The sequence below is a fragment of the Salvelinus namaycush genome, chromosome 27, assembly GCF_016432855.1.
Source record: "Salvelinus namaycush isolate Seneca chromosome 27, SaNama_1.0, whole genome shotgun sequence".
In the NCBI taxonomy this organism is placed as follows: Eukaryota; Metazoa; Chordata; class Actinopteri; order Salmoniformes; family Salmonidae; genus Salvelinus; species Salvelinus namaycush.
The window spans coordinates 11,345,049-11,629,359 of NC_052333.1; the positions used below are offsets into that span (position 1 = coordinate 11,345,049).

General features: G+C 43.2%; 20 protein-coding genes across 37 annotated transcripts in view; 13 read left to right on the top strand and 7 right to left on the bottom strand.

Moving 5' to 3' along the window:
• The first annotated feature begins 18,847 nt into the window (after positions 1-18,847).
• dlx6a (distal-less homeobox 6a) lies at positions 18,848-20,975 on the top strand. The gene is made up of 3 exons (XM_038966909.1): positions 18,848-19,160; positions 19,823-20,016; positions 20,733-20,975. The coding sequence occupies exons 1-3, from the start codon at positions 18,848-18,850 to the stop codon at positions 20,973-20,975; spliced, it is 750 nt and encodes a 249-aa protein (XP_038822837.1).
• A 4,841-nt stretch (positions 20,976-25,816) lies between these two features.
• dlx5a (distal-less homeobox 5a) lies at positions 25,817-27,783 on the bottom strand. The gene is made up of 3 exons (XM_038966802.1): positions 27,190-27,783; positions 26,584-26,768; positions 25,817-26,288 (listed from the first exon to the last, which is right to left on the bottom strand). Exons 1-3 carry the CDS (start codon positions 27,551-27,553, stop codon positions 25,977-25,979), a joined length of 861 nt encoding a protein of 286 aa, XP_038822730.1. The 5' UTR covers positions 27,554-27,783; the 3' UTR covers positions 25,817-25,976.
• Positions 27,784-35,243: 7,460 nt separating this feature from the next.
• LOC120022150 (protein argonaute-2-like) lies at positions 35,244-52,120 on the top strand. 6 transcript variants are annotated; one of them, XM_038966009.1, is made up of 20 exons: positions 35,244-35,717; positions 37,179-37,226; positions 38,235-38,430; positions 38,556-38,676; positions 40,257-40,438; positions 40,808-40,944; positions 41,274-41,426; positions 41,657-41,744; positions 41,994-42,141; positions 42,817-42,936; positions 43,562-43,684; positions 44,775-44,911; positions 45,144-45,328; positions 46,414-46,573; positions 46,904-46,994; positions 47,395-47,601; positions 47,980-48,114; positions 48,222-48,323; positions 50,002-50,201; positions 50,396-52,120. In XM_038966009.1, exons 1-20 carry the CDS (start codon positions 35,693-35,695, stop codon positions 50,502-50,504), a joined length of 2,667 nt encoding a protein of 888 aa, XP_038821937.1. In that variant the 5' UTR covers positions 35,244-35,692; the 3' UTR covers positions 50,505-52,120. The 6 variants fall into 6 exon arrangements, with proteins under 6 accessions (XP_038821937.1, XP_038821939.1, XP_038821938.1 ...); XM_038966011.1 differs by having other exon boundaries at positions 47,395-47,589; XM_038966010.1 differs by having other exon boundaries at positions 44,778-44,911.
• Positions 52,121-61,310: 9,190 nt separating this feature from the next.
• Positions 61,311-64,902, top strand: si:ch211-57n23.1. Of its 2 annotated transcripts, XM_038966018.1 has the most exons (4): positions 61,322-61,418; positions 61,850-61,954; positions 62,203-62,820; positions 63,894-64,902. In XM_038966018.1, the coding sequence occupies exons 3-4, from the start codon at positions 62,273-62,275 to the stop codon at positions 64,033-64,035; spliced, it is 690 nt and encodes a 229-aa protein (XP_038821946.1). In that variant the 5' UTR covers positions 61,322-61,418; positions 61,850-61,954; positions 62,203-62,272; the 3' UTR covers positions 64,036-64,902. The 2 variants fall into 2 exon arrangements, with proteins under 2 accessions (XP_038821945.1, XP_038821946.1); XM_038966017.1 differs by lacking the exon at positions 61,850-61,954 and having other exon boundaries at positions 61,311-61,418.
• LOC120022154 (chromatin accessibility complex protein 1-like) lies at positions 64,436-66,729 on the bottom strand. The gene is made up of 3 exons (XM_038966019.1): positions 66,293-66,729; positions 65,786-65,912; positions 64,436-65,688 (listed from the first exon to the last, which is right to left on the bottom strand). Exons 1-3 carry the CDS (start codon positions 66,443-66,445, stop codon positions 65,609-65,611), a joined length of 360 nt encoding a protein of 119 aa, XP_038821947.1. The 5' UTR covers positions 66,446-66,729; the 3' UTR covers positions 64,436-65,608.
• On the top strand, positions 66,627-69,306 carry LOC120022152 (GATA zinc finger domain-containing protein 1-like). The gene is made up of 5 exons (XM_038966016.1): positions 66,627-67,202; positions 67,818-67,940; positions 68,054-68,113; positions 68,246-68,429; positions 68,610-69,306. Exons 1-5 carry the CDS (start codon positions 67,023-67,025, stop codon positions 68,798-68,800), a joined length of 738 nt encoding a protein of 245 aa, XP_038821944.1. The 5' UTR covers positions 66,627-67,022; the 3' UTR covers positions 68,801-69,306.
• A 282-nt stretch (positions 69,307-69,588) lies between these two features.
• Positions 69,589-76,490, bottom strand: LOC120022031 (cation channel sperm-associated protein 4-like). The gene is made up of 11 exons (XM_038965828.1): positions 76,458-76,490; positions 76,169-76,261; positions 75,750-75,893; positions 75,301-75,402; positions 75,077-75,174; positions 74,465-74,594; positions 73,943-74,079; positions 72,242-72,404; positions 70,448-70,662; positions 69,908-70,070; positions 69,589-69,759 (listed from the first exon to the last, which is right to left on the bottom strand). The coding sequence occupies exons 1-11, from the start codon at positions 76,488-76,490 to the stop codon at positions 69,589-69,591; spliced, it is 1,449 nt and encodes a 482-aa protein (XP_038821756.1).
• Positions 76,491-77,261: 771 nt separating this feature from the next.
• Positions 77,262-95,253, top strand: LOC120022032 (protein naked cuticle homolog 2-like). The gene is made up of 7 exons (XM_038965829.1): positions 77,262-77,286; positions 77,518-77,603; positions 92,845-92,905; positions 93,301-93,380; positions 93,530-93,625; positions 93,957-94,233; positions 94,380-95,253. Exons 1-7 carry the CDS (start codon positions 77,262-77,264, stop codon positions 94,892-94,894), a joined length of 1,140 nt encoding a protein of 379 aa, XP_038821757.1. The 3' UTR covers positions 94,895-95,253.
• Positions 95,254-96,499: 1,246 nt separating this feature from the next.
• Positions 96,500-98,939, top strand: LOC120022233 (leucine-rich repeat-containing protein 14B-like). The gene is made up of 3 exons (XM_038966116.1): positions 96,500-96,775; positions 97,060-97,688; positions 98,264-98,939. The coding sequence occupies exons 1-3, from the start codon at positions 96,500-96,502 to the stop codon at positions 98,937-98,939; spliced, it is 1,581 nt and encodes a 526-aa protein (XP_038822044.1).
• A 618-nt stretch (positions 98,940-99,557) lies between these two features.
• On the bottom strand, positions 99,558-107,533 carry LOC120022614 (cytochrome b-c1 complex subunit 7-like). 5 transcript variants are annotated; one of them, XM_038966588.1, is made up of 4 exons: positions 107,425-107,503; positions 100,785-100,853; positions 100,483-100,649; positions 99,558-99,746 (listed from the first exon to the last, which is right to left on the bottom strand). In XM_038966588.1, exons 1-4 carry the CDS (start codon positions 107,501-107,503, stop codon positions 99,669-99,671), a joined length of 393 nt encoding a protein of 130 aa, XP_038822516.1. In that variant the 3' UTR covers positions 99,558-99,668. The 5 variants fall into 5 exon arrangements, with proteins under 5 accessions (XP_038822516.1, XP_038822514.1, XP_038822515.1 ...); XM_038966586.1 differs by lacking the exon at positions 107,425-107,503 and adding an exon at positions 102,130-102,202; XM_038966587.1 differs by lacking the exon at positions 107,425-107,503 and adding an exon at positions 102,130-102,185 and having other exon boundaries at positions 100,785-100,850.
• On the bottom strand, positions 102,932-104,529 carry LOC120022612 (transcription termination factor 3, mitochondrial-like). The gene is made up of 3 exons (XM_038966583.1): positions 104,427-104,529; positions 104,172-104,333; positions 102,932-103,733 (listed from the first exon to the last, which is right to left on the bottom strand). Exons 1-3 carry the CDS (start codon positions 104,508-104,510, stop codon positions 103,539-103,541), a joined length of 441 nt encoding a protein of 146 aa, XP_038822511.1. The 5' UTR covers positions 104,511-104,529; the 3' UTR covers positions 102,932-103,538.
• A 1,003-nt stretch (positions 107,534-108,536) lies between the features above and the next one.
• LOC120022600 (phosphatidylserine synthase 1-like) lies at positions 108,537-119,578 on the top strand. Its single transcript, XM_038966572.1, has 13 exons — positions 108,537-108,764; positions 109,830-109,921; positions 110,207-110,251; positions 110,361-110,485; positions 113,778-113,936; positions 114,244-114,395; positions 114,895-115,036; positions 115,378-115,490; positions 115,716-115,781; positions 116,337-116,436; positions 116,689-116,757; positions 116,884-116,950; positions 118,662-119,578. The coding sequence occupies exons 1-13, from the start codon at positions 108,586-108,588 to the stop codon at positions 118,751-118,753; spliced, it is 1,401 nt and encodes a 466-aa protein (XP_038822500.1). The 5' UTR covers positions 108,537-108,585; the 3' UTR covers positions 118,754-119,578.
• A 1,777-nt stretch (positions 119,579-121,355) lies between these two features.
• On the top strand, positions 121,356-151,532 carry LOC120022148 (nuclear pore complex protein Nup153-like). 2 transcript variants are annotated; one of them, XM_038966005.1, is made up of 21 exons: positions 121,356-121,460; positions 129,238-129,451; positions 134,451-134,738; positions 134,980-135,119; positions 135,318-135,446; positions 136,445-136,561; positions 137,056-137,100; positions 137,183-137,236; positions 140,047-140,175; positions 141,648-141,830; positions 142,044-142,163; positions 142,383-142,487; positions 142,602-142,686; positions 142,795-142,896; positions 143,131-143,706; positions 143,933-144,124; positions 144,325-145,164; positions 145,337-145,669; positions 145,901-146,155; positions 149,569-149,731; positions 150,022-151,532. In XM_038966005.1, the coding sequence occupies exons 1-21, from the start codon at positions 121,383-121,385 to the stop codon at positions 150,113-150,115; spliced, it is 4,242 nt and encodes a 1,413-aa protein (XP_038821933.1). In that variant the 5' UTR covers positions 121,356-121,382; the 3' UTR covers positions 150,116-151,532. The 2 variants fall into 2 exon arrangements, with proteins under 2 accessions (XP_038821933.1, XP_038821934.1); XM_038966006.1 differs by having other exon boundaries at positions 129,241-129,451.
• Positions 151,533-151,974: 442 nt separating this feature from the next.
• Positions 151,975-152,469, bottom strand: nanos2 (nanos homolog 2). The gene has a single exon (XM_038966126.1). It carries the CDS (start codon positions 152,464-152,466, stop codon positions 151,975-151,977), a length of 492 nt encoding a protein of 163 aa, XP_038822054.1. The 5' UTR covers positions 152,467-152,469.
• Positions 152,470-167,850: 15,381 nt separating this feature from the next.
• LOC120022854 (RNA-binding protein 24) lies at positions 167,851-179,184 on the top strand. The gene is made up of 4 exons (XM_038966892.1): positions 167,851-168,184; positions 169,150-169,273; positions 169,847-169,901; positions 178,830-179,184. Exons 1-4 carry the CDS (start codon positions 168,017-168,019, stop codon positions 179,182-179,184), a joined length of 702 nt encoding a protein of 233 aa, XP_038822820.1. The 5' UTR covers positions 167,851-168,016.
• A 19,706-nt stretch (positions 179,185-198,890) lies between these two features.
• On the top strand, positions 198,891-239,716 carry LOC120022850 (adenylyl cyclase-associated protein 2-like). Its single transcript, XM_038966889.1, has 12 exons — positions 198,891-199,005; positions 199,217-199,317; positions 203,972-204,049; positions 220,085-220,228; positions 220,369-220,454; positions 220,648-220,753; positions 235,398-235,578; positions 236,031-236,206; positions 236,464-236,587; positions 236,789-236,871; positions 237,146-237,286; positions 237,462-239,716. Exons 1-12 carry the CDS (start codon positions 198,891-198,893, stop codon positions 237,543-237,545), a joined length of 1,419 nt encoding a protein of 472 aa, XP_038822817.1. The 3' UTR covers positions 237,546-239,716.
• A 56-nt stretch (positions 239,717-239,772) lies between these two features.
• LOC120022851 (aurora kinase A and ninein-interacting protein) lies at positions 239,773-241,948 on the bottom strand. Its single transcript, XM_038966890.1, has 4 exons — positions 241,858-241,948; positions 241,514-241,653; positions 241,162-241,318; positions 239,773-241,011 (listed from the first exon to the last, which is right to left on the bottom strand). The coding sequence occupies exons 2-4, from the start codon at positions 241,604-241,606 to the stop codon at positions 240,023-240,025; spliced, it is 1,239 nt and encodes a 412-aa protein (XP_038822818.1). The 5' UTR covers positions 241,607-241,653; positions 241,858-241,948; the 3' UTR covers positions 239,773-240,022.
• A 178-nt stretch (positions 241,949-242,126) lies between these two features.
• LOC120022507 (vacuolar protein sorting-associated protein 28 homolog) lies at positions 242,127-252,483 on the top strand. 3 transcript variants are annotated; one of them, XM_038966453.1, is made up of 10 exons: positions 242,127-242,171; positions 242,682-242,749; positions 243,055-243,083; positions 243,223-243,260; positions 243,356-243,445; positions 250,483-250,588; positions 250,791-250,892; positions 251,532-251,585; positions 251,883-251,974; positions 252,214-252,334. In XM_038966453.1, the coding sequence occupies exons 2-10, from the start codon at positions 242,710-242,712 to the stop codon at positions 252,332-252,334; spliced, it is 672 nt and encodes a 223-aa protein (XP_038822381.1). In that variant the 5' UTR covers positions 242,127-242,171; positions 242,682-242,709. The 3 variants fall into 3 exon arrangements, with proteins under 3 accessions (XP_038822381.1, XP_038822380.1, XP_038822382.1); XM_038966454.1 differs by lacking the exon at positions 242,127-242,171 and adding an exon at positions 242,193-242,311; XM_038966452.1 differs by lacking the exons at positions 242,127-242,171; positions 243,055-243,083 and adding an exon at positions 242,192-242,311 and having other exon boundaries at positions 252,214-252,483.
• Positions 252,484-255,698: 3,215 nt separating this feature from the next.
• On the top strand, positions 255,699-271,295 carry LOC120022825 (mitogen-activated protein kinase 15-like). Of its 4 annotated transcripts, XM_038966835.1 has the most exons (15): positions 255,704-256,229; positions 256,388-256,504; positions 258,158-258,256; positions 258,551-258,580; positions 259,601-259,691; positions 262,174-262,304; positions 262,487-262,650; positions 265,639-265,778; positions 265,927-265,984; positions 266,110-266,247; positions 266,810-266,915; positions 268,849-269,188; positions 269,384-269,517; positions 270,070-270,222; positions 270,518-271,295. In XM_038966835.1, the coding sequence occupies exons 2-15, from the start codon at positions 256,436-256,438 to the stop codon at positions 270,710-270,712; spliced, it is 1,848 nt and encodes a 615-aa protein (XP_038822763.1). In that variant the 5' UTR covers positions 255,704-256,229; positions 256,388-256,435; the 3' UTR covers positions 270,713-271,295. The 4 variants fall into 4 exon arrangements, with proteins under 4 accessions (XP_038822764.1, XP_038822763.1, XP_038822766.1 ...); XM_038966836.1 differs by having other exon boundaries at positions 255,699-256,504; positions 270,479-270,586; XM_038966838.1 differs by lacking the exon at positions 256,388-256,504 and having other exon boundaries at positions 255,706-256,229.
• A 284-nt stretch (positions 271,296-271,579) lies between these two features.
• The window catches only part of LOC120022827 (protein lifeguard 1-like), a 29,504-nt gene continuing 16,772 nt past the window's right edge, over positions 271,580-284,311 (top strand). For both annotated transcript variants that reach the window (XM_038966840.1, XM_038966839.1), the window contains exon 1: positions 271,580-271,741. The gene's annotated coding sequence lies outside the window, so the exon portion shown is untranslated. The remainder of the gene's footprint in view (positions 271,742-284,311) is intronic.

Sequence of the window (284,311 nt, forward strand, 5' to 3'; positions counted from 1 at the left end):
ATGGGGCATTGTCATGCTGGAACAGGAAAACAAAGTTGGAAGCACAGAATCGTCTAGAATGTCATTGTATGGTGTAGCGTTAACATTTCCCTTCACTGGAATTAAGGGGCCCAGCCTGAACCATGAATAACAGACTATTATTCCTCCTCCACCAAACTGTACAGTTGGCACTATGCATTCGGGCAGGTAGAGTTCTCCTGGCATCCGCCAAACCCAGATTCGTCTGTCGGATTGCCAGATGATGAAGCGTGATTCATCACTCCAGAGAACATGTTTCCACTGCTCCAGAGTCCAATGGCTGCAAGCTTTACACCACTCCAGCCAACACTTGGCATTGTGCATGGTGATCTTAGTCTTGTGTGCGGCTGCGCGTCCATGGAAACTCATTTCATGAAGCTCCCAACGAACAGTTATTGTGCTGATGTTGCTTCTAGAGGCAGTTTGAAACTCGGTGGTGAATGTTACTACCAAGGACAGACGATTTCTATGCGCTTCAGCACCCGGCAGTCCCATTCTGTGACCTTGTGTGGCCTACCACTTCGCGGCTGAGCCTTTGTTGCTCCTAGACGTTTCCACTTCACAATAACAGCACTTATAGTTGACCGGGGCAGCTCTAGCAGGGCAGAAATGTTACGAACTAACTTGTTGGAAAGGTGGCATCCTATGACGGTACCACGTTGAAAGTCACTGAGCTCTTCAGTAAGGCCATTCTACTGCCAATGTTTGTCTATGGAGACTGCATGGCGATGTGCTCAATTTTATACAAGTGTCAGCAGCTGGTGTGGCTGAAATAGCCGAATCCACTAATTTGAAGGGTTTTGCGTATATAGTGTATTTATATTCCAGACTCTATATTTACATATGTCTATCTTTCTTAATTCCTTTATTTTTATTTGGGGGATTTGCATGTTTTGTATTGTTAAGTATTACTGCACTGTTGGAGCTGGGAGCATAAGCATTTTGCTACACCCGTGATAGCGTCTGCAAAATATGTGTACGCGACCAATAAAATGTTATTTGATACACATACATGCGCTCATGCATGCACATATGCACACACAGGCATGCTCACACACATCAGACAGACAGACACACACACACACACACACACACTTACAGCATAACCTGTAAACCTGATTGGATTTAGACTTTACCTCATCCTACTCAGAACCATGTTGACTTTAGTTTTCTGAACACATCTCAAAAACATCCTTCACAACTGAATATTCCTCCACCTAAATCTGACATCTCCCAGACATGAAGAAGACCAACACATGAAGGGAGACATTTGGCTACACAGTGTAACTGTCTGATGATTTATTGATGGGTTACTAATGGTTACCTAGTTCTCACGCCCCTTTTTAAGGCTTTATGTATTGGTAACTCTTTAAACTAACAACAACTTAAAGTCTTTATGAAGCCTTCATAAACCCTTCATAAGGACGTCATAGATGCACAAATAATTTATAGGCAAATGTGATGCTATATAGAGCATGGTTTCCCAAACTCATGAATCCATGAGCGTATATAATTTGGGTCCCATATGAGTGGCCTTTGAGTAAGTGCCACAATGCCCAGATATTATCCAGATACTCTAAAGCCTCCATAAATCTAGACTTAGAAAAGCTGCTACTTGTATTTATATAAGACCACTTAAATAAACAACGTATTACACATGATGTACAATTTGTCATGAATCAGTTTCGGATTCAGATTAACTTTATTATCCCGCCAGGAGGAAATTAATTTGGTCATGTGCTTAAAAAGACGGTACATAAAACATGAAAACACAGAAACTACATAATATAATTCATTCAAAGTGCTATAGCTACACATTTAAAGTGAAAGTGCAATATGCTGTACACTGGAGGGACCAACAGACTATCTATTATACAGCCCAATGGATGTTGGAGTAAAAGAGTCCCCATATCTATCTGTTTTAATTTTCTATTGAAGAAGTATTTTTCCCCTTGTCCGGCTGCTGCTGCTGTGACTGAATTTTGAGTGAAGGTGATGAATACTGTCCTGTAAAATACTTTCAAGTTTTAGGAGGATGAGTTTTGTGTACAGGTTGGTGTCTGATTCTTGATCTATACCAATTATCCTTCCCGCCGTCTTGATCAAGCACTGAAGCTTGACTTCAGTACTTCAGCTGTAAGTGTGTTTTAGTGCTTTAGAAGCCTCCATATTATCACTATATTGGATGTCAATGTACCAAGATGGGTCACATAGTCTTCAGACAAGCCATGCCACTTGAGTCCAAGTTACTGTGCATCAATACCATATAAATAGCCCCTTCTACTTTAATTTCAACTTTATTTTAAGCTTCTATGACATCATGTTTTATTATTAGTAACATTGTTGTCATCAGCACATTGCCGTGGCCTTCAAATAACTATAAACAGGTATTTTCCACCCGGTGTAAATTAGCGTAAATGCAGAAATGTCATCATGGTAAAAGCAGCAGGATCACCTATATACAAATTAGAAGTAGCTCTATTATGTTATTCAATGTATGGGTTTTCTCAGCTTTTTATGAGTGTAATGCAGCCACAGCTCAATTTAAATCTCCACCCGGCTTTACGTCCTAAACCTCTCTTCATTTACAATGAATCAGTTGCTGCTTACTGTTCCATACTTCACTGGAGACGTTTGAGCAATGGAAAAATTAATTATTCTTAAAGGGCTCAGTCTGTGTTGGTCAATAATCCTAACAGAGATCCATAAAAACAGAATTCCTCACACATAGGATTTATGACACTTCGCCCCTAAAGCCTCAGAGCCTTTCCCCTTAAATTGAATTAACAAGAGCTGGTAGCTTAAACTCTCTGCTCAGCATAAATGGCAGCCTTGTGGCCTTACACTCCATCTATTGGTTTTGAGCGACAAAAAGAGTGTTGCTGTTGGTGCCATACCCAGAGACATGGAGAAGAAAGGCTTGACCAAACCATAACATGGGCCTGCCCACTAATGACGGGCTGCTAAACCAGTTCTTGATAGCTGCTGTATTCATGAAGCCGAATCAGCAGGGGACTTAGAAAATAGTCTGCTACCAACTAAGGGCCTTGTGCCTCTTGTGCTTCCCTTGGTTAACACAACGATTATGGGGTTTTTCTGTTTCTTGTTTTTGGAAGTTGCATTAAGATATGTCACTCTCAGAGTCTGATGTTTTTCCTGACCATGTGATCAGACCAGGAAAGAATCTTGGCTCCTGTTATAGCCTTTAACTGGAGTTTTTGATGGTCAGATCAAGTGGCCAGGAAATACTCAGACCCCTATTCGTTCTCATTGGTCAGATTACAGGTGAAACCCTTTATTTCTCCACTCTATTGTCTACCATGGGTTAATTGGTGTGTAGTAAATAAACTTTAGATATTTAAAATGTCTCTTGCATTAAATCCAGATGAAACAGATACTGGTGCATTAACACAGTACTTTCTCTCACAGCACTTGGCACTCTATTAGTTCACTTAGCCGCTCCAGGCCTGGAAACAACTGTTCAACATTCTTTTGGCTGGCTACTGTCTCTTTCTTTACACACATTTTCAGACCAGACTAGACCGCTACCCAAACGACTCCTCCCCAAGCAGCACTCACCGCTTTGGGGTGAAATTCCCCCTTAGGTACAGAATTAAGATCCGCTTCCCCTCCCCAATCCTAACCTTAACCATTAGTGGGGGAAATGCAAAACTGACCCAACATCAGTGTTTAAGGGCAACTTCAGCCTTCTCCACACCACAGGAGGCTGTTGAGGGGAGGATGGTTCATAATAATGGCCGGAACGGAGCAAATGGAATGGCATTAAACACCTTGAAACTATGTGTTTGACGTATTTGATACCATTCCACTTATTCCACCCAAGTTATTACCACAAACCTGTTCTCCCCAATTAAGGTGCCACCAACCTCCTGTGCTCTACACTTACCTGGTTGGAGCTCAGACATAACAAGGTCATCCAGAGAGAAAATGAGATAAGGAGATGGACTGAGGAGAAGGACAGGAACCTCAAAGGAGCAGCCGGAACCTCAGATATCATCATCAGTAGTCTGACCAAAAGCACTGACTGGAGGACTCTAGTGCAGTGACCTTCAACCCCTGGTACTTGGACTCCCACTGGTTGCTGATTGGTCCCTCAGGAGGCTAGCTGACACCAGTTGACCCAGTTCTGAAGTGCTTGTTTTCAAAGCAGGAAATACCCAAAAATAAGTACAGTGGAATATGTAGCTACTGTAGCTCTGTTCTATAACTATTAACGCTGTTCTTGCCTGGTAGCAGCTCCCAAGGAATGATTATGGTCCGCCTCCAAAACTAAGCACGACCGAACTCCAGTACTTCATCAATGGATTTGATTGATGGTCAACTCTCAGACAACGGTTCAGTTTGAAGGTTTATGAAACATCTGAATCTGATAGGATCCGGCTGAACCCTTGCCCTCCTACGGGTCTTTTGTTGATTAATTAATACCACAAGTGTGGTAGGCCACGCTTTAGTAGATTTATTCAGCTCAGAAGCCTAATAAACATATTACTGAGAAGCCAGGGTTGAAAAATGGCAAAGAGACATATCAGGTTTGTTTTGGCCTAGATGGCGCTTGTACCATTCTCCAGAGAGTTGTAGACTACTGGTCTACCGGCTGCCTTTTATTGACTCTGTGTCTCACTGTGCGAGGGGGGGAAAATGGCTTTGTATAAAAACCAACAAACCCTATGGCGGAAAAAAAACAGTTGGCAGCCATTTTGTGCAGAACATAAAAAAAGAGAGTAGAGAGAAAGAGAGAGGGAGACATTTCTGACCGCAACTCATAAACCACACTTTATTTAGATTGGCTCGTACCCATTATTTGTTCACAGGGAAAGCTTTCTGTCTCAGGGAAATATGTTCCAGCGTTTTCAGCTAGCTCTGTGGGGGAGGGGTATTATGGGGGTGGAGGAGTGGAAGAGAAGGGGTTGGTTGGATGAACTCTTGCCAGGTGTTGTTGCCATGGCATTCCATTAGGCGACTCCATAGCGCCTCATCAGTAGCTGAATGCCAGAGGGAGGGTTCTGAGGAGGGACTAGAACGTTCATCCTCGTCTTCTAGAAGCAATGCTGCATGAACTGTGATGGCTGATTGGCGGCGAGGAGACAGCAGCCACTGGAGGGTTGGCTTCTCACTGATGTTAGGTGTGTCACTGTCGATTCTCCACATGCTGAAGATGATGTGCTGCTGAATGATGCTTGTGTTTGATTGGGTTTGAGCATCTGAATTAGATTAATGATGTGATGGATTGTGGGTAAGATTTTCTAGATGTATGGAGCCAAGGTCATCAATGTGCCAGACTTTATGGATTTCATGTTTTATGGTGAATGTCAGATCATTTGTTTTGTGTCACATCGGTGATGCTTTATACATGTTTGGCAGAATTTGGTGTATGTTTGACATAGGCCTATGCCTCAAATTCAAAATGTCAGTTTAATTTTGTTTTAATCATTACATTATCATTCATGATATGATAATACATTATCCAGATTAAGATTCAGATTATCTAACCCTTAGTCAACAATAGGGTCTCCGTAGTCTTGAAGTATTTGAGTATATTATGATAATTTCATATTATGTGATATTGTAAAAAAAAAAAAAAAGATTATCGTTGATATGTAAAGCGTTTCTATCCACCTATTCATACTAGCTACCTCAGGTAGATATAGCAGTAACTGTACATATTACAAAAACGGAATACGCCTCTTATGGCTAGTCTTAGCAACTGTTGCTATGTGTAACATTGTTGACCTCCACCTCTCCCTTGCTCTTTAAATAGGGATGACAAGCCCATCACATAACGCCGCTGAAAGCTCTCCATCGCCAGGCCTCTGGAGCCAAGCGATGGCCCCTCTGACCCTCTTCTCCATGTTTCCTCATTACTGTTTAATGTATCCATGCTTACATTAGCTGCCTTCCACACTATTCGCACTGCCTAGCTGTCTAGCTCGTAATGGGAGGAAGCACCTCACGGTTCTTCCATTTCGTAGGGCCTAAAAGCAGCACACAATTTGCGTCTCATTTTTATTAACCAAAACTACTCGCTTTTGGTCGTTGTTGCCAAGCTCTCTCCAGGCAGACGGCCATCCGCTGAATTTCATGTTTGGTGATGACAGAATGAGCCCCTGCATCAGTAGGAGAGCGGGATGCCTCAGAGGCCCTGGGAGATGCTGCTGTCATTAGGACCTATGGGATGTTTGCAATCATGGGATGGAGCTGAATACCTTGGCTGGATGTGAGACGTGTGTGTGTGTGTGTGTGTGTGTGTGTGTGTGTGTGTGTGTGTGTGTGTTTGTGTGTGTGTGTGTGTGTGTGTGTGTGTGTGTGTGTGTGTGTGTGTGTGTGTGTGTGTGTGTGTGTGTGTGTGTGTGTGTGTGTGTGTGTGTGTGTGTGTGTGTGTGTGAGAGAGAGAGTGTTGTCTCTTCAGCGGTGGTGTTTTCAGCTCTCTGAATTACATTCTCTGTCATAGCGACGTTGTGTTTACCACAGTGGGATGCAAACACGGCGTCACAGAGGAGAGCCGTAGAAATGTGAGACACAGAAAAATGAACAAAATACATTAAGACTCTCTGTATTCACCCCAGCACACAACCGAGATAAAGAAAATACTAATTTCAATATAAATGGGATGGGAGCAGTGTCTGTCTTTGAACATCACTTTTGCTCGCCGCGGAAATCTCAACCAGCTTAGTTTCGCTTGGAACTCAGGATGTCAATGTTAATTTTCTCCTCGTTGCTAAGGAGACACTCTCTGAGAGGGCCCTGATTTCCTCCCCCCGGTCACCGAAGCTTTCAGTCAAAGGACTCTTTCTGTGGACAGTATTCTCAGTGCTGCTGACATCTCTCTCTCTCTCTCTCTCCGTGTTGCGCAATCAGATACAGAGGAACATCTCCAAATCAGGGGTTCTCTCTGCAGGCATTGAGACCTGACAAAGAATGCCGCTATTGATTCTTAATGGTGGAAAACGTCCCCCCTGCAATCCTATTCAGAGTAGTTACTTTACAGAGTGCCTTCTCGCCGTGATTGCCAGTGTGACGATGGTAGCCGATAGTTATCATTGGGCTCCCCTTACGTAGCCTATACTCACACATAAGCAATAGCTCTGTCTCTTTAAGTTATCAGTATCAAAATGCTGGCAGCGAGAGACACATCAGCGGGGAAATGGCAAATTTCGAGACAAGTTGCCAGGGGAGCTATTGTAAACACTAAACATTTCAGGCTGTCAAATCTTCAAAGGTGGAAATCAGTGACACAAATAGCTGTTATGTACTGCCTTCAAATGAGCCCTCTCAGCCTCTGTACTTCACCTCTCTGACTGACACGCGCTGTCACTGAACATGCTGTAAAGGTCGGGGCATGGGGGACTGGAAATGATACATGGCATAGCACGCATATATTCACTGTCATGAATCTCCAGAGAGTAGGCTAGTTCTCCCTCTGTAGTGGTAGGGGAAACGATGTATACAGTCTACACTGCATGTAGAAAACATTAGGATCCCCTTCCTAATACTGAGTTGCACCCCCTTTTGCCCTCAGAACAGCCTCAATTCGTTGGGGCAGGGACAGGGTGTCAAAAGCAGAGATGCTGGCCCATGTTGACTCCAATGCTTCCCACAGTTGTGTCAAGTTGGCTGGATTTCCATTGGGTGGTGGACCATTCTTGATACACATGGGGAAACTGTTGAGCATGAAAAACCCAGCAGCATTGCAGTTCTTGACACACTCAAACCAGTGCTTCTGGCACCTACTACCATGCTCCGTTCAAAGGCACTTAAATATTTTGTATTTTCCATTAACTTTCGAATGGCACACATACGCAATCCATGTCTCAGTTGTCTCAAGGCTTAAAAATACTTATTTAACCAGTCTCATCTTCTTCATCTACACTGATTTGAAGTGGATTTAACAAGAGACATCAATAAGGGATCATAGCTTTCACCTGGATTCACCTGGTCAGTCTATCTTTGTGTGTTTGTGTGTCCCTGATATTGGTATATCTTCATTGTTGTGGATCTACCATTGGTATGTATAATGTATAGTGCCTTTGGAGCTGTCCTCTGTTCCATTGGGGTGTCATCAGAGTCTTCAGTTCCATTGGAGTGCCAATGGTTCCAATGCACCACTATTGTCTTTGTTTACATATAGAACCACAGAACACTACACCACAACATTCCCAGTCTTAGTAAAGACAACTCAATATCACATTATTTTCACAACTCTTTATTTAGATTTGATACAATCAGATTGAAATACTGACTTTATATTCAATGTATTTCAGGAGCTGTGATATTATTCCTAGAAAGCACCTTGTTTTAGTCCTCATACACAAATACATTGGAAGTATAGGTGGTAGAATAGATGCAATGTTGCATTCAAATGTGTACTGAAATAAAGATTTTTTTAAATGTAAAATTTACATTTTTACAAAGAACAAAATTGCACATAACCCAGCCCAATCTTTGGAACCAGAACAACCTAAGACAAGACCTCACGTCATCCTATCTGAGTCCATATGCAAGTGGCAGAGAATCGAGCAGAGTGCGGCTAAGCGCCCAAATCCTTTTAGTAGCCCAGTGACACATGAATGAGGGGAGAGAGAAAGAGAGAGAGAAAGGATGGAGAGGCAAATACTGAAAGAGTGAGGGAGAGGGAGAAAAAAGTAGACAACCAATTTGGGAGTAATGCAACTAAAAACAGACAAGTGTAATTTCATCCATCTGGGCTGATGTGTAAAAGCGCTGCGCCGAACATTCCCCATGATTCCCACTGATTGATCTCCTCCCTGGACTGAAACACCTATTATTAGCCACGAGCCTAATAGCACCAGGATGTCCCGCTGCTCTCCCAGGGGCCAATTCTCCGGTCGGTCATCTCTTCCTTCACTCTCTGCAGCTGTGGAAACCAACAAGGGAGAGTGGGTGGGTGGGTGAGTGGGGGGGGGGGGGGCACGGGTATAGGGTGAGGATAGAGGGTTGGGTGAGGAGAGGGAAAGGGAAAGGGAAAGGGGGAGGAGGGGGTGGTTTGAAGAGAAAGAAGATGGAGATTCGGAGGAGAGAAGAAGGGGATATGGTGATGAAGAGATAAAGGGTTGGGAGTGGAGGGTGACAGACAGTGAAGAGAATAAAGGGTTGGGAGTGGAGGGTGACAGACAGTGAAGAGAATAAAAGGTTGGGTGTGGAGGATGACAGACAGGGAAGAGAATAAAAGGTTGGGTGTGGAGGGTGACAGACAGGGAAGAGAATAAAAGGTTGGGTGTGGAGGGTGACAGACAGTGAAGAGAATAAAGGGTTGGGAGTGGAGGGTGACAGACAGTGAAGAGAATAAAAGGTTGGGAGTGGAGGATGACAGACAGGGAAGAGAATAAAAGGTTGGGTGTGGAGGGTGACAGACAGGGAAGAGAATAAAAGGTTGGGTGTGGAGGGTGACAGACAGGGAAGAGAATAAAGGGTTGGGAGTGGAGGATGACAGACAGTGAAGAGAATAAAAGGTTGGGAGTGGAGGATGACAGACAGGGAAGAGAATAAAAGGTTGGGTGTGGAGGATGACAGACAGGGAAGAGAATAAAAGGTTGGGTGTGGAGGGTGACAGACAGGGAAGAGAATAAAAGGTTGGGTGTGGAGGGTGACAGACAGTGAAGAGAATAAAGGGTTGGGAGTGGAGGGTGACAGACAGTGAAGAGAATAAAAGGTTGGGAGTGGAGGATGACAGACAGGGAAGAGAATAAAAGGTTGGGTGTGGAGGGTGACAGACAGGGAAGAGAATAAAAGGTTGGGTGTGGAGGGTGACAGACAGGGAAGAGAATAAAGGGTTGGGAGTGGAGGATGACAGACAGTGAAGAGAATAAAAGGTTGGGAGTGGAGGATGACAGACAGGGAAGAGAATAAAAGGTTGGGTGTGGAGGGTGACAGACAGTGAAGAGAATAAAAGGTTGGGTGTGGAGGGTGACAGACGGAAGAGAATAAAGGTTGGGTGTGGAGGGTGACAGACAGTGAAGAGAATAAAGGGTTGGGAGTGGAGGATGACAGACAGTGAAGAGATTAAAGGGTTGGGAGTGGAGGGTGACAGACAGTGGTGGGTAGAAATAGCTAATAACACTCAGGAGTTAAAACGGAGTGGGGAGATGGTGAAATCAAAACGAGGACAGGGAAATTGAATCAAAATTGTTAATCAACATTTTTTTGAAGAATTTTCCATTTATCTTCTTATGTCATGATATTGAGACAATCATTGCATTTCCCTTAACGATTTCACCCCTTGTTGTTCTTGTTCAAATTCAAGTGGAGTTTATTTTGTAAAATGGTCAATTAATTTAAGAAAATGTGGAAAAAACTCTGGCTTCTAAAGATTTCGTGATTGAATCTGCAATTGGATGTGATTGCCATGGTGATGACAATACTCACGTGACAGGAAAAACAACCAGCCTTCATACATCAAGATAGAGTCCAATGCAACTGCACATCTATCAAGAAACAAAACTAGAAGAACTTAACATGAGGAAGGTGAATGAGACATTTTTGGTTGTATTAGATAGCATCGTTGACCTTTGGGTAATTGTATCGTCATAATTTAAGATAAGGTAAGTCATTAGTTAAGCCCTCATTCAGTCTCTTTGAGTTTCATTGAATAAGGCCTTTGGTGAGGTTAGTTGCATTTCCAAGGGCCACTGATGTCTACAGGCTGTAGTCTGGGTCAAAACCCTCAACTTGAAAATGGCAGTTGGAACTAATGAAAATAAAATCTTAGGGACTTTCTAGGAAATGCACTAATGACTATGAAATGATATGGCTTGCAATACCAATGCTCTAGTCTAGAGTGACCATTAAACGAATGCTATTATTGTTCTGTGATCCAGAGCTCAGAAAGTCAACATCTATTATCCTCAGATTAGTGTTTAATGCAGTTAACACACCTCTACTAAGAGGAATATTAATAATATGAATGTGTTATCCTCTCCATGCACTTAGTTGGGCCTTTATCATCTCTTTATGGAAAATGTATAGCCTGTTTTGCATTTTACTGAAACATTGGGATAAGGATGTTATGGACAAAGGAGACAACTCCTAGAATGTGCATGAAAACAACAAATGCCTTTTTCAGAGTGAGAAGGATCCAGTTTACTTATAACTATTGATTTAGGTTTCAAAACATTGGCCATGAGAAAAACCCTTGTTCAGAATTCAGTTTCAGGTAGGTGTTTATGGGGGCATAGTAGACAATAGTTAGGATATATCATCTGACAACTCCTGCAGTGTCGTTTTCATGAGAACCTTGGCAGCCCAGTGAATGAGTTGGGTTGTCAGTCACAGGGCATTTGACCAGGTGTGATTTTTTTTCTTCTTCTGCCTCAGCTCACTCTGTGCTCTTAAATTACATGCTCCTTTTGTTATAGCCATTAATGCATTGTGTGTGCCACTTCCTCCATCGTTCCCACTTTAGTCAAATGTAGGTCAATTTGCTCCTACGTTTATTATTAATTTATTTTTGCAGATTATGTGCAATGTGCAGTTGGTTCTGATCTGTCTAACTGCAATGTCCAGTTGGTTCTGCTGTATCAAGGATGTTAATTTCTCTCAATTTTGTATAACTATTTGGATTTTGGAGGTAATAATGTAGGCCTTCCCCAACACTAGGAAATTAAAACTGTAAATTGTTTTATTTTCATGCCTTATATTTGTCATTTTGCTTTTTAGAAATGCATTGCATATTTTTTTCTGAAAAAAAGAAATAAATGCGATTCTCGTATTATTTACATAAGGGTCTGTGTGTAGTGTTTATGTTCCAGACTGTATGTCACATATATGATTAGGTCTGAAGTTTTTTACACCACATCTGTTCACTTATCCCTTCCAGAGGGTAGGCTCTACAGGCTAACTAACATGCATTCCGTTAGTGTGTAGATGTCTTTAGGTCTTTCAGCAGGACACATGCACGCATGCATGCACAAGCAACTTGGTCATAACAGAATTTCGCCAAATGTTGGTTATAATGGAACATTTAAAAACATTTAGGATATTTTTTAGAACTTATTGGTGAGAATTTTCTTTTTTTTTGTCTTGTTTTACCTGCTCAGGAACTGTCAAAAAAATGGTATCTGATGGAAAACAGCAATGTGCACTGTCCCACTCCCTATCAACTAAAGAAAAATTATATCGACGTTAAACAAAAAATGTGTTCGTTTTCCATATCCCTCATCCCAACTTTTGTCACTCATTCGTTTGTTATGTATTTACATTTTTTTAAATTAAATCTATTTTCTGAGATAAAGACAGCAGACTTTGCTCTGCACGAGCGTGTGCACTGATCTATCTATCTCGTGAATTACCAGCTCATGACCCCAATTTAGCCTCCCATGATTTGTCAAAGAAGTATTGTCTCTTGCATCGTAACTACTGATACATTCCAGTGATTGTAATTTACATCGCCGTATGGGGTAGAATAGGCAGAGCATTATGGACAACTTTATAGGAATACCCTGTTGGGAGTTATAGCCACCTGCGTATTCAGACTCAATGCACAATAGCCTAATTGCTCTTCAGTGGAAGGCCCCGCCACGGGATCTCCAAAATGAATATGTAGATGTTTTTGTTTTATAGTAGAAGATCAAAGGCGCATTATCATAGTCTTCGCGGATTAAAGGGTTCTTCTAATCAGTTGCAGCACCATATTAGCCAACACTCAACTCAGGAAAACGTTTACGCGGGGAGCCTACATGGGAAATAGGCCTGTTATTGCCACATGGTTTCTGTTTTATATCACCCACCTGTGTGTGTCAAATAACGGCTAATGTAATCATTTGTAATAATACAATGTAATAATGATGATGATACTATTTATGTAGGTCTATAAAATAATCATATTAACCACAATAATAATAGACTACAAATAATTTATTCAATAGGAATCCTATGTGAATATATATGTGAAATTGTAAACATATTGTTTTGTGATGTAGACTGCAACAGTGGAGAAAATATACATTTAGCAGTTACTTTTTGGGCACTATTAACAGTTCTAAGATTTACGCACACATGGGAATTTGTTTATCCTAAATATGCCATGTGTTCGCCCTCTGCACGCCTAACAACAGTGGCCTGTGTACAAGATGTAGAAGATGACATGCAAACCCGTCATTCGACTCCATTACATTTCTCATCTGACAAATTGTGCCAATGCAGACCAAAGCTTGAAGCTGCAGTTCTGAGGTGTTGCTTCTCATTCATTCAGCTGAATTCTTCATTCTTATATGATTTATCTATTGTAAAAAGTTGTTGTTCAGGCCTATACGTGTTTGTGTCCATTTTTTTTGTTTTAGTTTTTCAGTTGCACATAATAGGCTGTGAATGCATACTATCTTCAAGAATGGCAAAAAATGACTATTTACAGTATGGATATCGAGGATGAAAGACGACATCGTAAATACAACAAATTCGACGGCTATGATTAACACACGGAGCCTACCTCTCCAATTATATTTCAGGAGGTTTGGAAATTAATTATTGCCTTTGAAGTACATTAGAAGGCTGTGTGATTTGCAAGTGTTGAACCGAAGGCCTCACTCGATGTGGCTGCAAACGAAAAAAAATACAAAATGAAAAAAGGGCTCACGGGAAGAAAAAGGGTATCTTTGTTTGCCCCCCTTTGTTTACCAGGACGATTTTTTTTCTCCATTTTACTAATTCATTTCAATGCCTTTCAAACTGGAAAATGGAAATTGCTCTTGCCCTCTATTTCGGCAGCAGCGTCCTGGCGACAGAGCAATTTTCTATCATCAGGGATAAACGGCATCGAACAGTATATTCTGATAAAAAAAGCCCATGATTGCTGGCCTTCCTGTCTGTCATCTCTCTGCGAAATCCTCTCCTTCAAACCCGAGCTGTGTGCTGTCAGATCTAATAATGTTGCGTATTAAGTCGAGAGAGAGAGAACAAGCACTAAAGGGTAAGGAAGCCACGGTGTTCTTATTTGTCCCAGTCGAAGATGAAAGGTGTTCGGCACAGCCGGCAGCTTAATTTCGATTAATTGCGGCGTAGACATCTTGGTGGAAATAAATCGTCCAATTTGTAAATTAGTGATAGGCCTGACTCATTAGACTAGCCTTTCTGTAAAAACACTGTGCACTTGTATATACGTCTCTGAGATAACATTAGGCCATATTGTTTGAGATGGATTTTGTATTCGCATAACCAATAAGACCATGACATAAAAGTACATGTTATCATCAGTATGTTTTCAATATTAGCAATACATTCACTTGAAATCCACCTATAAACCATTAGAGAAAGTCAACCTCATCATAAATTAATTTGATAAAAAATGCGAGTTTTTTAGGTTTTGACTTGGCACCTGATAAATGGTGTTTGCAGGTACAATAGCTCTAGTGTCTTTATCAGTGAACATGAATCCCCACACTAAAACAATGCATTCTGAGTGTTTCGCTTATTCACAATTAGGAGAAATGTATCAGAAAATCGATTTATTGGTGCTTTCAGTTGTTCGTTCGTTAATTTCCAATGCTCAGTCTATATTTCAGCTTCAGGCTGTCTCAGTCAACGTAGTAATCATTTAAAAAAGTAAACAGAGTGTTTCCACAAAATGCGAGAAAAAGAAAACAGTCGAGATTAATTAAAATGGTGTGTATGGGTCACCTTTTTAGTGCAGTAGTTTCGACCGTTTTGAATGAAATCCATTTGACAATGGAGGCTAATGGTGCAGTTCCTTGTTTATTTGTCATAATTGAGGCCAAAACGAGTAACTTTTTTTCGACATCACTCATCGCCAGTCGGTCTAGTTGTAGCCTATAGGCCTTCACCTATCTTGCTGTGCTATGCTCTTAGAAATGGTCATGTATGGGTTGAGTTGCACTTGCTGCATTATGCCTATATGATTCTGACATTGCTCGTCCATATATTTATATATTCTAAATTCCATTCCTTTACTTAGATGTGTGTGTATTGGGTATATGTTGTGACATTGTTGATATTACTTGTTAGATATTACTGCACTGTCTGAGCTAGAAACACAAGCATTTCGCTACACTCGCATTAACATCTGCTAAACACGTGTATGTGACCAACACAATTTGATTGATTTTGATTTGATTCTGATGACTGAGAAATAACCATTGACTTCCGTTGAAATGAGTCAGATCAGTGTAGTCTATTCTTTTCAACATGCAAATAACCAGCAATCACTGTTGTTTTGTTAATGTGACCGTGATATTACGTGTGGACCACAGGTGGCTGGAGACACCTTAATTGAGGAGTACGGGCTAAACGTAATGGCTGGAACGGAATGAATTGAATGGTATCAAACACTAGTTTTCCATGTGTTTGATACTATTCAATTCCATTCCATTCCATACATTATTATGAGCAGTCCTCCCCTCACCAGCCTCCTGTGGTGTGGATGCCTAGATGATTTACATTCCACATTTTTACGCACATTCGTTTTGCGTCAAAGTGCGTCAAATGTTGTGCGCTATGGTGTTAGAAGGGTTAGCTCTGCTATGAGCAAACAAGGAACGCGGTCTGGTGATGTATGGGGAACTGCAAACTCAGATGCTACCCTTCTGATTTGTATTACAGTATTACAGTTAGACAGCTGCGTGTGGCATCCATCTACGTTCGCTTTCCCCACGCCACTTCCCTCACACTGCAGCGATGGAAAAGCATCGACAACTTTAAGTCTGTGAAGACCCAGTGGGTTTGAGTTCTGGAGAAGAGAGACACTTTTAACTGCTTCTGCTAGACTGGCAAGTCCCCACGCCCCAAATGCTCCTGAAAGCAGAGCTCTACAAGGAGAGCTCAATGAGATGGCTTTCCATGCAAGCCAGTCAATAGCTGTTAGAGCGAGCTACCGCAAAGTCCCAGCACTTGGCAGAAATATGAATGTTTTTAGTGCGGGCTACATGTTAACGTTCAAATATGATTAACATGTGTATCCATTTTAAACACCGAGACGCAAAACGCCACAAATACACGTGACACAAAGACCGACAGTCACACAGATATACACACACACGCGCGCGCGCGCAGGCACATATACATACACATAGTTCCTTTTAGAAGAGACTTATAAGACAATACGCCTTTACTAATAATTATTGACAATAACCACCGTTGTTGTTGTTGTTATTATTATTATTATTATTATTATTGTGTTATATCCATATTGTGTGTTATGTTGCTCCAACATGCAGTCTATTTTTGCGTAGACTAAGTAACTCATAGCCCATGCAGTTCCAGTTTAGGAATCCCATGCCTATTCCCAGTGGTTTGATGTTTGAGTTATTTTAGAGTCATCTTTCACAGCTTGAATTAAAGACCACTTCTGTAAATCATCACAACCATTGATTTGACGGTGAAGGTCAATCGCCTACTCAGGAAAGCTAAAATAGTTTTTCATAGCTGCCATTTGTTAATTTTAACATTTCCCATTAACTTTTGGTAAATTTGCGGCATAATCTCCTCATGCCAAAAAAATGGAGAACTATAGCCTTTTAGGCCTTGAACAGAGAGCAATATATGTAACCAGGCCTATGTATGTATGTATGTATGTATGTATGTATGTATGTATGTATGTATGTATGTATGTATGTATGTATGTATGTATGTATGTATGTATGTATGTATGTATGTATGTATGCTTTATAAAATTGCACAGCATCAATATAAGCAAATATATTTCCTCTCAAAATAATACATGATGGTAATAACAATTGTATACATTGATTGCATGTACAGCTTACTACTCAGAAATATAAATCGCCTCAAGACTATTTCCAAATGCGAAATGTTATGTTTATGGGGAGGGGGGGATAGCCCACGTCCATCACAACACTGTGTCTTCAGACCATTTAAAACAAACAAAAAAACAGTGATCTTTCATTATTTTCACCACTTCAATTAATCTCCATTGGTGTACAGTTTCCTTTCGCGCCTGCGGGACACGCTAGGCTACACTTCCACATTACACAGAAACCATGTTCGGAGGTCATAAAACTGTCACGGTAGGTGATTATGCTGCGGTCTCCAAAAGGTAATAAACTATGATGTCTCAACTAATCAAGTACCGAGATAGTAAAGCATGCAAGTAATAGCACAGAAAAGCCCACCAACGTTTGCCTTGTGCCATTCGAAGCCGATTAGAAAAGGTATGGGTCTGGTTTCTCTCCTGCGTGTTGAGGTGGAACTCGGGATGAGACATTCTATGTTAGATCAATCAGGGATGACGACGTCTACTAATATATTGTTCTAAGTCCCATAAGGTTACTAAGAATTGCATTGATTCCTACCTCATTTAATGTATCTGAACAAATACATAAATCCCTATGTAGCCTTTACAAACAAAAATGTGTCAAATCCATCATGCAGAAGACATGGCTCATAGATATCTTACCTACATTCCTGATGTCCATATAGAAGTAACCTTAAAATATTTCGTTTTTATATGAAAGCCTTGGTTTAAAATCCAATATTAAAAGGCATTTCATATATTTCATATCTACCAACTGTCTCTGTGCTTCTCTCTTGGTCCACTGCTGGAAAATGATTATCCGGCTGGGTTGTGCACTTTTTAAATCCCCCAAAGTAAATAACAAGCCTGGCAATAATAGCAAGGTACCAAGTTCTTGTTATAGAAAGGGAGAACATTGAAACTAAACGCTGCATTTAGACAACCATTTTTGATAAGAGGATAATTGAGGCGACACTGGCGTATAATTAGGGGATAATTTATGCTATATTCAGTTTTATTCCACCTTCCCAAAACAAACCCAATCCATAATCATTACAGGCGAAATGTTCTTAATTTTATAGCTCCAATTTAAGTAAAGTGTGGTGGTTAATCAAAGAGGTTTTAGTTATAACTGATTGCGACCATAATTGCTTTTTCATCACCATTTTGAAATAAATGAATCACACACTATGAAGAAAAAAATGCGTTGACAACGCGATTTTTTTAACGACAGGTTTTATGAAAGTAGAATTGGAAGATGTATTATTGCATTTGCATTGATAGTTTATATTGCAACAGAATTTGCCAAACCGCACTGTATAATTTGCATATATTTCCGACTGTAGGCTATCAAGCATCTTATTTCAAAAGGGATAAATGATACTGTCAGTTTACCACGACATCCATCCTTCCTATCTGCAATACAGTGTTTTTGTCATCTTGTTGATTCGTCGCATGCAATTGTTCTTCGAATAACCTAATCATTACGACAGTATAGAAATGGTGTCAGTATATTTCCAGGGTGACGATATGGTGTGTTCAAGATGATATTCGTTCGTTAGGCTAAATCAAACTGGTGTGGGATACGTTTTGCGTAATTTGGGGTTGAGGATTAATCCTAAAACAAATGGACTATTCCAAAGGGCTGGCATAATTATTATACCTTGCGTTTGACTATATTCTCCGTAGGAATTATGAGGTTCTCCCACCATAGTTGTGGCTGCAGTGGGAGCTGGTAAGGTGGGTTAACTCACACTGAAGACTAGTGAAGCACACAACTGATGACGTTGGGTTGAATGACCAATCGGAAGGCGTTGCCCTTTGGAGACAAACCATTTTTCTTGTAGTGTCTGCATCAAGTCTGGAAGCAAGGACTCAATTTTAACAGAATCCACCTTAAATCTCTGCATTAACTTATGCCCAACTTGTGCCATACCAAGTAAGAATACCAGAGGAGAAAAAAAATCGAAGCAACTGAGTAATTCGGGTCTTAATAGGACAATATCTGTTCGCTGAGGAGAGAGACAACAACACAGCGAGAGAACCCATTTGGACTTGAGAGAGGGGGCGAGTGCTCTCAAGGCAGAACATTTGATGATGACCATGACTACGATGGCTAACGGTCTGGAGGCTCAGGACTCGTCCAAGTCGGCTTTCATGGAGTTTGGTCAGCAGTCCCACTCACAACAGAGCTCTCCGTCGATGGCTGCCAGCCACTACCCGCTGCACTGTCTCCATTCCGGGTCGCACCCAGCTCACCATCAGCACGATAACTCTCCGTACTCCGGCAACAATTCTTACAACAGGTCGCTACCGTACTCCTACGTGAGCCACCCCCACCACAGCCCGTACCTGCCGTCCTACCACAATAACACCACTGGCGGTCAGACAAGGTTAGACAGCACAGGTAAGATGCTTTCCCATTCATGACAAGAAATATGCTCAATATCGTTTTCATCGTGCAGCGATAACAAAGCGAGTGACATATCTTTGTCTAAAATCGGCCAAGTAAAAGATAAAGCACAATAAACGTCCAGCAGACGGTTGAATGGCAAATTAATTTCAAATTGTATCTGAATGACAATTTATATGTTGCCTATTTTTTCTATATTATATTTAGTTCATGTTGTCTCTTTTTGTTATAGATCCTATTCTATGGCTATTCTTTGCACAGGGTATAATGATAATGACAAGCGAGGAATCCTCACGAATTATTCTTGGAATTAAGCGGTCTACTTGCTTTGAAAGTTATAATTAGCATTTAATTGGCATGTCATTACGAGCAATATCCTAAATATGACAGAAGATTCGATGATGATTACAATAATGGTGGACTGGATTGAGCGAATGTGACACGTGAATATGTATTAGTGGTCTGAATTTAATAATAGAGAAGGCCTATCATTGGTTTTCTCATATATTTTCCTTATTAGATATTTAGACATTTAAATAGATTTGGAACTATTATATTCTATTAAATTAATTATACTAGGGGAATTATAAACTAGGCCTATTTGTTGTGGAATATGTTTGTCCTTAATGGTCTAACATTGCCCTTTTTTGTTGCAGAGCAGCAGAAAACAACAGTGATTGAAAACGGAGAAATTCGTTTCAACGGGAAAGGCAAGAAGATTCGCAAACCTCGGACGATTTATTCTAGTTTGCAGCTTCAAGCTTTAAATCACCGTTTTCAGCAAACACAATACCTCGCCCTGCCAGAACGCGCTGAGCTAGCTGCTTCTCTCGGACTAACACAGACACAGGTAGGCCTATTCTCAAAACATGAATTATTATACAAAAGGGTATACATTATTATATTGTTATTGGCGCTTTATTATCATTTATTATTATTATTTATTAGTGTTATTAGTAGGCCTATTACTATTGTGATTATTATTGTTATTACTACCCTATACGCTAAAATTGGTCTGGGTATTGTGTTTTTGTTGTTGACCAATTTAGGATTCCTTCATAATATTTACTTTTTTTTAACCTATCAAATCAAATTGTATTGGTCACATACAAATATTTAGCAAATGTTATTGCAGGTGTAGCGAAATGCTTGTGTTCCTAGCTCCAACAGTGCAGTAATATCTAACAATTCACAACAATACACACAAATCTAAAAAATAAAATAATGGAATGAACAAATATATACATTTTAGGCATTGACTAAAATACAGTAGAATGCACTACAGTATATACATATGAAATGAGTAAAGCAATATGTGAACATTATTAAAGTGACCAGTGATTCCATGCCTATGTATATAGGGCAGCAGCATCTAAGGTGCAGGTTTGAATGTAGGCCTGCGCGAATGTATTGTAATAATGTTATGTAGGGCTCCTAAATCATATTCAACATATCAGTTGGTCTATAAGCCTATTTATAAAAATGTTAATAGATGAATAAATACATTAATGATATAATCGTTATCTGTCATCTGGTCTTCCCTTGCCTTCCTGCCATCTTGTGCAGGTAAAGATATGGTTCCAGAATAAAAGGTCAAAGTTCAAGAAGCTGCTGAAGGCAGGTGGCAACCCACACGAGAGCGACCCTACTATGCCTGGTTCCATCGGCCTGTCTCCCCGCTCTCCAGCAATTCCTCCAATATGGGACGTGTCAGCGTCCAGCAAAGGAGTTAACATGGCGGCCAACGGCTACATGCCCGGGTATTCTCACTGGTACTCCTCCCCACATCAAGAGACAATGCAGAGATAGACTGCGTAAAGGGCGGGAAGGCCCGAGGTCTGACTCAAGACGTTCGAACCTTCATAGTTTTACCTGCACAATTGATTTCCGTCAGCCTCGAGACAAAAGGGGTGCCCCGTTCGAACAGAGAGATTCATTGGAGACAGGGTCGGCTGCTTTTGAAGGATACTTGAGGACAAAGACTGTGATATGACACACCCTAAAGGAACGAAACGTATTAATTTACCAATGACTGTTCAGTGGGATTGCCTTTGTTGCTTTCATTCATGTCAACATCTGACTGTCAATATACCAAAAATATCACTGACATTCAGCCCGTCACTTGGGCACAGAATGGACTACACTCACGCGTTTTTTTGCGGGTTGAACATGATGCCATGATATATTGTTGAAATCTTAACTGCTCTTTGACTGTGTGTTTTTCTCATGCAAAACAAAGCAATCTGTCTGTCTGTAAATATATTCTTCGATTTTAGTTGTACATTCACTTTTATGTTTTGTCTTTCATAAATGGATTAATTCATGACTTAAAACAAAGTATCGTGTTTTGTACTGCAAGATGAAGATGGTTGATATATGTAAAAATGACTGATGAATCGCTCCTTGTCAAGATGTCATATGGACGTTCTAAAATGTAGGTCCCATATGGTTTTTCATGAAAAACTTACAGGCTATTCGTCATAACATTATGTTTCCTCTTTATAAAATAGACATTGTCAATGCACTGCAAACGAACAAAATTGTCAATATATATTAAACAACACCCGAGGAAATTAACTTACCCTGCTCCCCTCTCTCAATTTATCACGAAAAAGATGGTAGCTCCTTGTCCTGTTAATCTTGTCATTTTCTGCCTCAATTATTAGAAGTATTGACACAATGTTTTTCTCCTCTCTGCCCGTCCTAATGCAAGACGCTAAATGCCAAGCTCCACGGGATCGATCTTGAACAAAGCATCCAGCTGCAGTCCCGTTCAATATGAAGGAGATATTTGGGGGAATTTATGGGTTTTATCCAAGTGAGGCTTTTTTCCATTCTCATAAATGCAGACATAATTAGGGTAATTTTTGATGTAGGCCGCTGATTACAGCGTTTTTACCGTCAAAGATAATTACCTGTAATTTTCTACCACTTTTAATACTAAAAGGCATCTTTATTTGGATTTGAGGTAGCACAGACGCGGAACAAAAGCGGGAAATTATTCGGTTATTCATATACAAATTGCTGAGAGCAGTGAACAGTTGGGATATTATCAGAAATTACAATGTAAAAAAACAAGAGAAAGTGTCTGCAGCTGTCAAGTCGTGAATGCCCCACTGGCACAGTATACCTGCATGGGCCCCATTTGACCAAACAGGCCCTATCACGACCATATCTATAGGCCTATATTTGTATATATAGTTTGAGTTATTCCCCAAACCCCCGTAAATAACCTTTCGCTAAATAACTTTCCTATATTAGCCGAGAGTAACTAGTAAAGCAGAAAGTGCGCGGTGTGGTCTTTTCACACTCGAAGGACTTGGGCAAATCATATTTTTTACAATAAGCCTATATCGTCATAAAAACTGAATTTGATAGGATATGCAAATAGTTGCAATAGCAAGAATGCTATTTCTCATTGGTGGAGGCATCCAAGTTGTGAAAAGACCCAAACAATGCAAATGTTTCATATTATTTCATTAAATTGATTCAAATGAACAAAAATAGATATAGCTTCAGATAGAAAGCGACTTGATGAGACAGGGAGAGGGAACAGAAGAGAACAAATGAAAACACGAGGACAAGAGCTCTTGGGAGGCCACGATGAATTGAATATTTACATCGAGAGAGATGGAGAGAGAGAGAGATATGGTAAGGGAGGGAGATGTCAACACTCCCAGATATTTGTGGTTTTCCGGCTAAGATAGATTGATGCAGTATGTTAGTCTGCTGTAGGTTAGGAGACAGACCATATATCCAGGGTATATTATAACTGCCGGATATCACTATAGGTTTCAGGCTATGCCTAGTATCAGTTTGGCGTCATGATTGCATTTGATTCTAAAATCCGAATTGGCAAAGGTTGTCTTTAGATATAAATAAAATTGTCCCGTCTGACAAATAAAAACACCTGACAAATAGATAGGCTAGAATAAAAAGCCAATGTAGGCTGCTAGTATAGGCTAGTGTTGAATGCATGCTGCTATTTATCACATAACTTCCAAAAGCCTAGTAAAACACAATCAATAGTGTCACCTAAAATAAGGTAGGTTATAACATTCTTAAACAAAAGTGTGTAACAATCCTCCATAGGGATTCATAGAGCGCAACGACCTAGCTAGGCTACTGAGATAGCTTCATCATGATAAATAAAAAAATATAGCCTTACCTTCATACGATTCTTTAGCCTACAATAGTGTTAGCAGTGGTCAAAAAGCTTGGGCTTCGAATGGGAACACTGTCTCCGACAGAACACGGTTCTACTGCTCGTGGTTGAGTAAGCACATCCAGGTGTGAAAGTGTATTTACACCGCGGTACCTCTTATATATTGCCTGCAAAATTAGCTGTTATTACTGTCACTGTTTAGTGATGGTGAGCTAGAAAAAAGCCTTCTGCAATCAAGAAGCAAGCGCATCTTTGCAAATTATAGGTAATTGTCAATGTCCAGATTATGATAATGGAGGCCTAATCCTGGAGTATAATTATTGTTGAGTGTTATAGTTGAAGCTAGTAAAGCTAACTGTCATTATTTAGACTCGATTTGCAAGGGAACTCGCTGAGTGGAAAATGTTCAGTTGGAATTTAACGGGGCTCTCGATATAATGGCGTGTGTGTGTGTGTGTGTGTGTGTTTTTGTGTGTGTGTGTGTGTGTGTGTGTGTGTGTGTGTGTGTGTGTGTGTGTGTGTGTGTGTGTGTGTGTGTGTGTGTGTGTGTGTGTGTGTGTGTGTGTGTGCCTGTGCGTGTGCGTGTGTGTTGGGGGACGGGTGTGGAGGGAGGATAAACAGTAATATGAAAATCAAACGTAGATTTCTCGAGTAGCCTACTGGCAATGTAATTACGGAAGCACGTGACATGTAGAAATTAGGTTGATATAAACCACGTTCATGTTTTGGATTAGCGTTCAGCAAACCGTTTTATTTTTTGCTCAATTATTTCAGCTGAACATTTCCAAGTGCATCGCTTGCTTGCTAAGGCTATATTCAGCCAGGAGAGTCAGGCCCTTGGGAAAACCAGAGAGATGAGACGAGCATTCAGTTACATGCACAACCATGTCAACATTGGTGTATTATGTATTGTGAATCCTTAGGTCAGACGCTTAACAACATTATCAAGTGTCCAGGCTATCTTAAACTGGTGTTAAATGTGTCCTCGCCCTGTGTGTGTGTGTGTGTGTGTGTGTGTGTGTGTGTGTGTGTGTGTGTGTGTGTGTGTGTGTGTGTGTGTGTGTGTGTGTGTGTGTGTGTGTCTGTGTGTGTGTCTGTGTGTGTGTCTGTGTGTGTGTGTGTGTTGTAGTGTGATTGTTTCTTGGTTGATTCGTTTAAATAGGCTATTGGTGCATAATGATAACATGTTTTATGTAAAGTCTGGAACAAGATGTTCGCTTCAGTGCAGTAGGCCTATTTGTTTAGTGGTTTGCAGTGGCAACACTGGTAGTAGGCCTAATGATATGTTCAAATGTTAAAGATTTTATTTTACCCGGAAGGTCTGACGGAGGTGGGCTGTGGCCGCGGGAGTGGCAGAGCTCTGGAGCCGATCTGCCCCCAAAGGAATGCGGATTGTCTCAGATCTACGTGCCGCCCCTTCGCCTCCTCTCTGCCATTCAAAGCAGCTAATTGTAGGGGACACAAAGAGAGCACTGCTGCAGACTGTCTGCCAGACCGACACCCATATTCTTTGGGGAAGTTCAGAATCCAGATGCAACTCCAAAACACAAGACTGAAATGTGCTTCACTGTAACACGATTTAATTAATAATAATAGCCTAATAATAATACAACCTAATTTATTTGTTTGTCTTAACATAAACCTAAAACTAGAATTAACCTGGAAGAAAATAGTATCCATGTTGTGTGTATCTTCACAACATTTCATTGTTTGGTTTACACGAACAACAAGAAAAAAAACTGAATTATATGTTTTCTTATGACTGTTTAATAGAGTTAACAATATCATGCCATTCCTTGGGTATTTCTCTTTCAGAAAAAAATATTTCAAAAGGATTAATATGATATGATACCTGCAATCAAGCCATCCAAATTCAATTGTAATTCAAAACACTCCCTTCAAAAATGATAATTATCATACACTCAATGATGCTTCTCTCTTCGATATAGGTTCTGTTTAGTCGGTTATGGATCCGCTGAAAACGATTTACTATGGGCATGTTTATATGCACATAACCATAAAACAGGTTGTAGTATTCAAATGAATAACTTGACATGACACGAAATAAATCTAGCTTAACCTTTTGAGATCCTTGCAGGTTACTCCCCCTGAGAATTCCGTGGTTGTTGAAAATGAAACAGCCTAACTGTTTAGCCCAAGGTCATTAGACCCATCTCCTTGTTGATAGATGTGTGGCCAAATTATTATTTAAAGTGAATCACTACTTTGCACCACTGACCAAATATGGGCACACAGACAGTTCAGGCAATTAAACTCGAGTTTGAGCTGTACATGGATTTAAAGTGTCTCACAGAAAGTAGCCTTATAGTGTCATGTTATGGAGTCCTTGATATTCAGTGCGAATAGCCTATCTAGGCCTACATGCTATATCAGTAATCATGAGGGATTTGTGGGTATAAGCAAAACAATTGCCTTAAAGTGTTAATTCAGGGGGGCGCCATTGAAAGTGTCTGGGTTCCATTGTCCATTTAAAACGTTTAATTAGTCTTCCAAAATGCAATAAATTACATGCACACATTTACACATTATACACGTTCTTCTATGACTGTCATCAATACATTGCATATTCCTCTGAATCTTTTAAACACGAGTCCCATACAATGAAATATTTGTTGAACTGGGTTTCAGTATAACGTCCCCGATCCGAGAACCAAAGAGTGCTGTATCGAGTTGGGGGCCTGGAGGTGAGAATTCATGGCACCAGCCGCGGAGTACCAAGAGGCGGAGTTTTCCAAAAAGGTGGATGCCGCCGAGTTGTTGTTCTGTGCCTGGTGGCTGTGAGGCCTGGACGGGCCCTGCGTGTCCCAGACGGCGGGTGAATGAGGAGAGTTGCAAGCCATGGGATCGCTGGAGCTCGGGCTGTGTTCCGGTGGGAGTTCGCCGTTCTTCATGATTTTCTTCAGTTTCGACCTTTTGTTCTGGAACCATATTTTGACCTGGGGATGGATGAGAATTATGTTAAAACGAGTTCATAAATAAAAGCATATTAAAACCCACAAATTCCATAATACTAAAGTATTCATATGAAGTAAGCATTGGGGCGATGTGTTTTCGTTAATTACGCACACATTACGCATGAAATGTATATTGTAAACGTAATGCAATTTTGAACGGACAATTCCAGTGAAGGATAACAACATAGAACAAGTGATCATTTTGATTTAAAAAGCTAAACAAAATAGAATGCAACTTTGAACAGACAAGGAAGTTGAAGAATAGTAAGCTATTTACCTGCGTTTGCGTGAGTCCCAACGAAGCCGCGAGCTCTGCTCTCTCCGGCAGCGCGAGGTACTGTGTATTCTGAAATCTCCGCTGCAGGGCGGCGAGCTGAAAACTGGAGTAGATTGTTCTTGGTTTTCTGATTTTCTTGGGCTTTCCGTTTACCATCCTCACTTCAGGTTCTGCTACCTCTTTTTCTGAAAGAAAGAAATTACTTTATATGTGGTGTATAAACGAACTAAGTATAAAGTATTTGCACAATGCAGTCATATTTCCCGGTTATACCATCTATTTCAGAGAGATCAAATCAAGAGGACATCCCGTGGACAAATGTCTCTTAAGGAGGGCTCTCTGTCGATTTATGAAGCAAATGCGTATAGCAGAGTCTAACCGGTAAAGGAAAAGTGTCATTTTTACAGAATTACTTTCAGAAAAATGTGTGCCCCTTTACCGAATTTAATTTCAAGAATTTTACCATGGTGGAAAATATCTTTGCTTCAAATAGGCTATTCGCGTGTAAAAAAATGTGTGAGAGCTCGAACAAAGCATACACTTGATTAAATAATAACAACAATAATAACAACAACAATAATAAGAATAATAATGTAGGCTAATTACCTTGTGGACTTAATGGTTGTGGTTGTACTCTGCTATAAGTTCCAGCATATTGGTGGTAAGCAGAGGCTGTGTATGCGCTGTAGTCTGGGTATGTTTTTGCAGGGTAATTTCCCGCAGATCCGTTTACGCCGTGGTACTGGTATTGATAGGCATTGAGCGGTTTCCCATACGAGGTGGAGTTAGGCGAACAATAGCCATGGTGCACTGCTCCAGCAGGGCTGTAGTAGCCAGAATCCGTGGCCGTAGACTCGGGTAGCGTAGGAGATTCCTGAGACGGGTGATGCATGGTGGTGGAAAGCTGAAAAGGGTTCTGGAAGTCGGCAGGTTTGATACTCGGAATCCTTCGGTCGAATACTCCAGTCATAGTTCGAAGCAGCAACGTTAAAGGGAAGTCTGTTTCCACTGAGACGTCTGAAGACTGAGTGAAGACTACACTTGCATTGTGTGATGTGTGCTTTCGCCGACGGGCTCTCTCGAACTGCTGCCAGCCCCACAGCAAAGACCTGGTTAAATCCTAAATTGCGCTCTTACGCACTGCAGGGAGGATCTGGTTCCATTGGCCAAGGCGCGCAGGCAGCATACACCCCAACTCGCTCGACCAGTTTGCCATAGGCGATATACGACTCAGGCTATACTTTGTTGTGTTTTTACTATCAATCAAAATGGGCAATTAAACTGTGTGTCATGTCATCGGTGGACAATTTAGGGGGTAAATTACAGTTTCCAAAACGTCCACATGGATATATTGGTCTATCATGAGCTTCAGTATTAAAACATTACGACTGTTGGTTGTATTATCTGCCTTTGACAAACGAAACAAAATAAAGAAATTACTACAGTATTTATCTTAATTTTGATTGGACTTGATGCACATTCAGAAATGAAACTGTTTCGATTGCCTCCAAATAAAATGCAGGTAATGCAACGAAAATATCAAACTAGATTTCTGTTTTACTAGCATATTTATAAATAAATAACCAGTCACTCACATGTGCCATGAAACAATGTTTTTGTTTGTTTTTACTCCATATTGTGAGTCGACAGGCCTATATGTCCAATGTATAAAATGTATCTGTTCAGAAGAGTCCTTTGATCATTCATTTGTAGGCCTATGTTCATTTTAAAATTACAGCAAGGTCTACATCATAACGATTAACATTTCTGCATCAAATTCATTATTAGACACGTCTCTTACCACGGTGAAACTCTATGGAAACTACTTTATTAAACTCGATGATTTGTTTGTCAACAACAGGCACGTTAAACCTCACCAAAACGCATTGAAACAATACAACACGCATTTACTTAATAAAACGACCAAACTCTGTAGGGTTTGTGGATGGTGCACGCACCTGAACAACGCGCGTATTGTGGTAAAATGGCGCCGCTCTGTGGTGAATGAGGGAATGTACGATCCCCTTGATGCTTGCAGTAGAATCAGCACCGCCACACGCAACAATACATTCATTCCTGTCATTGTGGGGGCCGGGTATCATTTGTAGCCGGATACTCAAAATGTAGGTAGGCTATTGTTGCATACCGTAAGTAATCAATCAATCCAAAATAATGAAGGTTTATTTAATTGTTATAGGTCTATTCATTGGAGACCTATAGGCCTATATTACCATGAGGTATAGTCTAACGATTTAATTATTTTGTGCATATTACCTAAGAAGTGAATGGGATGAGTCCTCTGAATAGACTAGAATAACTTTTGTGAGAAACAGAAATGCATCTATCTCTACCCCAACAAATACACACACACTTGGAGAGGCACAGGGTTAGCCACCAGGTAGCAGCACTCCTGGATCGAGAGCAGTTTTTAGGGGTAAAGTGACTTGCTCAAGGGCACAATGGAAGGAGATGGTTCCCAGGATCGGACGCAGCAGCCCTCAGCAGGCTGCCAGTTCAGTTCCGAGTTGTTCCACAACTTTCCGGATACTGGTCTGCCTCTCTAACCTCTGGCCACCTCTTTTCTGTTTCAGGTAAGCCTACAAGCGGAATTCAAGCGGAAGTACATTTTTAATAAGGAGTTGGCTGGGTCCATAAACTCAGTATAGCATGTTAGGTGAACCAGAATCTGGGCAGAGGAGGAGAAGATGCATATGACAAGTCTCCTCTCGAGGCCAGTTTGCTAATCATTTTCCCATTAGACAGCTTTGCAAGCATTATAATGTCAAAATAGATTAGTTACCCACCACATATGGAGTTTCGCTGAGCAACGATATTAATTTACTGCGGTCACGCCTAGTATGTACTTCCAAAAAAGGTCTAAATAAAAATTCACAAGCAACCGAAAAAATTGTCTGGAAATAATCAGTATTGTTGTTTACCAAGTGTGCATGCCCAAATCCACCTCTTAGGCACCTCCAATAAAAACACTCATTACTGCCCCCCACAGGTCGGCTGATCCAGCAGCAGTACAGTATCCCGAAACATTGATTTTATCGCTTACAACAGTGTATGAACGTCATGTCAACCTGTTGTTTCACACACGCTACACGGAGCGCAATAATATATATTATTTTTTGTAAGTAGATTAAGTAGACCATATAGGGTATTTTTGGTATTTGGTATTTTATTAGGATACCCACTAGCTGTTGCAAAAGCAGCAGCTATTCTTCCTGGGGTCCACACAAAACATGAAACATGACATAGTACAGAACATTAATAGGCAAGAACAGCTCAAGGACAGAACTACATACATTTTTTTGAGTTACGTTTTTAGAGTGATCTTTTCGAAGAAGTGGATTTGGAGCATGCAAAACAATACACATTATTTCCAAAATATGTATTTTTTCAGTTGCTTGTACATTTTTTTGGAAGTACATACCGGGCTTGATGGCAGTAAATGAAGATAGTTGCTCAACGACACTCCATATTTGGTTATAAACAAACATATTTTGACATTATAAATTATTGCAGTACAACCTACTTTACCTACTGAATCTACTGTACCGACCTACTGTATCTAACTACTGTACCTACCTACTGTATCTACTGCACCTACTGTACTGACTTCACCTACTGTACCTACTGTACCTTCCTACTTTATCCACCTACTGTATCTACTGTACCTTCCTACTCTATCTACCTACTGTATCTACTGTACCTACTACATCTACTGTATCTACTTCACCTACTGTATCTACCTACCCTACTGTACCAACTGTATCTACTTAACCTACTGTACCTACTGTACCTATTGTATCTACTTAACATACTGTACCTACTGTACCTACTGTACCTATTGTATTTACTTAACCTACTGCATCTACTGTACCTACTGCATCTACTGTACCTACTGTACCTACCTACTTTATCTACCCACTGTACCTACTGTATCTACTTCACCTACTGTATCTACCTACTTCCCCTACTGTACCTACTGTATCTATGTACTGTACCTACTGTATCTACTGCTTCTACTGTACCTACTGTATCTACCTACTTTCCCTACCGTACCTACTTAACCTACTGTACCTACTGTAGCTAATGTATCTACCTAATGTACCTACTGTATCTATCTACTGTACCTACTGAGTTTCTACCCACTGTACCTACCAATTTTATCTACCTACTGTACCTACCCACTGTACCTACTGCATCTACTTTACCTACTATCAACCTACTGTACCTACTGTACCTACTGTGCCTACTTAACCTACTGTACCTAGTGTACCAACTGTATCTACCTACTGTACCTACTGTATCTACCTACTGTACCTACTGTATCTATCTACTGTATCTACTTCACCAACAGTATCTACCAACTGTAGCTACTATATCTACCTACGGTTCCTACTGTATCTACCTACTGTACTTACTGTATCTACCTACCTCCCCTACTGTACCTACTGTATCTACTTACCCCCCTACTGTACCTACTGTATCTATCTACTGTACCTACTTTACCTACTGTATCTACTGTACCTACCTACTGTATATACTTTACCTACTGTATCTACATACTGTATCTACCTACTGTATCTACTGTACCTATCTACTGTATATACTGTACCTACTGTATCGACATACTGTATATACCTACTGCCCTACTGTACCTACTGTATGTACCTACTTTCCCTACTGTACTGTACATATTTCTCCTACTGTACCTGCTGTACCTACCTACTTTAATAATGTACCTGCTTTACCTACTGTACTTACTGTATCTATCTACTGTACCTATTGTATCTACCTACTTCCCCTACTGTAGTTACTGTATCTACTGTACCTACTTACCCCCCTACTGTACCTACTGTATGTACCTACTGTACCTACTTTACCTACTGTATATACTGTATATACTTTACCTACTGTATCTACCTACTGTATCTACTGTACCTACCTACTGTATATACTGTACCTACTGTATCGACATACTGTATATACCTACTGCCCTACTGTACCTACTGTATGTACCTACTTCCCTTACTGTACTGTACATATTTCTCCTACTGTACCTGCTGTTCCTACCTGCTGTACCTACCTACTGTAATAATGTATCTGCTTTACCTACTGTATCTATCTACTGTACCTACTGTATCTATCTACTGTATCTACTGTACCTACTGTATCTACCTACTTCCCCTACTGTAGTTACTGTATCTACTTACTGCCCCTACTGTATCTACTGTACCTACTTTACCTACTGTTACTACCTACTTCCCCTACTGCACCTACTGTATCAACTGTACCTACCTACTGTATATAATGTACCTACTCTATCTACATACTGTATATACCTACTGCCCTACTGTACCTACTGTATGTACCTACTTCCCTTACTGTACTGTACATACTTATCCTACTGTACCCACCAACTGTATCTACTGTACCTACTGTATCTACATACTGTACCTATCTATTGTATATATCTACTCTACCTACTGTACCTACTTACTGTATCTATCTACTGTACTTACTGTACCTACTGTATCTATCTACCTCCCCTACTGTAGTTACTGTATCTACTATACCTACTGTATTTACTTACTTCCCCTACTGTACCTACTGTATCTAACTACTGTACTTACTGTATCTATCTACTGTATATATCTACCGCCCCCTACTGTACCTACTGTATCTACTTACTTCCCTTACTGTACCTACTGTATCTACTTACCCCCTACTGTACCTACTTACTTCCCCTACTGTACCTACCTACTGTATATACTGTACCTACTGTATCTAAATACTGTATATACCTACTGCCCTACTGTACCTACTGTATGTACCTACCTCCCCCTATTGTACTGTACAGTCGTGGCCAAAAGTTTTGAGAATGACACACATATTAATTTTCACAAAGTCTGCTGCCTCAGTGTCTTTAGATATTTTTGTCAGATGTTACTATAGAATATTGAAGTATAATTACAAGCATTTCATAAGTGTCAAAGGCTTTTATTGACAATTACATGAAGTTGATGCAAAGAGTCAATATTTGCAGTGTTAACCCTTCTTTTTCAAGACCTCTGCAATCCGCCCTGGAATGCTGTCAATTAACTTCTGGGCCACATCCTGACTGATGGCAGCCCATTCTTGCATAATCAATGCTTGGAGTTTGTCAGAATTTGTGGGTTTTTGTTTGTCCACCCGCCTCTTGAGGATTGACCACAAGCTCTCAATGGGATTAAGGTCTGGGGAGTTTCCTGGCCATGGACCCAAAATATCGATGTTTTGTTCCCCGAGCCACTTAGTTATCACTTTTGCCTTATGGCAAGGTGCTCCATCATGCTGGAAAAGGCATTGTTCATCACCAAACTGTTCCTGGATGGTTGGGAGAAGTTGCTCTCGGAGGATGTGTTGGTACCATTCTTTATTCATGGCTGTGTTCTTAGGCAACATTGTGAGTGAGCCCACTCCCTTGGCTGAGAAGCAACCCCACACATGAATGGTCTCAGGATGCTTTACTGTTGGCATGACACAGGACTGACGGTAGCGCTCACCTTGTCTTCTCCGGACAAGCTTTTTTCTGGATGCCCCAAACAATCGGAAAGGGGATTCATCAGAGAAAATGACTTTACCCCAGTCCTCAGCAGTCCAATCCCTGTACCTTTTGCAAAATATCAGTCTGTCCCTGATGTTTCTCCTGGAGAGAAGTGGCTTCTTTGCTGCCCTTCTTGACACCAGGCCATCCTCCAAAAGTCTTCGCCTCACTGTGCGTGCAGATGCACTCACACCTGCCTGCTGCCATTCCTGAGCAAGCTCTGTACTGGTGGTGCCCCGATCCCGCAGCTGAATCAACTGTAGGAGATGGTCCTGGCGCTTGCTGGACTTTATGGGGTGCCCTGAAGCCTTCTTCACAACAATTGAACCGGTCTCCTTGAAGTTCTTGATGATCCGATAAATGGTTGATTTAGGTGCAATCTTACTGGCAGCGATATCCTTGCCTGTGAAGCCCTATTTGTGCAAAGCAATGATGATGGCAAGTGTTTCCTTGCAGGTAACCATGGTTGACAGAGGAAGAACAATGATTCCAATCACCACCCTCCTTTTGAAGCTTCCAGTCTGTTATTCGAACTCAATCAGCATGACAGAGTGATCTCCAGCCTTGTCCTCGTCAACACTCACACCTGTGTTAACGAGACAACCACTGACATGATGTCAGCTCGTCCTTTTGTGGCAGGGCTGAAATGCAGTGGAAATGTTTTTTGGGATTCATTTGCATGGCAAAGAGGGACTTTGTAAATAATTGCAATTAATCTGATCACTCTTCATAACATTCTGGAGTATATGCAATTTGCCATCATACAAACTGAGGCAGCAGACTTTGTGAAAATTAATATTTGTGTCATTCTCAAAACTTTTGGCCACGACTGTACATACTCCTCCTACTGTACCTACCTACTGGAATAATGTACCTGCTGTACCTACTGTATTTCTCTACTGTACCTATTGTATCTACCTACTTTATTTATTTACTACACCTACTGTATCTATATACTGTACCTACTGTATCTACTGTATTTATCTACTGTACCTATTGTATCTACCTACTTTAATTTACTACACCTACTGTCTCTACCCACTGTATCTACCGACTGGACCTACCTACTTTATCTACCTACTGTACCTGCTATATCTATATACTGTACCTAAAGTATCTACCTACTTTATCTACCTACTGTACCTACTGTATCTACCTACTCACCCTACTGTACCTACCTGCTTGCCTACCTGCCTGGCAGCCTTGCCTACCTGCCTGGCTGCCTTGCCTACCTAGCCTGCCTTCCTTGTCTACCTACCTGCCCTGCCTACCTGTGTGTACAGTAGGCCAGCCTACTAGCTACAAACATCAATACAAAATCATCCATCCAATATGAATAATTCATGTATTAAAACCTCTTAAGGATCGGCCCCTTTTTTCCACAATTTTCGACTAAAGGAATGTAGGAGAATATAACGCATTAGATCTGGTGAAAGATAATAAAAACAAAAAAACAACCGTTTAAAAAAAATGTTGTTCCATCATCTTTGAAATGCAAGAGAAAGGCCATAATGTATTATTTCAGCGCAGTTACAATTTAGATTTTGGCCACTGGATGGCAGCAGTGTATGTGCAACGTTTTAGACTGATCCAATGAACCATTGAATTTCTGTTCAAACTTTTGTATCAAGACTGCCGAAATGTGCCTAATTTGTTTATTAATAACTTTTTCATGTTCAAAACTGTGCACTCTCCTCAAACAAGAGCATGGTATTCTTTCACTGTAATAGCTACTGTAAATTGGACAGTGCAGTTAGATTAACAAGAATTTAAGCTTTCTGCCAAAATCTGATATGTCTACGTCCTGGGAAATGTTCTTGTAACTTACAACCTCATGCTAATCGCATTAGCCTACGTTAGCTCAACCGTCCCACAGGGACGGCCATTTAGTTACGTTTTTTAACTAAATGGCAGCCATTCGGTGACTGTGGATCTTCATGGTAGTTTGCAGGTCTTTTGTATAATGCACGAGATTGGTTTATCAGTGATCTTTTTTCTTCAAATACAGCATACCCCGGAAATGACAGCTGTTTCTTCTTCCTGTGAATGGCATTCGCCAGTGGTCAAATTGAGTAAACAGACATTTACATTTGGTTGGTAACGTTACAACTAATTTGTTGTCGCACGGTGTTAACATGGCTTGAATTAAATACATTTCATGCATTTTGGTTGATCCATCTTCCCCTGGATTTCGACAAGTTGTAAAATAAAGACGGCCAAGGAAAGAGCGCGCGGGGATAATTGCGGGCTGTGCGTGTGACATCACACATATCCATTACTAGGTCCTTTCGGCATTGCTCCGGTTTGTATTTAGGGGGATGGGGCCGTGCAGAGGATGATAGAGCTCTCATGGTGTTGTACTTTAGTTCTTGGCTAAATCCTTCCACTTCCTAACCGAGCCACCCGCATTGTTTTATATATAGTACCCATTCACGTATGTATTTTGGCGACGTTTGACCGGAGAAAAGTGGAGTATCCGTACGACCACGGTGCACTCTGAAAAACTACAAAATGTATTCCAGTGGAGCTGCTGGAGGTAAATTGTGCATTGCTAGTTAGCAAGACGGCTAACTATAAGGGTGCTGATTTGTATGTCGTTGGGGTATCTTCAATCATTTGCATGATGGTTTGTTTTCATTTTGTAACATTGTTCGCCAACCTCAATATAATTTCAGAATAACATTTCGTCCTAGCTAGCTAGATCTTGTTAGCAGTCATTGCCACCGTTTTCCCGGCCTGTTGTTACTGTAACTTTTAGTTATGCCTGTTGACCTGGCTAATGATAGCTGGAAGTCGATTAACTTGTTGTTCAAGTCCAATCCTAAAGTAAGATTAATTTGGGCAAATTAGCGAACAATTGCTTTAAACAAGTTCTAGAAAGAATTTGACCATCAAATAGTTGGTCTTAGGTAGCCATCTTGCTAGCTAACGTTAGCCAACTCAGATGAACAAATTGTTAGCTAGCTAGGTTAGTCATATTCCCTTAGCCAACGGTGGCTTGTTAGCCTTTTCAAATGTTAGCTAGCTGGTTTGCATGCTGGCTAGCTAACACAATTTAGCTAGCTAGCTGACTTGGATTGCATGCTAGATAGCTAGCACTATTTAGCTACGTTTTAGCCATTGTTTGTTGTGTGACTTGCTAGTTATATTTGAGGCTGTTTGAAAAAAAAGTAATTCTCTATCCTCTTGGTTAACTAGTTAACGTTACTATTATGGGGACCAGTCAACTTGCTATGAATTGAGCAAACATCGATAATTTAGTTATGCATCCTTTGCTAAGTTATTGTTAGTGAGTTGAAATTGGTAATGGTGCCCCGATTGTTTTAGTTTAACAAATTGCCATAATGTAAAGGCCAAACAAAGAAAATATCATCCTCTCCTATCATGCTGTTTTAGTTTGCAAGTGGTAACATGGCCTGGTGTTTAGGTTTAGAAAGTCATGCGTTGTGACTAGTAGTTACTTTAGTAAATTAGGGTAACTAGCTAATAGATTATCCTAGTAGTAGCATAGAATTGTTCATTCCTCCTAGGTTTTTCAAAGTGGAGCACGTTTGGGTGAATTTAAGATTTGCTAGAAAATAAGTTTGCACCACTGATATGCTTGTTGACTAACTATTTTTCTGTTGATTATGTCCTACCCTCCACTTATTGAGAATGACCACTCCTAAACCACTTCTTGAAACTTGTCACTATCAGACTTCCAGATTGCTAGTGTGGGCTAGTTGATAAGGGAGCAGAAAAATCGCCCAGAAGTTGTAGTTACATGACCCTGTTCTAAGGCTGATAAGAGGGCATGGCATTTAGAAATAGTTAGCTAACTATGCAGGAATAAAGTATGGGAAATAAAAATGTACGTGAAGAATGACGTGACAAGGTTTCCTTTGGGCATGTTCAAAATGAGTAATATCTAAGAATATTACAAACATTTTGGTCCATTCAGCCTTCATTTGGCTCATTGTGGGACATGTCAATTGACCACTGTTTTCTTCTTCTCTAGCTGCTGAGATGCTTGATCCACCTCACTCCTCGGGGTCAATTGGCTCTGGTAAGCTTCTTTCACACCAGTCTAAGTCTAGCACTATGTTTGTACCACCAGCCTACTATACCCTATAGTATACATTTTGTTTTCTCCTGTCCCCCGGAATGCTGTCATTTAAATGTCTTGATTCTGCCATGCAAATACGGCAAGTATAATTGTAGGAATCAATTGGATGAAAAAGTGTTTACCAGCCAGAAAGAACAGTAGACTGCACTGAAGCACTAGTCATGTTATATGTTATATTTGCATCTTACAATATGTCCTGAATATCAGACCCCTGAAATACCCTCTTCTACTGAATATTACGGCAGATATTCAGACATTCTGATTTGAAATGTGGAGAAATCCTATAATAGTTCACTCTTCATAGAGGCTTAGCTAGCTGAGAAAACAAATAACCACCGGGAAAAGTCAGCTCAAGGAAAGACTGCATTTTTATGATAAACTTTCCTGGTATTTTTCCCTGCCACGTTAACAATGTCTTAATCATGTGTTAAGACTCACAAGGACATTCCACTTGTTCTCTTCAGAGTGACTTATTGGACATGACAGTTTTGTACTGTATAGCTAGCTAGTGTGCATTGTTAAAGTCAAAAGGGAGTTATGGGGATTCAAAGAGCTGGAGAACAGAGATAAGATGTCAAAAGGGAGTATGTTCAGACATGTTCCTCCATGACCTCAAGGCCCCAGACCAAAGATGCCTGTTCGCTGAACGAACAGTCAAACTCGGCCAGGGCTCACCAACCAAATAGTTCAAGCATGGCAGCAAAATGTATTGAGCATCCATACAACTATTCACATTCTAGAAAATAATATTTCACGTTCAAGTGTGAAAGAACAATCTTGTGAGTTACCCCAGTATAGCCTGGTCCCAGGTCTGTTTGTGTTGTCTTTCCAACTCATGACCATGAACATAGGAGTTGGTAAAACTTCTCAAAGTTCTGGGACCAGGCTAAACAACTTGTTTTGTATGTGCAGTTATTAACTTGTTTCTTTGTTTGCTTCCTACCCCTGACCCCTCTGATCCAGATCCCCCGTCTCCCCCAGTGCCAGAGTATGTGTTCAAACCCCCCTCGCGGCCAGACTTTGGCACCATGGGCAGGACAATCAAACTGCAGGCCAACTTCTTCGAGATGGAGATCCCCAAACTGGAGGTCTACCACTACGACATTGACATCAAGCCAGAGAAATGCCCCAGAAGGGTCAACCGGTATGGAGCCGTTTTAATTGGTTTACATGCTTTTACCTGAGCAAAATAACTAGTAGGCTATTATCTAGTTGATGATGTTTTGTACTGTATTGATAAAGTCTAACACGCTCCATTTGTGTTCTCAGTGAAATTGTGGAGCACATGGTACAGCACTTTAAAACGCAGATCTTTGGGGATCGAAAGCCAGTGTATGACGGGAGGAAGAATCTCTACACAGCCATGCCCTTACCTATAGGCAGGGAAAAAGTAAGTCTCCCCGTCTGACCAGAGGTGTCTTATGTGAAGGCACCGATATTTTGGGACAGCCGTGATTACACGCAATGTGATATTATGTACACTCAGTGCCAGTTTATTAGGTACACCTATCTAGTACCGTGTCAGAACCCCTTTTGCCCCCAGAACAGCACGAATTCTTCGGGGCATGGAACCGTTGCTCTATTGGTATCAAGGAACCTAGCGTGTGCCTGGAAACCATTCCCCACACCATTACACCACCAGCCTATACCATTGACACCAGGCAGGATGGGGCCATGGACTCATGCTGCTTATGCCAAATCCTTACTCTGCCATCAGCATAACGTAACAGGAATCGGGATTCATCGGATCAGGCGATGTTTATTCACTCCTCAATTGTCCGGTGTTGGATATCGCGTGCCAACTGGAGCCACTTCTCCTTGTTTTTAACTGATAGGAGTGGAACCCGGTGTGGTTGTCTGCTGCAATAGCCCATCTGTGACAAGGACCAACGAGTTGTGTGCTTTGAGATGCTGCTCTGCACACCACTGTTGTACGGCGCCGTTATTTGTCTGTTTGTGGCCCGTCTGTATGATTCTTGCCATTCTTCAACCTCTCATCAGTTAGCTGTTTGCGCCCACAGGACTGCTGCTGACTGGATGTTTTTTGTTTGTCGCACCATCCTCCGTAAACTCCAGACACTATCGTGCGTGAAAAGGGGGCCGGCCAGCTTCTGCGACCTGAACTGGCGCACCTTGTACCAATGATCATACCACGCTCAGTTGCTTAGGTCACTCGATTTGCCCATTCTGACGTTAAATCAGACAGTAAAAGGATGCCTGTTTGCTGGCTTTATATAGCAAGCCACGGCCACGTGACTTGTGTCTGTAGAAGCAAACCATTTTCGTGAACTTGGTGGTGTAACTAAATAAACAGGTGTAAATTACATCCATAATATTGGTTTTCATCTTGTGTATAGACTACTTATCACACATGTCTTGGGGTATACAGTAACGTCAAAGTATTTGCCCCCTTCCTGATGTTCTCTATATTTGCATATTTTTGATACTGAATGTTATCAGATCTTCAACTGAAACCTAATATCAGATAAATGGAATCTAAGTGAACAAATAACACAATAACACGCAATGCCCCTGTGTAAAAAGATTAATGGCCCCCTTACACTCAATAACTGGTTGTGCCACCTTTTTGCTGCAATGACTCCAACCAAATGCTTACTGTAGTTATTGATCAGTCTCTCACATCACTGTGGAGGGATTTTGGTCCGCTCTTGTATGCAGAACTGCTTTAACTCCGCAACATTCGTGGGTTTTCAAGCATGAAATGCTCGTTTCAAGTTATGCCACATCTCAATTGGGATTTGGTCTGGACTTTGACTAGGCCATTCCAAAACTTCAAATTTGTTGCTTTTGAATAATTTTCATGTTGAGATGATTGTGTGTTGGATGATTTTGTATTGCTGCATGACCCAGCTGCACTTCAGCTCACAGATGGATGGCCTAACATTCTCCTGTAGAATTTTCTGATACAGCCTATTTTAAACACACCAAAACACCTGTGTCCCCAAACAGGTGGAGCTGGAGGTGACCATCCCAGGCGAGGGGAAAGACCGGAACTTCAAAGTGGCCATAAAGTGGGTGTCCTGCGTCAGTCTGCAAGCTCTTCAAGAAGCCCTGTCTGGACGACTGCCAAACATCCCCTTTGAGACCATCCAGGCCCTGGACGTGGTCATGAGACATTTGCCCTCTATGAGGTCAGTGTTTTCCCCTTTAAAACAATCAGTATATTTTTGGTATGTAATATTGGTATTTAATGGTGGTATTTAGTTACAGCACATACATGGTTATCAAACAACTGTTCTCGTGCAAATGGACTCAATCAAACCAGTAAATGGGTCCACACACCTAATATGCCCATCTATCCCAAGACATTTCTTCAATCTTTCCTTCAAACATGGCCACAAATCGCTGTTTTCTTTGTACACACCAAAGCGTTACAATCCCCATTCACTTCTAGTATATTTGTCCCTGTGGGTTATGCAAATTCCTCTCTCCTTGTCTATTTGTAAAGCCAATTTCAGTTGAGATATTAATCAAATTTTCCTCCCACCCTCTTCCAACAGGTACACCCCCGTCGGACGTTCTTTCTTCACCCCTTCAGAGGGATGCTCCAACCCCCTGGGCGGGGGCAGGGAGGTCTGGTTTGGGTTCCACCAATCGGTTAGGCCTTCCCTGTGGAAGATGATGCTAAACATTGACGGTAGGTTTCACTCTGCAAATGGCTGTAAGGAATGTACCATTTGGAACACATCCAAAGTGTCAGACTAGAGTATGTCTCTGTGTGACTGGAAGGAGGATAGTACTGGGAATCTCATTCCATGGTAGGTTTCAGTCAGTAAATAAGTGGCATTGATTAAGCTCTCCCTAAAGTGCTGATTTGTGTGGAGCTTGTACTTTTGTGGTGATGCCATTGGTCCTAAAAGTGTAAACCCACTGCTAAAACAAGTGCAACCTACCATAATGGTAAGTTACAGTATGTATCTGGAAGGAGGATAGGTCTGAATCTGTGCTGTGCTTGGTGTTTTGCAGTGTCGGCCACCGCCTTCTACAAGGCGCAGCCTGTGATTGAGTTCATGTGTGAGGTTTTGGATTTCAAAAGTATCGAAGAACAACAGAAACCCTTAACCGACTCCCAGAGAGTAAAGTTTACCAAGGAAATCAAAGGTAATCATTCATTACCAGGTAATCAATAGTTGCATTGGGTTGGTTGTTTTGTCTGTCTGAGTGGAAATATTTGAAAATACTTATATACAAAAATTCTGTACTATAACACATATAAATGTTGCTATGATGCGTGTATCTTTGTGTATTGACTTAAAATCTGACTTGAAATCAGAGTAGAATGTGATAAAATAAGAAACCGTTGTCCACGGAATATGTGAATCTGACCATTGTCTTGTTGTGATTCTCAGGTCTGAAGGTTGAGATCACTCACTGTGGTCAGATGAAAAGGAAGTACAGAGTATGTAATGTGACGAGAAGACCAGCCAGTCACCAGACGTAAGAAAGAACACCCTAAAATATTCACAACAGCCTCAATTCCTTTAGTTTCCTGTGATGTAAACATGACTGTTTTTTTAGGGATGTGATAGAAACAAACCTAATATTAACATGTTTAACACATAATTCATGCACAGGTTAGGAGCAGATCCCAATCAAGTTAAACAGAAATCCCCACTTGGTCTTGGATTTCTTTGAAAATCCATTTAAACTTTTTTCTTTTTGGTTCGCTCATCTGTTTTACCTCAGGTTTCCACTGCAGCAGGAGAATGGCCAGACCATAGAATGCACAGTAGCGCAGTACTTCAAAGACAAGTACAAACTCATACTGCGCTACCCCCACCTCCCCTGTCTACAGGTTGGACAGGAGCAGAAACACACCTACCTCCCCCTCGAGGTCAGTCTGCAGTCCCCCCTCACAACTTGTTGATAGTTTACTGCTGGGTTTAAATTGTTACAAAGAATGAGGACCCGGGCGGTATTACAGAAACTCCACTTTACCATTACTTTGACAGACGATGCACAAGAGTATGTTTTAGTAATTTAGCAGACCCTCTTATCCAGAGCGACTTACAGTAGTGAGTGCGTACATTTTCGTATTGGTCCCCCGTGAGAATCGAACCCACAACCCTGGCATTGCAAGCGCCATGCTCTACCAACCGAGCCACACGGGACATCATCGTGTCAGGTAGCGCAGAAGTGTTTTAAAACCTGCCACACTTCCTTTGAATCAGCTGTTTTTTCCAAGGAGAAAAGACATGCACACATTTAAACATGATATGCTACTCATCCTTTTATCTAGAAAATGCATTGCACAAATAGGTTTTTAATCACTTTACACATTTATAAATGTGATTTGCCTGACGGGTGAGTGGAGGAGTCTCATTTCATACAAGCGCATTTGTTTCCTCCTTTATTACCTTTGGACTTTTTCAAAAGGAGGAAAGGAGAGGACTGAGGATTTAGCAAAACCAATTGACAGTCTCCATATGCAAGACTATTCTCTGGCTGAAGCCTTCGTGATGTGTCCCTGGGGGTAGTAATAAAGCTGTGTTGTAATGTATGTGTCTAGGTCTGTAACATAGTGGCTGGCCAGCGGTGCATCAAGAAGCTGACCGACAATCAAACGTCCACTATGATCCGTGCCACAGCCCGATCGGCACCAGACCGTCAGGAAGAGATAAGCAAACTGGTAAAGAGACTTAACTGACCTGGGAGAGTAAACTCAAGCACAGAGTGTCTTGACAGCTGCTTTTATAAACTTGAAATTATCTCTTAGGATGTACAATGACTCTGAACTGCTGTTATTTAACTATTGATGGCCTGACTATGTGAATGTTTTCGTTCAGGCTGTCTTTCCAAAGTCCTAGTGTGTGTGTATATAAACAGTGGTGTAAAGTACCTCAGTAAAAGCACTTCATTATTTATTATATTTTTGCACACTTTTACTTCACTACATTCCTAAAGAAAATACTCCATACATTTTCCCTGACACCCAAAAGTACTCCTTACACTTTGACAGGAAAATGGTCCAATTTACACACTTATCAAGAGAAGATCCCTGGTCATCTACTGCCTCTGATCTGGAGGACTCACTAAACACATGCTTCGTTTGTAAATTATGTCTGAGTGTTGGTGTGCCCCTAGCTATCCACCAATACATTTTAAAAAGAAAATTGTGCATTTTAGCAATTCCATTTACTTTTGATACTTAAGTATATTTAAAACCAAATACTTTTAGGCTTTTAGAGTACTTTCTCCACAACTGTATATAAACCCTCTGAATTATTACCACTAAACCGTTGCTCTCTTTTCAGATGAGAAGTGCCAACTTTAACAATGATCCTTACGTGCGTGAGTTTGGGGTGATGGTGAGGGATGAGATGACCGAGGTGAACGGCAGAGTCCTCCAGGCCCCATCCATCCTCTACGGAGGGCGGGTAGGTTTCTCTGATTTAAGATGGGTTGATTTTATTCAGTGTTTCTTAATCCTGGTCCTGGGGACCCAAAGGGTGCACGTTATTGTATAACTGACTCAAATGATCAACTCATCACCAAGCTTTTAATCAGGTGTGTAGTGCTAAGGCAAAAACCTGACATTATTAAAAACGGCACTGATGAACAACAGTTTATGTATATTATGGAAAGGGAAACTTAGAACACTCCAAATAACAAAGTTATGTCACTTGTATTTTGAATCAGTCTTCTAATGTGAAACATCCCATTTAAGCCCGGTGTACACAACCCAATTTTGGCCCTGGTTTTTAGCTGTCCCAGCGACAAAATCCCCATGTCGTTGCCTACTCGGGGTGTGCAGCCGTCACCGACGCAGGTTTAATGTGAGCGGGTCAGAGACGTAATCTGCGGGCTACTGATCTCGCCTTTGAGCAGTCCCAGACGTCCCGATATTTTCAAACATGTTTAATTTTATCTGCACAAAATCTGCAATGCTCTTGTAGTGTGAGATGTGCAACGGCAAGTTGAGAACGGTGGTCAGCAATAGCCAATGAGGGCTCGCTAGTGAGATGATGTTGTTTTGCATCACTCAGAATGTGTAGACTCTCGCGCAGGAGCGATGACTACCACTAGTATGCGTCTGTACTTGCCTTTAACCAAAGCCAAAGTGTCATTTACAGCTCGAAGTGCACAAGCAATGTTATTAAATTCAATTGATGACTAGACATTTCAACTCTGTATGGCAAGTGTGAATGTCTGACTCAAAAAGTTTGAGGCTGCTTTGAGCCACAGCACGTTGGAGCTACGTTTAATCTAATCACATTGTTTTGGCGAGACAGCGTGGTATCAAATCCTCACCGACCAAGTGAAGTCTTGCAGGGTGACCTCAGTCTGTGCCACATCGCTTAGTATTGCACCACTATGTTGGCAACAAAAACTACAGGAAAGCCAGTTGTTTAATGCGAGGCTCAGCGATGTTAGGATTTTGACTCATGTAGTTTACCCCTGGCTTAATTTGTCCCATTCAGACAACTATTTGTCTCTGACCCTTATCTCGTCTTCCTTTTACTCAAGCAGAATAAAGCAATAGCAACTCCCATCCAGGGAGTGTGGGACATGAGGAACAAGCAGTTCCACACTGGCATAGAGATCAAGGTGTGGGCCATCGCCTGCTTCGCCCCACAGAGACAGTGTACTGAACTCCTGCTCAAGTAAGAACTGCAGCTGCCAGGAGCCCTTAGGAGCCTCAATAACCATCGCAGGGGGGATGTTTATAATTGGGATGTTTTTTTTAAGAGTTAAACTATTTTCCAATTTCTAAAACTATTTATTCTGTGTTAGCCCGCTTATGATTTCAATCTACACCATATTTTTGGAATCCAATAAAGAGTTTGAGGACAGTTGTATTGTGTTTTTGTACCTTCTAACCTGTGTTTCTCTCAGGGCGTTCACAGACCAGCTGCGTAAGATCTCTCGCGACGCGGGGATGCCCATCCAGGGCCAACCCTGTTTCTGTAAGTACGCTCAGGGGGCGGACAGCGTGGAGCCCATGTTCAAACACCTGAAGTACACCTACCAGGGCCTGCAGCTGGTGGTGGTCATCCTGCCTGGGAAGACGCCCGTCTATGGTGAGGAAACTGGAAACTATACTGAACAAAAATATAAACGCAACAATTTAAGTTACAGTTCATATGAGGAAATCAGTCAATTGAAATAAATTCATTGGGCCCTAATCTATGGATTTCACATGACTGGGAATACAGATTTGCACATGTTGGTCACAGATACCTTAAAAAAAAAAAACATTCAAATCGATAAAATGCAATTGTGTTCATTGTCTGTAGCTTATGCCTGCCCGTATCATAACCCCACCACCACCATGGGGCACTTTGTTCACAACGTTGACATCAGCAAACCGCTCGCCCACACGACGCCATACACGTGGTCTGCGGTTGTGAGGCCAGTTGGACGTACTGCCAAATTCTCAAAAATGGCGTTGGAGGTGGCTTATGGTAGAGAAATAAGCATTAAATTCTCTGGCAACAGCTCAGGTGGACATTCCTGCAGTCAGCACGCCAATGGCACGCTCCCTCAACTTGAGGCATTTGTGGCATTGTTATGTGACACACCTGCACATTTTAGTGGCCTTTATTGTCCCCAGCACAAGCTGCACCTGTGTAATGATCATGTTTAATCACCTTGATATACCACACCTGTCAGGTGGATGGATTATCTAGGCAAAGGAGAAATTATCATTAACAGAGATGTAAAAATAGTTGTGGCCAACATTTTAGAGAAATAAGATTTTTGTACGTAAGGGAAATGTCTGGGATCATTTCAGCTCATGAGACATGGGACCAAAACTTTACATTTTGCATTTTATATTTTTGTTCAGTATATGTTCCTAAGTCAATGAATGTCACTGTTTATAACTCTGCCTCTAAATCCTATTGGTTCAGTTAGTGCTGTGCTCTATATGTTGTTCTGGAATATTTAGTGGATTATATGTTCAACTGTATGAAAGCAAATTTCACATGATGTTTCTACCTTTGACATTTTAGTCATTTAGCGGACACTCTTATCCAAAGCGACTTAAATTAGTGCATTCATTAACTAATTCAGAATTCATTGCAATGCACAAACTAGCTGTATATCTCTCCTGTTGTGCTGACATAGCCTTTCTCCCTCCCTCCCCTGTTTCTCTGTGGGCTAGCTGAGGTGAAGCGTGTTGGTGACACGGTGCTGGGCATGGCCACCCAGTGTGTCCAGGTAAAGAATGTTCAGAAAACCACTCCCCAGACCCTCTCTAACCTCTGCCTGAAGATCAACGTCAAGCTGGGCGGGGTCAACAACATCCTCCTCCCACAGGGCAGGTCAGTGCAGAACCTCTCATTATCATGGCTATGAATACTTGCTGGTTTACTGTTAATGTCTAACAGTATTGTACTCTGCATTCGGTTAAAATGTATAAACCAGTATGCGTTTATCCATGACATCTGTAAGACTTACATTCTTCCATAATAGCTTTTGTGGCTTATTCCAAGATATCAGTCTACTCATTCACCTATACATTCACATGCTATAAGTGAAACGTCAAGTCAGTCTCATCCAGCCATCCATGTATATGTCCATTCTTCTGTTCACACGTCTTCTCCTCTGTGATGATGGCTCTGGTTAATCTTATGGGTGTCTGTTCTTCCCAGGCCCCTGGTGTTCCAGCAGCCAGTCATCTTCCTGGGTGCTGATGTCACTCACCCTCCTGCTGGAGATGGGAAGAAACCCTCCATCGCTGCAGTAAGTCAGACAGAGCAGACGCTCCACAGGGCCTTGTCACCTACCAGGGACTGTAGGGGTGCATCTCAATAGTCTACAGTAGTTTATTTTACCCACAGAACCATGTTTCTGCTAGGGAGTAGGGGTGCAATAGTCTACAGCGGTGTCCTTTACTATGTCCAACATCTGAAATGGAGAGAACTGAGGGAATCAATAGCCTTCCACTCCACCTTGCTCACTGACCAGCTTTGACCTGACTTTCAAAACAGCCAAAAAATAAAGGATCTCAAGTGTGCTCTGTGCTTCCTCTGGGATGTGCTTCCTCCTGATGAATCCCTACATGACTCCATCTGACCTATCCCCCTAGTGAAAATCCTGACCTGTATATTGTCCTGATCATATCCCTTTTCCTCTTTTCTAGGTGGTGGGGAGCATGGACGCCCACCCCAGCCGCTACTGTGCCACGGTGCGGGTGCAGCAGCATCGCCAGGACATCATCCAGGACCTGGCCACAATGGTCAGAGAGCTGCTCATCCAGTTCTACAAGTCCACCCGCTTCAAGCCCACCCGGATCATCTACTACCGCGACGGCATATCTGAGGGCCAGTTCAACCAGGTTAGACTTGAGGTAGACTTGAGGAAATAGGATTTCATTCAATTGCATGATCTGTAATTGTACTGTACTGGTCGTGAGTAAAGGATTTATTTGTTTTTCTTTTGGTTTCTGTTTCTATTGGTTACCGTTCCAATTCAATTCTGAATGCCTAGTCTTTGTTTTACTGAGATCAAATCGGGTATTTCAGATTTTAAAAACTTTTTAACCAAGAAGAAAGTTAACTTTTTTCCACTTTTTTTTTTTCCCAGCTGTGTTTGTTTCTATTAGTAACCGTTCCAATTCTGAATTGCCCGATCTATCATTTTTTCCCCCTGATTTGTAAATGTATGTATTGTGACGTGTGGGAGTTACTGTTTTTAAACTGTAGCTGTCGTTTTGGGTTTCATCCAGGTGCTCCAACATGAGTTACTGGCGATCCGTGAGGCCTGCATCAAACTGGAGAAAGACTACCAGCCCGGTATCACCTTCGTGGTGGTGCAGAAGAGACACCACACTCGACTGTTCTGCATGGACAGAAACGAGAGGGTTCGACATCTCTCCAATTCATACTGGCCACTATTATTACTGTAAAAGAAACTTCTATGAAATGCCTACATCGTGATATTATATGATTCCTAATGTGTTTTGTTCAGGTTGGTAAGAGTGGCAACATCCCTGCAGGCACCACAGTGGACACCAAAATCACTCACCCATCGGAGTTTGACTTCTACCTGTGTAGCCACGCTGGCATTCAGGTAAGGACCAGCCGAATGGCTGCCTATTCCCTTTATAGTGCACTACTTTTGACCAGGGCCCATAGGGAATAGGGTACAATTTCGGACACAACCCAGGACACTGTAGAGCTAGGAAGTGGAGAAGGGACTATTCTGGAAGAGAGCCTACCTCCAGCTTTACTAATACTAAACTCAGCAAAAGAAGGAACATCCCTTTTTCAGGACATTGTCTTTCAGAGATAATTTGTAAAAATCCAAATTACTTCACAGATCTTCATTGTAAAGGGTTTAAACACTGTTTCCCATGCTTGTTCAATGAACCATAAACAATTAATGAACATGCACCTGTGGAACGGTCGTTAAGACACTAACAGCTTACAGACGTTAGGCAGTTAAGGTCACAGTTATGAAAACTTAGAACACTGAAGAGGCCTTTCTACTGACCCTGAAAAACACCAAAAGAAAGATGCCCAGGGTCCCTGCTCATCTGCGTGAACGTGCCTTAGGCATGCTGCAAGGAGGCATGAGGACTGCAGATGTGGCCAGGGCAATAAATTGCAATGTCTGTACTGTGAGACGCCTAAGACAGCGCTACAGGACGGACAGCTGATCGTCCTCACAGTGGCAGACCATGTGTAACAACACCTGCACAGGATCGATACATCTGAGCATCACACCTGCGGGACAGGTACAGGATGGCAACAACTGCCCGAGTTACACCAGGAACGCACAATCCCTCCATCAGTGCTCAGACTGTCCGCAATAGGCTGAGAGAGGCTGGACTGAGGGCTTGTAGGCCTGATGTAAGGCAGGTCCTCACCAGACATCACCGGCAACAATGTCGCCTATGGGCACAAACCCACCGTAGCTGGACCAGACATGCCTGGCAAAAAGTGCTCTTCACCGACGAGTCGCGGTTTGATCTCACCAGGGGTGATGGTTGGATTCGCGTTTATCGTCAAAGGCATGAGCGTTACACCGAGGCCTGTACTTTGGAGCAGGATTTATTTGGAGGATGAGGGTCTGTCATGGTCTGGGGCGGTGTGTCACAGCATCATCGGACTGAGCTTGTCATTGTAGGCAGTCTCAACGCTGTGCATTACAGGGAAGACATCCTCAGTGATCTGCCTTGGCCAGCAAAGAGCCCGGATCTCAATCCCATTGAGCACGTCTGGGACCTGTTGGATTGAAGGGTGAATGAAGACATTCCCCCCAGAAATGTCCGGGAACTTGCAGGTGCCTTGGTGGAAGAGTGGGGTAACATCTCACAGCAAGAACTGGCAAATCTGGTGCCAGGAGGAGATGCACTGCAGTACTTAATGCAGCTGGTGGCCACACCAGATACTGACTTACTTTTTTTTTTTGCCCCCCCCCCTTTGTTCAGGGACACATTATTCAATTTCTGTTAGTCACATGTCTGTGGAACTTGTTCAGTTTGTCTGAGTTGCTGAATCTTATGTTCACACAAATATTTACACGTGTTAAGTTTGCTGAAAATTAACACAGTTGACAGTCAGAGGACGTTTCTTTTTTTGCTGAGTTTATGTGCTTCTGAGACCTAGATGTAGTTTCACTGCTCTAAATGTTTTTATAATTTGGATGTTTAACATTTATAGGCTGTTATACTTTGGTTGTAGTAGAGCTAAATGACATGCATTACCACTAAACATGATTTAATAATGGTAATACCTTTCCCCAGGGGACCAGCCGACCATCCCATTACCACGTGCTGTGGGACGACAACCATTTCACCTCGGACGAGCTGCAGGTGCTAACCTACCAGCTGTGCCACACCTATGTGCGCTGCACCCGCTCTGTGTCCATCCCAGCACCAGCCTACTACGCCCACCTGGTGGCATTCCGTGCCCGTTACCACCTGGTGGATAAGGAGCATGACAGGTAAGAGACCACGTCTGTTGACCATGGCCCTGTTCTGATAACCTATTTAAAATACCTCTTATTTCCATCATATCGCTGTACCATTCAAACTGTGACAGGTTAGTGATTACCAGGAAGTGATGAAGGAAGAATTATTATTTAAATAAAGAATTTGGACTGAATAATTCAAACTCTTCCCATTGTGATCATTCTAGTGCGGAGGGCAGTCACACGTCGGGACAGAGCAATGGGCGTGACCAGCAGGCTTTGGCCAAGGCAGTTCAGATCCACCAGGACACACTGCGCACTATGTACTTCGCCTGAAGCACCAGGGGCGGACATTGGTGAGACAGACCCAACAGGGAAGAAGCCTTCTCTCCTCCCACCTAACCCCCTTACTGTATCAGGTGTGGGCGTTAAGTGGGTTTGTCGTTTTGTCTCTCCCCGCCAGTAAAGGGGAATGATACCAAACAAATTAGGGAGGGTTTCTTTTCCAAAATGTCCACAATTATTTTCAAACATGCATACAAAACCGCTTTCTCCCCCCCTTCCTGGCCTAACCCTGGTCATTCTAAGGTAGTACTATGTAAAATGATTACTCAGAAATGGGTTGTGGTGGAGTGGACTCCTTTATTTTACATGTTGTACATTTGTTTGTATTTGTAAATGTGGGGGGAGATACATTTGTATTACTTTTCTTTACACTGACAGTTGGAAATACTTGTATCATACTAAGGGGCAGTATCATCACACTTTGGTGTTTAGACACTATACTGTTTTCTGACGGGGTCCCCAGGGTTGAAAGGAGGTGGGGATATCAAAGACGAGAACGGTCCGATAGGTTTATAATCATTCTTACTCTTCACAACCTTTATTTATCAGCCAATCAAAGCAAAGTGCACTGACCAGGACTTAAGTACACAAGTACTTAACATGTTGTCTTTTCATTTGTATGTACTATGAATTTAACAGGCTTGGATACAGTACCAGCCTCAGAGTATTTGTCCTCCAACACTGGTGACCAACATGTTTTTATGCTGCATCTGATGACCGCTAAGCAAGTAATTTTTGTATTAGATTTTCATTAGACTTTGAAACTGTTAACACTTATTTTTTATCAAGACTTATACAAATTAATAATATGAAATTGTAACGACAGCAATTTTTGCTGTCTTGCCTTTTACTTGGACTGGGTTGTTTTGTCAATCTATGGCCAGTGTGGCCAGCGAATAGATTTACTAATAGAATGGGACTGGTTCCCAACAGACACCTTTTGTGTTCTCTGAGCCACATTACATGTGAAGACATCTACATTGGGGGGGGGTCAAGTCTCTTGAAATGAAATCTGTTGTCTCCTTTTAGTGTCCCCCTTTCATGTATCTATTATTTTATGAATTTGTACATAGATGACTTACACGTTCGATTTAGGCATTTGGATATGTTAACCCTATCTAGTTTTCTTTATGGTTTTATGGCAGCGAAATGGTTTTCTCCCTACTGGGGGGGGGGGGGGGGGGGTTGTAATGCTGTCATCTTGTAGTACAGTCGTTGATGTATGAATCGGTATAGTAGAGTGAAGCCTGTGATGTCAGTGTCACACGTGTAGGGACTGGACTGAAGATGAGGTGGGGTTCTATTGGGGGACAAATGTTCCAGAGACTGCTAGATATTTTCTCTTTGTTATTCCTCTGTAAAAAAGGGAGCAATTATGCTATTCCACTAGTCAAGCAAAGTTTTTTTTTTTTTTTTTTTTTTTTTTTTTTTTTTTTCAAGTATTTTAATTGTGGGCTTTGTATCATAGCCTCGTGGGATATAGGGTATATTTTGAATACGCTTTTAGAAGAGAATGCTAAAATGATGATAATAGAAGGAATTTTTCAAAACGATTGTCCGGTATGTAGTTATAAAGAATAAAAAAATAAAAATAAATTTTATGCAGAGCTTGCATGCAGAAATTGTAATGCCTTCCAAAATGTTTTTTTATTCCCTTTTCTGTTCTCCTTAGTAATGACATTTTAGCAGGGGTTTTTCATATAGCCTAGATTGGCTGGCTTTTATCTCGCTCTTTTCTAACTATGCATTGTTTTTAACCAAGAGATTTTAGCAGTGACCTTTCCCAAATATGAATTTAGGACATTTGTAGAGTAGTTTTTTGTTGCTTGGTGCGTTTTAATAACGTTTGTAGTGCTTCTTCCCTAGACCTTTGTAATGGTATGGGGGGTTGTGTTGTCGTCATTTGTATTGTATATTTGATAGTACAAAAAAATCGGTATATACTTTGTAGAACACACATCACTCTTCTTAGCCAAACAAGATTACACATTTTATACAAAATTCATGTCCTAAAGAAACTGAAGCACAAGAGACCATTTTTAATTCCAGGTGCTCGACTTTCTCTTTCACGAATGTCACCTTCAATCTCAATGGACTTGTCCAAGATGCTCTTCACTTGCCATAAGTATGGTAATAGACGCTGAAGTGGTTTTGAATACCTTTATTATTTTTCTCTACCTTAATGACATTCATTTCTCATTACCTTCAAAGTCATCCGAAGTCCGACTGACTGTGGAGCATTCTTAAAAATCAAGTACTTGATATTTACTTGTTTTTTCTTTTCTTTGCTGGTCTCGCGATTTGTAAATTTGGATACATTTTTGATAATAGTGAACATAAATTCCATTGATTGGTCAAGCCAAGCAGGAAACCCGGACATACATTATGTGCAATTGTGTTGAAATGGCTGTGTGTTCTACCTCTTGTTACCTGTTCAAGTGTTATGGTAACGTCACACTGTTGGTCATTTCTTCATAATTACACAGGATATTATATCTGATAGGCATCGTTTAAATCTTACGTTGTCATGTGTTTTAAACCTTTGTCATGAATGACAGTCAGTGAACCTGCGTTCTGTAATCATAGTTTCATAGTTCTTGTGTGATATCTTAAAGCTTGTTCAAGATGTTTCCAAAACAAACAAAAAAAGTGGTTTGAGAACAAATTATTTGATCGTAACGAGCTTTTTATTTTAATTGTTTTATGCGCCAATGCATTCATTTTTAGCACCTCATTGCATATCTTTGGAGATAGATGGTGTTGCCTAACAGACTGCGTTATAAGCAACATGTTGGTAAAGCCAAGGCTAATAACAATTTAGCTGCTCACCCACAATTTGATGATTAGTATTGTTCATTGACATCTTTCTTTTAAGCTATTTGCTTAATACTTTTGAATATGCAACATGCTCTGCTCCCATAGATACACATGGGGTACATAGAAAGGCATCTCCCATGTTGCTTTAATTGGGTTCATTGAATGCAGTGATTGAATGAAATATTGTTGTTTTTGGAATGCATCGTCTTAGCTCCCCTCATTGTCTCACATTTGATTCATGTTTGCTACAGTCAACTCAACAGATGGCAGGTTTTAGTTAATACAGTTCAAGTAGACATGATTGATAACATGAGTTGTTGCTGTGGAAACTGATCAAGCATGACTTGTTGTAGGGTGCACTGGTCAAAACAGCATGTTTGCTTGTCCATTGAATTGTGAACATTCTCCTTTCAATATGGCTAAAGTGAAACTTTTCATACTACCGTTTTTCATCCGTTTTCCCTAACTGAAGTCTGCCTCACCTTTTGTTCATCCTAAACTTGTTTCTTGGGAGATGTGGTCATGTTAATGCTTATTTGTGTTTAAGTTATTTATACACAGCACCTTGGATTATACCAGACCTGTACAGCATTGCTTTTCCTGAAAATATCCAAAACATTTAATAATGTTATTTTGCACTAAAATAAAAACCCCTTTGGAGCTGTAGTCTAGTCACTAGTTTATTGTCTGAGAGAAAATGAGACCAGATCAGCTGGGTTATATGATGCATCATGAGTCTCAATACCAGGTTAGTTTGTCTGAGACCATACCAAGTCATTGCATTGACAACTAGTCCCAGATTACACACACACATCAAATTGTATTGGTCACATACACGTGTTTAGCAGATGTTGTAGCGAAATGCTTGTTCCTAGCTCCAACAGTGCAGTAATAGCTAACCATTTCCCAACGTATACCCAATACACACACATCTAAGTAAGGAATGGGATTAAGAATGTATACATGTACAGACGAGCAATGTCAGCGGCATAGACTAAGATACAGTATATACATATGAGATGAGTAATGCAATATATGTAAACATTATTAAAGTGGCCAGTGATTTCAAGTCTGTGTATATAGGCAGCAGCCTCTGTGCTAGTGATGACACACGTGCACTAAGCCAGACATTCAGATGGTTACACCTAGGCCTGTTTGTCGAGGGTTTCTCCCAGCCAGCATACAGTGGGGATTCACTGAAAATAATGCCTTTTTAACGTCTTCGTCAGATAAATAACTGCCACTGGGTTGTGATTGAATCTCCTCCCAGAAGAGGGTGCTATTCATAATTTATTCTATTAGTTTTGAGCTTTTGTATTTCTATGGCCATGAAAAAGTTATGAGGAAAAACCATATGCAAAACAATAGTCGAAACTGACATTTCTTACCATGTATTAGGATAATGGGTAGACGTCTGGTAGTTGGAACAGTCTGATTGTATATCTTACTGGTTGTGTAGCTATAGTCTGATGCCAAAGTAGTGTGTGTGGAAAAAGGGTCCAGCAAGTTGGTGGTTAAATGTGTATTACCTGCGTCATTGTGGTCGCCAGAATTAGAAGTCGGAGGCATCAAAGAATGTGGCAGAATTAGTAGCATATCCGTATGTAGGAGTTGACTGCACACCTTTTTTGATCAGAGAACACCTAGCTATATTTAAGCAATAAAGCACGAGGGGGTGTGGTATATGGCCAATAAACCACAGCTAAGGGCTGTTCTTAGGCACAACGCATTGCGGAGTGCCTGGACACAGTTCTTAGCCAAGGTATATTGGCTATATACCACAAACCCCCGAGGTGCCTTATTGCTATTATAAACTGGTGACCAAGGGGCGGCAGGTAGCCTAGTGGTTAGAGCTTTTTAGCCAGTAACCGAAAGGTTGCTGGATCGAATCCCCGAGCTGACAAGGTAAAAATCTGTCTTCTGCCCTTGAACAAGGCAGTTTAACCCACTGTTCCCTGGTAGGCTGTCATTGTAAATAAGAATTTGTTCTTAACTGACTTGCCTAGTTAAAGGTTACATTTAAAACCAATGTAATTAGAGCAGTAAAAATAAATTGTTGGCATACCCATGGTCTGATATACCGCGGCTGTCAGCCAATCAGCATTCAGGGCTGGAACCACCCAGTTTATAAAACGATTAGTCTTTGTCAGTCAAATCAGGAATGTACGCAAGTGAGATACAGTTGCCATCATCCGTAAATGGTATGTGTATTTGGTCTTGTACAAAATAACATTAAAATCATGCACAGACTAGTTAGTAATTAGTTAGTAATTATTGCATCGTGGGCTCGGGCGCTTTTCTGGGGGAAAGACCGTGAATAACAAGTATGTTGATGGGGGTGTTTTCTTGTATTAGAAGGCATATCATGTTAATAGATAATTGGAACTTTACATTGTAGTCCCAAGCCCTTGCAGGAAAAGGTGCTCTTCATATAAGGCTGAGACTACAAGTCCTAACAGATGGTCTTTGTATTATCAATATTTTTGATTAAATCGATGTCAAGCAGTTGAGCATTTGCCACCTGATTTTGTACTGTGAGTATTTGTGGAAAACAAATATCAATAACTAAAGGTTATGAATAATAATAGTCTTGTCTTACACATAAAATGACAATAGATCCAATATTTATCTTTATCATGCTTATTTGAGTCGTTGGAGTGTGTTTGCATGACATTTTCAAAGGTATTTGAGATGGTTTAGCTTCTCCATTGCTTAGCTTTACCCTGTAGTAGTTTTCGCTTGTATAGCTTTGATTTGGGCAGAACATTGTCTAGATGGGCTGAGAGTAGTATAGGCTGGCTTTTCTATCTTATCCAGCTAGGGTAATGACTCCTGTATTACAGAGGAAAGTGAAAGCAAACAACGTAAATTACAAAGCGGGTGCTATCTGTGTTCAAACTATTTTATACTGTGGGCAAACAAAAAAATATAAAATCGGATGTGTGTACAGAAATGCCGCTCTCCTTTACCCATCTTCCCTTGAAGGTCTACATATGAAATAACATCCCTGTTTAGTAGAGTAACTTATTTTCTTAACTCACATGTAACAATGAATGTACCTAAGGCCAGTGTATTTGTAATATTAAGTTGTATCCACCTGTAATATATGCTTGTATCCATAACTTTTTTTTATTTTTATGCATGCTCATTAGCTTCAGTCCACAAACCTTAAACTGATTGACTTTATCCCACTTTCAGGAGCCAAACTTCAGTCTTTGTTTTCCTAAGTTCCTTAGCATAGGCTAACATCACATATTGTCAAATAATTAATTCCTCTTCAGTCATCACATTGAATAGACATGAGTAAGAAACTGAGTATAGTCTCGTACATCTTGTTCATCAGAAAGCAAAATTTAATAATTTAATAATTAGGATTTCTTAGTTAGCTTTCAAATGTATCACGGGAACATTTAGACTTCTATAAAATTAAAACATTTTTGCTACATAATGTCACACTGGTGCAACCATCGGTCCGTTTTATATTTTTTTCCTTTGTGTGAGGTGTTGTGTGGTTTTTGGCTTATGCTCGTCTTGGTTCTGATATTCCACTACAGTACACACTAGATAATTTTATGGAAAATGACTAATGCTGTCTCAGGCAACTAATCCAACATTTCATTTTGTGTTGACACCTTTCTTGGAATGTCTGCAAATGTCGAAGTTCTTAAGATACTTATGATCTCTAACATGTCCTGCTATGATGAGCGTCCCATATCTGTCTTCTCTCCCCCTTGAGTAAACGGCACGATTGTTTTATAGTATTCTTTGGTTGAGCTGATTCCAAGCATTAGGCCAGGATTGTCGTCATGCCAAGCTTGACCCCCTATGATCCACAGTGATGCGATCCTATTTAAAAAGAGAACAGAGCCTTCATAGCGCTTCACCAAACTAATGCCATATATGTGCATTTAACATGGATATGTTATATCCTTCTGAAAGAATTGAGGGCTTCAGAATGACTTGGCTTTTTATATACCAACTTAGTAAACTACCTCAAAACGGTCTCGGGTGCTAGTGTTTATCCCTAATTTATGACGAAGACAAAAATCAATTGTAGTGACCAAACAACATAAGCCAATACTGTGTATTAGATAGACATTATTTTACATCCCAAAAATATATTACAGATTAACTTTACATACTAAAACAAAGTTCAAAGGACCACATTTTGTAATTGCAGTTCGTCTCAGTGTTATTATATATGCATGCGAGTCCTCTTTTTTTTTTTATATATAAATATAGTGATAACAAAAATAACCAATGAACGCTTAGCTAGCAGAAACTGAGTTGGCAGTTGTTCGCGTAGCAATATAAGCTGTAGTCATGACTGGATGATATATTGACGTGCCAATCGAATGGCTATTTATTCGTCCATCTAATCACTTACTATTCCTGCTATAAGTTTTTGGTAGTATTAAATATAAATAATGGGCTGCAGATGGAGAGAGACTTCTCAATGGGATGATGTATGCAGAGCAATAACTACTGAAGTCCAAGCTAAGGTTGTGATTTGCTTGACTAGGTGTAATGCAAGTCTCACCTAGTGAGCTACATGAACCCTGCCTTGTGATCTAGAGTCGACTACAGCAGGCCTCCGACTCGGTGGCGTCTTTCATTCAGCCTTTAAGAGATGACAAGGATGTCTGATAAATGGAATGTACTTGTAGCTTAGCAAACAAATGGTCCACAGTTAAAGCTTTCTAAGGGTCTGACATAATCTGCATCTTTAAGTGATTTTATTTCTTTTTGTTGTTGCCCTTTACCAGTTTTAATCTGTTCTTACACCCAGAAAAAGGAAAATAACTATCAAACTATTAATTATCCACATTTAATGTTTTAGATGAGGCTAATATATGTATTTTTGCATGCTACATTTTACGAAGTGAATACATTTGAACTACACTTTCCTCAATGTTTTGTACATTGTGACATGATATACAGATGTAGCCTACTGGCATATTTCAGTCACTTAAGATAATCTGATAGCCCAATGGAAAGGTACAAAAAAGGTATGGAAATGAAATTCCAATTCTCTGTCATTGTCATCTGATCTGAAAACATCACATGTTTTTATGGTGTTGTGTGCCTTTTTTAGAGATTTATTTTCCACCTATCCTATTTGAGTTGCTCACCCATATTTGATTTACAGCGCCACATAAAATAATTTCCACATTATCATGCAGCCTTGAGTGAAGACGCTGCATAGAATGATCAGTGTTTGTGTTTTGCACTTTCAAAGCAGTTTTAAAAAATGCCCGCTTAAGGCTGGGCAGACAGAAAAATTAATAAAACACAAGGTATTTTATGCTATCAATATGAATAATATGACTGAAGAGCTTTTCTAAAAAGGTAAAGATATATCTATATATATTCACGAAGTACCTCATAAGCCTGACAAATGCTGCATTTACTTTTCTCATTTTTTATTTTGTCTTCATATTGTCCAATAAAATGTAAATATCCCCTCTAGGAGGTTTGATTGTCACAAGGCTGTGCATATGCCATGCAAAACCAGTTCACTGTCAAAACATTTAAATGGTATTTTCTGAACCTGAAGCCAAAATAAATGGTTGTGTGAGATTGTCATGTATGCACTTTTCTTAAATACATTAATCATCATTCTAAATTGTAGCCACATACTTTCCATGTTTTGCTTGTTAGGATGCTGTGAGTGTCCAAAGAACCCCAAAAAATTGGTTTCAGTCACTGAGGAATTCATGTCATTTTCCATCAACAAAACTATGGCGACTCCATACTGTTCAACGTGACCGTTGACTCCGGTATTGCCATGAAAGGGCTGTATCTGCAACTGTTTGTCCTCCCCATCTTATTCTCCCACACCTTTGTCTTAAGATAGCCTTAGAACTTCAAATGGGGTACCTTCTAGTATATTTGGCCTTAAAAGTACAAAATTATGCACTAGAATCCACACCTTGAGAAACCATGTCATGCATGCGCCATTGCCACATATCTACCTCCTATGAATGTAAGTGTCCTGGAGATGCAGTCACCTGATTTTAATTTGTTCTGTTACGCTTCTTTTTTTTATGACAATCATCCTTGAATTATCAATTAAATATTTTTGAAAAGCCCTACATTTCCTTATGTCTTGACTTTTCACAGTAAACACTATCCAGGACATACCATTTCTGTTTTAACCCGTCAAGGATTGTTTTTCTTTAAATGTCAATGTACGCCATTGAGGAGCAAAGTGACCAAATACTCTTTGCAAAGGCAGTCCTGCACAGTACAGTGAACTCAAACCTCCCTCGCGTGTCATTTAGATTTTCAGAGTTTACTCTATTACCACATGCCAAAACTGAATTTGCTGTCATATCTATCATGGAAAGGTCTTTTTGGTGCTGGTTTATTTGTTCGATCCACTGCTAAGCAGCTCCTCCTTGTTATAGTTGTTGTCGTAAAGTGTCAGTTTTGATTTCTATTACTTTTTTGTTAACAATTATGATTACAAACACGAGAGATGCTGTAAAACCCTGATAGAAAATGTGAATACGTTTCACTTAATATAGTTAACTCTGGCTTGACTGTAAATTGCATTAATTCATAAAAATATCAAGTTTCTTCAAACGTTTGTTGTCTTTTACTATGTATATTAAGATTTGGTTAAATGTGAATGGTTTAATCTTGTCCCTTGATGTACGTATGAATAACTGGTCATGGTGCTTGTAGGTGGACATTATAGATTCTGCAAGTTAATCATTTAGTATGACACGTTTTTGGCTTCATGAACCACATGTTCCCAATGAAATAACACTGTCCATCTTTAGCAGTTTTTGCCATTCCTATTTACTTATGTCAGTGCTAGACTTTTCCAAATACACCCCTTGCGCCTTTTCTATTTTACTGCCAAAACAGCACTCCCTAAACACACACAGATGGTGTCTATAAATCCCAATATGATTTAGTACTCGTATAAATGAGGTGCTATACTTTTTATTTCAGCCATAAAGTCTATTTGGTTTTTATACTGCCCCCACAAGTACAGTAGTCTACACCTAGCAGTGTTTTTTTTTTTTTTTTTTTTCTCGAAATGGATCCGACTGTTGCATGTGCAGTTCAAGCCCAAGAGAATGGGAGTAAAGACTGCCGATTTCCTAAAATACATATGCTACGGAATATTGACACTGCTTGATTTAGAACTCTTTTGAGGTATACAATCAACTGACAAACTTTAATATGGGGCCGACTTTTTCCCCATGTATTCTACTTGAGTCCATGTCAAGTCTGCAGGACACAACCTGCGCATAAAATATATTTCACTATTAAAAAGTCAACTTTCAGAAGATATATTTATAGGACAAATTATTCGGTAATTTTTTTATTAGTTGGCTTCTAAAATTACAGCTGTCAGTACCACATAATTAATAAACCAGATAAGTAAAAGTACCAATTTAAGAAACCGAATTACACTTTACAAGCAAAATTACTCTACAAAATCGCAGTCTGTTGGTATTCGACAAATTCATGGTGTTTTGCTTGTTCTTCGGCCTGGTCCCATAGACTAGACGTAACATAGTAAACGTAAATCCGGGATACTCTTACATAAGACAGATGGTTACTTAAGGCAAACACAAATGTAGGGTGGGTGAGCCTATAACACGAACGTCTAGAAACCCAAAGGTTGAGTTCAAATCGGATCATGGACAAATTTAGTTAATTAGCAACTTTTTTACTAATTTTTCGCTGCTTTGCAACTTCTTAGCATGTTAGCTAACCCCAACCCTTCTCCTAACCCAAACCATTTAAGCTAACCTTAACCCTAACTCCTAGTCTAGCTAACGTTAGCCATCTAGCTAGAATTCGTAATATATCATACGAAATGGGTGATGGACATCTACAAATTAATATATATAATACGAAATGTAACATGCATATCATACGAAATTATGCCTCAGATTTACGTACAGAATAATACGAAATGCTCTGACACCGGGCTGTTCAAACCGCTGAGAGAGAAAGAGGGAGAGAGCGAGTCATACTTTCCAAAAGCTCACCATGTGTAATTTGACTTCACTTGCACCAGCGACGGACTAAACTGCGTACGTCTCTGGAATTTTCTTCTATAAGGTAATCTTTGCATGAAAAAAATGGCAATACGCCGTTTGATTACATTTGTAAGTATGTTCTTGATTTGCTTGATAGTTTAGAGAAGCTATTGTATAAACATGAAGATACGACAAATTATGACCGTTTGCAGAATGAACCGATTGCAGTGCTGAACGATTAGGATTATTTTCCACCGCCTGGCGGTAATGATTCGATTGACCCCAATTTCGTTTGAACCAAATATCTAAATGATTGTTTGTTCATAACATAAGCAGTGGAGTAGCGCACTGTTTGCATTTAGTTTTTTATATTTCAGCTATGTCCAGGTGGTTTCATTAATAAGATGTATTTAACAGTAACGGTTCCACAACATTATTGCAAAGCTTTATAGGTTTACATTTGTACTGTAAATACCAGGGAAATACTTTTAAACACATTTTGTTGCCTTGCAGCAAGGACATAACATGGAAAACTGGTTAGACAGTCGCCCTAGTGCCACCATGCCAAACATTACTGTTAGACCACCCTACTGGCAGGAAGAAAATACACAGGAAAAAGTAGGTGAAAGTTGTTCAAGAACGGATTAAAGTCACTAACCTCTGTCTGCAGAACATACTGTATTGTATGTGAGAAATACAGAAAAGTTACTGTGAACTGTAATGTTCAAAACAAAGAGTCCTGTGGCTTGGAAATGAGCTCATGTTTTCCTGGATGAATGATTCACTGCTGGACTGGTACCATGTTTATTTCTAGCGGCACAAATTAGGCCTATCTAAATGACAATGCCCATTGCGTTACTCCTCAGGCCCAGTAGCCTTGCTTGCCAGGCTAATAGACACAGTGCTGGGGAACAAGACTAGTCCAGCTACATCGTGATGAAGTGGCTCCACGATGGAACAACTAGCTGGGCTTGGCTCTGCCTCTCCTGCTGCCTCCTGAGTGCCTGGTGCCCGGTGGGGGCGGAGGTGGGACCCACGCCCAACCCAGAGTCAGGGGAGCCCATGCAGGGAGATTGGGAGTGGGGCTCCGGTTCCTTCAACCTCCAGGATCTACTCCACAGCTTCCCCGCCGACAGCCCTTTTGTGACAGAGATTCCGGGGAACCCTGTCAACTGCTCCCAGCGCTTCTGGCTGCCCTCGGCCTCCCCAGTCTGCTGGGACGACATTGCCGGGCCGGAGGAGTTTGAGCAGTCTCGTCTGCTGGTGCTCCAGAATAGGGCGGCCCTGCAGGCGGTGTCCCTGGCCAGCGAGGTGGTGGTAGAAGGGGGAACTTCAGCCTCGTTTAAACAGCAGGCCTTGGAGGACTTGCAGGTGGTGAGGGCGGACTACCTGAACGTGACAGAGACGACGGAGACCATGCAGAAGGTGTTCCTCACACTGGAGGAGAAGAGGAAGGAGGGGACGGAGCACTGGACCTTCTCAAGGTGAGGGGGAGGGGACAGAGCACTGGACCTTCTCAAGGTGAGGGGACGGACTTTCTCAAGGTAAGGGGGAGGGGACAGCGCACTGGACCTTCTCAAGGTGAGGGGGAGGGGACAGCGCACTGGACCTTCTCAAGGTGAGGGGGTAGATTCACTCACTGCACCACAGCACTGAGTTGGCCCCTAGTCTTGTTCCACCTGCTGTTTGTGTTAAACAGGACGGCATGGTAGTTTTGCTCTTATTTTTACTTCTAAAGATTGAATACTCAAGCAGTCATATATACCAATGCCTTTTTTAACACGGTGATTTTGTTTGTTAATGGCATAGTAAAACTATTGAGAAATTCAATGATTGTAGCTTGTTCATCAAAGGGAATTGAGTGAACTTCCTCTTGGGACTTGTGCAAGCAGGATAATGTGTAGGGGAGTGAGGAAAATAAAGGGTCAATCAATCAAATGTATTTATAAAGCCCTTTTTACATCAGCCAATGTCACAAAGTGCTATACAGAAACCCAGCCTAAAACCCCAAAAAGCAAGCAATGCAGATGTAGAAGGGTATGTGGGCTCCAACCAGCATTGTTGAATTCCTAGCAGATGAAGTCATGAATGATCAACCACTAGTCAGGACCTGTCCTACTGAGTAGAGAGGTCTAAGAACAGAGCGGGAACAGTCGTCCAAACACCGCCTGAATCATTTTACGTTCTACTTCTTCAGTCCTCCCCACATCTGGCTGAACCAAAGTCCTGTTATGAGATTCATTACAAATCATTACAATGCAATTTAATGAGATCAGACTTTCTCTTTCTAGTACGATACAGTTTGAACCAATCCCGCTGGTATTTGTTTATTCGGATCCCCATTAGCTTTTGCCGAAGCCGTAGCTATTCTTCCTGGGGTCCACACAAAAACAGAAAACATGACAAGTAACTAAATACTAATGTGTGTGTAATTGATAGTGTGTCGTAAATATTTAGGAGCTCAAAGAGTACATTGTTATGATAAAATGTATGAAACCTGTTTTTAGGTTCATGTGTATGAGAACCTTTTGTGATTTTGTTTAATGTCTGTTTCTAGTATAAAGGAGCACATTGCCAAAACGAAGGACTCCATCAACGGAAAAGACAACGTGGCAGCCCTTCTAGAGAAACAGTTCTCCAGCCTAGAGAAGTCTTTACACATCATGCAACTCCGACTTGACAAACTAATGGCACAGTGAATGATGTGTTCTTCAGGCATTTTTTTTGTCAGCTTTTGAATGAACTGTACCATCATGTAATATATCCCACTAACAATGCATGCAAACTCAGGTTAAAACCCCCTTTACAAAGCATGAGGTGCACTTTCTTTGTATATGAACTAGGTATTTTATTCTTCCGTAGTCACATTCCTATTAGGTGTATTTTAATCTTATCTGAAACCCAAACTGCACGGAGCCTACAGCATCAGGGAGATTTTGATGGAAATAAAATATATTTTTTATACTCAGCATGCACACCTATTGAAGTAAAACTGTGACACTCATTCAGTGTGGTATAAAATTTTACCATTTATGTAAATGCTTTGTTGCAACAAGGTGAAAACAACAATGCAACACAAATAGGGAATGACGCATAATCTGTAGAGCATGAAGATTTTATTTTCATTAACTAAACTATGGAACACAAAAACATACAAAAGGCAAGTCTCAATCGTTAGATGGGATGAAATTGCTGTTACAAACACTTGTAGAAAATATATACACAGCGGTTAAAGTTCAGTGCATTCTTTCCATTTTTGAGACAATACACACTAGCAGTTACAGTAGCCTGCTTTGTAGTTCAACCACACACAGTAGCATATTTAGACTTTGGTTTAATAAATGTAGCATTAAGTCTGTGTGATTTATTTTTTTGTCCTGTCTTCACATAAACCTAAATATTGCAATGCCTGTCCTCGCGTAAATTCATCACAATCTGAGAGGAGCTGTTACTAAAAAATGAAATAAGAGATTCAATATTAAATTAGTGCTGCCTGCAACCACCCAGTACTGAAACTACCAATGGTTTTGACTGAGTAATATGGTAAATATATCACATTAAACACAGCAAAAGTCTAAAGTGTCTTTTATACTCAGTCGCGTTGCTAAAAGGAATCTGTTTGCATGTGTAGATCTCTAAAGATTAGTTATCAACATTGTTTATGAATGAAAGGTATATAATACAAAAGTCATATCAAGTAGATAGTCAGCATTAGCAAAGACTGCGCTTTGGGGTTCCTCTTCATAAAAAGGACACAACCAATGAGTCAATTTGGTTTGACCTGAGAACTGCATTGCTTGTATGGAATATTTTTTTTATTTAAAGCACCTGATTTGTTCAACCTTTGCTTCAAGATCTTATTTAGAAAAAGAATGCCCAAAACAGATGAAAGCTTGCACTATTTGCACCGAGTGGTATTAAAACCAGAGGAAGCACAGACGTTTCTCTTCGGCAGCAGGTGATTGCTGTAGGGGGGAATATGGGGGTGGTATCATGGTCAACATATGATTATGATTTTAATGGTTTATCTGTAGTCAACTCACATACTGATTCTTTCTGACCCCAAACTGGATGACCATTATCTGGATGACTGGGCAACTAATGGTATTAAACATAATATACTCTAGTACGTCTCAGGGAAGATCTAGGCCTACACAATGCCATCGCCTGGAAGTAGTATGGATGTGGACTACTTCAGGAATGAGCTGGAGAAAAAAGCTTCAACAGACTCCATGCTAGCAACCACTATTGCTTGAAGGGTTGAATGTCTTTTCAATTGTCTGCTTCCTCAATTGGATTTTCCTCTATGAGCTTCAGGTAATCTCGAGCGAAGATCTTCTTTGGTAGGATATCTGCAATGGTATAATGAACAGATAATATTGACTATCTACTGTATGCTCAGAGAGAAGAGAATGTAAGTCAAGTGGTGGTGGCAACACTAGTTCTTACCTGTGAGAAACTGAAAAGTCTCTGTTCCCTCAACAGTATTGGCCAGATCACTGTACAAGAGTGTCTTATTGTCTTTCCCTGCTCCATTGTTGAACGAGGACAGAGCCAAGTACTGAACGAACAGTTCCTACAAGACACGAGTGTTATGAATTAAATTGTTATTACACAGGACAGTTCCCATTTATTAACAGTGACACTATAATGGAGGCCAGTCTTCTATTTACAAGGCTCTGATGGATGTAAAGTAAGCCGAAGCAAAGACATTCAGACATTAGGGTTTGCATCCTATTTTGGTTGAGGCTCTACAGCCATGTCAGTGCAGGGCTAGCTGGCTAACTGTTACAGCCATTCAGGGTTAGCTAGCTAGCTACCTTCTTCACGAGCTTGAACTAATGGAAGTAGCTAGCTAGCACTGCCTATATGAAAATGCCTCACTACAAAACTAGCTAGCAGGCCTAGCTATTGGCTAGCTAGCATAACTACGCCAGTAAACTGAATTCAACGTACTGTTGCTTTGGTGGTGATGAGAAGAGCCTCTTGGTTGATGCTTGAGACGTCGGGAGAACTTTTCATGATCAGTTTCACGCGAGTCATTGGAAGAGAGATGCCTTTGCTGTTAGATGCATGATTAACTTTGTCTTCCGCGTTGTCTCCAGACATTTTGACATGAATAAGGACGTTTCTTCAGTGGTACTGGTAGCAACGGTTGATATACAGTTGCGAGGAGTGGAAGTTCCCCGCTACTTTTTGATCAGTGACGTAGTAAGCGTGCTTGGATCGTTTTTTTTCTCTCACCCAAAACTAAAGTAGCTAGCTACCGTATGTACTTCTGTTTCAGACAATATTATCGTTTTTTTGCTTGATTTTTACAAAGAAGTAGCTAAGCGTTTATACGCCTGCCTGCTAGATACATATAAGCCTGCCGATACACTCCATCACAGTAGGTGGCGCAATAACGTTACACGTTTAAGCGCTCCAACACGTCACTAGCTATCTGAAAGAAGGAAAATACATTTTACGGACAGGTTATCTGTGTTGTTCCTTTAAACAGCTTTCGATTATTGCTGGTTTTATTTGATTTGCATTCTGTATCTGTTTGTCTGCGCGAGCGGACGAGTGGCTCTTTTTTTGTTGCATGCTTTAGGTTGTTTGTTGCTGATGTTGTTAGCCAGAAAGCAGTTAGCTAAATAGCTAGCTAGCTTCTGCATTCATCATTTCGCTGGCCAACACGTTCAAGATGCCTCTGGGTTTGAAACCATGTTGCGCTGTCTGCAAAACAAACTCATCGTCTATGTGGAAAAAGGGAAACCAAGGAGAGATCCTGTGCAATAACTGCACGGGGAAGAGCACCAGCAGTGGAGCATCTGGACCCTCGGTGTCCTCCAACACACTACAGAATAATGGCGGGGGCAAGCAGGTTGTTTGTCGTTTTGAGCACATACACTAAGTGTACAAAACATTAGGAACACCTACTCTTTCCATACCAAGTGAATCCAGGTGAACGCTGATTCCTTATTGATGATGTCACTTGTTAAATCCACGTCAATCAGTGTGGATGAAGGGGATGGCACAGGTTAAATACATATGTTTAAGCCGTGAGACATGGGTTGTGTATGTGTGCCATTCCGAGGGTGAATGGGCAAGACTAAAGTGTTAAGTGCCTTTGAACGGGGTATGGAACTCGGTTGTGTGTCGTGCATCAAGAATGGTCCAGCCAACTTGACACAACTGTGGGAAGCATTGGAGTCAACATGGCCAGCATCCCCATGGTATGCTTTTGACAACTTGTAGAGTCCATGCCCTGATTAATTGAGGCTGTTCTGAGGGCAAAATGGGGTACATCTCAATATTAGGAAGGTGTTCCTAATGTTTTGTACACTCATTGTACATAGGCCTGCACTATAATGTACTGTACTGTGCTCCCCTTAGTGACTGTAACTCCATACTCATATATTTGCAAGACAAAACAGAAAACAATATATGTCACCCTGATGGAGATGTAATATTTGTATTTGACACATCTTGCCCACAGTCTAAACAAGAGATCCACAGGAGATCAGCACGGTTGAGGAGCACAAAGTACAAAGCCCCTGCCTCTGAGAAAAAGGTGTCTACCAAAGGAAAAGGCAGAAGACACATATTCAAACTAAAAAATGTAAGTGTATTATTAGTTCAAATACACAGGAACTCTTTGTGTTGGATTGCTTGTGTTGGATTGTCACAGGTGTTAAAATCTAAGCTCCTCCCAATGTGACCCCCCCCCCACAGCCAATCAAAGCACCAGAATCTGTTTCCACAATCATCACATCAGAATCAGTCTTTTATAAGGTATGTTTACTTTTTATAAATCCTTTCTGGACATAATGTTAGCAAACATAACAAATGTATCTGTTGTATAATGTATTCCACAGATATGTATAGCTGTCAGCAATCGTTCTGCCTTCGTGTGTCATTGTGCAGGGTGTGTATTATCAGATGGGAGATGTCATCAAAGTGACAGACGAGGATGATGGGAGGCCGTACTATGCACAGATCAGAGGTTTCATCCAGGACCAGTACTGTGAGAAGAGTGCCGCGTTGACTTGGTTGATACCAACCCAGGCCAGTCCTAAGGACCTGTTTGATCCAGCCACTTACATTGTTGGTGAGTGATGATTTGAATCTAAGTATTTATCTCACATTTTTTAAAGTTGCATTTGAGCACACAGAAATAAAAGTTGTCTCTTTTTGAGCATTGTGTATATGGGAGTAATGTCACAGTAGACTCAAAGACCACTACTAGCTGATAATGTTTCCATTACTGATTTTCTGATTGTGTCTATAGGTCCAGAGGAGGATCTACCCAGGAAGATGGAGTACTTGGAGTTTGTGTGCCACGCCCCCTCGGAGTACTTCAAGTCCAGGAGCTGCCCCTACCCCACCATTCCTATCCGTCCAGAGAAAGGCTACATCTGGACCCATATTGGACCCACGCCGGCCATCGCTATCAAAGAATCATTTGGCAACAGCAATTAGCCGCTAGGCCATTTAACATGAAGATATTAACCTTGTCTGTTAGTTTGCTAGAACAAGGCACTTGACCCAAATTGCTCCAGGGTCGCCATTGATAATGGCAGACCCCGGCCATGACCCACTCTCTGAGAGTGGTTCAGGGTGAGTTGGGACATGCTAAAAAAACACATTTCCAATTCACACATGTTTTAATACACACTTGTACATGTATGAAATGGGACAAATATAAACTCCACATAATAATAATTATTATAGTCTGAATATTGAAAGTGTTTGTAATTCAACGTTTACAAACCCTTCCAACAATACAGGGACGGACCCATGAAATGATCATCCTGAGGTGACAGTGAGACATGGGATTGACTTTTGTATTCGGTAATAAATGTGGAAAATACCTTTTTCATAAGCTTTGTACTAGAATGTTTTTCAAACATATCATTTTTATTTAGACATCTGTGCAATACATGTGAAGTGTTATATTATACCTAAAAATAAAAAGTATTTATAAAGATGCTGTTAATAGACTCCAAGTTCTATCCCTTTTGGTATATATTTTTAGACACTTTGTGAAACCTTTGATCATTTATGTCAGTCACCAGTCTTTTTTATCAAGAAACTAACTCTTCCTTGATGTCACATTACATGGTTAATGTTGATCTGCATGTGGAAATGTGTGCAGCAAGCCTGAGTCTGATTTAGCCATGTAATCTATCATTATCTTTGAGACCATTTCAGCTAATCAGTAAAGCCAAATGATTTGGGACATGAAGAAATTCCTGTTAAAAGTATGTTCAGCCTGTGTTGTGGTGTGTGCTGGGAGTGTTACTGTGTCCCGCATCCATATGTGTAGAAGTAGACTGGTAGTACATCTGGCTGTCCATGGACAGCCTCATGGCTGCGTGACGCATGTTCCCCTTCTGGAACAGGTGAGCAGATGCTGTGTTCGAGTCTATGACATGAGCCTGAAACAGAGACACGTAACAGAATAGTGAATGTAAGCTTATAGACAACTCTAGGAAAAGTCAATTAATCTATTGTGTACCCATAAAGCTCTGGTCAAAATGAGTGCACTACATAGGGAATAGGGTGCCATGTCCACTGCCTTCCTACCTTCTCCAGGGTGATGAGGGTGGACAGTATGTCTCCGGTGCGGCCTGTGGCGATATCATTATTCAATAGGTTGTCCTGGAGGGTCGCAGCCATATGGTTCCTCATCATCACCTCCTGCTCTTGCTTTACGTTGAACGACAGGCTGTGCACCTCCTCCACTATACTGTGGATAAACACATACCCATGGTCGGACATATACCTACAGTTCATCCACTGTACAAAGACAATCTTTTTTTTCATTAAAGACACCATCTTTACTTATAAGGGAGAAAAAATTGTCTAATTGAATTCAGAAAAATAGAGATTGAAAAACATAATTTCTTGGTATCACAATTACTTTATTTTATGGAACTCTTATTTTACCAGGTAAATTGACTCAGAACACAATTTACAGCAACGACCTGGGGAATAGTTACAGGGAGAGGAGGGGGATGAATGAGCCAATTGGAAACGTGTAAATCAGTTACTGTGATGGACGATGAAAAAATGTATAGTGGCTTCAATAGCTTCTAGCTAGAACAGAGACTTCCGTTACACTACCTGTCCAGCTCTTGTCTTATCTCCCTGTAGGCAGCCATGTTCTTCTGCATAGCAGCCATGACAAGGGCCAGCTCCTCGAAGGTGTCCATGGTCAGGTTCTCTAGACAGCTCGCCTTCCAGGGCTTCTGGCGCCGGGTCATATTGGACTTGGTCACCACCTCCTCCACGTGGATGGTGCTCTGGTCCGCCAAGCCTCCCATGTCCTCTGGAATCAGCTGTGTGAGAGGGGACAGGTTGAGGAGAGAGGACTAAATACACGGAACTACGAAAGAGCAGTGGTCGTATTGATGATTTTGAAAGGCAGCTAGCTTGTAATAATCAGTATACAACTCATCACGCATACCCACCCCCTTTGAAAGTCTGGTCATGGCTCATATCAACACCATCATGTCGGAAACCCTAGACCCACTCCAATTCGCATACCCCCCAACAGATCCACAGATGACGCAATCTCAATCACACTCCACACTGCTCTTTCCCACCTGGACAAAAGGAACACCTATGTGACAATGCTGTTCATTCACTACAGTTCAGTGTTCAACACCATAGTGACCACAAAACTCATCACTAAGCTAAGTACCCTGGGAATAAACACCTCCCTCTGCAACTGGACTTCCTGACAGGCCGGCCCCAGGTGGTAAGGGTAGGCAACAACACATCTGCCATGTTGATCCCCAACACTGGGGCCCCTCCGGGGTGCATGCTTAGTCCCCTCCTGTGCTCCCTGTTCACCCACGACTGCACTGCCAAGCACGACTCCAACACCATCATTAAGTTTGCTGATGACACAACAGTGGTAGGTCTGATCACCAACAACGATGACATATAGGAAAAAGGAGGGCCGAACAGGCTGCCATTAACATTGACAGGGTTGAAGTGGAGCGGGTCGAGAGTTTTAAGTTCCTTGGTGTCCACATCACCAACAAACTATCATGGTCCAAACACACCAAGACAGTTGTGAAGAGGGCACGACAACATCTTTTCCCCCTCAGGAGACTGAAAAGATTTGGTATGGGTCCCCAGATCCTCAAAAAGTTCTACAGCTGCACCATCGAGAGCATCCTGACCGGTTGCATCACCGCCTGGTATGGCAACTGCTCGGCATCTGACCGTGAGGAGGGCAGTGTGTTCGGCCCAGTACATCACTGGGGCCAAGCTTCTTGACATCCAGGACCTATATACTAGGCGGTGTCAGAGGAAGGCCCAAAAAATGGTCAAAGACTCCAGTCACCCAAGTCATAGACTGTTAACTCACAGCAAGCGGTACAGGAGCGCCAAGTCTAGGTCCAAAAGGCTCCTTAACAGCTCCTACCCCCAAGCCATAAGACTGCTGAACAATCAATCAAATGGCCACCCGGACTATTTACATTCACCCCCCCACTCACTGTTTATTATCTATGCAGTCACTTTTCAAATTACCTCGACTAACTTGTACCCCCGCACATTGACACGGTACCGGTACCCGCTGTATATAGCCTCATTATTGTTATGTCATTTTCTTGTTACTTTTTAATTTTATTAAATTACATTGTATTTTTTTTCACTTTACTTTATTTAGTAAATATTTTCTTAACTCTATTTCTTGAACTGCATTGTTGGCTAAGGGCTTGTAAGGAAGAATTTCACGGTAAGGTCTACACATGTTGTATTTGGCCACGTGACAAATAACATTTTCTTTTCTTTGATCAACAATACACATTTATGAGGGTCAAGAAGACGTTACATACAGTGCCTTGATATAAATAACACTGTGACAAACACTAAATGTGAAAAGGGAAAGAGTGACAGACTAACCGCCGCCGGCGAACACTCGTTCGAATTCTTTTCGTCGTAGTCGGGCATGGAGATCTCAAGGTTGGTGGTTACCACAGCAACGAGAAGGTTGGCGAAGATGAAGGCTCCGCCAGTGAGGAAGATGAAAAAGTAGAGAGAAGCTCCGTATATCAGCCCCTCATCACTATAGTGCAGAGAGAAAGGACAACACTTACCACATAAGGACAAAATACATAGAACTATGTCTACAATATGTAGGCATTTTCACATAAGCTTTTTCACTCTACTGCAAAATGTTAAGCCCCATTTGACTACAATTAGCAGGTTGATGTTAATTGTCATGAGTCTTGTCCTGGAGGTAGAACTGAGTCATTTCCGTTTTGATATCGGCACAGTAAAAATGGGCTATATTGTAAAAATATGTGAAACACTTTTTGATCTTAATTTAAGGTTAGGCATTAGGGTTAGCAGTGTGGTTAAGGTTAGGTTTAAAGGCAGATTTTATGACTTTGTGGCTGTGCTAGCTAGTGACCACTGCAGAGCTGCCTCCAGAACAAAATTTATTTTTTGTGAACAACTTTTTATTTCGTTTAGTCTTTTTTGGGGGGGTTACAGGTACAACAACAATAAGATAAATTAATACAAAAGATAATCCCAACCCATTCTCCCCCTCAGTCCCTATTCACGAGCCTTATACAAAGATAATGTTAGATTACAAAATGCAATTATGTTTGTGGCCCATAGCTTATGCCTGCCCATACCATAACCCCACCATGTGGCACTCTGTTCACAAGGTTGACATCAGCAAACCGCTCGCCCACACAACGCCATACACATGGTCTGGGGTTGTGAGGCCGGTTGAACGTACTACCAAATTATCTAAAACGGCTTATGGTAGAGAAGTGAACATTTAATTTTCTGGCAACAGCTCTGGTGGCAGGTGGACATTCCTTCAGTCAGCATGCCAATTGCACACTCCCTCAAAACTTGAGACATCTGTGCCATTTTGTTGTGTGACAAAATTGCACATTTTAGAGTGGCCTATTATTATCCCCAGTACAAGGTGAACCTGTGTAATGATCATGCTGTTTAATCAGCTTCTTGATATACCACACTTGTGAGGTGGATGGATTATCTTGGCAAAGGAGAAATGTTCACTAACAGGGATGTAAACAAATTAGCTTTTGTGTGTATGGAACATTTCTGGGATCTTTTATTTCAGCTCATGAAACATGGGACCACCACTTTACATATTGCATTTATATTTTTGTTCAGAGTATAATAGAGATCAGTCCTTTCGGGAGCTGAGATAATTTAAACATCCCAACATTGGATATTTTCAGAGTTGGGTATGGGCATGACATTATGATTCCAAGTTACATTGTTTCTCAATTTTGCGCCAAATAGAAACTGTGGGCAATAATAGGACCAAAGCGTAATTTACATTGTTTAAGGGATATTAGTGAAGAGCACCTCTTCCAGGACAATAGGAGACAAGATTCATGATGAAAAACGCTACCCTGCATTAGACGAATAAAATTATCTCCTCTTGCTTTTCAAAATATTTATCCAAGGACACATACTGTATGAACTGGATAAGGGGAAATGTAGTCTTTATCCAAGGACATACTGTATGAACTGGATAAGGGGAAATGTAGTCTTTATCCAAGGACATACTGTATGAACTGGATAAGGGGAAATGTAGGGCCTTGTGTCACTTACGCCTTAAACTCCCTGTAGATGTCCATCCATCCGTCCTGGGTGATGCAGATGAAGAGGGTGTAGAGGGCCGAGAACAGGTCCCCAAAGGCTGATGGGACAGCAGCACTGAACAGGGTCACGCCGAACACCGCAAACACCTGACAGACACAGACAGAAAATCAACAGAGACATTAGACACAAACACAGAGAGACACAAACACAGGGGACAACTGAGCAGATGTCCCACCATCACAAACACAGGGGACAACTGAGCAGTTGTAGAATCCATTCATATGGTCTCATATCACTCCTTGAAACATCACACACTCATCTGGGGCCATAGTAACAAACCAACATATTAAATACTATAAACAAGATCAAGAACTGGGGCGTCATAGATTGACTGTTCTCGTGTTTCTTTTCTCATTCAAAGTCACGAGAATGAGGCGAAGAAGTGGTAATGGATTAAGATGAATGATGATGAAGTGAGAGAGAGAAGTAGAAAGAGAGAGAGGTTGAATTGGTACATGATTTAACACCTACAAGCATGATGATGAGGAGGAGGAAGAAGATGTTGGCCATGTCTGGAATGGACTGCATAATGACGGTGACCATCATAGCCATACCCTGCATGGAGGCAAAGCCCCTGATACTACGGCATACCCTCAACACCCTGGAACGCACACACAATAAATAACACATTACAACATGGAGTGACAACCCACTGGGCACAGATGTCAATTCAACGTCTATTCCATGTTGGTTCAACGTAATTTCATTGAAATGACGTGGAAACCCCGTTGATTCAACAAGTGTGTGCCCAGTGTGAAAGCAGCACACAACAACAACTACACAACAAATAATGTTTCATGTTGATGTTTGACACACAAAAAAACGATTGTCCTAAAACTAAATTAGGTTAAGGTTAGGAGAATTAACATGGCAGGTTAGGAGAATTAACGTATCAAGTTAGGAGAATTATCGTGGCAGGTTAGGAGAATTAGGTTAAGATTAGAAAAAGGGTTGAGGTTAGCTAAAAGGATCAAATTGTCCCCGACACAACTCAAACATATCTAGTTATAACCAGGCCTGCCCTGAGAACACCCTACGTTTCCACTAATGCGTTTCTGCGGAGTGTGAGGGGTACTCCTTCACCTGATGACCTTTAGTAAACTGTCCCCACCCTGGGGAAAGATCAGGGGTCCAAGCATCAGAGCCAGAGTGACCAAACAGTCCAGGACATTCCAGCCACTCTGAAACACCAAAAATGAGACAGAGACAGAGAGAGAGAGAGAGAGAAGTATGACACCACAATGGTCTCTGAGAAGGCCACAGTAAGTAATAGGTTGTGTCAAATCGATCTCCTGACCAGACGTTACCTTCCAGAAGATGTTGAAGCCGTAGTACCACTTGACCAGGATCTCCCAGATGAAGACGGTGAGGATAATATGCTCACAGATGCTGAACACAATGTCATACTTCTACAATGAACAAATCATTCCATTGCATTTCAGTTCGTTGTTATCTGTTGACTTGTCATATAAAAATAGTTTTCAGTTTGAAAGTAGGCCTACAATACCTCTTTGTATTTGTATTTTGCATTTTTTAGGGATCCCCATTAGCTACTCTTCCTGGGGTCCAAACACACCAAAGCATCCACATTACATATGAAACAATAGATAAAACAGTGAACTATGTTTGTACTGAATGTGCTAAAGATAAAACAGCACATCATATAACATCCCTACACCACCACATATCCACAACACAAAATGTTCAATAACACCATACACCATACAACAACATGTCCTCAGTGACCATAACTTACCTTGGCAATGATAGCATCGGTTTGGAAGGCCATAATGATGCAGTTGCTGACAATCATGACGATGATGAGTAATTTGAACAGGAAGTTCTCCAGCAGTGCACCCATGAGCACCTGGGAGACATAGTCCTCAGTGTCTGAGTCATCCTATAGGGTATAGTCAGAGGTCATTATTGGTATTCATCTAGATGAACCGGAGCCCCTGTCTCCTGGACAAGTGAAAATAATTGAATAATCTCCCCAGGTACCAGTATCAGTGTTGAAGATCTGTCTGAAAATAGTTTGAAAAAACTTGAGTAGTGTGATTTCTCTGTGAATGAACTCAGATTTGTTTTGCATACCTCTCTATGTTAACCCACTCATTATTCACTATATAAGTAATCATACCTGTGAAAGCCCAACAGTATAAATATAGCCTACACCTTTTGCTGGGTGATGTCTCTGATGTTGATCATCTCAGGCTCCTCATCTCGCTCTAGCACGGACCACCTCCTCCCGGTGCTCTCCGACGCCCGCTGCAGTAGAAAAAATGGTTAATTGGATGCCCCAAAAACATGTTAGTCTTTTGTAAAAGTTGTTCAATTATATGGAAAAGTTCAAATCAGTTAATACACTTGAACAAGTGTACAAAGAGAGCATATAGATGACATGGTGGTCGAGTGAAAACGGCCAATAGGCCTACCCTAGCGTTTGGAGTTCGTCTAGGCCTACCTGGAGAATCATCAAGCGTTTCCTGTAATCCATTTTTTCGCGCCTTCTCCCTTCAACTCATTTTTCAGGTAAATGCCATAGAAGCTATACCCCGTTACCGCTTTTGTCTCACCAGCCCCGTTGAAAATATTATGAAGAATGTTGAGGAATCTTTGACCAAAAAGGTCTCGTTCCAGAAGATAGATGTCATAATCGTGCAACAGGTGATTGGAACTGAAGTTGCGTTCTCGTCATTCAGTCCTCGGTCCATTCTATGCTCAAATTACTCAGACACGTGTCACGTGTTTCCACCACTGGGTGGCAATATTTATCACAGGGAGTTGACAGTAGCCTATTTAGGGAAACAGCGACCTAGCTATTAAACAAATAAAACGTTTGTATAATGAAGGGTTCTTATTTTATGTTCACATGCATAGGCATATCATGCATGCGTTACATTATGACACTGTCATTTGTTATATGCACACACAATACAAATCCACAGTTAGTTTGGGGAAAATACTTTCCCCTAATGTACAGCAGGAGGTGCTGTACCCTCTATAGATTATTCGTTTCTTTTTCATATTAAATTCCGTAAATTCCCTCTGTCCATATTGCGAACACTTTCCCAAAGCATCGGTCCTCTTGTTTACCTCAACCAACTTTAGCCTATCTCAACCCTCTAATAACTTGATGGGAAAATGGATATATCGGTGCATACAGGATATAACTGTCTTTGTTGTTATCAATGGGAGATGATGAAGATGTCTTGGTCAATTCGCAAATAGATGAAGGTTCAAGGCACAAGAGGAAATACCACAAAATATGGGCAAACTCCAATCAAAACATGGTAAAACTTGGTATTTAGATTATTTTCAGAGGCTACTGTAAATCTCTTAATAACCAAAATATAACAGTATTTTCTTTCTATCTTTTATGTTTCCATTCATGCATAATTTGGATAGCCTGTAAACGCAGAGAAAATCCTGAAGGTAAGAATCACTTATTCAGAAGTATGTCTCTCAAATATAAAATGTCATGCAGGGTATAGACTATTTCTTATTTTGTTTTTGTTTTGTAGGTGGTAGTTTTGCTGCCAATGTGCTCACCTGTCAGGGAGAGTGGGAACATACTGGTCTCCACACCCACACAATCAGATTTAAGCAGGTACAGTACATTATAATACAGCTGATATATTTTACACCTGAGTTGAGATATGATTAACATTTTGGCACTTTTGCAGATTTCAGAGAGAAGGAGAGAGGGGGAGATACAGAGAGAGAGAGAGAGTGTCAAAGAGAGAGAGAGAGAGCGAGAGAGAGCGAGAGAGAGAGAGAGAGAGTGTGAGAGAGAGTAACATGCCTTTACCTCAGAAAGTCAGTTACCTCATCACAAATATCAATATCAACATCAATATCAAGTTGTCCTCTGTAGCTCCGTTGTGTAGCATCAGGATAGTGGGAAAAAGTGTATGCACGCATGACTGTAAGACGCTTTGGATAAAAGTGTGGCTTTTTTTTGGCATAGAAAAGCCTGTAAATGGATAGCAACACAGACGTGTGTCATTAGAGTGGAGAGGCTTGAACTTAGATAATGATGCTAATGAGAAACAGAATGGTGGAGTTCTGTGACGGGGCAGATGAATGGACCAAGGCCTCCTAGAGTGGGAGGGGTAAGAACCCTAATGGACATGTAAAGGTGGTTCTTTTATAAGACAGAGGGAGGTCAACTGACCATTCTCAATATTGAGTACAGGATGTTGTTGTATTAATCAATCTTTATTCCAAAATCACAACCAAAGTATGTACCATCTAGGGTTGGTAAATTGGTAAACAACAAATAACATTGAGAATTACTGTCTTGTCAGTCTTGTTAACATCCATCAATTGAATAGAGGACTGATACTGTCAGTCACCACTTTGGGCTGATATTGTGTCCACACAGGTGTTCACACTGGGGTTCACACTTTGGTTCACACTGGGGTTCAGTCAGTCTCAGCCAGGTCTGCCCCAGCCCAGGATAATAAACTAGCCAGACACGCTCCCTCCCTCCCAGTCACAGCCAAGGCAAGACAGCCACAGGATCATGGCTCACAGCCAAGCCAGGGACATGAAAGGTGTTTGGAAAGGGGCTTTTTTTCTCCCTGCTCCTTCCTTTGCTCTCTCTGTGAGAGGAGGCTGTCATGTCGGTGTGAAACGCATATGGCTGCCGTCCAGAACAGCGGGGTCTTTCAGTGCCGCCATACTGAACCTACACATCTGGTCCTGGTTTTCTGACTGCAACAGAGACAAGCTGTACTGAGAAAAAACAGTGAAAGGAACAAGGTATGGTAGGCGTAGTGTCTGGTGGTGGGTGGACGGCCCTCACATCACAGGCGGCTGGTGGCACGTTAACTGGTGAGGACGGGCTCATAATAATGGCTAGAACGGAATGAATGGAATGGTATCAAACACATCAAACACATGGGTTCCATGTGATTGATAGCATTCCATTCACTCCATTGCAGTCATTGTTATGAGCCAACCTCCCCTCAGCAGCCTCCTGTGCCTCAGATGTAGGCCTAATACTGTTAATGAGTTAATCAGGTTTGGAGAGCTGTAGGGGCATGAGAGTCCTATACAACATCATGTAACATAGTGAGTGTCCTATACAACATCATGTAACATAGTGAGTGTCCTATACAACATCATGTAACATAGTGAGTGTCCTATACAACATCATCATGTAACATAGTGAGTGTCCTATACAACATAATCATGTAACATAGTGAGTGTCCTATACACCATAATCATGTAACTGTAACGACTTTCCTCTTCTTCTGACGAGGAGTAAGAGATATCGGAACAATGTGCAGCGTGGTAAGTGTCCATTTTAATAAATAAAACTGAACACTACAAAAATACAAAATAACAAAGTGAATAAACAAACGAAAATCGAAACAGTCCCGTATGGTGCAAACACAGACACAGGAAACAACCACCCACCAAACACAAAGGAAAACAAGCTACCTAAATATGGCTCCCAATCAGAGACAACGACTGACACCTGCCTCTGATTGAGAACCATACTAGGCCAAACACATAGAAATAGAACAGAATAAAACATAGAAAAACAACATAGAATGCCCACCCCAACTTACGCTCTGACCAAACTAAAATAAAGACATAAAAAAGGAACTAAGGTCAGAACGTGACAGTACACCCCCCCCAAAGGTGCGGACTCCGGCCGCAAAACCTGAACCTATAGGGGAGGGTCAGGGTGGGCATTTACCGCGGTGGCGGCTCTGGAGCGGGACGAGGACCCCACTCCACCATAGTCTCGGCCCACTTCTGTGACACCCTAGGAGCGGCGGCCCTCGCCACCAACCCCGGATTGGAGACCCTAGTAGACTGGAGGGAGGCTTTGGCGGATCCGGACTGGCGGGCGGCTCGGGCGGCTCAGGACAGACGGGCGGCTCAGGACAGACGGGCGGCTCGGGCGGCTCAGGACAGACGGGCGGCTCGGGCGGCTCAGGACAGACGGGCTTCTCAGGCGGCTCAGGACAGACGGGCGGCTCGGGCGGCTCGGGACAGACGGGCGGCTCGGGCGGCTCGGGACAGACGGGCGGCTCGGGCGGCTCAGGACAGACGGGCGGCTCAGGCAGCTCAGGACAGACGGGCGGCTGAAGACAGACGGGCGGCTCAGGACAGACGGGCGGCTCAGGACAGACGGGCGGCTCAGGACAGACGGGCGGCTCAGGACAGACGGGCGGCTCAGGCGGCTCAGGACAGACGGGCGGCTCTGGAGGCTCCGGACTGGAGGGAGGCTCTGGAGCGTCCGGACTGGAGGAACACACAGGAGACTTGGTTCTTAGAACAGGCACAGCACTCACCAGGCTGGAGAGATCTACTGGAGGCCTGGTCCTTGGAGGAGGCACAGGATAGACCGGTCCGTGGAGGCGCACTGGAGGTCTCGAACTAAGGGCCTGAACAACCCGTCCTGGCTGGATGTTGATTTTAGCCCGGCACTTGCGGGGCGCAGGCACAGGACGCACTGGGCTGTGCAGACCCACGGGAGACACAGTGCGTAGGGCTGGTGCCATATAACACGGACCGAGGAGACGCACTGGAGACCAGATGCGCTGATCCGGCTTCATTACTCCTGGCTCGATGCCCACTCTAGCCCGGCCGATACGAGGAGCTGCAATGTAGCGCACCGGGCTACGTATGCACACTGGGGACACCGTGCGCTTCACCGCGTAACACGGTGCCTGCCCGGTCACTCTCTCTCCACGGTAAGCACGGGGAGTTGGCTCAGGTCTCCTACCTGACTTAGCCACACTCCTCGTGTGCACCCCCCCCAAGACATTTTTGGGGCTGTCTCTCGTCCCAGCCGCGCTGCCTCCTCATACCACCGCCGCTCAGCTTTCGCTGCGTCCAGCTCTGCCTTGGGACGGCGATATTCCCCAGCCTGTGCCCAGGGTCCTTCTCCGTCCAGAATCTCCTCCCATGTCCATGAGTCCAGAGATTTCTGCTGCTGCCCGATACCACGCTGCTTGGTCCTTTTTTGGTGGGTGGTTCTGTAACGACTTTCCTCTTCTTCTGACGAGGAGTAAGAGATATTGGACCAATGTGCAGCGTGGTAAGTGTCCATTTTAATAAATAAAACTGAACACTACAAAAATACAAAATAACAAAGTGAATAAACAAACGAAAATCGAAACAGTCCCGTATGGTACAGACACAGGAAACAACCACCCACCAAACACAAAGGAAAACAGGCTACCTAAATATGGCTCCCAATCAGAGACAACGACTGACACCTGCCTCTGATTGGGAAACATACTAGGCCAAACACATAGAAATAGAACAACAGAACAAAACATAGAAAAACAACATAAAATGCCCACCTCAACTCACGCTCTGACCAAACTAAAATAAAGACATAAAAAAGGAACTAAGGTCAGAATGTGACAGTAACATAGTGAGAGTCCTATACAACATAATCATGTAACATAGTGAGAGTCCTATACAACATAATCATGTAACATAGTGAGAGTCCTATACATCATCATGTAACATAGTGAGTGTCCTATTCAACATAATGTAAAATAGTGAGAGTCCTATACAACATCATGTAACATAGTGAGTGTCCTATACAACATCATGTAACATAGTGAGTGTCCTTTACAACATCATGTAACATAGTGAGTGTCCTATACAACTTCATGTAACATAGTGAGAGTTCTATACAACATCATGTAACATAGTGAGTGTCCTATACAACATCATGTAACATAGTGAGAGTTCTATACAACATAATGTAACATAGTGAGAGTCCTATACAACATAATGTAACATAGTGAGTGTCCTATACAACATCATGTAACATAGTGAGCGTCCTATACAACATCATCATGTGGCATAGTGAGTGTCCTATACAACATCATGTAACATAGTGAGAGTCCTATACAACATCATCATGTAACATAGTGAGAGTCCTATACAACATCATGTAACATAGTGAGTGTCCTATACAACATCATGTAACATAGAGAGAGTCATATACAACATCACCATGTAACATAGTGAGTGTCCTATACAACATCATCATGTGGCATAGTGAGTGTCCTATACAACATCATCATGTAACATAGTGAGTGTCCTATACAACATCATGTAACATAGAGAGAGTCATATACAACATCATCATGTAACATAGTGAGAGTCCTATACAACATCATCATGTGGCACAGTGAGTGTCCTATACAACATCATCATGTAAAATAGTGAGTGTCCTATACAACATCATGTAACATAATGAGTGTACTATACAACATCATGTAACATAGTGAGAGTCCTATACAACATCATGTAAAATAGTGAGTGTCCTATACAACATCATGTAACATAGTGAGAGTCCTATACAACATCATGTAACATAGTGAGTGTCCTATACAACATCATCATGTAACATAGTGAGTGTCCTATACAACATCATGTAACATAATGAGTGTACTATACAACATCATCATGTAACATAGTAAGAGTCCTATACAACATCATGTAACATAGTGAGTGTCCTATACAACATCATGTAACATAATGAGTGTACTATACAACATCATGTAACATAATGAGTGTACTATACAACATCATCATGTAACATAGTAAGAGTCCTATACAACATCATGTAACATAGTGAGTGTCCTTTACAACATCATGTAACATAGTGAGAGTCCTATACAACATCATTATGTAACATAGTGAGAGTCCTATACAACATCATCATGTAACATAGTGAGTGTCCTATACAACATCATGTAACATAATGAGTGTACTATACAACATCATCATGTAACATAGTAAGAGTCCTATACAACATCATGTAACATAGTGAGTGTCCTATACAACATCATGTAACATAATGAGTGTACTATACAACATCATGTAACATAGTGAGAGTCCTATACAACATCATGTAAAATAGTGAGAGTACTATACAACATCATCATGTAACATAGTAAGAGTCCTATACAACATCATGTAACATAGTGAGTGTCCTTTACAACATCATGTAACATAGTGAGTGTCCTATACAACATCATGTAACATAATGAGTGTACTATACAACATCATCATGTAACATAGTAAGAGTCCTATACAACATCATGTAACATAGTGAGTGTCCTTTACAACATCATGTAACATAGTGAGAGTCCTATACAACATCATTATGTAACATAGTGAGAGTCCTATACAACATCATGTAACATAGTGAGAGTCCTATACAACATCATGTAACATAATGAGTGTACTATACAACATCATCATGTAACATAGTAAGAGTCCTATACAACATCATGTAACATAGTGAGTGTCCTTTACAACATCATGTAACATAGTGAGAGTCCTATACAACATCATGTAACATAGTGAGTGTCCTATACAACATCATCATGTAACATAGTGAGAGTTCTATACAACATCATGTAACATAGTGAATGTCCTTTACAACATCATGTAACCTAGTGAGAGTTCTATACAACATCATGTAACATAGTGAGTGTCCGAAACAACATAATGTAAAATAGTGAGAGTTCTATACAACATCATGTAACGTAGTGAGTGTCCGAAACAACATAATGTAAAATAGTGAGAGTCCTATACAACATCATCATGTAGCATAGTGAGAATCCTATACAACATCATCATGTAGCATAGTGAGAGTCCTATACAACATCATGTAACATAGTGAGTATCCTATACAACATCATGTAACATAGTGAGTGTCCTATACAACATCATGTAACATAGTGAGTGTCCTATACAACATCATGTAACGTAGTGAGTGTCCTATACAACATCATGTAACATAGTGAGTGTCCTATACAACATCATGTAACATAGTGAGTGTCCTATACAACATCATGTAACATAGTGAGAGTCCTATACAACATCATGTAACATAGTGAGAGTCCTATACAACATCATCATGTAACATAGTGAGAGTCCTATACAACATCATGTAACATAGTGAGTGTCCTATACAACATCATGTAACATAGTGAGTGTCCTATTCAACATCATCATGTAACATAGTGAGAGTCCTATACAACATCATGTAACATAGTGAGTGTCCTATACAACATCATGTAACATAGTGAGAGTCCTATACAACATCATCATGTAACATAGTGAGAGTCCTATACAACATAATGTAACATAGTGAGAGTCCTATACAACATCATGTAACATAGTGAGAGTCCTATACAACATCATGTAACATAGTGAGAGTCCTATACAACATCATGTAACATAGTGAGTGTCCTATACAACATCATCATGTAGCATAGTGAGTGTCCTATACAACATCATGTAACATAGTGAGAGTTCTATACAACATCATGTAACATAGTGAGAGTCCTATACAACATCATGTAACATAGTGAGAGTCCTATACAACATCATCATGTAAAATAGTGAGAGTCCTATACAACATCATCATGTAGCATAGTGAGTGTCCTATACAACATCATCATGTAAAATAGTGAGTGTCCTATACAACATCATCATGTAAAATAGTGAGAGTGTCACGTTCCTGACCTGTTTTCTGTTATTTTGTATGTGTTAGTCGGTCAGTGCGTGAGTTTGGGTGGGCAGTCTATGTTATGTGTTTCGTGTTGGTTAATGGGTGACCTGATATGGTTCTCAATTAGAGGCAGGTGGTTTTCATTTCCTCTGATTGAGAGCCATATTAAGGTAGGTGTTTTCACATTGTTTGTTGTGGGTGGTTGTCTCCTGTGTCAGTGTATGTTACGCCACACGGGACTGTTTCGGTTTGTTTGTTCGTTCGGTTTATGTAGTCTGTTCCTGTTTCATGCGTTCTTCGTGTCATGTAAATTCTTATGTTCAGGTGCGTCTGCGTCGTTTGTTGTTTTGTAGTTTGTTAAAGTGTTTTCGTGTTTTTTCGTCTTTACTTTAATAAATCATGTCATATCACGACGCTGCATTTTGGTTCAATCCCTGCTCCTCCTCTTCGGATGAAGAGGAGGAGGAATACCGTTACAGAACCACCCACCGAACCAGAACCAAGCAGCGTGAATTCGAGCAGTGGCCTGCTACACAGGATTATTGGAGTTGGGAGGAAATATTGGACGGAAAAGGTCCATGGGCACAGCCGGGAGAATATCGCCGTCCCAAAGCTGAGCTGGAGGCAGCGAAAGCAGAGAGGCGGCGATATGAGGAGGCAGCAAGGAGACGTGGCTGGAAGCCGGAGAATCAAGCTCAAGACCGGAGTTATGAAGGTACGCGGCTAGCACGGAAGCCCGTGAAGAAACCCCAAAAATTTATTGGGGGGGGGGGGGGGGGCTAAGAGGTAGTGGGCCAAGGGCAGGTAGGAGACCTGCGCCCACTTCTCAGGCTAACCGTGGAGAGCGGGAGTACGGGCAGACACCGTGTTACGCAGTAGAGCGCACGGTGTCTCCTGTACGTGTGCATAGCCCGGTGCGGGTTATTCCACCTCCCCGCACTGGCAGGGCTAGATTGAGTATTGAGCCGGATGTCATGAAGCCGGCCCTACATATCTGGCCACCAGTGCGTCTCCTCGGGCTGGCTTACATGGCACCAGCCTTACGCATGGTGTCCCCGGTTCGCCTACATAGCCCGGTGCGGGTTATTCCACCTCCCCGCACTGGTCGGGCGACGGGGAGCATTCAGCCAGGTAAGGTTGGGCAGGCTCAATGCTCAAGGGAGCCAGTAAGCCTGCACGGTCCGGTATTTCCGGCGCCACCTCCCCGCCCCAGCCCAGTACCACCAGTGCCTACACCACGCACCAGGCTTCCAGTGCGTTTCCAGAGCCCTGTTCCTCCTCCACGCACTCTCCCTATGGTGCGTGTCTCCAGCCCAGTGCCTCCAGTTCCGGCACCACGCACAAAGCCACCTGTGCGTCTCCAGAGTCCTGTACGCACTGTTCCTTCTCCCCGCACTCATTCTGAGGTGCGTGCTCTCAGCCCGGTACCACCAGTCCCGGTACCACGCACCAGTCCTATAGTGCGCTTTGAGAACTCAGTGTGTCCTGTTACCGCTCCCCGCACTAGCCTTGAGGTGCGTGTCTCCAGTCCGGTACCACCAGTTCCGGTACCACGCACCAGGCCTACAGTGCGTCTCAGCCGGTCAGAGTCTGCCGTCTGCCCAGCGGCGCCTGAACTGCCCGTCTGCCCAGCGGCGCCTGAACTGCCCGTCTGCCAAGCAGCGCCTGAACTGCCCGTCTGCCAAGCGGCGCCTGAACTGCCCGTCTGCCAAGCGGCGCCTGAACTGCCCGTCTGCCAAGCGGCGCCTGAACTGCCCGTCTGCCAAGCGGCGCCTGAACTGCCCGTCTGTATTGAGCCTTCAAAGCCGCCCGTCTGCCATGAGCCTGCAAAGCCGCCCGTCTGCCATGAGCCTACAGAGCCGTCCGCCAGACAGGAGCCGCTAGAGCCGTCCGCCAGACAGGAGCCGCTAGAGCCGTCCGCCAGACAGGAGCCGCTAGAGCCGTCCGCCAGACAGGAGCCGCTAGAGCCTTCCGCCAGACAGGAGCCGCTAGAGCCTTCCGCCAGACCGGATCAGCCAGAGCCTTCCGCCAGACCGGATCAGCCAGAGCCTTCCGCCAGACCGGATCAGCCAGAGCCTTCCGCCAGACCGGATCAGCCAGAGCCTTCCGCCAGACCGGATCAGCCAGAGCCTTCCGCCAGACCGGATCAGCCAGAGCCTTCCGCCAGACCGGATCAGCCAGAGCCGTCAGCCAGCCATGAGCGTCCAGAGCCGTCAGCCAGCCATGAGCGTCCAGAGCCGTCAGCGAGCCATGAGCGTCCAGAGCCGTCAGCGAGCCATGAGCGTCCAGAGCCGTCAGCGAGCCATGAGCGTCCAGAGCCGTCAGCGAGCCATGAGCGTCCAGAGCCGTCAGCGAGCCATGAGCGTCCAGAGCCGTCAGCGAGCCATGAGCGTCCAGAGCCGTCAGCGAGCCATGAGCGTCCAGAGCCGTCAGCCAGCCAGGATCCGCCAGAGCCAGCCAGCCAGGATCCGCCAGAGCCAGCCAGCCAGGATCCGCCAGAGCCAGCCAGCCAGGATCCGCCAGAGCCAGCCAGCCAGGATCCGCCAGAGCCAGCCAACCAGGATCCGCCAGAGCCAGCCATCCAGAACTGCCCCTCAGTCCGGAGCTGCCCTTCAGTCCGGAGTTGCCCCTCTATCCTGAGCTACCTCTCTATCCTGAGCTACCTCTCTATCCTGACCTACCTCTCTATCCTGATCTACCTCTCTATCCTGATCTACCTCTCTGTCCTGAGCTACCTTATCCCGGTGCTGCCCCTTATCTCGACGGTACCCTTTAAATTAAGTGGGTGGAATAGGAGGGTGGTCATTCAGAGGGGAATACGGAAGCTGGGATTGACTATGGTGGGGTGGGGACCTCGCCCAGAGCCTGAGCCACCACCGTGGTCAGATGCCCACCCAGACCCTCCCCTAGACTTTTGGTGGTGCGTCCGGAGTACGCACCTTGAGGGGGGGGTTATGTCACGTTCCTGACCTGTTTTCTGTTATTTTGTATGTGTTAGTCGGTCAGGGCGTGAGTTTGGGTGGGCAGTCTATGTTATGTGTTTCGTGTTGGTTAATGGGTGACCTGATATGGTTCTCAATTAGAGGCAGGTGGTTTTCATTTCCTCTGATTGAGAGCCATATTAAGGTAGGTGTTTTCACATTGTTTGTTGTGGGTGGTTGTCTCCTGTGTCAGTGTATGTTACGCCACACGGGACTGTTTCGGTTTGTTTGTTCGTTCGGTTTATGTAGTCTGTTCCTGTTTCATGCGTTCTTCGTGTCATGTAAATTCTTATGTTCAGGTGCGTCTGCGTCGTTTGTTGTTTTGTAGTTTGTTAAAGTGTTTTCGTGTTTTTTCGTCTTTACTTTAATAAATCATGTCATATCACGACGCTGCATTTTGGTTCAATCCCTGCTCCTCCTCTTCGGATGAAGAGGAGGAGGAATACCGTTACAGAGAGTCCTATACAACATCATGTAACATAGTGAGTGTCCTATACAACATCATGTAACATAGTGAGTGTCCTATACAACATCATCATGTAAAATAGTGAGAGTCCTATACAACATCATCCTGTAAAATAGTGAGAGTCCTATACAACATCATGTAACATAGTGAGTGTCCTATACAACATCATGTAAAATAGTGAGTGTCCTATACAACATCATGTAACATAGTGAGAGTCCTATACAACATCATGTAACATAGTGAGTGTCCTATACAACATCATCATGTAACATAGTGAGAGTCCTATACAACATCATGTAAAATAGTGAGAGTCCTATACAACATCATGTAACATAGTGAGAGTCCTATACAACATCATGTAAAATAGTGAGAGTCCTATACAACATCATGTAACATAGTGAGTGTCCTATACAACATCATCATGTAAAATAGTGAGTGTCCTATACAACATCATCATGTAAAATAGTGAGTGTCCTATACAACATCATCATGTAAAATAGTGAGTGTCCTATACAACATCATGTAACATAGTGAGAGTCCTATACAACATCATCATGTAAAATAGTGAGAGTCCTATACAACAACATGCTCATAACTCTTATTTAACTGTGTGACCCCTCACTGTCTCACTCACATATTTTTGATGTTTTCTTTTCACTCTCGTAATCATCTCTCAACACTTGGAAAGACCCATTGGAGCCATGCTGAATGCCAGCTGCAGGGACATTTTTAACTCATTGTGGTGGTGAGGAGGTGTTAATGAAGTGTTGGTCTATGTTGCTGCCTCTCTGGAGCCTGTAATTAGGAAAGAGAGGCAGAGTCTGCCAGGTTCCTGTAATGAGACCAACATCCACCATGTCTTTTTAATGGCAAATCAGTTGTTTCTGTGATTCTGTTTTCCAGCCCCACCATTAACTGCTCCATGACACCATTGCTTATGTAACTGTCAGCAGGGGCCTACAGTTTGTAGTGAACTATCAGTTATTTTCCTGGGCACTTCATACGTGTGCCTGGCTGTCTGAGCTTATCTTCATGATTTGTCCTCTTTTCAGTAAGGAAGCTTGATTCTAATGTCAATTATAAGGTCACATTAAACTGCAACATCCCGGTTGTGTTGCAGCAGAATCTAATAAGCGAACTGTCTCTCCTTGATTGTAGAGTGAGATATTTCACTATTTCGTTTCACCGATGTTTCGGCTGTGATGCCTCCATCTGTGTGTCCAGGGCGTGCATGAGCGTGCGTGTGTGCGTGCATGTGTGTTTTGTATAGAGTGTGTGCTGCGGGCACTGGTTCTAGACTTTCCTCTCTTCAGAAAGAGTAACATATTTACCATGCATGAATTGAAAATAAACAGCAGCCATGTTTTGGAGTGAGGCCCTACTGCCTTTACTATAAGGTGTCTGATCTCAGCAGCTACTGATTGTGATGTGTTCTTCCATTCTGTACTGGTTCTACTCCGTTTTCAAAAGTCATGTGATACAATGTTTGCAGAAAGACCTATAGGATGTGTAATCCTTATTTCAAACAGGATTTTAAACAATTTCAGACTCACCTCAATTTTGACATACGGTATCTGTCCAATTACAGTAACTCAGGCTGGAGTGCTGAAAACATCACCTGATGGATTAACAAAGGCACATTTGATTATCAAATCTGTTTGTCCAAATCAGGTCTGGATCATGTACAGATATGGGAGCCAGAGATTAGAATGTACAAACACTAACAAAGTTAGAGGAGAAACCAACCATATTGGGTAGCAGTTTACATCACAGTATGTCCAGTATGTATGGATTTGTAACTGCAGTGTTGAAGAACTGGACCAGTCGTTCTGTTGTGTTTGAAGAGGCCCACTGGGCACACACTGGTTGAATCAACGTTGTTTCCATGTCATTTCAATGAGATTAAGTTGAACCAACATGGAATAGACATTGAATTTACTTCTGTGCCCAGTGGTGGGAATCTTCCTTCCAACCCTACTCGTATTGTTTCTGTCCTGTTTGTTGCCCCAGAGGTTTCGATTCATTATTCTATCGGCTGTAGACTGTTCAGACTCTGGACTCTGTGATCATATTTGGACTGAGATCGCCTCCCAGAATATTCCAGCTCTGAGCCAGGGAAGCTGGTTTTCCCAAACACAGATTGGATCGTTTGGGTGTCTTTCTCCCCCTTTCATGTTTGGTTACTTGGAGAACCTTCAAGTGATTTTGGAAACCACCCTGTTTGCTGGGCTGTTAGCTCAGACAGAAGACTAGAGAGAGAGAGAGAGAGAGAGAGAGAGAGAGAGAGAGAGAGAGAGAGAGAGAGAGAGAGAGAGAGAGAGAGAGAGAGAGAGAGAGAGAGAGAGAGAGAGAGAGAGAGAGAGAGAGAGAGAGAGAGAGAGAGAGAGAGAGAGAGAGAGAGAGAGAGAGAGAGAGAGAGAGAGAGAGAGAGAGAGAGAGAGAGAGAGAGAGAGAGAGAGAGAGAGAGAGAGAGAGAGAGAGAGAGAGAGAAAATGAAAAAGAAACCATGGTTCATCATGTCATTGAGTGGTGAGAACACTTCGACATCTCTACGCACAATGATCTGAAATTTCCCAATGCTTTGCTCCCTGAAGGCCAACAGACCAGATTGGCGAGTTGGAGAGAGGCCCGATTCTATAGCTAGCTAGCTAAGTTCTGGAGGTTAGAGAGGCATTTTCTTCCTGTGAAATTAGCTCTATGTTTCAGCAGCCAAACCACCCATACAGGCTCTGACTCCAGAATTTCCTCACCCAACTACAGCTCAACATCCAAATCCCTCCCTCTGTTCCCCGCCTCCAGAAATCTCTCACATCTGGTTTCTGTGAGCAAGGCCAGGCCTCTGAAAATGAGCACTTCTTAATGGTTATTCTGTGCCTGAGTCTGATATCAACCCTTAACCCCTTTACATTTTTTGTATATCAACTTCTAATACTTGTATATCAACTGTATACCAACTTTCAGTTATTTATCTTCCTATTTTGTATATAGAAGCCGATTCACATAAACTCCTGCGATGAAGCAACCATCCTTCCCCATGCAGCCCCACCCCCATACGATCAACCACATATTCAGGTATTGGTTAACAGGAAGAGAGATGATCAACCACCTATCCAGGTATTGGTTGACAGGAAGAGAGTTTGTTCAAACAAAGCCCTGCACTGTTCTCTTCCCAGGGCTCTGGGTTTGACTCTAACTAATGGGAGTCTAACTAATGGGAGTGAGAGAGGGGGGGCTACGGGACAGGATGCAAAAATTGGTGACACCCAGTTCATCTGGGGTAGGTTTACCCCCCCCCCCCCCCCCCCCTTTCGGTCAGTAACCCTACCCCAGATAAAAGGGCCCGTAGCAGGCAGAGCGTGGCGGCCGATGGCAGGAGTTTGGCTGGGATGCTGGGATGCTGGGTGAAGCCATCAGCAGCCAGGGTTATCTGTCAGCATCGTCCTCTCAGACTCCACAGGCTCTTTGTTACTCTGTTGCTGTGGGCGACTGAGTGCTGTTCGGACTGTCTATGGTGGAGAGAGTCAGACGCACAGATCCAATGTTTTGGTGCTTTCACTGTCATTTTTTTGATGGATTTCTGACTTGTTGCAACAGAGGGTTGGATATCATATGCTCAGATCTTGATAGGTCTTGCTAACACATGCAAAATGCTCTGCACCGTTCAAGGGAACACCTAGTTTCAAAGTGTAGGTACTCGCCAAGCAAGAAGTACCCAGTGGAATTAATTGAAGCTAATATCCATCTTGAGCATAAATAGGTTGTAGTCTCAGCAGGTTCATGAACATAGTCTGTACATTTACCATGTGTTATTGTTTCCATATGAGACGCTCAGTTCTACTCATATATGGGAACTCGGTGGGTGATATTACTTTATTACCAAGAGTGACTTAATGGATCTACTTTTACTGGATAGAGTGATGTCACAGCTGGCATGGCCAGGGCATGACTGCCTGCCTGCTCTTACAGTAAATTCACCCTGATAGGTTCTACCTTTCTCCCGTGCAATATTCCATCTCTGCTTTATACTAGAATAAAATAAAATAATATAGAATAAAACACCTAGAATAGAATAGAAAGTTGTCTTCTGCTTCTTCTGGATATTTACATTTGATTCTGAGGTAGATTTGAGCAAATGTCAGCCATTTTTGGACTCTGATATCAGAAGTAGCTCTTCATATGTTAGGAAAATAGACCCTGACAGATTATATCTCTCAGTAAGGCCAGATTAGAAACAGGAGACAAACAGCCCACTGGGCACAGATGTCAATTCAATGTCTATTCCACGTTGGTTCAACGTCATGATTCAACCAGTGTGTGCCAAGTGGGAGAGAAGATCAGTCATCTGTCTGCGGCTCCTGTGTTCAGGGTGGTGACGTCTTGACCTTCTGTTCCCCATTCTGTCCCATGTGACAAGGTTCCGGGGTTCTACGCTGACCCTCAGCACCTCAGCTGTAGAACACACTCTGTCTCATTGAGTGGAGGAGATCAGGGGTCAGATTAGAAGCTCAGATTTCATCCCAAAGGGGAAATGAATCACTACTGGTACTCTACTAGTTACTTGTATATCTAATTTGTGTGTGTGTGTGTGCATGTGTGTATTTAGAGGCGGATGTGCTGTGTCTGCATTACATCTGATTAGTGGTAGAACACATTATACATTCATATCGCTTTATTGAATTTATCAGAAGTTGAGGTGTGATGCTGGTTCTCACAGTATTACTTACCCAGATGATGACAAACAATAGGCCCCCAGATGATCAAAGATTTCCTGCTCTCACATCTCTGAGTCACTTATTGCTTTGTTCTCCCTCTCTCTATTCCTACCCCACTTCTGTAATGTTTCCTCTCCTAATTCTCACTTGGTCCATCCCTCCTCTCCCTCTTTTTCCAGGAGTTGTGCAGAAGGGACGTGAAGGATGAGCAGGTCCTGAACCATAAGTGCCCCCTACAGGGTGAGAAGAGAAAGACAGCTCAGTGGATCAGGCTGATTACATTTACATTTACATTTAAGTCATTTAGCAGACGCTCTTATCCAGAGCGACTTACAAACTGATCACATTACTGTTGCACTGATTCAAATCTAGCATGCATCATAAACTTAACATCATACTCAATGATTAATATGTTTGATTCAGTATGATTCATATCTTTACTAAGCATACCCCTTTCTTGTCTGGGAAAAGGGACATTTGTTTTATATTTGTACGCAAATTCCTTAAACCTGGGATACTATGTGTGTATTATCGTCTGTAAACAGCAAATACCCATTCAATGAGAACGTGATAGATTGAGTCGACACAAGCTTTCCCAGCCCAAGGCTAATGAGAATGTTGTGTGTTTTTCACAGTGGTACTGCCACCAGAGGAGAGGGAGAGCTCCATCCACGTTCCATTCAGACAGCCCAGGAAGAGAAACAGCCATGTTGATGTGAGCTTCAAAAAGACAATCTATATAGAATCTATGTAGATAACATAGTAGTTTATTACTGCTATATACAGTAAAGCAAGTGTTTGTTTGATGAGCATAATATGGTACAATTGTGTTTGTTCATCCGTTGTGTTTGTTAATTTTTACAGGACACAGAGTGCACCGTGGTGTTGGAGGATGACACTCGGCAAGAGAGGGTTTTTACACTGTATCACTTTGACAACAGCGGTAAAGTCACCAAGCAGGTACAGCAGCTTCACACGCCCACAACAAGCAACTGTTGCACATAATACTCTTTCTCTTTAGATTAAGATAACTCTGCTGCCCTGCTAATGGTGCGTGTGTGTGTGTGTGTGTGTGTGTGTGTGTGTGTGTGTGTGTGTGTGTGTGTGTGTGTGTGTGTGTGTGTGTGTGTGTGTGTGTGTGTGTGTGTGTGTGTGTGTGTGTGTGTGTGTGTGTGTGTTGGTGTGTATGATGATGTGTTTGTGTGTGTATGATGATGTGCATGTGTGTGTGTGATGATGTGTGTGCGCGTGTATGTGCCTGGGTGAACAATGATGTGCCTGTGTGTTACAGGATATGTGCAGTCTCATGCAGTCCATCTATGAGGTGGTTGAAGCGTCGGCCAAGCAGCCGTCCTGTAGCAGCACAGCCCTGAAGGTCAAGCTGGTGGTAGGCCCCTCCAGCAGCTCTGGCCGGGGCTCTAGAACAGGTGACAGAATGGAGGTCCAGCAGGAGGAGGCTGGGAGCCCAGAGAGGATTTTTCACTGTGTGGATGAAAACACAGAACGCAGGAATCACTACTTAGACCTAGCTGGGATAGAGAACTATTCCTCCAAGTTTGACAATGCAGGTAGGTACACAATGACAATTTTCAGCACTTTTGAGGCACAGATCATTAAAGTCAACATGTTTTTACTGAAAATACACCAAAGATGAATGACATTCAACAAAGAGAAATGGCAACATAACATGATGTTTGTTGTCCATCCTCTGCAGACGCCCCGTCTCAGGAGCCCAGAGTGGACACACGCTCAGCCCAGCAGCACCGCTCAGTGTTGGTAGGGGAGAACTGCGGTGCAACTGAGTCCAGAGGTAGGGGCCTCTCCTTCAACAGGTCTCTCAGGGGCCACGTCAAGGCAGTGGGGGGAGACAGAGGAGGTGGAGGAAGAGGAGGAGGGGGAGGACGTGGGGGTAAATCAAGCAAGCTCCATGGCCACCAGCCCTCCATGTGGTGCCACTCCTCCCAGCCACACTCCCAGCCCCAACTCCCCTTACAGCACAGCCACAGTAAGAGGCTTCGCTCCAGGGCCAGAGAAGCTGGGTCCCCCTCCAGAACCCTCCACCACCTACACCAGCCTGCTTCTCAAGCTCAGCCAGGGGGAGAGAGGGAGATGCTGCCCAGCCTGCCTGCATCGTCTGGGGGCTTGGTCCCCCTGGCTCAGAGGCATGAGCACCACCACGAGCACCATCACCACCACCACCATCACTACCACTACCACCCCCCGGCATGACTGCAGTCTGCACTCCACTCAGGGATACAGAGACTGAGAGAAACACCTCCCTGTGGTTTAGCCTATAGCTAGGGCCCTGAGCCATTCCTGGTCAGGTCAGGTGGGCCTTAGATATAGTATAAAGCTGTGGGACACCACCATTCTCCATGCTAAGGAGTAATAGCAACTCCGTACAAAAATGAACTGTTATGCCCTGTATTGATAACTGAGTTTCATGTTGAATGTGCCATGTTGAATATGCTACTCACCTTTGGAAGCCCTCTAAACGGATGTTTCTTCTCAGGTTTCTATAGTGGAGGCTGCTGAGGGGAGAACAGCTCATAATAATGGCCGGAATGGAGCAAATGGAATGGCATCAAAGACCTGGAAACCATGTGTTTGATATATTTGATACCATTCCACTGAATTCGCTCCAGTTATTACCACAAGCCCGTTCTCCCCAATTAAGGTGCCACCAACCTCCTGTGATTACAACTTACATTTAATATAATTAATAAATACCTTCATTAAGGCAAAGATTTAAACAGTTACATCCCTGTATTAGAGTTTATGCAGTATGTTTTGTATTGTCTGTATTTTGATGTATTAAAGCATGATCAACTTTGCTTGTGTTCATTGTAGTGTGTCAATTGAAAAATACACACTCTCTAATGAAGGCTGATGTTTTCAAATTTGGCAATATGAAAAATCTAAATAAAATAAACATTTGCAATAAACAATAAAGCAATACACACTGTTTACGGCGTGTGGAAGTTGTCAAATGTGTTTGTCTCTCATGGCCAAAGCAAAACATTACATGCTAAGGCTCTAAGACTTGTCATCAAAGTATTTGGAACACTGGAGGTTCCAGTGTTAGAACACTCTGGAGGTTCCAGTGTTAAAACACTCTGGAGGTTCCAGTGTTAGAACACTCTGGAGGTTCCAGTGTTAGAACACTCTGGAGGTTCCAGTGTTAGAACACTCTGGAGGTTCCAGTGTACTCAAATGAATGTTTTCGAAACCGGTCAAGTTACGCTATGACGTCTGATCCACCGTTGCTTTGGTCTTGATAAACAGTTTAGCCTTTAGTAAATCTATCATTTCATTGTGAGCATGTTGCCAATGTTACTCTGTACAGCAGTAGTGTACATGTAGCAGTACGGTGTTTTATATGTTTGTTTACATTGCTTTGCTGTTATTGTCACTGGTGTTTATGTATAGATTGATTGCATAGACAGGTCATTTCAATGTTGGCGGTACCTAGGGATCTTGGGCCTCATGTTGTAAGCAGTAGGCTAGGAGAGGTTGTTGCTGCTCGGCGTTTGGTGTAGGTTGTAAATAGATTCTCTGTTCACGAGGTGAAGGGAATGAAACGGCTGTTTCTAAAAATAGTCCTCCAACTCACCTACCACGTGCCCCAAGCCTCTCTTTCACAACATGATACCACAGCAAAACGAGGTCCAGACAGATATACAGTACTGGCAGAGACAAAGAATCAACACACAGAGAGACCCTCAGGGAGAGAGCAGCAACACAAACACATCCAGTTACAAGGGATGATTGGTTGATCCTAACGCTTCAAGACCCAGACCTCGAGGACAGGTAGAACATAGAAAAGAGAGAGCCATGAAAAGTCTCAGGTTCCTCGCTGCCGAGGGGTTCGCCCAGAGTGGCCAGAGAGCCAGGGAGAACCTCAGTTGTGTGTCGTTCAACCTCTACCCGCTCCTCTTCAAGGCCTGCTACATGCACGAGATGGCCCTCCTCCTCCACGACCTCGTCCAAACCTGGCCCCTGCACGAGCTTAACCTGCAAAGGCTCCTGGGAAAGACGGTGGACTGCCAGGAGGATCTGACCTCATGCACCTGCCGGCTGTGCCTGGAAGCTCTGCTGACTGGCCTGAAGGTAGGCTTACCATGTGTTCTGGTGTTATTTTCTTTAAAGGTGCAATCTGTAGTTTTCACTGGTCAAAAGTGCTACTTGTGAACTGAGGCACTGGGTCTTGGCCAATGTGACACATTTTTTGTTTTCCTTCAAGTCTGAATGTGTTTGTAGTTACTTGAGTTGCCACTGGGGCAATAAACGTTTAACATTTCACCTTACATCATATAAGGGCCTATGTCTTTGATTTGTAAGAGAAATTCCCATTTTATGGCAATAAACAGCTAGATTCTATTTTCCATCTCCAGTCCTATGTACTGCGGCCCCCAGAGACCTACGCCAAGACCCTCCGTGTGGTAGACCTGACTGGGCTGAAGGACACAGAGCACCATTCCTGTGCCTGTGGATCCACCCTGGGCCGCTGGGCCCGCACCCAGCTCCTCACCCGCATGTGCTACGAGGTCATGGTGGCCATCGAGGCGGGTGACGCTGCACCCTCCGCCCTCGAGACCGAGGTGGACGTGCGCCTGAACGGCTTCGTCACCGGGCGGAACTACGAGGTGGTGGCCCAGGCCTTCCTGCTCCTCCGTCACTGCCCCTTGAAGCTGCGCTTCGTTGGGTTCCGAGGCGACTCCCTGGCCCTCAAACAGCTGTTCTACGTGCTGCGTGTGGCCCAACCGGAAGCCATGAGGAGACTCGAGGTGGTCCATAACGTTCACTTGGAGGCCCCGCACCTGGAGTTGCTGTTGTCCCGGATGGATTTCCCCCAGCTGCAGTCCCTGACGCTGCCTGCGGGGGCGATGGACGTGCGAAGGCTGGGCTCAGATGAGGATGACCTGCTGGCGACCATTGGGGATCTGCTGAGCCGGCTGACTGAACTGACAGAGCTCTACATGGGCTTCTCCACCCTCACCGGACACCTGCGAAGACTGCTAAGGTGCTCACGTGTGTGTGTGTGTGTGTGTATGTGTATTAGGTATTGATGTCTACTGTATATATAGCTCTGGGGGTGTCTATTCAAGCTGATGCATTCCCACTGTGTAATATCATAGCATGTGGGCTGCAGTACTCAGTGCATTTTGTTTTTGTTGCTTGGCTGTGGGGGACAATGTAGACAGCTGACTGCTGCTAAATCAGCAGGTCGGCCAGAAAGCAAGGGACACTCAACGGCTGACATTGTCTTCTTCCCAAACGGCACCCTATTCCCTTCATAGTGCACTACTTTTGACCAGAACCCTATGGGCTCTGGTCCAAAGTAGTGCACTTTGAAGGGAATATGGTGTCAATTACAGCGGACACTGAAATATCACTGAAGCCGTGACCCAAAACAACAAGCGGACACCTGCACTTGTCCATTAATTAGGCATCGTAAAGCTTTCATATTGCCTTTGCTTTTTTGTCAAGCATGCATGAAATGAGGAGCACACACACACACATACAAACAATTGATAACATTGCAAAATAGTGAACATTTACTGCAATACATTTCTGACCCTCTGGCCTTGTCCACAGCCCCCTGATCACCCCACTGCAATGCCTGGAGCTGGCCAACTGTCACCTGAACCGAACAGACATGGCCTACCTGGCCAACAGCCTGCACAGCGAGAACCTGGTCAGTCTGGACATAAGTGGTCACGACGTGTGCGGCCTCTTCCCCACCACCTTCATCAAGCTGCTCCAGCGCTGCGCCGCAACCCTCCACAGCCTCACCCTGGAGGACTGTGACCTGGAAGATGAATACATGGACATCCTGACCCAGGCCCTGGCTCCCTGTCGCGGCCTGGAGGAGCTGAAGATACTGGGCAACCCTCTGAGCGCCACGGCCCTGCGCCGCCTCTTCTCCACGCTGGCTGCCGGGTTCCCAGCCCTGAGGTACGTGGAGCTGCCAGTGCCCAGGGACTGCTACCCCGAGGATGTCTCCTACCCCATGGATGAGACGGTGCTGCTGCAGTACGACAGGGAGATGTTCCAGGACGTCAGGGGTCAACTGATGGGGATCCTTCAAGGGGCGGGGAGGGGGAACGTAGAGGTGGTTACCCCCTTGTTGGGCGCTTATGACGCAGATATCAACGAGACCAGTAACGAGCTGGGGGTGTCCATGGTGAAATCCTTCAATAGCGTCATTGGAAACTTTATTGATACAATTACGGCCCTGGACAACAGGAGATCCAACAAAGAGGTTGATTAAAGTGCAGGTAGAAAACCAGAGGGAGGCTAATAGAGGGTTAATAGCACAAGGGTTTGTGCAATACAAGTGGTTCATCTCAATTGTCTATAGTGGCTTCCCACACTTAATTTCCACAGATCAAAAGAAGTCTAAGAAATCAGTGCAAATAGAAGGAAGGAGACAAAGAGAGACGGCTTTAGACTATTGGGATGACTGAAGGCCTTGAGTAATGTTTTCTACCCATACGTACCAATTAATCTGTACTTGTAACAGATATTTTGACAAATGTATTGCCCCATTATCAGGGGATTTTTTGACATGCAACTGGACCTAGATTATAGTATAGATTGAATTGTCCTTTTGGTCTTCCATTCATGAGTGGCAATTATAGTAAAGCATTGAATGCTTAATTAAGAATAGTACTACTTGTATACTGAACATGTATTTACATGTACTGTATATATTTCAGTTTAGATGTATCTTGTATATTAGGACATTTATATGTGACCAGAGTGAAAGTTTGTTTTTACAAAAGTGCTATAAAATGTGGGATTAAACTGACTTTACTGTAAATACAACTTTATTACTGTGGGGATCAAATCCTGGTTCACGTTAAAAAATAAAAATCCTTCTCACATCTTTTGCAAAAATGTACATTTTTAATAAGCAGTCTTCCCATAGGGTAAACTTTATTTTAAACATTACAACAGACAACCATGCACCAGACCAAAGAGAAAGAACAGATTAATCTCATTTCTTCGACCACTCCTCAACCTCTTTCCTCTCACGGATGACCTCTTCCAGGTAAGGCTCCAGGTAATGTACATCCTATGGAGAAAGGTCAAACACAAAAAACAAGGTTAATTCTGTAAATGTTCTCCCACCACCTCTACCAGATGTGTTTTTTTGTGTAAAAAAAACATCTGGTAAACATTAAAACAGCTTTATAGGCGTCTCCAAACTCCTCAACAATTGGCCAATTCCAATCCAACCTTAAGTCTCTACTCCTACATGCTTCATGTTGATTATTCAAGTAGTGTAGCACGATCAATATGGTAACAATATCACCTCTGACAGGCTAGATTTTGTCCTTCATCACATGCCATAACATCAACTGCTGTGAAACTTCTGACATATCTTCTATTTCCCCAGTGACATCTCAAATCCCTTCTTGTACACAAACTATTGATTGTGAGACTATAGAGCCCAACAGTGGAGGCGTCATAATACCCATAAAACCTAGCGGTCAAACAGGGAAATGATTCCAATCGTTTTTCCACCAATCATTTTCCCATAGGGGATTTTATTAACACTTAAAATAAGGGCTGTTTTTCCACGGTACCCTCCCCTATGGTACTCTATATGCACTGTACCTCAAACTTGGGTTCAAATAGTATTTGAAATCTTTCGATCTTTCATTTGCTCTAGCCTGCCTAGAGTGCCAGATGGGCAGGGTTTAACATTTTGGGGATATTCTATAGGTCCATTATGCCAGGCAAGCTCAATCAAACACAGAGAAAGTAAATTATATTTCAAATGGCATTTGAACCCAGGTCTTCCATACCTCCTCATATTGAGTCCACTGTTCCTTAGGCATAACCGCCTGCTTCATGGACAGGTCCAGGGCTCTCTTGAGCCTGAACATCCTGTCATTGTACACTTTCTCTGGGAGCCTTCGCAGAGCTTCTTTCACATCGCTATCTTCATGGATCGTGTCATCACGCATCAGACCTGGAACCAAAACAAGCACCACACAGCGTCAGAGAAATATCTAACTGAAGATTATATGTGTTTCTAAGACTGAGTGAAAAGATTTGTCTGAAGACCCTCGCAGATGGCCCCAAAGGAAAAGACTCCAAGACTTGCCAATTTTGTTGAATCCGGCCGCATTGTAGTACCATTTACGGAAGCCGACCAGGAGTCTACCGGTAGCTGCTGTGTGGTAGGCCAGAATAAGAGTCAGATAATTTGCCGTCAAGATTTGGTTTGCTAAAACACAGTTAGAAAAGCAGTTGCAATCACTGCAGTACAAAAGCAACGAGACACCAAATCATGTTCTCCATTCATTTAAGAAGATGCTTAAGTAGATGAACTAGAATTGAGATGATCACAGAACTAGGGACTTGAGGGAGGGTTTGACAGTATTATTTGGGACAAACCAAGGAGAGTATCCCAACTGCAAACATTACATCTGTGGTGGATAACTAGATAGAGTGCTAGTAGATCACATGACATGCTGTTATTATCTACAGAGTACTAGCTATGTGGGAACTGTGCGATCTGGACATATTTCTGACATCGAGGTGTACGGGAAGTATGGAGAGAGGACATCAGACATGATAATCAATGTCAGTAGTAATACCGGGTACTGTTAGCTAGCCAAGTTGAGCTGGCTAGCATGCCGACTTATCTTGCTTTGTTTTAGCTAGCTAGATGTTTACAACCACCAAGTTAGCTAACGTTAGCTACTGCACCTAGCTAGGCAATGGATGCAGGGTGGGTATAATTTGTGGAACGTTCCAACAGGATTCTGTTCCAAAAACTTCGTAAATAACAAGGTTGCCAACAAACAACGCATACAAAGCGGCAGAATAAGATACCAGGTAGAGAGGGAGTGGGCAATTTTGTTGAGTTTTTCACTCTCCATTTAATCCCGAAAAATGTCTGTCCTCACTCTGGTAGCCTATGGACAAACATTAAGAATAAACAACGTGGTGAGTTGATGCCTATTCGGGCAACTAGTTAGCTAGGTTAATTGATCATGCTACTTTGTATGCATTGTTTGTTGGCATCCTTGTTATTTACTCAGTTTTTGGAACAGATTCCTGTTGGAATGTTCCACAAATTATACCTACCCATAGATGCTTAGTGTTTGATAATCGTCAATCTGTACTGGCGTGGCGTTTGAAAGTTGATCAGACCGAAGCACAGCTTTACCTATCAATTGAAAATGCATTTGACATATATTACATTTAAAGGTTAAATGTCACTAGCAGTCTGGAGCACACCACTGAGCTCTCCCTTGATTTGTCATAGCTATCTTAACATTAGCTAGGACACTCAGTAGAGGACACGACAAAGGAGATCTCAAAAACATGGATTTGAACACACCAAAATACCACAAATCAACATCCCACTTCACTCAATAATATGTGCAATGTTTCATCTCGATTTTGGGCTAAATAAATGCTTAAAGATAGGTGACTTTTACCTGGTGCCCTCGACGCCATGTTGTTCTGTCTAAGGTAAAATGTATCAGCGTCTCGACAGCAGCACTAAAAAAGCACTTCCGGGTTAGGAAATTTCGGAACATTTCACAATAAAAGTCCCTCACATACTAGTAGAAAAGTACCATTAACCTGTATTTATTCATGATGCATGACAAATAATATTTAAGTGACGTTTGCATTAAATGTGGGTTTTAAAACATGTCCCAAGGTCTCATAAATGCCCCTCAATACAAATCATGCATATGATAGCACAGGAGGCTGTTGCCACCTTGTGGGTGAGAACAGGCTTGTGATAATGACTAAAGCGGAATCAGTGGAATGGTATCAAATACATCAAACACATGGTTTCCAGGTGTTTGAAGCCATTCCATTTGCTCCATTCCGGACGTTATTATGAGCCGTTCTCCCCTCAGCAGCCTCCACTGTATGGTATAGAGAAAATCATATTATTTGTGCTGATGTACAAGTGGGGTGGGGAGTACTCAATAGGGTCTGTAGATCAAATCTATGTATCGGGTCTATGTATCATACATAGGGTCTATGTATCAAATCAAATCAAATTGTATTTGTCACATGTGCCAAATACAACAGGTGTAGACCTTACAGTGAAATGCTTATTTACAAGCCCTTAACCAACAATGCAGTTTTAGGAAAATACACAAAAAAAAACTAAGAGATAAGAATAACAAATAATTAAAGAGCAGCAGTAAATAACAATAGCGGGGCTATATACAGGGTGTACCGGTACAGAGTCAATGTGTGGGTGCACCGGTGTCGAGGTAATTGAGGTCATATGTACATGTAGGTAGAGTTATTAAAGTGACTATGTATAGATAGTCAAATGGTGTCATTTCATGGATCTATGAATAATATGGAGTGTTGCTGGACTTTTACTGTGGTCAAACAGCTTAAAATGGGGTGCTTGGACACTATACTACAGGAGGTTGGTGACACCTTAATTGGGGAGGATGGTTTCATGGTAGCGGCTGGAGCAGAATAGGTGGAATGGTATCAAATACATCAAACACATGGTTTCAAACGCTCCGTTCCAGCCTTTATTATGAGCCATTCTCCACTCAGCAGCCTCCACTGCAGTGTAAAGTATAACTATAACACTGTACAGGAAAAACGATTATTTGTGCTGATGTATAAGTGGGGTGGGGAGTACTCAGTAGGGTCTGTAGAATCTATATATGGTGTCATTTCATGGGGTTCTGAATAATATGGAGTTTTGCTGGGTATTTAGGCCAGAGTCCCCCATGAAATAACACCATATAAAGATTCTACAGACCACTAGGCTACCTGCCGCAGCAAGATTCAATTGTAAAATTCTTCAATATCTTCTCTATTCAAATAACACACATATACAAAAACTGTAGTATTACATCAATCACACTGTCTTCTGAAACAATTCAAAGTCCTTTGGTGTCGCGACTGCTACTTCATTGCAAAAGGCCTCATCTGGCAGGGAGACTAGCTTGTCCAGAGAGATGTAGTTAGGCTTGGCAGGGTTGTACTGAGCCTTGTCCAGGTACTGCAGAAACAGGTGTCTCTCTTTGATACGAAGGTACTTTGCATTCAGGGCCTGTAAAGAGGACAGATCACCTAGGTCAGACAATAGGTGACGGCATGTGTAACTGACCACAGGGAATTATGATTTTATGCCACGTTTAAAGGCCTTATGAATTATATTGTGACCAACCAACTTACATAAACAAAACCTCTGTTTTTAACCACAACTCAGTCTTCGGCCATGACCCAGGAGGGGTTACCCTCTGTGACCTATAAGTAGTTCCTGATCCACCACTTGGTAAACATACAGCTGCCCTGCCTGCTGTATCCATCTCCCTCAGACTATGTCAACATGTCAGAGACACTCAGCAAGCTTGTACAGCTAGATAGATTCAGTCCATTTAGGGTTTGTATCTGATTAGCCATTAGCCAAATAACTAATATATCCTGATACACATTTTCTGGGAGAGTGCAGAAAAGGATGATTCAAGACTGGTAGTTTATAGCTTACCTGTGGGAACTTCGCGGTCAGGTCATGGGGTATGTTCATGGTGTTGTGGATATAGTGAAATATCTGGGTCAGTTTCCTCTTATTAGCTTTAAGAACTTTGGGGATTACAGTGACGATGTGCTGGAGTTCATTTTCACGAAACCCCATCTCCAGTTTACAAATCTAGGATAAAAAATATGGATTCTGAGAATTCAACCTTTTTTCTTTTACAAGAATTAAGACAAATATCACAACTCATGTTTTCACTTTTCATACCTTAAGATTCTCCTTAACTGGCTCCAAACTACCACACAGAAGTCTGGGAAGGGGAACCACGAAATCCCGTGTCTGAATGAACATACAATTGATTAAGAATCATAATCTTACTGTATGTAATTTGTGGTGTGAATATTCTATGAAAAACTAAGTGGGACAAAACAATGTGATCAATTGTGATTGTCTTGGGTCAAACCTTTCCCACCAAATTGTTTACCAAATTCAAACCTGACTTTCTGAGCACTAAGGCCTAACTGCTGTTGGTAGAATCCCGGGGCGGTTGGGTTGTCCATCCTCTTCACACTGAAGTTAAGCAGGTATGGAGCTCTGGACACCATGGAGGCCACAGAACTTCTTGGACCCAAGATATGCCACACTAATGTGAAAAAAGAGATTATTACCTTATTTTATACGACAGATCATTTCTAAATAATATATCAATGAAATGTATCCCCTGTCATAGTCCTATAAGAGCTAAAGCTGACAGATGGGAGATAAAACACATGCTTACAGCTATAGGTATATCAGTTGGAAACACTAAGTGTACTCTCTGTCCCTAAGATAGTCAACCCTATGTGTTGCTGACTGTAGCAAACTCAACCTGCCAATCCAACAACCACACTATCTGCCCCTGTACCTGGCCTGCAGATTCTCCAGGCCCTTTGTGAGGATGAAAGGGTTGTGGCTGATCAGGTAGCCCAGCCGAGTCTTCCACTCCCAGCTGCTTCAGGAACACCAGCCGGGGGACCACGTCTGTCTGGAAGTCTAGCCTCAGCAACATGGAGCCCACGCTGGGCCTCTGCTCCAGTTTCCATAGCTGAACATCTGAATTGGGACCCAAAGGGTTAACATCAGGGTCGCATTCATAAGTGCACATCATGGCAAAATGCTTTGAAGTGGAAAACACACAAAAATAAAAGTTTGCTTTTGCGTAAATTCCTGTAATCCCTCCCCATTTGTTTCAGTTTGGTACCTGGTGAATACGATCCAGAGACATAGATATACAGAACATCTATTGCTCTGATTCACTTCATACTAGACCAGGGATGGGCACTGATGGGGGTGGGGACCACAAAAAAGCAGAACTCATGAATGGCCGCAGTGGCTCGTGGGTCTGCATACCCACACATGCAGTCAGAGCCGGACCTACTGTGAGCTTTTAAGTGCCCAAAGCAACATTTTGTTGGGGCGGGCACCCCCACCTTGCGAGTAAAACATTTTAGCATTTTGTCTTGACAGCGGAGATAAAAACATACCCATTTTTTTTTAGCAAATTTCCTGCAATTCTACAAATTTTGCCATGGAGCGTAGAGGAAATGTTGCAGTTTTAAAGAAAGTTTGCTGGAATTCTACACATTTTGCCACGGGTTGTACAGAAAATGTTGCAGTTTTAAAGCAAGTTTGCTGGAATTCTATACATTTTGCCATGAGGCAGAGAGAAGCTTTTTGAATTTTATAACAAATTTCATGCAATTATTTGCCATAGGGCAGAGACTTGTTCGCCCTTTTTAATATGACATCTGAGTGAGAGTGACTAACAAAATCAATGGGGGCCATCCGGTATGTAATTCGACCATGATTAGTACAAGTTTAGATATCTGGCTGCTAGACTAATTTACCAAGCTAAAAAAATAAAAAAAATAATAAAAAAAATAAAAAACTCTGAAATGCCCCTAACTACATACGAGGACACCGAGGTCCGGAACTCTGTATTTTTTTCCTAATAATAATAATAATAATAAAAAAAGGAACAACATAAATATATATTATTGTATAAAATAAAGAAAATGAATTACGGGTCAACATCTAATTATTGCTGCCAGCGTTGATCAATGATTAGAACGCTTATTCTTGATATGATTGAGTTCTAATAGTTATAATTCTAATTTCCTGACTGGAATCATGAACAGCGCTTTGTAGCGCTTTGTTCCTTATGTTCACCTGCGTCACCCGTATTTGCCTTTTTAGGAACACCACTTTCTCACATGGCTAAATCCTCCCTATTGCGGCACAGGCCCGAGGGCCAGAGATGTGAAACGAACTACCACAGCTCGCACTTGGCTCAAGTAGACAACTAGAGTCAGAAACGATACCGAGTGTGTTTGCGAGATGCTGACGTGTCTACAGACATCCCCCAAACAAACAAAAACCAACACTCTGAGAAAGAGTGCACATAGATATGTCTGTCAGTCAGGTGGCTAGACTTCTATTGCAGTAACGTTGAAGGGGACTGGCTAGTATTACTTAGCCAGCTAGAAGGACGAAGTAAGAAGCTAATGTTAAACGGAGCCTACCTCAGCAGGAGCAAAAAATACACTACCGAGTTCTCATAACTTTGCTTTACAGACAGTAGGCTACTGAGACGTTGCTGATGCTACGTGTCAGTTTGAATCGTTTCTCATATGTTCCCCCTTTCAGGGGTATAACATTACAATTGTAGCTAACAGGCTATGTGTTTGTAGATCAACCGAGGTGAATGAACCTACAGCAGCCAAGGTGATAATGGATGGGTTCATTTTTGCTTGTTTTTGCTGTCCAGATAGCATTTAAATGTGTTTTTTTATTGTATAGAAAAGCAGTAAATGAGCTTTGACTTTAAAAAATGTCCTGGGGGAGGAGGTACCTCCCCTTGCACCCCCCATCCCCTCTTCTGGACCTCACTAAAACGCAAACCCCGGTTACGGCCTTGTTCGCTGACATAGCCGCCAGTTGCCCATCCCTGCACTACATGGGGAAGTAATGGGAAACTAATGGCTAATCAGATACAAACCCTAAATGGACTGAATCTATCTAGCTGTACAAGCTTGCTGAGTGTCTCTGACTTGTTGACATAGTCTGAGGGAGATGGATACAGCAGGCAGGGCAGCTGGGCTGTCCATACGAACCGCCTCCTCATCACTGATCAGTGTCCTGGGGAATCGTCCAAATCTGGAGAGAGCAAAAACTTTAGGGAGAAATGCCCACAGTGTGTGTTTGTACACAGGAGTACCATTAGTACCTAAAGCTGTCTGCCACTCCTTCAGCGACATCCCTCCATTTCTGAGTTGATGGGAGAGAGGATTCTGATATGGCACCATATCAGTCCCATCAGTATCCCTGTGTTTCGTTTGAAATGGTTGGACCTTGGCATGAGATTCACAGTAACTCTGCACTCATAGTTTCCACCACTATTGCGTCTGAGATGGGTTCTGACTTCTCTAGAGCATGGAAAGCAAGACTGGAACACTGAAATAATTCCGAAAGGCTGCAGGGCAATGCTGGGCATCAGTGGAATACTGAAGGGTGATGATACCCACAGTCATTGACAGTAATGAGGTACATCTGACACTGCTGGATACAGGTTGAAGCGATGGAGATCTGTTGAAATAACACAAGAGTACATTGTGACATGAGAAGGGTGTACATTAAATATATGCAGCTAACTGGAATAAAATATCACTCAAGTCACACGTTGTTTAGCCACTATATGTATTATTTGAGCTTGACTGGTGGAGAATGTTGTTGTGTAGAGAAGCAATAGATAAAACAATGATTGAGGGGCATGTTTCATTGAGCTAATGGCTAGCTAGGTAGCTAACGCTAGCTAGCTAGCTTGCATAGAACAATCATACGGGCAGACAGAAATAGTAGTTTTTGCAAGTACAAAATGGATGAAACCATGCAATAAATTACAGAAAATGGGTCAAAACATGAATATGTCCGCTGAGCAGACGTAAAAACAACAATAGATAGCGCCAATGTCAGTCTACTCACGTGTGCGCTCTCACGGAAGTATTATGGAAGCGTCCTCTCCAAGGGATGTTCCAAAATACGCATACAGCAGGGGAATTAGCTAGTTCAACCTAAAACAATCTACGAAGGACCAATAAAGAAAACTCCCTTGTCCTTTCATTGTGAATGTCTGGTGTTATAAATATTAAAATAGAAACTCTTTCTAAAGGAAGATTGCAGTGGAATTCATTGGGAGTGTTGGTATTGGAATGTGCATTCCTACTACAGCCCTATAGTTTGTTGAGTTGATTGGCCGTTTTCAGGTTTGTTCAGTCCTCTCTCCGCCCATCCCTAGTCCTCATCAATTTATTTACAGGCAGATCAACCTGTTCTGTCGAGAACTGCTGACACAGGGAATTTTGTGGAAGAAACTCCTTATCCCTCAACCATGGCGCCTGCTTTGGGGTCCCATAAATTAAGCAAGGATGATGTGAATGACATGTTACACTTTCGGATGATTAACGAGCAACAAGTGGAGGGCATCAGCATTAACTTTTTCTACAAGCCTCACACTCTCACGCTTTTGACGTTCACTGTGGCTAGCTTGATGTACTTCGTCTTTTCCAGGTAACCCAATAGCCGTTGACAGCTCATTTGACTTGCCGGTAGGCCTAGTGGTTGTACTAACATGGCTTAGCTATCTAACCCAAGTGTAAACCTAAATTGTATAATTAAACTACAGATGATTAGACATTTAAAGGGGCAATATGCAGTTGCTACATCCATTTTTGGACTTATAAATTAATGATATGTACCCATTGATTCTTGAAGAATATAAGTTATAAATGCTTAATGAGCTTAGTTCAACTGTTATACCCCATCAGAACCCAAAAGATAAGCTTGTTTTACTCCAATGTTTGTAAACAAAGTAAATGTAAACAAACACTATATAGACTCAAAACATGGGTAAAAGTATACTTCTGATATCATGGATGGTCAATCCTTGCATCCATAGCTCTGTTGATGAATTTGAGAGTGGTTTAATTTCTCCAGCCCCATCTCTCAGCTTTTTACTGAAACAGGGCTGTGGAAAACACATTGTTATTGTTTCAACTGCTGATTCCATTTTTTAAGGTCCAATGCAGCAGTGTTTTAGTTCAAAAGCATTGGTGGGTAGCAATTTCTCAAGCAATAATTTTTCTACGACTGTCTGGGAGTGGTCTGAGTGGGGAGGGGAAAACTGAAAACAAGCTGTTATTGGCAGAGAGGTTTGGAACTCTCTTTCATATTGGTCTATGACATGATTTACGGCCTGGTGTTGTCACCCAGGCAGGCCAAAACTCCATCCCACCAAAACAGGCTGAAATTTCAGCAGCTCTTTTCAAACAGCTTTCACACTAAAATTATCATAATTTTCAGAATTTCACAGAATCATTCCAACCTCAGTGTGGAAATATATATAAAACACAGGGAAATCTCGTTTTTGATTGCACTGGGCCTTTAATGTTATTTATTGTAATAATATATACAATGCTGGAAATGCAATAATCGAACAGAAACTTTATTAAATGTCACATTTGAATGTCACATTTACTGTATCATAGTAAACCTCACTTTATGCTCTGAAAATAATGTAAAAATTGCAAATCTCAGCCAATGCTTTTTGACATCAAACCCTGCTCTCTTTTCCAGGGATGATGCAGATGTTGACAACAACTTTCGAGTGGGTTTCGTGTTGGTTGTCTCCTTCTTCCTCGTCATCAGTGTCCTGGCCTTCCCCAATGGTAGTTACTCAATGTCACTGCCTTGTACTTGTCAATAACCCAGACCAGCACCTGGTAGAAAGGGTGTGTCTGAATGTTGATGGGTGGGAGGAATGTTGTTCTAGTGTAGATCAATGGTCACATAATAGACATTCAGGTCTTTCTGGTTTTGACTGTGCGAGTGAATGGGGCACCTACTGCTAGTGGTTATGCTACGTTAACTTTTGAACTGCAGTATATGAGGGTTTTGGTCGATCCACTCTGATAATGGTAGATACGTGTAAATGCGTTATTTATCCACTTCAGGTCCATTCACAAGACCACATCCTGTAATTTGGCGCATGGTATTTGGTGAGTAGTCCTACTGCAGAGTACAACAAGTCACATCGTCAGTGGAGCACCTCTATGGAACCATGTCCATGGAACTCCGCTCTGATTGGTTCCTTCCTGTTGTTGTCAGGTCTGAGTGTTCTGTACTTCCTGTTCCTGGTCTTCCTCATCTTCCTGAACTGGGCCCAGGTGAAGAGGCTCATGTACTGGGTGGACCCCAACCTACGCTACGCTACCCGTGAGACTGATGTCATGGTGAGTCATTATGATCTCGGTATGCTACAGTATCCACCTCATGCCAGACACCATATTTGGGAGTAGGGTGAAGTTGCCCTAGTCGCTGATTAAGTGATCATAGTTTGAGTTTGGTTTCTCTACTCCACTCTACTCTCTACTCCACCCTATGTGTTTATGGCATCCAATTAAATTTGTGCAGGTAATACCAGCTTTCTGTAAGAGGGTGAACCATAAGACGTTGAGGACAGAGCTACCACTTAGCCTATAAGATTAGTCAGCGTTGGGTTAAACGATTGGCATCAGCCTGCTCTGCTCATGCTGGATACTGTTGCCATGTATAAGGGACAGTTTCACAAAACATTATTAGTAAAACTGGTATTGTTAAATATTGATAACTTCTCATCATTCAAAAGCTGTGAGATAAAGAAAATGAAATCGCTGTTACACTTCAAATAACATTTCATTTATCAAATGCTTCATAAACAATTGGTTTTGACTATCAGTGAAGTTGTTACTTACGGGCCGTTCCCAACAATGCAGGGAGAAATAATAGAAAAATTATAACGAGGAATAAATTCACAATGAGTAAGGATAACTTGGCTACATACACGGAGTACCAGTACAGAGACCATGTGCAGGGGTACGAGGTAATTGAGGTAGATATAGTTAGGGAAAAAGTGACAAGGCAACAGGATAGATAATAAACTGTAGCAGCAGCGTATGTGATGAGTTGAGTTAGTGCAAAATGGGTCAATGCACATAGTCCGGGTAGCTATTTGGTTAACTATTTAACCAGTGGTGGGAAAAGTACACAATTGTCATACTTGAGTAAAAGTAAAGGTACCTTAGTAGAAAATGACTTAAGTGAAAGACACCAAGTAAAATACTGGGATGATGGTGTTGATATGAGCCATGACCAGCCTTTCAAAGAATTTCATTTCTACAAATGAGAGTGTTATGGGGTGATCGTCCTTTAGACAGGTTACCTTGTTATTCTTGAGCACAAGGACTATGGTGGTCTGCTTGAAACATAGGAATACAGACTGGTTCATGGAGAGGTTGAAAATGTCAGTGAAGACACTTGCCAGCTTGTCAGCTCATGCGCTGAGTATGCGTCCTGGTAATCCGTCTGTGAATGTTAACCAGCAGCATACCAACCATCCTACTACTGGCTTGCCTCTGAAGCTAAGTAGGGTTGGTCCTGGTCAGTCCCTGGATGGGAGACCAGATGCTGCTGGAAGTGGTGTTGGAGTGCCAGTAGGAGGCACTCTTTCCTCTGGTCTAAAAATAAACAAGTCCCAATTCCCCAGGGCAGTGATTGGGGTCATTGCCCTGTGTAGAGGGCTGTCTTTCGGATGGGACGTTAAATGGGTGTCCTGACTCTCTGTGGTCACTAAAGATCCCAAGGCACTTATTGTAAGAGTAGGGGTGTTAACCCCAGTGTCCTGGCTACATTTTCAATCTGGCCATCATGCCTACCTAATCATCCCCAGCTTCCAATTGGCTCATTCATCTCCCCTGCAACAATTCCCCAGGTTGTTGATGTAAATGAAAATGTGTTCTCAGTCAACTTAAATACTTAACTAAGGGCTACGGAGAGTGTGACCACTCAATCGTCTGGATCAGCTGGTGCTCTCATACATGGTTAAGTGTTGCTTGCCTCGAAGCAAGCACAGAAGAAATTTAGCTCATCTGGTAGGTCTCCGTCACTGGACAGCTCGTGGCTGGGTTTCCCTTTGTAATCTGTGATAGTTTGCAAGCCCTGCCACATCTGACGACAGTCTGAGCCGGTGTAGTAGGATTTGATCTTGGTCCTTTATTTACGCTTTGCCTGTTTGATGGTTCGTCGGAGGGCATAGCGGGATTTCTTGTAAGTGTCCGAATTAGTGTCCCGCTCCTTGCAATCAGCAGCCATAGCCTTTAGCGCAGTGCGGTTGTTGCCTGTAATCCTTGGCTTCTGTCTGAGATATATACGTATGGTCACTGTGGGGACGACGTCATCCATGCACTTATTAATGAAGCCGGTGACTGATGTGGCAAACTCCTCAAAGTTACCGGATGAATCCTGGAAAATATTCCATTCTCTGCTAGCGAAACAGTCCTGTAGATTAGTATCCGTTTCATCGGACCACTTTCGTGGAGTGTGGAGTAAAGGTGATCTAGAGTTTTTTTTTTTTGCCTCTGGTGACATGCTGATAGAAATGAGGTAAAATGGATTTCAGTTTTCCTGCATTAAAGCCACCGGCCACTAGGAGCGCCGCCTATGGGTGAGCATTCTCTTGTTTGCTTATGGACATATACGGCTCGTTGAGTGCGGTTTTAGTGCCAGCATCAGTTTGTGGTGGTAAATAGACAGCTACGAAAAATATAGTTGGAAACACTCTTGGTAAATAGTGTGGTCTATAGCTTATCATGAGGTATTCTAACTCAGGTGAGCAAAACCTCTAGACTTCCTTAATATTAGAGATTGCGCTCCAGCTGTTGTTTACAAAGAGACACACCCCCTCCTCTGAGCTTCCTCGACGCCATCGTTCTGTCCTACCGATGTATAGAAAAACATTTATTTATATATACAATTTCCTTTTTCAGCCACGACTCTGAGAAACATAGGATATTACAGTTCTTCAGATCACGTTGATAGGATAGTCTCATACTGAGTTTATTCTTCAGTGATTGCACGTTCACCAATAAAACGGAGGGTAGAGGTGATTTATCCGCGCTCCGGCGTAGTCTCGTCAGGTATCCCGCAGGCCGGCCTCTATGGCGCCGTCTTCTCCTTCTTCGAGTGTCGGTATTTGGTCCTGGTCCGCAATAATCAATATCTCTTTCGCCTCCGACTCATTGAAGTAGAAGTCCTCGCCCAAATCAAGGTTAGTAATGGCTGTTCTGATGTCCAGAAGCTCTTTTCGGTCATAGGAAACAATGGCAGAAACATTAAGTGCAAAAAAAGTAACGATCTATGCAAAAAAATACACAAAATAGCGCAATTGGTCAGGAGCCCGTAAAACGCCTGCTATTCCCTCCAGCGTCATTCAGCATGAATTTGCACTATCATAGTCTCGCAAAGGCCTTCCTTACAAATCTATTTGACTCAACTATACGTGAGCAAAGCCTGGGCATCCAAGGCTAGCATCATCATGACTCACCATACTGCTGAGCCACCACTGTCTTGTTACGTGTCTCATCTGCCTCTTCTGTGTCCGTGTCTTACCTGGCTCTTCTGTGTCGGTGTCTTACCTGGCTCTTCTGTGTCCGTGTCTTACCTGGCTCTTCCGTGTCCGTGTGTTACCTGGCCTTTCTCCCCCTGCAGGAATATGCAGTGAACTGTCACGTGATCACCTGGGAGCGGATCCTGAGCCACTTTGACATCTTTGCGTTTGGGCATTTCGGGGGCTGGGCCATGAAGGCAATGCTCATCCGCAGCTACGCCCTCTGCTGGACCATCAGCATCACCTGGGAGCTCACTGAGGTAAATAAAAGGCGCAAGGAAGTCTGTGTCTGCTTCCCAAATGACACCCTATTCCCTGTACAGTGCACTTATTTTGAGCAGAGCAACGGCCTTGGTCAAAAGCAGTGCACTATAAAGGGAATAGGGTGATGTTTGGGACACGTGTCTTTGTGAAGTGCTGCTCGATTTCCATCAACAGATCCCATTTTGGTTTCAAACAGTATTTGGGCTCTGATTGATTTTGAAATATTCTATTGCATTGGCACATTTTGAGTCAGTTTGTAACTCCCCATTCACCTTTGTCTCTATCTGTCTCTCCCTCCCTCAGCTGTTCTTCATGCACCTGCTGCCTAACTTTGCTGAGTGCTGGTGGGACCAGTTGATCCTGGACATCCTCCTGTGTAATGGAGGGGGCATCTGGTTGGGCATGACTGTGTGTCGCTTCCTGGAGATGCGGACCTACCAATGGGCCAGCATCAAGTAAGTTCTCCTCCTATTGGTTTCCTCCCTTCTCCTGTAGTGTCATGACAGATTTTAATTTAACTAGGCAAGTCAGTTAAGAACATTAAGAACAAATTCTTATTTACAATGACGGCCTACCCCGGTCAAACCCGGAAGACGCTGGGCCAATTGTGCGCCGCCCTGTGGGACTCCCAATCACGGTCGGATGTGATATAGCCTGGATTCGAACCAGGGACTGTAGCGATGCCTCTTGCCTTAGACCACTGCGCCACTCGGGAGCCCAGATGACACAATACAGTTCACCATTCCCAATTAAAATACATTTATTCTATGGAATTGCTGCCTGCTCTGATTTAGTGCATGTGTGCTTTCTCATCAATGTATGTCTCTTAATGCCTGTACAGTATCTCTGTGTTTAACCTTGTGTGCCTAACTGTCTGTCAACACCCATCGGTGTTATTTCCCAGTGTGTAAGTGTATGCCTCTCTGTATATCTGTATCTATGCTGTGTCTTCAGAGACATCCACACGACCACAGGGAAGCTGAAGCGGGTTGTGCTCCAGTTCACCCCAGCAAGCTGGACCTACGTACGGTGGTTAGACCCCAAGTCCTCCTTCCAGAGGGTGGCAGGGATCTACGTCTTTATGATTCTCTGGCAGGTGAGCTCTACCCTCTGACCTGGAAATGATACATAGTATTTAGTGCCAGGGTTAGAAGTCAGAATCCAGTTTTATGTAGTTACTCTGTGTATATTGACTTGAAAGTAATTTGTGATTGAACTCTTTTGGGAAACAAATGGAGTTAAACTATTTACAAAAATTTGTGTTTTTTTTTTTGTAGTTGAGCAGTTGGTATGTTTTCTATGATCCTACTACATACCTGAAGGTTATGGGGTAGATTGTATGATATCTAAGCTGTGTGTACAGTGATGTTTTAATATACATGTTGCTGTACTACGACTTTACTTCCTGTCTGTCTTTACTTCCTTTCCTCTAAACAGCTGACTGAGTTGAACACGTTCTTCCTGAAGCACATCTTCGTGTTCCAGGCGTCTCACGCTCTCAGCTGGTGCCGGATTCTCCTTCTTGGAATCATCACAGCCCCTACTGTACGGTAGGGACCCTTTCCACCATGCCACTCCACACGTGTACTCTACATTCTAGAGGCAGAAGGGAATTATGACAGTTAGACACGTGCAGTCTCTTTTTGTATAGATGGAATTGAGTTGGAAGAAGTTTTAAATGATTTCTGTAAACCCTTCTGTTTATCTTGATGACAGTCGTTGTAGTGATGGCTGTAGATAAACTGTATTGAATGTTTGTCTTCCTGTTCTCTCAGACAGTATTATGCATATCTGACAGACACACAGTGCAAACGAGTGGGAACACAATGCTGGATGTTTGGGTGAGTCTTTCCTGTATCCTCTAGTGTCCATTTCCTGCTGTTGCTGAACTCCACTCTAATCTTGGGACCACGTCATTGACAAACGTCTCAGAAATGCTGTGGATGGCAAATTGGGTCACGTCCAATTTTGTTCAAAATATTGATGCTGACCTCATCGCTGTCCCAAGCTGGTGATTGCCCCGACTAGGCTTTGGTAACCATGGGGACCAGACTTACTTTCTCTTGCTCTCTCACTATAAAATACAAAACAATGAGGCCCTTATATGCCCCTGGCTTCACCCCTTCAATATTATAAGCTCAGCGAAAGTCTAAGTACCCTCTGCAGTCTGGTGACTAAAATTAAGGAGGAAATGTATTGTAATGTATTGTATTCTGTGATTTTATTTTTTTGTGTGTCTTAACATAGTGTGATTAACAAAAAGATGGGGCCATTGTTTAATAAAAAACATATAGATATTTTCTAATAGATAATACCTGTTGTAAAATGTAATTATTGTTAGAGGTGAATGTTTGTTGGTGGTCAGTGTCTGTTAATGGTCTCTATCTAACCCACAGGGCCATAGCCTTCCTGGAGGCCCTGGCGTGCGTCAAGTTTGGACAGGACGTGTTCTCCAAAACACAAGCTCGGTCTGTGTTCCAGTGGCTTCTGTGTGTGGTAAGGGCTGTGTGTGTGTCTCTCTATCTCGCTCTCGCGCTGTGTGTGTGTGTGTGCATGTGTGCGCATGTGTTAACCTCAAACATTTCTCCCTGCTTCAATTACCATACCTCAAGTGTCCATAACAATGACATGTTATTTAGACTGTAATACCATTGGTATGCTCTGACATGTGACTGCTATGTGGGTGGTACTGTAAGTGCTCCCATTGTGTTGTCAGTGCTCTCTACATATCTCTCTCTCTCTCTGTAGGCTTTAATCACACTTCTCTGTCTGTATGGGATGGTGCGGTATGAGCAGAAGTATGAGCCTGAGTTAAAGGTAAGTCTGCAGCCAGTTTCCAGTCTATTGTACAGAAAGGCAATGTCGGCCTTTGTCTAGTGTAGTTTTGTCTTTCTAATTGTTATTTTTGCCTCTAACTGACTATCAAGAACCATCTTTTTCTAGAGCGTCTCTGAGAGTGATGATGGCAACCTAAAAGAGTTATATGGTTACAGCCCTGATGACATTACAGGTAAGCGTTCGACTTAAGTTGAATGAGGTCTTTTTATATAGAAAATATACGGAAGTTTACATATACTTAGGTTGGAGTCATTAAAACTCGTTTTTCAACCACTCCACAAATTTCTTGTTAACAAACTATAGTTTTGGCAAGTCGGTTAGGACATCTACTTTGTGCATGACACAAGTAATATTTCCAACAATTGTTTACAGACAGATTATTTCACTTATAATTCACTGTATCACAATTCCAGTGGGTCAGAAGTTAACATACACTAAGTTGACTGTGCCTTTAAACAGCTTGGGAAATTCCAGAAAATGATGTCATGGCGTTAGAAGCTTCTGATAGGCTAATTGACATCGTTTGAGTCAATTGGTGTACCTGTGGATGTATTTCAAGGCCTACCTTCAAACTCAGTGCCTCTTTGCTTGACATCATGTGAAAATCAAAAGAAATCAGCCAACACCTCAGAAAAAAAATTGTAGACCTTCGTAAGTCTGGTTCATCCTTGGGAGCAATTTCCAAACGCCTGAAGGTACCACGTTCATCTGTACAAACAATGGTACGCAAGTATAAACACCATGGGACCATGCAGCCGTCATACCGCTCAGGAAGGAGACGCGTTCTGTCTCCTAGAGATGAACGTACTTTGGTGCGAAAAGTGCAAATCAATCCCAGAACAACAGCAAAGGACCTTGTGAAGATGCTGGAGGAAACGGGTACAAAAGTATCTATATCCACAGTAAAACGAGTCCTATATCGACAACCTGAAAGGCCGCTCAGCAAGGAAGAAGCCACGCCTCCAAAACCACCATAAAAAAAGCCAGACTACGGTTTGCAACTGCACATGGGGACAAATATCATACTTTTTGGAGTAATGTCCTCTGGTCTGATGAAACAAAAATAGAACAGTTTGTCCATAATGACCATCGTTATGTTTGGAGGAAAAAGGGGGAAGCGTGCAAGTTGCAGAACACCATCCCAACTGTGAAGCACAGGGGTGGCAGCATCATGTTGTGGGGGTGCTTTGCTGCAGGAGGGACTGGTGCACTTCACAAAATAGCTGGCATCATGAGGATGGAAAATTATGTGGATATACTGAAGTTGCATCTCAAGACATCAGTCAGGAAGTTAAAGCTTGGTTGCAAATGGGTCTTCCAAATGGACAATGACCCCACGCATACTAGTTGTGGCAAACTTACTTTGTTGTCCTTAAGCCAAGGTATTGGAGTGGCCATCACAAAGCCCTGACCTCAATCCTTTAGAACATTTGTGGGCAGAACTGAAAAAGTGTGTGCGAGCAAGGAGGCCTACAAACCTGACTCAGTTACACCAGCTCTGTCAGGAGGAATGGGTCAAAATTCACACAACTTATTGTGGGAAGCTTGTGGAAGGCTACCCAAAACGTTTGACGCAAGTTAAACAATTTATTGGCAATGCTACCAAATACTAATTGAGTATGTAAACTTCTGACCCACTGGGAATGTGATGAAAGAAATATTAGCTGAAATAAATCATTCTCTACTATTATTCTGACATTTCACATTCTTAAAATAAAGTGGTGATCCTAACTGACCTAAGACAGGTAATTTTTACTAGGATTAAATGTCAGGAATTGTGAACAACTGAGTTTAAATGTATTTGGCTAAGGTGTATGTAAACTTCCGACATCAATTGTATATGTTTGTCAAGGAGCATATTTCCTATATGTATCCTCTTGTAGGTGAGAGAGACTCTCGGAATAACTCAGCCAGCCCATCTAAACAAGGGAGAGGCTCTGCGAGAACCAAAGCTGTCAATGGACACGAAGATTAAAAGCAATGAGAGCCAAAGAAGGGACTACGGTACATCCCTAATGCACCCAACAACTCTGTGGGGAGATTGAAGGAAGAGAATTTGGGTAAGGAGGTTCAAGAGGTGGGGATATTACATTGGTTGAAAAGTGGTTGAAGAACAATGACGAGATAAATGAAGCATAAACTGAATGGAAAAGGCTGAGCAGAGAGCTTTACTACATTTACATCAGTAATTTAGCAGATGCTCTTACCCAGAGCAACCCCCCCACTTCACTGTGTTTGTGAGATCAACAACCAATCAACAAAAGTTGCATTTACCACTTGATGAGGAGGCACCAACTGTTGAGTTTACAATCTTCAAAGAATTTACTGAACACCAAGGTGTACCGAATGCATTTTTACTCTTCCCACTCTTTTGTTCAAATGATGACCATAAATATTACAGGATGGATTTTATTTAACTTACGTGAAGCTAAAGCCTGAATGTTTTAGATGCCTGGTTTCCCTTTTCCGTATTCAGAGTTTATTATTGATAATTATTTTAACTCAATCAGTTCAAGCTATATATTGAAAGTCAGAGTTCACATTTTTCTATGAGAATTTAAAAGATCATTTCAGTTCATTTTTACAACTGACTAGTATTGAAATGGAGTTGGTCTCAATCCTGTTTGGACAGATCTGTTTTTAAGATAATTCCAGGCCTTAAATGTTTAAAATGTTGATTATGTCATGATGACCCACTTTGTTTACGTGAGTGTGTGAAAGGTAATATGATTAACCATTGTTTTTATACAAGCATTAAGAGTGCATTTGTTTTGTATGAATTATGTGAACTGCATACTGTTGCAAGATAATTTATATGAATATATCTTTCTAATAAATATTTAAAACAGGACAAGAATTGTTTTTGTTTTGTGGTCTTTTGTGTACAAACAATTTCTACCAGTAGGTGGCAGCAGAGAATCATTCTTACCAAAAAAAATTGAATTAAATTGTTGTGTCAGTCAAATTACACTATGACAAAAGAATGCATGCATACACATGTTTTGAAGGTTTGATTCTAGTGCAACTGTTTGTATTCATCAATGGTGGAAAAAGTACCAAATTGTCATACTTTAGTAAAAGTAAAGATACCTTAATAGAAAATGACTCAAGTGAAAGTCACTCAGTAAAATACTACTTGGTTTTAAATATAATTAAGTATCAAAAGTAATTCTGTATATTAAGCAAACCGGACTAAACTATTTTTTTTTTTTTTTTTTTTTTTTACATTAACAGATTAGCAGGGGCACACTCAATGCTCTCTTGAACAATTTTCCTGTCCTGCTTGGCATTCAAAATGTAACAAATACTTTAAAGTGTCAGGGAAAATGTATGGAATGAAAAGTACATTTTCTTTAAGAATGCAGTGAAGTAAAAATTGTCAAAAATATAAATAGTAAAGTACAGATTCCCCCAAAAAACGACTTAAGTAGTACTTTAAAGTATTTTTACTGAAGTACTTTACGCAACTGGTATTTATTTATTTTTCACTGGGAAATGTAGGTCACATGTTTGATATTTATGTAAAAAAATAATATTACACATCAATACAGGGACATTCCTGTGAATACAATGAATAAATAAAATAAAACACCAGGCGTGGACATAATTTAGATGTGACAAGGCAATGATACATTAACAGACATTCAGAGACATGACCTCTAATTTTTCCAACTTTATAAAATTGTAACAGTTCAATGAAGAAAAAAAACTACTAAATAAGGAATTTTCCTACCCCTGTTTACATTTGTGAATATAATTATTTGGCCAAGACAATAATAATGTTAATAAAATAGTTATGATTGGCATTACAAGGATAAGCATAATGCCATTTAACATCATCAAAGGTAAACATAGGTAATTTGAGATTTTATACACAACCACAGTTTACTGGAATGGTGGCATGAAAAAACTAAATGCTCTATAGATTCAGAATCAGAGGAACAAAAAACACAAGGCACTTTGTCAAATTTGAACCTTTTGTACAATAAGTCCTTAACAGGCTAGATGGAAGAAAAGATTTTAAAATAAGTTTCTTTAACTTTTGGGATAACTGGACAATTAAGGTAAAAGGTAGTTGCTTTTGACCATAGCATGGGTTGGCCACTTCCATAGCAATATATTGAATTATAATCACCAAAAATTACTTAACTGACAATTGTATCCACTTATTGTTGATTTTTGTTTTTCCAAAAGGTTCAAGTCATTCATTTGTAAACTTGGAAAAGTGGGAACAACCTGACAATATAACAAAGTGTTCTGAATAAGTCCAAGTAAATGAAGTGGAATTGCTTTGCAAACCTTAATATATTCTCTCTGAGTAATATTAACCTGAAATTGACCAATAAAGTCATCAAACGGCAGAAACTCCCCTGTGTTGTCTAACAAATCACATACAAAATTAATACCCTTGTCAAACCAAAGGCCATGAAAATTGACATTATTGGCATAGGCGCACCAGCGTGATTAATGCCTAAACTACATTTCCCATAGTTCTCATTTACGTGAAGCTTCCTTGCATGGTGGTATGTTGGAGGACTGAGCGCGCTAAACTCTAGGATATGACAGGACAACTATCTGGCGGCTAGTTGAGATTCGATCTAGCCATGGCGGCCACGGGTGGAGGGAAAATTAGAAGCAGAAGATATCATATCGCTTCTAAACCTTACGCCAAAAGCAAACAGGTAAATGAAATTACCATATCTGTATGGATGTTCCACATTGAAGGATAGCATGTAGTTTGTTAACAGTTGTCTTTTCGCTCTTGTGTTATTGTTTTCTTTGAGACATTTTGTGCGGCCTAGTCTTAGCGCTCATGGCCTCCACGCTGTGTCAAGCTAGCTAACTAGCTAATTTAGCAAAGTGATATACATTTTGCTGGTTCGGGGAACAAGCTAATATTACCAGCCAATATCTGTTAACAGGTGTGTATCTTTTTAAGACAGTTACTGTAAGACTAACGGCAGTCATGCTTATTTAACACGCTGTCGTGTAGAAATATTGAACTTTATTAGCTTAGACGTAACACTGGCTTCTTGTCAAGTTTGCGTACCTGCTGCGTAGCTATGCACTAGCAAGTAGTTATCTATGTTATGATGCTAACAGCTAGCGAAATGTACAAGCTAGGTATCTTTTGTTAGCTTTTCATTGTCTCGCTGCCAACGTCATTGTCATGTAACGTTCGCTATGGCATATCATATCAGTTCTTTGTGGCTTACATTATCTAACTTTAATCATGAAAGTATTTAACTATATACTTTCTATGTTTTTAAATACAGTCGACAGTGGGGTATATTTCCGTTTCTTAGCCGTTTAGCTAGATACTAGTTGCTAGCTATCGTTAATATGTAGTGCGCACTGTGATAGTTAACGAGTTCGGTAATTAATAATTAAAGTTTTGTTTTAAGTCAACCCACATGGTTGACCACTAGCTAAGCAAGTAACGTTAGAGGCTAGTTAACGTTACGACATGGTAACAATCTAACGTTACAAAGCAAAGGCAACACAAATACAATCAGTAAACTAACGTTAACTGTCAACATTAGTCCGTGATGGTAGCTATTCAGTCTGTTACTATATTTCTTGAAATCAAGGCAATATTATGAACTGGTTTTGTTCATTTCGAAAGGGGCATAAATGTGAGGCGTTGTGGAAACGTAACCAGTCGTAGCCTAGTGAGAACACACCACAAGAAAGGCGGGATACATATGCACTGAGCAGGGTCACTCGAGCCCTCTACGTTAGTCGTCCTGCTTGCTAGTTGTAGGCGATTTTTGTTGTTGTTGTGTAGCTACAGTTAGAAATTCGAATATCTGTGAGTAGTAGCTAACTTGTACTGCGCTGTTCTTGATATTTATATAACTACCTAGCTAATTTCTTATTTATCTAGCTAGATAACGGCAGTGAACTGCAAAAATTAACGTTACTGGGATTTATTGGACTGCTCATCTGATTTTGTGATTTTTGCAGCTAAATTAAATACAGGTCCCACTTATTTGACTTGCAACCAGTCTGTTGGATGGGATTTTAGAATGACTGGTCATGGTTGTCCATGTTGTTTAGAACAGGGTCATTCTAAGTCATATCATTATCCAGATTTTCAGGACCATTAAATACCTTGACATGAAATCCCACAGGAGGGTTTCATTGTCTTCAATACATGTCAGTAAATGTCTATATATATTTTCAGATGACAGGGACAATGCACCATTTAGGAGTTTCCTATAAATTAATTGTCCCTGTGCAAAGACGGGGACTGCTACATTGTAGTGATGCATTGATATGACATTTTTGACCGATATGATATCTGATATTTTCCTTGCCAAAAAAACGATACAGATATTTACATTTGTAGCCTCCTTTTAAGCATTCTAGTACAGTTAAATAGGTAACACATGGATGCAGCGGTCTAAGACACTGCATCTCAGTGCAAGAGGTTGCTACAGTCCCTGGTTCGAATACAGGCTGTATCACATCCGGCTGTGATTGGGAGTCCCATAGGGTGGTGCACAATTGGCCCCGCGTTGTCCGGGTTTGGCCGGGGTAGGCCGTCATTGGAAATAAGAATTTGTCAACGCGCTAGTGTTATTTGACCTGAATATGACTGCACGTCACATAATAATTTAACGTGTTCATACATTTTCTACGTAGTTATTACACATTGATTGCGCTATCACTCGTATTTCATGTCACAACGATTCATCAATATTTATGCCATAATGCTGGTAAAGTTGTCTCGAGCACCTGCAGTGATGGTCATAAATAAAAGCTAGCTAGCTCATGGATGCAAACAATGTTCTTCCCCTAAAACATAGCAAAACAACATCTGTAGCTGTAGTTAGCTAACTATATAGATAGGTGTCATCTAAAATAACCCTAATTTATAAGACGGTTATTTGATTAATGGTGGTCGGACCCATCTGTGAAGCTAGCCATAATAAGGATTAGCCACAATAGTGGACTTCGTGGTTAGCCTTCAAAATAAAAGTATGTCATTGACAGTGATGCCAATGAATACAAATAGTAGAATTATGCCATAATTGAATAGATCATGCTAAATGAGGTTGTAATGTTCTATAAAATCAACAAAAGACAATGATTTGTTAATTTGACAAATCTGTTAATCTCACTGATGTATTATACTTTAGAATTGCATTGGGGGCATACTTATTTCACTGTGCAGCCTTACCCGATGTCATTGATCCACAATCCATAGGTATCAGTCTACTCAGTGACACCCAGAGAACATTAGCGTCGTAGCTCTTATTGCGGGTCTCTGAAACAACTGTGAATTGAGCCACATTTTTTGTCAACCTATGTGTATTGAACACTATTCCCGAGGATAAACAATACTGCGTGGATGTTTTGGGGTCTGATAACTCTGAGGACATGGGGAAAATGTCTTGGGTATTGAGTAGACTGATACCCCATTTCATTGATCCCCAATCCTTAGGTAAAGCTGTATAGTGCAATATGAATGTCAATACACGCAATAGGCTGACTGGTGAGGTGATTTCACACTGTCGCTGTCCCGCGATAAGAGCTACAACGCTAATATTTGCGTAAACTTCACAGTTGTGTTCTGTGGGTGGCACCGAGTAGACTGATACCCCATTTCATTACTTCACATTCCAACTTTTTTTTTTTTACATTATCTAGTCTAAATATTGCATTATTCCACCAATTGTAGTAACCGTCTGCATGACTGTCAATGACATACCTTTATTTTGAAGGCAAACTGCAAATTTCACTTTTGTGGCTAGCTTCTCAACCCGGTCCGGTCGAGCCTTACTAGCCAGATTAAGCTAATTGGCTGCTTATAACGTTAGCTTTTGGCAACAAGGTTAAGTGGCTGGCTAGCTATTTCTTTTTTTAAATGAATTTCAATAGGCGAACAACAAGTGGCTACCTAGCTAATACTTAGTCACAAGGATTCCATAATCATTGCTAATGAAAATGACTAGTTTCTATTGGTCATTTGTTTTCAAGCTGGTTGTATTGGTGCTAGCTAGGTACTCCAGAAGTTGTGGTCGAACAAAAAATGCTTTATTACCAGCGCGGTATTGTAAACACATCGTTCATGGTTGGTGTTTGCTTTTTTGCAGACTTTTGTACAGCTTTGACAGTGCTCCTGATAGTAGTGGTGGTGCTTGGCTTGCACGTGCAAATTCAGAACACACAACATTCTATGATAGAGCTGTGTTATTTGGTGTGTATCTTTTTTGAAACGCAAAGACCCGAACGATGTTCCATAGTATGTCGTGAAGCTAATAGTAGTGATGCTATTACTGTGTAACTCTGGTAGGGCAACGTGTACCGGTGCTCAACCAGTCGGCGAAAGCGAACATCACACATGACAGAGAACGGTTGATTGTCAAGGGCAATGAATTACATTATCTTGGCGTTAATGAATTTTGCCTTTGAGTTGTCTCGCTGAAATTTTCTTACTCTTTCAAATGACTGCTCGACTTGTTGACTGCTCGATCCACACAGCAGACATTCTGGGTTAGGTTAGGAATGCTGTGTGCCACGTGTAGCGCAAAATTTTGCGCGGCGTCATTACGTCATGTACCATGTTATATAGGTATGCATGTCAGCTTTGACATCGGGCCGATACCGATGTTGACATTTTTAGCAAATATCGTCCGATTCCAATATGTTCACCGATATATTGTGCATCCCTGCTAGATTGGTCATTGGAAAGTGAAAGCAGAGAGTCTGCCAGCAGTAATAATAAAGAGCATGTATAGGCCAAAGCAAACTAGTGGAATATTTGACTTGGAGTTCACTCTAGACCAGTGAACTCAAACTTCCAGTTGAGGTTTTGTTTGTGCTTGTTTGGGCCTACATGTCAGCTGATTATTCCATTTGTGTCATTGGACCCCACAAGCATAAATTCTCTCCTATCAACTGGGAAATGCTTGAGGGAAGCAGTAGACCTATTCACTTTTAATTGTAAACGTTTGGAATGGTGTCATCACAGCAGCTTTTTTCAGGTTACTGGAGGGGAAAACACAAGCGCGAAATCACTAATAAATAATTTGGGTTGCGGGGGAATTTCCAGTAAACCCACTCTCACTTTGTCTGCCATATTGAACTGTGGTGGACCAACCATGTAGCTTCTCTTAACTTTACAGATAGATTGGGCTTCCCTTGACAGTGCATGACCTCCCTTGTAGATTACCCCCCCCCCCCCCCCCCCCCCCCACCTTTGGTACTGATATAGGAAGGCCTAGTAGTCTTGTTTAAGTGTTCTCTAGTCAGGAAGTGAGTCATGGAGCTAACCACCCCTAGCTCAGGGGCATATTGTGGTGTTGTAGGCTCTTCCAGTCATATAGGAAATCATAAACATTTCGTTTGTGTGGCGCTGTGAGCTAGTGTTGACAGAGGGTTTGGAATCTGGCAGCTTTAGTAGTGGTCCTTAATTATGAGTTATGGTTGTGCTGGCACATGTAACTGGACAGATGCAAGTTCAACTGCTGCTCTGTATTACTGTGCGGTGGTTTGAAATGCACACAGAACTTGGCCTTTTTTTGTATTTGGAATGCCTACAGTCAGTCAGACACATTGTCCAGTTTGTTGTATAGGCTAGCAGCTCTTTGGTTCACTTGAACGTCATCTGTCAATTGTACACCGCCAGACCCTATTCACCCTCATCTCACTGTTTCAACCCCACACAGAAGTGCTTCCTGGGAGAACAATAAGAGCAGCATTCTGGCACGGTCCTGTGGTCTCATGGCCCTATTCACAGGGGAAATGCAGCGTCCTTAAATCCGTAGAATCACAAGAGCTGCGTTCAAAGGCCTGCGAGCTCGAACTGGCCCTCTGAGAGGCTGGGCCTGGTACATAGGTTAGACTTATCTAGAGTGATTGTTTACACTGGTCCGTGCTTGGTTAAACACTGTGGATTTAGTGTGGACAGGTTGAATAGCAGATGCGCTGCGCGACTGGTGCTTTTTACAGTTAAAGCAGAAGTGGAGTGGAGGATATGGTCGTTATCAGGAGTAGAAAGCTACCAAAAGAGTAGACTAGCCGATGTACATGTGAAGTGGTGCTAGCAACATCATCTTGTCCTCTGTTTTGCTCTATACTGCTGCAACAAAAATTTGCCCAGGCTTGAGGTTTCTGCAGAACCATTCTAAAAATACATTTTAGTGTAGTTAATGGAGCTGGGTAGCACTTAGGGACTATCTTGTATTGTGATATTGGTTTAAAGACAGGAAGCATGTCCCTCGAAACTCGTTGATAGGCTTAGATCTACTGTAGAAGATGGGTGTACTGTTACTGCATTATTAACTCCAGTACCAGGTCTGTGCTGCATCAGACTCCTGTCTGGCCCACTGTTCATTAGTCAAGTTTCCATTGACCCAGGTTTATTTGACAAAGCAATGTCGCAGAAAAATATAAATAAATTTGCGACATGTGTAATGGAAACGGCAGCTACAGGAGAAATGTTCTGAAGATCAACAACATTTTTATCTGTTCGACGGGGTGGGTTTTTCTTTTGTCAAACTTACTTGCGACAAATGATTGTCGAATAATTGAGAAGGTATACTGGGCACAATGTTATCAAAGCTCCAGTCTCTACATTTAATTCTAAATGCCTACTGCTTGCTTAATCTTTCAAGAATGCCTGACTTGCTTCGCCTTGCTTTTCTGGTTGGCTGTGCGCAAGTTTCACCACCCAATTATTTCAGCTCTACAGTAAGTTTCACCATGGGCTGTGGCTATACATTGGCAGATGAGAATTATTAGAATATTTCAAGTATTAGTCAATTCTTACATTCGGTAGCCATGATGTGCTTTGTAAGGCTGGTCATGGCTCACATCAACAGCATCATCCCAGATACCCTAGACCCACTTCAATTCGCATATGATGAACAGATGATGCAATCTCTATTGCACTCCACACTGTTCTTCCCACCTGGACAAAAGAACAGCTATGTGAAAATGCTGTTCATTGACTATAGCTCAGCATTCAACACCATAGTTTCTCCCAAGCTCGTCGCTAAGGACCCTGGGACTAAACACCTCTCTCTGCAACTGGATCCTGGACTTCCTGACGGGCCGCCCCCAGGTGATAAGGGTAGGCAACAATACATCTGCCACGCTGATCCCACGGGAGCCCCTCAGAGGTGCGTGCTTAGTCCCCTCCTGTACTCCCTGTTCACCCACGACTGCATGGCCACACCAAGACAGTTGTGAAGATGGCATGACAACACCTTTCCCCCTCAGGAGACTGAAAAGATTTGGCATGGGTCCCCAGATCCTCAAAGTTCGACAGCTGCACCATCAAGAGCATCCTGACCGGTTGCATCACCGCCTGGTATGGCAACTGCTCGGCATCTGACAGTAAGGCGCTACAGAGGGCAGTGCGTACGGCGTAGTACGTCACTGGGGCCAAGCTTCCTGCATCCAGGACATCTATACTAGGCGGTGTCAGAGGAAAGCCCAAAATATTGTCAGACTCCAGTCACCCAAGTCATAGTGTTGTCTCTCCTACCGCAAGTCAAGCAGTACTGGAGCGCCAAGTCTAGGTCCAAAGGGGGCTCCTTAACAGCTCCTAACCCCAAGCCATAAGACTGCTGAGCAATTAATCCAATGGCCACCCTGACTATTTACATTGCCCCCCCCACCCAGTGTTTTTTACCCTGCGACTTAATGTTTTATCTATGCATAGTCAGTTTACTCCTACCTACATGTACAAATTACTTTGACTAACATGTACCCCCGCACAGTACCGGTACCCCCTGTATATAGCCTGTTTTTTTGTTTCAATAAATATTTTCTTAACTCTATTTCTTGAACTGCATTGTTGGATAAGGGCTTGTGAGTAAGCGTTTCACTGTCAGGTTGTATTCGGCGCATGTGACAAATAAAATTTGATTTGATTCTATCATGCTGGCTTTTGCAGGCTACATGAGACAGATAGGTGGGAGGGCATACAGGCTGTCACCAATTTATTTATGTCGATTTGCCAAAATGGTTAATGGGAACACTTCAACCACTTAATTTTTAATAGACACTAGGTTTTAGCAACAAAAAAAATGTTATTCTTTGCTGTGACATCATTATATACAGCTTTTTCTATCTATAGAAGACCATTTAAATGGAAACACACCGTAGCAGATAATTGTTGCATTTATTTTCAATGCAAACTTAGTAAATGTTGACACAATCACTGGACAAGTTAATGGAAACATGGCTACTAAGAGCTTTTAAGTAGGGCTTCGCTTGAGAGGAATGACTTTGACGTGCACCCACTGCTCTGTCTCTCGATCAATACCTAGTAACACATACCTCTCAACACATAATCGTAGATGTTCACCAAACAGATGTTCATCATTATGGTTTTTATTTTCTCATTAAATATCAACCTATTGTCCTAAAAGTCTCCCTCCGTCCCATTTCTCTCTCCCTCCGCTATTATCGCCACCCTTCTTTCCTCTTTCTGTTCACCAGCAGCAGTCAGGCCTGATTAGTCGAGTGACAGACACAGTCAAGAGCATCGTTCCTTCCTGGATGCAGAAATACTTCACAAACGGGGAGGCTGCAGAAGGGGGAGGGGCCATGTTGGGGGAGGAGCCGAACAGTCAGGCCCCTCCTAATGGCAGCGAGGAGGTAGACCCCCTTCCTGATGGACGGGACTCTGCGGAGCCCGCTACCAGTAATACAGGTGAGCTGATATGGCATATTATACAGTATATCAAATATATTCATTCAGAGATCTGGCCCATTGGTGTCGTATTTTAACTTTTAATACGGCATACCTGTTAACTGAAATGCATTCCAGGTGAAGCTGGTTGAGAGAATGCCTAGAGTGCAAAGCTGTCATCAAGGCAAAGGGTGGCTATTTGAAGAATCTCAAATATAAAACACTTTTTTGCTTACTACATGATTCCATATGTGTTATTTCATAGTTTTGATGTCTTAACTATTATTCTACAATGTAGAAAATAGTACAAATAAAGAAAAACCCTTGAATGAGTAGGTGTTCTAAAACTTTTGACCGGTAGTGTATCTAACACACAAAATCCATGTGTACTTGTGTCTATAGTGCGTATGTTTGTGTTACTTCACAGTCCCTGCTGTTACATAAGATGTATTTTTATCTATTTTTTAAAACCTGATTCTACTGCTTGCATCAGTTACCTGACGTGGAGTAGAGTTCCATGTAGTCATGGCTCTAAGTAGTACTGTGCGCCTCCCATGATCTGTTCTGGACTTGGGGGCTGTGAAGAGACCTCCGGTGGCATGTCTTGGGGGGGTATGCATGCGTGTCCAAGTTGTGCACCAGTACTTCAGACAGCTCGGTGCTTTCAACATGTCAATACCTTTCACAAATACAAGTAGTGATAAAGTCAATCTCTCCTCTACTTTGAGCCAGGAGAGATTTACGTTCATGTTGTTTGCTCTCTGTGTACATCCAAGAGCCAGCCATGCTGCCCTGTTCTGAGCCAATTGCAATTTTTCTAAGTCCCTCTTCGTGGCACGGCTGATCAGTAGTCCAGGTGCAACAAAACTAGAGTCTGTAGGACCTGCCTTGTTGATAGTGCTGTTAAGAAGGTAGAGCAGCGCTTTTATTATGGACAGACTTCTCCCCTTCTTAGCTACTGTTAACTGTCATGGTCAAAACATATTTTTACAATCCAGGGTTACTCCAAGCAGTTTCGTCACCTCAACTTCCACGTAATTTATTACAAGATTTTGAGGTTTATGGTTTAGTGAATGATTCGTCCCAAATACAATGCTTTTTAAGTGTTTTGAAATATTTAAGACCAACTTATTCCTTGCCACAAAATCTGAAAAGAACTGCAGCTCTTTTAAGTGTTGCAGTCATTTCAGTTGCTGTAGTAGCTGTAGTAGCTGACATGTATAGTGTTGAATCATTCGGATACATAGACACACTGGCTTTAGTGACATGTCGTTAACCTTTCTAGCGCAGGCGTTCCGCTAGCGGAACCCCTCGACAACATTCCGCTGAAAAGCCAGCGCGGGAAATCCAAAAATATATTTTTAAAATATGTAACTTTCACATATTAACTTCTCTAGGGTATGTGGGACGGTAGCGTCCCACCTCGTCAACAGCCAGTGAAACTGCAGGGCGCCAAATTCAAAACAACAGAAATCCCATAATTTAAATTCCTCAAACATACAAGTATTTTACACCATTTTAAAGCTACACTTGTTGTAAATCCAGCCAAAGTGTCCGATTTCAAAAAGGTTTTACGACGAAAGCAAACCAAACGATTATGTTAGGTATGAGCCAAGTCACAGAAAAGGCAGCCATTTTTCCAGCCAAAGAGAACAGTAACAAAAAGCAGAAATGGAGATTAAAATTAATCACTAACCTTTGATGATCTTCATCAGATGACACTCATAGGACTTCATGTGACACAATACATGTATGTTCTGTTCGGTAAAGTTCATATTTATATCCAAAAATCTGAGTTTAGGCGGGACGCTACTGTCTCACTTGGCAAAAAGCCTGAGAAAATGCAGAGCGCCATATTCAAATTAATACTATAAAATCAAACTTTCATTAAATCACACATGAAAGATACCAAATTAAAGCTACAGTGGTTGTGAATCCAGCCAACATGTCAGAATTCAAATAGGCTTTTCGGCGAAAGCATACGATACTATTTTCTGAGGATAGCACCATTGTAAACCAAGAGAGAAGCATATTCCAACCCTGCAGGCACGACACACAACGCAGAAATAAAAATATAATTCATGCCTTTGACGAGCTTCTGTTGTTGGCACTCCAATATGTCCCATAAACATCACAAATGGTCCTTTTGTTCGATTAATTCCGTCGATTATATATCCAAAATGGCCATTTATTTGGCGCGTATGATCCAGAAAAACACAGGTTCCAACTTGCTCAAACGTGACGACAAAATATCTCAAAGGTTACCTGTAAACTTTGCCAAAAAATGTCAAACTACTTTTGTAATACAACTTTAGGTATTTTGAACGTTAATAATCGATAAAATTGAAGACGGGATGATCTGTGTTCAATACAGGATTAAAACCAACCGTAGCATGCCTTCTGGTCATGCGCTTCTATCTCACAGGACACCTAGAGTGACTCGACTTCAAGATGGCCGTATTTCTTCATTACACAAAGGAATAGCCTCAACCAATTTCTCTAGACTGTTGACATCCAGACTGTTGACATCCTCTAGACTGTTTCATCCAAACGTGAAAATGCTGCCTCCTACCCTAGAGAAGTTAACAAGTCCAATACAGCAAATGAAAGAAACATCTTGTTAATCTACCCATCATGTCCGATTTCAAAAATGCTTTACAGCGAAACGCACAACATATGATTGTTAGTTCAGAGCCAAGTCAAAAAAACACACAGCCAAGTCAAAAAAACACAGCCATTTTCCAGCCAAAGATAGGAGTCACAAAAAGCAGAAATATAGATAAAATTAATCACAAACCTTTGATCTTCATCAGATGACACTCATAGGACATCATGTTACACAATAATGTATGTTTTGTTCGATAATGTGCATATTTATATCCAAAAATCTCAGTTTACATTGGCGTGTTACGTGCAGTAATGTTTTGATTCCAAAACATCCAGTGGTCTTGCAGATAGCCACAGAAATCCCAGAAATACTCATAATAAACATCGATAAAGGATACAAGTGTTATTCACAGAATTAAAGAGACTTCGCCTTAATGCAACCGCTGTGTCAGATTTTTTAAAAACTTTACAGAAAACGCATAATCTGAGTACGGCGCTCAGAGCGCAATCCAGCCAAAAATTTCTGCCATGTTGGAGTCAACAGAAGTTAGAAATAACATGATAAATATTCACTTACCTTTGATGATCTTCATCAGAATGCACTCCCAGAGGGGCCTCCCGGGTGGCGCTGTGGTCTAGGGCACTGCATTGCAGCGCTAGCTGTGCCACCAGAGTCTCTGGGTTCGCGCCCAGGCTCTGTCGCAGCCGGCCGCGACCGGGAGGTCCGTGGGGCGACGCACAATTGGCCTAGCGTCGTCCGGGTTAGGGAGGGTTTGGCCGGTAGGGATATCCTTGTCTCATCGTGCTCCCGCGACTCCTGTGGCGGGCCGGGCGCAGTGCACGCTAACCAAGGGGGGCTGGTGCGCGGTGTTTCCTCTGACACATTGGTGCGGCTGGCTTCCGGGTTGGAGGCGCGCTGTGTTAAGAAGCAGTGCGGCTTGGTTGGGTTGTGCTTCGGAGGACGCATGGCTTTCGACCTTCGTCTCTCCCGAGCCCGTACGGGAGTTGTAGCGATGAGACAAGATAGTAATTACTAGCGATTGGATACCACGAAAATTGGGGAGAAAAGGGGGTAAAATTTAGAAGAAAAAATAAAAATAAAAGAATGCTCTCCCAGGAATCCCAGTTCGACAATAAATGACTGATTTGTTCCATAAAGTCCATAATTTATGTCCAAATAGCCACTAGTGTTCAGCCCAGTAATCCATCTTCATGAGCACTAGGTCCAGACAAAAACTCAGTTCCGTTACAGGTCGTAGAAACATATCAAAAGATGTATGGAATCAATCTTTAGGATGTTTTTAACATAAATCATTAATAATGTTCCAACCGGAGAATTCCATCGTCTGTAGCAAAGCACTGGAACGAGAGGTAACTCTGTCGGGAGCGCGCGTCACGAGCCTGAGACACTCTGCCAGACCACTGACTCAAACAGGTCTCATGAGCCCCTCCTTTATAGCAGAAGCCTGAAACAAGTTTCTAAAGACGGTTGACATCTAGTGGAAGCCTTAGGAAGTGCAACTTAACCCCATAGACACTGTGTATTCATTCGGTAGGCCAAGCATTGGAAAAACTACAAACCTCAGATTTCCCACTTCCTGGTTGGATTTTTCTCAGGTTTTCGCCTGCCATATGAGTTCTATTATACTCACAGACATCATTCAAACCGTTTTAGAAACTTCAGAGTTTTTAAAAAATCCAATACTACTAATATGCATATATTGGCATGTGGGACAGAGTAGCAGGCAGTTTGCTCGGAGCATGCATTTCATGCAAAAGTGAAAATGCTGCCCCCTATCCCAAACCGGTTAATAAAGATCGAAAGAATTAAGGGGCCTAGACAGCTGCCCTGGGGACTTCCTGATTCTACCTGGATTATGTTGAAGAGGCTTCCATTAAAGAACACCTGTGTTCTGTTAGAAAGCTCTTTATCCACAATATAGGAGGTGTAAAGCCATAACACCATTTTTGTGCAGCAGACTATGATCATTAATGTCAAAAGCTGTACTGGAGTTCAACAAAACAGCCCCCACAATCTTTCTATCATAAATTTCTCTCATCCAGTCATCAGCCATTTGTGTAAGTACTGTGCTTGTTGAATGTCTGTCAATTTGTTTACTGTAAAATAGCATTGTATTTGGTCAAACACAATTTTCCCGAAACTTGTTACCAACCCAAAAACTAAGGGTTGGTAACAGGCTGATTGGTCGGCTATTTGAGCCTGTTAGGGGGGCTTAACTTTTCTTAGGTAGTGTAATGACTTTTGCTTCCCTCCAGGCCTGAGGGCGCACACTTTCTAGTAGGCTTAAATTGAAGGGGACCCTGGAGAAGGGGTCCCCCTCAGTGCCATTTTGAAGCTCAAAATATGCATCAACCCATCTTAACCCTAGTAGTTTCTCCTCCACCCCTCCAGAGCCTTCGACAAGCAGGGTATCCCTGAACTTCCAGGATGTTCTGTCGAGGCCCCCCCTCAACCGCTCCTACCTCCATTTCCCCTCCCTGGACGCCTCCCCGGCCCTGGGGAGCCCAAGCTCCCTTTTCTCCCAGCCCTCCACATCCTCCGCTCCCTTCGCTGGGGGCCCCTTCACTGGGGCGTCGACCAGCTTCTCCCTAGTCAAGGAGGTCAAGGACAATAGCTCCCAGCACGAGGATGACAACATCTCCACCACCAGCGGCTTCTCATCACGTGCATCAGAAAAAGGTAGTGTGGATTGTTTGTGGTAAGAGTACTGAATCACGTTTTCGCCATGAACAATCCTGTTGAGTTCTAGAGTCAGCAGAATATATTTTAATGGTTGAAAGTGGCTTTTGGAAATAATTTCCCAAATCTTGAAAATAACATTTTAGAATCCATAGCCAGTACTACTGAAATTCAGTCCTTTGTTGCGTATTTGCATGACACAAGTTTGAGTAATCACACAATGTCTCTTCTCTGTACCCAGATGTACCAAACTTTAAGACCACGTCGCTACCCCAGCTCTGTTTTCCGGAGATGGACCGGACACACTCTGGGCCCCAGCAGTCCCAGTCCAGTCTCAAGAAGCCTGCGTTCAACCTGTCTGTCTTTGGGACTTCCTCCACTGTGAGTGCCAGTCGAGAGTTCTCAAACTCTTAACGTTACTTGCTTAGCTATTGATGTTAAGGTGATTACTTTGACCAGCTGCAATGATGACCGATTCGTTACAGGAAAACCTGCATACATACATGTGGCTTGGAAACTGTTGCTTTTGCGCCATTGTGATTGTTTGACATGCTTTTCCATGTTTTTCTTCTCCACTAGTCCACGTTGAACAGTTCAGTGCTGAACTCCAGTCAGTTGGGGGATTCCCCCTTCTACCCAGGGAAGACCACCTACGGGGGAGCAGCTGCTGTTAGAACAGCCCGCTCACGCACAGCCACACCTTACCAGGTAATGCTCCCCACTCCACTACAACTCAAGTGTTTTCCCTATTGATTTTCTCCTAGGCAAGAAATACCCCCCCCCCTCCCCCCAAAAGCAATATTCTGGCCTGCCAGCACCAACATTGTAATTTCAAACGGATAGGAGATATTATGTTAGTCAGGGGAAATAGAGCTGTGATGATCTGAATAATAACAGATAGGAAGTAGTATGTTGGTCAGGGGAAATGGAGCTGCTAGAGTTGCTAGATGGAGCTGCTAGAGACATGTTAGAGAAATCTGCTGTTTTATATTGAAAGTGAGGTGTTATTTTGTTGCCTCAATTGAGTGATCGGGGCGTGCAACTATAGTTTTCCTTCACAGAAAACACGTTAATGCAACACATTCGGCAGAAAATAGCTTCACTGAAGTGCATCACTATTTGGCTAGCAGCCACACAAGTAAATTTGCTTTTTTGCAAAAACGATGCATGGCCACCATATTTCTGTTTATCATAGGAAATGTAGATGGATATATTATTTTTAATGTTTTTCTTGAAGTAAATCTTGCATTTTACCAGAGAACTAGGCTGGCTACACTGAGAAAAGTACCTTCACTTCAGTCTGACTACTGTCTGCTGACAGAATGCACATTTGTGAATTCTCATCCGAGTGAAGTAGTGCAACTGAAGCACACAATTAGTCTGATGCCAAGCAGAAATTACAATAAGAAGCATTTTAGATCTGTGTTTCTAAAACACAGCAATATTTCTTCTGCGTGATCTTTTTTCCTGCGTTAACGCCACCCCTGAGCTGTTTGATGCCCTGTGCTGAACATTAACTGGAGGTACAGGGTATTAACCTGCAGCACGACTTGACCAAAGCTCTGCCTTTCCACCACTGCTGTTTCATGAACCTGGCATTCATTCAAACCATGTGTGCCGTTAACCACTTTGTGGCAAATGGGTTTGTAGAAAGTGCTTCTCTTTGTAAATAGAATGTGATTGATGGATGTGTATTTCCCCTCTAGGCTCCATTGCGGAGACAGATCAAGGCCAAGCCTGCTGGGGCTCTGCCCTGTGGGGTGACCAGTGCTACCGCCCGACGCATCTTACAGTCCCTGGAGCGCATGTCCAGCCCCCTCGCTGTGTGTACCAATAAAGTTGTTTACATTGAATTAAATATGGAACCCTCAGATTTGCATGAACAGTGGCCATTTCAGCTTGGCACAATGGCTACAGAACCATCTGATAGAAATGTGTTGTATAGATCCTCTGTGTATATAGTATTAGTGTCAGCTGTTAGGCCTACATTTCTGTCGAAGCCATTTGTAGTGGTGAATCCTCACAAGGAAATAATGTTTACATGTTAAGCAGTGGAGGCTGCTGAGGGGAGAACAGCTCATAATAATGGCTGGAACGGAGCAAATGGCATCAAACAAATGGAAACCATATGTTTGATCTATTTGATTTCTTTCCACTCATTCCGCTCCATCCGTTACCATGAGTCCGTCCTCCCCAATTAAGGTGCCACCAACCTCCTGTGGTGTCCACTTGGCTACCAAGCTATGGTAAATATTTCTGTCTCTGTTGGAAGTTATTTATGGTAACAAATGCATGATTTGTGTGTTTGTCTTAACAGGATGCCAAGAGAATCCCCTCTACGGTGTCCTCTCCCTTGTCAAAAGTAAGTGTTGTGAATTTCTCTTTCTCTTTTTATTCTCAATTGTTGTCACATAGCTCACATTTCTTTCTCTTATTTCCTGCAGTCCCCTGATGGCAGCACTCTGGACCTTTCACATTTCCAGGCCCCCAAAAAACGGGTAAGTGTTTGAGACACTGACTCTTTATCATGGACATTTTGCTTATATCATTCATTACAGAAAATAACCTACTAGAGAAATGTGAATTTTGAAATGAAGTAAGTTTGCTAATATGGATGATTGTGAATGGGACAATTGATAGCTACAACAGTCAAAATCCCTATTCGGATGTGATTTTAGATTTACTGGAGGAGTTTGGGTAATGTAATTATGTGCTCGCGCACAGAACACCACAGCCTTAATTTCAGTCCCGTCCGAATCTTTCATGTCAGTTATTTTTACATTACAGGAGAGTAATAATTCCAGACAGAATAATGTTTTTTTGTGAACTCGAAGGTCATCTGATAATACTAGTCCCGTGCGAATCGACATCCCTGTGTTTTGAGAGAAATGTCTGAGTTTGACATGTGTTGCTCACGGTTTGATCAAGAAAACAATAACTGATTTAAGAAATTGAATGAAGTGCTGCCCATAACTTTATATGAAGGGCCTACATCTACCAACTTTCACAGTGAATGCTTTTGTTCATATGTTTTGTGCGTATTAATTGAATTTCGCCAAATGCATCAGTAAAAAATATTGCGCCTATTTAATGTTACCCTTGCTGTTAATAGAACACAAAGCAGCATACAACTGACCTAAATGGTTGTCATCCGTAGCCTTAAAACGCATCTCGGGTGCAAGTGCACTGTAATTCACATCTGAAGGCATTAAGGACGTACAGCGGATCGCTAAAATATTCAAATGATTATGATCACACATCCTCAATTCAAATATTATGGCGATACGATACCAAAGATGGTATGGTTTAGAAACTTTGGAACCAAGCTGGAGATGTCCAGGTGATAGGGCCACACTGATATGTTGAAATATCTTCACGCCTAGAATAAAAAACTCCAGGCTTCTGTCATAAATGTCAATTTGGAGAGAAAATAAAGAATTACAGGGGGCAGTTTGGGGAAAAAACAAATCCCTTCCGAATCGTCTGTAGTAATGGACATTCTGAAGTAATAATTATATAACCAACGTTCTGTGGTAATACTAGTCCCGTGCGACTAGCGATAAAGTAGTTTTATGGGTAGTATAAATAACTGGTGCACATTAATGTTATAAACTTAGCATTCTATTTATTGTTATTGTGATAATTCAGTACTTGTATTGTGACATGGATTTTGGTCCATATCGCCCAGCTAGTGTTCATCTTCAAAACCCCAATACATTATCTCTTGACACTGACAGCTGACCTTATAGCATTTCAAACCTGGGTTCGTGTTCTCCAGCTGTTAGTCCACAATGTTACAAACCACAACAGCTAACATGCACAGCAGCAGCTGAAAGGTCTTGAGCCAAACACTGCTATTGATTGGTTTGAAAAGTGCTGTCACTAGCTCCTCCTACCCCTCTTCCCGTATTGCCGTCTGCTGGCGTGGCGTGTCTGCAGTAGTTAACAGGGGTGTCAGTCTGGGTCAGATGATCACCTCTGCTCTGCCATGTTTATGTCCTGTATGTGATCTGGCGTGTGTTAAAGTAAGCGGGCATTTGTTTGAGTGAGTGTAGAGTGTGCGCTGCTATCTAGCAGGGTCCATTTTTAGTTATGCTAAGGCTGGATGGTCGTCAGTAACTGTTAAATGGTCCCAGCTGTGGCAGCTGGTCACTAAGCCCTGACAATGGGCCATTGAGTAGTAAGGGTGTCGCGTAGTAGGCCTGAAGGCTAAACTAAAAACCTTAAATTAATCTTAAGCCTATATTATACTCTACAAAATAACCGATGGCGGTGCCGCAAAAGCACTTCTGTGTAAGGGTGTTTATTTACATAGTGATTCCCAAAACAACAGTACTGCCGCAACAAAAGTATACACATAAATGATGGGTCCAGCTAACTAACGCTGTCCTATCAATAGCAAAATCCCCCCCATTGAACTGATATAGCACTTAATATATAATTGTAAACTGTCTGGTTCGAGCCCTGAATGCTGATTGGCTGACAGCCGTGGTATATCAGACCGTATACCGCTGGTATGACAAAACATTTATTTTTTACTGCTCTAATTACGTTGGTAACCAGTTTATAATAGCAATAAGGCACCTTTGGGGTTTGTGGTATATGGCTAATTTACCACGGCTAAGGGCTGTGTCCAGGCACTGTGTTGCGTCATGCTTAAGAACAGCACTTAGCCGTGATATATTCGCCATATACCACACCCTCTCGGCGCTTATGCTTAAATATAAACATTTACATACCCTGTCAGTAGCGGTGGGGTTGTCTTCCAATGCGCTCATTCACATGGACAGGCACTACAAAGCCAGCCCTATTTGCCATAGCTCGGGTCCTTATTCCGTCATACCCGGAAGCTACAGAGATGTAGAGAGAGGAACCGAAAAACAGCGCTGATTCAAAAAACTAAGTACAATAAACGTCACTTAAAAGAAACATCAAGGCTTGTCTTCGTATTCTTTATACCAAACTGTTACTGAAGGGAGGTAAGAATATGTGTAATGTATGACCTGAGATCACTAGGTTCAGTCAATCAAATGTATTTATAAAGCCCTTGTTACATCACCAAAGTGCTATACAGAAACCCAGCCTAAAACCCAAAACCGCAAGCAATGCATATGTAGAAACAGGTTAACTTGTGTGTTGACCCACATTGCTAGAATTGGTGACAATGGAGCATGGAATGGTGTGTGGGTGTGTTGGCTTACCAAATGCTGCCCGCTGCCAGTGATGGACTTTTAAAATGTTTGTATTCGTGTGTGCCTGGGACACATTGTTTTGAGTATTTATGACTTTTCTGTGTGTTCCCCTCCAGCTGGACTTTCCCCTCCCCCCAGTCCAGAAGTTGGTAATCCCGGCTGCAGCGTTGGTGTCTGGGAGCCGCTCAATGTCCTTCAGGCCCTCTCTGACCCCCGCGGGCCTGACCCAGACCCCCGGAGGCACGGTGAGGACCCCCACCACCACCTCTAGATTAGTCACCTAATGGCTTCTAGGCATCCATACAACTACAGCCAACTAACTATCGATGTGTTGAATTGTTCCCCCAACTCAGACTGTCCATGGCTGTTTCTACATGTTGAATTGGGACCAATTATGATGTCCAACAACTAGGGCTGGGCGATTTATATCAAGTTAATTAATTTGAATGTATGTTTTGGTGTCATGTTCCAAATGCCTGTATCGCATTCATTTTTCATTTGGTTTTATGAGTGTTTTATGTATTTTTGTTCTCGTCTCCTTTGTGCTGTGTGCACTGCACCTTCCCACTCGCACACAGACACCAAGCCCCTGCCCTTCATCACAACGACCAAGATAACTTCTTCCTCTGACAACGAGCAGTTTTAAACTCGCTATTTGAGGTTTGGTTCAAAAGAATAGGTCATACAGAAACGCTTAGATGTTATTTTACTGTAATGGACGAGATGTCTGTAAATGTCTCAACTCACGAAATGTAGAACGGAGCAGACCCTACTAAAACGAGAGCATCAGTGAACATGATTGTGGGAAATGAATGCTCAGTTTGTTGTGCGTGGCATTGCGGTACCACGTACCTCTAGCAGCATCTTAGCCACAGGCTTATTCGCTAGCTGTCTAGTCTGTTTTATAAATGCGCAATGAGCATGAAAATATGCATTTTATGTAAGGAATTGGCAACTTGTTCTCATTCCTAGAAATCTTATCCAGGTAGGCTGCTGGATTTCAACATCCAAACAAAGTGAACAGGCTGTTGTTCAAACAGTTGGTGACAGACAGGAGGGTGTGTTCATAATTCAACTATCCATTTTTTTTTTTTAGCAAGCAAGCAAGTTAGAACCAAGTTGGCTAGACTTTAAATACGTGGGCTTGATTGTTTGAGACCTGTGTTAATGTTCTATAATGCCTGCTTCCAGAAATGTGTCATCATTAGTGGATGTGCGTTGTTCAAAAATGCCATTTTCATAGACATACTTGAAAGCCAGATAGTGATTATTGCAAAAAAGCAGGTTAAACTAGTTTGATAAAATAAATAAGTTATGCTTGTGGAATGCTTATATTAAGTCTAGGTATGATTTTACAAGCCCTGAATTCATTTGATTATTCCTGGCTGTTTTGAATTGCGGTGTATTGACCTTTTATTGTGAAACCAAGCTTATTTAGAGATGAAGAAAAACAGTATTTATACTTTATATTGTGCATCGCGCATTAGTTTGAAAAAAATCTAGATACGATTTGGAGGCCGTATAGCCCAGCCCTACCAACTGAGACTACACACCGGGCTGATTCTTTTAAAAGGCATCCGTAGACTGTTGGGTTGGATAGATGTGTAGAAGCCTTAACAAGCTGAAGTAGATAGTTGCTTTCCAAATTACAGACAGTCCATAGAACCAGACGTGTTTACGTTATGTTTAACCCTACCCTTTACTCCCTCCTTTCCAGCCCACAAGACGATCCCCTCTGATTCCTGAAGCAGTGGCAGGCCCTTGTCAAAGCACAAGCAGCAGCCTACCCACCTACCCTCTGTCCAGCACTCCTGCAACCAGCAGCACAGGGTCAGGAGGAGGGAAGATGAAGAGGGAGAGGACCAGCACAAGACCCTCGTCCAAACGACCTGAAGACGAGGTGGGTACACATCTCTATATGACCCCTTCTATTCTGTCTGGCGAGAAGTTTGTGATCCAGGCAATAAATGATTGGTTGGTTCTGAAATGTTTCTGGGTGGGTGGTTGGGTTGAAACCATTGTCTAATTGTGCAAGGCAATGCCGCTATGTGTAGTAGAGATATTCTGGTTAATGTATAGTACTGCTAACGGTTTTCTACACCCATCTCTTCAGATTGCTGAGCTTCCGGCCCTGCCGGCCAACACCTCAATCAGTCTGCTCAGCTTCAGCTTCCCCAACCCCAAGCCTGTTGTCACTTCCACACCTGTCCTGGTGGAGCCCGTCACTAATGAGGTCCGTCCAGCTCCATTTGACTGTCCCATAGAGCACCTTATTCCCTTAAAAGTACACTACTTTTGGCCCAATAGGGCCCTGCTTAAAAGTAGTGCACTATTTAGTGTGCCATTTGGTACATGGCCATTGACTTTTGATATCTTCAGTTGCCTTTATTTCAATGTATCCAAATGTGTTTAGTGTCCATCCTAATGACCATGAAGTCTGTCTTTCTTTCAGGTGCCACTGACTACAGCCCCCTCTACCCCTCCCTCCACACCTTTCACTTTCTCCTCCCCTATTGTCATGACAACTGCTGCTAGCCCACCGTCCTTCTCCTTGTCTGTAAGTCCCGCAGCTTGAGTATACCTGCTATGATGACAGTGTGACCCCCGTAGAATATTGTTTCTGTTCTGACATTCAACAATGGTGAGATGTTGACCATCTTCTGTCTCTTAGTCTGGATTTACCTTCAGTGCACCTGTAGTGAAAACGGGTCTGTCACTATCCAACGGGAAGATGGTCACCCCAGTAGTGGCAGCAGGTAAGCGTGGATCACTTTCAGGATGAGAACAAGATCCAAGCCTTGATGTAAAGGGAAACCAATTTCATAGCTAATGGTTGTCTTCTGTTTCCATTGGTGTCTCTGTAGTGAAGCATGCTGCCAGTGAGAGCATGGAGGAGTTTGAAGGGCCGTTTAAACCAGCCAAGATGTTGAAACAGGGCAGTGTGCTGGAGCTCCTCAAAGGACCTGGTGAGAATGACGGAAACATGAATACAGAACCTTGACGTTTCTAGTATTGCTTTACCTGATCTCTCTTATATGACTTACAAGTCATCTGCCATCATCTGTCGTTACTTATGTAATTTGTCATGACAGTGTTGTGGCTCTTTTTAATGGTGGGTTTAAATTAGTGTATTTTCAAATAGTGTCTTTATATTCATTTCTGGTTTTAGGGTGGTTTTTAACCCCATCTCTTTCCATTAGGGTTTACCGTTCCTGTTACTCAGACCTCCCCTGTCCCCAAAGCCCCCCAGGAGACCCCAGCCCTGTCCACCACCACCACCCCCTCCCTTGGGGACTTGTTCAAAGCGCCAACAGGCTCCTGGGACTGTGACGTCTGCATGGTGAGGAACAAACCCACTGCCACAAAGTGTGTGGCCTGTATGACCCCACATCCAAACTCTACTTTAGCGAAGACCGACAGTGAACATTTCACAACGTTGTCCGGGCTGGAGGGTTCCACCACTACTACCGCTGCTGGTTTTGGAGCCCTGTTCACAAAGTCTGCGGGAAGCTGGGACTGTGACACTTGTCTGGTTCAGAACAAGCCTCAAGCGGTCAAATGTGTGGCCTGTGAGACAGCCAAGCCTGGGACTGGAGTTAAAGCCACACTGACTCAGCATGCCTTCTCGGAGGCTAAGACTCTGCCTGCTGCTGCCCCCCTTTTGGGCTTCGGGGACAAGTTTAAGAAGCCAGAGGGAGCGTGGGAGTGTGACATGTGCATGGTGCAGAACAAGGCGCAGGACATCAAGTGTGTTTCCTGTATGAGCACTAAGCCAGGTAATGAGAAGAGAGAACAACCTGGTGTTTTTTTTAAAATGTTTTTGCTTAGAAGTGGGTTTTTTTTTTCATGAAGTTGCCATTGAGAGAGTTTGTCTCAATACTGCTATCTTGGCCCACTGTTAATTTTGCACCAGAAGATCTTCAAGAAAGTATTTTAAAGAATTCTAGTGCAAATTAATGTTTACATTTTTGCTTATCGCTCATATCTTCATCTACCTAACAGGAGTGACGGCAGCGACTTCATCTCTAACTCCCGCCCCTGTCAGCACCGCTCCTCTACTAGGCTTTGGGGCCCAGTTCAAGAAGCCAGATGGAGCGTGGGAGTGTGACGTGTGCTGTGTTCAGAACAAGGGAGCAGACCAGGCGTGTGTGGCCTGTCAGACCCCTAAGCCTGGGGCTAAAGTAGAGCCTAAAGGTACGTACAGCTGTCAACTGCCATCTTTGTGTGTTATAGAGGCTTCGTTAGAGGGCTTTGTCATTGTAGCAAGATCTTTGATATTAGTGAAGAGAGATGTGAAGCCTGAACTAGTGTAAGGAAATGTGTGATAACAGTGGGTTTTCTTTTAATACAGAATACTGAAGTAGTTAATTAATGTGATCCTCTGTCTCTTTCAGCATTCGGTTCCTCGTCATTTGGTATCCAGTCCTTGTCTGACACCGGCTCAGGGGGATTCAAGTTTGGCATGGGGGTGTCATCGGACTCGGCCTCTAGTTCTGGGGGCTTTAAATTCGGCGGCACCCTCTCTGACTCCTCTTCAGGGGGCTTCAAATTCGGTGCAGCTGCCTCATCAGACACCACCTCAACAGACACCAGCAGCTCTGCAGGCTTCAAATTCGGCAGCTCCACAGAGGGCTTCAAATTTGGAGCTTCTACTGCTTCCACCCCTGAAGTGGATGAGGGGGGAAAGGCTGAAACCCTGAGTATGGGTGCCCGGTTCAAATTTGGCATCAGCGGTGGGATCTCGTTCTGCACTGCAGCAGCTGCTAGCACGGAGATCAAACCCTCGGACGGAGGGTTCTCCTTTGGACTATCAAAACCGACAACCACCACCTCTACTTTAAGCCTTCCTGTCTCTACAGAGAAGGACAGTGGAGCTTCTACAGAAACCACCACAACAGCATCAGCTCCTATTTTTGGGAAGCTGGCTGAGCCTCCTGCCCTGGCCACACCACTAGGGGGCAGCATATTTGAGGAATCGCTAGAAAAAGACCAGGACCCTTTCACCTTTGGGAAGCCTGAGAAGGAGGCCTCTATGGGGTCTGGGTTCCTGTTCAGTGCTGCTAGTAAAGAGGCGGAGGCATCGGCTCCCCCTGGAGGCTTTTCCTTCTTTATGGTAGATCCATCTGCAGACCAGCCCAAAGCACCTACCTTCACCTTTGGGAAGCTGGCAGACAGCGAGACCCCAGCAGCAAAAGCCCCTAAGCCCTCATTCAGCTTTGGGCAAAGTGCTACAGGTGGGAGGGATACGCTGCAATAGTTAGTTCATGTTATTATTAACTCATTTTGTATTTGTCAATTCTTTGAATGGATGTTCTACTATAAAATTGATATTTTTTTGTGAATGTACACACTGTCTGTACCTAAACCAATCATTCTTTACTTCAGTTGTTTTTGTTTTTCTTGCAGATGCTGCAGCCTCAAAGCCAGTGTTTGGGTTCATGGCAACCACCACCACCTCTACTTCCACCACCCCTGCTCCCAGGCTGTTTGGGCCCACCAGCAGCACTACCCCAGCACCTATCCCGGCCCCCAGTACCTTCCTGTTCGGGCAGAATGCCTCAAGTGAGGCCACCCCAGCCAAGTCCTTCTTGTTTGGGCAGAGCCAGGACAGCCTGCCTGCCCCTGCAGCTTCCCTGAACCCTGGCCCGGCTCAACCATTCCTGTTTGGGTCTGGACCTAACACTGCTGCTCCCTCCTTCGCTTTTGGAGCGGCACCGCTCTCCACTGCCTCATCTACAGGTTGGTTCTTTTTAGGACTTATTTTCAAGGAACATTGTTTTTTTCAGCCAGAATGTTGCCACTGCACTATTTTACTAATGTGAATTGATAGTGTTGTGCTTTTTCTGTTCACTTCTCTTGATCTAATATGTGTAGCTGTTGACTGCATTGACCAATAGTTGAACCAAGATATTTTTCCACTCAAGCGCTCTCTTTTTGTTGTTGAAATGTAATCAAGTTGTCTGTCTCCAGCTCCATCAGCAGCCCCTGCTCCGTTTGTATTCAGCCCTGCCTCCTCCTCTGGCTTTGGGTCGGGGCAAGCTCCTACCTTTGGTCAGGGTACCTCCCAGCCCAATGCCCCTGCGTTTGGTTCTCCTGCCCCGTCCCCCTTCTCTGCCACGGCCTCACAGCCTCCTGCCTTCGGGGGGAAGGCCAACTCTGTCCCTGTGTTTGACCAGCAAGCCAACTCCATGCCCGCTTTTGGGTCATCCACCTCTGCCACACCAGGTGGGTTGCTACGGTCACTTTCTGGGGTTGTTTTGTGTATGTTCAGAGCCTTAAAAGTATTCACACCCTTTGACTTTTTCCACATTTTGTTCCAGCCTGAATTTAAAATGGATTAAATTGATTTTGTGTCACTGGCCTACACACAATACCCCATAATGTGAAAGTGGAATGTTATTAAAAATGTTTACAAATTAATTAAAAATGAAAAGCTGAAATGTCGAGTAAGTATTCAAGCACTTTATGGCAAGCATAGAGTAAAAATGTGCTAAACATGTCACATAATAAACATGATTTTTGAATCACTACCTAATCTCTGTACCTCACACATACAAACCCCACACATTATATATGTAAGTTCCCTCAGTCAAGCAGTGAATTTCAAACATATTCAACTACAAAGAACAGGGAAGTTTTCCAATGCTTCGCAAAGAAGAACAGTTACACAGTTTAATGGCTGTGATTGGAGAAAACTGAGGATGGATCATCATTGTAGTTACTCCACAATACTAACCTAAATGACAGAGTGAAAAGAAGGAAGCATATACAGAATAAGAAATATTCCAAAACGTGTCCTGTTTGCAATAAGGCAGTAAAGTAAAACTGCTAAAAATGTGGCAAAGAAATAAACTTTGTCCTCTATTATTCATAGCTGTCTATTTGCCGCCACAAACCGATGCTGGCACTAAGACCGCACTCAGCCAGCTATGTAAGGCCATAAGCAAACAAGACAATGGTCATCCAGAGGTGGCGCTCCTAGTGGCCGGTGACTTTAATGCAGGCAAAACTGAAATCTGTTTTACCTTGTTTCTACCAGCATGTCACATGCAACCAGAGGGGGAAAAAACTCTAGACCACCTTTACTCCACACACAGAGACTCATACAAAGCTATTCCTCGCCCTCCATTTGGCAAATCTGACCATAATTCTATCCTCCTGCTTACAAGCAAAAATGTAAACAGAAGTGACTTGCTCAGTACGAAAGTGGTCAGATGATGCAGATGCTACTCTACAGGACTGTTTTGATAGCACATACTGGAATATGTTCCAGGTTTCATCCAATGGCATTGAGGAGTATACCACCTCAGTCGGGCTTCATCAATAAGTGCATCAACGATGTCGTCACCACAGTGACCGTATGCACATATCCCAACCAGAAGCCATGGATTACAGGCAACATCCGCATCTAGCTAAAGGCTAGAGCTGCCGCTTTCAAGAAGCGGGACACTAATCCGGACGCTTCTAAGAAATCCCTCTACGCCCTCAGACGAACCATCAAACAGGCAACGCGTCAATACAGGATTAAGATTGAATCCTACTACACCAGCTCTGACGCTTGTCGGATGTGGCAGGGCTTAAACTATTACGGACTACAAAGGGAAACCGAGCTGCACAGGCGAGCTAAATTACTTTTTATGTTCGCTTCGAGGCAAGCAACATTGAAGCATGCATGAGAGCACCAGCTGTTCCGGATGACTGTGATCACGCTCTCGGTAGCCGATGTGCGCAAGACCTTTAAACAGGTCAACATTCACAAGGCTGTGGGGACAGATGGATTACCAGGACGTGTACTCAAAGCATGCACAGACCAAATGGCAAGTGTCTTCGCTGACATTTTCAACCTTTCCCTGACCGAGTCTGTAATACCTGCATGTTTCAAGCAGGCCACCGTAGTCCCTGTGCCCAAGGAAACAGGTAACCTGCGTAAATGATTACTGCCCGTAGCACTCGCGTCGGTAGCCATGAAGTGCTTTGAAATGCTAGCATGGCTTACATCAACAGCATCATCTCGAATACCTTGACCCACTCAATTCGCATACCTGCCCCAACAGATCCACAGATGACGCAATCTCAATCACACTCCACACTGCCCTTTCCCACCTGTACATTGACTACAGCTCAGCGTTCAACACGATAGTGCCCACAAAGCTCATCACTAAGCGAAGGACCCTGGGACTAAACACCTCCCTCTGCTACTGGATCCTGGTCTTCCTGACGGGCCACCCATAGGTGGTAAGGGTAGGCAACAACACATCTGCCACACTGATCCTCAACACTTGGGCCACTCAGGGGTGTGTGCTTAGTCCCCTCCTGTACTCCCTGTTCACCCACGACTGTGTGGTCAAACACTACTCCAACACTAACTTTGCTGACGACCCAAGTCTTAAGCCTGATCACTGACAACGATAAGACAGCCTATAGGGAGGTGGTCAGAGACCAGGCAGTGTGGTGACAGGACAACAACCTCTCCCTCAGTGTGAGCAAGACAAAGGAGCTGATCGTGGATTACAGGAAAAGGTCGGCTGAACAGGCCCACATTCACATCGACGGGGCTGTAGACTCGGTACCGATACCTCCTGTATGTAGCCTCGTTACCAGTGTGAGCAAGACAAAGGAGCTGATCGTGGATTACAGGAAAAGGTCGGCTGAACAGGCCCACATTCACATCGACGGGGCTGTAGACTCGGTACCGATACCTCCTGTATGTAGCCTCGTTACTTTATTTGGTAAATATTTTCTTAACTCTTTCTTGAACTGCACTGTTGGTTAAGGTCTTGTAAGTAAGCATTTTGTTGTATTCTCGGTGCATGTGACATAATGCTTTGTATTTCAAATCAAGTTTTATGTTTAGGGCAAACGCAACACATCACTGACACCCACTCATCATATTTTCAAGTGTGGTGGCGGCGACATGTTATGGGTTTGCTTGTCATTGGCAAGGACTAAGGAGTGTTTTATGATGAAAAACGGAATAGAGCTCAGCAAAGGCTAAATCCTAGAGGAAAACCTAGTCAGCTTTCCAGCAGACACTGGGAGACATTCATATTTCAGCAGGACAATAACCTAAAACACAAGGCCAAATATACACAAGTTGCTTACCTAGACAACAGTGAATGTTCTTGAGTGGCCTAGTTACAGCTTTGACTTAAATGAGCTTGAAAATCTATGGCAAGACATCAAAATGGCTGTCTAGCAATGATCAACAACCAACTTGACATCGTACAATCCAGGGTTGCAAAGTGCTTAGACTTACACAGCTGTAAAAGCTGCCAAATGTGCTTTTAAAGTATTGTCTCAGGAGTGTGAATACTTATGTAAATAAGATTTCTGTTTTATTTTCAATACATTTGCAAAAATGTTAACATGTTTTCTCTTTGTCATTGCGGTATTGTGTGTCGATAAATTAGAAAATATTTTGAATTCAGGCTATAACACAACAATGTGGAATAATTCAAGGGGTATGAATATATTCTGACGGCAATAAAAAAACAAGTGCCATTTAAGATTGATATGATTTATTTATTTTTAAATACATTTTACTAAGTCTGAGTAGCGAGATTGCTTTTGAATCATCCTATCACGCAACGTTAAAGCTTCAACTTCAAAGATTCACCCGATGTCCATGGTTTTACCAGGTGGCGGTTTCCAGTTTGGAGGAGTCAGTGCGTTCGGCACGTCCAGTAACAGCACGGGGGTGTTTGCTTTCGGAGGGGCACCAGGAGGGTCCCCCGCCCCTTCTGCCACACCCTCCATGGCACCCCAACCCAGTGCACCTGGAGGTGGCTATAACTTTATTGGGTGAGTCCAACAGCTCCAACTCCTGAAAAAGGATTGGCCCAAATTCACCCGTCCCTATGTAAATACAGTGGTATTTATATGCTCTCAGAATGTTTGCCTTCCCTGGTTTAGTGGTTCAGGTGTTAGTCCCAAGTCTTTGTATTTAACACAAGTGTAATGTATAGTTATGATGGTGTTGATAATAATTAAAGAAAAATAGATGCCTTTTTGTACCAAACATCTGCAAGTTATTGGATGTGCGAACACTTAGTTTGAATTGTGTGTTGATGACGTCTTATCCCCTACTACAGGTCAACAAAGAGCACCACCTTCACTGCAGCCCCTGCAGGACAGAATTCAATCGCTAGACGCAAGATCAAAACAGCTGTCCGGCGTAAGAAGTAAAACATCCATTGGACTAGACTTGACCCTTTAAGCATAGACGGGACTACTTCCTCTGAACAAACACTGAACTACTTAGCATGTAAAGAAGCTCTGGTGAAGCCCCCATCTGGAGATGTATGGGTGATACTCTGATGGGTGGGTGGGAGGGGGGGGGGTAGACCCCAGAGCAACGAGAGTGGGACCCTCGTACAGGGCAGGTGTCGGGCTTAAAAAATAAACTGCAAACGAACCTACAGTATGATGGCGACAACAACACAATCAAGTGAGAAACTTCTGCTTAACAACACCTCCAAATGTCAGCTAGAACATTGTTGTGACTTTTTGTAATTAAAATACAAATGCAAAAACTGAAATTGAAAGTTGACAGTGTAAAAATCGTACTGTCAAGTTGATTAGTATGGGTGATCAGGTTATGAACTGCGAACGTTAATGCAGAGATTAATAAGAGCTGTGGTACGAATTCCAAGTGGCACCCTACTCCCTATGTAGTGAACTTTAGTTTAACCTGTGAATTTGAAGCAGTGCACATCATTGGGTCGGGAATAGGGTACTATTTGAGACGTAGACATAGTGTCAATGGCGTGTATGCTGTATGTACAGGTTTCTGTGTACTGAATGACGCGTGCTTGTTTTCTGTATACAGATTTGAGGTGTTTGGTTTCTGTGTGTGTGTGTGTGTGGAAACTGAACGAAAGTGTCATGTGTGGTCGGCTGGTTGAGGCTGTCAGACAGTTGTAGGTGAGATGCTTATGAATGTGTTTAAATGGAGGCAGTGAGGAGGGTGGGGAAGAGAGGACCGTTACCCCAGCACTGTGGAGGTTGGGGCTAGAGACCGACTCCTGAAATATCATCCTTAGGACTTTGTAAATCTGTAGTTCCACATCTGTTCACTGTTCTTACTACTTTTGTAACCCCTTTGTCGCTCCATCTCCTTTATTTTTTCTTGTGCCCTCTCTTCCTTTTATTCTTAGTCATGTTCTCTCCCTTCACCACCTCCTGCCGCTCTCTTAATTGGCCTTTGAACATTATAACCTGTAAATAGTAACTAGCTTTTTTTTATCTGTGAAGTTGAATTTGTGTGTTAAACCAACTCTACATTCAGCATTTTGTCATTAGAATTCATTATGTAAATCCTTTATTCAAAGTTGCCTGAAATCCATTAAAAAAAATTAAATGCATATTGGGATCCTTTGAAGACTAAAGGTATATTGGCATTTCTGATCCACTTTTGTTTGGACCAAAACCAGTATTGTACAAAGTATTAGTATATATTTTTATATTGCTTGTTTAAATGGACTAGGGTGACTTTGGATAATAAGGAAGTCGATTTAATTTTAAAGCCATGATTGTTACTGGATTAGTAATAAAATAAGATCCATGGGTAATTGCCGTCAATAAAACTATAATATGTCATTAACATGTTGTGATTTCTTTCCCACAAAATAATAGTGGTTAGAGCGTTGGGCCAGTAACTGAAAGGTTGCTGGATCGAATCCCCGAGCTGACAAGGTAAAAATCTGTATTTCTGCCCCTAAACAAGGCAGTTAACCCACTGTTCCCCGGTAAGCATCATTGTAAATAAGAATTTGTTCTTAACTGGCTTGCCTAGTTAAATAAAGGTTCAGTATGAAATGAGTTAGTTTTATAACGAGTTATATACCAGAATTGAGGAGAACGTGAACAAAAACGATTTCAGTTATGTACGAAAATAGGTTTATTTTTTTCATAGAACATCAAAGGCGCATTAGCCACTTTGTAAAAAAAATATATATATGGTAACAATAGGCCTATCTAACTGAACAAGAACGTTGGATATATTTTCTCCATAAATATTTACAGATGGATTTTCCTCCTGTTTTCTACTCCACAGTCCCCCAGTATTTCGGCACCACGCCGTTGCGCTGTGGGCAGTACCGGCGCGTGTGCGCTTTGTCTCCGGTGCCGCCACACATAGGACAAATGTAGCTCCTCAGAATGGGGCAGATGACTTTGCTGTCTTTGGATTTCAGTTTGTGGCTCCGGTAGATCTCTGCCGTTTCTCCATTTTGCTTGCAGAAGCCGCAGTAATCACCGGAAGCCAGGCTGTGGCTCGTGTTTCCTGAAATGCTGCTTGCAGAACTCAGGCTCTCAGTCCCGATCGAATTCAGACGAAACCAGTGTTGCTCCTGGCGACCGGTCTGGTGATCCTCTGCGTCCGGCACGTGCTCTTTTAGCTGGGTACAGGTGGTCGCTGTCCGATCTGCGACGTCACAAAGTTTTTCCAGCATCCTCCCTAGGTTCATATAGTCATGCCACATGTCGAAATAATGGGTCGGGGCGAGGCTGCTCTCAGCCATTAGATTTCTTTGCATTGTTGTAATCTTCCCGGAAATCATGTACACGCGTCTGGAACTCTGCATCAATAATGTTTGTGGCCTGGACGCATTCCAGCAATTTATAGTAGCCCAGTGGCCCGGGCCAAACATTTTAGGAATGTAGCTTGTCTGTCTAGTCGGAGGGGCGATATGCTTGCGAAGTGTGTTGTCTGTCCCAAGGGACTGGCCCCAGCCAGGTGGTAAACATTGCCACGTGCAGTCATTGTTTTGACAGTAACTTTTTCAAGCGCAACACATGAGTAGACGTCTAGCTGTCTGTCAGAGAGAATTAAAGGTCATTATGTTTGATGTTGCCACACTCTCTCTTTATAGTTCTGCAGTGTTTGAACACAGATTTTTAACACTACACCAAACGAGGAAGCTTGTATGCAGATTTTAAATGTATATCTGTAGGACCATTTTATGCCCATATTGTGTAGCTTAATAGGGTTTTGGTAGAACAGGTCAAATCGGATTTTAGTGGTCCCTTTTGTCAATTCGCATTCATATTCTCCTTAATGCATTGTTTTCAAATTTGTATGAACAATAACCTATAGTCTTATGCATTTAAAGCCAACATTGTGTAGCAAATGCTTCAACTGTGCATTGGTGCTGGAATTCCTGGTTATTACAGCAAATGTGTTGATATGTCAGCTATATGAATAAAGTGATCAATAAGGCCCTGAGGGTTTAAACTTTAAAGGTCAATGGGTATCTTCTTGATTTTGTTTTGCAGCTGCACATGGAGCCTCATTATGTCTAGACGGAGGATGACTAGACTGAGGTCTGGTCAGAAACATAGTATCACATTTAGGCTCCTTAGTGTTTTGACTGCATGCATGCAAACCCTCATGTATTCTCCGCCAGCTGCATGTGTTCCTTACATTGACACAGTTGACCATGTGCAGTGAGAAAAACATGACAATGTTATAAAATCATTGATAGGTGCCAGTACAAATGCAAACATTGTACTCTGTTGTGACCCTGCACCATTCTGTTTTCAACATACAATATGTTTACTGGCCTACTTGGGATGTCAGAAATGGTTTTGTCACAGACTGTATGGTTCCAATGGAGGATTCCAAGTGATTCTGAAGAGTTTTGAAGTTTGCCACTTAACTTTTGTCATTGCTAATAAGCTGCTCCACGTTCAAGCTCTTTGCTATATACTTCTGTCATTTTTATAATTTTGAATTCATGTGGTAAGTGACTTACTTTGGAAGTGGTTTGATGCATTCTCCTGTTAGTAAAGGCTTAATATCATTTTAGGCACGGACTGTGAAATCTGATGAAAAATAATGTATTTCACTCTAAGAAGTGGACATTAAGAAGCCAGTGTTCTTACAAATTGCATAAAAATGACAACCTTTTAGCTACAAGTCAATAATTGTCCAGTTGGTAGAATTTAAAAAATGCAAGATATTACTGAACAAAATATAAATGCAACATGTAACGTGTTGGTCCTGTGTTTCATGAGCTGAAATAAAAGATCCCAGAAATATTCCATATGCACAAAAGCTAATTTCTCTCCCAATTTTGTGCACAAATGTGTTTACATCCCTGTTAGTCTGCATTTCTCCTTTGCCAAGATCGTCCATCCACCTGACAGGTGTGGCATATCAAGAAGCTGTTTAAACAGCATGATCATTACACAGGTGCACCTTGTGCTGGGGGACAGGGATACTCTGGGGTGGGAGAAACGGAAGGTGTTCAGATCTCCTGGTCCTAGCCATGTTGTTCATTCATCTGCCGTACAGTTGGGACCTGCCTTGTGATCACTTGGCATTTCTGTAAATATTTACACTGTTGTGAAATGTGCTGTAAGCCTGACAGAGACCTAAAGAGTTCTACATAAGAAATCCACATAAGAATTCCACTCAATTCAGTTGTGCAAGGTCTATAAAACAGACTGTAGAAAAGGATAGTCATGTAAAACAATATTTTCTTGTGCTTAGTAGCCTTAGTGATGCTGATGATATAACTTGACTGACCTGTGACTGACCTTTGAACTGTCCCCAGGTGACGGACACAGTGGTGGGCCTGGTCAAGGAGATACAGAAGGCGGAGAGACGGGTCATGAACTCTGAGCAGCAGCTTGCCCACACCCAGCTGGACGTCCTGGCCCGAAGGGCCAACTATGAGCTCTGCATGGACCAGGTCTGTCTGTCCTGCCTGTCTAGCCTGCTGGTCAGCCTTCCTGTCTGTCTTGTCTGTATGTCACTTGCCTTCTCTCATCCTATAATAGTTTCATGGTAAAAATACAATGTTAATTGTTTGTTGTCAGTATGTATGTGTGGCTGCCCTAACCCAGTGCTTCTACCCCTCCAGCCCCACATTGGTCTTTTGCAGGAGACCAAGAACCTGAGAAGAAACTACTCCTCTCTGTGAGTTATCCCTCGACAGTAGTGAAGAAGACAAATGAATCTGCTAAAACGTACTTTCTCTGGAACTGACAGAGTGACTGTTCTATGAGAGCAACACCACACACACCTCTATCGCCTCCTTGTGGTTGTGGGTATGAAAGACCATTGAGATTTTCTTTTGTCTTGAAAAAAGTTGATTTGACTACATCAACATAACACACTTAAATGCTCATAGCTATCTATCTGTAACCTGACATACAGGAAAACTCTGGAGGCCATGCATATGAGGCTAAGAGCCACGATTTGGAAGGGGATTTATATAAAGGACAATGGATTGGCTGTTTTGCGGTACCCACTGTACCTACTGGCCTTAAACCGGGTCAGATGTATTGTAGCAACGTGCCATGGTAACGCACAGAGTCCATGGCGACATGGGTCGCGCTATCTTGGAAAGTGAAGGAGCCCGACTGCTTGAGAGGGTCCTTATGCGTCAATATTCCGCGAAATTCTCAAACTGTAGAACCTCTGTAGCCGAAAGCTTTTCTATTGGAAGTAAATATGGGATGCGGAAGCTCGAGAATCATGGTAGGCTACAGACAGTGAGTCGCAGGCTATCCTTTCATCCGCTGTCACGATTCTTCTAAAATCAACCAAACTATTTGGCTACGGTAGAACAATGCAGATTACACGCCGTTTTAATGCTTGATCTAACATAGGCAACCTGTTATACTGAAAAAATATAAACGCAACATGTAAAGTGTTGGTTTCATGAGCTGAAATATAAGATCTCAGAAATGTTCCATATGCAAAAAAAGCTTATTCCGCTCAAATTTTGTGCACAAATTTGCTTACATCCCTGTTAGTGAGCATTTGTCCTTTGCCAAGATAATCCAACCACCTGACAGGTGTGACAGATCAAGAAGCTGATTAAACAGCATGATCATTACACAGGTGTACCTTGTGCTGGGGGACAATAAAAGGCCACTCTAAAATGTGCAGTTTTGTTACACAACACAATGCCACAGATGTCTCAATTTGAGGGAGTGTGCAATTGGCATTCTGACTGCAGTAATGTCTACCAAAGCTGTTGCCAGATCATTTAATGTTAATTTCTCTACCATAATCTGCCTCCAACGTCGTTTGAAAAAATTTGGCAGTACGTCCAACCGGCCTCACAACTGCAGACCACGTGTAACCATGCCAGCCCAGGACCTCCACATTTGGCTTCTTCACCTGCAGGATCGTCTTAGACCAGCCACCACCCGGACAGCTGATGAAACTGAGGAGTATTTCTGTTTGTAATAAAGCCCTTTTGTGGGGAAAAACTTATTAGGGTTGGCTGGGCCTGGCTCCCCAGAGGGTGGGCCTATGCCTCCCAGGCAAACCCATGGCTGCACCACTGACCACTCATGTGAAATCCATATATTAGAGCCTAATGAATTTATTTCAATTGACTGATTTCCTTATATGAACTGTAACTCAGTAAAATTGTTAATTGTTGTGTTATTATTTTTGTTAAGTATATTTTTAAGCACATTTAGGACATTGCCACTGTGTATTTAACTCATATAAGTGACTTTGTAATTCCTCCCAACAGGATGACACCGAGAGTAGACAAGGCAGTAGGGGCGACTGCAGTGTCAAAGTTCACCACAGACAGTGGAGTGGTCCTGTACACTGGAGAGGTCCCCACCTTACCAAGGGCTGTACCCAGGAAACTACCACCACTAGCAGGTTTGTGTGTAAAAGAGAGTGAAAGAGTGTATGCTTGTCAGAGACCTTGTGTGTGTCCCACTCCCAGCCCACATCCCTAGCCTGGTTCATGAGAGTGGTGAGAGACCCAGGTCCAGTGAAATCCTGGAGCAGCTGCTTAGCCAAGGCATCATACCTGCCCAGCCCAGGGAGAGGCCAGCGGGGAGGCATACAACATGGTGGGTACCAGCCAGGGCTACTAGTGGGGCAGAGCAAAGTGTAGCCTTTTGTAGCCTCAGACCTCTATAGTGGTGTCAGAATCAAACACAGAATAAAACACACACTCCTGCTAGTGGTGGTAGTTTCCTGGGAACAGCCCCCAGTAATGTGGGTACCTTCAGTGAGAGGATGTGTTCCATAAGCTCTTGTCATCTTAAGACTGGGGCTTGGTTGGGTAGTCTCTTGATTAGTGTTCTGATTATTTATACTGCTGCCATCTTATGGTAAGTGAGTGCATAGCTGATTGAATATGCCAAGGACAGTAACACTATTGAAGAGATGGTATTTTTTTGTTAATTACACTAACTACAGTATATGAGTGTCTACCTAATATCTGTTGTTGGAGTGTGTATTCACTCATGGTGTAATTGCTGTGTGTGTATTGTCCGATTGTTGACACAGAGACACCCTCACCTGGAGTCTCTGAAGGTCAGGAGGGACCAGTCTGTCACCAGCAAAGAGGAGAGGATGAGGCAGGCCAAGGAGAGACTAAACAAGCTGAGGAATAAGATAAAAGTGGCCTATGAAGAGCTAGTGATTATGACATGAAAAATATCAATGTTAGGTGAGGGAATATGGGAAAACTGTGTTTAGGGGGTTAAATGGGGACCAACTTGAACTTCATTTGCCTTGAATATGACCTGTGCTCATAGCCAGCTTCAGACTACACACATACTCTTTCATCACTCACTGTATTTCTTTGTTTTCTCTTTCAGGTCAAAGAGGGGGAGCTGAAGGTGAGCCGAGGACTAAGTCAGCTGGTGTCCATGGCCCAGACACTGCAGGGAAAACCGGAGAGGGGGACGTAGTCACCCCTGTGGAGGTCCTCAAGGCCTCTGAGACCCCACCCAGCCCGACAGGGATCCAGCAGGACCCCCCGGATACCGACCCACCCAAGACCCAGGGAGGAGGGGATGGAGGGAGTGGAGGGGTCAGGGAGAGTGGAAGTCAGAAGTGGGGTCAGTGGGCAGCTTCTCTTAGCCTCTCTGGAGATGGAGAAATGACTCCACGTTTCAACAGACTGAGCAAACTGTGGAGATGTTCTAGTGTGTCTGAGAACGGAAGGATGGATAAAATGAGGGAAGTAGAAAATGGCACATGGGTGAAGTACTAGGAAGAGGATAGAGAAAATGAGCAAAAGGGAATGAGAGGAAGAGAGGGGGAGGGAGAGGGTCATTATTATAAAAAATATTGTAAATTAACCAAAAAATAAATCATGAGACTTATTTTCCATTAATTTATAAAGGTTAAGGGATTCCCAGCCCCCCCCCCCCCCCCCCCTACTTTGTGTCTCCATGATGAACGTTGAGTTGAAAGCTGTTTTGAACACAAGATGGCGCTGTTTCCATGGAATTCAATTACTCTGCAGCACTGTTCAGTATCGCAAATTTACAGGTTTTTGGTGTCATCATACACTACCAGTCAAAAGTTTTAGAACACTTACTCATTCAAGGTTTTTTTCTCTCTTTTTTTTCTATTTTCTACATTGTAGAATAATAGTGAAGACATCAACACTATGAAATAATACATGGATTCATGAAATAACGAAAAAAGTGTTGAACAAATCTAAATATATTTTATATTTGAGTTTCTTCAAATAGCCACCCTTTGCCTTGATGACAGCTTTGCACACTCTTGGCATTCTCTCAACCAGCTTCACCTGGAATACTTTTCCAACAGTCTTGAAGAAGTTCCCACATATGCTGAGCACTTGTTGGCTGCTTTAACTTCACTCTGCGGTCCGACTCATCCCAAACCATCTAAATTGGGTTGAGGTCGGGTGATTTGTGGAGGCCAGGTCATCTAATGCAGCACTCCATAATTCTCCTTCTTGGTCAAATAGCCCTTACACAGCCTGAAGGTGTGTTGGGTCATTGTCCTGTTGAAAAACAAATGATAGTCCCACGTAGCCCAAACCAGATGGGATGGCGTATCGCTGCAGAATGCTGTGGTAGCCATGCTGGTTCAGTGTACTTTGAATTCTAAATAAATCACAGACAGTGTCACCAGCAAAGCACCATCACACCACCTCCATGCTTTACGGTGGGAAATACACATGCGGAGATCATCCGTTCACCCACACCGCATCTCACAAAGACACGACGGTTGGGACCAAAAATCTCAAATTTGGACTCCAGAACGAAGGACACATTTCCACCGGTCTAATGTCTATTGCTCGTGTTTCTTGCCCCAAGCAATTCTCTTCTTATTATTGGTGTCCTTTAGTAGTGGTTTCTTTGCAGCAATTCAACCATGAAGGCCTGATTCATGCAGTCTCCTCTGAACAGTTGATGTTGAGATGTGTCTGTTACTTGAACTCTGTGAAGCATTTATTTGGGCTGCAATTTCTGAGGCTGGTAACTCTAATGAACTTATCCTCTGCAGCAGAGGTAACTCTGGGTCTTCCATTCCTGTGGCGGTCCTCATGAGAGCCAGTTTCATCATAGTGCTTGATGGTTTTTGCGACTGCACTTGAAGAAATTTCGAAGTTCTTGAAATTTTCTGTATTGACTGACTTGACTTGGGCTAGGGGGCAGTGGGCTAGGGGGCAGTATTCGGAAGTTCGGATGACTGACATGCCAAAAGTAAACTGCCTGTTACTCAGGTCCAGAAGCTAGGATATGCATATATTTGGTAGCATTGGATAGAAAACACGCTGAAGTTTCTAAAACTGATAAAATAATGTCTGAGTATAACAGAACTGATATGGCAGGTGCAAACCTGAGGAGAATCCATCCGGATTTTTTTTTTTTTGAGGTCACATGCCATTTCAATGCTTCTCTATGGGATGTCAATGCTTCCACTAGATGTCAACAGTCTTTGGAAAGGGTTTCAGGCTTGTTCTTTGAAAAATTAGCAAGTAGTTTTTCAAGGTGTCTCATTAGGACTGTAGTCTTGTTGCGCGCGTGGATGAGGGCGCGCACTTCGTTATTTATCTCCGGTATTGAACATACTACATTCCGTCTTAAATTGTATAGTTTATTTACATATTAGGGTACCTGAGGTTTGATTAGAAACGTTGTTTGACTTGTTTGGACGAAGTTTACCAGTAACTTTTGGGATTCCTTTGTCTGCATGTTGAAGGAGTGGAACGGTGGATTACTGAATCAAACGCGCCAACTAAACAGACTTCTTTGAGATATAAAGAAGGACTTTATCGAACAAAATGACCATTTGTTGTGTAGCTGGGACCCTTGGGATTGCAAACAGAGGAAGATCTTCAAAGGGAAGTGATTTATTTTATCGCTATCCCTGATTTTTGTGACGCCTCTGCTGGTTTGAAAAATGTTTTTAATGCTGCTGTATGTCGGGCGCTGGCCTCAGATAATCGCATGGTATGCTTTTGCCGTAACGCCTTTTTGAAATCTGATAACGCGGTTGGATTAACAAGAAGTTAAGCTTTTAAACGATGCAAGACACTTGTATTTTCATGAATGTTTAATATTACGATTTTTGTATTTTGAATTTCGCGCTCTGCAATTTCACCGGATGTTGTCGAGGTGTGACGCTAGCGTCCAACCTAGCCCAAAGAGGTTTTAAAATGATGGACTGTAATTTCTCTTCGCTTATTTGAGCTGTTCTTGCCATAATATGGGCTTGGTATTTTACCAAATAGGGCTATCTTGGCTCAAACGCATTAAGAAGTAAAGAAATTTCACAAATGAACTTTTAACAAGGCACACCTGTTAACCTGTCTGGCTCTGGCGTTCCGCCAGCGGAACTCCTCCCACATTCCACTGAAAAGGCAGAGCGCGAAATTCAGAAGATATTTTTTAGAAATATTTAACTTTCACACATTAACAAGTCCAATACAGCAAATGAAAGATACACATCTTGTGAATCCAGTCAACATGTCCGATTTTTAAAAATGTTTTACAGCGAAAACACCACATATTTATGTTAGCTCACCACCAAATACAAAAAAGGACAGACATTTTTCACAGCACAGGTAGCATGCACAAAGCCAACCTAACTAACCAAGAACCAACCAAACTAACCAACAAACAACTTCATCAGATGACAGTCTTATAACATGTTATTCAATAAATCTATGTTTTGTTCGAAAAATGTGCATATTTCAGGTATAAATCATAGTTTACATTGCAGCTACAATCAGAAATTGCACCGAAAGCAGCCAGAATAATTACAGACACCAACGTCAAATACCTAAATACTCATCATAAAACATTTCTGAGAAATCGATGGTGTACAGCAAATTAAAGACAAACATCTTGTGAATCCAGCCAATATTTCCGATTTTTTAAAAGTATTTTACAGCAATAAAACACAATATAGCATTATATTAGCTTACTACAATAGCCTACCACACTACCGCATTCATTCATCAAGGCACGTTAGCGATAGCAATAGGCACGTTAGCGATAGCGAATAAACCAGCAAGATATATAATTTTTGACTAACCTTGATAAGCTTCATCAGATGACAGTCCTATAACATCAGGTTATACATACACTTATGTTTTGTTCGAAAATGTGCATATTTAGAGCTGAAATCAGTGGTTATACATTGTGCTAACGTTGTGCTAACGTAGCATCTTTTTCCCACAACGTCCGGATATTTTTCTGACACTTTTTCTGACACATATTCTGACCAAATAACTATTCATAAACATAACTAAAAAATACATGTTGTATAGGAAATGATAGATACACTAGTTCTTAATGCAATCGCCGTGTTAGAATTCTAAAAATAACTTCATTACGACATCCAGCTTAGGTATAGCGAGAGAGTACCCAAAAGCTGGGCGCAAACGACTAGTTCACATGTACGACAGATATATGAAATAACATCATAGAATCGGTCCTACTTTTGCTGATCTTCCATCAGAATGTTGTACAAGGGGTCCTTTGTCGGGAACAATCGTTGTTTGGTTTTAGAACGGCCTTTTTCCCTCTCGATTTAGCAAGCACACTTGCCAAGTGGCACGAATCTCTCCATCGTCAACAAACGGAAGAGAACGGAACACGGCAAAACTCCCGAAAAAATTTCAATAATCTGATTAAACTATATTGAAAAAACATACTTTACGATGATATTGTCACATGTATCAAATAAAATCAAAGCCGGAGATATTAGTCGTCCATAACGTCAGCTTATCAGAAGGCAAATCCAGGTCCCTCCTCGCGCTCTCCAGAAAACAGGAAACTGGTGACACGTCATGCCAAGAGCTATGATTCGAGCCCAGTTCAAGTTACACACTCAATTTCTTCTCTCACTGCTTGTCGACATCTAGTGGAAGACGTATGAAGTGCATCTAAACTAATAAATATCAAGGACTTTAATAGGCAGCCCCTAGAACAGTGCATCGATTTCAGATTTTCCACTTCCTGTCAGGAAGTTTGCTGCAAAAGGAGTTCTGTTTTACTCACAGATATAATTCAAACGGTTTTAGAAACTAGAGTGTTTTCTATCCAATAGTAATAATAATATGCATATTGTACGAGCAAGAATTGAGTACGAGGCCGTTTAAATTGGGCACGATTTTCCCCCAAAGTGAAAACAGCGCCCTCTGTCCTCAACAGGTTAACTGAAATGCATTCCGGGTGACTACCTCATGAAGCGGTTGAGAGAATGCCAAGAGTCAAGGCAAAGGGTGGCTATTTGAAGAATCTCAAATATAAAATATATTTTGATTTGTTTAACACTTTTTTGGTTACTTAATGATTCCATATGTGTTATATAGTAGTTTTAATGTTTTCACTATTCTACAATGTAGAAAATAGAAAAAATAAAGAAAAGCCATTGAATGAGTAGGTGTTCTAAAACTTTTGACCGGAGCTGTATGTAAGAGTGTATTGGTGTTTCCAGTATAGTGTCTAAAAAGTCTGTCATTACTTTAATGCTCATTTGGAGACAGTCACTGTAAATTGGCATGTAAGGTGTGGTGGTACGATGCATCAGGTGGTCGTATTCAATGTTTAAATTGTATCTGTTCTTATGTAAATAAAAATGTAATATGTTGTGTGTCAGTTTGAATTTCAAGTGCCCCCCCCCCCCCCCTCTTTCTTGCTCTCTCTAAGACTGAGTATGTATGAGAGAGACCGAAAGAGAGAGAGAAATAGGTGTGTTTGATTGAGGACAACCGTGGTTTGACTGTGTAGATTTCAGCTATTCTCAAATGACCCATGACCTTTGGGCTTTAAATACTTGACAGGTGTGCTGTGTTTTTAACTGGTGAAAAATAATATGTTGAAATTCTCAGAATGACTAGGGCTGAGTTTCCCAAAAGCATTGTAGAATTTTTATTTAACCAGGCAAGTCCGTTAAGAACTAATTCTTATTTACAATGACGGCCTAGGAACAGTGGGTTAACTGCCTTGTTCAGCGACAGATTTTTACCTTGTCAGCTTGGGGATTTGATCTAGCAACCTTTCGGTCACTGGCCCAACGGTTACTGGCCCACTAGGCTACCTGCCACGTTAAGATCATCTTAATTCCATTGAAACTAAATTGACAAAAGATGATCTTGGTGCTACGATGCTTTTGGGAAACCCAGCCTACTGTAATCAGTTACGTTACCAGCAAAAAAAAATGTAATCAGATTACAGATACATTTGATTAAGTAAATTATTCTTGGATTACTTTTCAATTTAGAAAGGATGTTTGTGAAATAATACACTTGGACAACTTTCTGTTTTCCTAATGACATTCAAGTCAGCATTGAAAAAGGCTCAAGTTTAAGTTTGTTCCACCTGAGCGAGTTTGACCACAAGTCAGAGACAACTATGATGACACTAAATTCGTTTGATGGTTCTTTTTTGTCTTCCAATGCCTCTTAAGGGGAAAGTAATCAGATTACTGAGTTTGGGTAATCCAAAAGTTACATTACTGATTACAATTTTGTACAGGTAACTAGTAACTGTAACGGCTTACATTTAGAAAGTAACCTACCCAACCCTGCACAGCAGGTTAAGTATTTAACAGTTTTCTAATATTACTTTCAATTTTCCAAACATGACCAATGACCATCCCCATAGCGCTTAATCAAGTGGGTTGCCCATCATGGTGCTGCACTTTAAGTAGAATGCTGAATAAAATTTCTAATGGAATTCCCAAATTGTATTTATACTGAACAAAAATGTAAACACAACATGTAAAGTGCTGGTCCCATGTTTCATGAGCTGAAATAAAAGATCCCAGAAATGTTCCATACGCAAAGAAAGTGTATTTCTCTCAAATGTGGTGCACAAATGTGTTTACATCCCTATTAGTGAGCATTTCTCCTTTGCCAAGATAATCCATCCACCTGACGGATGTGGCATATCAAGAAGCTGATTAAACAGCATGATTTTAAAGCCCGCTCTTAAATGTGCAGTTTTGTCACACAACACAATGCTACAGATGTCTCGAGTTTTGAGGGAGCATGCAATTGGCATGCTGACTGCAGGAATGTCCACCAGACCTGTTCCCAGAGAATTGAATGTTAATTTCTCTACCATAAACTGCCTACCTTCCAATGCCGTTTTAGATCATTTGGCAGTACTTACAAGCAGCCACACAACCGCAGACCACTTGTAACCATGCCAGCCCAGGACCTCCACATCCGGCTTCTTATGATCGTTTGAGACCAGCCACCCGGGCAGCTAATGAAACTGGGTTTGCATAACTGAAGAATTTCTGCGTAAACCTTCACAAATCATCTCAGGGAAGCTCATCTGCGTGCTTGTCGTCCTCACCAGGTTCTTGGCCTGACTGCAGTTCGACTTTGTAACCAACTTCAGTGGGCAAATGCTAACCTATGATGGCCACTAGCACGATGGAGAAGTGTGCTCTTCACGAATGAATCCGTTCAAACTGTACTGTGTGTATGGCGTTGTGTGGGCAACCGCTTCGCTGATGTCAACGTTGGGAACAGAGTGCCCCATGGTGGTGGTGGGGTTATGGTATGGGCAGGCATAAACTCCTCACAACGAACACAATTGCATTTTATCAATGGCAATTTGAATGCACAGAGATACTGTGACGAGATTCTGAGGCCCCATTGTCGTGCCATTCATCCGCCGCCATCACCTCATGTTTCATGTCGCAAGGATCTGTAAACAATTCCTGGAAGCTGAAAATGTCCCAGTTCTTCCATGGCCTGCACCAGACATGTAATCCATTGAGAATATTTGGGATGCTCTGGATCGACGTGTACGATAGCGTGTTCCAGTTCCTGCCAATATTCAGCAATTTTGCACAGCTATTGAAGAGGAGTTGGACAACATTCCACAGTCAACAGCCTGATCAACTCTATGCGAAGGAGATGTGTCATGCTGCATGAGGCAAATGGTTGTCACACCAGATACTGAATGGTTTTCTCATCCCCCCTACCCTTTACCTTTTTTAAGGTATCTGTTAAGGTATTTCCAGTCATGTGAAATCCATAGATTAGGGCCCAATTAATGTATTTAATTGACTGATTTCCTTATATTAACTGTAACTCACTAAAATCTTTGACATTGTTGCATGTTGCGTTTATATCGTTTTTCAGTTTAAGCTACATACACTCCTACATCCATCATTCATAATAGGACCTGTATATAGAGTATATACACTGAGTGTACAAAACATTAGGAACACCTACTCTTTCAATGACAGACTGACCAGGTGAATCCAGGTAAATGCTCTAATCCCTTATTGATGTCACCTGTGAAGTTCACTTTAATCAGTGTAGATAAAGGGGAGGACACAGGTTAATGAAGGATTTTTAAGCCGAGAGTGTGTGTATGCCATGTAGAGGGTGAATGGGCAAGACAAAATATTGAAGTGCCTTTGAATGGGGTATGGTAGTAGGTGCCAGGCGCACTGGTTTGAGTGTGTCAAGAACTGCAACGCTGCTGGGTTTTTCACACTCAACAGTTTTCCGTGTGTTCAAGAATGGTCCACCACCCAAAGGATATCCAGCCGTGGGAAGCGTTGGAGTCAACATTGGCCAAAATTCCTGTTGAACGCTTTCGACACCTTGTAGAGTCCATGCCCCCGACGAACTGATGCTCTTCTGAGGGCACAAGGGGGTGCAACTCAATATTAGGAAGGTGTTTCTAATGTTTTGTACACTCGGTGTATTTTCTGGGTCTATTTGGTACACTCCTAAAACGTATAGCCTACGTTTATGATATAGGCCTATAAACACAGAGATATGCACATAAGGGATTAAGGACAACCCATTAATGAGAATTTACCAGAGACCCTGTACGTTTTCTTAGCCAAAATGTAAGGGGATTCTGATTAGTCAGCATGCTGCACAGAACGGAGACAAAAAGGGGACTCAACAGATAGCGTCTCCATTGTGTGGCCGCTGAAACCCGAAGCCCGGCTCCGCTCCGGGCTGTAAAGGGCGTGTGGGCATAAATTAATAAAAAAGTGAGTGATCCACACAGAGACACCGCAAAGTCGCTCTATCAGGTTGGTGCCCGTAATAGCGACCTAGGAGATGGCTATGCTATTTTTGGGACTGGAGAGTCCATTGGCAATTCACGCTATTACGTTCATGTAGTGGAGGAGGTGACAAGTCCAAGAACAAAATGACAGCTAGCCGGTCACATCACATTTGGCAACTTATCATATTACAGTACAAGCAACCGGACACATACCGGTATTAGGGCCTTTGTATGTGTCTCCATGTCCGCGTGTCTCCATGGCTGACTTAGTCCATGAAGGTGGAACCATATAAATGATTTAGACAGAATTCCGTATCAGATGTCTCCGTATAAATTACAGGAAAATACAACTATCCGTCTTAGACCAGTTGTTGTGGAAAGCAGGAGAGGCTCATAATTGTATATATTCAGTCATGAAAAACTGATTGAAATACAGAGGTCTGCTCCATGATTTCCGACCGAGATAAAATTCACCAGTTTAAGTCTTATTATCATTGTCATTATTATTAGGCCTATCGTTAGGCTATGTTGTATTACAAGCCCTTCAAGACCCAAAAGTAGACTTTCATCTGACCTCAAGGCACTCCGGTACTAAAATATACAATTTAACCTATTCATATGATATATAACCACACGCTTAAGCATTAAACATTTTTTTTCTGAATATATGATCTTGAATGGACAGTGTAAAGCGTGCGCAATTGCTTCGGCCGCGTCTTTACGCACGCACAGATCTTCCATCTTCCACATATAAAGGTTATCATAAACAGCCTAAGATCCATCAACACTCGGTTGAATTCACTCCTAAACGCGTTTTATCACAGTTCAGTCATCAGTATCCTCATATGAGACATCAGGGGACCAGAAAACTGTAAATTGCTGTCCCGACCCATTGTCCTATATGCCTACATAGGCTAATGGTCTTGGTATAGCAGCGTCCAGTGTTTGATAGTCCCGAACAAAACTAAACACGACGGTACTGCATTATTCTATAAAGAAACTCAATCTAATTGGCATCTTGAGGGCCAGAGATTACACCTGTCTGCATTGGTCACGCCGCACTGCTGCTGCCACTAAAACACATGCGTCCCTGGGCTGGCCACTGATCCTCTCCGGGCGTAATGGGCCGGCTCAGGCCGACCACCTGCTGGAAGGTATCCCTTGGGACAGGGAGAGAACCAATATGTTCATTTTTAAGTCCTACCTTTATGGAGTATAATTGGGTATTGTCTGTGAGACTGTGGGTTAATGCCAAACATGTACCCAACAATCCACCAGCTATACAGTTGGTGTAAGACCAGGTCATTTTAGGGTTATGAAAAAAAAAAGATGACCATAACCGTCATGTTGGTTAAATATGTGGTAATATAGCCTATTCTTCCTCATCACATTGCAGGAATGGATCTTTTTCATTATGCGCGCTTCCCAGCTGTTTGCTGGAGCGTGTAGCGGAGCATGTGGGCGGGCAGCAATGCACGCGCTGTACCGCCCTTGTGCTTGGAACGGGGTGGAGTTATGTGCAGCGCTTTTAGGAATGGGTCCGAAACATATTTAGTTAGTCAAGACAGTTACGGAGAAGAGTTGAAAACACCTGGTGATCTCTTGGACAATCCGCTCCATATCTCATTTAAGTGTCGAAAGATAATCTACCTCGAATCTTGATTTTTGTTGAGTTTTGTGTTATTTCTCTGAAGCCTCTCCAGTTGTAAATCTCATATTGTCCATTTTTATAGAAATACTTTTAAATATCGTAACTAGGTGATAAGGAAACATTGCACTATATTTTGGATTGTTTCTATTCTACTATTTTGCACTAAAATATTGGTGAAGATGCACACCACGCAGAAGGACACGACCTACACGAAGATTTTTGTCGGGGGTCTTCCGTATCACACCACGGATTCCAGTCTCAGGAAATATTTTGAAGTGTTCGGAGAAATTGAAGAGGCTGTCGTGATTACCGATCGACAGACCGGCAAATCTAGGGGGTATGGATTTGTAAGTATCAATATAGTATTTATTTGTCATAACTTTAAACAGGGACCTCACTTGCACTGTCTGTCAAATGCCTGCAATCTTTCAAATGGCAGCAAATCACATGTCATCGTTAAAGTGGGTGTTGGTTAGGCTAGTGTATTTCATAATATTTAATGGACATTGAAAAGTGTAAGTGTTTTATTGTTCATAAGTAGGCCTGTGTTTTCAGTTTGGAGCGTTCTATCATTGAACATAACCGACAGGCTACATTACAACTTGTTGCGCCCTGGCATGTTCAGAATATGACTCTTGGGAAGATGATGTGCATGACGTCATCATTATGTCAACGATAAGAGCATTGATGAGAGACAGATAGGCTACTATACAACTGTTTTAGGGCCATGTTCCCCCCCTCCTTGATGCCATTTAGTTTGAAACACATTTATGTGAAAAAGGATCCTGTAGTATCTGAGTTGAAAAGTTTTCCTTGGGTTTCTGGGTCAACTTATTTGAGAAAGACCTACCGCAGCCCCAAAAGCTCTGACATAGAGTAATTACTCTCAAATAGCATTCTTATAGTCATCAGCTCAGAAGCAGTTAAGATCTTAATAAAGTAAGCTTGTCCTCAGCCAAGTACAGTGAAAAACTATGTACTGACATCAAGAGGTTAAATTATTTTGAGTAAATAAGTATCTGTGGATACAGAAGTCTTCTATCCAGTTTCTCTTCTGGAAAACAAAGAAAGAACTCAGCAGGGCCTAAGATCTCAACTTACTATAAAGAATGACGGTTACCTATATTTTATAAATATTGAGTGACAGTCGGGCCCAAATGTAATGTCCATATTTTCTCAAATGTTTGCCCCTTTAGCTAATGAATATGAACATTGGTGAATACTGATAGTTTTGATCATACTTTAACCATCCTCCTCACCACCTCAACCTGCTTCTTCCCTAAGCACTCTCCCTCTCTGTGTGTCCATACAGGTGACGATGGCTGACCGCTCAGCTGCAGACAGGGCCTGTAAAGATCCGAACCCCATCATCGACGGCAGGAAAGCCAACGTCAACCTGGCGTACCTGGGGGCCAAGCCACGGGTGATGCAGCCAGGTAAAAAATACACGCACACACACACACACACACACACACACACACACACACACACACACACACACACACACACACACACACACACACACACACACACACACACACACACACACACACACAGTACTTTTTCAGCCACCTGTCCAGTATCTTAATGTTCTGAGAACATTAAGGGTGTGTCCTAAAGAACATGCATCATGTCTCATCTTATAGCTTTGCATTTCTTTTTCATATTGTCCACATGTTTTCCACACAAATCATGTCTGGTTCAGAATACCATCATGATGAGCTAAATGTTTCTTTTAATCCTTCTGTTGCATAAATATGGAAAATTAATGTGTTCATTCAATACATGAATCAGGATGTTATTAAAATAACTTGTGTCTAGAATGTTCTGAATATCTGCATCCCAAATGGCACCCTTGTTCTCTATATAGGGCACTTCTATTGGTCCTGGTCAAAAGTAGTGCACTAAAACGTAGTGCACTAAATGGGCAATAGGGTGCCATTTGGGACACACACAATGCCATGAGTAAGATCATCAATTCATTTTGACCATTCCACATCTCCATTCAGGTTTCACCTTTGGTGTTCCACAAATTCATCCTGCCTTTATCCAAAGGCCTTATGGGTAAGTACTGCAGCAACTTTGTGTTGAGGGGATGGTTGGGTGTTGATGAGAATACATTTACAAATTCCCTCATCATCATTGAGCTACTGTATATGAAACCTCACTGGTGTAACTACACAACATCTAAAGACCCAATGTTCCTCATTTGGCTAAAGTCTAGCGTTGTTAGACATGTTCATACAATGACATGTATGTTTATATAATCTGTTTATTTAATTATTTTGTGCTTACTCTGATTTTTCTCCATACTTGCATGATAATTATGTTGAAACAAAACAATTCACAAATCCTCTTTCTTTTTATCACTGACTACAGTTGACCAAAATATACATTTAAGGTTTGTGTGAGTGAAAGAGAAAGTGTGTGTTCATAGTATGAGTGTGTGTGCGCGTGTGCATGTGTGTGTGTGTGTGTGTTATTTGTTGAGTACAACTGATGGAAAGTTACAGCCTCAATGACTCAATGTTATCTATCTCTCTGGTCTGACAGGCTCGATATGGGTTAAGATAACTGGTGGTTTCAGGATTAGTGCTGTGGGCATGTCACAGATCAGACCAGGGGAATTACCTGTAATCTCAAACACACACAAACAAGCTCAAATGGTGATTATAGATGCATGTATGTTGATTTAAAATTTTGGTTTTGAGTTTAAATTTGTTATTTTGAATAGCAATTAGAGCTTTGTGTGCTGTTTTACTGTTATGAAGTGGTGTTGATAGCTAAACCGTGTGTTTTCTATTTAATGAAAAAAACATATGAATTGAAGATTTTTGGGGGTGTTCTTTTCCATTTTTCTGGAAGAATGTGGACTTTAGTAGGGAGAGTAAAGTTGTTTTTTTATTTATTTTTTATTTTTTACATTTCTTTATTTGATTTGATGCTTTCGTGCTGTAGCTTGTGGTTGACCTTTTCTTTGGTAACAGGATGTTCTTTATATGTTTTTGGATGTCTTGTTGGAGTGAGTGACGATTTGCGGTGTGATTTAAAAAAAAATACTTCCCACCGCTCACCCCTACTCACAACTGACCCCACCAAAACCCATCAACTCATTGCTTACATGTGTCTTTTTTAATAATTCTAGCAATAACACCTAAACTCTCAAACTCACCCTCTCTGTCTCTCTGTCTTTCTCTCTCATTCTAGTATTCACTCTCTGTCCCCCTCTCTCTGTCTTTCTCTCTCATTCTCGTATTCACTCTCTGTCTCTCTCTCTCTGTCTTTCTCCTTCTCGTATTCACTCTTATTCTCGTATTCTCTCTCTCTTTCTTTTCTCTCTTTTTCTCTCTCTCATTCTCATATTCTCTCTCTCGCTCTCTCTGTCTTTCTCATTCTCGTATTCACTCTCTCTCCCTCTTGCTCTCTCTCTCGCAGTCTCTCTCTATCCCTCTCTCTCACTCTCTCATTATTTCTCTCTCCCTCCCTCCATCTATCTATCCCTATATGGTATACTTCAGGCCCTTACGACTCTCAGGAGAGCTGCTGTGTCTCATTCAGAGATAATGATGTCTGTTCACAGGAAAGTAATCTTTGGAAAAATGACTATCAAGGCACATGGGATGAGTACATATACAGTGCTTTCGGAAAGTATTCATACCCCTTGACTTTTTCCACATTTTGTTAGGTTACAGCCTTATTATAAAATTGATTAAATTTCCTCATCAATCTACACACAATACCCCATAATGACAAAGCAAAAACAGGTTTTTACAATTTTTTTCAAATGTATATTGCAATATAGACTATTTATATATATATACAAAATAATAATAATATCACATTTACATATGTATTCAGACCCTTTACTCAGTACTTTGTTGAAGTACCTTTGGCAGAGATTACAGCCTTGAGTCTTCTTGGGTAACATGTTACAAGCTTGGCACACCTGTATTTTGGGAGTTTCTTCCATTCTTCTCTGCAGATCCTCTCAAGCTCTGTCAGGTTGGATGGGGAGCGTTGCTGCACAGCTATTTTCAGGTGTCTCCAGAGATATTTCGATGGGGTTCAAGTCCGGGCTCTGGCTGGGCTACTGGCTGGGCTACTCAAGGACATTCAGAGACTTGTCCCGAAGCCACTCCTGCGTTGTCTTGGCTGTGTGCTTAGGGTCATTGTCCTGTTGGAAGGTGAACCTTCGCCCCAGTCTGAGGTCCTGAGCGCTCTGGAGCAGGTTTTCATCAAGGATCTCTCTGTACTTTGCTCTGTTCATCTTTGCCTCGATCCTGACTAGTCTCCCAGTCCCTACCACTGAAAAACATCCCCACAGCATGATGCTATCACCACCATGCTTCACTGTAGGGAATGTGCCAGGTTTCCTCCAGGTGTGATGCTTGGCATTCAGGCCAAAGAGTTAAAACTTGGTTTCATCAGACCAGAGAATCTTGTTACTCATGGTCTGAGAGTCTTTAGGTGCCTTTTGGCAAACTCCAAGTGGGCCGTCATTTGCATTTTACCGAGGAGTGGCTTCCGTCTGGCCACTCTACCATAAAGGCCTGATTGGTGGAGTGCTGCAGAGATGGTTGTCCTTCTGGAAGGTTCTCCCATCTCCACAGAGGAACTCTAGAGCTCTGTCAGAGTGACCATCAGGTTCTTGGTCACCTGCCTGACCAAGGCTCTTCTGCCCCAATTGCTCAGTTTGGCCGGGTGGCCAGTTCTAGGAAGAGTCTTGGTGGTTCCAAACTTTTTCCAATTAAGAATGATGGAGGCCACTGTGTTCTTGGGAACCTTCAAAGCTGCAGACATTTTTTGGTACCCTTCCCCAGATCTGTGCCTCGACACAATCCTGTCTCAGAGCTCTACGGACAATTCCTTCGACCTCGTGGCTTGATTTTTGCTCTGACATGCACTGTCAACTGTGGGACCTTATATAGACAGGTGTGTGCCTTTCCAATCAAGTTGTAGAAACATCTCAAGGATGATCAATGGGAACAGGATGCACCTGAGCTCAATTTCGAGTCTCATAGCAAAGAGCCTGAATAGTTATGTAAATGAGGTGTTCCTGTTTTTATTTTTAATACATTTGCAAACATTTCTAAAAACCTATTTTTGCTTTGTCGTTATGGGGTTTTGTGTGTAGATTGCTGAAAAAAAAAAATATTTAATCCATTTTAGAATAAGGCTGTAACGTAACAAAATGTGGAAAAAGTCAAGGGGTCTGAAGTCGTTCCGAAGGCACTGTATCTCCACACTGAAGGATATATTTTTACTAGTTTAGTTGATGCAAAACACCTTACTATCATGTGTGTTTGTGTAAGTATGTGTGTGTCCTGTTGTGTGTAGTAGTCCAGTGCAGTGGTAGAGCAGTGCCCCAGAGTTTCTACTGTGACACAAACAAATGTCTGGATGCCACAGCCTCTGAACAAGCTTTCGTCACATGGGCTGCAGCGTTAAGGAAAACAAGCTTCTCCATTGTGCCACACAAAGGCTGGAGTGCTGACGCCGCAGTCGTATGAAGTGTGCGCTGGGGAGCAGGGGGCTAGGGCTCTCTCTGTCATGTCAAAATCGTCCGCTCTTTAAAAACAGCCCAACAGATGCTGGCTAGAGGCCCCAGGGAGGTTTAAAGGGCCACAGGCATACATAGATACAGCTGTGGTAGGTCAGCCACATCCATACATTATAGCCCAAGGCCAGAGACATAGGGTGTGTCATAAATGCTACCCTATTCCCTATATAGGGCGCTACTTTTGACCAGTGCCCTGATGAAACAGTGCACTATGAAGAATAGGGTGCCATATTGGACACAGCCATAGAAACAGCTGTGGGAGGGCAGCAACCAGCTCCTTGGCTATCACCACACTATACCATGTAGCAGCACCAACCCGGTCCATAGTTGTTATTATAGCACCATGCCACCCCTCTACGCTTCTCACATTTAGTTAAGGCCTGGCTCCTCAGCTAGCAGAACGGTTTTAATGGGGCGGAGAACAACAGGTGTGTACCCCCCCCCCCCCCCCCCCCCATCGACGATGTCACTCACATGGCATGTGATGGGAACAGACCTTTATTTAGCCTTGAACTTTACGAACCACTGGTTGGCAGGACTGCAACGGTCCAAACACAGGAAGATAATATATTTACACAGAGCATTGAGAAACATAGTAACCCTAGTATTTTTTTTACCTCACTTGTATCCATAGGGAAAAGAGGTCATTTTAATGGGAGTCAGAGGGTAGACAGTGCTTTCCATGATCAACAGTGATACAGAAATGATTTGGTGTGTGTGTTTGAGTGTTAGGTGACACAGCATTTGCCAACATAGAAGAGGTTTATGCTGTTGGAGATGGAGAAACAGGTTGTGGTAGTCTAATGTTAAATGGGAGAGATAAATAGTAGGAAGGATGGAGGGAGAGAGAGAGAGGATGGGATAGATGGAAAGAGAAAGTGAATAAAGGTAGGGTGGGATTTAATCCCAGATTACTTCTAGGGATGGGAACATTCCACAGTAAGATGTATGTAGGATGATAGACAAGCAGAAAATAGCTGGGGCCCAGCCTCCAGTCTCTCCTGTCAATCATAAATGAGGCCAGGCAACAAAGAGCATGTCTGAGACCAGATCCACATTACAGGAAAGGCTTCCTGCAGTTACATGACTACTTATGGAAACGTACTTGTTTGTACCTTGCCTATACTGGACTATGTTATATTTCTAAAAAACAAACAGGGATGATTCTCTCTTGGGCAGAATGATCACTTCTAACAGTCCAATTTAGGCTTACGAGCATGGGCCATTTTAGTGTCTGTGTCTTCTTCAAACTTTGTATGTGCCCAAATTGCACCATATTCCCTATGTATTACACTACTATTGGGCCCTGGTCAAAAGTAGTGCACTTTAATGGGAATATCGTGCCATTTGGGATGCAAGCTTTATATCCATCACCAGCATGTTTCACCACCATTGAAACATGCAAGTTGAATGCTGTTGAATGCTGTTGAATGCTGTTGAATGCTGTTGAATGCTGTTGAATGCTGTTGAATGCTGTTGAATGCTGTTGAATGCTGTTGAATGCTGTTGAATGCTGTTGAATGCTGTTGAATGCTGTTGAATGCTGTTGAATGCTCATTCTCTACAATTGCGAATGTGCTACTACAGAACGCCTTAGTGTGTGTTGTAGCTCTGCATAACATGTAGGGTGTCCACCCTTTCTGCACAGAGTGGGTGAAAACCCGCTTTGGTGATGAAATTTCACCCCTTATGTTATAAAATACATTTTACCCAGACAAATATGATTATTCATGGTCTGAATCGTTCAGTCTTTATCTAACATTTCATAGGATTTAACATGTTGTGGCGTGTCTGCAAAGTTGTTTCTGGTGTTCGCAAAAAGCAGAATTAGCATGACACGAGCTAAATGAAATGTAAAAGTCTGAAAATAAAAAGCTTGTGGTACGCTCAGTGCTCCGTTGACATTTCACAGAGATACGCTTGTTTTTGTGAGAAATCGGCGAAAAATAACAGCAATTTCGCATTATAATGAGAAGTTTATACTAAAAGATTAAAATATTACGTAATGTCTCAAAATCAATATCTATCTTACCTCTATATTGTTTTATGCCCTGCCCTGCCGATTCGATAATCAATCAAATTCAATCAAATTTGATTTATAAAGCCCTTTTTACATCAGCCGATGTCATAAAGTGCTATACAGAAACCCAGCCTAAAACCCCAAACAGAAAGCAATGCAGATGTAGAAGCACGGTGGCTTGGAAAAACTCCCTAGAAACGCAGGAACCTAGGAAGAAACCTAGAGAGGAACCAGGCTCTGAGGGGTGGCCAGTCCTCTTCTGGCTGTGCCGGGTGGAGATTATAACAGAACATGGCCAAGATGTTCAAACGTTCATAGATGACCAGCAGGGTAAAATAATAATAATCACAGTGGTTGTAGAGGGTGCAACAGTTCAGCACCTCAGGAGTCAATGTCAGTTGGCTTTTCATAGCCGATCATTCAGTTAGACAGCAGGTGCGGTAGAGAGAGAGTCGAAAACAGCAGGTACGGGACAAGGTAGCACCTCCGGTGAACAGGTCAGGGTTCCATAGCCGCAGCCAGAACAGTCGAAACTGGAGCAGCAGCACGACCAGGTGAACTGGGGACAGCAAGGAGTCATCAGGCCAGGTAGTCCTGAGGCATGGTCCTTGGGCTCAGGTCCTCCGGGAGAAAAGAGAGAGAGAATTAGAGGGAGCATTCTTAAATTCACACAGGACACTGGATAAGACATGAGAAATACTCCAGATATAACAGACTGACCCTAGCCCCCCCGACGCATAAACTATTGCAGCATAAATACTGGAGGCTGAGACAGGAGGGGTTGAGTTCAACGGGAAAGTGAGCATGTCAGGTAGCCTTCATTCTTGCACAGCATCCAGCCTAGCTGAGGCGAAAACATCTTCCTTATTTGTTACCACTTAGTATCTCTGGCATCCATTGATTTACTCAACATCATTTTGGCCATCCTACAAGGGTTAAACCTCTAACTTTTGAACGGATTGTGATAGAGACATGAGGTTTGGACCATTGGTTTTCTTAGAGGATTATCTACACAATACGTAACACATTGGTCAAAATATGCCTTTTTGATTTGATAGCCTATAACATGTTTCATATGGGGTGTGAAAGAGCTTATTTTTGTGTAAGTTTTCTCCATACTGTAAAATATAATAGTGTCGAAAATAGCATTATGAAATACCTGTTTGACCCCGCGGGAGAACATGACTGGGTAGCACCCTATTCCCTATATAGTGCACTACTTTTAACCAGAACCCTATGGGAATGCATCCCATGTCTTAATATAGCTATTAATGGGGAGGCACAACAATATCTACTTAACTCCGGAGGCCAAGGGTGTTAGTTGAGGAATTTACCAAAGTGTCTGAATGTGTTTAAATTCTTCTCTCTGCGATTTAGAATGGGTAGGGCAGTCTGGGCGTTTGTGTTGTTTTGCGGTGGACACCGCATTTTATATTTTGTTGTGTCACCATCCTTTGCGTGCCTGTTTGTGTGTGAGAGTTTTTATTTGTAATCGCCCTTGTGTCTTGTGTTGTGTGAGTTTGTTGTGGTCTGTGTACATCCACTGTGTGTGTGTTTGTTGGGTTGTTGTGCGTCGTCCAGCCTGTGTGTGTGTGTGTGTGTGTGTGTGTGTGTGTGTGTGTGTGTGTGTGTGTGTGTGTGTGTGTGTGTGTGTGTGTGTGTGTGTGTGTGTGTGTGTGTGTGTGTGTGTGTGTGTGTGTGCGTGACTCCAGCCTGTGTTGTGACTGTAACACTGTGCTGAGACAGAAGCGTGCTAGCAGGCCAGGCCGAGGCATCTGCCAAGGATGTGATGTCATAGGAGCGCCTCTAACCTCTGACCCCGTTTAGTGTATTTCCTTTTTGTTTCTTTCAGTTTGTGGTTGTGCTGTGTTGGTGATCCATGTGGACTGTGTTGACATTTCTTTTTTTTGACGCCTGTGTTTGTAGACTTGCTGTTGTTTTTTCCTGCTTCCTCTTTGGGGCTAGTGTTTTGAGATGTGATTGGTTGGGTAATGGAGTCCTGACAATAGGGTTGCCACGATAGATCTTGTCTTTCATTTCTCTTTTCTCCTCCTTCGATCCAGATTCCAAACTGAATGACTGTAAAAAAGCTTAATCTCGCCATCTTGTTTCTTATTGGCTTAATTGATGTCATTATATTTTTGGTCCAATCAAATGTTAGATTGTTTCTCAACAGATTTTAATGAGCTGTTGATGACATCATCACATCATGCACAGCATTCCAGACTGTCAAAAATCCACACCAGACCAGACCTCATCTAAATCCAACATTCACAATTGATAAAATGGTGATAAGCCAATTATAAAGTGATTATGTCACTCATTATGTCATAACACTGATTGTTACTCATTCCTTTGAATCATGAATCATAAACTTGACTCCAGTTTAGTTTTGTTTAGTATTTTGAGGAATTTGATTCTTGATTTCCCCATCCAGGTCAACAACTTGAGTTTCCTCCACCAAAAAAATAGTATAACTTTCCCATCATCATGCTAGCTGATAGTGCGAGAGAGAGCCTAGCGAGCCTAGCCTCACGGTCAGGATATGTCATGAAAGGCAGAATGTGCTCATTGTTCCTGATTGCTTATTTAATCAAAAGGTCCCTCTGAGTGCAGCTAGCCTAGCGCCCCGCCCGGGGCTCTTTGTCTAAGCACAGAGGGGGAAACAGCCAGCAGTGTACTTTTTCAAAGCTGTCCAGCTATCAAAATGACAGTGACATTTTCACAATTCCCCCCTCATCTCATAGACCTCCCTCCCTCTTTACCCTATCCCCTCCCTCCCCCTCCCTCCCTCTTTACCCTTTCCCCTCCCTCTTTACACCATCCCCTCCCTCCCCCTCCCTCCCTCTTTACCCTATCATCCCCACCCCTCCCCCCTCCCGCCCTCCCTTACTCTATCCCCTCCTAAATAGGAATGGCATCAGGGTCAAATTGACATGACAAACCATGTTCTCTTCTCTCTCCATCGACCAAACTCAATCCTGTAAAGTCAGCAAAGCTTAGTGTACATGGATTGTCTCTCTAAGATGGCGTCAATGCTACCAAACACTTCCTTTGCCTAAATCTCTTATAACATGTGATAGGCAGGCAGGGTCATTGAAAACCCAAAATGTCTTCATATCCCTTATCAGAGAACACAACCCCTCTGAGCTTTGAACACCTCACCATTTTTCCACAGAGAGATCTTTATTTTGGCAACCCTATATCTCTATTAGCTACTAGCAGGTGTCTCCGTGGTGTTATTGACTGGTGTTTTGATGTATTGGGGGGCGCTTGGCCGCAGTGTGGTTGGGTTGGCTGTGGTTGGTTCTGCTGTCAGGCTGGGGGGTTGCTGCTGTCTGTCGGTGGCTGTGTAAGGCCAGGTCTGGGATCTCTACCTCTAACTCCCTGTCTGTCTGTTTCTGTCCTGCAGGATCCCTGCTCACTATGTGTACCCTCAGGCCTTCATGCAGCCAAGCACCATGGTCATCCCTCACGGCATGCAGCCCAGTGCCGCCTCTGCCTCCACCGCCTCCTCCCCGTACATCGACTACACCGGAGCAGCCTACGCTCAGTACTCCGCCGCCGCGGCTAGCGCTGCTGCCGCCGCAGCCTACGAGCAGTATCCCTACGCCGCCTCCCCTGCGGCGGCCGGGTACCTAACCGCAGCCGGTTATGGCTATGTTCAGCAGCCCCTGGCTACGGCCGCACCGGGTTCAGCCGTCGCTGCAGCCGCAGCCTTCGGTCAGTACCAGCCTCAGCAACTGCAAGCTGACCGCATGCAATAGCAGCCACTGCAGCCATTGGACACAACGGGATGGGAGGCCCGCGGCCAGCCTCGGCTGATTGGCTGTGAAGAGAAGAGAACAATGAAGAGGAAGAGAGAGGGGCCGTGTTGTTAAGTGACAGAGTCGGAAAGAGGGTGATGATGATGATGATGATGATGATGGTGAGGTGGGAACTCCATACAGTAGCTTTCCAACTTGCTGTGTTTAAACCAAAAAAGAAAAACTTTATAAATTCACAAAACAAAGTAAGGAAAGTGGATTTATCCTTATGATTATTATTGTTGTTATTAATATAATTATTACTATAATTATAATTGTAGTAGAGTATTTATTTCTAGAGGAGAAATGCAACAACTAATCACAGTGGTTGTAGCTTGGTGTAAAACATGACTTTATGTTCCATTGCTGTCATTAACATAGGAGAGAGAGAGCGTTCTCTTTATGGGACACTTAGACGTGTCCCGAAGTGCCCTTGCAACCTATATTTACTATCACATTTCGAGGGCTCTTGCCTTCTGTCTTTTCAAGTGCATTGAAGTAAATTTTCTGATAATCAGGGAAATGTATCAGTTTCCAGTGTGTTAGTAAAGACAACCTCTGCATGTCAGGGAGTAGTTGAAATAACTGTGGAGAAAAGGAGAAGATTTGTAGCTTGTGTCACACGTTAAGAACTACCTTTTTAACTTCCTGATGCTGAATGTCCCTTTTTTGACTCTGAATCTTGACCTCTTGACCTATGCAAAGCAAACAGTTCACCAGGAGACAAAAAAACTGCAGGAATAACCGTAAATGCCGTCAACTCTTCAAAGGGCATGACAAACAATATGAAGGCAACTCACAGACAGAGAAAGAAAAGGATGTTTTCAGACAATGAGCAGCACCAAATCAGTTAGTCTCAAACACATACGCATGGCTGCTTGCAAACACACGCACACACACACACACACACACATGCATACACAGTTGCGTACATAGTGGTAAAGGACAATGGGCCCAGTTGTGCTCTCTGGCTCTGTGCAATGAGATCTAGTCAGAGAGAAAGAGAGAGGGAGGCAAAGGGAGAGAGAGAGGGAGCAGCTGGGGAGGGGGCTGGCGCAGTTCGCCCAGCGCCACACAGACGGATCACTCTGGAAATAACGCATCACTTGTCCTCATTTGTTGAGCTGTCACATTTTAATCCCGGGGCCCATTTGGGAACTGTCTCTCCTCTGTCCTGCCTGCCTGCCTGGCCCTGTCAGCACTTCCACCTCTGTCCTCTATCCTCTGTCCTCTGTCCTAGAGCCAACCGGCTGGGCTGGTGTCAGGTACACACACACTTCCCTCCTACGCTAACCCTCACCAATCCCCTGGCCCTGTACCCACTCCTCACAGCCTAACCAACCCCCTGGCCCTGTACCCACTCCTCACAGCCTAACCAACCCCCTGGCCCTGTATCCACTCCTCACAGCCTCACCAACCCCCTGGCCCTGTACCCACTCCTCACAGCCTCACCAACCCCCTGGCCCTGTACCCACTCCTCACAGCCTAACCAACCCCCTGGCCCTGTACCCACTCCTCACAGCCTCACCAACCCCCTGGCCTTGTACCCACTCCTCACAGCCTCACCAACCCCCTGGCCCTGTACCCACTCCTCACAGCCTCACCAATCCCCTGGCCCTGTACCCACTCCTCACAGCCTCACCAATCCCCTGGCCCTGTACCCACTCCTCACAGCCTAACCAACCCCCTGGCCCTGTACCCACTCCTCACAGCCTCACCAATCCCCTGGCCCTGTACCCACTCCTCACAGCCTCACCAATCCCCTGGCCCTGTACCCACTCCTCACAGCCTCACCAACCCCCTGGCCCTGTACCCACTCCTCACAGCCTAACCAACCCCCTGGCCCTGTACCCACTCCTCACAGCCTAACCAACCCCCTGGCCCTGTACCCACTCCTCACAGCCTAACCAACCCCCTGGCCCTGTACCCACTCCTCACAGCCTCACCAATCCCCTGGCCCTGTACCCACTCCTCACAGCCTCACCAACCCCCTGGCCCTGTACCCACTCCTCACAGCCTAACCAACCCCCTGGCCCTGTACCCACTCCTCACAGCCTCACCAACCCCCTGGCCCTGTACCCACTCCTCACAGCCTCACCAACCCCCTGGCCCTGTACCCACTCCTCACAGCCTCACCAACCCCCTGGCCCTGTACCCACTCCTCACAGCCTCACCAACCCCCTGGCCCTATACCCACTCCTCACAGCCTCACCAACCCCCTGGCCCTGTATCCTGGGGTGGTGATGGGGGATGTAGAGAAGGGGGGGGGGGGGGGCTGCAGGTGCTTGACATATGAATCTATGGGTTCTTAGTGTGCCTTACATTTGTATTGCTATTTAAGAGAGTAAGAAAGGAGATCTACTATTTAAGATATTTATTTTGAGATTGGACTATGTTCTATGCGCTCTAAGGACAGAGACTTAGTGGTGGTACTGTATTCATTTTATTATGTATTCATCTCAAGGTATATAAGTTATTGAGTAGATTTAGTTGTATTATAATTATTATTAACATACTCAACCAAAAATGTTAATGTAGGATTTATATAATATACAATTCTGTATGTGCACTGTACAATTATACTTTTTGCCTTTTGAAATCTTAGAATAAATATTGGTTAGTTTAATGCCTTTTCTATGAAACTTTATTTAAATGCAGGCCTATTTGCATGCAGACTGTTACTCTGTCTCTTTTGTGTTTAGAACTGTTGGAAAAGACAACAAAAAATCCTGACAAAAATTAGCAAAATGCTGCTTTATACATTAGAATGTATAGTTATTGTCATGGTTCGGATAGTTGTGCTTCTATTGCTTTTAATATACATCAGATGGGCTATTTTACACTGTTGGGAATTTTTATACTTGAACTATTTCTTACAAGGGAAAATATGAAAAATAAATAACAAAAAAAAAACATTTTAAGGAAGCTTTTCATTGTCACTGGATTAAGGCATGTACAGTGTTATTTACTATATTTAAATGCAAAGGTCCTGTTGGTATTAAAACTTTATTTCAGAATTTCAACACTATTTACTCTAAATTGAAATAAAAGGTTCTATATTTAAAAAGAATACTGTTGTTTTTTAAAGATGGATGTTGAATTGATGTTGTCTTCAGGTTGGGTGTCTTTTTGTGGGCCTTAGTATGGAGGCCTGAGACCATTGATAGTCTGCAGAGCAAATTAGGTATGAAGCTGCCAAAGCTGTTGATGTCTATTAAACACCTATAAACAGACTTTTTTGTGCAAACATAAACATAAAACATAACCAAAGCTGTTAATATGGTTGTAAAACCTTTTGGGGGACTGGTGTTTAAAAACAATGTTCTTAGTTTAGTTGGTTTAGATAGCTGAGTACATTTCACTGTGTGGGTGGTTGTGCGTGCATGCATGTGTGCGAGTGACCACAGAGCAGCCAGGAGGTAGTCAGGAGCCTTATGGGATTACACACAAAATGTCCGCCGGGTGTCCGCTGCCTGGTGTGTTGCTGCTCTTCATTGTCTAACACTGTCACCCAAGGCCTCTCCACCATTTTAGCCGGGCCGTCGATGACATGGGACAAGCATTGACCTCACACTCAAACAAACCTGTCTGGAAGCAGAGAGTTAGAGAATGGAGTCCTCTGGGAAAGCATACAAATAATTCAGAAGCTTTCTAATCAATAATAGATGCCAAGAGTCCTGGATGCTGGCTGCCAAGACATACCTCCCTAACCTCACCTCCCCTAACCTGGCATGGAGGCAGCATGGGCTGTGTCCCATTGGGCCCTGACCAAAGTAGTGCACTGCATAGGGAACAGGCTGCCATTTGGACACAAATGGTCTATTTCAGCCTGCAGTGTAACTAGACGCTGGCCAGCCAGGCCCAGGCAGCTGCCATGACACAGCAGAGATAGGCCTTTCACATGACATCACTACGGCTTCCATGGCATCTGACGTCCGCCATGATGGAATTCAGAGGCAGGTTGTTAATTGGGATATGACAGTCAGGGAGTAGAAGGAGCCGTTAACATGAGCAGGGTCACGGTGAATAGCCCTGTTGAAACTTGCCCTCACTTTTATTTGAGTTGATGTGAACTAATGGTGTGGCTGTTGAACAAGTTGAGGAGACTAAATTACTTGGCGTTACCTTAGATTGTAAACTGTCATGGTCAAAACATATAGATTCAATGGTTGTAAAGATGGGGAGATGTCTGTCCGTAATAAAGAGATGCTCTGCTTTTTTAACACCACACCAAAAAGCAAGTTCAGAAGGCTCAAGTTTTGTCTAATCTTGATTATCGTCGTGGGGTCCAGTGCTGCAAGGAAAGACCTAGTTAAGCTGCAGCTGACCCAGAACAGAGCGGCATGTCTTGCTATTCATTGTAATCAGAGGGCTGATATGGTTAAGAGTTGAGGAGAGACTGACTGCATCACTTCTTTTAATAAGAAACATGAATGTTTTGAAAATTCCAAATTGTTTGCATAGTCAATTTACACACAGCTCTGACACACACACTTACCCCACCAGACATGCCACCAAGGGTCTTTTCACAGTCCCCAAATCCAGAACAAATTCAAGAAAGCATACAGTATTATATAGAGCCATTATTGCATGGAACTCCGTTCCATCTTATATTACTCAAATAAACAGCAAACCTGGTTTAAAAAAACAGATAAAGCAACACCTCATGGCACAACGCCTCTCCTCTATTTGGCCTAGATAGTTTGTGTGTATGCATTAATATGTAGGCTATGTGTGCCTTTAAAAAAATGTATGTAGGTCTGTCCTTGACCTGTTGTGGTGGTTGTGGTGGTGGTTGTGGTGATGATGATGATAGCAGTGGTGGTGGTGTTGATAATGATGGTGTCGGTAGTGGTTGTGGGGATGATGATGATGATGTGTCGGTGGTGGTTGTGGTTGTGGTGATGATGATGATGATGATGATGATGTGTCGGTGGTGGTTGTGGTGATGATGATGGTGATGGTGATGATGATGATGATGATGATGACGATAGTAGTGGGGGTGGGGATGGGGATGGTGTCGGTGGTGGTGATGATGATGGTGGTGTTGGTGGTGGTTGTGGTGATGATGATGATAGTAGTGGTAATGATGATGGTGTCGGTGGTAGTTGTGGTGATGATGATGGTGTCGGTGGTGGTTGTGGTGATGATGATGATGATGATGGTAGTGATGGTGGTGATGATGATGACAAGCTTTTAGAATTTGATTGTCCACCCAGCACTATGGAGAAACTAGGCTATAGTGCTTTCTCCCTTGACTCATGGGCAAGTCCATTGCTAGCCTGCCTACACAACATTAGACTTCAATTAGACATTCCATATTTAGGTGTCTGGGGCTCCCATTACTGCTTCTCAAGACCAGGCAGTGGAGCAGAGAAAGATTGGAGTCACCAACTGGTACTTTGCCAGTGGTCCACTTAATCCACAGTTTTCTCAGGTTCACCAATGTTACTTAATTTAGAAGTCCCGGAAACGCAGAGTTAGCTGCGCGATTGACTGACAAGGGAGGCTGGGTACATCGGAATACCCAGGAACAAATCTTGCCGGGATATTACAAAAGCGAAAGAAAACACTACGCCAGGATTTGATAGGGACCTTTAGTCGAAGGTAAATATGTTACTTTGTTGGTTAGTTTGTTTTCAACCGAATGTAATGTTTTTGACGAGATGGGAACGGGAGGGAGTGGTGCAGGGAGGTGGGGGCCAGGGCAGTACGTTTGTAGCTGGCTCAGCCTCATTGAAACGCGTGCGGATATTCTATTCGCTGTGTTGGCAGGAGAAAAGAAGACACCGATAACCACAAAGGTCTGAACAATCGCCCTTTTCATATTCTTTGTGTGCGGTCTGTGTGTCTTGTGTTTGTGTTTTTTTTATGGCTAGTTACATCATTGCGTATTCGCGGCGTTTCAGTGTTTTCCAGAAAACGGGTGAGGCGTCAAGTAGGCTACCGTTACTGTTAGACTATAATAATTTCTAACTTTATTTCATAAATGTATGTCGATGTCATTGCAATTGGTGTATGTGATAACGGTAGCCTATACAATGTAGCATGCCAATGACGCAGGATGAAACTGGAAAGATGACATGTTAACATAGTTGTATTATTATTATGGTGTAATGTGTGGCGCCGAGTCCATAATCGCTTTTAATATGCCTATGTTATGTGATGCTAATGTCATACCTCTCATACCTACTTTCTATGTGATGTGAGGACACATAAACACAACATACTATACTTCTCACACAGAATCAGTGCACCTGTGTCACACCAACCTTGAATGAACCTTTTCAGGAACACTATGCATGTTGACACAGTTTAATGCTGTCCAAAACAGTATGAGCTTCACAAAGATTGATGTCTAGAAATATTATTTCACTGATTGACAATTTTTCAATTCTCACATGTAAGCCTTTCTGATTATGTTCATATTCTCAAATGTACTATTCATAAGCCTTATAACTATAAGAGTTTCCAGATCTCCAGGTAGAAGGCCGATCATCATGTCTAAGAAATAGATGGTCCTTAGCCCAGAGACCTTTGGGGCCTATCAAGCACCAACCATAGAACCTTCAGACTTAGAATAGATGACAGTATATCACCAACACTCACTTGAAGCAGGGGCCCAATATAGCTCTGAGATCAGATACGCAGGGCATAGAGTTTATGAGACCCCATGGGGATCTGGAAGTAAAATGCCATTCTCATTTCAGTAGAATAATAACACATCCCCAATGTCTGCTTTCACAGCTGTTGGGTCTAAATCCCTCCCCATTGGTCAGACAATTTTTAGGTGCTTTGTTTGCTATGAAAACAATATTCCTTACGGTGCCTCCAGTATATAATGATCTAAATCTCTAAACCTCAGGGTTGCGGGTTCAAATCCTGTGCTGGCTCTCCCTCAATCACTGTATACAAGTAACTTATTGTAACACTGTATTGCTGGAGTCCAACAGCGAAAGAGCTATAAATTTCATTCCCCATGCAATTTCGATCGCCATGGATTCTTTGGCCAACTCAGTGGTGCAGAGATGCTAATCAAGTCATACTGTGCCAGATTCTAGCTGTTGCTTTCACTCAATTTTTAATTTGAATGTTTTCAACATTCAACAACAGGGAAAACTATGAATAGAACTTGGGAAAATAGTGTCAGACTGTACTCTGTTCAATTGTCAGCGTCGTGTGTATAGGTGGCAGGGAAGTCAGGCGCAGGAGAATCAAACTGAATGTAATGGAGTTATTTAATAATAATAATAATGAGCGAAACATACTCCAAACATTTAAATGTAACAAATAACAAAATGGGTACGAGGACCCGTCGCGCACCAATACAAAAGATATACAACACTGACATACAAACAATCTCTGACAAAGACATGAGGGGAAACAGAGGGTTAAATACACAACAGGTAATGAATGGGATTGAAACCAGGTGTGTATGAAGACAAGACAAAACCAATGGAAAATGAAAAATGGATCAATGATGGCTAGAAGACCGGTGACGTCGACCGCCGAGCATCGCCCGAACAAGGAGAGGCATCGACTTCGGCAGAAGTCGTGACAGTACCCCCCGCCCCCCTGACCGGCCTCGGGGACGACCCGGAGGGCGAGGTGCAGGGCGATCCGGATGGAGACGGTGGAATTCTCGCAGCATGGAAGGATCTAATACGTCCTCCACCGGAACCCAGCATCTCTCCTCCGGACCGTACCCCTCCCAGTCCACGAGGTACTGAAGGCCCCTCGCCCGACATCTCGAATCCAAGATGGATCGAACGGAGTACGCCGGGAGGAACATCCCGCACTTCAGCCTCCTGGAGCGGGCCAGCCACCACCGGCCTGAGGAGAGACACATGGAACGAGGGGTTAATACGGTAATTAGTGGGTAGCTGTAACCTATAACATACCTCGTTCACTCTCCTCAGGACTTTACACGGCCCCACAAACCGCGGACCCAGCTTCCGGGAGGGCAGGCGGAGGGGCAGGTTTCAGGTCGAGAGCCAGACCCTGTCCCCTGGTGCGAACACCGGGGCCTCACTGCGGTGACGTTGGCGGCCTCCCAGGTTTCCTCCGCGCGCCGGAACCAATTGTCCACCGCAGGAGCCTCGGTCTGACTCTGATGCCAAGGAGCCAGAACCGGCTGATACCCTAATACACATTGAAAGGGAGAAAGGTTAGTGGAGGAGTGGCGTAGCGAGTTCTGGGCCATCTCTGCCCAGGGCACGAACTTCGCCGACTCCTCCGGCCGGTCCTGGCAATAAGACCGCAGAAACCTACCCACATTCTGGTTAACTCTCTCCACCTGCCCATTACTCTCGGGGTGAAAACCTGAGGTAAGGCTGACCGAGACCCCCAGACGTTCCATGAACGCCTTCCTGACCCTTGATGTAAACCCCGATCAGACACTATATCCTCAGGCAGCCCATAGTGCCGGAAAACGTGTGTAAACAGGGCCTCCACAGTTTGTAAGGCCGTAGGGAGACCGGGCAAAGGGAGGAGACGACAGGACTTAGAAAAACGATCCACAACGACCAGGATCGTGGTGTTACCCTGTGAAGGTGGAAGATCAGTTTAAAAAATGCCTCAGATGGTAGAGGCGCTCACCCGCCGCTCTGCCTTCGGGTGGGTGGTCAAATACTGTCCTGAAATGGCGGGTGAACTCCTCAAAATGGTCCAACGCCGCATCCTCTTCTCCACACACTGCGCTGGCTCACTCCAGGGCTTTCCCGGTGAGGCACGAGACGAGGGCGTAACTCTTCTCATGGTCCGATGGAGCTGGATGGACCGTGGCCAGATACAAGCTTAGTTTAAGGAGAAAACCCTGGCAGCCGGCAGTATCTCCGTTGTACCCCTTAGGCAGGGATAAATGGATCCTGCTGAGTTCAGGAGGGGAAAAAGCGTTCAAGGGAGACCCCGGTTGTGCTGGTGGAGGCGCTGGAAAAACTCCCTGTCTCTCCCAGCGGTCCATATTCTGGACAACATGATCCATGGCGGTGCTCAGATTGTCAATCATCTCCGTTTGTTCAATGACGCGTTCCTCCACGGCCGAGGTACCTTCTCCTGCTGACTTCATTTTTTTGTCAGAGATTCTGTCAGCATCGTGTGTATAGGTGGCAGGGAAGTCAGGCGCAGGAGAATCAAACTGAGTGTAATGGAGTTATTTAATAATAATGAGCGAAACATACTCCAAACATTAAATGTAACAAAATGGGTACGAGGACCCGTCACGCACCAATACAAAAGATATACAACACTGACATACAAACAATCTCTGACAAAGACATGAGGGGAAACAGAGGGTTAAATACACAACAGGGAATGAATGGGATTGAAACCAGGTGTGTATGAAGACAAGACAAAACCAATGGAAAATGAAAAATGGATCAATGATGGCTAGAAGACCGGTGACGTCGACCGCCGAGCACCACCCGAACAAGGAGAGGCTTCGACTTCGGCAGAAGTCGTGACATCAATAGCACGTTGCAAGGCTTGTCAAATGTTTCTATTTAAAACAAAGCACATCTTGATATTTGGAATAGGATTTTAATTTGATCACCATGTTGTTGCAAGAAGTGCAAACTTGTGTATTTAAGCTTAAAAAAAAAAAAAAACGTAATTTGTCCTAACAATAAATGTCAACCCCTAAACAAATATCCATAATTCACATAATAATTCACATTTCCTGTTGCTGAAGGATTCTTTTCCTGATGTGAGAAACTGGTCAAATTAAGATCCTACATCTGTACACTCTTTAATCAGATATTCAGTGTTATGTATGCCAGTGAGCACTGGTCTAAGATCAGCTTTCCCTACATTTGACCTTATCTCAACCATTGGAACACAAGCACAAAAACGGACTCAAGATCAGTACTTAGAACACCTCCCTCTAACAGTCATTACCCTACACAGTCCATATTTATACACAGTTGAAGTCGGAAGTTTACATACACCTTAGCTAAATATATTTAAACTCAGGTTTTCACAATTCCTGACATTTAATCCTGGTAAAAATTCCCTGTCTTAGGTCAGTTAAGATCACCACTTTATTTTAAGAATGCGAAATCTCAGAATAGCAGTAGAGAGAATGATTTATTTCAGCTAATATTTCTTTCATCACATTCCCAGTGGGTCAGAAGTTTACATACACTCAATTAGTATTTGGTAGCATTGCCTTCAAATTGTTTAACTTGGGTCAAACATTTTGGGTACCCTTCCACAAGCTTCCCACAATAAGTTGGGTGAATTTTGGCCCATTCCTAATTACAGAGCTGGTGTAACTGAGTCAGGTTTGTAGGCCTCCTTGCTCGCACACGCTTTTTCAGTTCTGCCCACAAATGTTTTATAGGATTGAGGTCAGGGCTTTGTGATGGCCACTCCAATACCTTGACTTTGTTGTCCTTAAGCCATTTTGCCACAACTTTGGAAGTTTGCTTCGGGTCATTGTCCATTTGGAAGATCCATTTGCGACCAAGCTTTAACTTCCTGACTGATGTCTTGAGATGTTGCTTCAATATATCCACATAATTTTCCATCCTCATGATGCCAGCTATTTTGTGAAGTGCACTAGTCCCTCCTGCAGCAAAGCACCCCCACAACATGATGCTGCCACCCTCGTGCTTCACAGTTGGGATGGTGTTCTTTGGCTTGCAAGCTTCCCCCTTTTTCCTCCAAACATAACGATGGTCATTATGGCCAAACAGTTCAGACCAGAGGACATTTCTCCAAAAAGTACGATCTTTGTCCCCATGTGCAGTTGCAAACCATAGTCTGACTTTTTTATGGCGGTTTTGGAGCAGTGGCTTCTTCCTTGCTGAGCGGCCTTTCAGGTTATGTCGATATAGGACTCATTTTACTGTGGATATAGATACCTTTGTACCCGTTTCCTCCAGCATCTTCACGAGGTCCTTTGCTGTTGTTGTGGGATTGATTTGCACTTTTCTCACAAAAGTACGTCCATCTCTAGGAGACAGAATGTGTCTCCTTCCTGAGCGATATGACGCCTGCGTGGTCCCATGGTGTTTATACTTGCGTACCATTGTTTGTACAGATGAATGTGGTACCTTCAGGCATTTGGAAATTGCTCCCAAGGATGAACCAGACTTGTGGAGGTCTCCAATTTTTTTCCCGAGGTCTTGGCTGATTTCTTTTGATTTTCCCATGATGTCAAGCAAAGAGGCACTGAGTTTGAAGGTAGGCCTTGAAATACATCCACAGGTACACCTCCAATTGACTCAAATGATGTCAATTAGCCTATCAGAAGCTTATAAAGCCATGACCTCATTCTCTGGAATTTTCCAAGCTGTTTAAAGGCACAGTCAACTTAGTGTATGTAAACGTCTGACCCACTGGAATTGTGATACATTGAATGATAAGTGAAATAATCTGTCTGTTAACAATTGTTGGAAATATTACTTGTGTCATGCACGAAGTAGATGTCCTAACCGACTTGCCAAAACTATAGTGTGTTAACAAGAAATTTGTGGAGTGGTTGAAAAACGAGTTTTAATGACTCCAACCTAAGTGTATGTAAACTTCCGACTTCAACTGTATATTTTAAGGAGTCACTTTGATGAAGTTACATTGCCATAACACATTTGTTTTTAACAATATATAGATAAATATATCTTGATATATATATATATATCTTTCAACTTACACTGTCTTCCAAGGGTGTCTGAATATCTCTCAAACATCCAGTTTGAAAACCTCAAACCAAATCTTAAACTGACTCTTTAGGGCCCTGTACTGTCTGGCAGCCCACATAAATATACAGTGAAGCCCATGTTAGACATTTGGCACTGCTGAGAGAATTCTCTAGTGTAATTAATAGATTACGCCCAGGCTGCACCTCCCGTCCACCACCAATGAGTTAGTGAATTCACAGGACTGCCGGTTTGAGTCCTGCTGCAGGCTACAGCTCACTGATGAATGCTAGCTGCTAGGTCCTACTGTAGCAGATGTCCTAATATTTCTATATTTCTTAATTCCTTTCTTTTACTTTTACATTTGTGTGTATCGTTGTGTATTGTTAGATATTACTGTACTGTTGGAGCTAGGAACGCAAGCATTTTGCTACACCCGCAAGAACATCTGCTCAACACGTATGCGACCAATACGATTTGATTTGATTTTAGCTAGGAGGAAGGCCGAGGCATTGGTCTGAAACACTGTTCTGCTTCTTATTTAAGTACCGGTGAGGGATGTTAATATGTTGAAGTGCAGGTGATGTCGGGAGACACAGCACAGCTCCTTCTTTGCTCATCTGGACTGAACTTGACTTTCCTGTGACAAGTGTAGAAGTGTGAGTGTTTGTGTGTCTGTCATTCTGTTGTGTGTGCATTGACCATTTTTGCACTAACTCTTTTGACTCATCACATACACTGCTGCTACTGTTTATTATCTATCCTGTTGCCTAGTCAGTCACTTTATCCTATATGTACATACATTATATAAACAAAAGTGTGTGAACACCCCATAATTAGTGGATTCGGCTATTTCAGCCACACCTGTGTATAAAATCGAGCACACAGCCATGCAATCTCCATAGACAAACATTGGCAGTAGAATGGCCTTACTGAAGAGCTCAGTGACTTTTAACGTGGCACCGTCATATGATGCCACCTTTCCAACCAGTAAGTTTGTCAAATATCTGCCCTGCTAGAGCTGCCCCGGTCAACTGTAAGTGCTGTTATTGTGAAGTGGAAACGTCTAGGAGCAACAACGCTCAGCCATGAAGTGGTAGGCCACACAAGCTCACAGAAAGGGACTGCCAAGTGCTGAAGCGCATAAAAATCATCTGTCCTCGGTTGCAACACTCACACAAGCCTAAGTTCACCATGCGCAATGCCAAGCGTCGGCTGGAATGGTGTAAAGCTCGCCGACTATGGAGCAGTGGAAACCCATTCTCTGGAGTGATGAATCACGCGTCACCATCTGGCAGTCGGACGGACAAATCGGGGTTTGGCGGAATCCAGGAGAACGCTACTTGCCCCAATCCATAGTGCCAACTGTAAAGTTTGGTGGAGTAGGAATAATGGTCTGGGGCTGTTTTTCATGTTTCGGGCTAGGCCCCTTAGTTCCAGGGAAGGAAAGCTTAACGCTACAGCATAGAATGACATTCTAGACGATTCTGTGCTTCCAACTTTGTGACAACAGTTTGGGGAAGGCCCTTTCCTGTTTCAGCATGACAATGTCCCAGTGCACAAAGCGAGGTCCATACAGAAATGGTTTGTCAAGATTGGTGTGGAAGAACTTGACTGGCCTGCAAAGAGCACTGACCTCAACCCCACCGAACACCTTTTGGATGAATTGGAATGCTGACTGCGAGCCAAGCCTAATCGCCATCAATGCCTGACCTCACTAATGCTCTTGTGGCTGAATGGAGCATATCACTGCAGGAATGTTCCAAAATCTAGTGGAAAGCCTTCCCAGAAGAGTGGAGGCTGTTATAGCAGCAAAGGGGGGACCAACTCCATATTAATGCCCATGACCTTGGAATGAGACAATCAGGTGTCCACATACTTTTGGTCATGTGGTGTATCTACCTCAATTACCTCGTACCCCTGCACATAAACACTGTACTGGTACCTCGTGTATATAGCCAAGTTCTCATCAACTCAGTACTGGTACGTTGTGTTTATAGCCAAGTTATCATCAACTCAGTACTGGTACCTCGTGTATATAGCCATGTTATCGTTACTCATTGTGTAGTTATTCTTTGTGTTATTATTTTTCTATTATTTCTATTATTTTAGTTAGGAAGGGCCCGTAAGTAAGCATTTCACTGTTAGTCTACACCTCTTGTTTACGAAGCATGTGATAAATAACATTTGGATTTGAAGTGTGTGTATTTGCAATTGTCTTTGTTCATGTGATCGTGCATGTGTCCTTCCATTCGTGTTCGTGTGTGTGTGTGTGTGTGTGTGTTAGAAGGGCTAATAATCCAGTCTGTGTGACAGTGACATCACTGGTGCAGATCCCTGCATGGGGATGGCTTCCTAACGCAGTCAGGCGAATGGCCTGGCCAGTGAGGTCAATCTCCACTGATAACAACCAGATCAGGTGACCAGATTGATAATGTTTCTCCTCGACAAAGAGAGGGAAGAACTTCAATGAGTCCCAAATGGCACCCTATCCCCAGACCCCTGTATAGTGCACTACTTTTGACCATAGAGTTCTGATCAAAAATAGTGCACTATACACATCTAGCATAGACCCCTCTTGTCACGATCTTTCAAGATCGAACCCAGAAGCAGACCAGGACAAGGAGCGTAGGAAGAAGGTGAGTATTTATTTACAGTGAAATGTGAAAAGGTAGATATATCCAGATGGCGTAGCGGGCAGCGGTGGTGAGTAGATGAGAGGAAATAGGTGAATCCAATGTAGTAGCAGAATCCTCTGTCAACCAGGCGGGAATGGAGTGAATGATCCAGGTGAGTAACTGAAGACAAAACAAACGGAGGTAAGTTCAAGGCAAGCAATACGTAAATGAAAACAACAAAACAAATTCTATCCAACTGGAGTCTGGTACTCAGGCACAACATACTGTTCATGGCTAACGATCCGGCAGGGAATGGAAGTCAGGTCAGAGCTTTTGAAGGGTAGAGATGATGATCAGGACAGGTGTGCAGATTACTGACGGGAAACAGGTGCGGGTGAAATCAATCTCCCAATGAGCTAATTCGCCCGGCAACCAGACAGGGTGCGTTCCAGGACACCTGAAACACACTCCAGGACAGACACACAGGCAAACCCAGACTCAGGAAGCGGGATTCGTGACACCTCTACGGTAGGCTACACGCAAATGAAAGTATTAAAAGCTGTGTGTGCTGTTATGTTCTGTTTATTTCAGCCTCACTGCTTTACGTAATAGATTGAGTACGCTTGAAATGCACCCTTCTTTCCTTCTATCCTTCTTTCCTTCTAACCTTCCTTGATCACTGGTGTTTGAAGCCTGAATGAATGAAAGTAGAGAAGGAAATGAAAGATGAAGTAATGTGTACCGTAGTTTTTACTTCCCCTGTTCATTCAGATAACTGATACAGAGGATAAGTAACTGGACAGGGCTGGCTGAAAATTACAGATCCATCTTCTATACTTGGCCTCCTGTCAATCTCCCTCTACCTTATCTTTTCTGTGTCCCAAATGGTTCCCTACTCCCTGTATAATGCACTACTTTTGACCAGGTTACCATTTAGGACATGGCTCGTATCTTTGTAATGTACACAATTTTCAGATAGATGGCTACATCCTTAGAATAAAGTAAACCCTTACCCTAGCTCTCCACTAAAACCTGACCCCAAACCCTCTTCTGTATCTGTACAAATCATATGTATCTGTAAGCATTGTATAATTCTGATGAATAATGACGTGGATGGAGTCAACTGCACTAGAAATAACTTTTGATGTATTCAATCTATTAGGTAAAGCAGTGGGGCTGAAATAGACAGAACAGAACAGCACACACAGCTTGTAGTACTTTCCTTTGTGTGTAGCCTACCGTAGTGGGGTCTATGCCTGATTTATAACGTCTTGGAGAATGACACAAGTTTGGAATAAAAACACCTCGAGTGGAATGGGATTCTCGCTTTTTCAGAAGTCTGTGAATAAAAGTCAGACAGTATATATTTACTCTGTACTGTCACCTTTGTGACTTAGTTTGTCGACCCCTCTAACAGATATCTTAGCGCTGCCTCTGTTCCTGTCCCTGAATAATCTAATAGCTAGTGACATTCCAGTAGATGGAGCAGCATCCAGCTGTAGGTGTGGCTCTGTGGCTGGGGGCCTGACAACTGAACTGACCCTCCTTCAGACCTGGGGCCTGACAACTGAACTGACCCTCCTTCAGACCTGGGTGCAAATTCTATTCGAAATCTTTCAAATACTTTTGAGCGTTTGTTGCTCTAGCCTGCCTGGAGTGCCGGATAGGTGGAGTTTACAGGCTACTATTCTATTGGTTCATTAACTCAGGCATACTCAATCAACAGGAATCAGCCATGACCAATGACCCATGTCATGATCAGTGGTGTAAAAACTACTATGTCGTTTTTTGAGGTATCTGTACTTTACTTTACTATTTATATTTCGGACAACTTTTACTTTTACTTCACTACATTCCTAAATAAAATAATGTACTTTTTACTCCATAAATTTTCCCTGACACCCAAAAGTACTCGTTACATTTTGAATGCTTAGCAGGACAGGAAAATGGTCCAAGTCAAGCACTTATCAAGAGAAAATCCCTGGTCATCCCTACTGCCTCTGATCTGGCAGACTCACTAATGCTTTAAAAAAAAAATGTTTGGGGGTAGTTATAACTTTCTTATATTTCTTTATTATTTATTATTATTATTTATTTGAAACAAATATATATTTATTTTTTAGGGGGTGCTTTGTTTGTAATTTATGTCTGAGTGTTGGAGAGTACCCCTGGCTATCTGTCAATTTCAAAAAACAAGAAAATTGTGTGATCTGGTTTGCTTAATATAAGGAATTTGAAATGACGGTATTTTTACTTTTACTCAAGTATGACAATTGGGTACTTTGTCCACCACTGGTCATGATACACCTATGGTATGGTGTGCATGATGTGATATGATTGATGGGTAGCAGAAGTGGAGGTCCAGAAGATAAACTCTGACTGCATCCCAAATGTGTCACGCCCTGACCGTAGAGATCCTTTTTATGTCTCTATTTTGGTTGGTCAGGGCGTGAGTTTGGGTGGGCATTCTATGTCTGGTGTTCTATGTTGTCTATTTCTTTGTGTTTGGCCGTGTGTGGTTCTGAATCAGAGGGAGCTGTCTATCGTTGTCTCTGATTGAGAACCATACTTAGGTAGCCTTTTCCCACCTGTGTTTGTGGGTAGTTATTTTCTGTTTAGTGTTTTTCGTCACCTTACAGAACTGTTCGTTTGTCATGTTGTTTTGTTAGAGTGTTCATATTTATTAAAATAACGTATTATGAATACTTACCACGCTGCACCTTGGTCCTCTTCTCCTTCTCCCGACGACGTTCGTTACAAAATGGCCCTCAATTTATTTCCTTTATAAGGCTCATAAGGCCCTGGCTACAGCTCCAGTGCTGGACATATCAAGGCTCAGTGACAGGACCAGCCCTGGCTACAGCTCCAGTGCTGGACATATCAAGGCTCAGTGACAGGACCAGCCCTGGCTACAGCTCCAGTGCTGGACATATCAAGGCTCAGTGACAGGACCAGCCCTGGCTACAGCTCCAGTCCTGGACATATCAAGGCTCAGTGACAGGACCAGCCCTGGCTCCAGCTCCAGTGCTGGACATATCAAGGCTCAGTGACAGGACCAGCTCTGGCTACAGCTCCAGTGCTGGACATATCAAGGCTCAGTGACAGAACCAGCTCTGGCTACAGCTCCAGTGCTGGACATATCAAGGCTCAGTGACAGGACCAGCTCTGGCTACAGCTCCAGTGCTGGACATATCAAGGCTCAGTGACAGGACCAGCTCTGGCTACAGCTCCAGTGCTGGACATATCAAGGCTCATTGACAGGACCAACGTCAACAAGGCAAAGGAGGTGATCGTGCACTACAGGAAACGGAGAGCCAAGCACGCCCCATTCACATCGACGGGCTGTAGTGGAGCGGGTCGAGAGCTTTAAGTTCCTCGATGTCCACATCACTAAGGATCTATCATGGTTAAACCACACCAACACAGTCGTGAAGAGGACACGACTATGCCTCATCCCCAGCAGGTGGCTGAAAAGATTATTCATGGGTCCTCAGATCCTCAAAGTTCTACAGCTGCACCATTAACTGGCTGCATCACCGCTTGGTATGTCAACTGCTTGGTATCCGACCACAAGGTGCTACAGAGGGTAGTGCGTAAGGCCCAGTACATCACTGGGGCCAAGCTCCCTGCCATCCAGGACCTCTATACCAGGTGGTGTTAGAGGAAGGCCCTAAAAATTGTCAAAAACTCCAGCGACCAAAGTCATAGACTGTTTTCTCTGCTACCACACGGCAAGCCAATACACCAAGTCTGGAACCAACAGGACCCTGTACAGCTTCTACCCCCAAGCCATAGGACTGCTAAATAGTCCGGGTAGCTTTTTGGTTATTTGCATTGACCCTTTTTGTACTAACTTTTTTGACTCACATGCGCTGCTTTTACTGTTTTTATTATCTATCCTCTTGCCTAGTCACTTTACTCCTAGTTATATGTACATATCTACCTCAATTTCCATCCATTCACCCACACCGCGTCTCACAAAGACACAGCGGTTGGAACCCAAAATCTCAAATTTGGACTCCAGACCAAAGGACATATTTCCACTGGTCTAATGTCCATTGCTTGTGTTTCTTGCCCCAAGCAAGTATCTTCTTCTTATTGCTGTGGTTTCTTTGCAGCAATTCGACCATGAAGGCCTGATTCACACAGTCTCCTCTGAACAGTTGATGTTGAGATGTGTCTCTTACTTGAACTCTGTGAAGCATTTATTTGGGCTGCAATTTCTGAGGCTGGTAACTCTAGTGAACTTATCCTCTGCAGCAGAGGTAACTCTGGGTCTTCCATTCCTGTGGCGGTCCTCATGAGAGCCAGTTTCATCATAGCGCTTGATGGTTTTTGTGACTGCACTTGAAGAAACTTTCAAAGTTATTGACATTTTTCGTATTGACTGAACTTCATGTCTTAAAGTAATGGACTGTTGTTTCTCTTTGCTTATTTGAGCTGTACTTGCCATAATTGGACTTTTACCAAATAGGGTTATCTTCTGTATACCACCCCTACCTTGTCACAACACAACTGATTGGCTCAAACATATTAAGAAGGAAAGAAATTCCACAAATGTACTTTTAACAAGGCACACCTGTTTAATTGAAAAACATTCCAGGTGACTACCTCCATGAAGCTGGTTGAGAGAATGCCAAGAGTGTGCAAAGCTGGCATCAAGTTGGCTATTTTGAAGGATCTCAAATATAACATATATTTTGACTTGTTTATCAATGTTTTGGTTACTACATGATTCCATATGTGTTATTTCATAGTTTTGATGTCTCCACTATTATTCTACAATGTAGAAAATAGTAAAAATAAAGAAAAACCCTTGAATAAGTAGGTGTTCTAAAACGTTTGACCGGTAGTGTATATAGCCATGTTATCGTTACTCATTGTGTATTTATTATTATTTTATTAATTTGTGTTTTACTTTTCTATTATTTTTCTCTCTGCATTGTTGGGAAGAAGCATTTCACTGTTGTTCTAAACCTGGTGTTTACGAAGCATGTGACAAATAAAATGATATTGATTTGATTGATTGATTGACCAGCCCTGTCTACAGGCCCAGTGATGGACATATTAACGCTCTTTGACAGGACCAGCCATGGCTACAGCCCCAGGCTCTTTGTTTGGACCAGCCATGGTTACAGCCCCAGGGTCTTTGATTGGACCAGCCATGGCTACAGCCCCAGGCTCTTTGATTGGACCAGCCATGGTTACAGCCCCAGGCTCTTTGATTGGACCAGCCATGGTTACAGCCCCAGGCTCTTTGACTGGACTGGACTCTTTGATTGGACCAGCCATGATTACAGCCCCAGGATTTTTGACAGGACCAGCCATGGTTACAGCTCAAGTCTCTTTGATTGGACCAGCCATGGTTACAGCCCCAGACTGACTTTCTCCACTTCCTTCTAGGGCCGCCACCATGGAAAAATTAGTTCAGAGGCTGGAGCAGGCCGTGATTCGCTTAGAGCAGGTGTCCGTCAACATGCAGGTGTCCAATGGCATGGCCAACGGGGACTGTAACGGGATCAACGGAGGTGAGTAGTAGAATTCTCATGGTCCAGGTTACGACAGCGGTGTTTATCATTGGGTAGTGAGGCAGAGTAACCAGGAGGTTCAATGTTTAAGGTTCAAGAAGGTTCAACTGGGAACTACTTTATGCAATGAACATATAATACTGTATGTAAAAGTACAGTATAGTCATTGTTTTATCCTGCTTCTTCCTCTCCTCCACTCCTGTCTCTACAGGTCTGTCCCAGTGTATGGATGCCTTTGACCTGCTGCTGTTGGGGCCAGTGTCAGAGTACCTGAAGAATAGCCGAGCCATAGGAGACGATGTGGAGAACCATGTGAGTTGTGTGTGTGTGTGTGTGTGTGTGTGTGTGTGTGTGTGTGTGTGACTGATTCTCCTTAAGTGTATTTGAGTGGCGTCTTGCAAAGGCTGCAAACGGGAAATGGCTCTGCGCCACTAAGAGCACAAAGTCTCCTCCTCAATCCCCAAATCCCTCAAACGTTCTCACTTACACACACACACACACACACACACACACACACACACACACACACACACACACACACACACACACACACACACACACACACACACACCAGCTGTCTCAGACAGGGGGCTGTCCACAGCTGCTGTCTTGGTTAACACACTGGTGTTATATTTGGGTTTTATCTGAAACTGTTAGTCTACAGTAAATGAAACGAATCAGTCCCTTTCCTTTTACTAGAATATGTGGACAACTACAAATATGTAGGTGTCTGGTTAGACTGTAAACTCCTTCCAGACTCAAATTAAGCAACTCCAATCCAAAATAAATCTAGAATCGGCTTCCTATTTCGCAACAAAGCCTCCTTCACTCATGTTGCCAAACATACCCTCGTAAAACTGACTATCCTACTAATCCTTGGCTTCGGCGATGTCATTTACAAAATAGCCCTCAACACTCTACTCAGCAAACTGGATGTAGTCTATCACATTGCCATCCGTTTTGTCACCAAAGCCCCATATACTACCCACCACTGCGACCTGTATGCTCTCGTTGGCTGGCCCTCACTACATATCCATCGCCAAACCCACTGGCTCCAGGTAATCTACAAGTCTTTGCTAGGTAAAGCCTCGCCTTATCTCAGCTCACTGGTCACCATACCAACACCCACCGGTAGCATGCGCTCCAGCAGGTATATTTTACTGGTCACCCCCAAAGCCAACACTTCCCTTGGCCTTTCCTTCCAATTCTCTGCTGCCAATGACTGGAACGAATTGCAAAAATCTCTAAAGCTGGAGTCTTATATCTCCCTCTCTAAGTTTAAGCATCAGCTGTCAGAGCAGCTTACCGATCACTGTACCTGTACACAGCCAATGTGTAAATAGCACACCCAACTACCTCATCCCCATATTATTACTTACCCTCTTGCTCTTTTGCACCCCAGTGTCTCTACTTGCACATCATCATCTGCACATCTATCACTCCAGTGTTAATGATAAATTGTAATTATTTCGCCTCTAGGGCCTATTTATTGCCTTACCTCCCTAATCTTCTACATTTGCACACACTGTACATAGATTTTTCTATTTTTCTATTGTGTTATTGACTGCACGTTTGTTTATGTGTAACTCTGTGTTGTTGTTTTTGTCGCAGTGCTTTGCTTTATCTTGGCCAGGTCGCAGTTGTAAATGAAAACTTGTTCTCAACTGGCCTACCTGATTAAATAAAGGTGAAATAAAATTTAAAATTTAAAACTGACAGAAACTCAAAGTATGTGATATTTGTAACAGTGTAGGCGCTGAGAATACACAAAAAAGATCATTAGGATTTGAGTTGAGTTTTATTTAATGTGTACTATGGCAGCTAAAAGCTGAACAGCATTAGCACATACCAGAAAACACATTTAAATCAATAAACTGAGAGACAAGAAAATCTAAAAGTAAAGAAAGGGAGTTGAAGGAAAGAATGGATCATCACAGAATGATATAAATATGAAAATAAGAAAGTCGCCTACTCTGTTCTCACAGGCTACTATTCTACTTCTACTCTGTTCTCACACGCTACTATTCTACTTCTACTCTGTTCTCACACGCTACTATTCTACTTCTACTCTGTTCTCACACGCTACTATTCTACTTCTACTCTGTTCTCACACGCTACTATTCTACTTCTACTCTGTTCTCACACGCTACTATTCTACTTCTACTCTGTTCTCACACGCTACTATTCTACTTCTACTCTGTTCTCACACGCTACTATTCTACTTCTACTCTGTTCTCACACGCTACTATTCTACTTCTACTCTGTTCTCACACGCTACTATTCTACTTCTACTCTGTTCTCACACGCTACTATTCTACTTCTACTCTGTTCTCACACGCTACTATTCTACTTCTACTCTGTTCTCACACGCTACTATTCTACTTCTACTCTGTTCTCACACGCTACTATTCTACTTCTACTCTGTTCTCACACGCTACTATTCTACTTCTACTCTGTTCTCACACGCTACTATTCTACTTCTACTCTGTTCTCACACGCTACTATTCTACTTCTACTCTGTTCTCACACGCTACTATTCTACTTCTACTCTGTTCTCACACGCTACTATTCTACTTCTACTCTGTTCTCACACGCTACTATTCTACTTCTACTCTGTTCTCACACGCTACTATTCTACTTCTACTCTGTTCTCACACGCTACTATTCTACTTCTACTCTGTTCTCACACGCTACTATTCTACTTCTACTCTGTTCTCACACGCTACTATTCTACTTCTACTCTGTTCTCACACGCTACTATTCTACTTCTACTCTGTTCTCACACGCTACTATTCTACTTCTACTCTGTTCTCACACGCTACTATTCTACTCCTACTCTGTTCTCACACGCTACTATTCTACTTCTACTCTGTTCTCACACGCTACTATTCTACTTCTACTCTGTTCTCACACGCTACTATTCTACTCCTACTCTGTTCTCACACGCTACTATTCTACTCCTACTCTGTTCTCACACGCTACTATTCTACTTCTACTCTGTTCTCACACGCTACTATTCTACTCCTACTCTGTTCTCACACGCTACTATTCTACTTCTACTCTGTTCTCACACGCTACTATTCTACTTCTACTCTGTTCTCACACGCTACTATTCTACTCCTACTCTGTTCTCACACGCTACTATTCTACTTCTACTCTGTTCTCACACGCTACTATTCTACTTCTACTCTGTTCTCACACGCTACTATTCTACTCCTACTCTGTTCTCACACGCTACTATTCTACTTCTACTCTGTTCTCACACGCTACTATTCTACTTCTACTCTGTTCTCACAGGCTACTATTCTACTTCTACTCTGTTCTCACACGCTACTATTCTACTTCTACTCTGTTCTCACACGCTACTATTCTACTTCTACTCTGTTCTCACAGGCTACTATTCTACTTCTACTCTGTTCTCACAGGCTACTATTCTACTTCTACTCTGTTCTCACAGGCTACTATTCTACTTCTACTCTGTTCTCACAGGCTACTATTCTACTTCTACTCTGTTCTCACACGCTACTATTCTACTCCTACTCTGTTCTCACACGCTACTATTCTACTCCTACTCTGTTCTCACACGCTACTATTCTACTTCTACTCTGTTCTCACACGCTACTATTCTACTTCTACTCTGTTCTCACACGCTACTATTCTACTTCTACTCTGTTCTCACACGCTACTATTCTACTTCTACTCTGTTCTCACACGCTACTATTCTACTTCTACTCTGTTCTCACACGCTACTATTCTACTTCTACTCTGTTCTCACAGGCTACTATTCTACTTCTACTCTGTTCTCACAGGCTACTATTCTACTTCTACTCTGTTCTCACACGCTACTATTCTACTTCTACTCTGTTCTCACAGGCTACTATTCTACTTCTACTCTGTTCTCACAGGCTACTATTCTACTTTGTCCTGCGGCGGAATCTAGTTGATGATCCCTGATGTATATTTTGTCACCCAGCCAACTCTAACACCACTAACATGTAATAGTCATTTCTCTCTAACACAGTGAGATTCTCTCTAGATCTACCAGTGACCATAGGGATGGATGAATGTTGAGCACTTAGTGACCACTTCACTTCCCTGACAGCTCTCTGTTATTGGGACTAGTTTTATATAAAGACATGGAGGATTCCCCTTGTTTTATCTCTCATAGGTCTGCCTGGCTTTGGGAGCTGAGCATTGTAGTCTGACTGTGTGGGGTCCAGCCCTTGGCCAGGGAAAACCACTGTAGAGAGCTGGGGAGAGGAAGAGTGATTTAAATGACAGTCTGTTTCCTGTCCCCTACAAAGCCTATGGCGGGAGTGTGTTTGAACTTTAACCCTGAGTTCCAATATTAAACCGCAACACAAGCACCTTTTCCGCCCTGATGTCAGGCCGTTTTCCACAAGGAGATGGGGCGTAGTTTGTGGCTAGTAATCATGTTGGCAACCACTTTGATGAATTCTATTTTGACTCCCAAAATAGAGCACACATTTTTTACCTTTATTCATACCAGGCACTGACAGAATGTCCAATTTGAAAAAATCCCTTTCTCAAGGGAGACATGATTACCAATGGGAATGAAATAACTGAGTACGTGTTAAAGCAGAATGACAGAGAAATAGCCCTAATCTGTGGTGAAAATGGGACTGGGGGATAGGGCGAGGATATTTCTTCATGGGTCTTTTCCCTCGTAAGACAACATTCACTTAATCTCCTTCTCCCATCACAGTGAAGGAGGGAAGAGGAGGAGGGGGTGTTTGGGTTAGAGGTGGGGGTTTTTAAGTTAGGAAAGCTCCTTTTATGGGTTCCTCTGGAGGTCTTTTCCCAAACATGGGACATGCCTCATGGGACCTGACTAATGCAGAGTTTTATATCAGCATGATGCAGTGCAGGTTTCGTTAGAGAGGGAAATGTGGCTTATAATGCCCTCAAATTTGACCTTTTAACCTTTTCCCGCTGTGCTTGACAGGCGGAGATGGTGAACAACGCTCTACAGCTTCAGAGAAGCTTCCTCAAAATGTCCACCACACACCAGGAGCCTGCTCAGGTAAGGATGATATGTGCAATGGCTTGGAGGACTGTTCTGAATGCAAATACCCAAATCAAATCCAATGTTATTGTTCACATACACATGGTTAGCAGATGTTAATGCGAAAGTGTAGCGAAAGTGTAGCGAAATGCTTGTGCTTCTAGTTCCGACAGTGCAGTAATATCTAACAAGTAATCTAGCAATTCCACAACAACTACCTAATACACACAATGTAAAGGGATGGAATAAGAATATGTACATATAAATATATGGATGAGCGATGGCCGAGTGGCATAGGCAACATGGTATAAATACAGTATATACATATGAGATGAGTAATGTAAGCTATGTAAACATTATTAAAGTGGCATTATTTAAAGTGACTAGTCATCCATTTATTAAAGTGGCCAATGATTGAGTCTGTATGTAGACAGCAGCCTCTCTGTGTTGATGATGGCTGTTTAACAGTAAAATGGCCTTGAGATAGAAGCTGTTTTTCAGTCTCTCGGTCTCAGCTTTGATGCATCTGTACTGACCTCGCCTTCTGGATGGTAGCGGTGTGAACAGGCAGTGGCTCGGGGGGTTGTTGTCCTTGATGATCTTTTTGGCCTTCCTGTGACATTGGGTGCTGCAGGTGTCCTGGAGGGCAGGTAGTTTGCCCCCGCTGATACATTGTGTAGACCGCACCACCCTCTGGAGAGCCTTGCGGTTTATGGCGGTGCAGTTGCCGTACCAGGCGGTGATACAGCCCGACAGGATGCTCTCAATTGTTGTGCATCTGTAAAAGTTTGTGAGGGTTTTAGGTGACAAGCCAAATTTATTCAGCCTCCTGAGGTTGAAGAGGCATTGTTGCGCCTTCTTCACCACACTATCAAATCAAATTTCATTTGTCACATACACATGGTTAGCAGATGTTAATGCGAGTGTAGCGAAATGCTTCTGCTTCTAGTTCCGACAGTGCAGTAATATCTAACAATTCCCCAACAACTACCTAATACACACAAATCTAAAGGGGTGAATGAGAATAGGTAAGTATATGGATGAGAAATGGCCAAGGGGCATAGGTAAGGTGCAATAGATGGTATAAAATACAGTATATAGATAGATGTGATATGAGTAATGTAAGATGAGTCAACATTTATTAAAGTGGCATTATTTAGAGTGCATTGTATAAAGTGACTAGTGATCCATTTATTAAAGTGGCCAGTGATTGGGTCTCAATGTAGGCAGCAGCCTCTCTGAGTTAGTGATTGCTGTTTAGCAGTCTGATGGCCTTGAGATAGAAGCTGTTTGCCAGTCTCTCGGTCCCAGCTTTGATGTACTTGTACTGACCTCGCCTTCTGGATGGTAGCGGTGTGAACAGGCAGTGGCTCGGGTGGTTGATGTCCTTGAGGATCTTTTTGGCCTTCTTGTGACATTGGGTGCTGCAGGTGTCATGGAGGGCAGGTAGTTTGCCCCCGGTGATGCGTTGTGCAGACCGCACCACCCTCTGGAGAGCCTTGCGGTTGAGGGAGGTGCAGTTCACATACCAGGCTGTGATACAGCCCAACAGGATGCTCTCGATTGTGAATCTGTAAAAGTTTGTCAGGGTTTTGGGTGACAAGACAAATTTCTTCAGCCTCCTGAGGTTTAAGAGGCGCTGTTGCACTTTTTTCACCACACTGTCTGGTGAGTGGACCATTTCAGTTCGTCCGTGATGTGTACGCCGAGGAACTTAACATTTTCCACCTTCTCCACTGCTGTCCCTTCGATGTGGATAGGGGGGTGCTCCCTCTGCTGTTTCCTGAAGTCCACGATCTCTCCTTTGTTTTGTTGATGTTGAGTGAGAGGTTGTTTTCCTGACACCACACTCTGAGTGCCTTCACCTCCTCCCTGTAGGCTGTCTCGTCGTTGTTGGTAATCAAGCCCACTACTGTTGTGTCGTCTGCAAACTTGATGATTGAGTTGGAGGCGTGCATGGCCACGCAGTTGTGGGTGAACAGGGAGTACAAGAGGGGGCTGAGCATGCACCCTTGTGGGGCCCCAGTGTTGAGGGTCAGTGAAGTGGAGATGTTGTTTCCTACCTTCACCACTTGGGTGCGGCCCGTCAAAGTCCAGAACCCAATTGCACAGGGCGGGGTTGAGACCCAGGGCCTCCAGCTTGATGATGAGCTTGGAGGGTACTATGGTGTTGAATGCTAAGCTGTAGTCAATGAACAGAATTCTTACAAAGGTATTCCTCTTGTCCAGATGGGATAGGGCGGTGTGCAGTGTGATGGCGATCGCATCGTCTGTGGACTGGAATGCATGCTGAAGTGGGTCTAGGGTGGCAGGTAAGGTGGAGGTGATATGATCCTTGACTAGTCTCTCAAAGCACTTCATGATGACAGAAGTGAGTGCTACGGGGCGATAATAATTTAGTTCAGTTATCTTTGCCTTCTTTGGTACCCAAAGCAAGTAAAACAAATTTGTTTGGGTCAGGACTACTGGCCAACTGCACTTCAACTGAGTTATCTATTGTGGACTTAAATCCTATACTTAATGTAGCCAGTGTCACACATTTCAGTGTCGCAGTGTCGTCCTTTTCAGTACCGCTCATTTCAGTACCGCTCATTTCATTATTGCTAATTTTAGTATCACTCCTTTCAGTACGGCTCATTTCAGTATCGCTCATTTCAGTGTCGCCCATTTCAGTACTGTTAATTTCGGTACTGCTCATTTCAAATCAAAAATCAAATCAAATTGTATTTGTCACATGTGCCGAATACAACAGGTGTAGACCTAACCAACAATGCAGTTTTAAGAAAATACCTAATAAAAGTAATAGATAAGAAAAACAAAAAATTTACAGAGCAGCAGTAAATAACAATAGCGGTGCTATATACAGGGGGTACCGGTACAGAGTCAATGTGCGGGGGCACCGGTGTCGAGGTAATTGAGGTCATATGTACATGTAGGTAGAGTTATTAAAGTGAGTATTGCCCTTTTCAGTATCGCCCATTTCAGTATTGCCCTTTTCAGTATCGGCCATTTCAGGAACACCTTTTCCAGAGTTCCAGTAGCAGACTTTTCCTCTCTGTGTTTCCCTGTGCTGCTGGGCCAGTGGCCAGCCATGCAGCGCCCCGGAGCACTGTTCACATAGGATTACCCCTTTTAAAAAAGAACGCTAATACAACACATTCCCAATGCATTCATGTATGGGGAAGGGAGGGGGGAAAGGGGGTGAAAGGGAGGGGGTATGGAGAGGAAGAGGGGTTAACGTGTTATCATCCCGTCAGCCTTCAGTTTGTATTGAACCAGGCGGGAGCTCAGAGCTGTACAGGAAGTGATTAACTCCTATCTCGCAGGTCATTGGTCAAGTGGCAGTGAGAGAGAATTCACCAATTGTCTGATAAACAAATAAGGAGGAAGGGTTTAAACAGAGGGAGGGAAGGGAGAGGAATGGAATAAGAGATAGTGGAGGAAGAGAGGAAAGAAGGGGAGGGGAGAGATGACAAGACGGGTGGTAAGGAGTTTCATGTCCTGTATCTTTACTGTAGCCTGTAGAAAGACGAGAGACTGTAGAGAGCCTATAGAGAGACTGTAGCCTGTAGAGAGCCTGTAGAGAGCCTGTAGAGAGACTTTAGAGAGCATGTATTTATATTTTTTATTTTATTTCACCTTTATTTATCCAGGTAGGCTAGTTGAGAACAAGTTCTCATTTACAACTGCGACCTGGCCAAGATAAAGCAAAGCAGTGTGACACAAACAACAACACAGAGTTACACATGGAATAAACAAGCGTACAGTCAATAACACAATAGAAAAAAAAGAAAGTCTATATACAGTGTGTGCAAATGGCGTGAGGAGGTAAGGCAATAAATAGGCCATAGTATTGAAGTAATTACAATTTAGCAGATTAACACTGGAGTGATAGATGAGCAGATGAAGATGTGCAAGTAGTGATACTGGTGTGCAAAAGAGCAGAAAAGTAAATACAAACAATATGGGGATGAGGTAGGTAGATTGGATGGGCTATTTACAGATGGACTATGTACAGCTGCAGTGATCGGTTAGCTGCTCAGATAGCTGATGTTTAAAGTTAGTGAGGGAAATATAAGTCTCCAGCTTCAGTGATTTTTGCAATTCGTTCCAGTCACTGGCAGCAGAGAACTGGAAGGAAAGGCGGCCAAAGGAGGTGTTGGCTTTGGGGATGACCCGTGAGATATACCTGCTGGAGCGCGTGCTACGGGTGGGTGTTGTTATCGTGACCAGTGAGCTGAGATAAGGCGGCTTTACCTAGCATAGACTTATAGATGACCTGGAGCCAGTGGGTCTGGCGATGAATATGTAGCGAGGGCCAGCCGACTAGAGCATACAGGTCGCAGTGGTGGGTGGTATAAGGGGCTTTGATGACAAAACAGATGGCACTGTGATAGACTGCATCCAGTTTGCTGAGTAGAGTATTGGAAGCTATTTTGTAGATGACATCGCCGAAGTCGAGGATCGGTAGGATAGTCAGTTTTACTAGGGTAAGTTTGGCGGCGTGAGTGAAGGAGGCTTTGTTGCGAAATAGAAAGCCAATTCTAGATTTGATTTTGGATTGGAGATGTTTAATATGAGTCTGGAAGGAGAGTTTACAGTCTAGCCAGACACCTAGGTATTTGTAGTTGTCCACATATTCTAGGTCAGAACCGTCCAGAGTAGTGATGGCGGGCGGATGCGGGCAGCGAACGGTTGGAAAGCATGCATTTGGTTTTACTAGCGTTTAAGAGCAGTTGGAGGCCACGAAGGAGTGTTGTATGGCATTGAAGCTCGTTTGTAGGTTAGTTAACACAGTATCCAAAGAAGGGCCAGATGTATACTTGGGGCGGCAGGTAGCCTAGTGGTTAGAGCGTTGGACTAGTAACCGAAAGGATGCAAGTTTGAATCCCCAAGCTGACAAGGTACAAATCTGTCGTTCTGCCCCTGAACAAGGCAGTTAACCCACTCTTCCTAGGCCGTCATTGAAAATAAGAATTTGTTCTTAACTGACTTGCCTAGATAAATAAAGGTAAAATATATATTTTTTATACAGAATGGTGTCGTCTGCGTAGAGGTGGATCAGGGAATGTAGCCTGTAGAGAGCCTGTAGCATGTAGAGAGCCTGTAGAGAGCCTGTAGAGAGCCTGTAGAGAGCCTGTAGCATGTAGAGAGACTGGAGCCTGAAGAGAGACTGGAGCCTGAAGAGAGACTGGAGCCTGAAGAGAGCCTGGAGCCTGAAGAGAGACTGTAGCCTGAAGAGAGACTGTAGACTGTAGAGAGCCTGTAGAGAGACTGTAGCCTATAGAGAGAATGTAGCCTGTAGAGAGCCTGTAGAACGTAGAGAGACTGTAGAGAGACTGTACAGAGACTGTAGAGAGACTGTAGAGAGACTGTAGACTGTAGAGAGACTGTACAGAGACTGTAGAGAGACTGTAGAGAGACTGTAGACTATAGAGAGACTGTAGCCTGTAGAGAGCCTGTAGAGAGCCTGTAGCATGTAGAGAGATTGTAGAGAGACTGTAGCCTATAGAGAGACTGTAGCCTATAGAGAGACTGTAGCCTGAAGAGAGACTGTAGCCTGAAGAGAGACTGTAGACTGTAGAGAGCCTGTAGAGAGGCAGTAGCATGTAGAGAGACTGTAGAGAGCCTATAGCCTGTAGAGAGCTTGTAGCCTGTAGAGAGCCTGTAGAGAGACTGTAGCCTGTTGAGATGTTGGATGGGGAGCGTTCCTGCACAGTTATTTTTAGGTCTCTCCAGAGATGTTCGAATGGGATTCAAGTCTGGGCTCTGGCTGGGCCACTCAAGAACATTCAGAGACTTGTCCCGAAGCCACTCCTGCGTTGTCTTGGCTGTGTGCTTAGGGTCGTTGTCCTGTTGGAAGGTGAACCTTCGCCTCAGTCTGAGGTCCTGAGCGATCTGGAGCAGGTTTTCAACAAGGATCTCTCTGTACTTTGCTCCGTTCATCTTTGCCTCAATCCTGACTCGTCTCCCAGTCCCTGCCGCTGAAAAACATCCCCGCAGCATGATGCTGCCACCACCATGCTTCACCGTAGGGATGGTGCCAGGTTTCCTCCAGACGTGACACGTGGCATTCAGGCCAAAGAGTTCAATCTTGGTTTCATCAGACCAGATCATCTTGTTTCTCATGGTCTGGGAGTCCTTTTGGTGCCTTTTGGCAAACTCCAAGCGGGCTGTCATGTGCGTTTTACTGAGGAGTGGCTTCCGTCTGGCCACTCTACTATAAAGGCCTGATTGGTGGAGTGCTGCAGAGATGGTTGTCTTTCTGGAAGGTTCTCCCATCTCCACAGAGGAACTCTAGAGCTCTGTCAGAGTGACCATCAAGTTCTTGTTCACCTCCCTGACCAAGGCCCTTATCCCCCGATTGCTCAGTTTGGCTAGGCGGGCAGCTCTAGGAAGAGTCTTGGTGGTTCCAAACTTCTTCCATTTAAGAATGTTGGAGGCCACTGTGTTCTTGTGAACCTTCAATGCTGCAGACATATTTTGGTAACCTTCCCCAGATCTGTGCCTCGACACAATCCTGTCTCAGAGCTCTACGGACAATTCCTTTGACCTCGTGGCTTGGTTTTTGCTCTGACATGCACTGTCAACTGTGGGACCTTATATATACAGGTGTTAGCCTTTCCAAATCATGTCCAATCAATTGAATTTACTACAAGTGGACTCCAATCAAGTTCTAGAAACATCTCAAGGATGGTCAATGGGAACAGGATGCACCTGAGCTCAATTTCGAGTCTCCTAGCAAAGGGTCTGAATACTTATGTAAATAAGGTATTTCAGTTTTTTATTTTTAATAAATATGCAGACATTTCTAAAAACCTGTTTTCACTTTGTCATTATGGGGTATTGTGTGTAGATTGCTGAGGAAAATCTTTTATTTAATCCATTTTAGAATAAGGCTGTAATGTAACAAAATGTGGAAAAAGTCAAGAGGTCTGAATACTTTCTGAAGGCACTGTAGTTGTATATTAACCTCAATCATGGCCTTTGTCTTCCATTTGGAGCAGCCTTTGGTGGAAAAGGGATTGTAACCCTGTACATCTCTCCCATAGGGACCCCAGAGCCGCCGGTAAACCTCTGGCTTTTCTCTCCGCCACTCCGGCCTGGAGTTGTGCTCTGTGGCTTTTTATGGGCATGTTCTATATTTGAGCTGCTCCTGCTCCTCTGTGTGTGTGTGTGTGTGTGTGTGTGTGTGTGTGTGTGTGTGTGTGTGTGTGTGTGTGTGTGTGTGTGTGTGTGTGTGTGTGTGTGTGTGTGTGTGTGTGTGTGTGTGTGTGTGTGTGTGTGTGTGTGTGTGTGTGTGTGTGTGTGTGTGTGAGAAGCTGGGCTCACGTGAGGCTTTTCACTCTGTGTGTGTGTGTGTCTCACACTACAGCTGTCTCGCCTCGACAGCCCTATGCGCTGCTGTGAGGCTTTACACTGTAGAATCCCACTGTTGGTTTCTCCTTGGTCACTTTCCACTGGGAGCTTTGATCTCGTGTTTTGCATTATAGCTCATAGCCTGGTCATTATAGCTCATAGCCTGGTCATTATAGCTCATAGCCTGGTCATTATAGCTCAGAGCCTGGTCATTATAGCTCAGAGCCTGGCCAGTCAGTGAATGTCAGCATAGTGGACGCCAACCCATGGTATCAGATAGTGTGCTTATACGGTACAGATCAAATAACTTGATGCTACGCTTTGTTCCTTTTTTTCTCTTCTACCATCTCTCTCCCTGTCTTTCTGTCTAACTCTCTCTCTGTCTTTCTGTCTAACTCTCTCTACCGTCTCTCTCCCTCTCTTTCTAACTCTCTCTACCGTCTCTCTCCCTCTCTTTCTAACTCTCTCTACCGTCTCTCTCTCTGTCTTTCTGTCTAACTCTCTCTACCATCTCTCTCTCTCTCATTACACATTCTTTCTCAGTGAATGGTGTGTAATGTAGGCCCCTGACCCACTCATAGCCTGGAGATATCCTGGCTATTTATGTCTCTCTTCATTGGAAGTGGAGGATGATTGAGAGGGGGTAATATGGGGCTTCTGTCTTACCAATGTGGCTGAAATAAAATATTTTGGGCTATCAGATACCCCTGGTACAGTAACTGAAAGAGTCAAGGGGAGGGAGGAAGATCTTTAGCCTGAAAGATATGTACAACTCACAGATTAATCGTCACTAGGGCCAGGAGGAAAACCTCCTGGGCCTTATCATCATCACAGATGAATTGGTCATAGCATCACTTTATCTCAGCGGGTATTTCCTCCATTTCATGGAGAAGTGGTTTTCTTTTAAGGATGCTCTAGCAGGCTAATTGTTTTTGATGGGATCTGGACAGAGTGAAAGTAAGACAGTCGATGTTGGTCCTCCCTATGAAAGGACTGTCTATCTCATGTTATGAAAATCATGTGCATCTGATTTGGGCAAGAATTTGCTCAAAAAAATAGTTCTCTCTTTCTGTCTCTCCCTCTGACACACAAGGAGAAACTGTAGTATGTAAAATGCAGCAAACTATGTCGGAGTGTATAAGATTATTATTCAAATCAAACCGATACACTTAGGAATAGAGCTGTACAGTACTTCTGACAATTTCATCCTCTCCACATCTGTAAACATTCTCTAGGAGAGGCTCTCTTTGAGTATTTAAGCCACTGATTGGATGACCTAAGATAGTGGTTCCCAACTCCAGACCTTGAGTACCCCCAACAGTACATATTTTGATTGTAGTCCCAGACAAGCACACCTGATTCAACTTGACAATTAATAATCAGGCCCTCAATGAGTTGAATCAGGCATGATTGTCCGGGGATACAACAAAAATGTGTGCTGTTCAAGTCCGGGCTCTAGCTGGGCCACTCAAGGACATTCAGAGACTTGTACCCAAGCCACTCCTGCGTTGTCTTGGCTGTGTGCTTAGGGTCATTATCCTGTTGGAAGGTGAACCTTTGCGTTAGTCTGATGTCCTGAGCGCTCTGGAGCAGGTTTTCATCAAGGATCTCTCTGTACTTTGCTCCGTTCATCTTTCCCTCAATCCTGACTAGTCTCCCAGTCCCTGCCGCTGAAAAACATCCCCACAGCATGATGCTGCCACCACCACCATGCTTCACTGTAGGGAATGTGCCAGGTTACCTCCAGATGTGATGCTTAGCGTTCAGGCCAAAGAGTTAAATCTTGGTTTCATCAGACCAGAGAATCATGTTTCTCATGATTTGACAGTCCTTTAGGTGCTTTTTGGCGAACTCCAAGTGGGCTGTCGTGCATTTTACTGAGGAGTGGCTTCCGTCTGGCCACTCTACCATAAAGGCCTGATTTGATAGAGCGTTGCAGAGATTGTTGTTCTTCTTGAAGGTTCTCCCATCTCCACAGAGGAACTCTGGAGCTCTGTCACAGTTACCATCGGGTTCTTGGTCACCTCTCTGACCAAGGCCCTTCTCCCCCGATTGCTCAATTTGGCCGGGCGGCCAGCTCTAGGAAGAGTCTTGGTGCTTCTTAACTTCTTCCATTTAAGAAAGATGGAGGCCACTGTGTTCTTGGGGACCTTCAATGCTCAATTGTGCCTTGACACAATCCTGTCTCTACGGACAATTGCTTTGATCTCATGGCTTGGTTTTTGCTCTGACATGCACTGTCAACTTTGGGACCTTATATAGACGGGTGTGTGCCTTTCCAAATCATGTCCAATTAATTGAATTTACCACAGTTGGACTCCAACAAAGTTGTAGTATCATAACTCAAGGCTAGACCCAGATGCAGACACAGGAGGCAGATGGTTGGAGTCTTAGATGTTTAATAATCCAAAAAGCAGTAGGCAAGAGAATGGTTGTGGACAGGCAAAAGGTCAAAACCATGTCGAGTCCGAGTCCATGAGGTTGTAAGGGTGCGTGTTGGTGGCAGGGAAGTCAGGCGCAGGAGATCGAACTTGGTATAAAACAAAGCAGTTTAATAAGTGCTCAAAAACTCCGAAAACCAAAATATACAAAATAATACAAGTGGGTACAAAACCCGTCGCTCACCAGAACATATCTTGCACATAGCTTACAAAACAAACAATCACCGACAAGGACAATGAGGGGGAACAGAGGGTTAAATACTAAACTTATAATGAATGGGATTGGAACCAGGTGTGATACAAGACAAAATCAAAGGAAAATGAAAAGGTCGGCGACTTCGACCGCCCGAACAAGGAGAGGGACCAACTTCGGCGGAAGTTGTGACAGTACCCCCCCCCCTTTAACGCGCGGCTCCAGCAGTGCGTTGACACCGGCCTCGGGGATGACCCGGAGGGCGAGGCGCAGGGCGATCCGGACGAAGACGGTCGAACTCCTGTAGCATAGATGGGTCCAACACGTCCTCGACCGGAACCCAGCACCTCTCCTCCGGACAATACCCTTCCCACTCCATGAGATACTGAAGGCCCCTCGCCCGGCGCCTCAAATCCAGTATGGAGCGAACGGAGTACACCGGGGCCCCCCCGATGTCCAGAGGGGGCGGAGGAACCTCCCGCACCTCAGACTCCTGGAGCGGGCCAGCCACCACCGGCCTGAGGAGAGACACATGGAACGAGGGGTTAATACGGTAATCGGGTGGAAGCTGTAACCTATAACAAACCTCGTTCACTCTCCTCAGGACTTTAAATGGCCCCACAAACCGCGGGCCCAGCTTCCGGCAGGGCAGGCGGAGGGGCAGGTTTCGGGTCGAGAGCCAGACCCGGTCTCACTGCGGTGGCGATCTGCATTAACCTTCTGGCGCGTCACGGCCTGCTGAAGGTGGACACGGACGGCTTCCCATGTCTCCTCCGTGCGCCTGAACCAGTCGTCCACCGTAGGAACCTCGGTCTGACCCTGATGCTAAGGTGCCAGAACCGGCTGGTACCCCAGTACGCACTGGAAGGGAGAGATGTTACTGGAGGAGTGGCGGAGCGAGTTCTGTGCCATCTCGGCCCAGGGCACGAACTCCGCCCACTCCCCCGGCCGGTCCTGGCAATAGGACCGCAGAAACCTACCCACATCCTGGTTCACTCTCCACCTGCCCATTACTCTCGGGGTGAAACCCTGAAGTAAGGCTGATCGAGACCCCCAGACGTTTCATGAACGCCTTCCAGACCCTAGACGTGAACTGGGGACCCCGATCAGACACTATATCCTCAGGCACCCCGTAGTGCCGGAAGACATGTGTAAACAAAGCCTCCGCAGTCTGTAGGGCTGTAGGGAGACCGGGCAGAGGGAGGAGATGACAGAACGATCCACAACAACCAGGATCGCGGTGTTACCCTGTGAAAGTGGAAGATCAGTAAGAAAATCCACAGACAGGTGCGACCAAGGCCGCTGTGGAACAGGTAAGGGGTGTAGCTTACCTCCTGGCAGGTTCCTAGGAGCCTTACACTGGGCGCACACCGAGCAGGAGGAAACATAAACCCTCACGTCCTTAGCCAAGGTAGGCCACCAGTACCTCCCGCTCAAACAGCGCACTGTCCGAACGATCCCAGGATGACCAGAGGGTAACGTGTGGGACCAATAGATCAACCGGTCACGGACAGCAGACGGAACGTACAGACGCCCAGCGGGACACTGGACGGGAGCGGGCTCTGCACGTAACGCCTGCTCAATGTCCGTGTCCAGCTCCCACACTACCGGCGCCACCAGGCAGGAAGTGGGGAGTATGGGAGTGGGTTCCATGGGCCGCTCCTCTGTGTCATACAGCCGGGACAATGCGTCTGCCTTTGCGTTCTGGGAGCCTGGTCTGTAAGATAGGGTAAACACAAAATGGGTGAAAAGCATGGCCCACCTTGCCTGGCGAGGGTTCAGTCTCCTCGCTGCCCGGATGATCTCCAGATTGCGGTGGTCAGTCCAGATGAGAAAAGGGTGTCTAGCCCCCTCAAGCCAATGTCTCCACACCTTCAAGGCCTTGACGACAGCCAACAACTCCCGGTCCCCCACGTCATAGTTTCGCTCCGCCGGGCTGAGCTTCTTCGAGAAGAAGGCACAGGGACAGAGCTTCGGTGGCGTACCCGAGCGCTGAGAGAGCACAGCTCTTATCCCAGCCTCGAACGCGTTCACCTCCACTATGAACGCCACTGAGGGATCCGGATGGGCCAGTACGGGAGCCAAGGTAAACAGAGCCCTCAGGTGACTAAAAGCCCTGTCCGCCTCAGCTGTCCACTGCAAGCGCACCGGGCCCCCCTTCAGCAGTGAGGTAATGGGAGCCGCTACCTGATCAAAACCCCGGATAAACCTCCGGTAGTAGTTGGCAAACCCTAAGAACCGCTGCACCTCCTTTACCGTGGTGGGAGTCGGGCTAATTATGCACGGCTGCAATGCGGTCACTCTCCATCTCCACCCCTGATGTGGAAATGCGATACCCTAGGAAGGAGACGGACTGTTGGAAGAACAGGCATTTCTCAGCCTTGACGTACAGGTCATGCTCCAACAGGCGACCAAGCACTTTGCGCACCAGGGACACATGCTCAGCGCGTGTAGCCGAGTATATCAAAATGTCATCACTATACGCCACTACACCCTGCCCGTGTAGGTCCCGGAAAATCTCGTCTACAAAGGCTTGGAAGACTGATGGCGCATTCATCAACCCGTACAGCATGACGAGGTACTCGTAGTGCCCAGAGGTGGTACTGAAAGCCGTCTTCCACTCGTCTCCCTCTCGGATACGCACCAGGTTGTAAGCGCTCCTGAGATCTAATTTGGTGAAGAAGCGTGCCCCGTGCATTGACTCTATCGCTGTGGCTATGAGCGGTAGCGGGTAACTATACCTCACAGTGATCTGATTCAGACCCCGATAGTCAATACACGGGCGCAGACTTCCCTCGACTTGAGGCGGGTGAAGTGGAGGACCGAATGTACCCCTGACGCAGGGATTCGGAGACATATGTTTACATAGCCTCCGTCTCCGCCTGTGAGAGGGGATACACGTGACTCCTGGGAAGTGCAGCGTCTACCAGGAGATCTATCGCACAATCGCCCCGTCGATGAGGTGGTAATTGAGTCGCCTTCTTTTTGGAGAAGGCGAGAGCCAAATTGGCATTTTCAGGGGGAATTTACACGGTGGAGACCTCGTCTGGACTCTCCACCGTAGTAGCACCAACGGAAACCCCTAAACACCTACCTAAGCACTCTCGCGACCACCCCGTGAGAGCCCTCTGTGGCCAAGAAACAGTGGGGTTATGACAAGCTAACCAGGGTAGGCCCAGCACCACGGGAAACGCAGGAGAGTCAATAAGGAAGAGACTAATTCTCTCCGTATGACCCCCCTGCATCACCATGCCCAAAGGAGCGGTGACCTCCCTAATCAACCCTGGCCCTAATGGTCGACTATCTAAGGCGTGAACGGGGAAGGGCACATCCACGGGAACGATGGGGATCCCTAAACTATGGGCTAAAGCTCTGTCAATGAAATTCCCAGCCGCGCCTGAATCAACGAGCGCCTTATGCTGGGAATGCGGGGAAACCTCAGGGAAAATGACAAACACAAACATCTGCGCAACAGAGGGCTCTGGGTGAGAATGGTGCCGGCTCACCTGGGGTGACGCCAGAGCGCGCCTCGATCCCCAGAGGAACCAACACGACACCGACCGGCAGTGTGACCTCTGCGGCCACAGATGGTGCACGAGCGGGAACCCCCTCTGGTCTCCCTGCGCACCGCCCCTTCCAGCTCCATGGGTATTGGAGAGGGGGTGCGGGAGGATGGAACCACCGGACCCCGATCAGAAACGTCCGCGGGTAGCCAGCAGGTTGTCCAGCCGGATGGACAAGTCCACCAGCTGGTCGAACGTGAGGGTGGTGTCTCTGCAGGCCCACTCCCGACGGACGTCCTCACGCAGACTGCAGCGGTAATGGTCGAACAGGGCCCTGTCGCTCCATCCCGCGCCAACAGCCAGGGTCCTAAACTCCAGGGCGAACTCCTGGGCGCTCCTCGTCTCCTGCCTCAGATGGTAGAGGCGCTCACTCAACTCCTCAAACTGGTCCAACGCCGCATCTCCCTCTCTCCACACGGTGTTGGCCCACTCCACGGCTTTCCCGGTGAGGCACGAGACGAGGGCGGACACCCTCTCACGGCCCGATGGAGCCGGGTGGACGGTGGCCATGTATAGCTCCAGTTGAAGCAGGAACCCCTGGCAGTTCGCAGCCTCTCCGTTGTACTCCTGGGGCAGGGAGAGACGAATCCCACTGGGACCAGGAGGAAGAGGGGCGCTCAGAGAAGACCCCCGTTGTGCTGGTGGAGGCACTGGAAGAACTCCCTGTCTCTCCCAGCGGTCCATTGTCTGGACAACGCGGTCCATGGCGGTTCCAAGATGGTGAAAAATTGCTGCGTGCTCCTGGACGCACTCCTCCACCCCTATAACCGGGGTACCTGCTCCTGCTGACTCCATACTGGGTCGGTGATTCTGTAAGGGTGCGTGCTTGTGGCAGGGAAGTCAGGCGCAGGAGATCGAACTTATAAAACGAAGCAGCTTAATAAGTGCTAAAAAACAAAACAAAATATACAAAATAATACAAGTGGGTACAAAACCCGTCACACACCAGAACATATCTTGCACATAGCTTACAAAACAAACAATCACCGACAAGGACAATGGGGGTTAAATACTCAACTTATAATGAATGGGATTGGAACCAGGTGTGATACAAGACAAAACCAAAGGAAAATGAAAAGAGGATCAGCGATGGATAGAAGGTCGGCAACTTCGACCGCCCGAATGCCGGCCGAACAAGGAGAGGGACCAACTTCGGTGGAAGTCGTGACAGAGGTACAGAGTGGCAGACAGGCTCGTGGTCAGGCAGGCGGGTACAGAGTCCAGAAACAGGCAAGGGTCAAAACCGGGAGGACTAGAAAAAGGAGAAATAGCAAAAGCAAGAGAACGGGGAAAAACGTGGTTGACTTGGACATATAAGACGAACTGGCACAGAGAGACTGGAAACACAGGGATAAATACACTGGGGATAACAAGCAACACCTGGAGGGGGTGGAGACAATAACAAGGACAGGTGAAACAGATCAGGGTGTGACATGTAGAAACATCTCAAGGATGATCAATGGAAACAGGATGCACCTGAGCTGAGTCTCATAGCAAAGGGTCTGAAAACTTATGTTTTCAGACCCTTTGGTATTTCTGTTTTTTATTTTTAATACATTTGAAAAAATTTCTAAAACATGGTTTTGCTTTGTTATTATGGGGTATTGTGTGTAGATTGATGAGGAACATTTTTAATTTAATACATTTTAGAATTAGGCTGTAGCGTAACAAAATGTGTAAAAAGTGAAGGGGTCTGATTACTTTCCGAATGCACTGTATTTAACCCATAATGCAATTAAATCAGTTGCCATAGCAATGGAAGAATAATCACATCCTTTCTCAAAATAAAGCTAAATAAATAAACAGAAATTATTATATTTATTTATCTTTCCCACAGCATATCGACACCGCGGTGGATATTTAGTTAAAATGTCATAGCAACATCGGCTTAGGTACAGGTCAAAATAAGAGAACTGTACTACAGTGTCACTAGGGAAACAATGTGTTCCTTTACCCAGTTGTGTGAAGGTAAACTGTAAACATTAGACCTGCTCAGTGCCTTACAAGGCCAGAGGGATCTCCCAATGGACAGAGGAATGCTGGGAGGAGAGGGAGGAGGGAGGGAAAGAGGGATGGAAGCTAGCAGGGTTCTGGAAGTTCCAATGGAAAATGGATCCTTCTAATAAAATTCCAGTTGCCCAGTTATAAAATCACAGTCAAATTGCACACTGCCTTCGACTAGCTGGCATGCATGGCAGAGTTGCTTGTGGGCAAGGCAGTAAGTGAAACTGCTATATAACGGGTAACATGAGGTAACTGGCCCATTGAGACTGGTGCTCTCACTCAGGTTATGGAGAGCACTGAGAGCTGCTCAGAGCACTATTACAGAGGAATGTATGGGTGTTGAGTTATACTTAAGTCATTGATAAATGCTATTTGCATATTGTCAGTTATATAGAAAAGACACTACCTGTGAGATTGTTCCGTTTTTGTTGACAAGCATTCTCTCTCACTATCTTTCTCTCTTTCATTTTCCCTCTCTCGCTCTCCCTCCCAGATGGAGCTGTCTGACCTGCTGAAGCCTATCTCAGAGAAAATCCAGGAGATTCAGAACTTTCGGGAATGTAACCGTGGTAGCAGCCAATTCAACCACCTATCAGCTGTCAGCGAGAGCATCCCAGCGCTGGGCTGGGTCGCCGTGGTGAGGAGACATCGCTCACTCATTCACATCTTCTTCACTGTGTTTCTGTGAATGTCTAAATTCATACATAGGGTCAGCTTTGTTTAACTACCTCTATCTCTCTCTTTTTTTCTCTTTCTCTCGCTCCTTCTCTCTTCCAGAGCCAGAAGCCAGTTCCCTATGTGAAGGAGATGAATGATGCTGCCATTTTCTACACTAACAGAGTTCTGAAAGACTATAAAGACTCGTGAGTATGACTCCTGGTGTATTACATCAACTTTAGCTAATTAGCTACTTTGAAGATTATTGTTGGTATGTAAAAATAACTGTCTGTGTCTTTTTCTCTCTCTGTGTATTCGTCCTAATCCATCCTCCTTTTTCCTTGTCACACTCTCTCTCGCCCCCTCTCTCCGTCTGTCTGTTGATCTCTTTCTCTATAGAGACAAGCGTCATGTGGATTGGGTGGGGTCCTTTCTATCCATCTGGACTGAGCTTCAGGCCTTCATCAAACAGCATCACACAACAGGCCTAGTCTGGAGCAAGACTGTGAGTAGCAGCGACACTTAAGATTTACAAAAAGAATCACCCAGTCCAGTAGAGGCTCCGCAGAGGAGAAGGGGGAGGGCCTTCCTCGGTGAATTTCATAAAAACATTTTTTTGAAACATTAAAAAAGTTATCCTTTTTAGATAAAACTATACTAAATATAACCACGTCACCCAAAAATGTATTAAAACACACTATTTTGCAATGAAGGTCTACAGTAGCCTCAGCAGCACTCTGTAGGGTAGCACAATGGTGTAGCCGGAGGACAGCTAGCTTCCGTCCTCCTCTTGGTACGTTGACTTCAAAACAAAACCTATTGAGCTCATGGTTCTCACCCCCTTCCACAGACCTACACAGTAATTATGACAACTTCCGGAGGACGTCATCCAACCTATCAGATATCTTGCAGCATGAACTGACGTTGTCCACCCAATCAAAGGATCAGAGAGTGAATATAGTATTGAAAATATAAGCTACAGCTAGCTAGCACTGCGGTGCATAAAATATAGTGAGTAGTTGAGTCGAAGAGAGAGAAAGACAATAGTTGAACAGTTTTGAATAAATAAATAAATTTCAAAATGAAGGAGAAGCAAGAAATTTCGTTAAAAAAGAATAACTTTCAGTTTTGTTTACTTAGCTAGCAAATGCAGCTAGCTAGTTTAGCCTGCTCAAACAGAGGGATGCTATTTTAGCTAGCTGGCTATGTCTATCCAACACAACACTGGAACTCTTCCAAGTCAAGGCAAGCTTTTGGTTTGACTAATTTATTTAAACCGGGGCCCGCTGGGTTAAGTGCTAAACTGCTTACTGACTGTACACTGTAATGTTACTGCATGATAATAGCGGATTTACTAACGCGTTAGTTCTATTTGCTATGTTGACTATGATGTTACTTTATCCAATATGACGACAACGATGTAGGCTGTGTGTAGCAGTTTGGCTTGGAAAGTTTTTTTCCGCCTGGTCACATATAGCTGATGTGTTGTGCATTGAAGTCCACAAGCTAAGGTGAGAGGTGGAGAGTGCATAGATGCGAGAAGGAATACAATGTGCTATGAAAATTAACTGCGTTTATGCGTGATCAGGGGTGTATTCATTCCGCCGATTCTCTTTAAAAATGTTTCTTAAACGGAAGTGTCACGACTTCCGCCGAAGTCGGTCCCTCTCCTTGTTCGGGCGGTGTTCGGCGGTCGACGTCACCGGCCTTCTAGCAATCACTGATCCATTTTTCATTTTTCATTGGTTTTGTCTTGTCTTCCTTCACACCTGGTTCCAATCCCATCAATTACATGTTGTGTATTTAACCCTCTGTTTCCCCTCATGTCCTTGTCGGAGATTGTTTGATTGTATGTGATGTGCATGTATTGTGTACAGGAAGTAAATGGAACAAAACAGGGATAAACATACCTGAATGTGTCAATAGAAACTCTTGTTTGCAACTTTTAGACTAATGATTACACCCTATATCAGCTAGATGCAGGCAAGAGTGTACAAGGCGGTATTGAATGTGTCACTGTCTGTCCATATGTCACTGTATGTCACCTCAAAACATTTTCTCGACCTGTGTGCACCTAAGTTGTAAACTTTCCTTCATAGGTTAAGTTGTAGCAACCTCATGATGGGTATAGGGAAAATTTTAGTATTATGTAGAAGCCTAAACCTATCAATGTTAAAATGAGCTGGGTGAATGGAATATGAATGACAGTCATCCAATATGCTGTAATAGAAATAAGGCCATGCTCATAAAATATGTATCGTCCTCCCTCATCTTAAACGGTACTGACCGCCACTAATCGTCACATCGTCAATTATTGTCACCCTTGAAAAAGATAAGCATGACTGTATAAAATAAAATGCTCAAATACTGAGCTATATTGTGTGCCTGAAAAAATTGGGCAATTATATTATTTTATACTAATACAATTGCTCAGAGAAATACATTTTGTTTAACAAGTAATACATTTAAATAAAAAAATGTATGGTTCAAATGATTGACGCCCCTGTTTTCAATACCTCATATTATGATGATAACGGCACTGAGACTTTTTCTAGAATGTTTTATGAGGATTTTAGACCATTCCTCCATACAGAATCCTTCCAGATCTTTGATATCCTTTGTCTGTGCTCTTCAGTTCAAACCACTGGTTTTCAATAGGGTTCAAGTCTGGAGACTGAGATGGCCATTGCAAAAATATTTTTATGATTTATTTTATACAGTCATTTTGCTTTATTAAGGGTCTTTATTAAGGGTGTCAATCATTTCGGACTCCATTGTATACCATCATCATGTTGTAACTGTGCTGTAAAACAGTTACATGAGACATATAATGGATAGTTAATGTCTTATACTACAGCGCTTCAGCAGCACTACGGTCCTCTAGCTAGCTAACGTCCAGTGGGGCATTCCCTCCACATTCCATTATCCATGTGTTACAGCAGCAAATAGCTCCTGATCCAACCTCCTCAACACTGCCCTGAACACTGCTCCTCCCTGAGCCAGGAGTTTTTCATGACTCTGTGACCTGAGAAGGAACAACTTGGGTCCCACTGCCTGACTTCTCAGGACTTTTTTATCTGAGGTTGGATAAATAGGCCCAGAATTCCTGGCTTTTTCCATGATCAGGTCACACGGTCAGGAAACGCTCCTGGCCCTATGGATGAACTATAACCTTGCTTGCCATGCAGGTTTGAACGGGCAGGAACAAGACTCAATGAATTACAGCTCGCCTCGAGACATAATTGTCTCTGACTCTTTTGGAGTCGTCCAGTTGTTTTCATCTGCAGCAGAGCCTCAGATGTTGTTTTCTGTTTCCTTATTTTTAAAGTGGTACAGGACTGCTGTCCAAATGGCACTATATTACTTACATAGAGCCCATAGGGTCTGGCCAAACGTAGTGCACTATATAGGGAATATGGTGCCGGTTGGGATGTCGTTCTCATGTGTATATTTTTATGTGTAGTTATGCAGGCAGGCAGCTGGTTGCTTAAGGACCAGCTTGTATGAATGACTTGGTCCCTGGTGTACTGGTGGCTGCTTTGTGGTTCTCAATTGAGCAATTGTAGAGTTTGCTGGGAATTCATGCTCTTCTTCTATCGTCTGCTTTCTGTTTTCTTCCTCTACTACTCTTTGTCCTTTTCTCTTCCCACCTTCTCCCTCTCTCTTCCCCCTTCTCCCTCTCTCTTCCCCCCTTCTCCCTCTCTCTTCCCCCCTTCTCCCTCTCTCTTCCCCCTTCTCCCTCTCTCTTCCCCCCTTCTCCCTCTCTCTTCCCCCCTTCTCCCTCTCTCTTCCCCCCTTCTCTCTCTCTCTTCCCCCCTTCTCCCTCTCTCTTCCCCCCTTCTCTCTCTCTCTTCCCCCCTTCTCCCTCTCTCTTCCCCCCTTCTCCCTCTCTCTTCCCCCCTTCTCCCTCTCTCTTCCCCCCTTCTCTCTCTCTCTTCCCCCCTTCTCCCTCTCTCTTCCCCCCTTCACCTCTCTCTTCCCCCCTTCCCCTCTCTCTTCCCCCTTCACCTCTCTCTTTCCCCCTTCACCTCTCTCTTCCCCCCTTCACCTCTCTCTTCCCCCCTTCACCTCTCTCTTCCCCCCTTCACCTCTCTCTTCCCCCCTTCACCTCTCTCTTCCCCCCTTCTCCCTCTCTCTTCCCCCTTCTCCCTCTCTCTTCCCCCCTTCTCCCTCTCTCTTCCCCCTTCTCCCTCTCTCTTCCCCCTTCTCCCTCTCTCTTCCCCCCTTCTCTCTCTCTCTTCCCCCCTTCTCCCTCTCTCTCTTCCCCCCTTCTCCCTCTCTCTCTTCCCCCTTCTCCCTCTCTCTCTTCCCCCTTCTCCCTCTCTCTCTTCCCCCCTTCCCTCTCTCTCTTCCCCCCTTCTCCCTCTCTCTTCCCCCCTTCTCCCTCTCTCTCTTCTCCCGCTCTCTCTTCCCCCCTTCTCCCTCTCTCTCTTCTCCCTCTCTCTCTTCTCCCTCTCTCTCTTCCCCCCTTCTCCCTCTCTCTCTTCCCCCCTTCGCTCTCTCTCTCTCTTCCCTCCTTCTCCCTCTCCCTCCCCCCTTTCCCTCCTCCCTTCTCCCTCCCCCTTCTGCCTCTCCTTTCCCCTTCTCACTCTCTCTCCCTTCCCCCCTTCTCACTCTCTCTCCTTCCCTCTCTTTCTTCCCCCCTTCTCCCTCTCTCTCCCCCTCCCTCTCTCCCCCTCCCTCTCTCCCCCCCCTTCTCCCCCTCCCTCTCTCCCCCCCCTTCTCCCTCTCTCTTCCCACTTCTCCCTCTCTCTTCCCCCTTCTCCCTCTCTCTTCCCCCTTCTCCCTCTCTCTTCCCCCCTTCTCCCTCTCTCTTCCCCCCTTCTCCCTCTCTCTTCCCCCCTTCTCCCTCTCTCTTCCCCCCTTCTCCCTCTCTCTCTTCTCCCTCTCTCTCTTCTCCATCTCTCTCTTCCCCCCTTCGCTCTCTCTCTCTCTTCCCTCCTTCTCCCTCTCCCTCCCCCCTTTCCCTCCTCCCTTCTCCCTCCCCCTTCTGCCTCTCCTTTCCCCTTCTCACTCTCTCTCCCTTCCCCCCTTCTCACTCTCTCTCCTTCCCTCTCTTTCTTCCCCCCTTCTCCCTCTCTCTCCCCCTCCCTCTCTCCCCCCCCTTCTCCCCCTCCCTCTCTCCCCCCCCCTTCTCCCTCTCTCTTCCCACCTTCTCCCTCTCTCTTCCCCCTTCTCCCTCTCTCTTCCCCCTTCTCCCTCTCTCTTCCCCCTTCTCCCTCTCTCTTCCCCCTTCTCCCTCTCTCTTCCCCCCTTCTCCCTCTCTCTTCCCCCCTTCTCCCTCTCTCTTCCCCCCTTCTCCCTCTCTCTTCCCCCCTTCTCTCTCTCTCTTTCCCCCTTCTCTCTCTCTCTCTTCCCCCCTTCTCCCTCTCTCTCTTCCCCCTTCTCCCTCTCTCTCTTCCCCCCTTCCCTCTCTCTCTTCCCCCCTTCTCCCTCTCTCTTCCCCCCTTCTCCCTCTCTCTTCCCCCCTTCTCCCTCTCTCTCTTCTCCCTCTCTCTCTTCCCCCTTCTCCCTCTCTCTCTTCTCCCTCTCTCTTCTCCCGCTCTCTCTTCCCCCCTTCTCCCTCTCTCCCTTCCCCCCTTCTCACTCTCTCTCCTTCCCTCTCTTTCTTCCCCCCTTCTCACTCTCTCTCCTTCCCTCTCTTTCTTCCCCCTTCTCCCTCTCTCTCCCCCTCCCTCTCTCCCCCCCCCTTCTCCCCCTCCCTCTCCCCCCCCCCCTTCTCCCTCTCTCTTCCCACCTTCTCCCTCTCTCTTCCCCCTTCTCCCTCTCTCTTCCCCCTTCTCCCTCTCTCTTCCCCCTTCTCCCTCTCTCTTCCTCCCTTCTCCCTCCCCCTTCTGCCTCTCCTTTCCCCTTCTCACTCTCTCTCCCTTCCCCCTTCTCACTCTCTCTCCCTTCCCCCCTTCTCACTCTCTCTCCTTCCCTCTCTTTCTTCCCCCCTTCTCCCTCTCTCTCCCCCTCCCTCTCTCCCCCTCCCTCTCTCCCCCCCCCTTCTCCCTCTCTCTTCCCACCTTCTCCCTCTCTCCCTTCCCCCCTTCTCACTCTCTCTCCTTCCCTCTCTTTCTTCCCCCCTTCTCACTCTCTCTCCTTCCCTCTCTTTCTTCCCCCCTTCTCCCTCTCTCTCCCCCTCCCTCTCTCCCCCCCCTTCTCCCCCTCCCTCTCTCCCCCCCCTTCTCCCTCTCTCTTCCCACCTTCTCCCTCTCTCTTCCCCCTTCTCCCTCTCTCTTCCCCCTTCTCCCTCTCTCTCTTCCCCCCTTCTCCCTCTCTCTTCCCCCTTCTCCCTCTCTCTTCCTCCCTTCTCCCTCCCCCTTCTGCCTCTCCTTTCCCCTTCTCACTCTCTCTCCCTTCCCCCCTTCTCACTCTCTCTCCCTTCCCCCCTTCTCACTCTCTCTCCTTCCCTCTCTTTCTTCCCCCCTTCTCCCTCTCTCTCCCCCTCCCTCTCTCCCCCCCCTTCTCCCCCTCCCTCTCTCCCCCCCCCTTCTCCCTCTCTCTTCCCACCTTCTCCCTCTCTCTTCCCCCCTTCTCCCTCTCTCTTCCCCCCATCTCTCTCTCTCTTCCCCCCTATCTCCCTCTCTCTCTTCCCCCCTATCTCCCTCTCTCTCTTCCCCCCTATCTCTCTCTCTCTTCCCCCCTATCTCTCCCTCTCTCTTCCCCCCTTCTCCCTCTCTCTCTTCTCCCTCTCTCTCTTCCCCCCTTCTCCCTCTCTCTCTTCTCCCTCTCTCTTCTCCCGCTCTCTCTTCCCCCCTTCGCTCTCTCTCTCTCTTCCCTCCTTCTCCCTCTCCCTCCTCCCTTCTCCCTCCCCCTTCTGCCTCTCCTTTCCCCTTCTCACTCTCTCTCCCTTCCCCCCTTCTCACTCTCTCTCCCTTCCCCCCTTCTCACTCTCTCTCCTTCCCTCTCTTTCTTCCCCCCTTCTCACTCTCTCTCCTTCCCTCTCTTTCTTCCCCCCTTCTCACTCTCTCTCCTTCCCTCTCTTTCTTCCCCCCTTCTCACTCTCTCTCCTTCCCTCTCTTTCTTCCCCCCTTCTCCCTCTCTCTCCCCCTCCCTCTCTCTTCCCCCCTTCTCCCTCTCTCTCTTCTCCCTCTCTCTCTTCTCCCTCTCTCTCTTCCCCCCTTCGCTCTCTCTCTCTCTTCCCTCCTTCTCCCTCTCCCTCCCCCCTTTCCCTCCTCCCTTCTCCCTCCCCCTTCTGCCTCTCCTTTCCCCTTCTCACTCTCTCTCCCTTCCCCCCTTCTCACTCTCTCTCCTTCCCTCTCTTTCTTCCCCCCTTCTCCCTCTCTCTCCCCCTCCCTCTCTCCCCCCCCTTCTCCCCCTCCCTCTCTCCCCCCCCTTCTCCCTCTCTCTTCCCACCTTCTCCCTCTCTCTTCCCCCTTCTCCCTCTCTCTTCCCCCTTCTCCCTCTCTCTTCCCCCTTCTCCCTCTCTCTTCCCCCCTTCTCCCTCTCTCTTCCCCCCTTCTCCCTCTCTCTTCCCCCCTTCTCCCTCTCTCTTCCCCCCTTCTCTCTCTCTCTTTCCCCCTTCTCTCTCTCTCTCTTCCCCCCTTCTCCCTCTCTCTCTTCCCCCTTCTCCCTCTCTCTCTTCCCCCCTTCCCTCTCTCTCTTCCCCCCTTCTCCCTCTCTCTTCCCCCCTTCTCCCTCTCTCTTCCCCCCTTCTCCCTCTCTCTCTTCTCCCTCTCTCTCTTCCCCCCTTCTCCCTCTCTCTTCTCCCGCTCTCTCTTCCCCCCTTCTCCCTCTCTCCCTTCCCCCCTTCTCACTCTCTCTCCTTCCCTCTCTTTCTTCCCCCCTTCTCACTCTCTCTCCTTCCCTCTCTTTCTTCCCCCCTTCTCCCTCTCTCTCCCCCTCCCTCTCTCCCCCCCCCTTCTCCCCCTCCCTCTCTCCCCCCCTTCTCCCTCTCTCTTCCCACCTTCTCCCTCTCTCTTCCCCCTTCTCCCTCTCTCTTCCCCCTTCTCCCTCTCTCTTCCTCCCTTCTCCCTCCCCCTTCTGCCTCTCCTTTCCCCTTCTCACTCTCTCTCCCTTCCCCCCTTCTCACTCTCTCTCCCTTCCCCCCTTCTCACTCTCTCTCCTTCCCTCTCTTTCTTCCCCCCTTCTCCCTCTCTCTCCCCCTCCCTCTCCCCCCCCCTTCTCCCCCCCCCTTCTCCCTCTCTCTTCCCACCTTCTCCCTCTCTCCCTTCCCCCTTCTCACTCTCTCTCCTTCCCTCTCTTTCTTCCCCCCTTCTCACTCTCTCTCCTTCCCTCTCTTTCTTCCCCCCTTCTCCCTCTCTCTCCCCCTCCCTCTCTCCCCCCCCCTTCTCCCCCTCCCTCTCTCCTCCCTCTTCTCCCTCTCTCTTCCCTCTTCTCCCTCTCTCTTCTCCCTCTCTCTCTTCTCCCTCTCCTGTCTCTCTTCTCCCTCTCTCTTCTCCCGCTCTCTCTTCCCCCCTTCTCCCTCTCTCCCTTCCCCCCTTCTCACTCTCTCTCCTTCCCTCTCTTTCTTCCCCCCTTCTCACTCTCTCTCCTTCCCTCTCTTTCTTCCCCCCTTCTCCCTCTCTCTCCCCCTCCCTCTCTCCCCCCCCTTCTCCCCCTCCCTCTCTCCCCCCCTTCTCCCTCTCTCTTCCCACCTTCTCCCTCTCTCTTCCCCCTTCTCCCTCTCTCTTCCCCCTTCTCCCTCTCTCTTCCTCCCTTCTCCCTCCCCCTTCTGCCTCTCCTTTCCCCTTCTCACTCTCTCTCCCTTCCCCCCTTCTCACTCTCTCTCCCTTCCCCCCTTCTCACTCTCTCTCCTTCCCTCTCTTTCTTCCCCCCTTCTCCCTCTCTCTCCCCCTCCCTCCCCCCCCCCCTTCTCCCCCCCCCTTCTCCCTCTCTCTTCCCACCTTCTCCCTCTCTCCCTTCCCCCCTTCTCACTCTCTCTCCTTCCCTCTCTTTCTTCCCCCCTTCTCACTCTCTCTCCTTCCCTCTCTTTCTTCCCCCCTTCTCCCTCTCTCTCCCCCTCCCTCTCTCCCCCCCCCTTCTCCCCCTCCCTCTCTCCCCCCCCTTCTCCCTCTCTCTTCCCACCTTCTCCCTCTCTCTTCCCCCTTCTCCCTCTCTCTTCCCCCTTCTCCCTCTCTCTTCCCCCTTCTCCCTCTCTCTTCCTCCCTTCTCCCTCCCCCTTCTGCCTCTCCTTTCCCCTTCTCACTCTCTCTCCCTTCCCCCCTTCTCACTCTCTCTCCCTTCCCCCCTTCTCACTCTCTCTCCTTCCCTCTCTTTCTTCCCCCCTTCTCCCTCTCTCTTCCCACCTTCTCCCTCTCTCTTCCCCCCTTCTCCCTCTCTCTTCCCCCCTTCTCTCTCTCTCTTCCCCCCTTCTCCCTCTCTCTCTTCCCCCCTATCCCCCTCTCTCTCTTCCCCCCTATCTCCCTCTCTCTTCCCCCCTTCTCCCTCTCTCTCTTCCCCCTCTCTCTCTTCCCCCCTTCTCCCTCTCTCTCTTCTCCCTCTCTCTTCCCCCTTCTCCCTCTCTCTTCCCCCTTCTCCCTCTCTCTTCCTCCCTTCTCCCTCCCCCTTCTGCCTCTCCTTTCCCCTTCTCACTCTCTCTCCCTTCCCCCCTTCTCACTCTCTCTCCCTTCCCCCCTTCTCACTCTCTCTCCTTCCCTCTCTTTCTTCCCCCCTTCTCCCTCTCTCTTCCCACCTTCTCCCTCTCTCTTCCCCCCTTCTCCCTCTCTCTTCCCCCCTTCTCTCTCTCTCTTCCCCCCTTCTCCCTCTCTCTCTTCCCCCCTTCTCCCTCTCTCTCTTCCCCCCTTCTCCCTCTCTCTTCCCCCCTTCTCCCTCTCTCTCTTCCCCCTCTCTCTCTTCCCCCCTTCTCCCTCTCTCTCTTCTCCCTCTCTCTTCTCCCGCTCTCTCTTCCCCCCTTCGCTCTCTCTCTCTCTTCCCTCCTTCTCCCTCTCCCTCCTCCCTTCTCCCTCCCCCTTCTGCCTCTCCTTTCCCCTTCTCACTCTCTCTCCCTTCCCCCCTTCTCACTCTCTCTCCCTTCCCCCCTTCTCACTCTCTCTCCTTCCCTCTCTTTCTTCCCCCCTTCTCACTCTCTCTCCTTCCCTCTCTTTCTTCCCCCCTTCTCACTCTCTCTCCTTCCCTCTCTTTCTTCCCCCCTTCTCACTCTCTCTCCTTCCCTCTCTTTCTTCCCCCCTTCTCCCTCTCTCTCCCCCTCCCTCTCTCCCCCCCCCTTCTCCCCCTCCCTCTCTCCCCCCCCTTCTCCCTCTCTCTCCCTTTCCCCTTCTCCCTCTCTCTCCCCTTCTCCCTCTCTCTCCCTTTCCCCTTCTCCCTTTCCCCTTCTCCCTCTCTCTCCCTTTCCCCTTCTCCCTCTCTCTCCCTTTCCCCTTCTCCCTCTCTCTCCCTTCTCCCTCTTTCTCCCTCTCTCTCCCTTCTCCCTCTTTCTCCCTTCCCCCCCTATCCCTTCCCCCCTTCACCCTCTCAATTCAATTCAAGGGCCTTATTGGCATGGGAAACATATGTTAACATTGCCAAAGCAAGTGAAATGGATAATAAACAAAAGTGAAATAAACAATAAAAATGTAAACAATGCATTCAAAATAATGCAGATATTTAAAATGTCATATTATGTATATATACAGTGTTGTAGCGATGTGCAAATAGTTAAAGTACAAAAGGGAAAATAAATGAAGTTAAATATGGGTTGTATTTACAATGGTGTTTGTTCTTCACTTGTTGCCCTTTTCTTATAGCAACAGGTCCCACATCTTGCTGCTGTGATGGCACACTGTGGAATTTCACCCAGTAGATATGGGAGTTTATCAAAATTGGGTTTGTTTTCAAATTCTTTGTGGATCTGTGTAATCTGAGGAAAATATGTGTCTCTAATATGGTCATACATTTGTCAGGAGGTTAGGAAGTGCAGCTCAGTTTCCACCTTATTTTGTGGGCAGTGTGCACATAGCCTGTCTTCTCTCTCTTCCACCCTTCTCGCTTCTACCCTTTCCACCTTCTCCCTCTCCCTTCCCCCCTTCTCATTCTCTCTTTCTCTCTCTGGCAGGTTTCCAATCAGAAATCATATTCCTGTATCCAGTGGAAGTGATACGTTTATTTGTTCAGTTTTTTACAATAAAACTGAAAGTAAAACTCCTTAAACTTCACATTTCTCTAAACTTTAAAGAGTGTTGAACTCAGTTCAAGGCCACTGTCTGTTTCAGTGATCTGCCAGAATCCTCTGTGTGGTCCTTTGAGGTATATAGACTGTCACACAATTTGGTGGACTGAAAGTGTGTGTGCATGTGCGTGTGTGTGTCTGTGTGTGTGTGTGCGTGTGTGCATATGCGAGAGTGTGTGTATGGAGGGAAACTTGACAGCGTACGGTGGCTGTGGGTCAGCTGTCCCTCCTGCCGTTAGGTGTCAGGGTTTTGTGTGTGAGTTAAGGAGTGTGTGGCGTGGACAGGTGGTCCTCAGGGTGGACTTGAATGGAGGTTTTCTTCACCAAAGAAAGCCGCAACAAAGCCCTGTGAAGTTCAGGCCCTACACACCTGCTCCAACACACCCCACAACGTACTTTCAACTACTGGGCTTTTCTCTCCTCTAATCTGTCTGCTTCTGTTCAGAGGGGCAGGGACACACTGTCACACATGCAGACACACATACGTTGTGTATTCACACAAACTACACACACACAAGAGCGTGCACACACACACACACAGAGCTCTGGATTCAGTCCATATCCCAGAAGTATCACGGAAAATCTGCGTTATAGCTGGATTAAAATGTAAAGGCAATGTTCGTGGAGACTGCGATATAGCTGGATTAAAATGTACAGGCAATGTTCGTGGAGACTGCGTTATAGCTGGATTAAAATGTACAGGCAATGTTCGTGGAGACTGCGTTATAGCTCGATTAAAATGTACAGGCAATGTTCGTGGAGACTGATTTATAGCTGGATTAAAATGTACAGGCAATGTTCGTGGAGACTGCGTTATAGCTCGATTAAAATGTACAGGCAATGTTCGTGGAGACTGCGTTATAGCTCGATTAAAATGTACAGGCAATGTTCGTGGAGACTGATTTATAGCTGGATTAAAATGTACAGGCAATGTTCGTGGAGACTGCGTTATAGCTCGATTAAAATGTACAGGCAATGTTCGTGGAGACTGATTTATAGCTGGATTAAAATGTACAGGCAATGTTCGTGGAGACTGCGTTATAGCTGGATTAAAATGTACAGGCAATGTTCGTGGAGACTGCGTTCCCACGTTCGCGGTAAACGCTGCATATGTCGCCTCAATCGGAAATTACCTTTCAATTTTTATGCGGATCTTTCATGATACGGAGTGAATCCAGCCCTTAATTTCATTGCACTCAGCTTTAATCATTGGGCATTTGCTAAACTGATAACTAATACAACTGTGTTGTTTTGTAATGATATGTACCATACATGTCACAGGTCAGAGGTTGAGTACTGTCAGCTGGACCTCATAGACTGCTAAACCCCCAATGAACTGTAACACCAATCACCAGTACATCAGACTCACACTGGCTGCAGCGGTACTTGTGTGTGTGTGTGTGCGTTTGTGCGTGTGCATGCATGTGTGTGTGTGTGTGTATGTGTGTGTGTGGAGGGAGAGGGGGGGGGGGTTGTACAGTTGCTGTGGCTTGTTTGAGTGTAGAAGGGGGACCATGGGTAACTGTCCTTGGCAGCTGTGCAGTCAGAGACAGACAGACAGACACAGAGAGAGAGAGAGAGTCTGTCTTTCCTGGAGTTGGCGGGCATGGGGCTTTACATTCATCTGCTCATTAGCTTGGTAAGTAAGGCTCTCAGTGAGAAAAAATGCATTTAGAGTAAAGGTTAACCAGAGTCCCTGTCGCAGCAGGACTTAGGCCGGGATTCAATCCAATCTGCCTTAGATCCGTGTTATAGCACGCTTGACATTAAAGGTCATTTCTGATTGACCCCACATATGCAGCGTTTACCATGAATGCGATCTTTGCGAATGCGGGAACATTGCCTTTAAAAGCTGCATTGTCACAACATACAGTCGGATTGAATCCCTGCCTTAGGTCTCCACTTTTCACCATATGCATGTATAAACATCAAGAACAGCACACAGTGGTAGTTAAGGTTCCTATTTGCCAAGGGTGGACCACTCTGGTCCTGGAGAGCTGGAGGGACAGTGTTTGCAGGCGTTTGTTCCAACCCAGCTTTGACGTTGGCCACATCTGCTACAAGAAACCAGTTGAATATGAAGACCCTCAACTATTTGTCCTATACTCCACCTGCTGGCCAACAACTGTATTTTATTTTATTTAACCTTTATTTAACTAGGTAAGTCAGTTAAGAACAAATTCTTATTTACAATGATGGCCTACCAAAAGGCCTCCTGCGGGGCTGGGATTAAAAATGTAAAAATGTATAAGTACACACATCACGACGAGAGAGACAACACAACACTACATAAAGAGAGACCGAAGACAACAATATAGCAAGGCAGCAACACATGACAACACAGCATGGTCCCAACACAACATGACAACAACATGGTAGAAACACAACATGGTAGCAGCACAAAACATGGTACGAACATTATTGGGCACAGACAACAGCACAAAGTGCAAGAAGGTAGAAACAACAATGCATCAGGCGAAGCAGCCACAACTGTCAGTAAGAGTGTCCATGATTGAGATAAAACTGTCCAGTTTGAGTGTTTGTTGCAGCTTGTTCCAGTCGCTAGCTGCAGCGAACTGAAAAGAGGAGTGACCCAGGGATGTGTGTGATTTGGGGACCTTTAACAGAATGTGATTGTCAGAATGGGTGTTGTATGTGGAGGATGAGGGCTGCAGTAGATATCTCAGATAGGGGGGAGTGAGGCCTAAGAGGGTTTTATAAATAAGCATCAACCAGTGGGTCTTGTGACGAGTATATAGAGATGACCAGTTTACAGAGGAGTATAGAGTGCAGTGATGTGTCCTATAAGGACCATTGGTGGCGAATCTGATGGTCAAATGGTAAAGAACATCTAGCCGCTCGAGAGCACCCTTACCTGCCGATCTATAAATGATGTCTCCGTTAGCTAGCACGTGTAGGATGGTCATCTGAATCAGGGTTAGTTTGGCAGCTGAGGTGAAAGAGGAGCGATTACGATAGATGTAACCAAGTCTAGATTTAACTTTAGCCTGCAGCTTTGATATGTGCTGAGAGAAGGACAGTGTACCATCTAGCCATACTACCAAGTACTTGTATGAGGTGACTACCTCAAGCTCTAAGCCCTCAGAGGTAGTAATCACACATGTGGGGAGAGGAGCATTCTTCTTACCACACCACATGACCTTTGTTTTGGAGGTGTTCAGAACAAGATAAGGGTAGAGAAAGCTTGTTGGACACTAAGAAAGCTTTGTTGTAGAGCATTTAACACAAAATCCGGGGAGGGGCCAGCTGAGTATAAGACTGTGTCATCTGCATATAAATGGATGAGAGAGCTTCCTACTGCCTGAGCTATGTTGTAAATTGAGAAGAGTGTGGGGCCTAGGATCGAGCCTTGACAGGCAGTGGCTGAGACAGCAGATTTTTTGACTTTATACACTGCACTCTTTGAGAGGGGTAGTTAGCAGGGAGAAGGGAGAAGCATCGGGGATAGTCATTAGAAGGGGTAGGAGATGAGGAAATGTTGGACGGGCAAGGAGGCATGGCTGAGTCAAATAGGAATCCTGACTTAATGAAGTGGTGATTTTAAAGAGCTCAGCCATGTGCTTATTGTCAGTAACAACCACATCAACAACATTAAGGGACATGGGCAGCTGTGAGGAGGAGGGTTTATTCTCCAGGTTTTTAACTGTTTTCCATAACTTCTTGGGGTTAGACCCACAGAGAGAGAACTGCTCCTTAAAGTAACTAACTTTGTCCTTCTGGATATTCTGAGTGCACTTATTTCTCATTGCCTGAACGAGAGCCAGTCAAGCCTGAGTATGCGTGTGCCGAGCCTTTTGCCAAATGCAATTCTTGAGGTGGAGTAACTCTGCAAGGTCACGGTCGAACCAGGAGCTGAACCTGTTTTTAGCTCTCATTTTCTTTATGGGGGCTTGTTTGTTAACAAAACCACTGAAAATATATTAAAAAGAAGGTCCAAGCATCTTCGACAGAGGGGGACTGTAGTTCCAGACTTCTTCACCATCATCTTGTCTTGATTCACAGAGAGTAACACGCCTCTCTCTATCTCTCATTACAGGGTCCCATTGCTCCTCCCTCCCTGTTCGCCCCTGCCCCTGGGGGTCCCAGCCCCCTTCCACCAACCCCACCCCCTGGACCCCCACCAGTCTTCACAGGCGAACTGCCACAGGCCGACAGCACCACGGCCAAGCACTCGGCTCTCTTCGCCCAGCTGAACCAAGGAGAAGCAATCACTAAAGGTAGCCAAGCCACCATCACCCAGGGGTTGAAGAGCTCTGATCCAACTGCAGGGGAGGGAGGGAGGGAAAAGAAGTAGAAACAGAAGAAGAAAGGGAGGGAGAGTTGAAGAGAGAGGATGTGGGTTGAATCAACAGTTACAAAGTTCTGAAAGCACCACTGCCCAGCACTCAGCCCTTGTTTGCCCAGCTGAACCAGGGATCCAAAGGTAGCCAAGACAGGAAAGAAGACGAGGAAGAAGGAGGGGGAGAAACAGAAGGAGAAAGTGAGGGAGAATTGATGAGTTGTTGTGAGGACATAGAAATAGTCATTATATTTCTATGCTGTGCTTATTAAACAACAGTTAGGGTCAAAGTTTCTTAAATGGAGATTTTTTGATCGGTCATTTTTTAAATACATTTTTGTACTAAAACAATAACTTATTACAATGAAGTATCCTCTCTCTGTTCACTAGCGTTAAAGCACGTCTCAAAGGACCAGATGACCCATAAGAATCCCGCCCTTCGCTCGCAGGGAGGGGAGAATCACGCCTCCCCATCCAAGAGCCGGAATCCCGGCGGCTCCTCCAACCTAGCGCCTCCCCAGAAACGACCCCCACTGCTGGAGCTGGAGGGGAAGAAATGGAGGGTGGTATGTTACCTAGTGTCTTGCCTCGCCTGCCAGGCTTCTAAGTTTTGCTATTATCAAAATGGAGGACAAAGAGGATCTTAAAGAATATCTAGTGAGTCAGGAACGTTTTGGTGCTTCTCACATATTCAATGACCAAGACACTTTCGGAGGCGATTGTGATGTCTGGTGCTGAACCCACTGAGGTCATCCAAAGGTGAAGGGTCAAACCGGAGAGCGGTCAGACGGTCACAGGTCTTGTTTGTTGTTTCTCCCCACAGGAGTACTTTGACCAGGCTCATGACCTGGTTATCAAGGAGACAGAGCTGAGACAGGTGGCCTATGTCTTCTGCTGCAGCAATTCTACTCTACAGATAGAGGGAAAGATCAACTCCATCATTGTGGGTGAGTTCAGCCATCTGTTGTATTACTTCTGAGTTGATAATACTGTATTTCTGTTAAGGTTTGATCATTTATACTGCAACGTCATTTACAAAGGAGTGGCCATACACAGTGGACAATTTCTTTGTCATCTTTGACAGCATCATTCCTGTATCTCTCTCACTCACTTATTTCATGCTTCCCTATGACGTTCACCTCTGACAGATAACTGCAAGAAGCTTGGTCTGGTGTTTGACAACATTGTTGGCATTGTGGAAATAATCAACTCAAAGGACATTCAGTTACAGGTCAGCTCAAATTTCATACATGTTCAAGCAAATAACATACAGTATGTGATCTCTTTCCTCTCTGCATCTGAAGTTCAGCTTCAACGTACCTGCAATAACCCTATCATAGATGTATAGTACTGGCACATTTAGTTTTATGTTATGTTGGGTCATGAGTTAGGTGCCTCTGAGTTAGGGCCATGACTTTTTTTTCCTTTTCAAGTTACATGGACACGAAAAATTACTGTCCCTAGACTAGTTATAAGATGGAAGTATCTGCCCCACTTTTGTCCAGGTGATGGGTAGAGTTCCTACCATCTCCATCAACAAGACAGAGGGATGCCAAGTCTACCTGAGTAAGGACGCTCTGGACTGTGAGATCGTCAGCGCCAAGAGCTCCGAGATGAACATCCTGGTACCACAGGATGACGACTATGTGAGTGTGTGTTAAAGTGTTTGTTGAGGGCTTGCATTTCCAACGTGTCTGTCTGTCTGTCTGTCTGTCTGTCTGTCTGTCTGTCTGTCTGTCTGTCTGTGAGAGATAGTGTAAGTATGAGACTTAGTGAGTGTGTCTGGGTGTGGTTTTGTTTTTAACATTGTCTGTTTAACAGAGGGAGTTCCCAGTTCCTGAGCAGTTCAAGACCGTTTGGGACGGGTCCAAACTGGTGACAGAACCCACAGAGATCGCTGGCTGATTGCTTATACTTCCTCCTCATTGAGATGATCTCTTATCACCCCCATTTATTCCTCATCTATTTCCCTCTCCGTCAGAGGTTTCACAAACCGTTATAGGCTGGCTATCACAAGTAATAAAAGGGATCCTGTACCACACAAACCAGACAGTGTAACTGACTGGCTAGTAGTGCTGTAGGTCAGTTGATTGTATGCATTAAGATTACATTTTATTGTTTCCTCTGCACTTTGAAATGGTAAATTGTCCTTGAACTGTTTGTTCAGCTTATTTGTTGCAGAGCACTCTCCTTCACAAAACTACTGTACTATCCACAGAGTTATGGTAAGCCTGCTATTTAAACAAGCAGTATTTTTGCCAGGTTTCTTCGTGTAGAACTTCTGTGTTTGGCAAATAAAGTTGCATTAAAATGAGGAATAGCGAGGAAGTGTAGCCTTTATGTTAATCTGTTAAATCTGTTTATGCAAAATAAGGTAACGTCTCAAACAAGTATCTGGCATCTTAACCATCTGGCATCTTAACCATAACAAAAAAGGTGTTTATGCAAGTAGGCTATTTGTACAACTGAATTACTTCTTTACATGTTAACTGCTGAAAAAGCTACCCTGATAAGGCAAAGCTTGTATTAGGATATATTATGGATGTGTCTTTTGATTGGAGAGAACCTTCAGATTCCGTACTACTTGGCATTGTAATGTTGTTATTTTATGCTTTGTTGTGGTGACTTGATTTGAGAGGCAGAAAGTATTGAAGAATGAGGTGGAGTTGACTTTTGATTTGTATGATATGTAGGATGAAGAGAATGTTCCATGGATAAAATTGAATGGCCAGTTTGAAACTATATGGTCAGTTGAGAGGGAGTTGTAGAGTATGTTCCACAAGATGTTGAAGCATACTGTTTTGGTTTGCTTTAATACTCTACGATACTAAACTGTTCAGTTAACAGTTGTATCATGTTTATACTGCATGGTAGTGTTCTCCCAGCTAGCACATTTGGTTCCTTGGAAGTTGTGGGAGCGTATGTTTTTAATTTCACATTTCTCGGCGAAGGAAGCTATAAGTTTCCTGACCAGCAGAACATATATATTTTTTAAAACATTCTGTGAACGGAAGTAAAAATGTTGCCTGTTCTGGGAACTTACATTTTTAGGTTGCAGGGAGGTTCTGAGAATATTTTACTATGGTTCCCTGAGTTTTCCTGGAAAGGTTTTATTAATGTTCTGAGAACGGTAATGTAATTTGAAGGAATTATATAACATTCTGAGAACATGTTTCAATAAGACTTCTAATAACACTGCTAGCTTAGTTTAACTGTTTTGAACTCCAAGCACAGATAGAACAAATGAAAATGTATTTGCTTAGGCATTAATCATACAATTTTATTTTTTATTGTGGTATGGCGTCAGTGAAATTCAAACCTATTATCTTCTCTTCTCTATCCATGGAATTATTCCACTACACCACCAGGATGGGTCTGAAATTACTACATTTCCCACCACAGAAACATATAGCTCTCAGAAAATGTGTTAGCTGGGTATCTTGCTCCATTCCTAGAATGTTGTATGCAAAATAACCATAGGGCAACAACACTCCAGCCAAGCTTTAAAAAACAAATGGTTCTCAGAACTTTGTGCTAGCTGGGGTAACACTGAATTAGGATGGAGTGTTTTTTTTTTTTAACACGTTTTTCATATACTAGCCTATATTGCATTGACAGCAGACTTAATTGACAAAGTGAAATGGAAGTTTAAAAAAGTGAAGGATAACAAGCGCGAGAACTTACTTGCATTTGATAAGCAAGATATATCTTAAACTAGTTATCTCTTATTAATTTTCCTAACCCAAATATATGGTTGTAGCATTACCACCAGTAGATTGCTGTCACCAGCACTGCATAAGCCTTAATATGCTTGGATACAAATCAACATAAAGAATTTTTTTTCATAATGTTCAATGTGTACTGAACTATTGTCAATATACGCACCTGTTAGTCTGAATACACCACTGTAACCTTAAATTAAGCATCTTAATTTCTTTACTGCATTTTGTATTGGGACACAAATGCATTAGCATTTAGATGGGGTTAATACGCTGTTAGTGCTTTTCACATGTCTTTATTCATACCCAGTAGTGAATTGTGTACATAAATGTATCGTTTTTCAAAATAAAATCTAAACTTTAGTGCTTGTGTGATGTCTTGACATTAATTTGGACTTGAGAATCTCTTATTTGTGTTACATTTTATTCAGTACCATAAAGGTGGAAAAGAGAAATGTCCAGAAACTGGATACCTCAAATACATTTTCAATCCAGGTACTATAAGTGTTCAAGTAAAGATCATACGTGGTTTTCAAACACAAGTGATTACATAAGTCATTAGAAACCTTAACCTGCAATATAATTTCCAACACACAAAACATCTAAAATGTTCATAATTTCTTTCATTAGTTTTCACCATTATACATTCAAACACATACATTGTCAGTGTTTGATAACCATGTTTCCCTGAGAGTCTTGGGTAAAGAGCAACTCCTCTCCTTCCTCTTCCAGCAGGGTTTTATCAGCAGCAAATATACTGTCTCTACCACTAGCTAATACATTAGTCTGGTCCTTTATTGGGCTTCTTGATACCAGAGCACGGTGTGCAATCACCCTGAAGCCCTCAGAGTCCTGTGTGAACAGCATGGCAAGAGTGTCTCCCTCACACTCTCTCAATGGTTGTTCTAGAACACGTATCTGTGGTGATGGAAGATGTGGTTTCGTCCATCTGTGAGTGGAAACAGGGCTGAGAGGAGGAGACATCTTGTTTGGGGATGGCGAAGACATTGATTGTGGTAAGTCGTTCTCTTTCCCTTCTACCTGCTGTGATATCAAATGAGAAGGGACAGCCCTTTTCTGGGTGGAGGTTCTATCCTGCGCACCCAGCCAAGCCCTGAATCCACCCTCACTCTGCAGGCTCTCCGGGAAAGCAGTGCCTGAGTCACCGGCCTGTCTTACTCCAACAAGGAGTTCCTGGTGTGTCAGAACACACTGCCCCTCAGAATCTGGCTCACTTCGATATTGACTATACTGTGGGCTGCTACAGGCACTCCATTGGTCCTGACTGCACTCATGAGTATCAGTCTCTACTGGGGGAGAGGAATTCACAGAGAGCCTTCTCTTTTTGTCTGGTTCCTCCATCTCCTCAGACTGATGGTCCATGTTAAGATGGGGCATATGGGAAACCTCCCAATATGCTCTTTCCCTGAAGCTCTGCCTGTACAACTCACAGCCTACAGCATTCTCTCCCTCCGGGCTCATCTGTAGGGTGGTGGGTTGAGCTCCTGTACTCTGTGCCCCTGACTCTAAACCCGCTGCACGTTTCCGTTTGGTTCCACTCCCAATGTTAACACGCCTGAGTGAAGTTGAGGCACATCTGATGGAGGTGGAAGGTGTACTTGCCTCTGGAGACACAGGTGCCTTTTGGGCCACTGTAAGATAGTGACATGGGGAGCCTCTAAAACATTATTGGCATATTACACTAACAACACATTAATTACTGTAAATAATTCCTGACATGATTCCATTTGTTGAAGTACAGCCTAATCCCGAAGCAGCATTTCCTCTGCACCTGAGCTTACCTTTGCGCTGTGGGGTAAAGAATGAGGATATAGAGCTCTGTTTGTTGACAGGAATCTGGATTTTTGTCTGTGTAAAATTCAGCGCCACTGCTAAGCTGTAACCTCCAGCCCGGGCCAGAGGATTCAGTTGTTTTGAGATGGGTCGCAATGGCCTTCTCTGGAATGAGAAATTAACAGTTTTTAAAAATGACAATTAGGGAATGTATTCAGTCATTGTCTCCACAAGTTCAGAGCAAGGAAAACATATAGTATATTATGATAAAGAATCATAGTAGTGGACTATCTTGTTTTCATGACAACAAACTCAGCTGGGTCAGAACCAATGAGTCAGACGTTTTCCAAAGCACAGTACCTGTTTTGCCTTTTCTTTGAGGTCTACAGTGTCGAGCCAAACCCCACACTCCTCCTGTGTTGAAGCCTGAGATGGCGCTTTGGAGGTCTTCATGGTAAGGTAGGACAGGCTTGCGAATGATACATTTGGAAATTAGCCTCCTTCGATTTGCATTGAAACCCCCGGTTGTATTGGATGAAAAAATAATTACTGTCATGAAACAAGCTGAGCTTCAACCACGCCATTTGTCAAAACATAAACCTGATTTAGTTAGTATATCAGATATATTTTGAAGCGGTACTAGGTGAGAGCTTTTTCATAATTGAGCTGAAATACAAGCTATTTAATTGGATTTTCAGTCTTACCTTGTAGCCAAGCTATGTTGTGTCTTTTTTGAGTCTCGCGCGCCAGAAAATAATTGGGCTTCCACTTGCCAGATATTGCACATGAAACTCCACTCACTTTATAAAAGTATCAGTATAAAATATAATTCAAATATACATTTCCTCATGTGGTAACACGTTTCTAAATTGTATTTTTTTGTATTTTAACACTTATTTAGAATTTGGCTTATTTTAAGTGAGGCACAGAAGGGCACCTTATGTTTTGCAATGTCTGTGGGTCCTTTGGTTCCGCGAGGGGTGTGTTTACACTGACGTCACTTCAGTTTACCAAGGGGGTGAGTTAAATATTTCCAGAACATTTTGATTTATTATTGAAGTATTGGTCGAATAACATGTGTATATTATTTCAATCGACGTAATAGTAGTGTATTGTGAAGTGGCCTATTTTATCCAGCTAATATATTGTGCCAAATGGGTGATTGTTTTGGTTAAATAAATCACAAAGGAAATGCTAGCTAGCTAACTAGCTTATTTTTCATAAAATATCTACAGTAGTTAATGTCATCATCTTTGAATGTTGTTGTTGACATCTATTTATCTAATCATTGCCCTTACCAACCTTTGTAATTAGCTAAACGAGTGGTGAATTCATCAAAGTGTAGCTAGCTAGATAAGCTACATTGCGTGCTTGCTAGCCAATTGAGGACTTCCTGCTTGTATTCTCTCTTTGCAAGCTAACTAACGTGACAGATCGCTACAGCCACAGTTTACAGTCAATTTAATTAACTTTGATGTTTTAGCTAAAGTATTTGAAATGCATCTGTAACATGTATTACTTTTACTAGATAAAGTTGTGAAACGGCAGCAGTCACCATGTTTCACGGAATACCTGTCGCAGGAGGTATGGGAGGAGGTAAGTTTTACCTGAGACAGTCACAAATGTACTCAAGTTTCAAGTTTTAATGTCACGTGCTCAAGTACAGTGAAATGGCTTTCTTGCAAGCTCCAACCCAACAATGCAGTAATCAATATCAATATCAAGCACTAAAAAGAACATAAGATAGAACCAAAAACACACGAGAAATAGAAATAAGAAGAATACAAGAAAGTAAGAAGACCCAGGCTTTTTTAGAGACATCTTATAGACGTGATCATCAAAGAGATGTGGTCTTCTTATAAAGCATCTCTGTTATGCCTTTATACTTCTCTTCATTATAGCTCCTGTCAATAAACCTGAATTGTATGAGGTAAGTGGGGTTTTGTAGGGTTTGCATAATTGAATGGCATATTTATGGCATATTTGGTGGAGCTCTGGCTTTGAGTTTCCCCGAATGTTACCAGCTTTTACAAAATCCAAAATAAGAAATAATGCACTTTGTTTTTTAGGAAGTAAAATTGTACAAGAATGCCAGAGAGAGAGAGAAGTAAGTGAACATTGACTGTAAATTCATGATAAACGCTATTCACAAACCATGTCGGTGAGATGTTAACATTGAGCGTTGTGCTTGTATTTATCAAGGTTTGACAACATGGCAGAGCTGTTTGCTGTGGTGAAGACCCTTCAGGCCCTGGAGAAAGCTTACATCAAAGACTGTGTGACTCCTAATGAGTGAGTTTATATACTCTGACTGGTTGTGTGTGCGTGTGTCATAGACCAGTGTTTCCCAACCCTGATCCTCAAGTATCCCCACATTTTCTTATTGTAAACCTGGACAAGCACACCTGATTCAACTTGTCAGCTAATCATTAAGCGTTGAATGAGGTGTGTTTGTCCAGGGCTACAACAAAAATGTGTTCTTTTTGAACACAGCAGCACAAACATGGTACAAACATTATTGGGCACAGTCAGCAGCACAAAGGTCAAGAAGGTAGAGACAACAATACATCGCACAAAGCAGCCACAACTGTCAGTAAGAGTGTCCATGATTGAGTCTTTGAATGAAGAGATTGAGATAAAACAGTCCAGTTTGAGTGTTTGTTGCAGCTCGTTCTAGTCGCTAGCTGCAGCGAACTGAAAAGAGGAGAGACCCAGGGATGTGTGTGATTTGGGGACCTTTAACAGAATGTGACTGGCAGAACGGGTGTTGTATGTGGAGGATGAGGGCTGCAGTAGATATCTCAGATAGGGGGGAGTGAGGCCTAAGAGGGTTTTATAAATAAGCATCAACCAGTGGGTCTTGTGACGAGTATATAGAGATGACCAGTTTATAGAGTGCAGTGATGTGTCCTATAAGGAGCATTGGTTGCAAATCTGATGGCCAAATGGTAAAGAACATTTAGCCGCTCGAGAGCACCCTTACCTGCCAATCTCTAAATTATGTCTCCGTAATCTAGCATGGGTAGGGTGGTCATCTGAATCAGGCTTAGTTTGGCAGCTGAGGTGAAAGAGGAACAATTATGATGGTAGCCTGCAGCTTTGATATGTGCTGAGAGAAGGACAGTGTACCGTCTAGTACTACATACTACCAAGTACTTGTATGAGGTGACTACCTCAAGCTCTAAACCATCATAGGTAGTAATCACACATGTGGGGAGAGGGGTATTCTTCTTACCAACCCACATTTATTTTTTAAATTAGTTTTTTAACCTTTATTTAACTAGGCAAGTCAATTAAGGACAAATTCTTATTTACAATGACGGCCTATATCAGCCAAACTCGGACGACGCTGGGCCAATTGTGAGCCGCCCTATGGGACTCCCAATCCCGGCCGGTTGTGATACAGTCTGATTTCGAACCAGGTTGTCTGTAGTGACACGTCTAGCACTGAGATGCAGTGTCTTAGACCACTGCGCCACTTGGAAGCCCTGTGACATGACCTTTGTTTTGGAGGTGTTCAGAACAAGGTTAACGGCAGAGAAAGCTTGTTGGACACTTAGAAAGCATTGTTGTAGAGCATTTAACACAATATCCGGGCAGCTGCCAGCTGAGTATAAGACTGTATTCTCTGCATATAAATGGATGAGAGAGCTTCCTACTGCCTGAGCTATGTTGTTGATGTAAATTGAGAAGAGCGTGGGGCCTAGGATTGAGCCTTGGGGTACTCCCTTGGTGACAGGCAGTGGCTGAGACAGCAGATTTTCTGACTTTATACACTGCACTCTTTGAGAGAGGTAGTTAGCAAACCAGGCCAAAGACCCCGCAGACACCAATACTCCTTAGCTGGCCCACAAGAATGGAATGGTCTACCGTATCAAAAGCTTTGGCCAAGTCAATAAAAATAGCATTTCCCTTCCAAGCAATGGGAAACTCCCCAGAAAGGAGTGACAGGCTTGGCGATGAAAGGGGCAGCAACCTTAAAAAAGAAAGTGTCTAAACCATCTGACCCAGATGTTTTTTGGGGGTCAAGTTTAAGGACCTCCTTTAGCACCTCAGACTCAGTGACTGCCTGCAGGGAGAAACTTTGTTGCGGGGCAGGGGAAAAAGAGGGAGAAGCATCGGGGATAGTCGCATTAGAAGGGGTGGGAGAAAATGTTGGACGCGCAACGAGGCATGGCTGAGTCAAATAGGAATCCTTACTTAATGAGTGGTGATTTAAAGAGCTCAGCCATGCTCAGCCCCCCGAACCAGGTGCTGAACCTGTTTTTAATTCTAATTTTCTTTATGGGGAAGTGTGTGTTAACAATACCACTGAAAATATAAAAAAAAGAAGGTCCAAGCGTCTTCAACAGAGGTGATCAAGCTGATTCTATACCATTTTACAGAGGCCAGTTCATGAAGGAGGGCTTGTTCATTAAAGTTTCTTAACAAGCGTCTATGACAAATCAGGACAGGGCGTTTCACTGAGCAGCCATTACGATCACAGGCTGTAAAACAGTGATCACTAAGGTCATGACAGAAAACACCAACTGATACCTATCGAGATTATTTGTGAGGATTACATTGAGGAGAGTAGCCTTTTCTGTGTGTTTGGAGTCATACCTTATGGGATTTGTGATAATCTGAGAAAGATTTGGGGAATTCCATTGCTTTAGGACGTGGTCAGGTGGTTTAAGCATGTCCCAATTTAGGTCACCTAGCAGGACAAATTCAGACTTAGTGTAAGGGGCCAGGAGAGAGCTTAAGGGAGGTAGGGTACAGGCTGGTGCTGATGGAGGACGATAGCACCCAGCAACAGACAACAAAGAGCTATTTGAAAGTTTAATGCTTAAAACCTGCAAATCAAATTGTTTGGGGACAGACTTGGTGGAAACAACCGAGCACTAATGGTGATCCTGGTAAAGATTGCCACTCCTCCACCTTTGGAAGATCTGTCTTGCTGAGAAAGGTTAACATCAGTATTCTAAACACTCTTTCTTAACCACGTCTCAGTAATGACCAACACATCTGGATTGGAGCTGTGAACCCACACTTTCAATTGATCCATTTTAGGTAATAAGCTTCTAGTGTTTATGTGCAGAAAACGCAGGCTTTTACGAGAGCAGAAATCAGTGAAGCAGATATCAGAGCACAAGTCAGAATTGGGGCTAGCAACTGGTAGATGATGGGCCAGGGTGTACATGCACATTTCCAGATATCATCAACAGTAATACAATCAAGGCACGGCATAGTACAGGGAGAGCTCTGCAGTGCTGATTTATGACATCTGAATGTGCATCAGGTGGTAACAAGATCATATTGTACAGCAATTTCATCAGGTAATATGAATACAAAGCCGGTGAGAGGTGGTTGGAATAGGATGGGAGGCCAAAAGTCTGTGTCACCAATAGAGAGTCAAAGTCCCGAGTGTGGGAACAAACATAGCCTGTCCCACGGTTGGTTAAAGAAAGTTTGTACTCAACAAAGTATGCAGGAGTCATGAAGCAAAATGCACAAGAAAAAAATAAAATATTTAACGACTTGGGGCTAGCCATTGTAAGTTCAGAGTCACTCGCCCCAACTGTGCGTGTGCGCTGGAGACAAGCGAAAGCTCAGGAGAGAAGGGTGAGTGTGGTGGAGGTACCTGTAGCAGGCAGGGGGAGACAGGCCAGGGCAGACGGTGAACAGAGAGGGGGGAGTATGGTGGACCTACCTGTACCAGACAGGGGGAGACAGGGCAGAAAGTGAACAGAGAGGGGGGAGTGTGGTGGACCTACCTGTACCAGACAGGGGGAGACAGGCCAGGGCAGACAGTGAACAGAGAGGGGGGAGTGTGTGACAGACAGGGGGAGACAGGCCAGGGCAGACAGTGAACAGATCGCCAGGTGGAATCCAAGTAGTAGTGCAGCAGGCAACGGGAGTAGGTGTCACACCCACTTGGGAGAAGCTTTTATTTCTGGAGGCAGATTTCTTGTAGAAAATGCCAGTGAACAGCAGGAGTGGGCTTCAGAGGACGCTTCAAAGACTCCTGACACTTGTTGGGCGAAAGGCCTTTTACTTCACACCTTAGTGCTAATTGAATCTGGCTCAGTTCCAGGTTAGAATGGTGCACTCAGGTTTCTACTGTTTGTTGGCTAGAGCACCCTCAGTATAGCTTGGGAAAATAATACCTTGGAAGCAGTAATCTCTCTGGTTAATTTTGGTCAGAATTAGGTTGTAGGTTTGGAGTTTTGATCTGGACCAAAGGCCATGCTGTGGAGGGTAGCGTCCTGCATATGTACCTGGTGAAAAAATCAAATCCAAGTTTATGTAACTCCAAATCTTTCCTTTTGTAAAAAAACATGTTGAAAAAAATTGTACTTTTTTCAGAATTAGTTGTTACAAGGTGGGATTAAAATGGATTTAATTGTAATTTTTGGTCAAAGATCTACATAAAATACTCTGTCAAAGTGGAAGAAACATTTTTTACAAATGTTAGAAGTTATGAAAAATACAAATATATCTTGATTACTTAAATATTCAACCCCTTGAGTCAATCAATACATGTTAGAATCACCTTTGGCAGTGATTACAGCTGAGTCTTTCTGGATAAGTCTCTAAGAGCTTTGCACACCTGGATTGTACAATATTTGCTCATATTTAGTTAAACTCTGTCAAGTTGGTTGTTGATCATTGCTAGACAGCCATTTTCAAGTCTAAGTCAAAACTGTAACTAGGCCACTCAGGAACATTTACTGTCGTCTTGGTAAGCATCTCCAGTGTATATTTGGCCTTGTGTCTTAGGTTATTGTCCTGCTGAAAGGTGAAAGGTGAATTTGTGTCCCAGTGTCTGTTGGAAAGAAGACTGATCCAGGGTTACCTCTAGGATTTTGCCTGTAATTAGATCTATTATGTTTATTTTTATCCTAAAAATCTCCCTAGTCCTTGCCAATGAAAAGCATACCCATAACATGATGCAGCCACCACCATGCTTGAAAATATGAAGAGTTGATACTCAGTCATGTGTTGGATTTGCCCCAAACATAACACTTTCTATTCAGGACATGAAGTAGATTTATTTGCCACATTTAAGCAGTTTTACTTTACTGCCTTATTGCAAACGGGATGCATGTTTTGGAATATTTTTATTCTGTACGGGCTTCCTTATTCTGTTCAGGCTTCCTTCTTTTCACTCTGTCATTTAGGTTAGTGTTGTGGAGTAACTAGAATGTTGTTGATCCATCCTCAGTTTTCTCCCATCACAGCCATTAAACTGTACATTTTTTAAATTCACCATTGGCCTCATGGTGAAATCCCTGAGTGGTTTCCTTCCTCTCCAGCAACTGAGTTAGGAAGCACGCCTGTGTCTTTGTAGTGACTGAGTGAATTAATACACCATCCAAAGTATAATGAATAACTTTAACATGCTCAAAGGGATATTCAATGTCTGCTTTTAAAAAAAAAAAAAATTATCTCGCTTTGCAAGGAATTGGGAAAACCTCCCTGATTTTTGTGGTTGAATCTGTGCTTCAAATGCACTGCTCAGCTGAAGGACCTAACAGATAATTGTATGTGTGTGGTACAGACATTAGGTAGTCATTCAAAAATCACGTTAAACACCATAAAAATAAAACACCTTTATTTAACCGGGTAAGCTAGTTGAGAACAAGTTCTCATTTACAACTGCGAGCTGGCCAAGATAAAGCAAAGCAGTGCATCACAAACAACAACACAGAGTTACACATAGAATAAACAAACATACAGTCAATAGTACAATAGAAAAAGTCTATATACAGTGTGTGCAAATGAGGTAGGATAAGGGAGGTAAGGCAATAATTAGGCCATAGTGGCAAAATAATTACAATATAGCAATTAAACACTGGAGTGATAGATGTGCAGAAGATGAATGTGCAAGTAGAGATACTTGGGTACAAAGGAGCAAAATGAATCAAATAAATAACAGTATGGGGATGCGGAAGTTGGATGGGCTATTTACAGATGGGCTATGTACAGGTGCAGTGATCTGTGAGCTGCTCTGACAGCTGGTGCTTAAAGTTAGTGAGGGAGAGATGAGTCTCCAGCTTCAGTGATTTTTGTAGTATTCTTGCACACAGTGAGTCCATGAAACTTTTTTGTGACTTGTTAACCTCTACGAGATTGTTGTTGTCCCCCCGCGGGACAGCTGAGCTAAGGTAGGCTAATGTGATTAGTATGAGGTTGTAAGTAACAAACAAAAAATCCCAGGACATGGACATATCTGATATAGGCAGAAAGCTTAAATTCTTGTTAATCTAACTGCACTGTCCAATTTACAGTAGCTATTACAGTGAAAGAATACCATGCTATTGTTTGAGGAGAGTGCACAATTATGAACTTGGAAATGTATTTAAAAAACAATTAGGCATATTTGGACAGTCTTGATACATTTTGAACAGATATGCAATGGTTCATTGGATCAGTGTAAAACGTTGCACATACACTGCTGCCATGTAGGCCTCCCGGGTGGCGCAGTGGTCTAGGGCACTGCATCGCAGTGCTAGCTGCGCCACCAGAGTCTCTGGGTTCGCGCCCAGGCTGGGCTGGGTTCGCGCCCAGGCTCTGTCGCAGCCGGCCGCAACCGGGAGGTCCGTGGGGCGACGCACAATTGGCATAGCGTCGGCCGGGTTAGGGAGGGTTTGGCCGGTAGGGATATCCTTGTCTCAGTATGTAAAATGTAATAAAATGTATGCACTCTACTGTAAGTCGCTCTGGATAAGAGCGTCTGCTAAATGACTAAAAAAAAGTAAAAAAATATTTTTTTAAATGTAGTGGCCAAAATCTCAATTGCGTCTGGGCTGGAATAATACATTTTGGCCTTTCTCTTGCATTTCAAAGATGATGGTACAAAAAAGTTTTTTTCTTTGTATTATCTTTTACCAGATTTCATGTGTTATATTCTCCTACATTAATTTCACATTTCCACAAACTTTCCACAAACGAAAAGTGTTTCCTTTCAAATGGTATCAGAATATGCATATCCTTGCTTCAGATCCTGAGCTGAGTTAGATTTGGGTATGTCATTTTAGGCGAAAATTGAAAAAAGGGGTGGATCCTTAAGAGGCACATTTATACTCCTGAACTTATTTGGGCTTGCCATAACAAAGGGATTGTCTCGACTTTTCAGTTTTAATTTGTACAAATGTCTAAAAACAATTCCACTTTGACATTATGGGGTATTGTGTGTAGACCAGTGACACAAATTATATTTTAAATTCAGGCTGCAACACAACAAAATGTGGAAAAAGTCAAGGCGTATGAATACTTTCTGAAAGTACTGTATGAGGTTACTTCAACATTAGAGAATGAGATCCATTACTGTGTGTTTCCATCAGGTACACGGCTGCTTGCTCCAGGCTACTGGTGCAGTACAAGGCTGCTTTCAAACAGGTCCAGGGATCTGACGTGGGTTCTATCGACGACTTCTGCAGGAAGTACAGAGTGAGTTTATATCAGTCACACTTGGAGTGGAGTGCAGCTTTTGCAGTTAATGGAATCCACTCACTGTAACGTAAAGTGGCTGATCCCAGATGTGTACGTGCTTTAGCCATCTGCTGACTGCTGAACTCTAGAACAATATCTGAATATGAGTACATTGGTTTGTATTTCATATTGTTCTCCTCTCCCTTCTCTTGTATATCAGCTTGACTGCCCGCTAGCTATGGAGAGAATCAAGGAGGATCGACCAATCACCATCAAGGATGACAAGGGCAACCTGAATCGCTGCATTGCTGATATCGTATCGGTAGGTCTCTTCGCCATGCTCATGACATTAAACACTAAGTGATTTCAGACGCTGGGATCACTGCCATTTTTTGCCAACATTGAATAATTTGCGGTCCAATATCGATTTAATAATAAAGTGCGTTCTGTTCTGGCACTAAGTCTTTTTCTTAATTTTACGCATGTTCTGGCTCATCCCAGAACGCTGTTGGTGCCCCCTTAAGTGCCACAGCAAACTGCATCCCACATCAATCCTGTCAAGATCCAGCAAGGCCGCTGTACAGAGAGGAATAGCATAGGAGAGATATAACACACAAATTCAAACTCTTTCATAAGATCAGACTGGTAGGAAAGGAAAGGGGGATACCTAGTCAGTTGTACAACTGAATGCATTAAACTGAAATGTGTCTTCCACATTTAACCCAACCCCTCTGAATCAGAGAGATGCGGGGGTTGCCTTAATCGACATCCACGTCATCGGCGCCCGGTGAACAGTGCCTTGCTCAGGGGCAGAATGACAGATTTTTACCTTGTCAGACCACACATTTGAAAGTGTGTGATTGTTCTGCAGTACATTTCAGGTTTCTGACAGACAGTGAAATCGTCAGTTAAGCTTACACATTATTATCCTTCGTCTCTGTTTCGCCTCTCTTATCCCCAGCTCTTTATCACGGTGATGGACAAGCTACGTCTGGAAATCCGGGCGATGGATGAGGTAAATAGATCAGACTTAGGTCAAGTGACGATGAACATCAACATATCACCTCTAAAGTAATTAGGGCTTGGAAATCCTCAGAGTTCCTATTTATAGGCTACATAGGACAATTCTGATCTTTTGCTCATTTTTTTAGCAAAATATCTGATGTGATTGGTCAGAAGATTAATAATTGGGCAAAAGATCAGAATTGGGCTGCCTGTGTAAACGCAGCCATATAACCTGTCAGGTAAAGTGGTTAGGGTCCGGTATTGTTTCTATGTTTCATTGACTGATGGGGTGGTTTGAATTGATCAGATCCAACCAGACCTGAGAGAGCTGATGGAGACCATGAACAGAATGAGCAACATGCCCCCAGACAATGAGGCCAAGGACAAAGTCACCCTCTGGTAAAGATATACCTCACTTACACACATTTAGGGCTGGTTTCTCAGACACAGGTTGAGCCTAGTCTTGGACTAAGAAGCACTTTCAATGGAGAATCCTCATTGACCATGCTTTTTAATATATGACTAGGCTTAATCTGTGTCTGGGAAACTGGCCCGTATTGTCTAACAATGACAGTAGGTGTAACACTAAAATAGTATTGTAATTCCGAAGGTAAAGAGTTGCGTGTTTTCCTCTTTAGGTTGACCACTCTCAGCAGCATGTCAGCCTCTGATGAGCTGGATGACTCCCAGGTTCGCCAGATGCTGTTTGACCTGGAGTCAGCCTACAACGCCTTCAACCGCTTCTTACACTCCTCCTAATCTACCCATCATCCAGGACTGTTCTCACCTTTCTTATATCATTGTACTATCCCTTCCTCTCCTCTCTCGCTACGTGTCTGAGGTCATCTCCTCTGTTTGTGGGCTATACTATTCAAAGGAATAATATCTTTCTTCCTCCATCTCTGGTACAGAACTTGTCTGTCTTATCCTTTGAACTCTGACCTAGACTCTTGGCTGCGTCCAGTGCTGTGGCCCAGTGGGGTCCTCCTGTTCAGTGAGATACCTAGTTGAGTTGTAGTTCTCTAGCCTGAGTGACGGGGCACTGTGTTAAGACTACTCATATCAAATCAAATTTGATTTGTCACATGCGCCGAATACAGCAGGTGTAGACCTTACCGTAAAAATGTTTACTTACAAGCCCTTAACCAACAATGCAGTTTTAAGAAAATATTTACTAAATAAAATAAATAAAGTAAAAAAAATAAAATAAAAGTAACACAGTAAAATAATAATGAGACTATATACAGGGTGTATCGATACCAAGTCAATGTGGTATCAGCCTGTGTTCTAGCATCTACAGTACATAGGACTGTGTTTACGTCTGGTGTTGTCATACCAACACAAGGCCCGGTGTGAGTCTGTACCCTTTAAAAGTAACTTTATATGAAGACAAGATATTTGAAATACAACATGTAAAAAAGTGACCTGGGGTGTGTTTAAGAAGTTTGGTTAGCCAAAACTTTGATAAAGGGATGGAAATAACATTTTGAGATGAAAATGAACTGCTAAATTTGTGAAATACAGTGTTGCTGTTCCTCATCTGCACTCTGAGGCACTCCAATAACTTGTGTACAGGTTATTCCTGGCAATGGATGTTCATTTAACTCAAGTTGAAACAGTTGATGGACAGGTGGGCCTTAAAATAGTTAAGGCCAACCTGTAATGCACCCTTATTGATGGTCATGTTGAAACACTAGTGAATGAAATGTGTTTATCTATGATTTTGTTTCTCATTTGATTTGAGTACATTTTATATTATAGTACTATACTTCAGTTAACATTCTTAATTCAGCTTTTCTTTAGATGTGAGGGTTTGGCCACATTAGGTGGACAATGGAGATGGGTGGATTCATAGAATTTCCTCCTCCTTTTGGGATGCTGACTAAATGGTGTTTCACCCCTCAATGACAATTAGGGAGAGCATATTTATTAAGAATTACCATTGTAAATAATGCAGTTTTGAATTTAAAAAAGCATGTAACACTTTTTAGAAATAATATTTAAAAACATCTACCTCCAACTTTGGTGTCTGCCTGTTATCATGATTAGAAATGTATGTCTGAATTCTAAGGTCATTCATTGCACATTTTGCTTGGTACACTGGGTGCGTTTGTAAATTCACTCTGGAGTACCAGAGAGCGCTTAGTGTGCTCTGGGCATTTGTAAAAATTCAGAACGTTGTTAGATTGTCCGTTTTGTAAATTCAGAGCGTTACGCTCTCGGGGCGTTCAGAGCACACACTGGATGCTCTGGCCGAGGAGTAGGGTTGATCCGAGCGTTCTGGCCTCTCAACAGCTTGGGTGCGTCTTCTTCGTTGAGGTTTAATGGTGGTTGGCATCAATAAATGTTGCATTACTGCCACCTACTAGACTGGAGTACAACTCCCTTATACTTTGCTTGAAAAAAAAAAAAAATACCCTACCATCTAACACAACACTCACAAAAAATAACACCACCCTACTCCACTATTTAAATCTATTTAGTCCTACATCAGGCCAACAACCTGAAATAATGGGACTACCACTTAACACTCTTCTGATGTCTCACACACTCAAATACCTCTGCAGCTGCCACCACAACCTCCATTTTCTGCGACTTACATTCCATCCCTGCAGTACAGTTGATAACCATTGCTATAAATGCTAAAAATCCAATCTCACTGAAACATATCACTTGTTGACCTATCCCTCTGCACTGGTACAGATCTACTACTCACACCACTCCTCTCAGAATCCCTACCCCTTGACCCATCTTCCTCTACTTTCTTCACTGCCTCAGCGTATGACAACTTCTGCACTACTCTAACTCTGAAACCTCAACCTGGCTGTCTTGCATGGGACATTTCCGATCCCCAGCCCAATGGGCACCCCTACAATTAACACATACCACTACTTTCCTCAATGTTACACATTCCTTTGTCTCATGCCCTTTACACACATAGGAACCTCCCTCCTACACACTGCTGCCACATGCCCATAAGCTTGACACCTGTAACAATGTGATGTATTTGGCACAAAAGCTTGTACAGGATAACTTATATATCCTAAAATCTATTTGTCGGGCAACGACTCAACATCAAAACTCAAAAGAACAGACAATGACTATTCTGTTTCACCACTCACGCCACAGTGTTGCATCAAACACCGGGAATCTTCCCCTTCAGTTGGTCAACTTTTACATTTACTGCTACCCCAGTAATCACTCCTTTCACATTTCTTTCCCCCATTCGTTTAACGCAGAGCACCTCTCCCTCTGACCAGCAAAAACACAAATTATCATAAGACCACTTTTGGTTACCCTCACCAATGATTCCACAGCACCCAACTCTGTTTTCATCCACCCTGAAACCACAAATGGATCAGCCAAAAGGCAAGGGTCCACTTTTTCCAAAAGCTTCACTCCTACTGTCACACTCATCTTTATCCTGACCCTCGGTGCAAGTCTCGGGCTCCAAGAACTTCACCACACCTACCACCTCTGATACTTCGACCTCATTCACTTCCATTTCTCCTCCTGTCTTCAGCTCATGTAACAGTATAACTTTAGTCCGTCCCCTCGACACGGGCGCGAACCAGGGACCCTCTGCACACATCAACAACTGACACCCACGAAGCGTCGTTACCCATTGCTCCACAAAAGCCACGGCCCTTGCAGAGCAAGGGGAACCACTAATTCAAGGTCTCAAAGCGAGTGACGTAACCGATTGAAACGCTATTAGCGCGCACCACCGCTAACTAGCTAGCCATTTCACATCCGTTACACTCACTCTGTTTTACACTTTCTACCATTCTTCTTTAAAAAAAACATATCCTTTTTTTCTGCCATTTTTAACCGATTCAAGCTCACCCTCTTCCTCCCCCTCTCTCTCTTCGACCTCCTCAGCCTCTTTTTCCCTCCATTCCTCCTCCGTATTCCAAGTATATGTCGCCTTATGATAATACTGCACTTCTCCTGACATACATCTTGTTCTTGCCTTCTCAAGGGATGCCATTTAACCGGCTATCACAATCTCCGTACAGTCAGCACGAACTCCTCGGGATGTAGCGCTCAACAGTGCATCCCATTTATCGATTCATAAAATAAAGCATACGGCTCCTTTAAAAGCTTTTGGAACGGTTGTCACTAGTTACCACAGCCACAAAGTCATAACCCCCGCCTATTTCTACAATTGATATAATTAAAAAGTTATTTTAATCGTGAATTTAACCATACTGCTAACCTAATGCCTAACCTTAAATTAAGACCAAAAAGCGTTTTTTCCCCCATTAATTGTTACGATATAGTACATTTTGACTTCGGAAACCGTACAGCAGCATGTAGTTGCGTCTCCAGGACGACAAAAACAATTACAAAACGAACCGATATGCCTGTTTGTATCCAGCAATCAACACCTGTCGCCGATATCCTTGAACCGGACTGTTTCAGAACTTTCAAAGAAGACCATCGGTAGTTTTCGGGAGGGAGATATTTGTTTAGGAATGTATCGGTGGGAAACGACAGTGATTGATCAATAACCATTAGCCATTAGCTCAGAAGTTCAAAGAAGCTAGTTAGCGCGCTGCTGCAAGCAGAACTGCCTGCCAAACAGCAACACATGAATCGTGATTTTGTATTTAGCTAACTGTTTATATTCAACAACTCCTTCAAACGAAAGGTATTACATTTTTTTGTGTAGTCATATGGAGATTGCAGCTGCAAAGGAAGTTGATACATTGTTGCCTTGATCATGAACGTTCTGAAAACAGATGATTCAAGTGTTTCCTTGCAGAATTTCTACTTGTGTCTGACTGTTACTTTGTAATTACCAAAAAGGAATGAAAAACATTGCATAAGAGTTAACTATCTAAACAAAGAATTAGGATGAACGTCACGGAAGTGGAGGATCATATTTCTATGAAATATGAAATAAAGAAAAGACTTGGAAAGGGGGTAAGTCATTTTGTCTGTCCCCAGTCTTTATAGTTATGGGGGAAAAATGCATTTGTTGTAAAAAAAATAAATAAGCATCTGACAATAGTAATGTGAAAGTCAAACTCATGAATGACAGGCTGTATCACATCCGGCGGTAATTAAGTCCCATAGGGGGGCGCAGAATTGGCCCAGCCACGTCCAGGTTTGGGGTAGGCCGTCATTGTAAATAAGAATTTGTTCTTAACTGACTTGCCAAGTTAAATAAAGGTAAATTAATAAAAAATATATATAAATTGCACACTCACTGCTGTCAAGCAAATAAATACAAAGAACAAGTGGTTGTGTGTCATGGTATGGATTTGATTGACGTGATTAGTACTAACTAAAGAAATAGTAACAAAAGTCGCTTTTGAAATCCATTTTATTTTATAGAAATAGTCATTGAATTACACACATTGCTACTTTTCACGTTTACCTCCCTAGTCATTCCTTTAAGAACAATTCATAAAATTCCCCAAACTTTGTCTCTGTGAATACTGATGTCATAAACTGGAGGATTATACATGTTTTCAGAACAAGACATTTCTTTCAGCCAGATCAGCAGACTTTGATACTAGGGAAATAGAAAAATCCCTGACTTCTGAGTCCAAAGCTTTTGTTTAGTTTTTTCAAGCCTCCCTGATGCTTATTATATCTCTGAACTGTATAGTGCCAGGTGGCAAACTGTTGAGTCATGTAGATGCGTCACACAATACTACCTAGAACCTTCCCTTGAGGGGAGGCCATGGGTCCTATTACACAGGTGTTCATTTTTTTATTTCACCTTTATTTAACCAGGTAGGCTAGTTGAGAACAAGTTCTCATTTACAACTGCAACCTGACCAAGATAAAGCAAAGCAGTTTGACAGATACAACAACACAGAGTTACACATGGAATAAACAAACATACAGTCAATAATACAGTAATGAAACCGACATCAGTGTGCTGCTCACAGTACGTCTTCCTCCACTGTCCCTGCCCACATACCATGCTCGAACCAGTGATCGTATTCTCGCAAACACACGTGACCCTCCTCCTTGACAACGTACCAACTGTTTGAGCTATACAAAAGGCACCAATTGGATAGCTCCATCGGCAACATTTCAAGCTAGCTGTGGAGTGAGCTTTCGGCACGTTTACTACAATTCAATTTTACCCAAGGGGGGAAAAAACCGATGTGCACTATTCCTAGGTTACAATACCAAGAGTACCATTATAAGTTCCAAGACCGTAACCTTCCCCCAAAAGTATTCCTTGAATAACCTTATTTCCCCAGTTTTCAGTCTGTCTGACAGTATTAAAGTTAGCCTTGCTATGCTCGCTAAGCAGGAAGTCACTGACGCCAGAGGGACCAGTGTCTAGTGTTCCCTGATTATGTCTTCTCTTCTCACCCATTGATGTCATAACCAGTCACCTCTCCTCGGTGTGCTGCTGACTCTAAAAGTGCTTGGTAATCGCTCCCTAGAATGTTTTCTTTCCTTACTCTCCACTCTACTTCCCTGTGTTTCCAATATTGTGCTTTGAGTTTATCTTAGGGCTCAACTACAGTACTGTGGCTGCTTTGTTTTACTTTTTAATCCTGATAATGATTCACTATCAGTTTTGTATCTCTTTATCCACTCTGTGTCCAGGCATATGGGATTGTATGGAAGGCTGTGGACAGACAGACAGGAGAAGTTGTGGCTGTAAAGAAAATATTTGATGCCTTCAGGAATAGGACTGATGCCCAGGTTTGTGATACATGATGATATTGTTCATTGACATTGGCTGCTAGTTTTGTCTGCCACTAATTAGATGTAGCTACAAAGGTATGATCTCTTAATATATGTTGTGAAAGTTTGAGGAGCGTAACAAAAAAGTCCCTGTTCAACAACCTTGACTATATCTAATTATAATTTTATGGCAATACTGTAAGGGCCAGGGGTTCTCAAACAACTTGTTTCATTTTGTCCGTTAATGATTAAATACAATTAAAAGGACTTTGGCCTTTCCTACATCTTCCCAATGTTGTTTTTTCTCCACAGAGGACATTCAGAGAAATAATGTTTCTTCAGGTAAGAATGAATATCTATTTCAGTTAGCAACAATCGGAAAATTGAAGTGAGTGGTTCAATTGTTTGAAATGGAGCACAACCGCAGCCAGCTAGTGTATATAGCCTGAGTGGAATGGTCATGTTGCTGTGTACACTGGGACCGTGTTTGCATACCGTAATGTAAACACCAGATGGCTCCTGCTTTTCAGGAAGACTCCTTGATGCTGATTAGACCCTGCCAAGTGCTGAACTGTTGTATCTAAAATTGTGTATAACATATTCTGGGCAACCTAGAACCGAAAATCTCACAAACGTAGCCTGTCCACCAGAGATTACACATAACAAAATGGACATGAACATTTTTATGGCATGGTTTTGTAATGAATGCATAAAATAATTCCATATGTTAAAGACTCATAGTCCAGACAGAGACAGTTTTGTTTAGTTTATTCTATAGTTGAACAGAAGCCTTAGTCCAGGTTCACAGATACAACACCTGTACCATTTTAAAGAGACTACTAACAGTATTGTGGACAGTTTGCAGTGTGATTTGGTGCTTAGTTAATCATCCATAGGGTGGCCATATATTCTGACCTATTGAAAGTGAACAGAAAACTGGTCACACAGGGAAAAGAAAACAGTGTGGTCAGTTTTTGTTCCCATCCTCTGCGGCCAGGAAAAACAGAGGCCAAGTCCGTAAACTGTGTGTCAGTGTCCATAATCTGCTATTGTCATCTCCCACAGAAACACTGGCACCATAGTGGAGAGGGTTTGCATCTAAACGTTAAGAACAGTCTAGGTGGTGTTGGTTATGTCACTATCCCTAAGAAGATTTGCAGTCTTAACATTAATTTCACTCAATTACGGTGGTCTTTGAGGTGTGTGTGTGTGTGTGTGTGTGTGTGTGTGTGTGTGTGTGTGTGTGTGTGTGTGTGTGTGTGTGTGTGTGTGTGTGTGTGTGTGTGTGTGTGTGTGTGTGTGTGTGTGTGTGTGTGTGTGTGTGTGCGCATTATCTAAACTGTTATGTATTTCTCCCTGCAGGAGTTTGGCGATCATGCCAACATCGTCAAACTGCTGAATGTCATCAGAGCTCAAAATGACAAAGATATTTACCTGGTCTTTGAATACATGGGTGAGGACTCTTATGTGGATTATCTGTTTACATCCATTTTGAATATTCATTTGATTTCACTTGAGGAATGTGGTGATATGTGAGATGGTATCATATAAAATGCCTATTTGGTAATAACAGATATATAGTACCAGTCAAATGTTTGGACACCTACTGTACTCATTCCAGGGTTTTTCTTTATTTGTACTATTTTCTACATTGTAGATAATAGTGAAGACATCAAAACTATGAAATAACACAAATGGAATCATGTAGTAACCAAAAAAGTGTTAATCAAATCAAAATATATTTGAGGTTATTCAAAGTAGCCACCCTTTCCCTTGATGACAGCTTTGCACACTCTTGGCATTCTCTCAACCAGCTTCAGGTGGTAGTCACCTGTAATGCATTTCAATTAACAGGTGTGCCTTGTTAATTTGTTGAATTTCTTTCCTTCTTAATGTGTTTGAGCCAATCAGTTGTGTTGTGACAAGGTAGGGGTGGTATATAGAAGATAGCCCTGTTTGGTAAAAGACCAAGTCCATATTATGGCAAGAACAGCTCAATAAGCAAATCAGCAGCTCAATCATTACTTGTAAGTTATTTTAATTGTTTTTAAATGTAACCTTTATTTGACTTGGCAAGTCAGTTAAGAATAAATTCTTATTTACAATGACGGCTTACCGGGGAACAGTGCCTTGTTCAAGGGCAGAGGACATATTTGTACCTTGTCAGCTCGGGGATTCGATCCAGCAACCTTTCGGCTACAGGCCCAACGCTCTAACCACAAGGCTACCTGCCGCCCCTTTAAGACATGAAGATCAGTCAATCTGGAAAATTTCAAGAACTTTGAAAGTTTCTTCAAGTGCAGTCACAAAAACCATCAGAGCTATGATGAAACTGGCTCTCATGAGGACTGCCACAGGAAAGGAAGACTCAGAGTTACCTCTGCTGCAGAGGATAAGTTATTAGAGTTAACTGCACCTCAGATTGCAGCCCGAATAAATGCTTCACAGAGTTCAAGTAACAGACACATCTCAACATCAACTGTTCAGAGGAGACTGTATGAATCAGGCCTTCATGGTCGAATTGCTGCAAAGAAACCACTACTAAAGGACACCAATAATAAGAAGAGACTTGCTTGGGCCAAGAAACACAAGCAATGGACATTAGACTGGTGTAAATCTGTCCTTTGATATTTTTGGTTCCAACCTCCATGTCTTTGTGAGACGCAGAGTAGGTTAACGGATGATCTCCGCATGTGTGGTTCCCACCGTGAGGCATGGAGGTGGTGTGATGGTGTGGGGGTACTTTGCTAGTGACACTGTCTGTGATTTATTTAGAATTCAAGGCACACTTAACCAGCATGGATACCACAGCATTCTGCAGCGATATGCCATCCCATGTGGTTTGCACTTAGTGGGACTATCATTTGTTTTTCAACAGGACAATGACCCAAAACACACCTCCAGGCTGTGTAAGGGCTATTTGACCAAGAAGGAGAATTATGGAGTGCTGCATCAGATGATCTGGCCTCCACAATCACCCGACCTCAACCCAATTGAGATGGTTTGCGATGAGTTGGACCGCAGAGTAAAGGATAAGCACCCAACAAGTGCTCAGCATATGTGGAAACTCCTTCAAGACATTTGGAAAAGCATTCTTCATGAAGCTGGTTAATAGAATGCCAAGAGTGTGCAAAGGGTGGCTACTTTGAATAATCTAAAATATATTTTGATTTGTTTAACACTTTTTTGGTTACTACATGATTCCATATGTGTTATTTGATAGTGTTGATGTCATCACTATTATTCTACAATGTAGAACATAGAAAAAATAAAGAAAAACCCTTAAATGAGTAGGTGTGTCCAAACTTTTGACTGGTACTGTACATGCATGATGCTTGCATTGACAACTCTTGATTGTGTAAATCACCCTGATGCCCACAAAAATACATTTTCAAGGCTTTGCCACAGTATTTATTATTGGCCACCTACCCTGTGCTAAATTTGATTGGGTCGGCCATTTTAAAATAACAGCACAAAGAATGCAGGCATGCAAGCTGCAAGGTTATTCAGCAGTTTAAACCTGGCACCAGAGTAAAGGGTGATGGGGGAGGGCTCCTCTCTTCTTGGCTGCCTACTATGCATGCTGAGTCCACACATTGGACTTCTCTCTGTTCCCTGCAGTCTAATCTCTTAGTGTGTGGACCCGCATCACTGCACCTGGTGCCCCTGGCATTCGCCCACCGCCACACCTGCTAACATTTTGGGGTCACTGCAGGAGTGCGTAGATTGTTTATGGGAAACGTGACATGTCTGATTTGTCATTCACTTGACTGCTAAATTAATCTTGTGTTTGTGGTTCATTGTGTGTTTGTGGAAAGGTGTTTTCAAAGTGTCATTATTCTAAGTGTGGTATGAATGAATGTTCAATTCTGGATGATTTAATTTGGTTACGATTCCTGTTGGTTATTAGTGTTTTTACCACCTGTGTGTTGCAGACACCGACCTGCATGCGGTGATAAAGAAAGGCAACCTGCTGAAAGACATCCATAAACGCTATGTTATGCATCAACTCCTCAAGGCCACCAAATACCTGCACTCAGGCAATGTCATCCACAGAGACCAGAAGGTACAGTACAATGGTTAAATTGTCAATGTACTAAGAACTGTGCATATTGAGATTATGACATTATTGCATTTGAAGATGTGCTGGTGCCACCAGTATGGGTGACGCTATCCAATTCTTCTTTTGTTTATCTGGAGAATAACTATTTTGATGACATGATTGAATTGGGTTTTCTCTTCCCATAGCCCTCCAATATTCTACTTGACACGGATTGCTTTGTGAAACTTTGTGACTTCGGTTTAGCGAGGTCTCTCTGCCAGATCCAGGAGGATGCTGGGAACCCGGCGCTGACAGAGTATGTGGCGACGCGGTGGTACAGAGCTCCTGAGATCCTGCTGGGCTCCTCAAGGTACACACGCACTGGGATTACATGGAGCAGTGCACTGTACGGCCTACTTTTCCCAAGAATCTGAGCCATTCCTTTAGGCTTGAAAATAATATACACTACCGTTCAAAAGTTTGGGGTCACTTAGAAATGTCCTTGTTTTTGAAAGAAAAGCTATTTTTTTGTCCAATAAAATAACATCAAATTGATCAGAAATACAGTGTAGACATTGTTAATGTTGTGAATGACTATTGTAGCTGGAAATGGCAGATTTGTTTTTAATGGAATATCTACATAGGCGTACAGAGGCCCATTATCAGCAACCATCACTCCTGTGTTCCAATGGCACTTTGTATTCGCTAATCCAAGTTTATCATTTTAAAAGGCTAATTGATCATTAGAAAACCCTTTTGCAATTGTGTTAACACAGCTGAAAACTGTTGTGAGTATTAAAGAAGCAATACAACTGGCCTTCTTTAGACTAGTTGAGTATCTGGAGCATCTGCATTTGTGGGTTCGATTACAGGCTCAAAATGGCCAGAAACAAAGAACTTTCTAATGAATCTCGTCAGTCTATTCTTGTTCGCAGAAATTAAGGCTATTCCATGTGAGAATTTGCCAAGAAACTGAAGATCTTGTACAACGCTGTGTACTACTCTCAACACAGAACAGCGCAAATTGGCTCTTGCTTTTCCAGCTGTAAAAATCTGCCGTCTACACTGTATTTCTGATCAATGTGATGTCATTTTAATGGACAAAAATTAAGTTACCCCAAACTTTTGAACGGTAGTGTATGTATATGCGTGTGTGTGTGTGTGTGTGTGTGTGTGTGTGTGTGTGTGTATATACACTGCTCAAAAAAATAAAGGGAACACTTAAACAACACAATGTAACTCCAAGTCAATCACACTTCTGTGAAATCAAACTGTCCACTTAGGAAGCAACACTGATTGACAATAAATTTCACATGCTGTTGTGCAAATGGAATAGACAAAAGGTGGAAATTATAGGCAATTAGCAAGACACCCCCAAAAAAGGAGTGATTCTGCAGGTGGTGACCACAGACCACTTCTCATTCCTTTGCTTCCTGGCTGATGTTTTGGTCACTTTTGAATGCTGGCGGTGATCTCACTCTAGTGGTAGCATGAGACGGAGTCTACAACCCACACAAGTGGCTCAGGTAGTGCAGTTCATCCAGGATGGCACATCAATGCGAGCTGTGGCAAAAAGGTTTGCTGTGTCTGTCAGCGTAGTGTCCAGAGCATGGAGGCGCTACCAGGAGACAGGCCAGTACATCAGGAGACGTGGAGGAGGCCGTAGAAGGGCAACAACCCAGCAGCAGGACCGCTACCTCCGCCTTTGTGCAAGGAGGTGCACTGCCAGCGCCCTGCAAAATGACCTCCAGCAGGCCACAAATGTGCATGTGTCTGCTCAAACGGTCAGAAACAGACTCCATGAGGGTGGTATGAGGGCCCGACGTCCACAGGTGGGGGTTGTGCTTACAGCCCAACACCGTGCAGGACGTTTGGCATTTGCCAGAGAACACCAAGATTGGCAAATTCGCCACTGGCGCCCTGTGCTCTTCACAGATGAAAGCAGGTTCACACTGAGCACATGTGACAGACGTGACAGAGTCTGGAGACGCCGTGGAGAACGTTCTGCTGCCTGCAACATCCTCCAGCATGACCGGTTTGGCGATGGGTCAGTCATGGTGTGGGGTGGCATTTCTTTGTGGGGCCGCACAGCCCTCCATGTGCTCGCCAGAGGTAGCCTGACTGCCATTAGGTACCGAGATGAGATCCTCAGACCCCTTGTGAGACCATATGCTGACACATGCACATTTGTGGCCTGCTGGAGGTCATTTTGCAGGGCTCTGGCAGTGCACCTCCTTGCACAAAGGCGGAGGTAGCGGTCCTGCTGCTGGGTTGTTGCCCTCCTACGGCCTCCTCCACGTCTCCTGATGTACTGGCCTGTCTCCTGGTAGCGCCTCCATGCTCTGGACACTACGCTGACAGACACAGCAAACCTTTTTGCCACAGCTCGCATTGATGTGCCATCCTGGATGAACTGCACTACCTGAGCCACTTGTGTGGGTTGTAGACTCCGTCTCATGCTACCACTAGAGTGAGATCACCGCCAGCATTCAAAAGTGACCAAAACATCAGCCAGGAAGCAAAGGAATGAGAAGTGGTCTGTGGTCACCACCTGCAGAATCACTCCTTTTTTGGGGGTGTCTTGCTAATTGCCTATAATTTCCACCTTTTGTCTATTCCATTTGCACAACAGCATGTGAAATTTATTGTCAATCAGTGTTGCTTCCTAAGTGGACAGTTTGATTTCACAGAAGTGTGATTGACTTGGAGTTACATTGTGTTGTTTAAGTGTTCCCTTTATTTTTTTGAGCAGTGTATCTATATACTTCATATTCATCATCTCCAGCTCCACCCCCAACATCAACATTTGTGAAAATGGCGCTTTTCTATCATCTGATTTAACCAATATTGAGTAGGCATTTCCTACTCATAGTTGATTAAAATCACATGACGCACACCAGATTATGTTTTGTATGGATGCGGCCATTTTATTTTGTATGGATGTGTGCATTTCACCTTGTAAATTTTTTTTTATATATATATATAAGGTGAAATGCACACATCCATATAAAATAAAATGGCCGCATCCATACAAAACATAATCTGGTGTGCGTCATGTGATTTTAATCAACTATGAGTATATGAAGTATATAATATATGAAGTATATATATATATATTTTTTTTTTTCTCCACTTTTTAATGTATATGTTTATCTCTTTCTCTCTCTGTCATTGAAAATTATGTGGGCTGAGGGTGAGAAATGCGCTGTACAAATTAAATATTGTTATTGTTCGTTTGTAATGTTAAAATGAGTTGCCCTTTGGCGACATCAATGTACTTGATGTGAGTAAGTAGTAGCCATGCAGAAACTTGCATATTGGAAGTCAGTCCATGAAAATTCTTTGATTTCTTCTACAGATACACAAAGGGCGTAGACATGTGGAGTATAGGTTGTATCCTAGGAGAGATGCTACTTGGGAAGCCCCTTTTCCCTGGAACTTCCACCATCAACCAGATAGAGAAAATCATGAGTTCAATTCCACACCCTAGCCCAGAGGGTGAGTATTAAGTCCTCGCTGCAGGGTTCACAGATCATTGCTCGTGTGCTATTTGGTTGTTGAGCACTAGTAGTAGGAATCAAGTTGTTATGCCCCTAACTGACCAACTGATCATTACCTTAGTAGTGATTTGTGATTTTGTTTTCAGACGTACTTTCGATCAGATCTGAGTATGGTGCCTCTGTGATTCAGAGGATGCTACTGAAGTAAGTCATAGTGGAAATATACTGGGTCCAACAGAAGTAAACGTCTATATAAAGGTGCTGAGTCAGCTGTCTAGACATTTGTAGACATGTATTCACTGCGCTGCACTGTATTTGTCTGGGTCCAGGCCCCAGGTGCCTCTAGAGGATCTTCTGCAATCGTCGGTGCCTTCAGATGCCCTAGACCTGGTGCGTCGCCTGCTGGTGTTCAACCCAGACAAGAGGCTGACCGCTGAGCAGGCCCTGCAGCACCTCTACGTCTCCAGGTACCTTATACAGCACATCTCATACATTAAAATGTAGTGCAATGTGCTTTATAGGAGCTTTATATAGGCTTTTGTGCTCCAGCATCCATTTCATACATGGTTATCATTCATGTCCAGTTAAATGTGTTTTTTGAAGTCCTTTTTAAATCAGCAGTTGTCACAAGGAGCTTTAGAGTAACCCAGCCTATAGCCCAAAGAGCAAGCAAAGCTGTTTGATGACATAATGCATGAATCCTCTAGTGATGCCAATGCTTATCATTTCTGTTATAAACAAAGGGTTTAAGTTCACGCCTGTTACTATATACAGTATGTAGGCTGCTTCCCAAATGGCACCCTGTCCCCTACATAGTGCACTACTTTTGACCAGGGTCCCTATATTGGGAATAGTGTGCCGTTCGGGATACAGCCAAAGTGTTTTCCGTTTTGTTTGTTTAAGTTACAATGTTACTGAGTAGCGCGATTTGTCAAGTCAGTATGCATGGCTAGTCTTGGATTTAACAATGGATACATCTATTTGTGTTGCGTTGTCATCTTTGCGTTTTTCCTCTTCATGTCACTGGAGATTCCACAACCCAGCCAAGGAGCCACGTCTGAACTCTGATGTGATCTTGCCTGTGGATGATGATGTCCAGTTGTCGGTGGTTCAGTACCGTAATAAACTGTATGAGGTAATACTGAGGGGAGAGAGGATGATGAACTGAACACCTGTCTCGTGTTCTGTGTTTGGTTCGCTTAGCGTGGACCATTACTGCCAAGTGTTTAACAGTTACTAATACAGTGTTAAACTAATTCCTTTCAGGGGATTATGACTGTGTGTATGTATGTATGTATGTATGTGTGTGTGTGTGTGTATATATATATATATATATATATATATATATATACTGCTCAAAAAAATAAAGGGAACACTTAAACAACACAATGTAACTCCAAGTCAATCACACTTCTGTGAAATCAAACTGTCCACTTAGGAAGCAACACTGATTGACAATAAATGTCACATGCTGTTGTGCAAATGGAATAGACAACAGGTGGAAATTATAGGCAATTAGCAAGACACCCCCAATAAAGGAGTGGTTCTGCAGGTGGTGACCACAGACCACTTCTCAGTTCCTATGCTTCCTGGGTGATGTTTTGGTCACTTTTGAATGCTGGCGGTGCTTTCACTCTAGTGGTAGCATGAGACGGAGTCTACAACCCACACAAGTGGCTCAGGTAGTGCAGCTCATCCAGGATGGCACATCAATGCGAGCTGTGGCAAGAAGGTTTGCTGTGTCTGTCAGCGTAGTGTCCAGAGCATGGAGGCGCTACCAGGAGACAGGCCAGTACATCAGGAGACGTGGAGGAGGCCGTAGGAGGGCAACAACCCAGCAGCAGGACCGCTTCCTCCGCCTTTGTGCAAGGAGGAGCAGGTGGAGCACTGCCAGAGCCCTGCAAAATGACCTCCAGCAGGCCACAAATGTGCATGTGTCTGCTCAAACGGTCAGAAACAGACTCCATGAGGGTGGTATGAGGGCCCGACGTCCACAGGTGGGGGTTGTGCTTACAGCCCAACACCGTGCAGGACGTTTGGCATTTGCCAGAGAACACCAAGATTGGCAAATTCGCCACTGGCGCCCTGTGCTCTTCACAGATGAAAGCAGGTTCACACTGAGCACATGTGACAGACGTGACAGAGTCTGGAGACGCCGTGGAGAACGTTCTGTTGCCTGAAACATCCTCCAGCATGACCGGTTTGGCGGTGGGTCAGTCATGGTGTGGGGTGGCATTTCTTTGTGGGGCCGCACAGCCCTCCATGTGCTCGCCAGAGGTAGCCTGACTGCCATTAGGTACCGAGATGAGATCCTCAGACCCCTTGTGAGACCATATGCTGGTGCGGTTGGCCCTGGGTTCCTCCTAATGCAAGACAATGCTAGACCTAATGTGGCTGGAGTGTGTCAGCAGTTCCTGCAAGAGGAAGGCATTGATGCTATGGACTGGCCCGCCCGTTCCCCAGACCTGAATCCAATTGAGCACATCTGGGACATCATGTCTCGCTCCATCCACCAACGCCACGTTGCACCACAGACTGTCCAGGAGTTGGCGGATGCTTTAGTCCAGGTCTGGGAGGAGATCCCTCAGGAGACCATCCGCCACCTCATCAGGAGCATGCCCAGGCGTTGTAGGGAGGTCATACAGGCACGTGGAGGCCACATACACTACTGAGCCTCATTTTGACTTGTTTTAAGGACATTACATCAAAGTTGGATCAGCCTGTAGTGTGGTTTTCCACTTTAATTTTGAGTGTGACTCCAAATCCAGACCTCCATGGGTTGATAAATCTGATTTCCATTGATAATTTTTGTGTGATTTTGTTGTCAGCACATTCAACTATGTAAAGAAAAAAGTATTTAATAAGAATATTTCATTCATTCAGATCTAGGATGTGTTATTTTAGTGTTCCCTTTATTTTTTTGAGCAGTGTGTATATATATATATTTTTTTTATCTGTCATTCATATATATATATATATATATATATATATGTATATATATATATATATGAATGACAGATAAAAAATATTGTAGATACTGTGACTTTTTCATCTGTCCTGTGAAAAAGATGATTCTAGAGAAGAGGACCACAAGGAGAATGCCACGTCATGTAATGCCGAGGAAGAAAGAGGAGCCTGTCTCTATGTCTGGGTGTGACAGTGGAGACCATGGGAGGGAAAGGCCCACTGGGAAGGACAAAGGAGGGCTGGAGCCAGTGTCTGGTAATGGTGGAGGGGACCTTAGGGTTAAATCCCCTCATGATAAGACAGAACACCAGGCTGCTCGTCCAGTTATCACCGTACCTATCCCAGTACCTGTGTCCATCCAGCCGTCCCTGGAAAGGACCAGCCCTGCAGCTAGCCCCGTCATGGGAAAGACTACATATAATCCCATCACACACATTGCCAGTGAGTACACTAACACACAAAATAGCACAATTGTTTAGGAGGCAGTGAAACTGCAGCCATCCCCTCCGGGCTTGTATGTAAGCATTTCACGGTAAGTGACAAATACATTTTTATTTGATTTGGTCCCCTATATTCACACACACTTTCATACTTCATACACACAGACACATACTATCTTATATTTCTCTCATGCAGATGGTTTTGTTCGAAATCTGGCTGGACCACCTCACTATTTTCGCTCCGGTACTGCCAGCAGGGAACTGGAGGGACAGACGAGTAATGAAAATGTATCTGTACCGCCAGCAGAGGGCGCTATTCGCAACATTGTTGTAAGTACCACAGCAATAGGAAAAACTCAGATCCCAGAAAAGAGTTCAGTTACAACAGATACAATAGATCATGTTTAATACAATACAAGCGGCAACAAGGGAACAATAATCAGCAACAAATCAAAAAGATTGTTGCAGAATAAATTACCCAGTTTATATCCTCTAAAGATACATGATGTAATATGTATACCGTATGTGTTTGTGCAAGTAATCAGTGTGTCCTTGATCCTTGTTCTAGGATCTTCAGTGATTAGTTGCAGCGTCACTTGTTAATACCAGAATATAATGGAATGGATTAAACTACACACAATTCAGACTGAGGTCTAGCAACATTCAGTGGACACCTTGAATATCTAAAATACAGATTACTGGATAGACAAGCATGTTTAGTTAAATGTATTAGACAGAGATTCTTGATTTATCAAACATTGTGTTGATGATCACTACACAGCACAAGTTATGTGCAGTGTCCAGTGAAAAATATACAATGCATGGGGGGGAAAAGATATGTAATAATGTCTCTCTCTTGATCTCTCTCTCCCCATCTGTCAGTCTATGGAGCAGATTCTGCAGCGCGGTCGCTCAGCCCCTGTCAGCCGTACCCGTTCCTTCTCCCTGACCATCTCCCACCCTCAGAACAACCCACTGGTCCGCAGAGACGAGCCCTCTGTGTCCTCAGGGATGTGTGTCATCTCTGCACGCCTGGTGAGTGGGCTATATTAACAAGGTTATACTCTATGATCTCATATACTGTTGCTGCTGTCACTATTAAGGTGTTATGTCAATGCCATACATAAATCATCTTCTATAATGTCCTTTCCCACTGTTTCATTATCACCCTGTTGGGAACAGGGAACTCAGCTGCTGTGGAGTGAATCCTACTACTTCTTGTTATTGGACAGGACTTGTATTGTCCCATATTTACCCTCATAACATTTTGAAATCTCCCCCTCTAACCCAGATTTTCTCTCCATCTGGTCCTTTTGGGGGGTAAATATAGAACCAGCGGTCCCAGTCTCAGTCACGAGAGGCACGGCCCCCTCCTCCCAGGTTCAGTAAGAAGGTTTTCCAGTGTAACGCCAACATGGCGGCTGCCGGGGATCCCCGTGCCAAACTAGGCAGCTACTCTCAGGCTTACGGCACCATCAACAAGACAGAACTGGACAACCTTATGAGGAGTCGACACCACCAGTAACCACCACACTATGTTGGATGTATGGGACACTGTCCAACATCAGACGGGCCAAGAGATAAGGTGACAGGGAACAGGGAGATATAGGCTAGTGGAAAGTTGGGGGAGGAAAATATTATTCCAAGACATAAAAGTTCAGCAGCACAGATTGAAGTAACCGTGGAGATGGAAATCCATGGAGTAAAGTGGCAATGATTTAACAGTCAATTTAACCCCATTTTCTTTATGAAATAATGTCTTGTTGGGAAATGGAGACTATGGACCCTTAGTTTAATGTAACTAAATGTGCAAGTGTTTTACACCGAAATGCTTTATACTAAACTAGAGGGAACAAGACATAGCAGTGTAAATGTATGTTAATTGAGTCAGGCAATACTTTTGTAAAACGGAACATTTGTAATGTTGTGTATAAGTAAATGACTATTTTAGCCATCATTTCCTGGCAAGCAAATTCAATATACTTTAATGCAAAATGGTGCTTCCAACACAGTAAAATAAATGTTGACAGTTGATGTATGTAAAGCAAACCTGTAGTTTCATATTAAAAAGATGACCGCAAGCAATTGTGACTACTTTCTTTTAAACCTTTGTGTGAATGTATTTTTTATATTCATGGGTAGTACAGAACACACCAACCACTCAGTTTAATATAAAGGTAGGACGCTGACACCCAAATGTATGAGTCACAGTTTGTCTTACCATAGTCATATTGTATTGACATCAAAACATGTTACTACTGCTCACTCAACGGTGAATGTAATTTGTTTTCAATTAAAATAGCATATACATTTGTGTTAGGTTTCGTGATTCCTACACAGAAGCACATGACAATATCGTGAGATGACGCCAGTCACTGTAGTTCTCGCTATTGCGTGAAAAGCTGTTCAGAATCTTACTAACTGCACGTTTTACATCGGAGGAGACAGCAGGGTTTCGAAAGCGAAACATCAATTCAACGGGGATTGGCGTTGAATAATATATTAACGTTAGCTACACTGGTTTGCTTGGTTAAAGGTACACGTACTAAAAAAGGTAAGGTTGCTTTTTATTTGGGAATTATTTGCTAAATTGCTTCTCATTTTTAGCAGTATAAACAAGCTAGCTAACAACTTGCAGTAGCTACCCAATGGCTAGTAACGTTAACGTAGCTAGCTATTTGAACAGCCGTTATTTAGTAAATGAACAAAGATGGTGTATCTTATCGCCTAACGTTATATCTATAACTAAAATACTGTAATATATTTTTGGAGTATGATGACAACACTTTGGGGATAAAATGTCACACAGTTGGTTAAAAAAAAAATCTGATTACTATGTTAGCCTAGATTTTCAGCTACAATGTTGATGCGAGGCGTGAAATGCTTGTTCTACAACTTTCTCGAAATTATGAATGGATAGCTAAATCTGCTATTGTCTAGGTTTTATTTTTAACCGTGGCTAGCAAAATGTAGGTAGTCGCCAGTGTTGGCTTGCTAGCCTCTTATAGTTTCGTTTCGAAACGCAATAACATATTCTGTCATGAAATGTTAGTTAATTTTAACTAGCCAATCGTCTCGACAGTCGTGCAACCTGCTCCCCTTGTAGCCATTCTGATAATTTCATCAAGCGGCGGAGGCAAGGTGCATCGAACTGATGCGACGCCCATCGGCCGCGTTTACACAGGCAGCCAAATTCTGAGCTTTTCTATAATAATTGGTATTTTGACCAATCAGATCTTTTCACATCAGGTCATTTTCAGAGCGGATCTGATTGGCCAAAATACCAATGAATGAAACAAAATATTAGAATTGGGCTACCTGTGTAAACGCAGCCATCGTGGTTTAGTTTAGGCCTGTGGATGTACAGCACTAATATGATGGGCGAAGTGAAAAGCCTGGATTACCAAACCGGTTGTAATGCCCGGATGCATTGTTTATATAATGCTAGCCTATTAGCTAACTAGTTGTATAATGAGGCAGACAGGGATGCTGTCAATGTTTACAGTAAATGTGCTTTGGTTGCAGCCAGTTAGCTGAAAAGAATGCACCAGGCAGTGTGGGCTTAAGTTTTCAGATAGGCCTACTGTCCAATTGTTTACTTTGTTGCAATGCATATAGTAGATTCCTATTAGTGCTGATATATCATCAAACGTGGCCCCTGGGTTCAAGCAGTTGCTGTCAGTTCATGCAGCTGACGTTTGTTTCTTTCTAGAAATGTGAACCAAATCACATTTTATTGGTCACATACACTGTTTAGCAGGTGTTATGGGGGGTGCAGCGGAATGCTTATGTTTCTGTCAATCGATGCAGTCAACAAGCACACACTTCAAAATGAAAAAAATAATAAAAAATTGACAAGCAGTCTCATACTTAGCCTCATTGTGATTGACTTCAAGGTCTTCAATTGTACTCAACAAGAAAATACTCAAATGAGTCTTTTAGGGCTATCTTTTCTGACTTTATTTTACTGTCTGTTCCTGGTTTTACAGTTGAAGTTGGGACTGGACTGTTTTCCCTTTTATGGCCTAGCCCTAGCTGTTGACTAGTGGAATATTCCTGGAACACTGTCCTCCTGGGGATGCATGCTGTTTTCTGGACATGCATGATGCCGCGTTAGGCAAATCTGGAGCAAGTTAATTTAACTCTGTCACGCATTCAATTTCATTGCAAACAAGAACACTTCCTTCTCCTGGCTTGCCTTTTGAGAGCTCGTCTGTGCATTATTGTTAATGAATTGTATTATGGTTAATTTGGATCGTACTTTTTATCTACCGTGCTTTCGGGTAACATTAAGTATGAGAAGGAGGGTGCAATTGCTAATACCTTCTGGCTCTTTATGCGGTTGAAGTATGCAACATCGTTCTATGTGATGGGCTTGAATCAGGTCCAGCCATTTATTGGATCTCTATGGCAGCCATGGAAATAACTGCTCAAACCACTTATGATTTTTATTAGTTATTTTACTATCAGAGAAAGCTGGAGAGAGGGGGGGGGGGTATGCAGGTTTACATAGAGAAGAGCCTTAAAGCCTAACTGAATTAAAAAAAAATAATAATTGTACCTTCATTTATCTAGGCAAGTCAGTTAAGAACAAATCCTTATTTTCAATGATGGCCTAGGAACAGTGCCTTGTTCAAGGGAAGAACGATAGATTTTTACCTTGTCAGCTCGGGGATTCGATCTTGCAACCTTTCGGTTACTAGTTCAACGCTCTAACCACTAGGCTACCTGCCGCCCCAATGAACAACAGCGACTGAATGCAAATATTACAGTTGATTAAAATATACATTTTGGGGGATGGCCCTGTCTTCCGGGGGATGGATGCCGGGATGGAAGTTAGCCCTTTGATGGGCAGCTGGCATCAGAACCCGCACGGCTTGGTTGAAGGAGGTTCAGTTGACGGGACCTTCAGCTGGTGGGGTTGGGTGGAGGGTTGACGGTGTAAACTTTTGCTGCAAGTAAGAGGGACGAGGGGTAACCAGTAGCTTAAATGTATTTCTCATGATTTCCACCCATGAGTGAAGAGAGGGAGGTGATAATTAAACAGCTATGCCTGTTGGTCTATTAGAAAGTATGGTGGAATTACATTATTCTCCTGTGGCTCATTGGCTAGAGGATAATAAGTGACTGGCATTTCACACATGGTTAATTGATAGAGGAGGAGGAGTGACATGAAGTTGTTCTGTTGATGAGACCATTTGTAAACAAATATAACGTTCCCGCTGTGCCCATGATTAAGGAAGTAATGTAAATTACCTTGTACAACTGAACCAAAGTTTAATGCAAGAAGATGCATTCAGACCAGGACTTCCTGATTGAACTTCCATTAACTCCATGTTAAATTAAAATATGGTGGACATTTAGGCTTAACATTTGACATTTCATCACTCAAGCCTAAATATTTGCTCATTAGATATCTATAATTTGAGCGACCCGAGACATTAGTCTCAAAGACATGAAACGTCCTGTCATTACTGTTTCTAGTGCATTGTATAGCCTAGTTCACCATCCAGTGTGCTAACCGATGATGGATCCCTGCCATATATATATATATACACACAGTTGAAGTCGGAAGTTTACATACACTTAGGTTGGAGTCATTAAAACTTGTTTTTCAACCACTTCACAAATTTCTTGTTAACCAACTATAGTTTTGCCAAGTGGGTTAGGACATCTACTTTGTGCATGTCACATCATTTTTCCAACAATTGTTTACAGATGGATTATTTCACTTATCATTCAATGTATCACAATTCCAGTGGGTCAGAAGTTTACATAAAATAAGTTGACTGTGCCTTTAAACATCAGGGGAAATTCCAGAAAATTGTGTCATGGCTTTAGCTTCTGATAGGCTAATTGATATAATTTGAGTCAATTGGAGGTGTACCTGTGGATGTATTTCAAGGCCTACCTTCAAACTCAGTGCCTCTTTGCTTGACATCATGGGAAAACCAAAAGAAATCAGCCAAGACCTCAGAAAAAAAATTGTAGACCTCCACATGTCTGGTTCATCCTTGGGAGCAATTTCCAAACGCCTGAAGGTACCACATTCATCTGTACAAACAATAGGACGCAAGTATAAACACCATGGGACCACGCAGCCGTCATCCTGCCCAGGAAGGAGACGCGTTCTGTCTCCTAGTGACGAACGTACTTTGGTGCAAAAAGTGCAAATCAATCCTAGAACAACAGCAAAGGACCTTGTGAAGATGCTGGAGGAAACGGGTACAAATGTATCTATATCCACAGTAAAACGAGTCCTATATCGACATAACCTGAAAGGCTGCTCAGCAAGGAAGAAGGCACTACTCCAAAACCACCATAAAAAAGCCAGTCATACACACAGTTTGTTTTATATAGGTGATTCCTGTTATTGTGCTAATTGCGTGTGGACTGCAGGGAGACGGTGAGTCTCCCCTTTAATTTTCCTAGTGAATGCGGCCAAGGGCTATGTCTGCATCCCAAATGGCTCCATATTGTTCCCGTGTCAAAAGTACTGCGCTACATAGAGAATAGGGTGCCATTTGGGGATCACCCTATATCGGTAGGAGCCAGGGATAGTGGTACTCTCTTCATCCATGAGGCGACTCCCTCCTAAGAGGATATTTCAGTTTATAGAACTCAACAGTGTTGCAAGCATTCTCTTCTTAATCATTCTACTCAATCGTGCTCTAAAAAAATGAAGTTTACAGTAGACCACTGGTCATTGTGACATTGAGGCATGAACTGGTTGCATGTTGGAACCTGTGATGGAAATGACATTGTTTGTTGTGACAATAAGTAGGGCCGGGACGATACCAGTATCGCGATACTCGTTAATATCGTGGCAAGGAAACAAAACACGAAGCGGATTTTACTTCTCCAGGAAAACAGCCCTAATGTTGGAAACAAACATCATTATGTTATCATCCAGAGTCACATGTATTTATTTTCCAAGCTATAGCACACAATATATTACATACAGGTTTTTGAAGGACCAAAAAGTTTAATCTGCTTCGTGTTTGAATTTTTGCCATAGAAAAAATATTGTGATACTGGTTTCGTCACAGCCCTGACAATAAGCCCAAACACACAATTTTGTGATGTGCCCCAACCATGGCTGTCCAACTAGCTGACAGCATGCTGGTGGAAAGCATTCAATTTGGTTGGTGAAGCATTTACCATTACATGAACTAACGGTGAGTTGATCACATGATGTGATTGTGTGTCACTGTCACATGTTGATTAGTCAGGGGCTCTGGGTTACTGTGCGGTTCATCTGGATAGGACTGAGACGGGTGTCTACTACTGTCTGGCTGCTGTCTATAGCTGTAGATTACAGCGTTATGCTAATCTTGGCCTTGCCTTGGCTTGCACTACAGATATGGGCCAGTAGTGTATGAATAACACAGCATCAATGGGTCTAAATAGGTAAAATGCTAAATTAATCATTGTTGTCTAGCCTATTTCCTGTTATGGATGGCTGAAATTAAATTAGCATGTTTAGAGCTGCAGAGAAGTGCTGTTTTTCTTTCACTGACAGTCCCCTGCAAGACGGGAAGTGACTAAGCATCTTCTTAGACTGTAACCAAATATTATAACTAGCACTGTAACCTTATCAGTTTTGTCACACAGGTTTGGCAAATCACATGGGCGCGCCTTGGGTGTTCTTGATCAATGTTTCTAGCTAATATCAGTGACAATGTTGTGTGCTCGCTGGGCTATTTCCTAGAGCTGGTTTACCGGTAAATCTATGTATGCGTGTGAAAGAGAGAGAATGACAGAAAGACAGGTGTCGTTGAAAGCTTGTGCTGTCAGCAAAGCTGCTATTTAGTCCCAGACAGTCCCTAACTGAGCCTATCGATTGATTTGTCTACAGTAGTCTTTTTTTACACATTTGTCCCCCTTCAGAGGACAAAAGTAACTTTGTTTTACAGCTTTTGGCTGTAACTTTGGATTGACAACCCCACCATTCTTATTCGTAATATAATTTAATTAATGGAATGAATAAATACAATTTTAAAAATCCATAAAGAATATTTTTTTCATCCATCAGTATATTTGAGATTCTGGAGGATAAAATTGAAATTGTAACCAGCATTGTTATGGTTGTTAGAACAGTCGCCAGGACTTATCAGATGATAAAGATTGCCTGTGTCTGAAATGACACACTATTCACTATTTAGTGACTACCTTTGTTTTTTTACTCTTGCTAAAAGTAGTGGCATTATATAGGGAATAGTGCTATTGTAATCTGTTATGCTCTTTAATGTGAATGTTGTAGAGCAGGATGCCAATGAATGTTACCCATCTGGTCGGGTCCTCTGTGGTCAGACTAGTGAGACAGGATCAGGACAGACGGGCTTTGGCAGCCAGGGGAAATGGGACAGTCAGTGTTTCATAATAACACCATTATTCAATGTGGCCTAAAAAGAGGGGGGAGGGGGAGGGAGACTGTGCCTGATGCTGGTGATCTGCCACTGCTGCTTTCTCTTGCTTGTCAGATTGAGTGTGAGAGACAGGATTAGTGCTGTGTGTGTTTTTATTTTTTAATCTTTTATTTAACCTTTATTTAACTAGGAAAGTCCGTTAAGAACAAATTCTTATTTACAATGACAGCCTAGGAACAGTGGGTTAACTGCTGTACACTGCCTGATTGATTGTACAAGCCAAGGGGACCCTATAACCTTTGGCTACATTGAACACTTTTCTCTTAGCTACTTCATGTAACTAACATATTCATGCTTCACGTATTCCTCTTTGATTTAGAAGATACTGTTGCACAAACATTCTGATTTAGTTCTACACCATCACTGGTATTATCAGGCTGTATTGCTAATTACGTTTGCTCTGACTCAGTACATTTATTAGCCAGCTAACTAGCGATTAGGCCCAATTTGACAAAAAAAGACAAAGTAGCTGTTTGCACATGTAAGAAACACAAACTAATAGTGTAATTATAGAACGCTAGTAGATTTATATTAACCTGTCTGGCTCCGGGGTTCTGCTAGCGGAACTCCTCCCACATTCCACTGAAAAGGCAGAGCGCGAAATTCAAAAAATATTTTTGCAAAATATTTAACTTTCACACATTAACAAGTCCAATACAGCAAATGAAAGATACACATCTTGTGAATCCAGCCAACATGTCCGATTTTTAAAATGTTTTACAGCGAAAACACCACGTATATTTATGTTAGCTCACCACCAAATACAAAAAAGGACAGACATTTTTCACAGCACAGGTAGCATGCACAAAACCAACATAACTAACCAAGATCTAACCAAGAAACAACTTCATCAGATGACAGTCCTATAACATGTTACACAATAAATCTATGTTTTGTTCGAAAAATGTGCATATTTGAGGTATAAATCAGTTTTACATTGCAGCTACCATCACAGCTACCATCAAAAATAGCACCGAAGCAGCCAGAGTAATTATAGAGACCAACGTGAAATACCTAAATACTCGTCATAAAACATTTCTGAGAAATCGATGGTGTACAGCAAATTAAAGACAAACATCTTGTGAATCCAGCCAATATTTCCGATTTTTTAAAAGTATTTTACAGCAATAAAACACAATATAGCATTATATTAGCTTACTACAATAGCCTACCACACTACCGCATTCATTCATCAAGGCACGTTAGCGATAGCAATAGGCACGTTAGCGATAGCGAATAAACCAGCAAAAGATATTAATTTTCACTAACCTTCATAAACCTTCATCAGATGACAGTCCTATAACATCAGGTTATACATACACTTATGTTTTGTTCGAAAATGTGCATATTTAGAGCTGAAATCAGTGGTTATACATTGTGCTAACGTAGCATATTTTTCCCAGAATGTGTGGATATTTTTATGACACTCCAACTATTCTGACCAAATAACTATTCATAAACGTTACTAGAAAATACATGTTGTATAGGAAATGATAGATACACTAGTTCTTAATGCAATCGCCGTGTTAGAATTCTAAAAATAACTTCATTACGACATCCAGCTTAGTTATAGCGAGAGAGTGCCCAAAATCTGGGCGCAAACTACTAGTTCACATGTTCGACAGATATATGAAATAGCCTCATAAAATGGGTCCTACTTTTGATGATCTTCCATCAGAATGTTGTACAAGGGGTCCTTTGTCCAGAACAATCGTTGTTTGGTTTTAGAATGTCCTCTTCTCCAGTCAATTAGCACGGAAAGCTAGCAAAGTAGCGCGAAGCTCTCCTTCCTGAACAAAGGCACACAACGCAACACGCCTAACGTCCCGAATAAATTTCAATAATCTAATAAAACTATATTGAAAAAACATACTTTACGATGATATTGTCACATTTATCAAATAAAATCAAAGCCGGAGATATTAGTCGTCTATAACGACAGCTTTACAGAAGGCAATACCAGGTCCCTTCTCGCGCGTTCCAGGAAACAGGAAATGGGTGTCACGTCATGCCAAGAGCTTTTATTCCACCTCAGATCATGTTATACACTCCATTTCTTCTCTCACTGCCTGTTGACATATAGTGGAAGGCGTATGAAGTGCATGTATACTAATATATATCAAGCACATTTATAGGCAGGCCCTAGAACAGAGCATCGATTTCAGATTTTCCACTTCCTGTCAGGAAGTTTGCTGCAAAATGAGTTCTGTTTTACTCACAGATATAATTCAAACGGTTTTAGAAACTAGAGAGTGTTTTCTATCCAATAGTAATAATAATATGCATATTGTACGAGCAAGAATTGAGTACGAGGCCATTTAAATTGGGCACGATTTTCCCCCAAAGTGAAAATAGCGCCCTCTGTCCTCAACAGGTTAAAAAGTGAAAACAGCATCGTTGTCATCAACATTGTTGCACTGCCCATGCAGTCTGAACGCAAGTGAACGACAAATGCGCTCTTTGAGTGACAGGGCGGGGCTAGGCTTGTGTGGAAAGTGGCATGGAGAGAAATTAGAAAGTAGCGAAGTAAAAAAAAAAATGCCGATTTACTTACGGCATATCACATTTAACAAACCAAACAACATCCTTTGAGGGCACAGTTTCCTGGAAGCTCTGGATGACTGTATTTTCTTGTAGGTATTTGTGTTAAACACAACGAATTTTATTTAGTCACATACACATGGTTAGCAGATGTTAATGCGAGTGTAGCGATATGCTTATTACTGCATGGTCGGAACTAGAAGCATATCTAACAAGTAATCTAACCTAGCAATTTCACAATAACTACCTTATACACACAAGTGTAAAGGAATGAATAAGAATATGTACATAAAAATATATGAATGAGTGTTTGCCGAACGGCATAGGCAAGATGCAGTAGATGGTATAGAGTACAGTATATACATATGAGATGAGTAATGTAGGGTATGTAAACATTATATAAAGTGGCATTGTTTAAAGTGGCTAGTGATACATTTATTACATATATTATTTTCATTATTAAAGTGGCTAGAGATGAGTCAGTATGTTGGCAGCAGCCACTCAATGTTAGTGATGGCTTTAAACTTCTTACGGCTGAAATCCCGGTAACGGGATTGATTTGACAACAGCCAATGAAAGTGCAGGGCGCCAAATTCAAAACAACAGAAATCCCATAATTAAAATTCCTCAAACATACATGTATTTTACACCATTTTAAAGATACACTTGTTGTAAATCCAGCCACAGTGTCCGGTTTCAAAAAGGCTTTACGATGAAAGCAAACCAAACGATTATGTTAGGTCAGAGCCAAGTCACAGAAAAACACAGCCATTTTTCCAGCCAAAGAGGAGTCACAAAAAGCAGAAATATAGATTAAATTAATCACTAACCTTTGATGATCTTCATCAGATGACACTCATAGGACTTCATGTTACACAATACATGTATGTTTTGTTCGGTAAAATTCATATTTATATCCAAAAATCGTGGTTTACATTGGCACGTTATGTTCAGTAGTTCCAAAACATCCGGTGATTTTGCAGAGAGCCACATCAATTTACAGAAATAGTCATCATAAATGTTGATGAAGATACAAGTGTTATACATGGCATTTTAGATCCACTTCTCCTTAACTTCTCTAGGGTAGGGGGCAGCATTTGGAATTTTGGATGAAATGCATGCCCAAATTAAACTGCCTGCTTCTCGGGCCCAGAAGATATGATATGCATATAACTGGTAGATTTTGATAGAAAACACTCTAAAGTTTCCAAAACTGTTCAAATAGTGTCTGTGAGTATAACAGAACTGATTTGGCAGGCGAAAACCTGAGAAAATTCCATTCAGGAAGTCATTTTTTGGAGGGTTTTGGAGTTTTCTATTCAATGCCATTACAGTATCCATTGACTTAGGACTCAAATTGCAGTTTCTATGCCTTCCACTAGATGTCAACAGTCTTTAGAAATTGTTTCAGGCTTGTATTCTGAAAAATGAGGAAGTAAGAGCCGTCTGAATGAGTGGACCCTAAAGTGTCACAGAGCTTTTTTATGCGCGAGACCGAGAGAGTGCCTTTCTTGTTTACCTTTTATATTGACGACGTTATTGTCCGGTTGAAATATTAGCGATTATTTAGGCTAAAAACAACCTGAGGATTGAATATAAACATCGTTTGACATGTTTCTATGAACTTTACGGATACAATTTGGATTTTTTGTCTGCCTGTTTTGACTGCGTTTGAGCCTGTGGATTACTGAAGAAAACGCGCAAACAAAACTGAGGTTTTTGGATATAAAGAGACTTTATCGAACAAAAGGAACATTTATTGAGTAAATGAATGTCTGCTGAGTGCAACCATATGAAGATCATCAAAGGTAAGGGATTCATTTTATCTCTATTTCTGACTTGTGTAACTGTTCTACTTGGCTGGTTACTGTTTGTAATGATTTGTCTGCTGGGCTATGTTCTCTAAAATCTGACAATGTGGTTGGATTCACAAGAAGTTAATCTTTAAACCTATGTAAAATATGTTTTGTTTTCTGCATTTTTAATAATGAGTATTTCTGTATTTGAATTTGGCGCCCAGCAGTTTCACTGGCTGTTGAAGAGGTGGGATGCTAACGTCTCACGTGCCCAAGAGAGGTTAATGCAACCGCTGTGTCAGATTTTTTTTTAACTTTACGGAAAAAGCAAACCATGCAATAATCTGAGTACGGCGCTCAGACGACAAATCAACCCAAAGAGATATCCGCCATGTTGGAGTCGACAGAAGTCAGAAATAGCATTATAAATATTCACTTACCTTTGATGATCTTCATCAGAATGCACTCCCAGGAATCCCAGTTCCACAATAAATGTTTGTTTTGTTTGATAATGTCCATCATTTATGTCCAAATTCCTCCTTGTTGTTCGCGCGTTCAGTACACAATCTAAACTCACGACGAGAGGGCAGGTCCAGGCAAAAGTTCAGACAAAGTCATATTACAGTCTGTAGAAACATGTCAAACGAAGTATAGAATCAATCTTTAGGCTGTTTTTAACATAAATCTTCAATAATGTTCCAACCGAAGAATTCCTTTGTCTTCAGAAATGCGATGGAACTCAAGCTAACTCTCACATGAACACGCATGGTCAGCTCATGGCAGACTTTACTCAATCCCCTCTCATTCGCCCCCACTTCACAGTAGAAGCATCATACAAGTTTCTAAAGACTGTTGACATCTAGTGGAAGCCTTAGGAAGTGCAACATGACCCCATTCCCACTGTATCTTGGATAAGCAAAGAGTTGAAAAACTAAAACCTCAGATTTCCCACTTCCTGGTTGGATTTTCTCTCAGGTTTTTGCCTGCCATATGAGTTCTGTTATACTCACAGACATCATTCAAACAGTTTTAGAAACTGCAGAGTGTTTTCTATCAAAATCTACTAATGATATGCATATCCTAGCATCTGTGCCTGAGTAGCAGGCAGTTTACTCTGGGCACGCTTTTCATCCGGATGTGGAAATACTGCCCCCTACCCCAAAGAAGTTAATACATTAAAAACAGGTCCCTAGCGGACTAACAACAATATGGCTGCTTGTTACAAAAGACATGGAGAGGGCGAAAGAGAGACAGAGACACTTAACATTGGTACATTTTAGAAACTACTCTCACTTATAGCACTCCTATACTTTACACACGAACCACCGCCCGCTTGGAGTAAGAAATCATGAATGTATTTACGTGAAATTCCTCGGTTCGCCGTGGCTCTTCTCGGAACCGTACCATCTTGGAAAGTTTTTTTTGGGCCTTTTCGCGTCACGCTTTTAAAGCTCTGATTGTCCAAAAGGGTTTTCTCTGTTGTTCTCCTCTGCAGTCGTCCGGTATCCGGTGACTTGTCGTTGTAGTCCTGAACAGAACTGAATGTTTTTTTTATTCTCCTTTCATTCGCTATGGAAGATAGGCTAGCCAGCCGTGTCGATGGTTTCCATCGACGGCTGATGAGAGTAGCGTACTATAGTGGTTTGAGCAGAGTGGGAGAGTGGTCCCTCTTTAATTTGCTTTTCTAGATACTTAGGATAGTTAATCAGCCGTACCCGTGATTGTCCGGGAGGCTACTTTATCATCTCTACCTTGTGTAGAGCTTCAGAGTTCAAACCACTTTAAACGTGAGCTGCAGCTCTACGTCTCTCTGGTCTGATATGTTAATTATTAACCAATCATTTTATACAGTTTGTTAGAAAGGGCGGTTCCGTCAGGCTGACACACTCCCTGACCTCACTCAAGGGCGTGACTTGTCACTGTGCAAAGTTTATGTAAACAATTATCTCTTATGGCTCCTAAAATCATGTCCCTTTCTTAACAAAAACACTTTCACCATTGTTCATATTTCATGCACAACGCGGATGTCGTACATGTAGTGGGTGTACTTTCCAATTTACAGTATTTCCTTTATAACATTTTTAATAACATCAAAATAACAACCAAAATGATGTTAGTGTTCTTTAGATCGCCTCAGACCATTCCCCATGTTCTATGTTAGAAATATTGTTCCAGTATTCGCTTTAGATTGTGTTAGAGTTTCGTCGGGAAAAGTCTGAAACAAAGGCACATTCCTCTGATGAACATTGGAGAGGGAAACCTGAATGTTCTGTCCTTGATTTACAACAGGGCGTGAGGTGTTAACCCCCACCAGTTCCCTCCTTCCCCCTCTGTGGGTGAGAGGGGTCTGGTTGAAGT

What these genes read in the sequence shown, in the direction of transcription:
- dlx6a (XM_038966909.1), top strand. Translation starts at nt 18,848, where the DNA reads ATGATGACCATGACTACGATGGCTAACGGTCTGGAGGCTCAGGACTCG. An exon ending in GACAAGGTTAGACAGCACAG is followed by an intron (nt 19,161 to 19,822) that starts GTAAGATGCTTT and finishes TTTTTGTTGCAG; the next exon opens with AGCAGCAGAAAACAACAGTG. An exon ending in TCGGACTAACACAGACACAG is followed by an intron (nt 20,017 to 20,732) that starts GTAGGCCTATTC and finishes CATCTTGTGCAG; the next exon opens with GTAAAGATATGGTTCCAGAA.
- dlx5a (XM_038966802.1), bottom strand. Translation starts at nt 27,553, where the DNA reads ATGACTGGAGTATTCGACCGAAGGATTCCGAGTATCAAACCTGCCGAC. An exon ending in ACAACCATTAAGTCCACAAG is followed by an intron (nt 26,769 to 27,189) that starts GTAATTAGCCTA and finishes TCTTTCTTTCAG; the next exon opens with AAAAAGAGGTAGCAGAACCT. An exon ending in TGGGACTCACGCAAACGCAG is followed by an intron (nt 26,289 to 26,583) that starts GTAAATAGCTTA and finishes ATCCATCCCCAG; the next exon opens with GTCAAAATATGGTTCCAGAA.
- LOC120022150 (XM_038966009.1), top strand. Translation starts at nt 35,693, where the DNA reads ATGTATTCCAGTGGAGCTGCTGGAG. An exon ending in TGTACTGAACTCCTGCTCAA is followed by an intron (nt 44,912 to 45,143) that starts GTAAGAACTGCA and finishes TGTTTCTCTCAG; the next exon opens with GGCGTTCACAGACCAGCTGC. An exon ending in GCATGGACAGAAACGAGAGG is followed by an intron (nt 48,115 to 48,221) that starts GTTCGACATCTC and finishes TGTTTTGTTCAG; the next exon opens with GTTGGTAAGAGTGGCAACAT.
- si:ch211-57n23.1 (XM_038966017.1), top strand. Translation starts at nt 62,273, where the DNA reads ATGAAGTGGCTCCACGATGGAACAACTAGCTGGGCTTGGCTCTGCCTC. An exon ending in GAGCACTGGACCTTCTCAAG is followed by an intron (nt 62,821 to 63,893) that starts GTGAGGGGGAGG and finishes GTCTGTTTCTAG; the next exon opens with TATAAAGGAGCACATTGCCA.
- LOC120022154 (XM_038966019.1), bottom strand. Translation starts at nt 66,445, where the DNA reads ATGTCTGGAGACAACGCGGAAGACAAAGTTAATCATGCATCTAACAGC. An exon ending in TCATCACCACCAAAGCAACA is followed by an intron (nt 65,913 to 66,292) that starts GTACGTTGAATT and finishes CGTGTCTTGTAG; the next exon opens with GAACTGTTCGTTCAGTACTT. An exon ending in GACTTTTCAGTTTCTCACAG is followed by an intron (nt 65,689 to 65,785) that starts GTAAGAACTAGT and finishes ATACCATTGCAG; the next exon opens with ATATCCTACCAAAGAAGATC.
- LOC120022152 (XM_038966016.1), top strand. Translation starts at nt 67,023, where the DNA reads ATGCCTCTGGGTTTGAAACCATGTTGCGCTGTCTGCAAAACAAACTCA. An exon ending in ACATATTCAAACTAAAAAAT is followed by an intron (nt 67,941 to 68,053) that starts GTAAGTGTATTA and finishes CCCCCCCCACAG; the next exon opens with CCAATCAAAGCACCAGAATC. An exon ending in CAGAATCAGTCTTTTATAAG is followed by an intron (nt 68,114 to 68,245) that starts GTATGTTTACTT and finishes GTCATTGTGCAG; the next exon opens with GGTGTGTATTATCAGATGGG.
- LOC120022031 (XM_038965828.1), bottom strand. Translation starts at nt 76,490, where the DNA reads ATGGATTACAGGAAACGCTTGATGATTCTCCAG. An exon ending in TCCTCCTCATCATCATGCTT is followed by an intron (nt 74,080 to 74,464) that starts GTAGGTGTTAAA and finishes TGTGTCTGTCAG; the next exon opens with GTGTTTGCGGTGTTCGGCGT. An exon ending in ATCTACAGGGAGTTTAAGGC is followed by an intron (nt 72,405 to 73,942) that starts GTAAGTGACACA and finishes TCTGCACTATAG; the next exon opens with TGATGAGGGGCTGATATACG.
- LOC120022032 (XM_038965829.1), top strand. Translation starts at nt 77,262, where the DNA reads ATGGGCAAACTCCAATCAAAACATG. An exon ending in CAAACTCCAATCAAAACATG is followed by an intron (nt 77,287 to 77,517) that starts GTAAAACTTGGT and finishes TTTGTTTTGTAG; the next exon opens with GTGGTAGTTTTGCTGCCAAT. An exon ending in GCGGTAAAGTCACCAAGCAG is followed by an intron (nt 93,626 to 93,956) that starts GTACAGCAGCTT and finishes TGTGTGTTACAG; the next exon opens with GATATGTGCAGTCTCATGCA.
- LOC120022233 (XM_038966116.1), top strand. Translation starts at nt 96,500, where the DNA reads ATGAAAAGTCTCAGGTTCCTCGCTGCCGAGGGGTTCGCCCAGAGTGGC. An exon ending in CTCTGCTGACTGGCCTGAAG is followed by an intron (nt 96,776 to 97,059) that starts GTAGGCTTACCA and finishes TTCCATCTCCAG; the next exon opens with TCCTATGTACTGCGGCCCCC. An exon ending in CACCTGCGAAGACTGCTAAG is followed by an intron (nt 97,689 to 98,263) that starts GTGCTCACGTGT and finishes CCTTGTCCACAG; the next exon opens with CCCCCTGATCACCCCACTGC.
- LOC120022612 (XM_038966583.1), bottom strand. Translation starts at nt 104,510, where the DNA reads ATGTTCATTCAGACACGGGATTTCGTGGTTCCCCTTCCCAGACTTCTG. An exon ending in CAGTTAAGGAGAATCTTAAG is followed by an intron (nt 104,334 to 104,426) that starts GTATGAAAAGTG and finishes TTTTTATCCTAG; the next exon opens with ATTTGTAAACTGGAGATGGG. An exon ending in TGACCGCGAAGTTCCCACAG is followed by an intron (nt 103,734 to 104,171) that starts GTAAGCTATAAA and finishes TCCTCTTTACAG; the next exon opens with GCCCTGAATGCAAAGTACCT.
- LOC120022614 (XM_038966588.1), bottom strand. Translation starts at nt 107,503, where the DNA reads ATGGTGCCATATCAGAATCCTCTCTCCCATCAACTCAGAAATGGAGGG. An exon ending in GGAGTGGCAGACAGCTTTAG is followed by an intron (nt 100,854 to 107,424) that starts GTACTAATGGTA and finishes CCTACCACACAG; the next exon opens with CAGCTACCGGTAGACTCCTG. An exon ending in GGCCGGATTCAACAAAATTG is followed by an intron (nt 100,650 to 100,784) that starts GCAAGTCTTGGA and finishes TTTTGGTTCCAG; the next exon opens with GTCTGATGCGTGATGACACG.
- LOC120022600 (XM_038966572.1), top strand. Translation starts at nt 108,586, where the DNA reads ATGGCGCCTGCTTTGGGGTCCCATAAATTAAGCAAGGATGATGTGAAT. An exon ending in CCCGTGAGACTGATGTCATG is followed by an intron (nt 110,486 to 113,777) that starts GTGAGTCATTAT and finishes CTCCCCCTGCAG; the next exon opens with GAATATGCAGTGAACTGTCA. An exon ending in TCACCTGGGAGCTCACTGAG is followed by an intron (nt 113,937 to 114,243) that starts GTAAATAAAAGG and finishes TCCCTCCCTCAG; the next exon opens with CTGTTCTTCATGCACCTGCT.
- LOC120022148 (XM_038966005.1), top strand. Translation starts at nt 121,383, where the DNA reads ATGGCGGCCACGGGTGGAGGGAAAATTAGAAGCAGAAGATATCATATC. An exon ending in GGCTAAAGTAGAGCCTAAAG is followed by an intron (nt 144,125 to 144,324) that starts GTACGTACAGCT and finishes TGTCTCTTTCAG; the next exon opens with CATTCGGTTCCTCGTCATTT. An exon ending in CTTTGGGCAAAGTGCTACAG is followed by an intron (nt 145,165 to 145,336) that starts GTGGGAGGGATA and finishes TTTTTCTTGCAG; the next exon opens with ATGCTGCAGCCTCAAAGCCA.
- nanos2 (XM_038966126.1), bottom strand. Translation starts at nt 152,466, where the DNA reads ATGCAAAGAAATCTAATGGCTGAGAGCAGCCTCGCCCCGACCCATTAT.
- LOC120022854 (XM_038966892.1), top strand. Translation starts at nt 168,017, where the DNA reads ATGCACACCACGCAGAAGGACACGACCTACACGAAGATTTTTGTCGGG. An exon ending in AATCTAGGGGGTATGGATTT is followed by an intron (nt 168,185 to 169,149) that starts GTAAGTATCAAT and finishes GTGTCCATACAG; the next exon opens with GTGACGATGGCTGACCGCTC. An exon ending in GCCACGGGTGATGCAGCCAG is followed by an intron (nt 169,274 to 169,846) that starts GTAAAAAATACA and finishes ATCTCCATTCAG; the next exon opens with GTTTCACCTTTGGTGTTCCA.
- LOC120022850 (XM_038966889.1), top strand. Translation starts at nt 198,891, where the DNA reads ATGGAAAAATTAGTTCAGAGGCTGGAGCAGGCCGTGATTCGCTTAGAG. An exon ending in GAGACGATGTGGAGAACCAT is followed by an intron (nt 199,318 to 203,971) that starts GTGAGTTGTGTG and finishes TGTGCTTGACAG; the next exon opens with GCGGAGATGGTGAACAACGC. An exon ending in CACACCAGGAGCCTGCTCAG is followed by an intron (nt 204,050 to 220,084) that starts GTAAGGATGATA and finishes TCTCCCTCCCAG; the next exon opens with ATGGAGCTGTCTGACCTGCT.
- LOC120022851 (XM_038966890.1), bottom strand. Translation starts at nt 241,606, where the DNA reads ATGAAGACCTCCAAAGCGCCATCTCAGGCTTCAACACAGGAGGAGTGT. An exon ending in TCAAAGAAAAGGCAAAACAG is followed by an intron (nt 241,319 to 241,513) that starts GTACTGTGCTTT and finishes TTCTCATTCCAG; the next exon opens with AGAAGGCCATTGCGACCCAT. An exon ending in CTTTACCCCACAGCGCAAAG is followed by an intron (nt 241,012 to 241,161) that starts GTAAGCTCAGGT and finishes ACTATCTTACAG; the next exon opens with TGGCCCAAAAGGCACCTGTG.
- LOC120022507 (XM_038966452.1), top strand. An exon ending in ACTTCTGCAGGAAGTACAGA is followed by an intron (nt 250,589 to 250,790) that starts GTGAGTTTATAT and finishes CTTGTATATCAG; the next exon opens with CTTGACTGCCCGCTAGCTAT. An exon ending in AAGGACAAAGTCACCCTCTG is followed by an intron (nt 251,975 to 252,213) that starts GTAAAGATATAC and finishes TTTCCTCTTTAG; the next exon opens with GTTGACCACTCTCAGCAGCA.
- LOC120022825 (XM_038966835.1), top strand. Translation starts at nt 256,436, where the DNA reads ATGAACGTCACGGAAGTGGAGGATCATATTTCTATGAAATATGAAATA. An exon ending in CCTGGTCTTTGAATACATGG is followed by an intron (nt 259,692 to 262,173) that starts GTGAGGACTCTT and finishes TGTGTGTTGCAG; the next exon opens with ACACCGACCTGCATGCGGTG. An exon ending in GTGTCATCTCTGCACGCCTG is followed by an intron (nt 270,223 to 270,517) that starts GTGAGTGGGCTA and finishes GGGTAAATATAG; the next exon opens with AACCAGCGGTCCCAGTCTCA.